General features: G+C 40.5%; 5 protein-coding genes, 1 long non-coding RNA gene and 2 other non-coding genes across 17 annotated transcripts; 5 read left to right on the forward strand and 3 right to left on the reverse strand.

The window, feature by feature from the left end:
• Positions 1-19,465: 19,465 nt before the first annotated feature.
• On the reverse strand, positions 19,466-111,913 carry gpam (glycerol-3-phosphate acyltransferase, mitochondrial). Of its 6 annotated transcripts, XM_072557309.1 has the most exons (24): positions 111,766-111,913; positions 104,347-104,444; positions 75,455-75,576; positions 74,210-74,332; positions 68,278-68,351; positions 66,325-66,438; positions 58,822-58,971; positions 57,388-57,487; positions 51,833-51,969; positions 47,454-47,553; positions 46,572-46,784; positions 45,894-46,007; positions 45,157-45,242; positions 43,656-43,762; positions 42,666-42,736; positions 39,723-39,987; positions 36,355-36,491; positions 36,056-36,133; positions 33,500-33,625; positions 32,871-32,991; positions 28,269-28,337; positions 26,670-26,728; positions 25,979-26,119; positions 19,466-23,212 (listed from the first exon to the last, which is right to left on the reverse strand). In XM_072557309.1, the coding sequence occupies exons 3-23, from the start codon at positions 75,554-75,556 to the stop codon at positions 26,006-26,008; spliced, it is 2,460 nt and encodes an 819-aa protein (XP_072413410.1). In that variant the 5' UTR covers positions 75,557-75,576; positions 104,347-104,444; positions 111,766-111,913; the 3' UTR covers positions 19,466-23,212; positions 25,979-26,005. The 6 variants fall into 6 exon arrangements, with proteins under 6 accessions (XP_072413410.1, XP_072413414.1, XP_072413409.1 ...); XM_072557313.1 differs by having other exon boundaries at positions 19,466-26,119; positions 51,833-51,966; XM_072557308.1 differs by having other exon boundaries at positions 19,466-26,119.
• A 96-nt stretch (positions 111,914-112,009) lies between these two features.
• sfxn4 (sideroflexin 4) lies at positions 112,010-138,979 on the forward strand. 3 transcript variants are annotated; one of them, XM_072557319.1, is made up of 14 exons: positions 112,010-112,559; positions 115,152-115,217; positions 118,760-118,834; positions 118,951-118,977; positions 120,730-120,784; positions 124,867-124,892; positions 125,253-125,306; positions 126,830-126,892; positions 128,194-128,262; positions 129,239-129,329; positions 130,086-130,201; positions 131,053-131,138; positions 134,819-134,936; positions 137,701-138,979. In XM_072557319.1, the coding sequence occupies exons 1-14, from the start codon at positions 112,524-112,526 to the stop codon at positions 137,713-137,715; spliced, it is 897 nt and encodes a 298-aa protein (XP_072413420.1). In that variant the 5' UTR covers positions 112,010-112,523; the 3' UTR covers positions 137,716-138,979. The 3 variants fall into 3 exon arrangements, with proteins under 3 accessions (XP_072413420.1, XP_072413419.1, XP_072413421.1); XM_072557318.1 differs by having other exon boundaries at positions 137,712-138,979; XM_072557320.1 differs by lacking the exon at positions 128,194-128,262 and having other exon boundaries at positions 137,712-138,979.
• Positions 138,980-141,345: 2,366 nt separating this feature from the next.
• dennd10 (DENN domain containing 10) lies at positions 141,346-169,201 on the reverse strand. 3 transcript variants are annotated; one of them, XM_072557316.1, is made up of 10 exons: positions 168,784-169,200; positions 163,418-163,614; positions 163,052-163,131; positions 159,673-159,821; positions 157,945-158,056; positions 157,357-157,457; positions 156,988-157,095; positions 150,231-150,325; positions 143,754-143,968; positions 141,346-141,371 (listed from the first exon to the last, which is right to left on the reverse strand). In XM_072557316.1, exons 1-9 carry the CDS (start codon positions 168,821-168,823, stop codon positions 143,798-143,800), a joined length of 1,053 nt encoding a protein of 350 aa, XP_072413417.1. In that variant the 5' UTR covers positions 168,824-169,200; the 3' UTR covers positions 141,346-141,371; positions 143,754-143,797. The 3 variants fall into 3 exon arrangements, with proteins under 3 accessions (XP_072413417.1, XP_072413416.1, XP_072413418.1); XM_072557315.1 differs by having other exon boundaries at positions 141,346-143,968; XM_072557317.1 differs by lacking the exon at positions 156,988-157,095 and having other exon boundaries at positions 141,346-143,968; positions 168,784-169,201.
• LOC140463412 (uncharacterized) lies at positions 143,953-159,679 on the forward strand. Its single transcript, XR_011954669.1, has 4 exons — positions 143,953-144,696; positions 157,584-157,666; positions 158,614-158,700; positions 159,512-159,679. It is a non-coding gene; the product is annotated as an uncharacterized lncRNA (long non-coding RNA).
• Positions 169,202-172,059: 2,858 nt separating the features above from the next.
• On the forward strand, positions 172,060-214,245 carry eif3s10 (eukaryotic translation initiation factor 3, subunit 10 (theta)). Its single transcript, XM_072557322.1, has 22 exons — positions 172,060-172,209; positions 181,594-181,784; positions 184,471-184,607; positions 190,552-190,715; positions 191,278-191,477; positions 192,673-192,881; positions 194,527-194,698; positions 196,553-196,657; positions 198,654-198,752; positions 199,922-200,038; positions 201,219-201,404; positions 201,925-202,272; positions 202,899-203,003; positions 205,961-206,074; positions 206,251-206,373; positions 206,561-206,714; positions 206,805-206,989; positions 208,198-208,298; positions 209,632-209,894; positions 210,315-210,447; positions 211,652-211,842; positions 213,344-214,245. Exons 1-22 carry the CDS (start codon positions 172,161-172,163, stop codon positions 213,535-213,537), a joined length of 3,540 nt encoding a protein of 1,179 aa, XP_072413423.1. The 5' UTR covers positions 172,060-172,160; the 3' UTR covers positions 213,538-214,245.
• LOC140463751 (small nucleolar RNA SNORA19) lies at positions 195,217-195,355 on the forward strand. The gene has a single exon (XR_011954773.1). It is a non-coding gene; the product is annotated as a small nucleolar RNA SNORA19 (small nucleolar RNA).
• LOC140463750 (small nucleolar RNA SNORA19) lies at positions 197,177-197,310 on the forward strand. Its single transcript, XR_011954772.1, has one exon. It is a non-coding gene; the product is annotated as a small nucleolar RNA SNORA19 (small nucleolar RNA).
• An 8,844-nt stretch (positions 214,246-223,089) lies between the features above and the next one.
• Positions 223,090-224,598, reverse strand: LOC140463414 (nanos homolog 1-like). The gene has a single exon (XM_072557323.1). The coding sequence runs from the start codon at positions 224,330-224,332 to the stop codon at positions 223,571-223,573; it is 762 nt and encodes a 253-aa protein (XP_072413424.1). The 5' UTR covers positions 224,333-224,598; the 3' UTR covers positions 223,090-223,570.
• Between the last annotated feature and the right edge of the window lie 63,760 nt (positions 224,599-288,358).

The following is a 288,358-nucleotide window of genomic DNA, read 5'->3' on the forward strand; positions in this document are numbered from 1 at the left end:
GATGTGAACCATGATTAATTTCACAAAGCACTTCATAAGTACAGAGATCAGAGCCACCAGGTTGCAGTCATTGAGGCAGGCTGCATGATCAGCAGGATGATGGTGGGCTTCTTGAAGCAGGTGAGGACTTCAGATCATATTAAGGAGAGGTTAAAGATATCCATGAGTACTTCCCCCAGCTGGTCCACACTGTATCTGAGCACACAGCCAGGGACTCTATCTGGACTAGTTGTTTTCCATGGGTTCACTCTCAAGAAGGCTGATCTAACGTCTTTGGTGGTGATCTTGGATACACATGCATCCGAGGCTGTTAGATAAGGTGACATTATTTCACTGACACAAAAAGAGAAATTGCTGGAAAATCTCAGCACATCTGGCAACATCAGTGGAGAGAAATCAGAGTTAATGTTTCAGGTCCAGTGACCCTTCCTCAGATCTGATGGTAGGTAGAAAAATGTTGGCTTTTATGCAGAAGATAAAGTGGGAGGAGGGAGTAAGGAGTAAATCATATGTGGAGTAGAAGCTCACAGAGAGAGAACAACAGTTGGACAGACAAAGGATCAGCCTGGGAGATTGAATAGCTGCTAATGGGGACAATTAGCGACTAAAAGAGGGTAGTGTGTAATAAAGGACCATGTGATAAGAAGTCCTGGTGTGTGTGGCTTGGGGTAAGGACATTGGAGAAGATGCTTTATACTCTAAAATTGCCAAACTCGATGTTGAGTCCAGAAGACTGTAGAGTTCTCAAGTGGAAAGTGAGTCACTTTTTGATATTGCCTCTTGGCATCTCCGATAGTCTTATGAAGGTTGTATCTGGATTTCCTGTACAGGTCAGAGTTGTCTGATTTGTATGTCTTGGATCTGTTTGAACATGGTCAAAGCAGTTGGAGGTAATTCCTCAACTGGATGAGTCAATTAGACTCTGAGTAAATTACAGAAATGCAGTGATGAAAGCCAATTCATATCCAGTTCCTCAGCTGGAAGATTGAATCACCAGGTTGCCGATACATCATTCCGTTATAAGATTGATTTATGAAGGGTGTACTGGCAAGTACTGCTAATGTCAAAAGCTAAAGAGGTATCAGCTTCTGCTGCACCAAATGTGTTATGTCAATATTTAATCATGCCATTTGGATTTAAATTTCTCTGGTTAATATCCAAAGATTCATGAGTCATGTCATTGCTAAAGTCTGTTTAGACAATATTGTAATATACATTAACAACTGGGAAGAACATATAAACAATTAGTAGATGCATTGAAGGAATTAGTTCGCTAGCTCAATAAAATATCTTGTCAAGAGTGAATTTACAGAAACGAGACTAACTTACTTCAAACACATGACAAGGGCAGAGACAAATACTGTCAAAAAACAGCAAAAGTGAAGTGAAGAAATGCAAAGTTAATCTGCATTTTAGAGAGCCAGGGATGAACCAATAACAGTTAGCGTGCTTTAGTTAAGGGGGCGTCATGTTTGACCAATGTGTTTGAATTTTTGTAAGAAGTGGCCAGATGTGTTGATGAGGTCAATGCATTTGATGCTGTCTACTTGGACTTCAGCAAGACTTCTGTTAAGTGCCACATAGACGACTGATAGCAAAGAGAAGAACCCATGTGCTTGAAGGAAATTTCGCAAATTCAACCCGCAATTGGCTAAGTGGCAGGAAGCAGAGGGCAATGGTTGAAGGGACTGCCATAGTATTAAGGGCTTAGATAGAGTGGAATTTATTAAGTGCTCTCAGGAAAGTTTCCTCAAGCAGTATTTCAAGGGTCCTACTTGAGAAGGGGCAAAACCCGACAAATAGAGCAGGACAGGTGATGGAGGTGGCTGTGGGGGAGCACTCTGGGACTAGTCACCATAGTTCTTTTAATTTTAAAAAGTTATGGAGGGGGACAAAACTGGGCCATAGTTTAAGTTCTAAATTGGGACACAGTGAAAATTGATGGAATTAGATAGGAGCTTGCAGGGGTTGATTGGAGTAGTTTGTTTGCAAACAAAGGGACCTCTGGCAAGTGGGAGACCCTTAAAAGTGAGATAGATAGAATTCAAGGGTGAATAGGGAGGCCTGGATGACAAGAGATATTGAGGCTTTGACCAGAAAAAAAATGAGTATGACTCAGGTGCAGGCAGCTGGGATCAAGGGAATCCCTAGAGGTATACAGGAAATACAGGAGTTTACTGAAGAAGGAAATCAGGAGGGCGAAAGGAGGGCACGAGATAGCCTTGGCTGAGAGGATTAGGGTGAATCCAAAGAGGTTCTTTAAATATATTCAAAAGAATAACTAGAGAGAGAATAGGACCTCTCAAGAACCAAGTGGGCATGTCTGTGTAGAACGCAGGAAAAGTCCTCCACTTTTTCCCCGGGTACAACAGAGTGTTACAAGGGGACATAAATTTAAGGTGAAGGGTGGAAGGTATAGGGGAGATGTCAGGGGTGGGTTCTTTACCCAGAGAGTGGTGGGGGCATGGAATGCGCTGCCCGTGGGAGTGGTAGAGTCAGAATCATTGGCGACCTTTAAGCGGCATTTGGATAGGTACATGGATGGGTGCTTAATCTAGGATAGAAGTTCGGCACAACATCGTGGGCCGAAGGGCCTGTTCTGTGCTGTATTGTTCTATGTTCTATGAATATCTCTCCAGAGTTTATCACGGAGAAAGACATGCAAACTTGGGAACTTGGGGAAGTTAGTGATGATATTTTGGGGAAAGTCCATATCACAGTAGAGCAAGTGTTTGATGTAGTAAAATGTATGAAGGTGGATAAACCTCCTGGTCTAAGAACACTGCAAGAGGTTAGAGAGGAAATAGCGGGGTGCCCTACTGATATTTTTGCATCCACAGACGAGGACCACAAAGATGGGCTGCAAAGAAAAGCCAGGGAACTATAAACCGATAAGCCTAAGATCTGTGAAAGGTAAGTTAGTTGATAACGGGCAGCACGGTGGCACAGTGGTTAGCACTGCTGCCTCACAGCGCCAGAGACCCGGGTTCAATTCCCGCCTCAGGCGACTCTCTGTGTGGAGTTTGCACATTCTCCCCGTGTCTGCGTGGGTTTCCTCCGGGTGCTCCGGTTTCCTACCACAGTCCAAAGATGTGCAGGTCAGGTGAATTGGCCATGCTAAATTGCCCCTAGTGTTAGGTAAGGGGTAGATGTAGGGGTATGGGTGGGTTGCACCTCGGCGGGGCAGTGTGGACTTGTTGGGCCGAAGGGCCTGTTTCCACACTGTAAGTAATCTAATCTAATTCTGAGAGATAAGATATACATACATTTGGAAAGACAAGGTTTGAATAGGAATAGTCAGCATGGCTTTGAGCCTCACAAGTTTGTTAGATTTCTTTGCTGAAGTGACCAGGAAGGTTGATGAGAGTAGGGCAGTAGACATAGTCTATATGGATTTCAATAAGACCTTTGATAAGGTTTCACATGGTAGGCTGCTCTGGAAAGTTGGATTTCATGGCATCATGGGCAAGTTGGCAAATTGGACACATAATTGGCTTGATGATGGAAGCAGAGGGTAATAGTGGAAGGATGTTTGTCAGACTGGAGGCCTGTGACTAGTGGAGTGCCTCAGGGATTGGTGTTGGGCCCATTGTTATCTTGATTAGATTAGATAGATTAGATTCCTTACATTGTGGAAACAGGCCATTCAGCCCAACAAGTCCACAATGACCCTCCAAAGAGTAACCCACCCAGACCCACCCTACCCTTTATTTACCCCTGACTAATGCACCGAACACTATGGGCAATTTAGCATGGCCAATTCACCTCACCTGCAAATCTATGGATTGTGGGAGGAAACCGGAGCATCCAGAGGAAACCCACACAGACATGGGAGAATGTGCAAAGTCCACACAGGCAGTCACCCAAGGCAGGAATTGAACCTGGGTCGCTGACGCTGTGAGGCAACAGTGCTAACCACTGAGCCATCGTGACGTCCTATGTCAATGATTTGGATGAGAATGTACAAGGCATGATTAGTAAGTTTGCACACGACATTAAAATAGACAATATTGTGGGCAGTGAGGAAAGTTATCAAAGCAGCAGGGCCTTGATCAGCTGGGGAAGTGGGCTGAGAAATAGCAAATAGAGTCTAATATAGTCAAGTGTGAGGTCTTACAGTTTGGAAAGTCAAATCAAGGTAGGAGTTTCATGGTGAATAGTAGGATCTTAAGGAGTGTAGTGAAACAGGTCCCAGTTCTATGAAAGTGGAGTCACAGGTAGACAGGACAGTGAAGGAGGCTTTTGACACTGGCCTTCATCAGTCAAGGCATTGAGTATAGAAGTTGGGAAGTTATGGCGCAGTATACAGGATGTTGGTGAGGCCGCACTTGGAGGATTGTGTTCAGTTTTAGTCAGTAACAACAAGGACTGCAGATGCTGGAAACCAGAGTCTAGATTAGAGTGGTGCTGGAAAAGTACAGCAGGTCAGGCAGCATCCGAGCAGCAGGAAAATCGAAGTTTCGGGCAAAAGCCCTTCATCAGGAATAGAGGCAGGGTGCCTGCAGAGTGGAGAGATAAATGAGAGGGGGGGTGGGGGTTGTTATTAAACTGGAAAGAGTACAGAAGAAATTTACAAGGACGTTGCCAGGACTCAATGATCTGAGTTATAGGGAGAGGTTGCACAAGCTAGGACTTTATTCGTTAGAGCATAGGAGACTGAGGGAGGTCCTTATAGAGGTGCATAATGTCATGAGAGGCATGGATAGGGTGAATGCACTGTCTTTTTCCCAGGATTGGGAAATTGACGACCAGAGAGCATCAGTTTAAGGTTAGAGGGGAAGGAATAAAATGGAACCTGAGGGGCAACGTTTTTACACAGAGGGCAGAATGCATATAGAAATGAGCTGCCAGTGGAAGTGGTTGAGGCAGGTACATTAACAATAGAGTTATAGAGATGTACAGAACGGAAACAGACCCTGCAGTCCAACTCGTCCATGCCGACCAGATATCCTAAATTAATCTAGTCCCATTTACCAGCACCCGGCCCATATCCCACTAAACCTTTCCAATTCATATACCCGTCCAGATGCCTTTTAAATGCTGTAACTGAACCAGCCTCCACCACTTCCATACACGCACCACCCTCTGCATGAATAGGTTGCCCCTTAGGTGTCTTTAAAATTTCTCGCCCCTCATATTAAACTTCTATCCTCTAAACCCTTCCTATTCATATACCCATCCAGATGCCTTTTACATGTTGTAATTTACCCGACACCACCACTAATCAACCTCCCCCTATAGCTCAAATCCTCCAACCCTGCCAACATCCTTGTAAATCTTTTCTGAACCCTTTCAAGTTTCACAACATCCTTCCATAGGAAAGAGACTGGAATTGCACACAATATTCCAAAAGTGGCCTAACCAATGTCCTGTACAGCCGCAACATAACTTCCCATCTTGATGCTCTGGCCAGTAAAGGAAAGCATATCAAACGCCTTCTTCACTATCCTATCTGCCTGCAACTCCATTTTCAAGATAGCTATGAACCTGCATTCCAATGTCTCTTTGTTCAGCAACATTCCTCAGGACCTTACCATTAAGTGTATAATTAAAAGGGATTTGGACAAATACATGGATGGAAAAGGTTTAGAAGGATATGGGCCATCTGCAGTGAAATGGGGTTAGTGTGGATGGACATTTTGTTCAGCATAGACCAGTTTGGGCCAAAGGCCTGTCTCTGTGCTGTAGGAATCTCTGATTCAGTAAGTTTGCAGATTATATAAAAATTACTGGGTTGCAAAAAAAAGAAGCAAAATCTTTGATGATAAGAAGATATTGACGGGCTGGTCAAATGGGCTGATCAGTGGCAAATGGAATTCAATCTGGATAAATGTGAGGTGATGCACTTGGGCAGAACAAACATGGCAAGGGAATACATGAATGAATGGTAGGAACCTGAGAAGCACCAAGGATCAGAGGGACTTATGTATGCAGCAACACTGGTCCCATAAGGTATAAGGACAGGTGGATAAAATCATTAAGAAGGCATATGGTATACTTGTCTTTATTAATCGAAGCATCGAGTTTAACAGCAGGGAGGAAGTGGGAGAACAATCTAGAATGTTAGTTAGATCATATCTAGAGTATGGTGTGCAGTTCTGGGATCCACATTGTCAGTGGAGTGTCACTGCAGTGGAGAAGGTGCAGAGGTGATTCACCAGGATGTTGCCTGGGCTGGAAGAGTCATAGACTGAAGTTGATTTCCTCAGAGTAGAGGATATTGAGAGAGCACACGACTGAGATAGAGAAAACTATATGGTGCATAGATAGGGTTGACAGGAAGAACATACTCTCCTTGATGGAGGGATCAAAGACCGAGAGGTATGGATTTACTGTAAGGGACAGAAGGTTTAGAGGAGATGTGAGGAAAAACTTCACCCAGAGATGGTGGGAAACTGGAACTTACTGTCTGTGAGGGTCGTAGAGGCAAAAACTCTATAATATTGAAAACGTGTTTGGATGTGCACTTGCAATGCTAAGGCTGTGGGCCGAGTACTTGAAAATGAGATTAGAATAGTTAGGTGCTTGTTTTTGACCAGCTCGGACATCATGGGTAGAAGAGCCTTTTCCTGTGCTGCAGATCTTAATGACTCTTAAGACTCTGAGCGAATTGGGAATGTGTGGCTATCTTCAGCACAATAGCTGCACAGTTAATGGATTTCTTAGAAAAACAAGCAAAGGTGATATAGCCAGCAGAGTGCCATCGGTTGTCAAGAAGCTGAAGGCAATCCAAATAAATGACTGTGTGCTGACCGTCTCTGATTTTACTAAACCTACTAAAATGGTCATTGATGCTAGTGACTTAGGAGTGATGATGAAAATTGGCGTCTCTAAAACTGATTCTTTTTGTGTGCAGCATGAGATCTCATTTCACTGCTATTACACAGTTACCTGTATTCCTTAAATATAGACAATTTCTCATAAACAGGACAAAAGGAAGGCTGCAATAAAGAGCATCAAGACCACTTACTTCCATAAAATGATGTCAAGGCACTATCTGGAGCCATGTGGTATTTCATTGTCAAAGCAATGCTTATGATAATAGACGTTTTATTCCCAAAAAGATTGAAAACTAACCTTCAGATGATGGTGGGCAAGGGACACCAGTTGTCCTGACATTGTGACTAGTTTTCCTGTGTCCATTGGCTAGAAGGATTCAAATGGGTTATTTTACACAGTGTTAACTAACAATCCTCAGAACAGGATCTCTCAGGAAGTGCTCAGAGCAGAGGGCTGTCTGTGACGGTGGCAGTGATCACCAGGCAGCTTTCTTGTTCAGATGGAAGATGGATCTGAAATGGTCAAGGAAGGCCGAGGCAAGATTTCCCTAACACTTCAGCTACAGAACAGGATGTTCCCTTCACAGCTGTAATGAGACTGACACATTGTGTCAAACTGCCTGTTCATCCTCCTGCATCAGTGAAACATCCTCAGTTGTCACGATTACCTACTTTCTTTTTGTCTAATTACTTAATGTATCATATCTAAGCTATTGCTTCTCAACAAACTCAACAGAAAATTCCTTACAATTGGTCACCTTCCTATATGAAGCTGCTGCGGACCCAAACCCAGCAAAATCAATAGTAGGAGTGCCCTTCTTTCAAGGTGTTATGAACCAGATCATACCCTGTCAAATTATGTCAAGGACCCTGTTCATTACTTCTTCAAAAAACTCAATTTAGTGGAACATGATTTCCCATGCACAAAGCCATGTTGACTATCCCCTAATCAGTCCTTACCTTTTCAAATACATGTAAATCCTATCCCTTAGGATTCCTTTAACAACTTGCCCACCAATGAAGTCAGGCTCACCGGTCTATAGTTCCCTGCCTTTTTTTTACCACCGTTCTTAAATAATTGCACCATGTTAGCCAACCTCCAGTCTTTTGACACCCCACCTGTGGCTATAAATATTTCAGCAAGTGGCCCAGCAATCACTTCCCTAACTTTCCACAGAATTCTAGGGTACACCTGATTGGGTCCCAGGGATTTATCCACCTTTATGCATTTTAAGATGTCCAGCACCTCCTCCTCTGAGGTGATGTCACTAGTTATTTCCTTAACTTCAATATCTTCCATGTCCTTCCCCATTGGAAGCATGGATGCAACATACCCATTCAGTATCTCCCCCATCTCCTGTAGTTCCACACATAGGTGGCCTTGCTGATCTATAAGAGGCCCAATTCTCTCCCTTGTTACTCCTTTGCCCTTAATGTATTTGTAGAATCCCTATGGAATTCTCCTTAACCCTATTTGTCAAAGCTATAGAGTTGCATCACTGACTACACATTTGGCCAGTGTTTCTGGGAGATCCTTGGCCTTGAGGTTGTTGGCATTTCATTCTCTGGTTCCTTTTCCAAACGTCTTCTTGCCAACAAGTGTTCTCAAAGGGGTGTGTCCCTTTATTCAGGAGTTTCCTACAAGTTGGTTGCTTCTGAACGAAGATCTCCCATGTATTGATGTCTATGTAGCATTTCTCAAGGGAAGACTTCATGGAGTCTTTGAAACACTTCTTTTGTCTTCCTCTCGTTTGAGTATCTTTCTGATTTGTTTTAGTAGTGGGTTCAGCAGGAAGGAAAATGGAATTTTGTTATTTGCAGGTAGTTCTGGGATAACACACATTTCGGCAGGGGGATTTGGCAAAAACATCACTGAAAAATTTAAGGAGTGGGTATTTTGAAGAACATTTAACCTCCATTGATAACAGTGTGATTCCAAAGAGGATTGGTTCATGCACTTTGTTCTGCGCATGCACTGATGTCTGTGCGCCATTTTGCGCGCGTGCCAGTGTTCTTTCCATTCTGCGCATGCTCCGGTGTTTGCGCATGCGCGACGCCAGCGCCAGCCTTCATACCGTCCTGCACATGCGCCAATGTCAGCTGCCGACTGAGCAGCTTTCTATGGAGAGGTACTGTATAGAGAGGAGATTTCCGACATTGTTTAAATATGATTTCGTTTTATTAATAAATATGATTTCAACCTTCATTCTGGCTGTGCTTTATTTTACTTTAAGACTTCTGGGTGATTTCTGAGCGATTGTGAGTGATATTATTTGCTGTCTGCCCCTCACCCCACTTTTCCCATAGACCCCATTATTTCTAATAAGAGATTTTCTATTAAGCGAGGTTTCTCTGCAATGCAACCAAAGCGTTATACTTGTATTGCTAAATGAGTAGACATCTGCAGTCATTGTTTTTACCCCATAAAAGTAGGGAACTGATTCTGCAACTGTATAAGGCATGAGTGAGACTCCCCCTGGAGTATTGTGTATAATTCTGGTTCCCATACTTGAAGAGGGATGTGGTTGTATTGGAGGCAACTCAGAGCAGGTTTACTGGATTGATTCCAGAAGTGAAGCAATTGTCTTATGAAAGTGGAGTGAGCAATTGAGGCCGAGATTCTGTGGAGATGAGAAGAATGAGAGGACATTTAACTGAGGTATATATAAGGTGCGAAAGTGGATTGACGTGGCGGTTGTAGAGAGGATATTTCTTCACGTCAGGTAATCTAGAATGAGAGACTATAGCTTTAGGATAAGGGACAACAGATTTAAAACAGGGAGGTGATAAAATTACTTGTCGCAAAAGGTTAAGAATCTGTGGAATTCACTGCTTCACAGTGCGTTGGATGCTGGGTCATTGAGTAAATTGAAGGAGGAAATAAACAGATTTTTAATTAATCATGGGTGGAAGGTTATGGAGAGCAAGCAGGAAGGTGGAGTTGAGGTAGGGATGTGACCTGCTATGATTGTATTAAATTGCGGAACAGGCTCAAGGAGCTGAACAGCCAACTCATGTTACTCTCCCCCCTCCTTTCTTCCTATCTATTTTTACCTGTCTGCTTTCCACTATCTGTCTCACCCTCCATGTTTCTCTCCCATTGTTTCTCATCTCTGTTTCTACAACGCTGTTTCTCCATGTTTCTGCATGTCTCTTTCTACCCTTTTGTTTTCCTCTTTCTGTTTTTGCTCTGTCTCTCCTGCTGTTTCTCAGTTTCTATTTCTCCTTCACCATTTGTGCCCCCTCCATCCCTTCACTCCCACTTGTTTCTAACCAGCTGCTTCTTTCTCTCTGTTTTTCCCTCTGTTCCTCATTGTCATATATTGTTTCTCAGCCTTATTTTCTCCAGTTGTGTTTTTCACACTATCCTTCCACTCTCTTTCTCCATCTTTGTTTTTATTTCTCCCTTTCTTCCACACTGATACTCACACTCGTTCTCCCTCTCTGTTTCCTACTCTCTTTTTCTATCCATCTGTTTCTACCTCTCTGATTTTTCCTCTCTCTCTCTCTCCTGTTTTGTTTTGTTTTGCTTTCTGTGTTTGTTACTGTGTTTTTAGGAAACTTCAGGGGATGGGCACAATTGAAATGTGGAGCTTATTCAAGGAACAGCTACTGTGTGACATGGAATCAGAGAGCTGTACAGCATGGAAACAGATCCTGTGGTCCAACTCGTCCATACCAGCCCGATATCCTAACCCAATCTAGTCCCACCTGTCAGCACTTGGCCCATATCCCTCCAAATCCTTCCTATTTTATATATCCATCCAGATTCCTTTTAAATGTTGTAATTGTACTCGCCTCCACTACTTCCTCTGGCAGCTCATTCCATAAACGTACCATCCTCTGAGTTAAATCGTTGCCTCTTAGGTCTCTTGTATATCTTTCCCCTCTCACCCTAAACCTATGCCCTCTAGTTCTGGACTCCCCCACCCCAGGGAAAAGACTTTGTCTATTTATCCTATCCATGCCCCTCATGATTTTATAAACCTCTATAAGGTCATCCCTCAGCCTCTGACGCTCCAGGGAAAAAAGCCCTAGCCTATTCAAGCTTCCCCTATAGCTCAGATCCTCCAACCCTGGCAACATCCTTGGAAATCTTTTCTGAACCCTTTCAGGTTTCACAACATCTTTCCGATAGGAAGGAGACCAGAATTGCAGAAGTAGCCGCAACACAACCTCCCAACTCCTGTACTCAATACTCTGACCAATAAAAGAAAGCATACCAAACGCATTGACACTATCTACCTGTGACTCCACTTTCAAGGAGCTATGACCTGCACTCCAAGGTCTCTTTGTTCAGCAAACACTCCCTAGGACCTTACCATTAAGTGTATAAGTCCTGCTAAGATTTGCTTTCCCGAAATGCAGCACCTCACATTTATCTGAATTAAACTCCATCTGCCAATTCTCAGCCCATTGGCCCATCTGCTCAAGATCCTGTTGTAAGGTGAGGTAACCCTCTTCGCTATCCACTACACCTCCAATTTTGGTGACATCAGCAAACTTACTAACTATACCTCTTACGTTTCCATCCAAATCATTTTTATAAATTATGAAAAGTAGTGGACCCAGCACCGATCCTTGTGGCACTCCACTGGCCTCCAGTCTGAAAAACAACCCTCCACCATCACCCTCTGTCTTCTACTTTTGAGTCAGTTCTGTATCCAAATGGCGCGTTCTCCTTGTGTCCTTGCTAAGTATGTACCTGTCAGGCAGGGAGGAAGTGATCGAGTGAGGGAGCTGTGATTTACTAAAAAAGTCGAATCTCTTATCAAGGGGAAGAAGGCTTATGTTAGGATGAGATGTGAAGGCTCAGTTCGGGTGCTTGAGTGTTCCAAGTTAGCCAGGAGAGAGCTAAGAACAGCTAGGAGGGGACATGAGAAGTCGTTGGCAGACAGGATCAAGGAGAACCCTAAAGCTTTCTATAGGTATATCAGGAATAAAAGAATGACTAGAGAAAGATTAGGGCCAATCGAGAACAGTAGTGAGAAGTTGTGTGTGAAATCTGAGGAGATGGGGAAGCACTAAATGAATATTTTTCATCAGTATTCACACTAGAAACAGACAATGTTATCGAGGAGAATACTGAGATACAGGCTACTAGACTAGACTAGGCAGGATTGAGGTTCACAAAGAGGAGGTGTTAGCAATTCTGGAAAGTGTGAAAGTAGATAAGTCCCCTGGGCCGGATGGGATTTATCCTAGGATTCTCTGGGAAGCCAGGAAAGAGATTGCACAGCCTTTGGCTTTGATCTTTATGTTGTCATTGTCAACAGGAATAGTGCCAGAAGACAGAAAATGTTGACCCCTCGTTCAAGAAGGGGAGTAGAGACAACCCTGATAATTATAGACCAGTGAGCTTTACTTTGGTTATGGGTAAAGTGTTGGAAAAGATTATAAGAGATAGGATTTATAATCGTCTAGAGAGGAATACGTTGATTAGGGATAGGCAACACAGTTTTGTGAAGGGTAGGTCGTGCCTTACAAAGTTTATTGAGTTCTTTGAGAAGGTGACCAAACAGATGGATGAGGGTAAAGCGGTTGATATGGTGTGTATGGATTTCAGTAAGGGGTTTGATAAGGATCCCCATGGTGGGCTATTGCACAAAATACGGAGGTATGGGATTGAGGGTGATGTTTGGTTTGGATCAGAAATTGGCTAGCTGAAAGAAGACAGAGGGTATGGTTGGTTCATCCTAGAGTTCAGTTACTAGTGGTTTACCTCAATGGTCTGTTTTGGGGACACTGCTGTTTGTCATCTTTATAAATGACCTGGGTGAGGGTGTAGAAGAGTGGGTTAGTAAATTTGCGGATGACGTTAAGGTCGGTGGAGTTGTGGACAGTGCCAAAGGATGTTGTAGGTTACAGAGGGACATAGATAAGTTGCAGAGCTGGGCTGAGAGGTGGCAAATGGAGTTTAGTTTGGACAAGTGTGAAGTGATTCACTTTGGAAGGACCAACAGGAATAAAGAGTACTGGGCTAATGGTCAGTTTCTTGGTAGTGTAAATGAGCAGAGAGATTTCAGTGTCCATGTACATTGATCTCTGGAAGTTGCCACTCAGGCTGATAAGGTTGTTAAGGAGGCATATGGTGTGTTAGCTTTTATTGGCGGGGGGATTGAGTATCGGAAACACGAGGTAATGCTCAGCTGTACAAAACTCTGGTGCGGCCGCACTTGAAGTATTGCGTACAGTTCTGGTCACTGCATTATAGGAAGAACGTGGAAACTTTGGAAAGGGCTCAGGAAATTTACTAGGATGTTGCCTGGTATGGAGGGAAGCTCTTATGAGGAAAGGCTGAGGGACTTGAGGCTGTTTTCATTGGAGAGAAGAAGGTTGAGAGGCGACTTAATTGAGACATATAAGATCATCAGAGGATTCGATAAGGTGAGACCATTTTCTTCTCAGATGATGATGGTGAGCCTGAGGGGACATATCTTTAAATTTAGGGGTGATAGATATAGGACAGATGTCAGAGGTAGTTTCTTTACTCAGAGAGTTGTAGGGGTGTGGAATGCACTGCCTGCACCTTAGTAGACTCACCAACTTTAAGGGCATTTAAATGGTCATTGGATAGGCATGTGGACAAGAATGGAATAGTGTAGGACAGATGGGCTTCAGATTGGTTCCACAGATCAGTGCAACATCAAGGGCTGAAGAGCCTGTACTGCACTTCAATGTTCTATGTTCTGTGTTATATTTCTCATCCTCTGTTTCTCCCCCACTGTTTTACCCATTCACTTTTCACTCTCTTCTTTTATCCCTGTTTCTTACTTTCTGTTTCTCTCTCTCTGTTTCTCCAGCATATTTTCTCAAGCTTTTTGTGTCTTCTGCTCTGTTTCTCGATCTGTGTTTCTGTATTAATCCCATCTATTTCTACCCCTCTTTCACCTTCTCTATTTCTCGAACATTGATTCTCCACCTCTGTTTCTTCTCATTTCTGTCTCCATTTTTGTTTCTCCTTCTTTGTTTCTTGCTCTCAGCTTCACCTGAATGCTACTAACCCACAATTTCCCACTCACTGCTTCCCCACCTCTGTGTCTCTACTCTGCTTCTTCCTTTCAATTTCTCAAACCTATATCTCCTTCTCCGTTTATCACCATCTGTTTCTCCTCTATTTCTTCTTCTCTCTCACCTGCTCTGGTTCTCTCCCACAATTTTTCTGTATTTTTCTCTACCTTCTGTTTATCCTCTTCTGTTTCACAATCTCAGTTTCTGTTCAACTGTTTCTCCTGATTGGTTTCTCCTTCTCTCCCTCCACTGTTCTGTTTCTTACTCTCTGTTTCCATGTCTCTCTTTCTGCCTCTGTTTCTCACTTCCTATTTCTGCCTCGGTTTCTTTGCTGTTTCAGTGTTCCTATTTCTCCCGCACTATTTGTCCTATCATTTCTGCATCTCTATTTGTCCACATTTGTTCTGCCCTCTGTGTTTTTTAACTCTCTATTCAACACTTTGTTTCTCTCTCCTCCTTTCTCCCTCTCTCTTTCTCCCTATTACTTTGTTTCTCTTTCCCATTGTTTCTCAGTTTCTCCCCCACTGTTTTATCCTCCTGTTTTTAATTCCCCATATCTAACCCTTTATTTCTCCTCAGCTGCCTCTCCTGCACTGTTTCTGCATCCCTCTTTCTACCCCTCTGTTTCTCACTATGTGTTTCTGTTTATCTTGCTGTGTTTCTCACTCTCACTTTCTTCTGTTTTGTTTTTCTCCATCTGTTTGTGCATCTCTGTTTGTACTAGTTAGCTTTACTCTCTCACTCTTTCTATTCAATCTGTGTTTCTCCCTATCTGTTTCTCCCTCCTTGTTTCTCCCCATCTGTTTCTCCCCCTCTGTCTTCATCTCTATTTTTCTTTCTATGATTGTCTCACTCTGTTTCTTCAACACTAGTTCTCCTGTTCTCTTTCTCCTCCCTTGTTTCTCACCCTCAGTTTCACCCTCACTTTTTCTCCACATTTGTTTCTCTCTCTGTGTTTCTCTCTTTCTGTTTCTCCCTCTTTCTGTTTCTCCCTCTCAGATTCTCCCTCTCTGTTTCTTCTTCTTTGTTTCTTTTTTGATTTTACTCCCACTTTTTGCTTCTTCCACTCTTGTTCTTGCTGCCTGGTTCTGTGTCTATGTTTATCCCTGTTTGTGCCTACCCCTCTATTTTACCTTCTTGTCACCTGTTTTTCTCTCTCTCTCATTCTCCACCTCAGTTCTCCTCATTTATACCTCCATTCTTGTTTCTCCCTCTCGGTTTCTGGTTCTCTATTCCTTTTAGAATGCTATTAACAATATTTCTCACTCTTGAGATCCCACATCTATTTCTCCGTCTGTTTTTTCCTCTCTGCTTCTTACTCTGTTTCTCTCATCTGATTCTCTTTCTCTGTCTCCCCTGCTTTGTTTCACCCTTCCTGTTTCTGCATCTCTTTTTCTACCCCTCTGTTACACTTTTTGTTTTTACTCTCTGTTTCTCCCATTATGATTCTCATTCATTTGTTTTTCCACATCTGTTTCTGCTTCTCTAATGCCTCCATCTGTTTTATCCTGTCTGTTTCTCACTCCCTGTATTCAACCTTTTGTTTTATCCTTTCTCCTTCTCCCCATCTGTTTTTCCTTTGTTTCTTCTACTCTGCTTTCTCCCCTTTCGTTTCTCCCTCCTTGATTCTCCCACTGTTTCTCCTACTCTGCTTCTCCTTCTCCATCTCTCCCTCTGTGTTTCTACCACTTTGCTTTCCCCCATTGTTTCTCACTGTTTCTCATTCTCCTTTCCTCTTTCTGTTCTATTATGTTTCTCACTCTGTTTCTCCCCCACTGTTCTACCCTGTATTTTTCATTCTCTGGTTCTCTCCCTCTGATTCTCACTTTTTAATTTTGTCTGTCAGTATTTCCACTATTTTTCCTCAATGATTCTACCACTTTGATTCTCCCATTTTGTTTCACCCTTTCTTTTCTCTCCCCTCTTTCACCTTGTCTCTTTGTACCCATTCATTTTTCCCTTTATGTTCTGCCTACTCTGCTTCTCTCTCGCTGATTCTCTATTTCTCACTCTCTGTTTCGGCATCTGTCTTTCTATTCATCAGTTTCTCTGCTTCTATCCCTTTGAGAACACTCTTTATTTTTCTCCCTCTGTATTTTCCACTTGGGTCCTCCCTCAATGAATCTACCACTCTCTTTCTCCAACAGCATTTGTCCCATTTTCTTTCTCTCTCTTAGTTGCTCACCACTAAGAGAGAGAAGTTTTACTCCCACTGCATTCCTTTCTGCATATCACATCTTTATTTCACACCTGTTTCTTTTTGTTCCCCTCTCTCTCCCATTTTATTTCTCATGTTCTGTTTCTCTCCCTGTTTCTTCCTCATTGCTTTTCCCTCAATGATTTCCCCCACTTTGTTTCTCCTATTACGCTTCCCCTGTTTTTCTAACTTGCTCTCTCTTCTCCCTACTTGTTTCTCACCCTGTTTTACCCTCTGTTTTTCTGCCATATGTTTGTACCATCTGTTTCTCCCTCTCTGTTCCTCTCTGATTATTCCTAATCTTCTGTTGTTCCCTCTGAATTTTGATCTCTTTGTTTTTCTCTGTTTTTCTATGATTGTCCCAATCTGTTTTTCCCATTATATTACTCCCACTCTCTTTCTCTAATATTGACTCTCCCAAACTTTTTTTCACCTGTTTATTTAACCCGCTCTGTCTCTTCATCTCTGTATCACCCCTTTGGTTCCTTCTCCTCTATTTCTCCCTTTCTGCCTTCCCTCCTCTTGTTTCTCTATCCCTTGACTTCGCACTTTCTGTTTCTGAACTCTATTTCTCCCCCTTTGTTTGTTTCTGTCATTTTCTGCATCACTATTAGCCCTATCTGTTTTACACTTTCTTCTCCCATTCTCTGTCCAACCCTTTGTTTTTCTTTGTTTCTCCCCACTCTTTATATCAGTTTCTTTCATGAACCCTGATTCTCCCACTGTCTTTTTTTTCTTATTTTGTCTCTCAGACTGTTTATCACTCTCCATTTTCCTTCCTTCTTTGTCCTCATCTGTTTGTCCCCATCTCTTGCTCCCTCATTGTTTCTCATTTGTGTCTCCATTTTGGCTTCTCCCTCTCTGTTCCTCCCTGAATGCTACAATCCTCTGTTTCTCAATCTCTCTATTGCTCCCGTCTTTTCTATTTCCCAACTCTATACCTCCTTCGGTTTCTCTCCAACTGTTTCACCTCTATTCCTTCCTCTCTCTTGTCCCAGTCTGCACTGTTTTTCTATCTCTCTTTCTGTGTGTTTGTCCCTCCCTGATTCTTTTCTTCCCTTTCTCTGCCTGTCTCTCTCTCTCTTTGTTTGCCGTTCTGTTTCTGTCCATCTGTTCTTCCTGTTTTGCCTACTCTCTCTTTTCCTACTTCATTCCATACCATCCCTCTTCCAAATTAAGTATCTTTTCCTTTGCAAAGGGACTAAAACTGCTCACAGTGCTCTGCATGTGGTATCACCTGGCACAGTTGCAGTAAGACTTCCTCACTCTTATATACCAACACTGTTGAAATAGGGGTAACAGTGTATTAGACTTCCTGATTACTTGCTACACCAGTGTGCTGGTGTGTGCTCCTAAGTTCCTTTGTGTTCAGCTTCTGTAGATTTTCTCTATTTCAATAATATTCTGTTCTTACATTCTCCATTCCAAAACTAACAACTTCACATTTTGAGAAGTATAGTTTAAACTGGCTCAGTGTAGAGGTTAATTTGAAATTCCATATTTTCCATGCCATTCTGCAGAATGATCAAAATCTCCCACCATGTCATTGACTACAACGTTTAAAGCAAAATGTAAATAAAATTTTGTGTCACACCTGAAGATACCTTGTACAGAGACATCAGGTCACAGTGCACTGCACTGGGATGCTGAGTTTGGCTGGTAGTGAAAAATTATACCACAATTTACTTTGAAAAGCACAATGTTGATCCAAATTATTGAATCATTTGAGTTTGCACCATTGCAATCTACTCTGCTGGTTTTTAACAATGTCACTTTTTATCTTCAAAATGACTCCCTTACAAAAATGGTGTGCGATTTCCCATTTTAGCTTGTATTAATGTGGAACCATGATTAAATTTTAAACATGTGATCACATTAGCTCAACAGCTCAGCCAGTTTATATTGAGATGCCAAATCATCATACACTGGAATCTAGAAGAATGACAGACAACTTTATTGCAACATACAAGATTCTGAGGGGACTTGACAGGTTAGATGCCAAGGGGGGCGGTGTTGCTCTACATGGAACAGTGGAACTAGGGACTGCTTTTACTAAAGGGTCTCCCATTTAAGGCAAGTGAGGAAGAATTTCTTTTCACAGAAGGTTGGTATTGCTTGGAAAACTCTGACCAATCACCAGTTACGGATGACGTGGGATTAAGGAAGAGGTTGCCAATTGGCTTAATGGTAGGGGACAGAGGTTGGTGGTGGAGGGCTGTTTTTCAGACTGGAGGCTTGTGACTGCAGGGATTTGTGCTGGGTCCACTTTGTCACTTATATAAATGATTTTGATAAGAATTTAGGAAGCATGGTTAGTAAGCTTGAGGATGACACCAAAACCTGTGGTTATAGTGGACAGTGAAGAAGGTTATCTAAGATTAAAAAGGGATTTTGATCAATTGGGCCGATAGGTTGAGGAGTGGCAGATGGAGGTTAATTTGGATAAATGAGGGGTGTTGCAAGGGCATGACTAACACAGTTAATGGCATGACCCTGAGTAGTGCTGTCAAACAGAGACTGAGGGGTTCAAGTACATATTTCTTTGGAAATTTGCATCAAAGGTAGGGTGGTTAAGATGCATTTAGCACGCTTACCCTAATTGCTTAGACCATTGAGTATAGGTGTTGGGATGTCTTATTGCAGTTATACAGGACGTTGGTGAGGCCACTTTCAGAATACTGTGTACAGTACTGCTCGCTCTGCTATAAGATGGATAATATTGAAATGGAAAGGGTTCAGAAAATATTTATAAGAATGTTGATGGGACTGGAGGTTTGAGTTCTAAGAAGAGGCTGGATAGGCTAGGACTTCTTTCAGTGGAGGGTAGGAGATTGAGGATTGAGCTTATGGAGATTTATAAAATCATGAGGGGCACAGATAAGATGAACAGCAAAGGTCTTTTCTCTAGGGTAGAGGAACTAAAAACTAGAGGACATATCTTTAAAGTATGAGGAGAAGGATTTAAAAGGGGACTGAGTGACAACTTATTCACACGGAGTGTGATTTGTACATGGAAGGAACTGCCAGAGGAAGTGGTAAATGCAGGTACAGTTACAACATTTAAAAGACATTTAAATAGGTACACAAATTGGAAAGGTTGAGAAGGATATGGGCCAAACACAGGCAAGTGGGATTTTTAGTTTGGGATACTTGGTCTTCATGGATGATTCAGACTGAAGGATCTGTTTCTATATTGTATGGCTCTATGACTATAAGGGAGTAAAGATTTAGAGGAGAAAGGAAGAAAAGTAGAAAAGCAGCAATCAGGAAAAGCCCAGGCCAGAATTGTGGTATATGCTCAGTTTGTTCACCTTGGCCAGTCTAACAATTGGGTTTAATCTGAAACAAATCTCCACACTGCAAACCAATGGATGTAATTCCCTTGATGTATAAACCAGTTATTTATAACTGTTATATAAACATAACATTTCAACCATTTTGAGGGTGGATGAGAAAAGACAAAACAGTACAGATGAGATAAGAATTGTTAACCTGCTTTATTTCACAGTCAATGAACAACATTAGTTATGATTGGCTCACTTATTTCAATCAGTTCAACTTATCTTTGCACAATATAGAATAATAAACATGCCACACTTGCCCATATAAATCAGGTGCCTTTACTTAAAACAAAGTAAATCAAACCAAACGTACTGCAAGTTAAATTTCTATGCCAGTAAAGCTTGCTTCTATTACTAACCCTTGCTTTAATCTTTCTTTCCTTGTGTCCTAACCAAAAAGGATGACCTGCCAGACAATAACACTGACATCTGGAGACACAGATATTCAAACAGGTGTGAGGTGCTCATCAATTACTAGAGACAAGCTAATAAGTCACTTAGCGCCTTTTGTCCTTGTGGAAAATTTGCATTTTGACCACCTTTCTTCTTGAGTTTGAGTATACATTGCATTAAAATACAATACTTGAGCATAATTGTAGAAAAATGGCCAATGACCTTGAATGTTATTACAGTACAGGAAAAAAATTATAACACAAAAGAAAATTGTTTAAGATTAGCATCAATCATTGGTCAGCAATTTATCACATTTATTCTAACAGAATCAGAAAGTATAGATCAGATTAAAGACCATTTGATCCATCTCACCAATGCCAGTCCTTCAACTGGAACTATCCCATTGTATTCCACAACCCTCTACTGTCATATATTGCTCTTTTTCAACTATTTGTCCATTTCTACTTCCATTGTTATAGTCTATGTTTTATTGATTTGGGAAATTAAAAATATTCCAGTAAACCTTTGTGCAAACAAAAATCTAACTTCTCTTTTATTTTTTATGTTCTTATTCATCTGACTCTCCTGAGCTTGATACTAATTGGCTAACCAGTGGTTAGCAGAGTTTAATTTTGGAAGAGTTCTGATATCAAAGTGCAAGGTTATCATGAACCTTGTAGAAATGACCATTTCTGGAATAAAAGTTGCTTCTACAGGATTTCCAAAGTTGCAAAAGGTTAGAAAACCAAAAACCTCCACAACAGAATTCTAATTTCATCACCATTTTTAAAACTTCTGTTAGAAACAGTTAAACCTCCTCTGTACTAGCTTAACAAATCCTTTAACTTCCCAAACCATTCCTCATAACTAAAACCTCTAAATTTGGCTAAAAGTTAGTTGACTTTATAGGGTCAGCACAGAGTAAAACTCCTATTTGTGCTTTAGCCCATAATAGGCCAAGGTTTGTGTTCACTTTCCCCATTTTATTTTTGTTTCACATGGAAGTCCAGGAAAAACAGAAGCAGGCGTTAACGCAAAATTAAATAAATTAGTTTTTCTCTTGTGCATCGATCCCGAAGAGAACAGTTGTTGCCATATGTTTTTGGACAGATTTATCAAAACCAATGGTGCAAGAAACTTAGGGTACATATTGAGTTTACAAGCTACTGACAAATATCTGCTAGGTCAGTACATTGAAGAAAACAGCACAAAACTATTTTATAAACTTTTATTTCACAGAGGTGATGAAACAGTTTCCCTCAAACAAGACATGTGCTTTTTAAGGATAGTCTCCTTGAATTTGCAATTCAAACATCAAGGTCACAACAGTCAAATGGTTTCAGCACTTGCACATTTTCTCGTTCTCCACTTTTTCCCTCTCTATCAAGAAAGCTACGGAGAGACAAAACAGCCCAAACTGTACATAAATAAAGTCACTGCCTTTTTTTTGCTTCTGCAGTAATGATTGTGTCCTGAGCAATAACTAGTGTTTGGGTCACATTCCCAAATGTTGAGATTCCTAACAAGCAGCTTCTTTTTGTACATCTGAGCTTTAGTGGTCAATAATCTTCAAAATATCGCACTGATCTGAAGTATTTTAATGGCATATTAAATACCTATCTCGAATGGGTAAAAATAACTGTGCTTATATAACAATAAATAGAATAACCAAAAAGGTTCATTCTCCTTGGCAGACATTAGTTGATAGTCAAAACGCAATTCCATGCAATAGCTTAGACAGAACTGAATGAACACTGCAGTTGCCAGCACTTGTAGCAAGATAGGTTGAATCCAAGTCCTCTTTGTCCAAGAACACTGCAACCTCAATCTTTACGTTTGATCTTAACATTCAAATTTTCATCCACTGCTAAATTGGCAACATCCTTGGACTAAATTAAAATAAAATTTTGTAACATTTTAAACAATGCCACTCAATCATCAGTTTGTAAACTAAAGAAAGCAGTTAACCTCCTCAATTAACCTTTTCCATTACCAAGTTGGAACTAAACAAATGAGTGACTGCAGCAGTCTGTCAGAGATTGACCTTATAGGGTAAAAAGTGACATTGTGTGATACATGAATTGAAGAATAAATCCTTCACGGTTTCAAGGTCAAGATCATCCACTGGTATATACATTGACAAGATCACTTACATACAACTAAGCCCCAACATTGAGTTAGACCTTTTTCTGTTTTATACTTTTACTTACTTTCCTTCACTTCATGATATTACTGAAAACTTAGCAATATTTGTTTAATGTAGTTAGTCAAAATTGGAATCTTAGCGATACATAAAAAGGACAAACATTCAACTACCTCTAACATGCATTCAATGGAAATCCCATGTGGTTCACTAAATATGCAATGTGCCATAACAATAGTTCCAGACTACAAAGATCCAGTCACAGGTTTAACTTTCTAGAGTATGCTGACTCAGCTGTTCTCAGCTTCAGTGTTTTGTGGCTATGGTTGGGGGATAAATTGGCTGGGATTTCTGCTCTTGATCTCAATCCTGACTCCTTGCCCCAGTGTGAAATCTCTCTGCTTGGATGAATGTAGTTGCTGTTGTCAAGCAAGGACAGGATTGGTTACGATTGCAAAAAACCTGTATGTTGACACTCAGACCGCAAAGGCCAGGCCCAATTATGAAGAGATGTCACTTTCAGGAGGCTACTGGAAGGTTAATGGAATTCAGGTATTCCAACCAATTCATCCATTGTAGCTTTCAGGAGGATAAGGTAGAAACCTGGTTGATGAAAGGTGAATTATTTTAATTTCATGGCTTTACTGATATTTAGACTTAAATATTCCATTGGTTTGCTGAATGTGACGATTGCCATGTTCAAAATAATTTGAAATGGTAAGAGGGCCTTCTCCACACAGTTGGTCTTTGCCAAAACATCTCAATTATCTTGAATTTTGCATCAATTTTGATTTCAAGAAACAGAATATAGCAAATGGCAGACAACAAAGTAAATACTGTAAAATGACAGTGAACTGCTGTAATATTGTGTTTTTATCCATGACACATTTGTTTCCTATATGGCTTTAATAATGGTCTAAGATCTTTCTTAATTTTGGAAGCACCAAATAATTAAGGCTTCTAGTAATCTAGGTTATGTCACAGTCCTGAGCTTAACTGATCAGTGCAACTGTTTCCAGCTATTGCTTTTCAGTAAGTTAAAATCTGCTGCACATTCACCTCATTACCTTTAAAATATTTTTAAATTTATTTTCAGAATGTGAGAATTTTGTTCTCACCAACATAAAAGTTCAACTTATACAACCCAATATTTCTAAGCTGTCTGTACATCAATATCCTACTTCTAGAAATAAATCTTCCAGTCTTTTCTTACCCTGATACTGTAACATGAAACTGATTTTAAACAGCTAAAACAAGTTAAAAGAAAAGGTCTCTTGGGTATAAACAAACCATACACTTGAATGAAAATTAGAAACTGCTGGGAATATGCCAGCAGGCCAGTCAGCATCTGAAAGAGAAAAGACAGTTAACGTTTCTGCTTTTATTTTGTATTTACAGCATATGCATTTCTTCTTTGAACCCCATCCTACACCATGCATACGGTACAATTCCACCCCCACCCAAACACAAGGCAGAAATTCAACTTGCCAGTTCTGCAGTCATTCACTCATAAAATCGAAACATCAAATAATGCAGCACTTTGTATCATCTTTTTACATACATAACATATTGCATATATTAGAAATGGACATTCACAAAAATGAACAAATACAAGCTAAAATACAGTGCAACTAGGTTGTGGAAAATCTTTGGTCTAACACAAAGGTAATGTTTTCCACAACAGTGATTTAACTTATTCAGTTATATGTTGTGGAAATTTAACCATTAAGGCCTAACTTCTTTTCTCCCAAGATTCAAATCAGCATGAGTTCATGTTAACTCAATGAAAAGGGAATAGCTGAGACCTTCAATAAATAGATACACAATAAAATAAACTGTACAAAGTGTTAATGGATCACAGTATTTACACATATCACAGCAACAAAGTGGTTTCCTAATCCCAGCCTTCATAAATGATATTGAAATGCTTTCTCATTAAATATCTGTAAGGAGGTGGTCCACCATTATTCCAGTTGCAATTCGTTCACTACACTGTTTCAAGCTGGAAGTGTAGCTTACATAAATCAACTTTTCTTACTGATGATATTGCAAGCCTAAAACTTCAGGTTAGAAAGTCTCTTCTTTAAGAGGGAAAAGACAAAATATTGCAGATTGTAAGAATTTTATGCCCACACAGTCCTGGCATGTACGAGAAAGTTAAGGTTGATGTGCACCATCAAAGGAATGAGTTGGACTCTATATTGTAGTGTTTGCTTTAATAAGATCATGAAAAGTTCATATGGTTCCATTCCCTGGTACCATACTTTAAAAACTGTTGGTTGTAATTCTGTTGCAGACTTCACACATAGCCAGGGTTGATCTTTAATCAGGTAGGAACAAATGCACATTGAAAAACTTAGGATGGTGTAAAAACTATTTTATCTCCCCCTCCATATCGCCACGTATATGGTTATCATACAATGGGCAATCTGAATGTTGGGAGAAGGGCAATGCAACGATTGGTTAGTGACAATTCTGTCAAGGCTGGGATTTGAACTTAATAGTCTATAGATTAGTAGCCATGCACAGTATTCTTATAGCATATTGCTTGCCCCAAAATAGACACAACTATTGGAATGACTACCTTATTGCCAAGGTACAAGTAATGTAAACATTTGGCCTTTTTGAAGTTTATATGGCTTTTGTCTTGGTCACTAAGTACTTTGGATTTAATCAAAGTACGTGTTTTTCAACAAGCCTAAAGCAATCTGTAATTTGAGATACAGCACACACAAAGTATAGATCAAATAACTGTTAATATAATTAGTCCTTTTTACAGGACAGTGTTTTTGAGCATAGATTGGTAATTATTACACCTCAAACAGCAAGTACCCAATATCAATTTGGCCAGACTGAAGAGTCAGGAAAATGGTGGTGTTGGGTAGGTCGGAGAGGGGGGGGGGGGGGAAGAGGAGGGGACAGAGGAGAAGAAGAGAAGAGATCAGAAAGACAGGGATAAGAAAGGGGAATAAAAGAAACAGACAAAACATGCATGAGCTGGGGGATGGGAGTGGTGAGAAGAAGCATATTTCAGTCTGGATTATTCATTTATAGTGTGCAGCTGAGGTCACATGAACTCACAAATTTGTCACATATTTCTTGGTATCGCTGTTTCATGCAGCATGGCAAAAAGCAGGGGCCAAGTCAGATGCTGTCCCCTATTTTGGAACCATGCATGGGAATGGGTTGCCAAATGGAAGATGGAAAGAAATATCTTTAATAAGATAACCATTTTTAATATAACCATCAGCTACCTGGAGGGGTCAGGGCCCTATACAAGAATCTAAAAGATGACTTTAATGTAACATATCTTTTGTAAGTGCATTGGGTAGCAGACATTGTGTCATAGAATTTATAAATTATTCTAAAAACTGTCATCTTTCAAGATAGGCGATCTTCCACCAGAATGTGGTTGGTGTTAAAGTTTGGGTAAAGATTTCTTATTAAGTCTATAACCAGCACTCAGAGTCACTCCCAAATATAAAACAATTGTATTGTATTGAAGGTATTGATATGAAGTCTGGAGAATGGTAGATGCTGATCAAAACCATTATTTGCAAGGAAAGCCCACAGCCTAATCTTAATAGAACTCACAGTGTTAGATCACTTAGGTTTTAGCACAGCAAAATGTTTTAGCAAATGGCTCTCTCACATGGCAACATGCTCCTCAGTGTCCTAAGAACCTTGATGACTTGATACCTCATTCATTATTGCTGAATTTGACACTACAACCTATGGCCTATGACTCAATTTATCAGAAATAGTGTAAACAAGCATAAATTACATAAGTAATAGAGGTCAAACAAACATATGCAGTTTCTTGGGCTGCCATAAAATATCAGTGTATCCAACAGATCAGCAGCAATGATGGCAATCACCTCTTAGGGAAATATACTTTCATATACCCGCATCAAAAGACACAGATAGGTGACACCAAGGGGAATGCTATGTTAGCTTTGATTGTATGGGTAAGAAAGACATCCAGCCATGTGCTTTTCAGTAAAAGTGGAAAAAAAAATCAAATTAGAAAATGCAGCAAGTGAAATATTCAATTCTGTTTTTAAATGTCAATTTGCAATTCAAATGGGTTAATCAGTCCAAATCAATAAATCACCATTTGCACCACTTTGCCCAGCACTTTCTATTCTGTCGTAAATTTAAGGATGTATTCCAGCAGTTTCTGTTGATTGATGAGAGGTAGAAAGGTGTTGCTCAATTCCAAGGTGGAGCACCCATTCTTCTGAACTTTGAAAACCTGGACAGGCAGAATTATTTGTATTATATATTTGGTGATTTTATAAAACACATGACATTTGACTTTTCTATGAAACACTTGACAATTTAATGCAAACACACAGCTTGCAGGAACCATGATATTCACTTCTCACAATTACATCTGATCACAAGTGTGATAATTTTCTAAAAAGCTCACAACACCAGCTGTTGTCTTGAAGGATTATTTCTTGGGACAATTTAACAAATAGATTATAGGAAGGTCCTGTACAGGCAGGGGTGAAACAATTTTCCTGACCAGTAAGGAAGGACTATAACTACTTCAGTCTTTAATCTACCACTTCCAAAGAATTTGCACACCTTTGTTGCTGTTAGAAACCGTAGACTATCATTACTATATTTGTGGTGCACACTGCTTCTGAATGTTCCAGGATGACTAGGTCATAACTTGCAGCTTCAATCTGTATTTCACACTTACAAGTTGATGAAACTATAAATTAACTTGGGCTTAGTAAATCATTCATGCAGTACTTCAGAACTCAATGAAAGGGATCGTGGAATGTAGTACATACCCCGAGATCTTTAAGAGTCTTCACTGCACTTTTTGCAAGGCAGAAGGTGGCACTCTCACCTACAGGAAAAGGAAAAGTCTTGAACCAGGAAATGATCGCTGTTGTTACATGTGGTAAGTTATAGGACATGTTATACAGCTAGAGTAATACACCAAGTAAGGCACAATATGCTACTCCAGTGCTACAATGGATTTGCATTCCTTTATTGTCATAGTCTTAATTGTTGTAGGAAAATGCTTGCTGAAGACAGAGTTTAGTTGCTACTTGACAAGATAAATTTGTAGATTTTATTGTTCCTTTGTATTTTCAGCTTCAAATCAAGGAAAACAAAGGCACAAACTGATGCCATTCCATCCTTTTTAAAGCCTTGATTCTTCTAGTAGAATGGTTACCCAGTAGGAAAGGCTGGACAGGCTAGACTCAGACATGTCATTGAAAAAGAGGTAACAACAATTGAAACATATAATTATAAGATTACAACAGGTCCTAAAGGGTGCACGTGGAGAGGATGCTTCCTCTTTTGGAAGAATCTAGAAATGGGGGTCAATGCTAAATAAATAGGGTTGCCCATTTAAGACAAATAAGGATAAATTGTGCCTCTTAGAAGGTTTAGTCTCTTTGGAAGTCTGCTTCCACTGCTTCTTCAGGAAGAATTATTACACATTTTTAAGACACAATTAGATTTATGATAAACCAGAAGGTGAAAGATTATTGGGGGTAGTCGAAAATGTTGAGCAATCAGATCAGCCACGATCTTATCAAATTAATCTGTAATTACAGAACAACCTCGATTACCTGAACAAGACAGGCAAGGAATATTTGTTTGGATAACTGAGTGTTCGGATAATAAATAACATTTTTACAGGACCTTAAGATCTTGTTCGGATAATCGGAAATTTGGGTAATTGACGTTCGGATAACCGAGGTTGTTCTGTATATGTATACTCTAGTCAACCTATACAATAGTATGTAGCATGTATTATTTTGCTGAGAAGAACCAACAGTTTATGCTGACTTGTTTTCGTTAAAACCACAAAGTCGAGTACTGTCTGGGGTTCATCAGTGTTAAATGGTTAGAAACAGTGCAAGTTGGGATAACATGTAAATTGGTAGCAGCATATTCTTGTTCCAAGATGACTGTCTTCTGCGTTCTTTTGTCCAAAATAATTTTGACCTTTGTTTTCCCTGCAGGGTGATGACTAGAATTTATTAAATATCACTCAGCACTACTACAGTTTACTTTAGCCACAGACTCAGGAAGCTTTTGGTTTAAGTCTAACTCTAGCATTTGAACACAAAATCTGGGTTAATGGTTTACATCAGTACTAAGGGAATGCTGTATTGCTATATGGGCTGTCCTATGATTTAAAAGTTAAGCCAAAACTCAATCAGCTATTTCTGGTTTACTTTATAAACTGTAATAGGATTTTTCTTAACAGGCAAATATAAAACATCAGAAAGATTAGGATTGATCTTTAATATGTGCAGAAATGAATAATAATCATTAAATTTAGAAGTTCCTGGATGCATTTCACTCACTCTGTGTAAATAAGATAGAAGTTGAGATAATAGTAACATAACGTATTTATTTGAACCCACCAAATACTGCAACCTTCATTTCTGTTCTGGATAACAGATACTTGTGAAAGTTGCTGATGTATTCAGCTTCTGAAAAACAAGAGATATTACTGAAAACTAATAACATAGCCATTTACACATGAAAACAGATTATTACAGAATATCAGATTGCATATTTAGTTTCTCCTTTATTTTGTGAAGCATTCCATCAACCATAATCAATTAGAGAGTTTTTTTCCATCAACCATAATCAATTGATGAATAAACTATTGTTTGAGAAGGAATGTAAAATTCACAGTAACTCTTTTATAATTGTTTATAATTGATTATGGTTATGGAAAAAACTCTCTAATGAAAGCAGTTACAGTTTAGTGCTGAATTTTAAGAAATTATTTGACACAGCTGGCGACCAGGCTGAACAGAGAGCTAGGACAAAGTAAGGACTCCAGATGATGACGATCAGAGTCAAGAGTGTGATGCTGGCAAAGCACAGCCGGTCAGGCAGCATCTCAGGAGCAGGAGAATCGACGTTTCGAGCAGAAGCCTTTCATAAGGAATGAGGCTTATGCTTGAAATGTCGATTCTCCTGCTCCTCGGATGCTGCTTGACCAGCTGAACAAAGAGAACAGCTATTACACCAATATACCGACCAAAACATATTTTCTTTCAAAGATTTATTTACAATTATTAGGTATGATTTTTATGATTTGTTTTGAAGGTTAATAATCTGTTCACTGACACTCAGTTTGAGCTCCGTGATTTCCATTCAGCTCCTGACCTCATTGATTCAAATATGGAAAAAAGAACTGGACTCCTGAGATTAGGTGAGAGAGATTGTCCGTAATATCAAGGCAGTATTTGACTAAGTATCTCATCAAGGCGTCCAAGCAAAGTATGGAGTCACAGAGATGTATAGCATGGAAGCAGATCCTTCGGTCCAACCCGTCCATGCCGATGAGATATGCCAACCCAATCTAGGCCCACCTGCCAGCACCCAGTCTGTATTCCTTCAAATCCTCCTATTCATATATGCATCCAAATGCCTTTTAAATGATGCACTTGTACCAGCCTCCACCACTTCTTCTGGCAGCTCATTCCATAAATGTACCACCCTCTGCGTCAATGGGAATCAAGGGGACCACTCTATTGATTGGAGTTGTGCTGAGTACAAACAAAAACAATTGTGGCTACTGGAAGTCAATCATCTCATTCTAAGGACATCACTGTAGGAGTTCATCAGGATAGTGTTCTCAACCCAAACATCATCTGCTGCTTTAGTAATGGCTTTCTTGCCATCATAAGGTCAGAAGTTGGAATCTCCACTATGTTTGCATAATGTTCAGCATCATTCATCACCCCTGAGATATTCAAGCCGCCCATGTTCATATGCAACAGGACCTGAGCAACATCAAGATTTGGACTAAAAAAAAGATGGTAACGTTTGCAGTATATCATTTCACTGGAGGCAGTTCAGGGAAAGTTTACAAGGATGATCCCTTCTATGGAGGGATTGTCTTATGAGCAGTTTACACAGGTTGGGACTCTACTCACTGGAGTTTAGAAGAACGAGAGGTGATCTCATTGAGTTATAAGATTTTTAAGGGGCTTGAAAAGGTAAGTGCTGGGAGAATATTCTCCCACATGGAAGAATCTAGGACGAGAACGCACAGTTTCAGAATTAAGGGGTGCCAATTTAAGACTGAGGAGGAGGAGGAGGAGGAATTTCTTCTTTCATTGACAGTCTTTGGAACTCCTTGTCACAGAGAGCTGTGGAGGCAGAGTCGTTACAATAGTTAGATTCTTGATCAGTAGGGGAATCAAGGTTATGGGGAAAGGGTAGGAAAGCAGAAATGAGTAGTTTTGGATTAGCCATGATCCTCTTGAATGGCGGAGCAAGCTTGGGGGGGTGGGGGGGGGGGGAATGGCCTACTCCTGTTCCTATTTCTTATGGTCCTATGGCCTAGGAACACTTCAACTAAAAATAACCTGACTGTTCACCACCCACTCACCTGCCCCATCCCTACTCCCACTCCACACCCTCAACTCCAACCACTCTTGATGTTCAATATCACTATCAAAGCTGATTATCACTATTAACATCATGGGGATTACCACTGACCAGAAATTAAACACAACTACCTATGGATACAAGAGCAGATAAAGACCAACAATTCTGCGGCAAGTAACTCATCTCCCAGAGTCATAGAGATGTACAGCATTGAAACACATCTTTTGGTGCAACTCATCCATGCCGACCAGATATCCCAACATGATCTAGTCCCATTTGCAAGCACCCGGCCCATATCCCTCCAAACCCTTCCTATTCATATATCCATCCAGCTGCCTTTTAAATGTTGCAATTGTACCAGCCTCCATCACTTCCTCTGGCAGCTCATTCCATACACGTACCACCCTCTGAGCGAAAGAGTTGCCCCTTAGGTTCCTTTTATATCTTTCCCCTCTCACCCTAGACCTATGCCCTCTAGTTCTGGACTCTCCCACCCCATGGAAAACACTTTGGCTATTTACACTATCCATGCCCCTCAATTTTATAAACCTCTAGGAGGCCACCCCTCAGCCTCCGACAGCTCCAGCCTATTCAGCCTCTCCCCATAGCTCAAATCCCCCAACCCTGGCAACATCTTCTAAGTCTTTTCTGAACCCCTTCAAGTTTCACAACATCCTTCCAATAGGAAGGAGACCAGAATTGCATGCAATATTCCAAAAGTAGCCGAGTCTCAGGAAGATACGATAGTGAAGGCAGCATTTGGTATGCTTTCCTTTATTGGTCAGACCATTGAGTATATGAGTTGGGAGGTCATCTTGCAGCTGTACAGGACATTGGTTAGGCCACCTCCTGTTTCCAATGTCTATCTACCAAGTACAATACATAACTTAGGAGTGTGATGGAATATTCTCCACTTGCCTGGAGGAATGGAGCTCCACCAAGGTTCAAGAAGCTTGAAAACATTCAGGACAAATCAGCCTACTTCACTGAAACCAAATTCACCACCTTCAAGATTTACCCTTTCATCGCTGATATATAGTATTACCTGTTCAAGACTCTTTTGACAGCATCTTCCAAATCTACCTCCTTAAATGACAAGACAGCTGATGTAGGGGAACATCAACAACTGTAAGATTTCCTCCAAACCACACATCATCCTGACATAGAACTGTTTCACTGTTCCTTTACTGTTGGTGGGTGAAGATCCTGAAACTCTCTTCCTAATAGCACCGTGGATGCCTGTACATACCAAGGACTGCAGCAATTCAAGAATGCAACTCACCATCGCCTTCTCCAGGGCAATTAGAACAAGTGACAAATGCTGATCTAGCCAGTGATGTCCATATTCCGTGAACAATTAAAAAAAAATCCATTATAATATTTCTCAAACTTGAGAGCACTCCTGGTGCTTTTCCAGGATCTCTGTACATTTGTAAGGACCCTGATAACCAGATTAATAGAAGTTTATATTTTCTTTATAAAAGCTCACTTGATTTATATCCATGAAAGCTGCTTCCTTATTCAATGATAAATTGAAAGACACTAATTTGCAGTCAGCCCACTTTTGATCAGAAATGTAACTGGATGAGTCACATTAATACTGAAAATACAAGGACAGGTCAAAGGTTGGGAATTCTGCAGCCACTCACACCCTGACTCCTTTCCACCATGACCACATAAAAGATGACAGTGGAAGGGAATATTTACCACATGCCTGGATTAGTGTAAACACCAACAATACTCAGAACAAAGCCACCCAATTAATCAACATCATATCTACCACCTAAAAATTAAACACCTTCTATCACTGGCACATCATAGCAGCAGTGTATAACATCTACAAAATGCACAGGAGCAACCCACCAAGGTTCCCTCAACAACACCTCCCAAACTGCAATCTTTACCACCTAGATCAAGGGCATATACGAACAAACCATCACCAAAGTCACCTTTCAAGTTTCATGCCATTTTGGCTTGGAGATATACTATTGTTGCTTGTCATCAGTGGGTCAAAATGCTCAGACTCCCTATCTAACAGCATTGTGGATTGGCTTACACCACATGCATCATAGCAGTTAAAAAAGAGTTTCTCAAGGCCAATTACACAACATCAGTTATCCTGTACTGGAACACAGGGCATCTGTGTGATCAAGTAGAATCACAAAGCAGTAAAGTGGAGCATTAAGAAGAGGTTTGCAAAGCTATTCTTGACCCTGGTTACCATTTTTATCAAATGCTTTATACGATTATGGTTTAGATGCAGTCATGAACAGACACGATCAACTCTGCTGGTCTTTGGTTAGATCACTGGCAAACACCAAACCTTGCTATTTGCTACCTCTGGACAGATCTCATTGCAGCTTCAAGCTATTGAACTCAAGATATAAATCTAAAGATCTATGTGTTATTTTACCCTAACCTATTGCTTTTTGTATTTAAAAAAATAGTAGATTGTAAAGCTTACTTCAATTAGGTTCTTGGCCACAATAAAAATTGATTTTAATAAACAAACCTTTGATGATGTTGAATTAAGGGTAAAAAGAAATTGGTGATTAGCTCATGAGTGAACGTACTTGTAAAAAAAATCCCAACCACAAGTCCTCAATAAAACTCACCTTCAACTGGAGCTCTAAAGTTTTGAATAAAAACAGCAGCTGCAAAGTAAGCCTCCAACAAAGGGCCCAACAGTGTCTGTAGGAAGGTGATGAACTCCTGATGATCCTGAGATTGACTCACCTAGAACAGTTAAGTTTAAGAATAACTTGTACTTGTATTTACAATATCTTAATACACTAGTTGATTTTGGGCAGTATTGCTCAATTATTGGGCAATCATGTGAACTGATTTCCAACACTTTACAGTATAGTCAGTAATCCAGGTTCCAACCTTCTGATGCTGCCCACATACAACAAGAGCACAGAACAGAAAATCAACCAAGATGTTGAGCAGGGACCACTTCATGCATTTTGCATAGACTATTCAGACTGGAGAGTTAAGTAACTTTGTTAGAAGAGATCAATCAATTCCATTAACTTTGATTGTCAAACATTGCTTAAGTAAGAACATAAATATTTTACATATTTCCAGCACCAAATTACACATTACAGAAAGCACTGTAATCACACTGTTCACACTTAAACACTCAATTTTTGAGTGCTAACCAACGTTACACTGTAATTGAGGATGAAACTGCTGAAATAATAGAATCTGATAACAAAGTCTAAACAATTTCGTAACACAACACCTTTAGATAACGATCTCTCCGTTCTTCCCCATAATCACTGTCATCTTCTTCATCACTTCTCCATGATAAACCATCTGGATATTTATTAGCCCATGTTTCCTCTGTTGGACTGGGGCTCAGATCCTCCTAAACAGTTAATAAACAAAGACTTAGCTATGATTTGAAAAGTACATGAGTTACATATGGCTAACAATACACTGCATTATAATAATGTAATACCAAGTATTATGCATCTGTGCATGCAAAAAGCTGACATGCAACAATATGGTTACCTCAAGAACTGAATGACCATCGAAGGTTTGAAATGGTACTATCTTGACTGGATGGGGGTTACATGCGCGCACATGTAAGTACATGTGAGAGAGAAGGGTAGCGAGATCAAGCAAATAGTAAAACATTTTATGTAGTCATCTTGGGAGTGTAACCTTAAAAATGTACAGTAGGGTCAAAGGCTATATACTGTGTCATGGCTTTATAAACGTGCAAATCTATCTTTCTGACAATATCTAACATCTCCATACACTTGCCCTTCACTCCTCCCTAGAACATCTTGACACCAACAACAGCTACGTAAGAATCCTACTCATTGACTACGGTTCAGCCTTCAACACTAATATCCACTCGAGACCGATTACTAAACTTAGTGGTCTTGGATTAAGCCCCACTCTCTGTAACTGGATTCTCAGTTTCCTGAGCCATAGGCCACAATCTGAAGACGGGACAATATTTCATCCTCACAAACGCTCAACACTGGAGCCCCCAAGGATGTGTACTCACTGTACACCCATGACTGTGTTGCCAAATATGAGACTAATGCCATTAACAAGTTTGCTGATGACACCACCATAGTTGGTCGAATCTCAGATGGCGATGAAACAGACTACAAACAGGAAGTGGAAGACCTGGAAAAATGGTGCACTGAGAACAAACTAGCTCTTGATGCTGGCAAAACCAAGGAACTCATTATTGACTCTGTGGGATGTTACTCATGCCCTCCTACACATTAACAGCACAGAAATGGAACAAGTGGAGAGTGTCCTGGGAGCGCTCATCAACAACAACAGCTTTCTTGGACTCTTCATGTGGATGCACAAGTTATAAAGGCCCAACATTGTCTCTTCTTCCTCAGGCAGCTGAGGAAATTTGGCATGACGGCGAATACCCTTGCCAACTTTAAGAAGTGTGCCATCGAGAGCATTCTGTCTGGATGTATCACTACCTGGTATGGCAACTGTACCATTCAAGATCGGAGACAGTTAGAGAGTGGAGAACTCGACCCGGACAATCACAAAGGCCAACCTCCCATCTATAGAATCTATCTAGCAGGCGCTGTCAGGGAATGGCCACCAGCATTCTCAAAGATCTAACCTACCCTGGCAATGCTTTTCTACAACCTCTACCATCGGAGAGAAGGTACAGAAGCCTGAACACATGCACCAACCGGTTTCATAACAGCTTCTACCCTACTGTTGTTAGAATACTGAATGGACTCTCAAACCCTCAACATTTGCCTGTACCTGTGGTTTTGCTTTTGCCGCTGTTTACCTATTATTTACTTATCCACGCTACTTAACTGTGGTCTGCCTGTATTGCTCGCAAGACAAAGCTTTTCACTGTGCCTTGCTACACGTGACAACAAATTCAATTCAATTCAATCTACATAAAAACAACTGAATTGCAACAGAATGACTTACAAACCACCTTGCCTTCAAGGATGCCAGAAATTACAATCACAAAAATTCACAAAGAAAGAGAGTGAAAAAGTTTATGTTGCTGGGATACTTTGGAATTCAAAGTCCACCAGAACACTAGAGTGAGATTTTGAGCAGTTTACTCTCTGTGTGGAATTTAGACCAGCAACATTTTAAGGAAGTGAGGATAATTTTCTAATTAATTCTGGACTATTAAAAATGTAATAATTTATAGGTTCTGTTTGAGAATTGTAGCCAAAATAGTCAAGAAACTTGCCACAGGAACTAAGGTTCTATATATTATCAGGTCAATGTAAATCAAGAATATGGCGTCTTTAATGGTGGTGTTCTGTGATTCAACCTGATTTCCTGTAAATGTAATCTCATTGTCTCATTAGATTAGATTAGATTACATCACAGTGTGGAAACAGGCCCTTCGGCCCAACAAGTCCACACCGAAGCGCAACCCACCCATACCCCTACATTTACCCCTTATCTAACACTACGGGCAATTTAGCATGGCCAATTCACCTGACCTGCACATCTTTGGACTGTGGGAGGAAACCGGAGCACCCAGAGGAAACCCATGCAGACACGGAGAGAATGTGCAAACTTCACACAGTCAATTGCCTGAGGCAGGAATTGAGCCCGGGTCTCTGGCGCTGTGAGGCAGCAGTGCTAACCACTGTGCCACCGTGCTGCTGTACCGTGTCTCCTGGAGAATTAGCACAAGCAGAGAAAGAAAAGTCAGATTTGGGTAGGTGCATTAGACAACAACACTTATCTCACTTCATACATGTGGTTGAGAATTTATAAATGATGTAGTTGTTCATACATTTACAAGTCCAGTCAATTGTTTGCTCACCTCTGCCACCATCAGGATGCCATACTGAATAAACTTTCTGACAGTATCATGGAAAACCTGGTAATGTGTCTGGCAGGGCTACAAACAGAAATGGAAAGGACGAGATAAATTTATATTTAATTCACAATAAATTATTTACATTGTGATCAAAACTGACACATCTTATTAAAAATGCTATGTTGCACATCTTATTCTAATTATTTCAGACTTATCACAATTTGTCTATTAAGCGAAAATTATTGAAATCTCCGCAGAGATTTAATAGAATAGCAAGGCTTATGCATCTCATTTGCACTTACCAATGCCACTGTGACTTCATTGGAAAGGAGGTGGGACAGACTAGCAGCTGTGCGAATAAGTCTTTCTTGGCTGACTGTTAACTCCATTTGGCCTGGTTCTATAATCTTCTCCTTCAGAATAGCAGAGAGAGAACAGGCTGTAATACAGTGAAAGGGAGAATGAGAATTGGCTGGAAACAGGACAGAGAGATTACAAAGTCACAGGGGTAGTTTGTTCAGCTCTAAAACAAATACCAGAAGACACTTCTTAGGTTGCCTCATAAACTTTATGTAATTATTAAAACAAACATAGCACATATCAATTTTAATACCATTTCACTTGACCAAAATTTACTGACGTACAGCACAAACACTGACAAATTGGAAAATACATGAAATGAACCCATCAGAAATTGCATGCTGAATGGACTAATACCAATACCAACAATGCTGTTTTTACATGTTACTCAAGTTTATCAGCAAAATAAGTTTATCATCAATTAAATTCCAACAATCTAGTAAAAAAAGGTTACTTTCTTTCCATTTCTCCTGAAGACTTATTGGTTAGACCTCAACTGATACACTGTGTTCAGTTTAGGAGGGCAAGACCATATTGTGGTATGGGTGTGGCATGCAGGAGCCCTAACAAAAGTGAAGTCACTGGAATCAAAGGAAAACTCTCCACTGGTTGAAGTCATACCTAGGGCAAAGGACAATGGCTGTGGTTATTGGAGGTTAGTCACCCCAGCTGCAGGGTATCTCTGTAGGAGTTCCTTAGGTTACTGCCTTTGGCACAACCATCTTTAGCTGCTTCATCAATGACCTTTCATCCATAAGGTCAGAAGGAGTCCATATCCAAGTCTGGATAAATTCCAAGCTTGGGCTGTCAAGTGGCAAGTAACATTTGTGCCACACAAATGTCAGGCAATGAGCATCTCAAATAAAAGCCAATCTAATTACTGTGCCTTGACATTCAATGGTGTTACCATTACTGAATCCCCCACAATCATCATCCTGGGGATTACCATTGACTAGAAACTCAACTGGATTAGCCATATGAACACAGTGACTACAAATGCTGTTCAGGGGCTAGAAATACTTCAGTGAGTAACTCACCTCCTGACTACCCAAAGCTTGTCCACAAGGCACAAGTCAAGAGTGCAATGGAATGCTCCTCACTTGCCCAGACGAGTGCAGCTCCAACAACACTCAAGAAACTTGACACTATCCAGGATAAAACCTGGCACCACATCCTCAAAACATCTACCACCAATGCTAAGGACAGCAATGTGTACCATCCACAAGATGCACTGCAGAAATTCACCAAAGTTCTCAGGCAGCACCTTACTAATCCATGACCATTACTATTTAGAAGGCGTTGGAGCAAGGTATTGGCTTACTGGCAGAAGGCAGAGTAGGGTTAAAGGGATCTTTTTCAGGATGGCAGGCGGTGACTAGTGGAGTTCCACAGGGATGTGGGTTCAACCACAACTATTCGAGTTAAACATTAGCGATTTGGACAAAGGAACTGAGGGCATTGTTGTTAAGTTTAAAGATGACACAAAGATAGGTGGAGGGACAGGTAGTCCTGAAGATGTGGGGAGGATGCAGAATGACTTGGACAGGCTAGGAGAGTGAGCAAAGAAGAGGCAGATGAATACAATGTGAGAAAGTGTGAGGTTCTGCATTTTGGTAAGAAGAATAGAGGCATAGACTATTTTTATAAATGGGGAAAGCTTTGGAGATCTGGGACTTGGAAATTCTAGTTCGGGATTCTCTTAAGGTTAACATCTCGGTTAGGTGGCAGATAGGAAGGCAAATGCAATGTTAGCTTTCATCTCAAGAGGAAGGATGTACAGTTGAGGCAGCAGAAGGCTCTTGTCAGGCTGCATGTGTGCAGTTTTGGCCCCCATATCTAAGGAAAGATATGTTGGCCTTGGAGGGAGTCCAGAGGAGGTTTACAAGAATAATTCCAGAGATGAAGCGTTTGTCATATGAGGAATGAATGAGGATTCTAGGTCTGTATTTGACGGCATTAAGAAGGATGGGGTGGGGGGGGGGGGACCTGATTGAAACTTACAGAATATTGACAGGCTTGGATTGAAGGGATGTGGAGAAGATGTTTCCACTCGTAGGAGAGACTAGAATCCAAGCGCAAGCTTCACAATGAAGGGAAGACCCTTTTAGAACTGAGATGAGGAGGAATTTCTTCATCGAAGTGGTGATGAATCTTTGGAACTCATTGCTGCAGAGGGTTGGGGAGGCGATTTAAGACAGAGAAAGATAGGGTCTGGTAATTAAAGGTTACAGGGAGTAGGCAGGAGAACAGGGTTGAGAAATGTATCAGCTATGGTTGGATGGCACAGCTGAATCAATGCATCAAGTAGCCTAATTCAGCTCCTGTGTCTTATGGTTCAAGAGCAGCAGATATCTGCAAACGCCACCACCTGCAAGTTCCCTTCCAAGCCACTCACCATCCTGACTTGGAAACATATTGGCATTCGTTCAGGGTCATTGGTACAAAATCCTGGAATTCCATCCCAAATGGCATTGTGGGGTTAACTATAGTACATGGATGGCAGTGGTTCAAGAAGATAGCTTACCACTATCTTCTCAAGGGCAACTACTGATGGGAAATAAATGCTGACCCTATCAGTAACGTCCACGATATCAAAATAGGAACTGCAGCAGGCCACTTCACCTCAAGTCTCTTCGGCTACTCAATACAATGACTGATCATAAATTCTCGCTTCCTGAACTACAACCATATCACTTAATTCCCTCAATATCCAAACCTCTACAACCACAGACCTCTGTGATAAAGAATTTCAAGGAACCACACTGCTTTTGGTGTTGGAAAGACCTTTCATCCTGATGATACTTACAATGAAGGGACTGAGCTAAGATAAGATTGAGTAACCAAGCTTGGTAGAAGTTAATCACCGAACTTGATAGCACAGGAGGTAATCCCACCAATTATCCTTGCGTGGCTGCTTTGAAAGAATATCTGATTAGTCCAACTCCTTCACGCTTTGCATAAAGCCCGGGGAAGATTTCCACAAAAGGTGAAATAATTGAGTTGTTTGAAATAATTAAGGAAATTGGTTATTTCCATCTATCTCACTTTATTATTAATGCTTTAATGGGTATGCAATTGCAAATTCAAAGTTCATACTCATAATTTTCCATCAATTTAGAAATCTACATATTTTAAAATTACTTGCACTATTATTAAGATTTACTGAGATTTTCTGATTTTGTTATTTGCTTTGTAACTTGCACAAGGTTTGAATATTGCGCTTGTCTAAGTGGATTAACTGGAAATTAATTAATGGATAGAAGCAGCAGCTAACTGCCATCTAGTGGTGACACCATGACTTAGTACTTACCAAGTATTGCTTCGGTGAGAAAAACTTGGAAGATACCATTGCTGTAGAAATTCAGCTCAAACAAGGCTGGAATTGTTGTGGTTGGAGCAATAAAAAACTCACTATTGCGACGGGAGCTTCTGACATTGACACACTCTCCCAGTAAATGCAATGCATGCATAACCAGGTCTTCAGAATTTCCAGAGAAGCCCAAATCAAAATCCCGAGCTAACACCACCTCCTTCATACAGAAGAAATCTTCCACCAACTTTGATAAGTGGACACCCTGAATAAGAGCAACGATTTGGGAAAAATAAGTCGCTAATTAAGTCAAGACCTTACCAAACATGAAATCACAAGCCCAGATTTACAGTTAACAATTTGAATAATTTGAACAATGAATAAAATTAAGTTGTAAATAACCACACTCAAAGACGTAGGCAATGTCATCAGTTAATGTACATGTCAAAAACTGTCACTGTCTGGAACCTATGATCCTTACCATGTCAGGCATGAAGGTGATGCAATTTATTTTAGGGAGAGCATGCAAATCAGATAAAATCTCACAAGTAACTTAACAAAGGAGTCCTTCATCCTGATTTTGATGATTTTGCTTCTTTAACTGGGGATCATCATAACAATACAATGAACAACTTAACACAGCAGGAGACAGTTAGCTCAGTTAGTTTGCAGTGTAGAATAACACCAAGAGTGTGGGTTCAACTTCCCACACCAGCTGAAGTTAACTTGAAGATTCTGCCTTCTCAACAGCTCCCCTCGTCTGAGGCATGGTAACCCTTAGGTTAACCCACCACCAGTCATTTCTCTCTCGAAGGAGAGAGCAGCCAAACTCTAAGAAATTCGTATTTATCAGTCTTAAATACCCTTTGTGCTAACTGTAGTGAGTTGCTTCACCTGGGAGTCAAAATTCTCCAATTTCTACCTTGAACTCTCTCTAACTTTCCAAAAAGCAACCCATTAAATAATAAAGAATGCTGGAGAGTGGAGCAAGTCTTTATTCAATTATGGAACAGGTCTATAGTTCAGACATAGTCAAAGAGGTCTACAGCACTGAAAAAAGGCTCTTTGACCCATCGAGTCTGTAGTCAAAAATAGGCATCTCATTATTCTAATCCCATTTTCCTGCACTTGGTTCATACCCATGTATACCTTGTTGAGCGCTTCTTAAATGTTACGAGGGGTTTTGGCTCCACCACCCTTACAGCAGTGAGTTCCAGCCTTCCACCATCCTCTGGGTGAAAACATTTTTCCCCACAACCCCTCAAAACTTCTTCCACCTTTCCTTAAAATCAATGTCCCCGGTCACTGATCCCTGTTCCTCCTGTCTACTGTATCTTTGTGCTTCATAATTTTATACATTTCAATCATGTCCCCTGCCAGTTTCCTTTCAGAAAAGCAACTCTAATCTATCCAATCTCTAAATTTAAGTGAAACTCTCAAGCCCAGACAGTATTCTTGTAAATCTCGTCTGCACTCTCCAGTGCTATCATATCCCTGCTAATAATGTGGATTCCACAACAGCACACAATACTCAAGCTGTGGCCTAACCAATGGTTTCTACACAGACTCATACATGAGGTATTCCAGAGTGGACATGTTGTTTGGGCCACAATGTTTGTGAAACAAAAATTTCACTCAACCCCTCATTATTATCTCTATTCTGCATATGTGATGTTGATATTTTGAAGAGATGTAAGAATAAAATCAAACCTGCACTTGACTTTCAGCTATCTACCTAAGGATTTACCCCTAATTCAAGTATAAATAATTAACAGATTTAATTTATGGAGCAGAGGAGACTTTGAGGTGACCTTATTGAGGCATTTATGTTGCCAAGTTTATACTTCAACTTGCAAGGCTTCACACATGGAAATGACAAAGATTTCATTCAAGAAATTTAAGGGAATATGATATGCAATTTTAAAGTCATCCATCAGCATACTTATCTCTGCAGTTTGACTAAAGACCTTCAAAGGAACATACTATGAATTACAAAAGAATATTCTGTTTCAACTGGTTTGTATATCAGTAACTAAGGGATCAATATTTCAAGACTGTCAGCAACAGAACTAGGAGTGAGATGAAGAGAAACTTCTTTACTCAGAGTTGTCAGAATTTGGAATGTACTGTCTGGGAGACTGGTGAAGGCTGATTCCATAAAGTTTCAAAATAGAGCTGGATATGTATTGGAAGTGATGAATTGAGAGGGCTATGGAGATAGGGCTAGACAGTGGGACTAGCTGGGTAGCTCTTTCAGGAATCATGTACAGACACGATGGGTCAAAGGGCCTCCTTCTTTACCATAAAATTCCATGATTCTGTAATTTGTGGCTGGATTGTGATTGGTACTGCTTGTAAAGTTTGCCAATGACAATCATGAAGCACCTAATAGTTATTCTACCGCTTGCAGGACTACAGTTGCAAACAGCAGAGAATCTTATTGTAAATAGAATAAGGTACATATTAGAATTACCTGATTATTTTAACTTACTTCAAGATATCAAATGTTATTTTTAAAAAATGTATCCTTTCACTGTGCTCCCATATTTATTTTTTGATGTCTTTGGCAAATGTATGTAAAATAACTAGACTCCACACGTGGACAAACCTTTTGCCTGAATGATTTATTTTGTGTAATTGCTATACACAATACTGCACGCTGTTTGTGGCAAACAGGGAACTTGAAGATGTGCACACAACTAAAGTAAACTGTTGCCAAGTTTATGTTCCAACTTGCAAGGCTTCAGACAAGGAAATGACAAAGATTTTGTTTAAGAAATTTAATGGCATATGATACGCAATTTTAGTCATCCATCTGCACACACTGATCTCTGCAGTTGGACTAAAGTTCTCCAAAGTAAAATACTTAATAACACTTGCATCTTTTGCGCATGGTAGCACTTGTCATCCCCAATACATGGCTCACAAATGAAAAGCTCTCACCTTTCTGTGCCTGTAAAGCAGCAAACATGCAACAATGTGAGTGGACATCACAGCAGAACATCTACTGGCAGCTGGAATTTATGAATCAAACAATGAATATAAATACAATGCCTAAATCAATTTGTAGACAATTTATACATTAATCAGCAAATTCATGATCGATGTCTAAACATTCTAAATGTGTTTGCTACAAGTTTCTTTCTAAAGAGAAACCAGGATGAGTAATGACCAAAAGATTTACTGATTTTAATTTTTAAACGAGACTAGAAGAATGAGGAAGATGGCAAAATATTCTCCCTCAAATAATTTGGAAAGAAATCAAATTAAGTTTGCATGTGTTTCTCTTTTTTTCATATAGGCAATGAAATATGCTGAAATGTCACAGGCATTAATATCTTACTCATACCTTAGTCAACTACCTGTGCCTGAACTCAAAGCATATGTCAGAAAGCTATTCAACTGAGGGATGCATCATGAGCTGAGCCAGATCCTTTTCCACCCCTTGGAAACTGCGGTCAGCAATTAAGAAGGGAACTACTGGATATCACTCACTTGCTCAACAGAATTAACTATAGAATAGCCACTGCTGCCTTACATGACAATGGCTATTGCACTATAAGTTACATAGCACCACATAAAGGTTAAGAGGTCAGAAACAGACTATTTGGCTTAATTGGTCTATGCCAGTTGAGGCTGAAGGTTGAGGGGAGAGGCATGACACTCTTCCAGTTCTACCAGCTAACAGTTTCAATAAATTCTATTAGAGCACTCCTTCACCTTGCAAACTCATCTGACTTCCCTTATATGTATTTATGCTATTCAACTCAACTACTAAATGTGGTAGGAAGTTATATATCTATATATTTAGCTTTTTTTTTGCATTGCTGATTCATAAAATAGCATTGTGTTTTGGTTCAGGTAGACAGACAGCAAGTATAATTTGAAAATTGCAAAATTGTCAATACTCAAATGATTCAAGTTGACACTTACTGAATAATGCATGTCTAGCTACATTGGAAATCAGTTGACGCTTGTACTGTTCATCTGAAAAACTGATATTTGGAACCTGATCAGGATCAGCATAATCAAGGGCTGGTCTGTATGGAGAAAACAGAGCAGAGTGCAATAACATTTAAATGAAATAACTACTATATTGTTACTTAAGATAATAGCAGAAAATTTTGAAAACATTGTGAAGCAAATCAGATATCAATGGTCAAAAAGGAATCCAATGGAACCTAAACTAAAATGGAAATTACGTTTTTGCCCAAAACTTATCTTTTAGCTCTTTGTAAGTTTCATTCAGTCGAGTACAATTTATCTTATGATTGTGCAAAACTTTAATAGTTCAATCATTTCTTGGAAAGCTGAACAAACTACAGTTCAAAAACAACGAATGTTTCTGAAAAATCCCTCAGAGACTGTTAATTAATACAGCACAGAAGTGCAATGATAGAGATTCCATGAACTATGACATAACATAATTAGTTCACAGATTCACATCCCCACAGATTTAATTCCCAATTTGAGTCAAACAACCCTAAGGACACTGCAAATAAAAGTCAAATTTTCTTGTGTTGGGGCTACAGATCCACACTCGTAGAGGAGGGCCCTCTTGTGGCACATTGGTAGTATTCTCACTCCTAGACCCTGAGTTCAAGTCCCACCTGCTCTGGGGTGTATAATAACATCTGAACAGGTTGATTAGGAACAAAAAAGGTTAAATAACCAAAAGAAACACTAGAAGAGGTCTGGAAGCAGACTGCCTTAATTGCTTGGCTGGGAGGCGGTATTCATTTGTAGAATAAGGAATTAAGTCAAAATACATGGAGAAGAAAAGAAGTGACAACACACATTAGCTTCCAACAAAAAATAACTTTCAGAGGCAACAAATCCTGGATGATTTCATAGGCACCATTTGTAGCAAAATCATTATTTTTATCACTGAATCTGATCTTGAGGGCTCTTATGACACAGTGGTAATGTCACTACTTTTCAGCCAAAAGGCCAGAGTTCAAATCCCACCTGCTCCATCAGCATGCAACAATATCTCTGAATAGGCTGATTAGGGACATACCTGAATCTGAAGCTCCTCTACAACAATTCCCACTATGCTACCTTGAAATGAATGTAGCTTTTGAAGTTCTTTGCAAAAACTCGCTATTTTCAAACAGGTCGACTCTCATCAATCGTAGTTTACCCAACTCAACGGAAGTAATCATGCTTGCTAGTCTGATATGGGTAGATCTGAGCATTTCATCATCAGTCTAAAAACAAGGCCAATATCTTCATAGGCAAGCCAGTTTGTTGGTGTGGCAGACAGGGCCACAATTTAAGGTATAAATGGTAATCACATTGTTTGATGGTGCACGATGGTCTACAGTGCATTTTTGACTAGAGACTGCGATTGCAATCTACACAAGTGTACAGTTGGCTTCATTTCAATAAACCAAGTATCATAAATTCTTGCATTTATTACCATAAATCTTACCTATCAGAGATAATATTTGGAAGGAGGATTTCCTCAAGAGAGAGTTCAGCAGGCAATGGACGGTTCCTTTGAGCATCAATATACTCCTGTAGTACCAAAAATTATATTTTTTCTTTTATTTTGATTAACAACAATTATGGAACCTTTTAAACAAGCTAACTTTTCAATGAACATAGCGAGGAAATTTAAAGTGAACGTCACTACTTCCACAGCATAATTGTGAGCCATTTACTTTTAAAAGGTTGGTGGCCAAGAGATGCAAAAATAATGACAATAATAAGGTGGTTTAATCTGGCAATAAACAAAAACTTAACCCTTAAAGCAACATTCGCAATCATCTCAGGGAGGAACAAACTAGTTGATGAAAGCACGGGAAGCACTGACCAGATACAGGAGAGGCTCATGTTGTTTCTAGGTATTTGGAGAGTCCAAAATTGTGCAACAACTCAATGATCGATGCAGATGAATTAAAACAAACTTTTTAATGACCTTACTTTGAGCTCTGAGAACATCAGCCATATTCTTTCACATCACATAACCCTTTTATGCTTTATATTGTAAACCACAAATTACAATTGCACTGTTATGGCACTCCTAAATGGAAAGTGAATAACAATTTATACATTTCAGGTCATAGTGGGAATAAATTAGTCTGTGGCATAACTGGTTTGACCATATTGAACAGATTACATTTTTAAAGGGCTAAATGCAGGCGACTGTCTGGTTTGGTCACTCACCTTAACAGAAAAAGGCTGTCCAAAGTCTACTCGGACACAGCCAAAGTTTTTACGAAGCATTCTGAAGACTCCTTGTGCAACACCCCAAAGACTCTCTTTCTTTTTCGGTTTTCCCTAGAAAATAGCATTTTTAGTTACATTACTATACATAATTCAGAATTGAATCAGTCACTAAATTATTTTAATTTAAAAGAACAGTGCAGGTTGCTTGCCATAAAACTAATAAATGGTGCCAAATCCACCAAGTAGCTCTCTGTCTTCAAAATTATGGCAATACATTTGGCTCCCACTAGTTCATAAAATTAAGCAATTCACCTACTTCTCAATGCTCAATTTATCAGATTTGGACAAATACACAGGAAAGGAATAATCAACAGTAGTTAGATGTACATATATTGTGAACTAACTACATTTAACAATGAATATTTAAATAGCTGCAAAAAGTCTCTGACGTTTCTCTTGGGTATGCATTCTCTAAAAGACTAATGGTCAAAGTTTTGTAAGAAATGAGTGGTACAATGGGCGCAGATGTTTCCTTGTAGCAAGAAGCAATACTGCATCATTTATGTTAAACAATCTGTAATCCATATCACTTCCAGTCAACACCACAGCAAAGTTTTAAAAACAGTTCTGCAAAAGCACTCCTGACTATAACCAAAACTGCATAATACTACCTACCAGCTGTTCACTGTTATAATTGCCTTCAATGATCCGGTCATATGAGATTCCAACTGGAATAATCATAACATCGGTAACAGTATTTTCATAAAGGCTATCGACCACAATAGAAAGAAGGCCTGTCATGGCCATGTATGGTTTACCACTCCGAGACCGTGTGCCTTCCACAAATATTTCCATAAATTGCCGCTGACGGAGAAGTTCCCCAATGTACTACAAAATGGAACAGATAACATTCAAATAAAAATAGACCAGATGTAGAATTACATACTCATACACTTTGAACTGGCCTTTCAACAACTCCTTGCACCTAGCATGACTGAACATATATTTTAATTTGATATATGCTGAAAGAACTAATTCCAGCAACACTGAATATACTGCTATACTAGATGTTCAGTCATGGACCAATGGAATGTTTTTATAGTCTTTCATGGGTTGTTGAGCATTTCTGGCTAAGCACATACCCAGCAAACCCTAGATAATAAGGGCAACCTTCTTCCCAGCACTAAAAATGTTGAAAGTCCTGTTTAGAAAGTTCTGTATGAACCAGTGGACTGCCAGACAACATCTTAAGTTCAGTTTAAGACTAGACTGAAAGTATACTTCAATCTGTGGGAGTACCAATAACACAAATTAATGCAACAAAAAAATTCCCCCAAGGCTTGGCACACAGGTAGACATCAAAGTCCACTCTGCATTGAAAAAAATAACAGAATTACACAGTGCAGTGAAAGAGAAATCAATTCGGAACTTTCTCACTGCAAATGACCCACTTATTTATGGCTGTCATGAGATCCATTACAATAGCATCACAGTGCAAATGCTGCTAATCCTTGCAAGGATTTGCTTCAACTCCCTACTAGTCACATCAAATCTTACCACACGTAGAATGGCTCTATACAGGATATCCTTTCGTCCATCTGCACCAATATCCAACTTTCGACGGATGAAGAAACCACCTAGTTTTCTTATGAGAGTGCTGAAAAATCAACATGCACCGTCTTAAAACAGGTGAATCAGGACAGCCACAACAATCTAGCCACAGTGATGAGTACATATGACAGATCAGTAACTTGGGCCATTTTTCAGGCAAATAAAGCAGCATCTTTTCCATTATTCTGTGTCAGAATAGTTGGTTTCAATTATAACCATATAGTTACATAGAATTCTAAAGCTTTATATTTTAAAGCAAGTTACCAAGCTAGAGCAGTAAATCAGATGATCACCTAAAACCTTTCATTTATTGCAGTGTCACACAACAGCTTTCCTACTTAAGCACTGCTGGGATCTATGCTAAAATGGCATGAATAAGATGTAGACTAAAACAGCAAACATTTTTTTCCAACAACAAACTTTAAACTGAACTCAAATGTACAGGCTAACGTACCAGCATTATATTTCCCTTTTCCACAGCAAAAATGGTTCTGAATTTGTTTTGTAAGAATGTCAATTTATAAAAAATAAGTAATCTAAGGCTGCAAACTCACGTTCATCAATAATTTCATCAACTGCTCAAACACGCTCTCAGAACCCTCAGAATTTACAAAAAAAGAGAATTTAATCCCAATGAAAAGAAATACTAAAGTTTGAAGGGTGCTGATCCATTGCAATGTGTTTAAATTATGTAAATAAAATTTAGCTTTTAATAATCAAAACCTTACTGTGCAGTTAGAGGCCATTTGGCCCAACGAGCCTGCACCAATCTGTCAAAGACTATCCCACCATAACCCCACATTTACCATGGATAACATACCAAGACTACACATCCCTGCACACTACAGCATGGCCAGTCCACCAAACCTGCACATCTTTGGACAGTAGGAGGAAACCAGAGCATCGATTCAGGCTCACTGCCTTTATTCCTGATGAAGGGCTTTTGCCCGAAACGTCGATTTCGAAGCTACTTGGATGCTGCCTGAACTGCTATACTCTTCCAGCACCACTAATCCAGAATCTGGTTTCCAGCATCTGCAGTCATTGTTTTTACCTCGTTGATTTTAACCCTACAGTGAATCCTCTTGCATGCATGCCTGCCATGAAGAAGTTTTCCTCCTCTCTCTACAAGAATCTCAGGGAGTCCCTCTCCCACTGCAACTCCCAGGTCATTTCCTCTGCCCTGAAGCTCTTCAACCATGTCGTGAAACAAACTCACCACCACAGCCACATTTGCTTCCTCAGTGCCTGCCTCCATAACCAACTCATCCCACACGGACTCCGGACCACCTTTAAACCAGCAGAGTTCGGACCCAAACAGGAAAAACAGTACAGACTACAGATTCAAAAACACCAGCAATAGTTCTCCTTCAATATCCTCCGCTCCACGCTTGCAGCAGTGCGCTGGCACCTAACCTCTCTCCAGTCAGTCCTGCCTCAGCTGAGGGCCACACTCTCTCAGAATTGCAAAGGACCCACTCTGTACTACATCCTCAGGAGAATTCATACTCTCAACAAACAGTATTTCAATTCCATCTCAAACATCAAAAACTGTAAGTACAACAAACTTTTATCCACCCACCTCCATAACCAGCACTCCTCAAACATTCCAGAAGATTCCCCTGGCCTTGGAACCTATTCCACCATTAGCCATGCGACTGATGCAGCTGCCACCCCCACGCTGATTGATGATGTCACTTCCGCCCCCTTCATGGCCACTCTCACAACCACTTCCACCCCTCACGCATCACACCTGACATCACTTCTGCCGCATGCTCAGTGACTTCTGCCACCCCTACTGCTGAGGTCACCACCACTTCCGCCCCTACCAGCGCCACTCACCAGCATTCTGCTGACATGCCCCCCACAGACCCCACTGTCACTATCCCCACCCCCTAGAACCCCAAGGGGAACACTACCCTTGCTCATGACTCCACCCCCATTCCCCCCACCATCACACCCACTCCAGTTACAGGTTCTGCCCCCACTCCCAGCTCCCACACCAGATCCCAGATCTGCCGAGTTTTCACCATCCCCCCAGACCTCCCCCTCACTGAGGACGAACGATCAGTCCTCAGCAAAGGACTCACCTTCATCCCCCTCCGTCCATGCATCAATGAATTTAATACACCCCGTGATGTCGAACAATTCTTCCGTCGCCTCTGCCTCCAAGCTTACTTTCACAATCAGGACTTCAGAGGACCCCTTCGCCCACCTCCAACACACTGCATCCACCTGGACACCCCGTGCTGGCCTATTACCTGCCCTCGACCTCTTCATTTCCAACTGCCGCCGGGACATTAACCGCTTCAACCTGTCTACCTCCCTCCCCCACTCCAACCTCTCACCCTCACAACGCGCAGCCCTCCAATCCCAACCTCACCATCAAGCCAGCGGATAAAGGGGGCGCAGTTGTAGTCTGGCGCACTGACCTCTACACCGCTGAAGCCAAACGTCAACTCGAGGACACCTCTTCCTACTGCCCCCTTGACCATGACCCCAGCCCCCCCATCACCAAACCATCATCTCCCAGACCATACAGAACCTCATCACCTCAGAAGATCTCCCACCCACAGCTTCCAACCTCATAGTCCGGGAACCCTGCACTGCCTGGTTCTACCTCCTTCCCAAGATCCACAAGCCTGACCACCCTGGCCGCCCCATTGTCTCAGCATGCTCCTGTCCCACTGAACTCATCTCTACCGACCTTGACACTGTCCTATCCCCCTAGTCCAGGAACTCCCACATACGTTCGAGACACCACCCACGCCCTCCACCTCCTCCAAGACTTCCGTTTCCCTGGCGCCCAACGCCCCATCTTCACCATGGATATCCAATCCCTCTACACCTCCATCCGCCATGACCAGGGCCTCCAAGCCCTCCATTTTTTCCTCTCCAGATGTCCCTAACAGTACCCTTCCACCGACACTCTCATTCGTTTGGCCGAACTGGTCCTCACCCTTAACAATTTCTCCTTTGAATCCTCCCACTTCCTCCAGACCAAAGGCGTAGCCATGGGCACACGTATTGGCCCCAGCTATGCCTGTCTCTTTGTTGGTTACGTAGAGCAGTTGATCTTCCATAATTACACCGGCATCACTCCCCACCTCTTCCTCCGCTACATTGATGACTGCATTGGTGCCACCTCGTGCTCCCGCGAGGAGGTTGAGCAATTCATCAACTTTACCAACACATTCCACCCTGACCTTAAATTTACCTGGACCATCACGGAGGGAATATGCAAACTCCACACAGACAATTGTCAGAGGCTGGAATCAAACCTGGGTCCCTGGTGCTGTGAGGCAGTGCTAACCACTGAGCAACCGTTTGATCTTAAGAGTAGAATAAAAGATCGGCACAACATTGAAGGCCAAAGGGTCTGTGCTGTACTGTTCTACGCATAACCTTCAACAACTCAACATACCAAAGATGTATCCACCTCCTCTAAATATTTTCAGTGATCTTGCCTCCACAAATCTCTGGGATAGAGAATTCCAGACATTCATGACCCTTTGAAATTCCTTTGCATCTCAGTCTTAAATGAACATTCTCTTATTATGTAAGTATGTCCCCTGGTTTAAAATTCCCCACGAGTGGAAATACCTTCTCGAAATTTAACTCATCAAGCCCCGTCAGAATCTTGTATATTTCACTACGATCATCCCTCACTCTTCTAAACTGAAGGCAATCTTTATAAGTCAGGCCCTCTATCACAGGAATTAGTCTAGTGACTGCCTTTTGAATTGTTTCCAATGTCAGTACAGAGGAGCCTCGATTATCTGGTATTTGATTATCCATGTATTGGATTATTCGACAAGATCGCAAGGTCCCGATGCTTGGCTAAACCATGTTATCTGGCACTTGATTATCTGGAATTCGATTAACCGAACAAAATATTCCCCACTCGTGTCCTTTGGATAATTGAGGTTCCTCTGTATATCCCATTTTTAAATTCAGGGACTAAAATTGTACACAGTATGCCAAGCGTGACCTCACCAATATCCTATACAGTTATAACAAAACTTCCGTATTTCTATTGCACCAAATAGATCCAAACAATAAAGACCAAAATTCCATCTACCTGCTTAATTACTTGCTGGACTAATTCTGTTTCATGACCTCTGAAGCAAAACTTCACCTTTTTAAATTCCTTCATATGAAGATTTCTTTTCCTGCACCTTTGAAATAAACAGGCCAATCATATCTATAAGCAAAATCTAATAGCAAGTGTCTCATCAGGTTCCCGACATACAATAAGCTGCCCAGTGTGTCTGTGCCAGCAGGAACTGAATAAAGAGAAATAGCTTTGGATCCATTTGACTCACCTAAAAATTGGAATATTCAGATTATTCCCCGCAGCAATGTGTGGTGCTTTGATATTATGACAGAATAGAATGAACGTGAGCAGCAAACAGTCAATGTGTGATTTGTGAACTGGCAGAAACACCAATGGAACATTCTGCTGTAAAGAGAAGGGAAAAAAGATAAGATTAATGGACTATAAATGATTATTTGAGGAAACTCTCAATAATAGGCAAAAACGTGGTCAAATAAAAGCTGAATAAAACTGGACATAAAAAGCTATGTAATGCATTCTATTCATCCTTTGTTTTATCCATTGTAACGCTAAATCAGACCTACAAAAATAAGTGGTACATCTTATTTTGCCACAATTGCCTTGAACATAATCTTGCAGTATTATTAGAATTCCTATCTTTTCAAAGACAATATCATCATACGAACAGCATGGAAATCTGCAACACAATATATACACAACATATTAAAGCCAGCATATTGGCAAATTAGTTCAAGCTTTTAAAATCTCACTTCAAGCTGCAGATGAGTATTACCAACCCGCAAACCCTTTATACTTATTTCTCATTGTCAACAATTCTCAACATTGCTTTTAATTCAGGACAATAATTATATCCTCAAACAAGCCAAGGATAAATCCTATTAACATGTTACAAATGAGATTTCAGAGTGTGATCAATCAAGTACAAATACAAAGTACATGTTGTTCTCTTTCAAATAGACAGATGTGAAGGACAGTACTAAAGCTTAATGGCTACAGATTTAAAAGCTTTTAGGTTACAGAGACATGCATTACAAATTATCAACAAGTTTTCATATAAGGAAAACAATTATTTTTAATTGACATGTTCAGATGTGCTAAACACCAGAGGGCGGCACGGTGGCACAGTGGTTAGCACTGCTGCCTCATAGCGCCAGAGACCCGGGTTCAATTCCCGACTCAGGCGACTGTCTGTGTGGAGTTTGCACATTCTCCCCATGTCTGCGTGTGTTTCCTCCGGGTGCTCCGGTTTCCTCCCACAGTCCAAAGATGTGCACCTCAGGCGAATTGGCCATGCTAAATTGCCCGTAGTGTTAGGTAAAGGGATAAATGTACAGGAATGGGTGGGTTACGCTTCGGCGGGTCGGTGTGGACTTGTTGGGCCGAAGGGCCTGTTTCACTGTAAGTAATCTAATCTAAAAAAAAACTAATCTAATCTAAAAAAAAACCTCTGGGGTTCAGAGAAGGTACCCTACCATTGTGCCACAAGACCTCTTAGACTCCCATAGATATATATAATTAACCTATACAGGCATATATCTTTGGAACAAATGGGACTTGAGCCAAGACTATCTCGCCAATAACTCTACCGATGCACCACAAGAGCCCCCTTACATCCCTAATATATATATAGTAGCCCAAACAGGGATTTTGTGGAGCAGTGTCAATGACTCTATCACAAATCAGGTTCAAGTCCCATCTACTCAAGAGAGTGAGGGGGCAGGCCTCAGTATGGTAGTCATCACCAAGGAGAAGGTGCTAGCAAAACTGAATGGCCTGAAGATGAAAAGATCCCCTGGACCAGATGGACTACACCTCAGAGTCCTAAGGGAGATAGCTGAAGAAATATTAGAGGTGCTAGTGATAATCTTTCAGGAATCACTAGATCAGGGAGGGTCTCAGAGTAACACTACTTTTTAAAAAGGGAGTAAGGCAGAAGATGGAAAATTACAGACCAATTAGCCTAACCTTGGTTGTGGGCAAGATCTTGGAATCCAACGTGAAGGATGAGATTTCTGAATACTTGCAAGTGTATGGTAAAATAGGACAGAGTCAGCATGGTTTCATCAAGGGGAGGTCACGCCTGACAAATCTGCTAGAATTCTCTGAGGAATTAACAAGCAGATTACATCAAGAAGAACCAATGGATGTTATCTACCTGGATGTCAAGAAGGCTTTTTGAAAACATGCCACACAGGAGACTACTGGATAAGATAAAAGCCAATAGCGTTAGAGGTAAGGTGCTAGCATAGATAGAAGCTTAGCTGTCTGGCAGAAAGCAGAGAGTGGAGATAAAAGGGTCCTTCTCAGGATGGCAGCTGTTGACAAGTAGTATTCCACAAGGCTCAGTGTTGGGACCGCAACTTTTCAGTTTACACATTAATGGTATGGATGAAGGAACTGAGGGCATTCTGGCTAAGTTTGCAGATGATACAACAAGGACAGGTAGCACTGAGGAGGTGGGAAAGTTGTAGAAGGATTTGGACAGGTTAGGACAGTGGGCAAAGAAGTGGCAGATGGGGTACAACATGAGAAAGTGTGAGGTCATGCACCTTGGCAGGAAGAATAGAGGTACAGACTATTTTCTAAATGGGGAGAAAATTCAGAAGTCTGAAGTGCAAAGAGAGTAGAGTGTTCTAGTCCAGGATTCCCTCAAGGTAAACTTGCAGGTGAGTCAGTAGTTAACAGTGGCTCAGTGGTTAACACTACTGCCTCACACCACCAGGGACCTGGATTCGATTCCACCATCGGGTGACTGCCTGTGTGGAGTTTGCACATTCTCCCCGTGTCTACTTGGGTTTCCTCCGGGTGCTCACGTTTCCTCCCACAGTGCACAAATGTGCAAGGTAGGTGAACTGGCCTTGCTAAATTGCCCATAGTGTTCAGGGATGTGTAGGATGGGTGCACTAGTCATGGGAAATGTAGAGTAATGGGGAAGGGTCTGAGTGGGATACTCTGCGGAGGGTTGGTATGGACTTGTTGGGCCAAATGGCCTGTTTCCACACTGTAGGGATTCTATGACATTAAGAAGGCAAATACAATGATGGCATTTATTTCAAGAGGACTTGACTATAAAAGCAGGGATGTACTTCTGAGGCTCGATAAAGCTCTGGTCAGGCCACATTTGGAGTATTCTGTGCAGTTTTGGGCCCCATATCTCAGGAGAAGTGTACTGGTCCTGCAGCATGTTCAGAGGAGATTTATATGAATGGTCCCAGGAATGAACAGCTTAAAATATGAGGAACGTGTGAGGAATCTGGGTCTATACTTAATGGAATTTAGAAGGATGAGGGGGGGATCTAAGTGAAACTTACACAATACTGAATGGCCTGGACACAGTGGATATTGGGGAGAGGTTTCCATTGATGACAGAGACTAGGATCCAAGGGCACAGCCTTAGAGTAAGGGAAAGACCTTTTGGAACAGAGATGAGGAGAAACATCTTCAGCCATAGAGTGGTGAATCGATGGAATTCACTGCCACAGAAGGCTGTGGAGGCCAGGTCATTGAGTTTATTTAAGACAAAAAGACAGATTGCAAAGGGAATCAAGGATTACAGGGAAAAAGTGGGAGAATGGGTTTGAGAAACTTATCAGCCATGATTGAATGGCAGAGCAGACTCAATGGGCTGAATAGCCCCACATCTGCTCCTATGCCTTATGGTTTTACTCCAGAGGTGTGCCATAATATTCCTGAACAGATTGATTAAAAATATTTATAGGAGCCCAAGTGAGCCCCCAGTTAATGAGCACCTCTTGAATATAGTTGGACACTCAACCACTATACATTGAATGTGAAATCCAGCAAAGAAAAAGCAAATTAAATAAACGGGATTTGAAGAGAGGAAAAAATTGAGACCAATTTGTTTAAAATGTGAATTCAAACAATAATTAAAAGCAATTCAGGCATTGCTCTCAATTTAGAATATTATTTAAATATCTCAATTACATTAGAATGTGAAAGCACTCACAGTGTCCAATGTCATACAATTTGCACCGACCATGCGCATCATTTCCTTTTAACTTAACTGACTACTCCCAATGCACTTTTACACAAATAAATATAACATTTATTTAAAAGATGAATCAGGTTTGGGACAACTCTGGTTATCATTGAATAGTGTTCTGTGCTAGGATAATTAAAGAATTGGAGGACTAGTTACATGATGACTTTACCTTCTTAGGTTTGAATATCTGTGATGCCTAAATTAACACTGTCACAAGTTAAACATAAACAGCTTGATTTTGTTCTTTATTACTCAATGCAGAATATTTCCTTTCACTTCATGGCAACTCAATGTATTATGTTTAACAGCAAGATCTTAGAAATTCAGACAATGCGACTCAGCTGCCAATATTGCTTCACTGGGACTGCTTTATGAAAATCCGAAGTGCTCAGTCTTATTGTCCTTTTTGGCTGTAATCTCTCTCTGTCTCTCTGCTCCACCAGAATACCACTCACAACCACCATTCCCCAGCCTGAGAAAGACTGCTTGCATTCCCTCACTTTTTCTTTGTTCTTAGTTGGCAAGGGTACAGCCTTGGTAGTGCTGAGGCTGCATTTCAATTGAGAATCTTCTTAGAAACATTCCAAATTAGCAAAGGAAAATAATGGAGCTAACAATTTGGTATTGCACTGATATGCAACTTTAAATAGTACACAGTGTGCCTGGGAAATCAAAATAGTGCAACTTTATACAGAGCATTGCACAATGGAGAAGGTCACAAGGTAGGGAAAATAATGCATGTTATACAAGAACATCATGTTTAATTTGATGCTCAAGTCAGCATCATTGACAGCCAAAATGACTCAAGTCTCATCCAGCATACATACTCCTGCAGGGGCTCTCATGGTGAAATGGTAGTGTCCATATCTCTGGGCAAGAAGGCCCAGATTCAAATCCACTAACTCCAGAGGTGCATCATATCAAGTCTGAACAGGTTGATTAAAAATATCTACTCACTCCTGGAACAATTAGAAAATAGGACAAAAAATTTATAATACTGAGTCTAACTATTTAGAAGTAAAGGTTCAAACAAAAATGCTACTAAAGAAACTGAAGAAATTACCCTCCAATTAGTCCTCTTATTTCTTCAAGTTACTTAAATTTCTTCCTTCCTAGCAAAGGTTTCTCTTAAATTGACATTAGGTAAAAAGTATTTGGGTCACAAGCATGCCTAGTTAACGCATCATTCAATTTTGTGTCTATTTGCAACCCACTTCTAATTATAACCATAATCATGACCTTAGGGCAATAATTTAGGAATTAAAACTTGACACTTTTGAGAAATGGACCTTGTTGCTAATTAATACATTGGTATTTTCTGAATGATATTTTTATGATGAAGGTATTATAGGTTCAAACGTTTTATGGAAAAAGTACCAGATGAGAAAAGGCTGAGTTCATTCAAAGTAAGCTTAAAGCTTGGCTTTTTCATGGCCTATGAATCCAAAGAAACCATTCAGAGGCTTGTGTCAGGCCTCTGAACTACTTATCTCTCGTGGTGCTAAAGCTCAGCAAGCAATAAGTAGCTTTGAACTGTTACAGTATCATCAGCAACTCATGCCAACTGGATACCTGAGCAACAACATGCTAAATTGCTATTGATTCCAGGTAGAGCAAGTGAGCTAAGGTAAACATTTCATCAGAAGGCACTGCACAGGATCCAGGTGTTTCCCAACACAACAGGTAGTTACTCTCATCATTCTCACTCTCCTCTTAGCAACCAGCCAGCAAAGCAGATATAATTTCCCACTCAAGTACACTGCACTTCATTAAGTTTGCACTTATTTGTAATTGCTTACCTCTGCTGCAGCTTTTTTAACCATTTCCAGCTGCCCTTTGTGTATCTGAATGCTCCAAAAAAAGCCATTGAACAGTTTTAACAACACCCAACCTGTCAATCTAAAAAAACAAAATAGGTTATTTACGCAAACGTTTATTGGATGCAAACTAGGCTTTGCATTTCTCTTCTCTGCATAGAACTTGAAGCAAACATCTTGTGATATCAATAGCGGTTCTATACAGCTACTGTTGGAAAATGTATATGTTAAATGATTGGAGCATGAAAAATATTCTATTGTGAAAGTGAAACATAGCCAGAAGGGAGAGGGGAGGTGAGAGGAAGAGGAAGATGGTGATTCCTGCTGTAGCTCAGCATGGCAGAGGGTGGGGGCTACTGCTGAAGTTTTACAAGTGGGTTGTCATAAGGTTTACAGAATGTACAACATTCAAAAGAACAAACAGTCTTAATTGATCTGGGGTGGTCCCATAAAATATGGGATAGTTAGTCAGCCTTCCAGGACAGTTAAGACCCTCTATCACTGTTCTGACTGATCAACTAACGCAGCACTGATCAGAAATGGGACCTTTGTATAATCCAATCCCAATGCATTTATGTAACAAGCCAGCAGGAGAAATCTGAAAAAACTTCTGATAAATTATACGAAGCTCTTAACGGTTACTGATTACAAAGCTATTTGGTTTCTCTGAGGGAACAGATGAGAACAGTATACAATCTAGCAGGATTAGGATCTTTGCTTTCTGCTTATGCTGGCAATACCGCGATTTTGAGCAATGAATGGAATTTGTATCACAATGACCTTCCAAGTATCAAATGATATGGTGGTAGAGGGGTAGATGGGAGGAGAGAAGAAACACAAGAGGAAGAAAAGTATGAAAAGAAATAAAATAAAATGTAACAATGGCATGAATTTGTGATGAACATGGTAGAACATGTTTGACCTGCTTGATGAGCTCATGACCTTGAAAACCATTCCTGGAAAATGGCTTGCCAAGTTCAATACTGGAGGACAAGATTAGAATTAAAAAATCAAATAACACTATTATGAAGCACTGTGTTGCAGCCATTTTTACCTTTAGTTTAACAGCTATGAGAGCAAAAGGGTGCAAAGCAACCTGTTTGCTACCCAGTAGCTCTCTGCCCAAAGGAACAGTATCTCTACCAAAATTCAGAGCTTAAAAGCTTGTTTGTCAGCTTGGTTCACTTGGCTGAGTTTGACGTCCATACCTGAATCTCTAATGATAGGAGCTGCCACTTTAGTGGCTTGTATTGTCAAGGTGCAGTCTTTCAGATCAGATGCCCACCTAAATAGCCACTTTCAATGCAATATGACAGGAAATTTAATCCAGATAGTTTGACCATTTTTTAAAACATCTATATTAATTACAACAGAAAATTGGCAAAAGCAATGTTTTGACACGATCTCATCAATTACCTGATCACAACAGGTGAGATATTGGCCACCATCTGCTGAAGGATTCCTCGAGCTTTTCTCTTTACTTTACTCACAGCTTTGGGGTCTGGCTGGGCAAGAGTTTCCACAGGCATTCTTTCAGCTACCGTCTCCATAATAGCTTTTTGCACTCTAATTGAAAGTTTATAGAATTAATTTTTAAAAAACTGAATATTTTCAAGTAACAATGCCTAACTCTACTGTTTTAAAAATGGTATTGCTAATGCTCGTGATTGAGCCCTACAAAAGCAATTTTAATGCTCATATTATATTGAGAAATTCAAGTGCCTAATGCTACATTTAGATTTCATGAATTTCATTTTGACTGCATTGTAAATACAGTCTAGAGTATTTGGATATCGAGAACATTTTTGGTTGCAGAGCTCCTTGGCCTTCTGTTCCTACCTCTCTTTCTTCCCTTCTCTTCTCCACACCTACCTCAACCAACTTCACCTCTTTTTCCAATACTGTACATTGATGATATTGGTACTGGAGTCTGTTGGAAAACATCACCAACTTAATTTCAAACATCCGTTCCTCTCTCCCACCTTTGCACCAATTTTCTGCGACTCTTCAGTTCCTCGACTTCTCAGTTTCCATTTGAGGATAGGTTATCAACAAGTATTCACTTCAAGCCCACTTCTACTCTCAAACAGTTCAACTATACTTCCTTGGAGAAAGTGAGGACTGCAGATGCTGGAGATCAGAGCTGAAAAATGTGTTGCTGGAAAAGCGCAGCAGGTCAGGCTGCATCCAAGGAGCAGGAGAATCGACATTTCTGGCGTAAGCCTGAAGAAGGGCTTAAGCCCGAAACATCGATTCTCCTGCTCCTTGGATGCTGCCTGACCTGCTGCGCTTTTCCAGCAACGCATTTTTCAACTATACTTCCTTACACATTGCTTCCCATAATAACACATTTTCCTAGCTTCTACCTTTTCTTTTAATAGAATTCCAACAGGTCATTCTGCCCAGAAGTCCACACCAACCTCCCAAACAGCAACCCACCCAGACCCATCCCCTTACTCCATCCCTGTAACCCTGCATTTCCCCTGGCTAATGCATCTCACCTACACATCCCTGAACACTATGGGTAATTTAGCATGGCCAATCTACCTAACTTGCACATCTTTGGACTGTGGGAGGAAACCGAAGCACCTGGCGGAAACCCACGCAGACACAGGGAGAATGTGCAAACTCCACACAGTCACCCAAGGCTGGAATTGAACCCAGGTCCCCAGCACTGTGAGGCAGCAGTGCTAACCACTGAGCCATCATGCCATGTTTTAATGACTTAGACTTCCATACCAATGTTTCTGATGTGATTTTCCTCAACTGAGGATTCCCCTCAATATATTTGACAGGGCTCTGCATCTGGCATTCTATTTATTGCATTTCTGCTCTTTTCCCTCCAAGGTTCTCCTTGTCCCCACGTTCCATACTCAGCTCGGCTACCTTCAGCATGATGCTATCACCAAATACAGCTTCCCCTTTACTCTAATCTCAGCATTCCAAATGGAACATTCCCTCCATCGTCTGGTCATTCCTTAAACACCCCATAATACCCCCTTCCTTCCCATAGTATATTTCAATGTAAGTGCCCTTTAAACTCCTCCTTCTTTCCCTACCTTCCATGGCTTCTGGATGTAACAGTGATAACCTGTATTTCTTTCAATTTATATATTGTATTTGCTGCTCACAATGCAATTGGTTCTATATTGGGTAGGTCAAATGCAGATTGTGTGACTGGTTTGCAGAATACTTTGTTTCTACCTCAGCTTGACTTCTTTTCTCCCCTTGCCCAGTCCCTTCCCACTTACATTCACGATTCTTCTGACCTTTACATTAGTTTCAGAATCTCTTCACCATGGACATGCAATTTCTCTATATGCTCATTCCCCCATCAGGACAATCTTAGAGCTCTCCACTTCTTCCTAGAAAGAAGGCCTGAACCGTCCCTATCCGCCACCACCCTCCTCTGCCTGGCCAAGTTTGTCCTCACTTTGAACAACTTCGCCTTTAACTTCACTCTCTTTCATCAGATCAAAGGGTGGCCATGGGTATCTGCATGGCCTGCAGTTATGTCTGTCTCTTTGTGGGGTACATGGAACATTCTTTGTTTCAGTACTACTCCAGACCCCAGCTAGAACTCTTTCTCCAGTGCATCAATGACAACATCGGTGCAGCTTCCTTCACCCATTTGGAATTTGAAAAATTTATCAATTTCACTTCAAGTTTCTACCCTGCTCTCACCTTCACCTGGTCCATCTCTGACTGCTCCATCTCTTGACATCTCTGTTTCTAGAGATAGGCTGGTCATCGATATCCACTTTGAATCAGACTTTCTCAGTTACTGACTGAACATCCTCAAACTCTGCTTCCTATAAAGACTCCATTCCATTCTCCCAGTTTCTCCATCACATCTGTTCTGATGAAGCCACTGTCCGCAGAGGGGCCTCAGAAATATCCAACTTTTACCTTAACCGATGATTTACCACCATCGAAGTTGATGGGGACCTTAGCCATGTCTGACCCATTTCCTGCACTCCTCTCATTTCCACCATCACCAGTGGGATGCCACTACCAGACACATATTCATCTCCTTGCTTTTGTCAGTATTTGGCAGGCACTGCTCTGTCCAGAACACCCTGGTTCACTCCTCCTCCATTCCCAATACCTCCCCACGACAACTTGTTCACCTTCCACCTCCTCAATATCTAAGGCTGAAGACCCTCTTTCTATCGGCTTACCTGCACTTCAATCACTCTAGTTTACTGTATTTGCTGCTCACAATGTGGCCTCCTCTACACTAAGGAGATGAAACGTGGACTGGGCAACCACTTTGTGGAACACCTACGTCCTGTGTGCAAAAATGACCCTTAGCTTCATGTTGCCTGCCATTTTAACACATCAGCCTGTTCCCTGGCGAACATTTCTGCCTCAACTTGCTGCGGTGCTCCAATGAAACTCAGCGCAAGCTAGAACAGAATCTCATTTTCATTTGAGAACCCTTCAGCCTTCATGAGAGGGTCTGCCTTCAGCATAGCTGACCCATTTTCACCCACTGATGGTCCCCATTAGCAGCCTTTCTTTCTCTCTGACAAACTATCATCCATCCTCTTGTCTGCCTAACTGTCATTCTCTCTCTGGGTTCCATCTCCACCTACCCGCTCACTCCTTCCACCAACTGCCTCCTCCCCTCCATTCTCCTTCACCCTTTCCCCACAATGTCTGCAACTTGTTTCCTTTTCTTTTCATTATTTGACGTTACTCTTTCTCTTCTCTTTGTTTCTGACAGTAGCTGCTCTTCATTCTGCCATTCACACCCCTCCTGTGCACATCTTTTATTCCTTTTATTTGCCCCATTACCACATTGCTTAGGCCTGTACCACCAACTCTTTTGTATCTCTTAATCTTCCACTTTATCACAGATCTCCCTTTCTGTTTTTCGTTCATCTTTTTCAATTGCACTTGTTTGAAATCGTCACAGAACTAACTTTGCCTGGGTGTGATGAAAGCCATCAACTTGACATTTAAACTTTTTTTCTCTCTCCTCGGATGTTATCTAGATCAGATCCCAGCTCTGCAGTCCTGGCACATCCCAGTTTGGACTGTTAGTGAACAATTACATAACTATAAAGAGAAGAACACTCCAAAAACATTGTATCCTCTATGATCAAGAGAGCCCAGCACACCAGAGCAAAAGACAAAGTATTTGAAGGGGGAGCATTTGCAACCACCTTGAGCAGAAGTGCTGAGTGGACAACACATTGCTGCCTCCGCTTGAGGCCTCTATCATCCTCGATGTCAGACAATTTGATTCACTTCATGTGATGATAAGAGATCACTAGTCATTGAATATAGCAAAGGCTATCAGCCCTGACAACATTCTAGTTGGCAAATGGAATTTTGACCTTCATTGCTGGAGAGCTGGGGTTTAAAAACAGGGATGTCCTGTTATTACTGTACAGATTGTTGGTGAGGCTGTAACTGGTGTACAGTGTATAATTTTGGGTCCCGTATTTAAGAAAGGATATAGTGGCATTGGAGGCAGTTCAAAAGAGATTCACTAGGTACATTACTGGTCTGAAGGGACTGATTAGTCAAGACTGCTAAAATGGTTAGGTTTTTATTGATTACAGTTCAGAAGAATGAAGGGTGATCTTATTGAAATATACAAGATTCTGAAGAGGGTTAACAAGCTAAGTGCAGAGAAGACATTTTCACCAGCGAGGGAATTATGAAATAAGGGATATAGTTACTGAAAAAAGGGCACTCATTTAAAACTGAAGACATTTTTTTCAGAGGGTAGTGAATGCTAGGAATTCTCTAACTAGAGAGTTATGGAGGCGAGATAATTGAAAGAATTTGAAGAGGCGGTTGATGGATATTTGAAATATTGGGGAGTTGAGAACAATGATGATCTGGCATGAAAGAGGAGTTTAAACCTGGGGCAAACCAGCTATGATCTTCTGAGCAGTAGGATAGGTTTGAGGTGCGCTTCTGCTCCTGTTTCTTATATTTGAGATCACCTCCCAACTTTTTCCAAAACCAAATCCAACTTCTCCAACCTAAATAGCTGAAGTTCCTCAATACTGGAACCATTCTTGGTACTTTCTCTGCACTTTTTTAAAACCTTCATATGCTTCCTGAAGCATAGTGCCCAGAACAGGACATAATTCTCCAGCTGAGGTCAAACCAGTATTTTCTATAGTTTTCTTTTATATGTTATGCCACTATTGAAAAAGCCCAAGATGACATATGTTTTATTTATTAAACACTTTCAGCCTGTCCTGCCACCATCAATCCTTTCTTTCTATAATGTATATATACTTTAGAATTGTGCCCTTTGCTTTATATTGTACTTCTATATTCGTTCAACTAAGATAAATCACTTCTCAATTCTCTGAATCAAAGTTTATCTGCCATTTGTCCACACGTTCAACCAACCTGCTTATGCCCTTTTTTGAAGTTCTATATTATCTTTCCCATAATTCACCACAACTTGAAGTTTTGTATCACCTGCAAATTTTGAAATTGTGCCCTGTATATAAAGGTCTAGATTACTAATATTTATCAGGAACACCTAACATGGCCCTGAGGAACTTCATGATTAACCTTACTCCAGATGGAAAAACAATGAACTATAACCCGTTATTTCTAGCTTGGCTAACAATTGAACTTTGGTGGTCTCATGACAAAAATACCCAAAATGTGAATGCTCACCTGTAAAGAATGGGATTCTGCCTAATCTAGGAGGGTTGCTGGCATCCACTGAATCCTACTTCAATATGGATCAGCACCTGGAGGAAGGGGAGGGGAATTTTAAGCAGCTATCTGGTGAGATTATGTAACTTATGGGGATCATCACGAGTGTCGAAGTAGACAGCTAGCGGGCTAAACCTGAAACAAGCAAGAACCTCATTTTGATGAATTAAACTGGGATCCTACCTCTTTTGTGAGCTGCACCTACCTCGTTGATTGATTCCAAATGTGCCTTCCTTAATAAGGCCAATGTACGCTGCTCCAAACACAGACCACTGTTACTTTATTTTGCTTTATTATATTGCAATCTGATATGCAGTAAGATGACAGCATCTTCCTGCACTATACCCATGTATGGGAGATGTATACAAAATTAATCAAACATAAATACAAATTCTCTACCTAGTTATTTCATTGTCTGGTAAAGTGTATTCTTTAGTGAAACAAAGTCTGAAGTCACACAACCCAGGGTTGGGAATTGAGGACTACAGGGCATCAGTTTAAGATTAGAGGGTAAAGAATAAAAGGGAACCTGAGGGGCAACTTTGTTACACAGAGGTTGGTACGCATATGGAATGAGCTGCCAGCAGAAGTGGTTCAGGTGGATGCATTAACAAAATTTTAAAAAGCATTTGGACAGATATATGGAGAGGAAAGATTTAGAAGGATATGGACCAAGTGCAGGTAAATGGAATTAGCATTGATGGACATTTTGGTCGGCATGGATCAGTTTGAGCCAAAGGGCGTGTCTCCATGCTGTAGGACTCTATGACACCAGGTTATAGTCCAACTGGTTTAGTTGAAATCAAAACCTTTGACAGTGCTGCTCCTTTGTCAGATCTGACATGCAGCAACCAAAGAGAAAACAGTCAAATTAGACTCCTCTGGAAGGCCGCTGCCTTAGGCTCAACATGTATGCCCAAGCTGTCAGGAGATATGTCAATGTCAAATTCATCAGCTGCGCTCACAAGATAGTCCAGATGTCACCCAAGTACAATGCATTGCCATCCATATTCTCAAGACTAACCACAGCATCGTCATCAAACCAGCAGACAAAGGAGGAACCTTTGTCGTACAGAACGGAATGGACTACTGCAAAGAAGCATACCAACAATTGAAAGAAAAACAAAAGAGCAGTGCTTGTGACTTCAAATAAATCTGTTGGACTATAACCTGATGTCTTGTGACAGGTGATTTTGTCCACCCCAGTCCAACACCAGCACCTCCACATCATGTTTAGTGAAACAGGATGAAAATGTTAAAACAAAATAAATCATACCTATAAACTATTTGTATTTATGAGAACATTTTTTGTGGTCTTGAGCAAAATTCTTGACCTTTTTGTTTGAGAATGGATTGTGACTGCATTGGCTTTAAGATTTTGCCATCCATTTTTCCAGCCCCCCCCCCCCAAGTTTTCAAATCATGCTGCCACTTTCAATACAGGCAGAGTTAAAACCATGATTCCTCATGATCACTCTTCTGTGGGAACTGTGGCAAAGTGTTGGAACTCACCAGCAGTTTCTTTGGTAGAATTCTCTGCTTACCAATTTAAAGCAACAGCAGGACCCCTTTTGGGATTTTGATTCTTCACATGACTGAAATCCACCCAAGATTTCATACTTGTTTAAGTATATAATCATCACGCTAGTTGACCACAGCCAATAAAGTGACATGCCAGTGACTACCCCAGTTTCGCTATATCATCATTGTGCTATTATCTAAAATGTACTGACAGATCCATTGAAGGATCGATACTCTTGCATTAAATTGTTTAAAAGCTAGTTCCAAATATACATTATTTCAAGTAGACTCCCATTTTATAAAATAAAGTGACAACAGGTATAAACTTCCAGGAGTCCACTGTGATCATACATGACTCTATTTGAAATGAGATCTCTCTTTTTCTCTGACCCAGATGACCTTAATGACACTTGTGCGCTCTTTGGAAATAGAAGTATAACTTTGAGCTGGCTAGAAAACTGACTTGGAGGTGTTCATCTTTGGAAAAAAGCATGACACTGACAGAATATTCCACGCCCAACTCAAGTGGTTTTCTCAGTTAGGGGTTCAGACAGCATCAATATACATTGAAGGGTTTATTTTATCATCAATCCTGTTATCTACATAATGAAAGTGACAAGTCTTCATGATATTATTTAACTTCAAGAAAATCTTTTACAAAAAACAGCTGGTAAATCAAAGCAGCTAAGCTTTTCATACCTGTTGTTGTTCAAAACATTCTCAATCACATTCCTTGAAAACATATCATGATGCACATCTCGTTCCTGAATAAACAAGACATAGCAGAGACGCCGTGCCAGCCAGCCTCGATATCTAGATTACCAAATAAAGACATGGCAAACGCTGAATAATTTCAATCACTGCCCCATAGTAAGTACACCAGAGCTCACGCTTCCAATATAAAGCATTTTTTTCTTGATGGCCTCACAAGGATTTGAAATTGATTTAAAAACAGGTAAAAATAACAAAAATACTGCTGAACTATAATTTTTAAAGAAATACTTTTCACCTTACATACTGTTAAGTGATTGGCAAAAAATACATGACAATTGTTTCGTGCAATTCATGATTTTTTTTTTCTTCCTCCATAGTTGTTTTTTTTTGTCTGTTCTCTTCATTCCCAATGCACCGCATACCATTTCCCCATTAATGTATGTTGGTGCACAGGAAATCTATTTTCAAACCTATGATAGCATTATTCTCAGCTGGCTGTGAGGAAATATTCGACAATAATCACACTGGCTGGGATGCCATGTAATGCACCTGCCTAGAAATTGCAGAGCCTCCCAAATGATGCCACCTTCATAGGGTAGCATCAGATAATTGTGGTAATCAAAGATGTAAACTCATCAGATTATTTGTATATTTAGGATAACCTGACAAACATTACTGAGAAGTTCATATGTCACATGTCCTACAGCACACAAAGATGTTGTTCTACGCCTCTATTCTGCACTCTCTCTCGAATAGCATTCCAGCAAATCCAATCCCCTACCCTATTCCCCTGTCCCCGCATTTACCATGACCAATCCACCTGGCCTGAACATCACTAGAAACTACAGACAACTTAGCATGGCCAATCCACGTAAACTGCACATCTTTGGACTGTGGAGGAAACTGGAGTACCCAGCGCAAACTCTACAAAGCCAATTACCCAAGGTTGGATTTGAATCCAGATTCCTGGTGCTGTGAGGCAGAAGTGCTAACCACTGAGTCACTGTGCTGCTCTAAAAATGTCTCTTAAAAATGTGCCCTGACTTAAGGTGCTGAATCATCCAAGTGAAAGATTCAACAGTAGGAGAGAGAAATCATTTGTGCTTTTTCCAACAAACAAGTTGGCACCTGCTGATCAACTCAAGCAAGCTTAATATGATGTTTGTTGTTCAATTCAATTTGGTTGTGCTTTCAATGAGTTTCAAATCTTAAGTAACATGAACATTTAACAATGCTATGTACATTTTTCTCAGTACTGTCAACAAAGTGTAAAATCTGATTCAAGTTAACCATTTGATTTTTCACTGTACAGAGGGCTATGCTCCACAATGATAAACAAACTACATGTAGTATCTTAACATATACTAAAAGACATGAGTTGCATCTAACTACTCTCAAACAATCTTTAAAGTAGTGTAATCTCAGAAGGAGTTCTGTAAAAATGGAATGAAGCAACATTAAGATTAGTCTAGGAAATTTAACTAAATAAATGTTTTATGCAAAGGTGTCATATCAGTCCAGATTACCACTGCAACTTCACAGTACCAGGGACCTGGGTTTGATTCCAGCCTTGGGCGACTGTAGAGTTTGCGCATTCTCCCGCTGTCTGCACGGGTTTCCTTCAGGTGCTCCAGTTTCCTTCCACAGTCCAAAGATGTGCAGGCTAGGTGAACTGGGCATGGTAAATTAGTGTTATGGGATGTACAGACCAGGTTAACTATGGAACATGTGGGTTACGGGGATAAGTTGGAATACTCTTTGGAGGATCAGTGCAGACTTGATGAGCCAAATGGCCTCTATCTGCAGTGTAGGAATTCTAATGATTCCTCTCAGATTATGCAAGTTGGATCAGTCTATCTTATAATCTATGTATTAAATAGAAAAAAGTCATTCGCCATTTTTTGCTTGGTTAATTTTCATGACAGATACAGTTCATACCTGGTGTGCGTTTCATTAATATAAATTACATTCCGTAGTCCCTGAGAAGGGATGCTGGTATTGAAAAGTTTATCCTGGGTAGCAAAGAGTAAAAGACTGAAGTCATGATTTTGCATTATATTCAGAAATATTAAAACCACATTATTCAATCACCAAAAATAAAGTGACTTCTTTCACACTTTTTATTGTAACTGCAGCATGAAAATTCTGAACAGTGAGTTAAAACATAGTGATCAGATTGGGTTAAACTCATTAGCCTTTCACCTCTGACCTGGGTTGGAATCCAGATACCCCTCTGATACAAAACATCTCCTCTATAAGCATTCTAAATGAAACAAGCCCAGCTTTCTCAAACATTCCATAATTTTGTAATAAACTAACAATCTCAGACAGACAGTAACAAAAATAGGTCTAAACAAGAAAGAGGGCATTTTCTCAATCATATCCAGAAAAGGGATTTCCAACCTGGTCTGTGATGAATTACCCAATTTTAGCCAGGTGTCACGAACATTATAAATTTTGTCCATTTCCTTAGATTAAGGAACTGAAAATCAGTCAGGACTCCCAGAGATATTCACCAAAATCTGCTGTAATTGTGTATGTGTGGACATCAAGCAAAAACAAAATTATGATGTGGGCTGAGCAGCCTGCTAAGATAACCATGGTTTGAATAGCAATAATAGTAGTCTGTGCAAGAATTTCCAAAGTGTTTGGATTAATACAATAGCAAGGAGTCAATTTGATCAGACAAGAAAGAGGGAAAATAAAATTTCTAGGAAAAATATGGGTAGTTTAAGCAATGTTTTAACTTCGAATGCACCACAGCTGCATCTCTACATACAAGATACAGAAACTGTCTATCCATTGTCTCAGCTATTACTTATCTTGGCAAACACAAAATCTGCAGAAAGCCATGACAGAAGATTAAGCCTTCATTTTCCTGCTTCTGCTTTTTATATCAGAGGTTGAAAATAAAAAAAAATCAAGAAAAAATGTTTAAACCAAAAACATCGATTTCAGTAAGGTATTTGATAAAGTTCCCCATGGTAGAATATTGCACAAAATACGGAAGCATGGGATTGAGGTTGATTCAGTGGTTTGGATCAGAAATTGGCTAGCTAAAAGATGACAGAGGGTGGTGGTGGATGGGAAATATTCATCCTGGAGTTCAGTTACTAGTGGTGTACCACAAGGATTTATTTTGGGGTCACTGCTGTTTGTCATTTTTATAAATGACCTAGATGAGAGCATAGAAGGCTGGGTTAGTAAATTTGTGGATGACACCGAGGGTGGATAGTGACGAAGGATGTTGCAGGTTACAGAAGGACATAGATAAGCTGCAGAGCTGGCTGAGAGGGGGCAAATGGAGTTTAATGCGGAGAAGTGTGAAGTGATTCACTTTGGAAGGAGCAACAGGAATGCAGAGCACTGGGCTAATGGTAAGATTCTTGGTAGTGTAGATGAGCAGAGAGATCTCGGGGTCCAGGTACATAGATCCTTGAAAGTTACCACTCAGGTAGATAGGGTTGTTAAGAAGGCATACGGTGTGTTAGCTTTTATTGGTAGAGGAATTGCGTTTCGGAACCGTGATGTCATGTTACAGTGGTACAAAACTCTGGTACGGCCACACTTGGAGAATTGTGTATAGTTCTGATCATCACATTATAGGAAGGATATTGAAGCTTTGGAAAGGTTTCAGAGGAGGTATACTAGGATGTTGCCTGATTTGGAGGGAAGGCAAAAGTCTAGATCAGAATGGTGCTGGAAAAGCACAGCAGGCAGGGCAGCATCTGAGGAGCAGGAAAATTGATGTTTCAAGTAAAAGCCCTTCATCAGGAATTTGGAGGGAAGGTCTTATGAGGAAAGGCTGAGGGACTTGAGGCTGTTTTCATTAGAGAGAAGAAGGTTGAGAGGTGACTTAATTGAGAAATTTAAGATAATCAGAGGGTTACATATGGTGGACAGCGACAGCCTTTTTTCTTCGGATGGCGATAGCTTTAACAGAGGACATAGCTTTAAATTTAGAGGTGACAGATGTAGGACAGAGATCAGAGGTTGTTTCTTTATTCAGAGAGTAGTAGGGGCGTGGAACAGTAGTAGACTTGACAATTTTAAGGGCATTGAAATGGTCATTGAATATGTTTATGGATGAGAATGGATCAGTGTAGGTTAGATGGGCTTCAGATTGATTTCACAGGTCAGCACAACATCGAGGGCTGAAGGGCCTGGACTGCACTGTAATGTTTTATGTTCTATGCTCTCCATATCTTAAATAAATAGCTGATAAATCAACAAGCAGAGAATAAGAACATAAAGTTCACCACACCTTATACATTTGCCAAGGATTTGATGGCCCTTCCAAAAGTTTGCCCCGATTCTCAACTGCTCTCCTATCCTTTCCCTTTCCCCTACCGTTCCAATAAAACAGCTTTTCTTTATACTTCTTATGTTGGAAATTGCCTCTTTTTCTGCTGCAACCACTCTATGATTCTGTTCAAATCTATCACTCCAGCACTAAATGGACTGCATGTCAGTCAGTTCTGCATGTTCCAATTGGTACGTCTCAACTTTAGTTTCCCTTCTTTCAGATTCTTTTAACCTTGATTAAGGTTCATGAAGGGCAGGTCATGCTTAACTAATCTTTTGGAATTCTATGAAGACAACGCAAGCAATGTAGACAACGGGCACCTAGTAGATGTGGTGCATCTAGATTTCCAAAATGCCTTCGACAAGGTGCCACGCATGAGGTTGCTGCATAAGATAAAAATGTATGGCATTATGGGTAAAGTATTAGCCTGGATAGAGGATTGCTTAACTAACAGGAAGTAAAGAGTGGGGATAAATGAGTGTTATTCTGGCTGGCAATCAGTAACTAGTGGCGTGCCTCAGGGATCAGTGTTGGGACCATACTTATTCACAATTTACATAGATGATTTGGAGTTAAGGATCGTGTGTAATGTGTCAACATTTGCAGATGGTACTAAGATGAGTGGCAGAGCAAAGTTTGTAGAGGACTGTGAAACTTTGCAGAGGAACATAGATACTTTAAGTGAGTGGGCAAAAGTTTGCCAGATGGGATACAATGTTAATAAATGTGAAGACATCAATTTTGATAGGAATAATAGTAAAAAGGACTACTACTTGAACGGTAAAAAGTTACAGCATGCTGCTGTGTAGAGGGATCTGGGTGTCCTTATGCATTAATCAAGCATGTGCAAGAGGTAATTAGGAAGTTAAATGGAATGTTGTCCTTTATTGCTACAGGGATTGCCTTTAAAAGCAGGGAGGTTATGTTGCAGCTGTACAGGGTGCTGGTGAAGCCACACCTGGAGAACTATGTGCAGTTTTGGTCTCCTTACTTAAGAAAGGATGTATTGGCACTGAAGGGGGTTCAGAGGAGATTCACTGGGTTGATTTCGGAGTTGAGGGGGCTGGCTTATAAGGCGACACTGACTAGACTGGGATTATATTCATTGGAATTTAGAAGAATGGAGGGGGGGGGGGATCTTCTAGAAATATATAAAATTATGAAGGGAATAAGTAAGATAAACATAGGGAGAACGTTTTCAGTGGCAGATGAAGCGAGGACAAGAGGGCATAGCCTCAAAATTAGGGGGAACAGATTTAAGACTGGATTGAGAAGGAACTTCTTCACCCAGAGGGTTGTGAATCTGTGGAATTCCCTGCCCAGTGACGTAGTTGACGCTACTTCAGTAAATGTTTTTAAAGCTAAGATAGATTTTTTGTGAACAATGAAGGAATTAAGGGAGACAGTGAGAGGGCGGCTAAGTGGAGCTGAGGCCACAAAAAGATCAGCCATAATCTTATTGAATGGTGGAGCAAGCTTGAAGGGCCAGATGGCCTACTCCTGCTCCTAGTTCTATTATGTTCTGATTTATTGCCATGGATTCCTTCTAACTTTCTAAAAAAAACATGTTTTACCTACAGGAATTTTTCCTATCCTATTTGGTTATTAATTGCTTTATTATTTGTTTCATTCCTGTTCTGTAGACTATTTTGATAGATAGAAACATTTTTCCTTGATTATTGATATGAAGCCTCTAAGATATAGAAATACAAAAAAAAATAGTATTCTCATTTCCCAATTCCCCCTTTGGAATTCTGCTCTGCAATAACAAAAGAAACCTAGAAAGTCAATAAATTTGAAAGATTAATTCTGCCTTAGTGGTTACAAGAAAATTACCTAAAATTTGGTGGCTCGTAATTAAACATCTGAATGGAAGGCAAGAAAGTGATTGCTGGGTCCTTTGTGGTGATACTTGCATCAACAATAGCCACAGGTGAGGTGCCAAAAGATTGGAGGTTGGCTAATGTGATGGCATTTTTTAAGAAAGGTGGTAAGGAAAAGCCAGGGAACTCTAGTCTGGTGAGTTTTACGTCAGTGGTGGGTAAGTTGTTGCAGGGGATTCTGAGGGACAAGATTTACATGTATTTGGAAAGGCAAGAACTGATCAGGGAGAGTCAACGTGGCTTTGTGCATGGGAAATTGTGACTCACTAATGTGATTGAGTTTTTGAGGAAGTGACAAAGAATACTGATAAAGGACGAGCGGTGGACTCTGTCTATGTGGACTTCAGTAAGATGTTCAATGAGGTTCCGTATGGTTGACTTATTAGCAAGGTTGAATCATATGTAATCCAGGGAGAGCTAGCCAATTTTATAGAATGCTAGATATGAAACAGAGGGTGGTGGAGGAGGGTTGTTTTTCAGACTGAAAACCAATGATCAGCAATGTGCTGTAAGGGTTGGTGCTGAGTCCATTGTTTTTGTCATTTATATAAATGACAATAGACAATAGATGCAGGAGTAGGCCATTCAGCCCTTCGAGCCTGCACCGCCATTCAATATGATCATGGCTGATCATTCCCAATCAGTATCCAGACGTGGCTATGAATATAGGAGGAATGGTTAGTAAGGTTGCAAATGACACCAAACTTGGTGGTATAGTGGACAGTGAAGAAGGTTGACTCAGAGTACAATGGAACCTGGATCAGATGGGCTGAGAAGTGGCAGATGGAGTTTAATTTAGATAAATGTGAGGTGCTGCATTTTGTTAAGGCAAATCAGGGCAGGACTTAATGGTAAGGCCCTAGGGCGTGTGGCTGAACAGACAGACCAAGGCGTGTAGGCTCATAGTTTCATGAAGATGGGGTTGCAAGTTAACAAGGTAGTGAAGACGACATTTGGAACGCTTGCTCTTGTGTTCAGTGCATGGAGTACAGGAGTTGGGATTTCATGTTGCAGCTGTGCAGGACATTTTGGAATACTGCATTCAATTCTGGTCTCCCGGGTATAGGAAGAATGTTGTTAAACTTGAAACAGTTCAGTAAAGATGTACAAGAATGTTGCTGGGATTGGAGGATTTGAGCTAAAGGTAGTGGCTGAATAGGCTTGGGCTGTTTTCCCTCGAGCCTCAGAGATGAGGGGTTACATTTGTAAAATCATGAGAGGCATGGATAGGGTGAATAGCCAAGGTCTTTTTCCCAGAGTACGGGAGTCTAAATGTAGAGGGCATGGGTTTAAGGTGAGAGGGGCAAGATTTTTAAGGGACCTAAAGGTCAACTTTTCACACAGAGGGTGGTGCACATATAGAATGAGTTGTCAGAGGAAGTAGTAGGGGTGGGTACAATTACAACAAGTGGAAGGATCTGGATGAGGACATAAATAGTAAGAGTTTAGAGAGATGTGGGCTAAATGCTGGCAAATGGGACGAGATTAACTTAGGATATCTGGTCAGCATGGACGGGTTGGACCGAAGGGTCTGTTTCGATGCTGTACACTACAATAACTCTTCATTAAATGATGGAGCCAAATATACGCTATATTCATTATATAAGTGTTAACCAAATTAAACCTAATAGACAATAAACATTTAGAAGGACAAATGCTTAATATGCATCAGTACAATTACCCTGCTTATTGGAGAGCACACATGGCAGCACCGTCCAACGAAAGGTTGCTTCCTGGTCAGAAGCAACTTCCTTCCCGTAGCAGCTGCAGATCGAAACACAGCACAACTAGGACTGTACTCTACCTGTAAAATATTACAACTGGAGAGTCAGGAAGAGGTATTTTGATGAACAATACAGACAATGAAATTAGTAAAACTGATTTCAGGTTTAAGAATGTGCTATCAACAGACATTTCTGAACAAGCCCTCTGCTTAAAAAGAAAACAAGGGAAGCAAATTATTATTCAATATATTCTCCCACAGCTATTTAAAACATTTTCCTGTGTACAATTAGAAGCTTTGACCTGAAGGTTACAGCTTGAAACAAATTTTAATCAACTCTAATTAGCTCAAAGTGACTCTGCTGCTGTTGATGGTGATCACAGAGGTCCTCTGTAATGGGGTCCATGATTTAAGCAGCTCAGCTCAGCTAACCTCTTGAACTGCTACAGTCCATGTGGTGTAGGTAGCAACACAATGCTGTGAGGAAGGGAGTTCCAGGACTTTAAACAGTGATAAGAACAGTGATATAGTTCCAAGTAACAAAAGTGGAAAGCTATTCCCCCCCAGCAAAAGGAATCAATGGAGTGACTTCTGGGCACAGCAAATGGGGTAGGGAGCCCGAAGGGAAGACTACTCAAAAACTGACGATTCTGAAGAATATCAAGTTTTTATTTTAATACTATTTTTACACAAATGTTGGATTGAATAGCCTTTTCCTGGAGTGTCATTCACATGAGCTTCAAATAACCTACTCAAGATTTTATCCAGAAATTTCTAATCTTGGACTCCTAAAGCCCTGACTCTAGGCTAAGCTGTTGTTCTTGACCCTCTCTTTCTTAGGAGCACTGCTTCATGCATCCATCTTCATCCAAGAACTTCTGCAAAACTGACTCAGACTGAAAATAAAAAGAACTTTAGTTTTCAAGCTACAGGTATTTCCTCTAGGCTTAACCAAAAACAAGTCCAGAAATTTCCAACAAAAACTCTGATGATCAATTTTTTTTACCTCACTCAATCATAAACCTTACTAATGTACACAAAAACCCATTAACCCTGAAGCTAACTCTCTCACACTGTTTTACAATAAATCACCATGGCTCCTGAAATATCTCCAAATCAATTGTTATACTCTTCAGACAAAGTAATTGTTATTAAAATATATATAAATCACACTCTATAACACAATAGTGTGTGTTTGCTTACTGGTTCATCATTGGAATTCTTCATTCTGCTGCCAACCTGTGCTCTTGAGTTTGGCAAATAGGCTTGGTCTATCACAGAAGTAATCAGCACCGACTCAACCATATATCTTACACACTCAAGTACTGCAAATGAAGTTAAAAAAAACAAATTTAAACACTAGTTAAATTTTCAATACAAAAGATATGAAAATTTGTAAGAGAAATATTTAATGTTTGTGTAATCTTACAAAACTGATTCTTTAGTTACTGATTAAACCTGTTAGCCTTGGCTCAGTGTTATCACTCTTACCTCTAGGAAGCTACAGTGTACACATTGCAGCACATAATAAAGTGTGCTGCACTATTGTTGAGGATGAAATGTTAAACTGAGGCCCTGCCTACTCTCTGAATTAGACATATAAAATCTCAGAGCATTTTTCAAAGAACAGCATTAAAGTTCTTAATAGCTAAAAGTTATTCTTCAACCAGCACTGCAACAGATTATCTAGTTATGTGACTTATGACAGCTTCTGTGTGCTGCTATTTGCAAACCGATTGTCAGTTCTCCCATTTTGCAATAATACAATCATTTCAAAATTACTTAATTCTGAAATGTGATTAAGGGCATCCTGCACTCATGGATGACGTTGCTATATAAATTCAGGTTATTTCCTTTCATCAGCTTTGTCTATTCTGCTGTCCTATGCAAAGAGTGTCATCTCAATGGCTGCATTCATTAAGTGGTTCACTTAATCAGAGATTTCTGTTCCAATTGAAAATTCATTCACTTTGTTAAAGGTTTGACTCTAAAATTTTATTAATTTTGTTCACAATACTGGGTTGGCAATTTTGATCATTTGCAAGCTAAGCTCACATTCCTTAAAAGGAACAAAAAACAGCTTTCCACTAATTAAAAGACGGTCAAATTCTCTCTATGAATTAGGATTTTTTTCAGGATGTGTGTTTAACAAATGCAATAAATTCACCCTCCTATCCAGGGGTTTATTCAAATTACCCGAAATATCCATTGAATGCCATCAAAATCTACTGTGATTAAGCTAATGCTTTGTTTGTGAAGCTGATAGATCTCAATTCAACATTTCCAGTAACAAACACATTTATTAAGGATTACTTCAAACACAACGCAACTTTTGTTTTAAAGTGGGAATTCATCAATAAAGACTGCACCTTTTAACTGAACCATTCAAACCCCAACAGAACCCCAATTCAACCCCTGGTGTGTGCTCACTGACCTTCCTAGATGATGGGTGGATTTTCTGAACAGTGGTAATCTCACTTTTCCCCTTTTTCACAGCAATCAGCTGCTATACCCTGAAATTTAAACATCCTGACAGCCACTTTGACAGATGCTGTCAGAAGCTGAGTTTATAAGGCTCTAGGAGGATAAGGTGTCAAGTGAATAGACGGTAGGGTGTTAGGTGTACCAGATGAAAAGGACATAGGATATAAGAGATAGTATGCCAGATGAGCAGGGGGTGAAACATTGTCGAAGTAGGGTCACAGGGTGGCAAGTGGAGTGGTAGAATGCCAAGTTGGAAGGGCAGGGTGTCAAAGTGCAAGATGAGTGATGCAGTGTTTAGGGTAGGTAGGGTCAACAGGGGTTAGCATTGGGTTAAATCTGTGCTGGGTTGAGTATGGTAAGTGGGGGAGTTGTGTTGGATTGGGTCCAGAGTTTGGGGGAGGTTGCCTCCAGCTGAAGTGGGACGTCAGGTCAGGTCTGGTTCACTTCAGCAAAGAGTGGAGTAGTGTCAGGTCTGATTTGGCAAGAATGGGGAATGGAGTCAAGCTTTGCCGGAGGTGTTAATTGTGTGTGTGAAGAAAGTATGGGGTCAGTTGGTCAGTTTAACAGTTACTCAGTTACACCATACACAAGGACAAGTAAATCAGATTGAAGCTTCAGTCTGGTTACTAAGAGAGTCTTGTGTTGTCAGAGATAGCATCTTTCAGACTAGACATTAAAGCAAGGCTAGTTCCTCTTGACGTAAAAGATCCCATCGCATTATATTAAAATGCATGGCTCTTCTGGAATCTTTGAAAGTTTTCAAGCCTCAACTAATATCAGGTTTAGGTTGTGATTCTTCCAATGGGAGAATTAACATACACAGGCTGTATTTTTCATGTGGCACAATAGACTGTGTTTTAAGATTTCTAACAAATTTTAAGATGTTCCATAGAAGGAAAGTGACATAAATGGAATTATTTGTTTAATTACCTCATCAAGCAGTGAATTCATCAAGCAAGAAAGCTGCTTAAAATTATTTTGTCAAATAACTGACAAATCATTCAAAGAACCAAGTGCAGGAGGAAAAATCTACAAATTATTTGGAATTTTTAAGGTCAAAAGTTAATGTTTAAAATTTAATTAATTGTAGAAAAACAGAGCTTTGACAAAATAAATCTAATTCTGGAAATCAAATAAATTAGAAAAACAGGGTGTTTTCACTTAAGTCAAGATTGCATTCCTGAAAATTGTGACTTTAAATCTCATAGGAATCAATATTAATGTTGGAGTTAGGTTCTGTTGGGACTTGCTCAGCAGACATAAAAAACATTATACCTGCACTCTCTAAGTTGAAATACAGTACTTTAAATGAAAGTTGTTAAAAATAATTGCTAAAATAAATTAAAATTAATATTAATTAAATTAATATTTTACATATACATGGCAGGCGGGGCCATCGCTCACTAGGTTGTGGATTGCCTGCTAAGGTCCTCACTTGTTCCAAGTCCCCTTGTGGTTTCTGCTTGGTGCTGCCTTTTCAAGGGCACCTCTTCCTTCTGGGCTGCTGCCACCTCTGGGGTTTGCTTATGCCACAGACTGGTGGGGCCACGGGTCCGCATGTACTTTAACGACTTTCCCACTTTGTTCTGATGTCTGCGTCCTGTAATCCTTGCTATTTCAATCTCTGCTTCAAATGAATGGTGGGAATGTTTGGGTCTGATGTCATTGCTGCATCACAAGGTGGGGTTCTGTCAAGCTATAACACTGCTCGTGCCCCGTGGGCCAGGGAGGAGCTGCCAGGTTACCAAAGCACTGGAATCCAGCAGTCCAGTTGGGGATTAGATGGCAACCAAGATCGGGCGTGGCTGGTGTCCCTTGACCAGGAGGATGTATTTGGGCAGCAGCTACATTGTGGCCATAGGCAAGCAGCAGCTCCAGCAGACGGTCTGGGCCATGTTGGATCGGAGACCCTGTTAAAGACCTCAGGTGGCAGCGAGACACAGGAGGGATTGCAGTTACACCAAAATGATGCTATGGGAGTCCAGGGAATGCACTGCTGTAAACAACATCATAGTGCATCTCATGATGCTCAATTAATTTCCAGTCCAAATGATGTATTGATATTCAAGTGAAACAATACCAAACGGAGGCAAATTACAGCGCAGACTGCCTACAATGTAAAATTTCTTCATTCATTTCAAGTGGCTGACAAGGGAAATATTTACAAAAATGTTGATAACTAGATCAACATAACCAGATGTCTGAACAATTACTTGAAATGGAGACAGACATGGTTCAGACAGGGTTCCCAGACCTGCTTTGCAGAGGTGGATAAGACATCAAGTTAGGCACAATGTTTGTACTTTTAAAATTTGAATGTGTGCTCAATGCACAAATCTGGCATTGTCAACTTAAAGGTGTAAGGTCATTATAAAACTGATCCCATACACATCAAAATGAAATACTGTCACAGAGAATAAAACTATTTTACGATATGTTCCACAAATAGCATAGCACCATGAAGCCACACAGGTCAGTAAGGATTGACATTTTTTTCTCTCTATGCAGTGTCAAGTCTGTTATTTCAGGTGGAGAAACAGGCGAGTTTAATGCTCTTGCGTTAAAATTTTCAAAAACAATAAGTCTCAGGTTAAACATGAGCATGAACTGAGGGTCAGTTTATGCTCATGTTTAACCTGAGACTTTGCTAAAAAAATGTATGGTTCTGAATGACGTAAGAAACACAAGGTGACCTTGCTTTTCATGATATATGTTAATGATCTAGATCTTGGTGAACAGGGAATACTTTCAAAGTTTGCAGATGACATGAAATTTGGAAGCATTGAAAACTGAAAAGGATAGTTTAAACTTCCAAAGGACAGAGACAAATTGTTGAAGTGGATGGACAGGTGGCAATGGGGTTCAATGCAGTGATGCATTTTGGCAAAAAGAATATTGAAATACAATACAAAATAGGGGGTACAACTGTAAAGAGAGTGCAGTATCAGAGAAACTTGGGTATATATGGATATATGATCACTGAAGGTAGCACAGAGGTTGAAAGAGCAATTAATAAAACATACAGTATTTGCACTAGAACAAGCTGAGTGGGCATCATGGGTGGCATGGACCAGTTTGGGCCGAAGGGCCTGTTTGCATGCTGTGTTACTCTACGACCAAGGTCAAAAACGTGATGTTGAACTTGTATGAGACAGTTGTTGTTAAACCTTAGCTGGAGTATTATGCAGAGTTCTAGGTGCCACATTACAGGAAGGATGGGAATGTTTTGGACAGAGACCATAACGGACTTACAAGAATGGCTCCAGGGATGAGAACTTTCAGTCATGAGGATAGATTGAAGAAGTTGGAGCTCATTCCTTGGATAGAAGGAGGCTAAGAGAGATCGAATATAGCATTTCAAAATCACAAGTAAACTTGACAGAATAGATAGGTAGAAACTTTTCCCACTTGAAAAAAAAACATCAAGAACCAGAGGGCACAGATTTAATGTGATTTGCAAAAGAAGCAAATGTGATGTAACTAAATAAACTTCTTCACATAGTGAGTAGTTAGGGTGTGGAACACACTGCTTGGAAGTGCAATGAAGGCAGGTTCAACTGAGGCATTCAAGAAGGTACTGAATGATTAAATAGATAGAAATAATGCACAAGGGCACAGGGGGAGAAAAGCAGTCCGTGATGATGCTTATTTGAAGAGCCAATGCAAAAACGATGAGACGAATGGCTTCTTTTTACACCATAACATTTGTGATTCTATGATACTGTCTTTGGTCAAATAGCCTCATAGTCTTAATTGTGAAGATTGGCAATTGAAATGATGCAGCAGAGGACTGCTAGCGTCAATCCACGAAGCCATAATACATGTCAGAAAATGACATGGAATGGATGACAGGAGAAATAACCAATAAATTGCTGAGCAGATTTCAGATATGCCAAAACGCTAACAGCCAAAGTATTACCTTTAAAATATAGTCATGGCTGTAAAGTAGCAACCTGTCTGTGTTCAACAATGCCCAACAAAAAATAAAGGCAATGAATGACTAGTGATTTATTTTTTGAGGGAGGAGGAGCTTGTTACATGATGCAAAATTTTGGACATGGTACCAGAAGAATATCCTAATTTTCTTCAGATAGTATTATGGGATAACTAAACTATCATTAACTATATTATTAAATTGCCAAGATTTCAGCTTAGTTTTCCAGCTAAATGGGTGCATTTTTTAACACAGCTTCAACCTACTTTGAGCTCAGGTACTGGAGTGGGGCCAACCTGCAAGTTTGAGTCAATGTAGCACTTGAGAACAAATGTCAAGAATCATTGTTAAATATGCTGAAATAACTTAAGTTCTAAGCAGATCTCATTGTGAAGGAACCAATATTAACATTCTGATGAACTACAAGCCGGGAGGAAGGACAAGTGTACTGATTTTTACATTGATCCATTTATATACTGAATTATGCTTTAAGACCAAATTATCAAATTCAACCATTAAAACATTTGAGCCAAAACTCTGTGATGAGGAGCAGCAAAATAAAACCGCACAGATTGCTATCCAATAGCATCAAATGGTCAGGGGTGTCTAACCTGTGGAGAAAGTTGTGTCTGTCAAACTTATCCCAAGAAGAATTCAAAACCTTCAGAAGAAAAATTGCCAAGTAAAAACTGCTCTGCCTACTTCCTAATTGTGAAATGCTACAAATTAAAACAGATTTAGAAAAGGTCTTGCAACAATATTTAACCAATCTGCAGAAAAAGTTACACTTTGAAACACACGTGGCAGCATAAGTTATTTTATCTGAACCTTGACTCCATGTTAGACTCTTGGAATATTTTTCTCCATGAATCACACTGTCAGATGTAAACTTATGTCCAGCAAATAAAAGGGTCTTATTTCATTCGTTTTGAAACAGCCACTAAAGCAAGTCACTGACTCGGGCAGAAGTATGATAATTAATCCCAATTTTCCAGGTAGGCACCTCCAACCAACACCCCACCTTAAAAGAGGTATTGCTTAGGAAATCTGATCTATACTCACTCGTCAAAAAGATATTAAGGGTCCCCTCGATTCCTAATTGCATCGTAGTAACATTACCGCTGGCAGTCTTCAGTAAGAGAAACTAGGCAGGAAGAAAACATTTCATATTCTTCACATCTTTGTGGTCACACAGTGAAACCCTCTTCCAAAGCATTTGTACTTTCCAGCAGAAAATGACACCAGCCAGCTAGATAATTTGGTGAAATAAAAATTCAAGGACAGTTGCAGTACACATTTGCTTGAAAACATGGAAATGCTCCTTTCTTGCCAATAAAAGGCCCTTGGATCAAAAGGGTTGCGGCATTCGTTATTCCTGCAGGGCGTGACCTTTTCTGAACCTAACTGCATACAGCAAAAGAAACTGCAGCCTTAAGGGCTCCAGAAGTACTAATGAATGTATATAAAGTGGGTTGATATTACACAATCATATATCTCAAGGTTGTTGGTGACGCGTTGTTCTACCTTATTTGCAGTTTGAATTTCGCAACCTAAATTACTGCTCAATTTCTCATTTCAAAAATCTCCATTCTATACTTTCTATGGGTCTTAAAAACTACTTGACACCTCCTCCACTTTTCTCCAACAATCTTAAAGCTTTAGAAGTCAAAAGATTATAATAACCAAATCACTACTTCCCGATTTACTTCATTTCTCATTCACTCACTTGGAGATATCTGACAATATATCTCAACTGGAGTACTGTGCATAATTCTGTGTACCACTGGGACAGTGCCATCACCCTGGAGAGGGTACAGAGAAAATTTGCCGAGATGATGTCAAGTATGAGAAAATTCAGTGATGTGGAGAATTTGGAGAAGCTATGAGTATCCTGGGAGTCATAGAGTCATAGAGATATACAGCATGGAAACAGACCCTTCGGTCCAACCCGTCCATGCTGACCAGATATCCCAACACAATCTAGTCCCACCTGCCAGCACCCAGCCCATATCCCTCCAAACCCTTCCTATTCATATACCCATCCAAATGCCTCTTAAATGTTGCAATTGTACCAGCCTCCATCACATCCTCTGGCAGCTCATTCCATACACGTACCACCCTCTGCGTGAAAAAGTTGCCCCTTAGGTCTCTTCTATATCATTCCCCTCTCACCCTAAACCTATGCCGTCTAGTTCTGGACTCCCCGAAAAGACCTTGTCTATCCTATCCATGCCCTCATAATTTTGTAAACCTCTATAAGGTCTCCCCTCAACCTCCGATGCTCCAGGGAAAACAGCCCCAGCCTGTTCAGCCTCTCCCTGTAGCTCAGACCCTCCATCCCTGGCAACATCCTTGTAAGTCTTTTCTGAACCCTTTCAAGTTTCACAACATCGTTCCGATAGGAAGGAGACCAGAATTGCACACAATATTCCAACAGTGGCCTAACCAATGACCTGTACAGCCGCAACATGACCTCCCAACTCCTGTACTCAATACTCTGACCAATAAAGGAAAGCATACGAAATGCCTTCTTCACTATCCTATCTACCTGCAACTCCACTTTCAAGGAGCCATGAACTGCACTCCAAGGTGGGCGCCACGGTGGCTCAGTTGTTATCACTGTTGCCTCACAGCACCAGGGACCCGGGTTCAATTCCCGCCTCAGGTAACTGTCTGTGTGGAGTTTGCACATTCTGTCCGTGTCTGCATGGGTTTCCTCCGGGTGCTCCGGTTTCCTCCCACAGTCCAAAGATGTGCAGGTTAGGTGAACTGGCCATGCTAAATTGTCCATAGTGATAGGTGCATTAATCAGGGGTAAATGTAGGGGAATAGGTCTGGGTGGGTTGCTCTTCGGAGGGTCGGTGTGGGCTTGTTGGGCCCCAAAGGGCCTGTTTCCACGCTGTATGGAATCTAATCTAATCTAATTAATTTCCAGGTCAATAGGTAAACGTTACTTGGATGTCTTGTGGCCAGAAGTTCCTAGCTGAAGTCCCATTCCATGAGCAATGGCCAAATGGTGTTCATAATACAGCTGAACAGGGTGAGTATCAAAGTCTTCCAACACTCATCAATGGTAGGTGGACAGAGCCTTTGCTTTGCTTTGATTTGTCCCAGTTCTCTTTGTATAGGTCTCCTTGATGTCTGGGGAGGACTAGTTCACATCAACAAGTATATGCCTCATCTATAAGAGGGGTAAATGTAGCAACCCTCCAATGCTAAAAAGCATAATAGCATCAAAAAATAACATTGAAAGTTGGCTTTGTTAAATGGTTCAGAACTTCTGTTGGTGATAACACAGCATCATTTGTTGCCATGGAGGTCAGGGCCCTTGTCTGCAGCAACTCTAAGATAAATACTGCATCATAAATTAAAATCATAGCACAACCGCCTGAAGAAGGAGCAGCACTCCGAAAGCTACTGCTTCCAAATAAACCTGTTGGACTGTACCTGGTGTTGTGATTTTTAACTTTGTACACCTCAGTCCAACACCGGCACCTCAAAATCATCATAAATTTGTCCAGTTAAGCACTTAGCTATGGGTACCCTTTTCCCACTGACCATGGAAATATATCCTCTGGCTTGAAGTTTGAATGACAGGTTACTTATTTGGATTTCAAAAATTAGAGGCATTATTTTTAAATCAAATTCTACCTTTAACATTTGCTTTGACTAGTTGTTTGGCCCTGATCTTGCCGGATGCTTTAACATCATTTGTGGCAATATTCAAACTAGACAGCTTCCCCTCTTCTTTCTCAGAATAAATACAAACTATTCAGTTATACTGTTTTTAGACAAAATAATGAATACAAAATTCAACTCAGTTATCTTGTGTGTTGTAACTCTGCTTGAAACAATCTCACTATAGCAGAGTTTAACATATCAAAACAGTGTTACTCATTTCAGATCTGATAAGCATTTGGCATTTTAACATTGCAAGCACATTCCAGTGGCATTTTCAGCCGATGTCTACAATATGCAAATGTAGAAAGATACAAAAGAAATACATTTAATGCTTCTTTTGTATCGTTGTTTTTCTCAACCTTTGCAAAATTGTCCACTTGAACCTGTCTAATTATTCTCCTGGATCTCCCTAACAAGATGAACTCGTGGGCCACAACCCATTACTCACCAGGAACCAAGTTGTCTTTACTAAAGGTGGATTAATATCCATTCAGTGCACATAACCCTGTTAACAACTCAATATGTAACTATTTTCCTATAAACTATGACATGCACATAGTACATCATGATTAAAGTACCAAAGCATAGCTGTAAAATACTGAGAAATCTAACTATACAAGTGCCTTTGATTTATTACAAAGGACAGAGAATACTGACCCAATAACCTGAAAGTAACAGTACATTATTCAGAACGATACAAGTAAGTGATTTACTACAATTTTTTTCTTTGATTAATTTTCACTTAGAGCACAATGGACAAGTTAATCATGCATTATTGAGCTTCACATATGGAATTCAAGGTTTTAAAAATGTTATTTATTGTGCAGATTAGTAAAGAAGAAATGGAAGAGAACCAGGCAGGAAAAAGTATGATCTTTAATACTCATAACAGCATATTCTAATTACAAGGAAATCATCAGCATAAAGCTACTCCTGACAATTGAGGAGTTATACTACTATTATTAAAGATTTTATTTTAGCAACAGTGTGATAGCAGGAATTATCTTTTTAAAAATGGCTTATCCAGGAAGACAGGAATTCCATAAATGTGACAGTGGTCTTGAAAAAATTTAAGTAATCTGCACCATGATCACTACTAAAACATTACTGAAAGTTTCCCTTGGTGCAACTGGAGTCAAAATGTTGTGTGAGTTCAAGGCCTATTTTGGGGCACAAATAAAAATGTTCTGCACCAAACTATTGAATTCAGAGGTAAGACTGCCTCCAGCTGATCTACAACTGGCACCCAATTTATACCTTATGTACACTTTAGGTGCAGAATTACTTCAAAGTGTCACTGTTACATAGGAAAACAAAGCAGCCATTTAACACACATCAAACTCCCACAACAAGAAAGTGACTCATCACAACAAAAACAAAATACAAATAAAATTAAAACAAGGTCATATTGTCTATTCCAAATATTCAGGTGGATGTTTAGGATCTATGGCACAATATAAAAAGTGGCATGCTTCTTGCCTTGACTAATGCAGCTTCCTCAATGAACACTATAAAAATAAACTAAATGGTCAATAAGCTTACTGTCGTTTCTGGGCCCGTTTCAGGGTTTCTGCTATGCTAAGATAATGTCTGCCATATTTGCTCTTATAACGAGACATAGAAATTCATATATTATGATTCCCTTAGAAATATTCCAACACATTGTTTTCTAATTTTTCATGGGATGTCAGTGTCACATCTGATGTCAACATTTATTGTCCACCCCAGTTCCTCAGAGGACAGTTAAGAGTCTACCACCTTATTCAGGGTCTGGAGTTACATGGAGGCCAGACTAGGTAAGGATGAAATATTTTCTATCCTAAAGAACATTAGTGAACCAGAGGTTATTGCAACATTGAATAGTGGTCATTAGGCTAGATAGAGTCATAGAGTCCTACAGCACTGAGATGGGCCCTTTGGCCCAAACAGGTCCATGCCGACCAAAATGTACGTCCACACTAACCCCATTTCCCTCCACTCAGCCGACATCCTTCTAATCCTTTCCTATCCATGTATTTGTCCAAATGCCTTTTAAATGTTGTTAACGTACCTGCTTTAATCACTTCCGCTGGCAGCACATTCCATATGCATACCACTCTCTGTGTAAAAAAGTTACCCTTTTTATTCTTTCTCCTCTAACATTTAACCGATGCCCTCTCATCCTCGATTCCCTAACCCTGGGAAAAAGACTGAGTGCATTCACCCTATCCATGCCTCTCATGATTGTATACACCTCTATACTCTAAAGAAAAAAGTTCTAGCTTGTTCAACCTCTCCCTATAACTCAGACCATTAAGTTCAGGCAACATTCTTGTAAATTTCTTTTGCACACTTTCCAGTTTAATAACACCCTTCCTATAACAAGGTGACCAAAACTGAACATAATACTCAAAGTGCGGCCTCACCAACGTCCTTCATAATTGCAATATAACTTTCCAACCTCTATACTTAATGCCCTGACTGAAAGCCAGTGTGCCAAAAGCCTTCTTCACTGCCCTGTCTACCTATTTCACAGAACTGGGATCTGTTCAACTAATCCTTAAGCTCCTACTTTTCACCATGAAACTGCTACCTTGATTTGACTTTCCAAAATGACTTTCACACATCCTTATTAAACTCTATATGCCATTTCTCGCCCACTTTCCCAGCTGGTGAAGATTCCGCGGCAATTTCTGATAACTTTCCTTACTATCCACAATAATACCTATTTTAGGATCATCAGCAAACTTACTAATCATGCTTTGTACATTATTATCCAAACCATTGATATAGATAACAAACAGTAATGGGCCCAGCACGAACCGGAGGCATTCCACTAGTCACAGACCTCCAGTCTGACAAGCATTTTTCCACTATTACCCTCTGTTTCCTACCATCAAGCCAATTTTACATTCAATTTGCCAGCTGTCCCTGGATTCCATGCGATTTAACCTTCCAGGGCAACCTACCATGTGGAGCCTTATCAAAGGACTTACTGAAATCCATATAAACTATGTCTACTGCCCTGCCCTCATCAACCTTCCTGGTCACTTCATCAATTAACTTTAACAAATTTGTGAGGCATGATCTCCCACTCACAAAGCCATGTTGACTACTCCTTGACTTTCCAAATGCATGTATATCTTATTCCTCAGAATATTCTTAAGTAACTTACCCAACACAGATGTTAAGCTTACTGGTCTATAGTTCTCAGGCTTTTCTTTGCAGGCCTTCTTGACTAATAGCACAACATTCACTACCTTCCAGTCTTCTAGGACCTCACCCGTGGCTAATGATGATGCAAAAATATCAGCCAGGGGCCCCACAATTTCTTCTCTAACCTCTTGCAGTTTTCTTGGATATATCTTGTCAGGACCAGGAGATTTATCCACCTTCATACATTGTAATACATCCAACACCTCCTCTATGTTATATGGACTGTTCCCAAGATATCATCACTAATATCCCCACATTCCCAAGTCTTCATATTTTTCTCCGTGGTAAACACAGAGGAGAAATATTCATTGAGACCCTCACCCATCTCCTGCGGTTCTCCACATACTTGTCACTTTAAGGGGCTGTATTCCCTCTCTAGGATTTTTTCCTTTAATATACTTAAAGTACCACTTTGAATTCACCCTAATCTTCTCAACCGTGGCTATCTCATGCTTCCTTTTCCCCCTTCTCATTTCCTTCTTCAGTAAACTGTTGTATTTCCTGTACACCTCCAGAGATTCCCTTGATCCCAGCTGTCTGTACCTGAGCCATACTTCCTCCTTTTTTCTGGTTAAAGAACCAATATCTCTTGTCACCCAGGGTGCCCTATTCCTACCAATCTTACCTTTCAGCCTCACAGGAACAGGCTTTGAACTCTGCCTATCTCGCTTTTAAAGGCCTCCCACTTGCCAGAGGTCCCTTTGTTTGCAAACAAACTACTCCAATCAACCTCAGCAAGCTCTTATCTAATTCCATCAATTTTCGCTGTGCCCCAATTTAGAACTTAAACCTGTGGACCAGTTTGGTCCCTCTCCATAACTATTTTAAAATTAATAGAACTATGATCACTGGTCCCAAAGTGTTTCCCCCACTGTCACCTCCGTCACCCGTCCCGCTGTATTTCCCAAGAGTAGGTCAAGTTTTGCCCTCTCCCGAGTAGGAACCTCTATATATGCTTGAGGGAACTTTCCTGAATGCACTTAAAAAATTCCACCTCATTTAAGCCCTTAATGCTCTGGCAAACTATCCCAGTTTTTTTAAAAAATTGTACTCAAATTTCAACATTTGTTATGGTGGGATTTGAACCCATGTCTGCAGGACATTAGGTTGTGGTTCGTCCAGATGATACTAAAATAGGTGGGGAAGTAAATTGGAATGATGAAATCAGAAATTTACAAATGAATATGGATAGAATTGGGGAATGGGCTGAAATTTGGTAGACAACATTTAACGTGGATAAATGTGAGGTTATCAATTTTAGTCAGAGGAATACAAAGGCAACATATGATCTAAATGGAAAGTGCTTCAGTAAAGAGGGATCTGGATGCCCTTGTGTATGAATCGCAGAAAACTAGTATGCAGGTACAGCGGGTAATAATGAAAAGAAATGGAATGTTGGTATTTATTGAGAAAGGAATAGAGGGTACAAATCAGTGAAATCACATCTGGAGTACTGTGTGCAGTTTTGATCCCTTTAGTGGAGGAGGGATGCAGTCGTATTGGAAGCAGTTCAGAGGAGATTTACTAAATTGATTCGAGAGAGGAGGGGTTTGTCTTATAAAGAGAGTTTGAGCAGTTTAGGCCTGTACTCTCTGGAGTTCAGGAAAATGACAGGAGACCTAAATGACATATATACCATGCTAAAAGGGATTGACAAAGTAGGTACAGAAAGGATGTTTCCTCATATGGGGCAATCTAGATTGAGGGGCAGTTTTAGTATAAGGGGCAGCAGATTTAAAACAAATGAGGAGAAATGGCATTCACTATCCCAGAGTGTGCTGGATTCTGGAACATTGGGTAAATTTAAGGAGGAGACAGACAAATGTTTAATTTGTTAATGGGTTTATGCTGAGTGGGCAGTAAAGTGGAGATGAGCCATGATTGCATTAAATGGCAGGACAGATTTGAGGGGTTGAATTGCCTACTCCTGCTCCCAGTTCTTAAGTTCTCTTACTACGACCTCTCCAATTGTGACAATGTAGCATATAAGTCTTTCACTGTATAACAACAAGAAATGATGCAAATAGTTGATAGTTGCTAATAGTTTGAGTGACAGCACCAAATTGCTCACAAATGTTACTAAGCATCTAAGTATACTTTAGGGGAACACAAATGGCTATTATGTTAACGTGTGGTTAGTAACTTAGTTTAGTTCTCAAATATTCAAGCTAATTACGGCAATAAATCTTAATATTGCAATTGACATTAATAAATAAAGATTTCCTGACTGTAACTGCTTGTGTGAACAGGAAAAGCCATGTTTCAGATGATACAAACTCAAACACAGAAGGGCCACAAATGTTCAAGCTGGCTCTAAATGAATAGTTTGGATTTTTTTCCGAGTGGTACAGCATCCATCCAGGCATTTAGCAGGTCTAATTTCACACTTCACTTGCCTTACAGTGCCTAGGAGATTACTTTTAAATTGCTCTCCGTTTTCTAGTGATAGATTGGGGACTGCATTGTGTTTATTGGAAAAGGCTGCAGACACTGCTGCAGCATTGTGATAACATAGAAATTGGTATTGGACTCAGAGAGATCCCACTTAACCTTGTGATCTCAGCTCAAAGAGCACTGCATCTTATCCTTGCAACCCAACTGATGATTAATAGTTTGGAACAGCCAAAGGGTCTTAAAGCTTAATACATTTTGAATATAAAACTGTAGATATATAATGAAGTTGTACTTTGCAAAAAACATTCCTTTTTTCTTTAAAGAATTCACATTTGCATTGCATTTCATTATACCTCGGAAATATTTTCAAGCATTTCACATATAATAATAAAAAAAATCACTTATTTAGCACCTTTCATAACCTAAAGTGTTTTAAGTATTTGGTCATAATTGCAAGTCAGGAAATGTAAGCTAAATCAGCTAACTGGCACAACAAGCTCCACAATCAGCAATGTTACAATGATCAAATATGATTTTCTGATGTTGATCGAGGAATAAATATCAGCCAAGACATTGTGGAGAACACTCCTGGCTTTCTTGAAATTGCACCATCAGGTATTTCACATAGAATAAAGAGGACAGACAGGTCCCTCTGACAAGGCAAAAGTGAGGACTGCAGATGCTGGAAACCAGAGTCTAGATTAGAGTGGTGCTGGAAAAGCTCACAGTTCAGGCAGACAATGCAGCACTCCTTCAGTTCTGTACTAGATATGTCAGCATTAAACATTGTGCTCAACAAATGTTGAAGTAAAACATTAACAAACACCATTGGATTTAGAGGCGTGTGTTTTCAACAGAGCCACAGCTGACACGTTATTTATACTTCATATACATATTATTTACAGAAGGGCTTCAAAGTACAGCTGTTATGTGGGGAATCACATCAATCATTCTGCACTCAAACTACCACAACAAGGTAAAGTTGAATTACTGGTTTAAGCAGTTTTTACTGGTATTTGTTGTAGGTTGAATACCTGTCAGGACAAGGGAAGCAACTCCAACTCTGCTTTAAATACTGTAACACCAGAAAAGTTAAAACAGATGAGCATGGCATCTGTTTTAAGATAAGGACACACAAGGGTAGATATCAACAGATGTATACACACGCTGATTTTTTTTCCCTAAGAGGTAAGTATCTGGAATTCCCTTTCCCAAAGGGTAGTGAATGTAAAATGTTCAATATTTTTATGGTAAAGATAGATAGATTCTTGATAACAGGGGAATGAAAGGTTATCCAACACATGAAGGAACATAGAGTTGAGATTAAAATCAGAGGAGCATGAAGCTTATTGAATGATGGATCAGAATCGAACGGCCGCTTGTTTATACGTTTACTGGTTTGGTACTGCACACCACTAAGAATCCCAAGTGTGCTCTGTGCTGTCTGATCACGTATAGTAGAGGCCCTATAGTAGACACTGGCAACAGACAGAAAAGAACACAAGTCAAAGCTCTTCTGTGAGCCATGGTTTAAGATGAACAATAGGAAGTTGGGCTCCGCTTTTAGTCTCTTACATAAAACCTGGATACTAGAGCAAGCAAGTAGCAGAGTTGTACAGTCTTGGTTCCGCTTCCTGGTCAACTGTAGGACTGTACATCAGCATAACTCAACTCTTTAAGGCCAGAGGGAAGTGGGAACTTAAGGAAAAGCAATCTTACAGGATCAGCACAATAAGACCTTTTTTATCTGCCATAATAGCCTCATGCAACAACATCCTGGACACCGGACAGTAAATGCATCATCCAAATTTAAAGGGGAAGTTATCTTTTTAGGGCTGTGAGGATGACTTAAGTCAGAAAGGAGACAATTTGTGTAACAAGTGAAGCCATACCCTGTATAAGGTGTGAAAAATTAAGAACGACACATCACAGTAGGAAACCATTCAATGCATTACGCCTTTGGAAAAATTCACCAATTCATTTCAACCCTTTTCAATTCCTCAAAGCCCTGTAATTATATTTCCTTGTCAAGTATTTATCCAATTCTCTTTCGTATGTTACTACAGAATCTGCTGCCACAAACATCAATTTGTTCCTGATCACCACACTCATAACCTCATGAAACTTCAACTCAAGAGCATAACCCTTTCCTTCTGACATATATCACTGGTTCCTACACAGTGCCCATTCGGGCAGGTATCCTTCTCAAAATCTTTCACAATGTCTCAAAGATAACCTTCACCCTGGCACCAGTTGAGTTAGTGCTCTCAGAAACATCTATCCATCAATCCTCCAACACCTCAATGACCATTTTTTCCCTACAATTTGATATGCTCCCCAGTTGGTTGCCATTATTGTGCTTCTGACTGTGTAAAGCTGAAATAGAGCCACAGAGCTTCACAGCACAGAAACAGACCTTTCAGTTGAACTTATCCATACCGAACAGATATCCTAAATTAATCTAGTCCCACTTGTCAGCATTTGGCCCATATCCCTCTAAATTCTTCCAATTCATATACCCATCCAGATGCCTTTTAAATGTACCAGACTCCACCACTTCATCTGGCTGCTCATTCCACATCCACATCACCCTCTGCCTGAGTTCCCTTTTAAATCTTTCCCCTCTCATCTTAAACCTAAACCCTCTAGTTTTAGACTCCGCCACTCCAAGAAAAAGGCCTTGTCTATTTACCCTATTCATGCTCCTCATGATTTTATAAACCTCTATAAGGTCACCCCTCAGCCTCCAAGGCTGTAGGGAAAATAGCCCCATCCCCAAATGTTGTCATCAGTATTCAGTGCTAAAAACTGGTTTCAGCGTGTTACACTCTCAGAGGACTCTTGCTCTTTCTGCTTATTTATATCTTGCCAAATTGCCACCCACTCACTATTCTCCTGAATTCTCTGCAGCTGCAGGATGATCAACTCCTGAAGAGTGTGCTTCAGGGAATTCTCAACCTCCTACATATCCTTCAGTGATTGCAACCACTCCTTAACTTAGGAACCCGAGTTCAGTTTGAGGTAGATCTTTTATTTGTGGTTACTTCAGACAGACAAATCATTTTGGATTTTCCATATGATGGACAAGAGTTCTTAGCTGACCCATCATTTTGTGTAATAATCAACCTACCCTAGACAACATATACTCTTAGTTTAATATGTCCTGAGACTTGCATACTTTTATCCAGTAACATACTATATGAACTACTTACAAGTCAATTCCTTCTTTCACCAAATTCTCATTCTCACTTCATCTAGCAGATAATCCTGGCTCCGTTGTCCATCAAACTTCAAGCAGTCAGTTGAGAAAGTAGATAATATACAATTGAAATTCAATTATAAGTTCCCTGACATGTAACATGAAACGACGTCGTTCCCTGATTTTTTTGACTAGTTGATGCTATTAGTATAGCAATCATTGTTGCAACACAACTGGCACATTTTCAAGTCTTCTGTCCAACACTTTTTTTCAAAAGTTTGCTGTTCACTACTGACATGAGGTTCATGTTGACATCTGACTGGTTGACAGTAATGACATGATTCATAAGGTGATATGAAATTATAATAATGGTCAACTTCAATACTGGTGCACCCCTTCTTGTATTTAATTCATTTATAGGATATGGGCATTGCTGGCTAGGTCAACACTTATTGCCATTGTGATATAATGACAATTTGTATTGGGTATAGTAGTAAATCTTACCTAGCTGGTTTTCAATGCTCCCATTAATTTCAAAATTTTTACATCTGCTTAAAGATCTTTCAGTGATTTAAGTCAAGCCTTCCAAAACCTCACCTAGATCTTCAACCCAGCATGTGCCCTCTCCTACAACTCAGAAATACTATGTATCCTTCACCTTAGTGGAAAGGCTTCAAACCAACGCAGGCCAACATTCTGAAATTCACCTCTGAAACTCCTTGCCTTGCTGTTTCAATCAGCCCCTTCAAATCCCTCCTCAAATTTCCTCTTCCCAATTTCTATTTCATAGCCAATCTGCTTTGTAAAACATCCAAAGATATTCTGTAACAAGAAGTAGGTGCCAGCTTTTGTTCCTCCTGTTAATTAACTTCACTGAACTTATCAATGTTCCTTCCATACAAGATTATGCTATTAGGTTTATAAAGGAGCACATAATGTTCCATAAGTATCAAAGACAGCACCACAAACTTGCTTCTAAGTTAAAAATTATATTTACATAAAGATCAGGAAAGTCAGATAGCTTTAAACAAAATAAAATCTCAAACAGTGATTTGGGGCTCCAATGACAATTGGATTTATACTTTAAAATTATGAGTTCACTGCATATTTTAAGCACTTCAACTTCAGGAAAAGTGCTGAATAAGAAGTTAAACTACAGTAACCTTTTGCTGGTATTACCTGAGTTGAGTTACACCAGCCCTTGGGAACTGACTTACCATTGGTTCTTTCTCCCAATGGATAACTATCTGGCTTACCACCAAAACTCAGTTTTTAAAAGTTAAACATTCTTGTATTTGCTCTGTTAAAATTGAGCAAACCACTACAACGACTTTATCTGTTCTGTTTTAGTTTATTTCAACGCACCAAGATGTGAATATTTGAAAGTCAGTTATCAAAAGTTAATTGGATTGCCTTGCAATTTGTAGAACTTGACTGATTTCTAAGCAGGTCATTATACGATGTAAACATTTTACAAATTAGGTCCCCCTAACTTCTGAATGACCTGGCTATAGCAGGAGGGTGGTGGAAGCAGATTCAATAGTAACTTTCAAAATAGAATTGGATATATACTTGAAAACCTACCTTCTGCAGTGCAAAAAGGAAAGAAGAGGACACTAGAAGCAACTGAGTGACTCTTTCAAAACATAACAATAGACTTCTCTGCTGTAGGATTCTGTGATTCTAAGGCCTACTGTACAGTACAATGTGTACTCTGCCTCAACAAAAAGATCAAGTATTCATTTGAAGGGAAGGATGATAATCTTGCACTCCAAAAACACAGTCAAGAAAACTTACTAGAGAGTACTTAAAGGAGAAAGTGAAGACTGCAGGTGCTGGAGATCAGAGTCGAGAGTGTGGTGCTGGAAAAGCATAGCAGGTCAGGCAGCATCCGAGGAGCAGGAGAATCGACGTTTCGGGCATAAGCCCTTCATCAGACTTCTCTTCTACCCCTCTTTTGTTAAAATACTCCTCAAAACTTACCATGCTGACCATGGCTGAGTGACAGAAAAGCTTTCTTTCTCATTTTTTTGTTGCTCTTGCTCGTTGGGTTGTTTTATGACAATAAATAGAGGTGCTGTGTAAAAGTACGTTGCTGGATACTGGGTAAAGCAGCAATAGCTAAAGCCCTGCTTCAAGCCTGATGAAGGGCTTATGCCCAAAATGTCGGTTCTCCTGCTCCTTGGATGCTGCCTGACCTGCTGCGCTTTTCCAGCACCACATTCTCGATTCAGATATTATCAAAGTACTTTAATTGCATCTTAGCAGCCCGACAGAACTTAACATATGCATATTAAGAAGGCTGATAATGTTATCCTCCCTGAGTTTCAATTAATCAGTTAACTCGTTTGCTGACTTGCTCGTGTCTGCCTTTTTTAACAAACATGCTCTTTTCTGATTCAGAACCATCCTTATCTGTCTTTCTATTTTTACTACTACTTCGGAAACCCCCACCCTGCCTCTCTACTACTTTAAAAGGCTCCCAAAAGAGATGTGGCAGATGAATAATATATAATTTGAAATAACTACTAATTGCATTTTTAAATGCAAAGTCGAAGAAATCATACCTGCATTCAACAATGTACAAAGGTGATAAATTTCGATAATGTTGAAGATTTTAAGTTTTATTCTTCCCCATTTCAACACAACCGACAATTAAGGCTTGCAAGTTAATTCTGAATTAGGAAATTTTGCAAAAAACACTTTACCACTATGGATAGGACACAGATGAAGATCCCACTTGCAATGGAATAAATTGCCGACTATTGGGATTAGAATAAAACAAACGGGAAAAAAATTGACAATCGAAATTCATAGGAGAAAACAGCAGATTAGAAAGGTTGTGCAACTCAACTCAGTTCATCCTAAAATCACAGATCTAAATCTTTGTTTATAGATTGCAGGGCTTCAACTTTTGCTGTTTTCCCCAGCATTCAACAACTCACATTTACACAGCACCTTTATTTACTGTAATAAAACAACCCAACTAGCAAGAGCAACAGAGAAATGAGAACAAAAGCTTTTCTGTCACCCAGCCATGGTCAGCACGGTAAGTTTTGAGGAGTATTTTAACAAAAGAGAGGTAGTAAGGAAATTCCAAAACAAGGGTCAAAGCAGCTGAAGGCACAGCCACCAATACAGAGGAACCCCGATTATCCGAATGTCGATTATCAGAATTTTGGATTATCCGAACAAGACCGCAAGGTCCCGATGCTTAGCTAAACAGTGTTGTCAGGCATTTTATTGTCCAAACAAAATACTCCCCACCCGTAGCATTTGGATAATCAAGGTTCCTCTGTAATGGAATAGTGAAAATTAGACATGTGAAAGAAACTAGAATCAGAAGAGCACAAGGATTTCAAAAGCTTTTCAGACTAAAGGGTTACATAGACAGTAAGGGATCAGCTCATGGAGGGATACAGAAACTGAGACAAATGTTCCATTAAAACTGAAGGGGTGAATAAGATAATAAATTCCAATAATTGCCAAAAACTCTCTGATTTTAATCTTAAACTCATCTTTTTGTTAATCTGAATCTGTGCTCTTTTCTCTGTCAGTGGTTTTATTTGAAGCGGCACTTCTCTATTACCTTCAATTCCTCTGCATTCCGTCCTTTCGTGGATGAAAGTGTCTCAGCTTCTTCACTCCTTACAACTCAGTCCTGAACTAAAGAGTCAGTCTCCTCTCTCATCATGTCCTTGATCTGAAGTTTCTTCTTTTTTATCTTGGTTGTGCAGAATGAGACACAGTACGCAAGATATGTTTCAAACTAGGGCACTATGCTGTTCAAACATGATTGCTTCCAATACATTGTCCACAAACTGTTGGCTATTTGGTGTACTATTCTATTTGCTTTGCTAATTGTTTTATGATAAGTATGAATTTTATAAATACACATATAACCAATGCTTCATATTTTTGTGTTAAGGCAATGAAACCTGATAACACATTACTGCATCTTAAAATCTATTTAAAAGTATTCCACCTGTTATGAAAATTCTATAAGACAAATATTTAACACAGAAAGTGACAACGTAACAAATCCTGTCACACAGTAAGCTGAAAAGGAGTTCAAACTGAATCTTTGCCCCTCCATTTACTACTTTCCTTCCTTTAACACTTGGTCCCAGGCAGGACAAAGAGAAGTGTTTTGGGTCTGGTGACCTTTCCACAGATCTGAGGAAGGGTCACCGGACCTGAAATGTTAACTCTGATTTCTCTGCCAAATGATGCCAGACTTGCTGAGTTTTTCCAGCAACTTTTGGTTTTGTTTCTGATTTACAGCATCTGGAGTTCTTCCAGTTTTATTTAGGATAAAGTGGAGCTAGTTTGCTTCTGACTGCTTTAAACAAAGATGACAGTTGAAGCACAAAGTATCAACTACTGAACTGGCACACGTAATTAATTAGTAAAATAAATCACCTTACAAAATGCTTGAATCTGAACACCTTACAAATGACAGTTTACAAATTCTAATATTTACAGTATTCTTCGGCAGCTGTCAACTGTCTCCTAATACCCTTTTTGGTACCTGTGACAATTTCGTGGAAACAGATAAGTAAGGCACGGCGACATTCACAGTGTTTTCCTTCCACCTTCTTTCAGAGCAAACTGTCAGAGTGAGAGATGTGGAAGATTGCCAACATGTGACCAGATTGACAATGCTACCGTTATTATACATTAGCCTGTGCAAACATTGGAGGGAGCTGCCAATGAAGAAACTTAATTCATTTATTGTGGCAAAACCAAACGTGACAAAACATGACCCTTGCCATAGAAGAGCTTGTTTGGTCATCTGGGCGCAAGAGCTGCTGTGGGTCTACTCTCCTGTGATTCAGATTGCATAATAGCCAAAGGAAAAGTGTCTGTCAACTCCAATCTTGCAACTCCTTAGCCCAATGGATTGCCACACTTGCTCAGCCAGCAGATTGAAAAGCCAATTTCACACAGCTATAGATAGAGACTCTGCCCCTTTCTCAAGGAACAACGCAGAGAACACCAGGACCATCATGGGCACAATTTCCATTTAAGTTTAGTACACATGTTTAGGAGATAGGGAAGGATCCTTTGATACAAAGTTATAACATAAAGTTTTCACTGGTCTCTGTGCTATTGGAAAGATGCTGTGAAACTTGAAAGGGTTCAGAAAAAATTTACAAGAATGTTGCCAGGGTTGGAGGGTTTGAGCTTATAGGGAAAAGCTGACTAGACTGGGGTTATTTTTCCTGGAGCCTTGGAGACTGAGGGGTGACCTTACAGAGGTTTATAAAATGATGTGGGGTATTGATAAGGTGAATAGACAAGGTCTTTTCCCCAGGATTGGGCATGTCCAAACCTAGAGGGCATAGGTTTAAGGTGAGAGGGGAAAACTTTAAAAGAAACCTAAGGGCCAACTTTTTCATGCCCAGGATGGTTTATGTATAGGATGAGCAGCCAGAGGAAGTAGTGGAGGCTGGTACAATTACAACATTTAAAAGGCAACTGGGTAGTTATATTAATAGGAAGAGTTTAGAGGGGTATGGGCTAAATGCTGGCAAAGGGAACTAGATTTACTCAGGATATCTGGTTGGCATGGATGAGTTGGACCAAAGGGTCTGTTTCCATGCTGTATATTTCTTTGACTCTAAGACAATGACACTTACTAATTCTACTAGAATTTACTTCTAGATTAATGCACTGATCTCAGCATCCAGGAAACCATGACAAACAATGCAGGATTACTAGTAAAACATCCGCATGCACTCAGGCCTAAAATCCTAAATGGACATGTCAAGACTGATAAAGATGTAACAAACTTCTTAAACAGTTTTCGCCCAAGAAATCATCAAGATGGAATGTTGACTCTCTGTGCAAGGTGACAACGTCACAGTATGTCTTAATTTAGATATTGAATCAGGATGTATTTTTTGTTTTCCTGTTTTCCGAAGATCTGATTGCTTTTGGTGGAACAATGCACACTGCTGAGACCCATAAATAATGAAGATACATTTCAGTATTTATCCAACCCCTATGACTCAGCAGGCAATGCATAATTTCATTTCTAAACTTTGCTTCCTATCCCACGTCCCTCACATCACCAAAACTACTAATTTCCACATCTACAAAATGCCTACCTCAGCCCCCATGCCATAACCCGCATGTGTGCTTTCCACTTCCAGTTTTGATTATTCTAACATAGTTGCATCTGGCCCTCTTATCTGTATTCTGTGAATTCCACCAGGCCCAAATTGTAACTGTCCTGCATTCAAAGATTTAAAGCTCTCACCTTCAAATTTCTCCTTCCAAAATTCTCACGCTCTATTTGAATAAAAGCAAGTTAATACAATGTTACATGGGACTGTGATGCTTTTGGATCACGGTCTCGGTTTTAGTTTTTCTGACTTCTGCACTCAGGCAAGAGAGGAGAAAAACAGAGCTAACGGTGCATCTTGCTGCCAATATGCTTGCTAATTTATAAGCATTTAAGGATGTAAGGTAAGTATAGGATTGTCAGATACACCAGCAGTCTGACATCCCAGCCTCTGCAGTCCTCATTATCTCCAACTAAAGGATAACCAACTGAGTGAGGGTCAGCTGACATCCTTCTTCATCATTTGACACTTGGATGTGAAGAAACCATTGTTTAAAAAAACGTGAATTACACAGAAATCATTTTATCTTTGAAGACTGAGGTAATTTTACAGCTTTTCAGTGATTCAACCCAAAACAGGTATGGTCAGCAGCAGACTGCACGATGAAATAACCTCTGTTCAGCATTTAATCTTCTTTTGCTGACCAGGTAATTTACTGAAAGAGTTTGCTGCAGAGTACTGCAGGATCTTGACTTTGCTGAATGAACAGAGATAGTACCAAGTCCTGCAATGTCACTGGGAGACAGGAGTTTCATTACAGAATCACGTGCAAAATTGAACGTGGAAAAATCATAATTTTATAGTTTGTCCATTTTGCAAAGTTAACAGTCATGCTTTAAATTTGCTTCTCATGAATATGACAATGTTCCTTTCTCGTTATTTCCTCATTTTTGAACTTTCTCTTCAGATGTCACTTGGCATTACTAAAATACAGTTCCATGGAAAACAGCTTGCATGAAACGTATTGGTATTCGTTCACCAAAATCCTGCATGTGAATTGGTTGTTCAATCATGGAGCTAATCACAGCTAAGTTTCATCCCATTCTTACCAGCATCCACAAAGAATATCTATCTCTAGTATGGGGAGTAGTTGACAGTGGGAACCATTCTCTGCCCTCATATCGGTATGTTGCTGCATCCTTTAATATCACTTTGGCTCAGATTGAATCTAACACTTTCCTGTTCTGTATCAATCCATGATGGCAGGCATACATCAACTCAACCATCCATTCAGTGAGTTCAAGGCAACCACACATGAAGGAAGAGCTAATGATGGGTCCTTCAATGACTTTGCTCTATGTACTTGCTCAGTAGTAGAGCCTGATGATAGTTTTGAGACCTCTGACCTCCCAATCAATGCTGACAACTTCAAAACATAAGAAAAGCCAATATGAGAGTAAATTTCTAAATTTTAAACATCAAAACTAGTAATCTTGTACCACTGTTATTCAAATACTGGTTCAAACCAGGTTCTGCTTACTTAATACCTGCACCACAAACAAATTCAACAATATTTGATACTCCAGAAAAAAGTGGATCTTTAAAGTTCCAGACCTCACAACTCTTTATCAGGGCAAGTACTTAAGGCAGCGTGAATAATTTATTTTGGAAGTGTGGGAGATGCATGCCAGAAACCAGACTAATCAAGCACCAGGCTGGCCTCTGGAGGCTGACCACAAGTTTACTTCATCAGCTATTTATTAACATGTGTTGACAACTGGCACTGGTGCAAAAACATAGCTCGTATTGTCAATTCAAACAATACCAGATTCAGTGTATTAGAGATATTCAGTAATATTTAATTGAAGGTCACTACCATGAGGGTGGAACTGGCTGGAGTTGCTCCCTTGCATCTTTATAATCAATTCTTTCGCACCCAATTCATGCTTACAAACACATATTCCAAACTGAAAACTCAGAATGCAAACCATTTGATACAAAGTACAGTGGTTTTACACATTGGTGAAGAAAAGGTAAATTAAAATGGTATTACAGAATACAATCATAAATTCTATGTAAAGTCCCTCCTTCCTGCTCTGGTAAATAATCCAATCATATCATAAAGTTGATTCACCAAGGAACCAGGGGGAAAAAATGACTGACCATGCTGTGTAGAATTTCCAGAATATTTACACAAGGATCGGTGCTGGGTCCACTTATTTTCATCATTTATAGAAATGATTTGGATGTGAGCATAGAGATATAGTTAATAAGTTTGCAGATTACACCAGAATTGGAGATGTAGTGGACAGCGAAGGTTACCTCAGATTACAATAAGACCTTGATCAGATGGGCCAGTGGGCTGAGAAGTGGCAGATGCAGTTTAATTCAGATAACTGTGAGATGCGGCACTTTGGGAAAGGGAATCTTAGCAGGACTTATACACTTAATGGTCAGGTCCTAATGGAAGTGTTGCTGAACAAAGAACAAGAGCAGGTTCAAAACTCCTTGAAAGTGGAGTCACAGGTAGATAGGATAGTGAGGAAGGCGTTTGGTATGCTTTCCTTTATTGGTCACAGTATTGAGTATGGGAGCTGGGAGGTCATGTTGTGGCTGTACAGGACGTTGGTTTGGCCACTGTTAAAATATTGCGTGCAATTCTGGTCTCCTTCCTATCGGAAAGATGTTGAGAGACTTGAAAGGGTTCAGAGAAGATTTACAAGGATGTTGCCAGGAATGGAGGATTTGAGCTATAGGGAGAGGATGAACAGGCTGGGGCTGTTTTCCCTGGAACGTCGGAGGCTGAGGGGTGATCTTATAGAGATTTATAAAATCATGTGGGGCATGGATTGGATAAATCGACAAAGTCTTTTCCCTTGGGTCGGAGGGTCCAGAACTAGAGGGCATAGGTTTAGGGTGAGAAGGGAAAGATATACAAGAGACCTAAGGAGCAAATTTTTCACACAGAGGTTGTAACGTGTATGGAATGAGCTGCCAGAGGAAGTGGTGGAGGCTAGTTCGATTGCAACATTTAAAAGGCATTTGGATGGGTATATGAGTAGGAAGGGTTTGGAGGGATATGGGCCGGGTGCTGGCAGGTGGGACTAGATTAGGTTGGGATGTCTGGTCGGCATGGACGGGTTGGACCGAAGGGTCTGTTTCCATGCTGTACATCTCTGTGACTCTACTCTTCTGGCATCCCTCTTTTAGATATGCAAAGGGAGTATAACATAATGGGAAACGTTTTTAAGAAAGTAATTAATAGTATCCACATGTTGATGCACATATAAATTTAATTTTGATATTTCTTCTCAGCCTTGAGATGTAACTAACAACTAGAAAAATTCCCGCAAACATCTTTCTTGACCAAACACAGAACAAGATGAAACCTGGAATGCCCCTGGTCTGACCACCTCAAATAATCAAGATGTAGAGTGTCAGTTGGCTGTTCAACCATGGGGCTAATTACAGGGGAGCTGTAATTCAATCCCTGCCAGCATCCACAAAGAAAAACAGTTATCAGGGAAACTAATGCAAAGATCTGTTTTCTCAATTCAGCAAGGGAACTTCTTATTGTCAAATAATGACGTCTGATCAGAATGAGGACAAAGTTCAAGCTATCAAGCCCATTTCCACTCAAATGACTAAGTGTAAAAATAAACCTCTGAGAACTGCCTGGTACCAATGTGTACCCCTTCAGCTGTGGTCATTGCCAATCTTTGTGCTTCATGGGTCCTTGGGTCTCCATTTACAATCTGTCAATGGAATACTAAGTACATTGCTGTTTGGTGCCTTTCATTAGCTATTCCACAATTGCAGGTACAAGTAATCCAATTAGGAAGCAGGCTTATGACACATTTAATCCGGATGATAATACTCTTCCCAGTACTTAATCTTGAGAAAAGTGACATTTACAGATGATCGTTTTATGAGGAAATTCAGAAACATAGTCACCAATTACCTAAAGTGATGGGATAAAATTCCAGAATGTCAATCTGATATAATGATTGAACATAACCATCCAAAATCTGCAAATCCCGATTTACAGGTTGGAATCACAAAACTCTATGGATTATTTTTGGATCCACTATCATTCCATTATTATTCTAATGAACTTTAGCCCCATTTTTTACCTTTTCTCCTGAAGGCAGCCCCTAGCTGCTGGGACACAGTTCTATTGGTTCACCCAAATTTTTTTTGCTCCTGTGTGGCATGATGGGGTGACCTTGCAGGGGGAACAAAGATGACCAACTCAGAAGATAGCCACACCTTCCCAGCAGTAATAAACTGCTAAGATCCTGGCCTGTTGTTGTACAAATCAGCATCTGTACTCCTTCTAACAACCACACTCCCAGAACAGATCAACTAACAACAAGGAAAGGGAAACAACCATAGTATGACCTTGGTGACCGAGGTAAACTCACAAAGATTCTCTGTCCTGTATTCTTTATTCGGAGAGATTCAGACTATGCAGGTTTAGTATCTTCAGGCTTCATACCATCACTGAGCTCTCAGTGTGAATGCGCTACAAACCAGATATTGAGCTTTCATTTTATGCAATAATCAAAGCAGCCATTGTAGGAGACTGGAGGAGGAGATCCGGATCAAACTGCACGGGACTGAAAAAGCTTTCAAAATAATTGAGAAGCAGATTATTTGCACTGGGAAGCTAATGCACTCATAAGTAAAGGATCTGTTGATGTAAACTCACTACAAACCTCTGGTAACTCTTGTGTTACCTTTTATATTCTAAGTTAACCTTTCAGTTACAAATAGGTTAGTTGCAACAGCAACTCTAATGATCCTAAGAATTGGGTCAGGGAGAATTATAGTTTCACTGTGGCTTAAATTGGTCTTACTCTCCAAAGTTAATTAAATCAAAACTTTCTCTAGCATGAACTGAATCACACCTGAAAAAGAAAGCACATTCCAGGAAGTTACCTTAGAAAGTCTTACATCAAACTTTATAAAGAAACATAACATTTCAAGTACAGAATTGCCAACATCTAACTCTCAGTGGCAGCTTTTAATCAGCATTTTCTTATCCTCGAGAATAATTTTTAAATCATATACAACTTCCTCCACCTTCAAAATCCTTCTACAAACCAATCCCTTCAATTAATCTTTTCTCACTTACTTAAACTTTTCCTTCAAATCCTCCTTGGTGTCTATTGTCCTGGAAATTTCACACTTGCAGCATTTTCGATTTCTTTCTTGTATTACATTTCCGTCAAACTATAATACAATCACATGCAGTGACAACAAACATAAGGTCATCGTAGTAATATAAAGCCCTCGCTTATTTATATATAAATGCATTTTAAAACTTCAAGCAAGCACATTTGGAGTGGAGCAGGTTTCCAACCTTCACAATGACCCATCTGAGCCAAGTGAAAGGATCACTGCCACAAAAACACGCGTCAGCACAGACTCACAACCGCTTAATTGGATAGAACTGTCCTTTTGTTGTGGAACGCAAACAGGATGCAGGTCGACTGATGAATGAATCTTATTCTCAATGCCAGTTAAAGCTTACGCACAGATGTTGACTGTCAGGGTAAGTCTTTTCCATAGGTACAATTTGACAGAAAGGAAATGTATCTCCATGGAAAAGCATTCAGAAAACCTTTGCCTGTCCTTTTTCAAATATGCACTGATATAAATAGAAAGAAAATACTGTAGTTGCTGGAAATCTGAAATAAAAACAACGCTGGAAATACTCAGCAGATTTGGTAGCGTCTATGAAGAGAAGGACAGAGTTAATGCTTCAAGACAAATATACTTTATCTTCAGCATTGAATAGTCATATTCTATTCAAAATGTTGACTATGCTTTTCTCTGCTCAGACGCTGCCAAATCTACTAACAAAAATAACCCCATTTTTCCTGACAGCAGCTTTTGGTGATGGTTCCTTTATTACTACTCACAACTCACTGCGGCTCATCTTTTATTCCTTTAAATGCCTTTGCTTTATACTAACATCCATTTTGTCATGTAATCACTCCTGCATTCCGTCCTACCATAGGTCCTCCCATCAGCCTACAATGTTTAAGGTGCTTAAAATTTTTTACAACTCCAATGTTTTCCAATTCCAAGAGAAGGTTGTTGATCTTGCAAGAGCTGCATCTGTGGCCCATTTTTAAATACCTTTCAGAAAGTGATGGTGAACTTCGTGCTTAAACCGCTGCAGCTTTTAGGGGGTGGGTACATCCACACCGTTGTTTCAGAGTTCCAGGCTTTTGACCCAGCCACAATGAAGGAACGAGAATATAATTCCAAAGTCAGTCTGGTCTCTGGCTTGAAGAGAACTTCCAGATGGTGGTGTTCCAAAGTATCAGCTGCCCATGTCCTTCCAGATGGTAAAGAACTTTGGTTTGGAAGTTAGCGAGGCAATGGCCTGATTACACTATTATTGGACTATTAGTCCAGAGACCCAGGTAATGTTCTCAGGACTTGGGTTTGAATCCCACCGTGGCACATGGTGGAATCTGAATTCAATACGAATCTGGAATTGAAAGTCTAATGATGACCATTAACTTGTTGTCAATTGTCAGAAAAACCCATCTGGTTCACCAATGTTATTTAGGATCTGCTGTCTTTACCTGGTCTGGCCTACATGCGACTCCTGACCCACAGCAATGCAGTTGCCTCTTAAATTAGGGATGGTCAATAAATGAGCCATGAATTAATTGCAAAAAAGATGCCGTCAAAGGAACCTTGGTGAACTGGTGAATTACCACACTGCTGTCACTGTACGTAGGTAGTGAAGGGAGTGAATGCTGAAGGTGGTGGATGGGGTGCCGCTTTCCAGACTGAGTTTGAGTTTGATTTTGATTTTGATTGATTGTTGTGACATGTATCAAGATACAGTGAAAAATGTTGTTTTGAATGCTATACAGGTAGATCATACCATACAAAGTGCATCAAGGCAGCAGAACAGAGAGCAGAACACAGTGTTACAACTGCAGAGAGAGAAAAGAAATCAGAATTAACATCTGGAATTTCAAAAGTCTGATAACTGCGGGGAAAAAGCTCTTCCTGATTCTGTTCATACATGTATTCAGACTTTTATATCTTCTGCCTGATGAAAGTAGGTGGAAGAGAATATAATCAAGTGGGAGGGGTCTTTGATTATGTGGTTGCCTTCCCGAGGCAGTGGTGAGTACAGATGGAGTGAAATGTCTTCAATGTAGTTGGACTAGCAGTCATTTGTGTAAGTGGAGAATAGTCTGTCACATTCCTGACTTGCATCTTGTAGGTGAGAATAAGGAGGTGATCACTAGAATCATAGAGATGTACATCATGGAAACAAACCCTTTGGTTCAACCTGTCCATGCTGACCAGATATCCCAACCCAATCTAGTCCCACCTGCCAGCACCCGGCCCATATCCCTCCAAACCCTTCCTACTCATATACCCATCCAGATACCTTTTAAATGTTGCAATTGTAGTAGCCTTCACTATTTCCTCTAGCAGCTCACTCCATACATGTACCACCCTCTGTGTGAAAAATTTGTCCATTAAGTTTCTTTTATACCTTTCCCCTCTCACCCTAAACCTATGCCCTCTAGTTCTGGACTCCCCACCCCAGGGAAAAGACCATGTCTATTTATCCTAACCATGCCCCGCATAATTTTGTAAACCTCTTTAAGGTCACCTCTCAGCCTCCGACGCTCCAGGGAAAACAGCCGCAGCGGTTCAGCCTCTCCCTGTAGCTCAAATCCTCCAATCATGGCAACATCCTTGTACAACTTTTCTGAAACCTTTCAAGTTTCACAATATCTTTCCAATAGGAAGGAGACCAGAATTGCACGCAATATTCCAACAGTGGCCTAACCAATGTCCTGTACAGCCGCAACATGACCTCCCAACTCCTGTACTCAATACTCTGACCAATAAGGGAAAGCATATAAAACACCTTCTTCACTATCCTATCTACCTGCGACTCCACTTTCAAGGAGCTTTGAACCTGCACTTCAAGGTCTCTTTGTTAAGCAACACTCCCTAGGAGAAAGTGAGGACTGCAGATGCTGGAGATTAGAGTCAAGATTAGAGTGGTGTTGGAAAACTACAGCAGGTCAGGCAGCACCCGAGGAGCAGGAAAATTGATGTTTCAGGCAGGAGCCCTTGATCAGGAATGAGAGCCACATTCCTGATGAAGGGCTCCTGCCCGAAACATCAATTTTCCTGCTCCACAGATGCTGCCTGACCTGCTGTGCTTTTCCAGCACCACTCTAATTTCAACACTCCCTAGGACCTTACCATTAAGTGTATAAGTCTTGTTAAGATTTGCTTTCCCAAAATGCAGCACCTCGCATTTATCTAAATTAAAATCCATCTGCCACTTCTCAGCCCATTGGCCCATCTGATCAAGATCCTGTTGTAATCTTGAGGTAATCTTTATCGCTGTCCCCTACACCTCCAATTTTGGTGTCATCTGCAAACTTACTAACTATACCTCTTATGCTCACATCCAAATCATTTATATAAATGATGAAAAGTAGCGGACCCAGCACCGATCCTTGTGGCACTCCACTAATCACAGGCCTCCAGTCTGAAAAACAACCCTCCACCACCACCCTCTGTCTTCTACCTTTGAGTCAGTTCTGTATCCAAATGGCTAGTTCTCCCTGTATTCCATGAGATCTAACCTTGCTAACCAGTCCCCCTTCTTGAATGCCTTACTGAAGTCCATTAGATCACATCTACCGCTCTGCCCTCATCAATCCTCTTTGTTACGGTGGCTCAGTGGTTAGCACCGCTGCCTCATAGTGCCAGGGACCCGGGTTCGATTCCTGGCTCGGGCAACTCTCTGTGTGGAGCTTGCACGTTCTCCCTGTGTCTGTGTGGGTTTCCTCCGTGTGCTCCGGTTTCCTCCCACAGTCCAAAGATGTGCAGATCAGGTGAATTGGCCATGCTAAATTGTCCATAATGTTAGGTGGATCAGTCATGGGTAAATGTAGGGGAATGGGTGGGTTGCTCTTCGGAGGGTCGGTGTGAACTTGTTGGGCCAAAGGGCCTGTTTCCACACTGTAGGGAATCTAATCTAATCTAAAACCTTAATCAAGTTTGTGAGACATGACTTCCCACTCACAAAACCATGTTGACTATCTCTAATCAGTCCTTGCCTTTCCAAATACATGTACATCCTGTCCCTCAGGAGTTCATCCAACAACTTGCCCATCACAGATGTCAGGCTCACTAGTCTATAGTTCCCTGGTTTGTCCTTGCCACCCTTCTTAAACAGTGGCACCACATTAGCCAACCTCCAGTCTTCCGGCACCTCGCCTGTGACTATTGATGATACAAATATCTCAGTGAGAGGCCCAGCAATCACTTCCTTAGCTTCCCACTGTGTTCTAGGGTATACCTGATCAGGTCCTGGGGATTTATCCACTTTTAAGCATTTCAAGACATCCAGCACTTCCTCCTCTGTAATATGGACATTTTTCAAGATGTCACCATCTATTTCCCTACAGTCTACATCTTCCATGTCCTGAGTAAATACTGAAGCAAAATACTCGTTTAGTATCTCCCCCATCTCCTGCAGCTCCATACAAAGGCTGCCTTGCTGATCTTTGAGGGGCCGTATTCTCTCCCTAGTTACCCCTTTGTCCTTAATGTATTTGTAAAACCCCTTTGGATTCCCCTTAACTCTATTTGCCAAATCTATCTCATGTCCCCTTTTTGCCCTCTTGATTCATCTCTTAAGTATACTCCTACTGCCTTTATACTTTTCTAAGGATTCACTTGATCTATCCTGTCTGTACCTGACTACTTTTTCTTCCTACTTTTTCTTAACCAAACCATCAATTTCTTTAGTCATCCAGCATTCCCTATACCTACCAGCCTTTCCTTTCACCTTAAAAGGAATATACTTTCTCTGGACTCTCATTAGCCGTGGATTTCCTAGCTCTAGTTTGCTCTTGTCGCCACAGTATTTATATGGCAGTCCACTTAAGTTTCTGCACAATGCTAACTCCTAGGATGTTGGCAGTGGGCAATTCAGTGATGGTAACAGCATTGAAGGAATCAAGTTAAGAGGCTAGATGGCCATTGCCTGACACTTGCATGATGAGAATGTTACTTGCCAATTGTCAGCCCAAACTAAATGTTGTCTGGGTGATAATGAACCTGAACATGAACTACCTCAGATTCTGTGCAGTCTCAATTATCAGCCAATATCTAAATGTCTGATCTTATGGTGGAAAAAAAAATCAATGATAAAGCAGCTGAACATGATTGAGTCTGCCGCACTACACTAAGGATCCATTGCAATGATGTTGAAATGGTTGACCTCCAGCTACCATCTTCCTTTGTGCTGGTCATGATTCCAACCACTGGACACATATATCCTGACTCCTGTTTTGCTTGGGCTCCTTAATGACACATTAGATCAAACGTTGCCTTGGCATCATGAGAAAGCACACGCACTTCTGGAATTGAGTTCCTTTGTCATATTTTGGTCCAAAGATGTAATAAAGTGAATAGCCAAGTACCCGACTGGAACCTAAACTGATTATCCATTCACAAATTTTGCTGAGTAAAACTTGTCACTTCATTGCATGTTGATGACATCTCACATCACTTTGCTGATGACGGATAGGGTGGTAATTGGTTAAATTGGATTTGTTCCCATACTCAAGCAACTAAATATTCAGGTAAATGACATGTCATAGTTAGACTGGAATATCCAGGCTATGATTGCAGATGGCTGAGGGAGACAATTATTCAGTTTTACAGCCAGACTACTGCAGTACCCAGTGCCTTCAGCCATTTCTTGATATTAAACACATTGTATCACATTGGCATGTGTGTTGCTAGGGATCTCAGTAGGCTGAAATGCATCATGCACTCAAGCAATACATCTGGCTGAAGATAGCCTCAAACTTTGTCCTTTGCACTGGCAAACTGAGATTTCCCACAATTGAGGACGGGGATATTTGTGGAGAGTCCTCTTCTAGTTAACTGTTTAATTCTCCAGCATCATTCAAGTGACGGACATGACAGCACTGCAGACCACTGATCTGACCCAATGGTTTGGGGATCATTTTGCTTGGTCTAGCGCAAGCTGCATCCACTGAGTTGTAGCTCTATTATATCAGGTTGTTTCTTTTTAAGACATGCTCGGCACTGTTCCTGGCACCTTCTCCAGAACTCCTTATTGAACGAGAGCAGATAGCCTTAACTGATGTTAATAGTAAGCAGCAGGGATAAATTGGGCTATAAATTCACAGATTGTGGTTGAAGACACTAAAAACAGATTCTGCCTGGTCTGAACATTTGTAGCAATTTTGGTTCTTATTTCAGGTTCCCAGCATCGGTAGTATTACTCTTTTGCAATTATATAAATAATACATTGCACATATTCTCTTTGGGATCAAGCTGGCACAGTCAACAACAAAAGTTTGTTTTTGAAAACATTTCTGTAAAGTTTAAAACATGACAGATATTTCACAAGTGGCACCACAAAAGACCTGTTATCAATACACAAATATCACAGAAGGTAACTGTTCCAAGGTATTCTGGTGGTCTGACTGGTGCCTTGTAAGGTTTTAGTCAGATGTTCCTATTTTCTCCCCTATTCCCTTTGAAATAAAGGCTAACACTTCATTTGCCTTCCACAGTCCCTGCTGAACATTGATGCTTGTTGTTTTTTGAGATTCATGCGCAAGGACTCCCAAATACCTTTGTGCTGCAGTTTTCTGCAGTCTTTCTTCATTTAAATAAAATTCAGCTCCTTTATTTGTCCTGCCAAATTGCTCAACCTCACATTTTCTGACGTTATACTCCATCTGTCAAATTTCTGCTCACTGGCTTAACCTGTTTATATCTTTTTGGAGAATGTCACAAGTCTCATCTTTCAATCTAACTTTCTTTAGTTTAGAAAAAAAAACACAATTCACAAAAAAACTGGCCAACAAGGTTGATGTTCCACAGAGATACACATTAAGTGCTTGGTCTCTGAGAGTGTGTCGTGCACACACATAAATCCATTCACAAAATAAAGGGCTGTATGTATGTGTGTATTTGGATTGTGTCACTCTGACTGACCAGAAACGTCAACCAAATCCCACCCCACCCCAGTTTTCTTGAACTGGCAGTGGATCTTTCTCAAATAACCCAAATGATCTTTAGTTTTCCCCGAGATGAGGGGGGGGGGGGGGGCAGGGAGTCAAGTTATTCCTCCCTCCCCCTTCAAATCACAAGAGTTTTATTTTGCTGCCTATCATCCTCTCCCATTGATTGCACCGTTTCCTCAATCTTTTTCTAGATTGTTGGAAATCCCCCACCCCATCCCCTTTCTGAGTTTCTCACTTTGTCCTGTTCCATTCCCTGAAGATTCCCCCCCCCCCCCCTGTATGGTCTCCCTCCACACCTGCCTGATTTCCCCCCTCCATGGTCTCCCCTCAATCTCTGCTCCCTCCTGACAGTCTGGCTCCCTCCCTTTCTGGGGGAGGGGTCTCTGTGACCCAGCTGCCGGCTGCTGAGGGCCGACAGCGGCTCTGATCCCCCGCCTAACCCCGCTCTCCCCAACCTCCGGGCCCCGACCTACCTCAACGACATCGTCAAGCTCTCACCGCCCCGACTGCGGAAGCGAGCACCGGCCGACACTTCATTTACACACACTCACACACACCATCCGCCGGCCCGGCCCTCACCGACACTCAGAGCCCGCATGGAAGCAGCCTGTCCGCCCACCCTCGACTCCTGCGCCTTCTCCTCCCGGCCGCGCGGTGTCGCTGCTCCCTCTCCTCCCGGCCGCGCGGTGTCGCTGCTCCCTCTCCTCCCGGCCGCGCGGTGTCGCTGCTCCCTCTCCTCCCGGACGCGCGGTGTCGCTGCTCCCTCTCCTCCCGGCCGCGCGGTGTCGCTGCTCCCTCTCCTCCCGGCCGCGCGGTGTCGCTGCTCCCTCTCCTCCCGGCCGCGCGGTGTCGCTGCTCCCTCTCCTCCCGGCCGCGCGGTGTCGCTGCTCCCTCTCCTCCCGGACGCGCGGTGTCGCTGCTCCCTCTCCTCCCGGCCGCGCGGTGTCGCTGCTCCCTCTCCTCCCGGCCGCGCGGTGTCGCTGTGCCTGGTTCTAATAATTTTTTCCCCGCTTGATAAAGATTTGGAATTTATTCATTTCTCTACATTTTGGAATTGCACAGCGATGTTGAGGTTAAAGGCGCTTTGCCGTGTTACTATGATTCCAATTGCGGTTGAAACTTCATGTCTTTGTTTCCTTCAGTGATGTGGCCTCACTTTCAGTTCAAGATGGCGGTTGTGGGAAGGCTCTGGGTTGAAGCTTGACTCTGGGAAGAGAGATATTGGGATCCAATGGAGGTCAATTGCAACCAGTGGAGAAGAGAGCAGGTATTTGTATTGGTTTAACAAATATTTTAACCTGTTAAGTGCTTTCATGAAATACTAGCCCCCAAATGACTGCTATAATGCAGCAAATGTCCCATTCAGCAGGTACCTTTTCCTTGAAACTACTCAAAATCACCGTCCCCATGCAGAAATCTCACTCAGCCATCTCTTATCCTCCATACTCCACAGTCACCTGATGAAGAAGCAGCGCTGCAAAAGCTAGTGCTTCCATATAATCCTGTTGGACTGTAACCTGGTGTTGTGTGATATTTTAACTTTGTACACCCCAGTCCAACACTGGCATCTCAAAATCATCTCTTATCCTGGCATTATCGCCTTCCAACGTTCATTCTTCTAAGCCTAGGCTATTGTATTTGCTTTCTTAGCTTGCACTCTGAAGAACATGATTTGACTTTGCTTCAAAAATGCCATGTGTTTGTAAGCTGTAGAAAGATTCATTTCTGCACACTTCAGGAAGTCAGAGCTGAAAAATGTGTTGCTGGAAAAGCGCAGCAGGTCAGGCAGCATCCAAGGAGCAGGAAAATCGACGTTTCAGGCATAAGTCCTCCTTATGCCCGAAACGTCGATTCTCCTGCTCCTTGGGTGCTGCCTGACTACTGCGCTGTTCCAGCAACACATTTTTTAGCTCTGATCTTCAGCATCTGCAGTGCTCACTTACTTCAGGAAGTCAGGCAGCATCTGTGGAGAAAGAAATGGAATTAATATTTCAAGTTTGATATGACTTGAGAATATTTTGCTGTCCTCTCTCCACAGGTGTTGTCAGATGTCATGAGTTTCTCCAACATTTTTGGCATTTGTTTCAGATTTTTAGTATCCACTCTATTTTGCTTTTATTATTTTAGTGCAGTTCAGAAATTGCATATCACAGTATTGATCAGTTTGGTTTTCCTCTGACAACACCAGGGTTTTTTTAAAACTGGCTTTCAACCACTCACTTTGCTGTGGTAAGCCAGTCCTACAGTGTGGCCTTATCCACATTGAGCCTTTGCAGTAATTGCACCACACTTCAGGGTGTCCTTCAGCATGTAATCCAAGTGCCAGTTTACAACATTAAACCACTATTGCGGGTCATGATTTTGACCTTGAATTGAAAGCGAGACCACATTGCTGAAGGAAATAAAGACATGAAATTCATTCTTGCGGTGGAAGACCAATATGTTTTTGGTAGGCCAAAGCTAATCTTTTACTGATAGCTTTGCAGGAGCAACCTTTGGATCATGTCACAACTGAGTTACTGTCTTCCCTGCTAAAGAATCGAAGAACAGTTTTAATATTTATCCAAAATGTCATCCATTTTTGAGTTCCTCAGTATTTTCTCGGATCAACCATTACACATTCAGCCTCCATGTTCTCCTGTTCAGCTCTCTGGTCTCTCTTGTAGTCAGCAGTGATCCAGCAATCTGGAAGACCAGGCTAATGCTTTGCCTCACACATTCAAATCCTATATGGTAGCTGGTGGAGTTTAGATTCAGTTAATATAACTGGAATTGAAAGCTAGTCTCAATGACAGTTTCATGATTATCATCAATTGTCTTGAACACCCATCTGGTTCACTAATATAATTTAAGGACGAAAATCTGTCTTTATCTAGTCTAGCCTAATATGCTCAAAAACCTCCTGACAGTCAGCTGCTTGCTGTTTCAAACCAGAGCATCCACGTTTAATAACCTGAAGTGCCTAGTTTTACTAAGTATGTCTGCTAAAAGGAGGCAGTGGCCCACTACCATCTTAATGTGCTGAGGGTGAAGTTGCCTACATGTAGCAGAACAGTGGAACAGCAATTGTTTCTTCCTGACCAGATTGCTGGCTGTGCAACCAAAATCATTATCCTAACCAATACATGCGCTGCTGAAATGCACTCTGCCATAACGACAACCTTTGACCTTGTCTAGATATTCCAACATCAAAACACAGTGCATCACGTCCTGAATCCAATCCACATCGTTCAATGCTATTTTTAAATCCATTTTTGTTTTCAAAGACTCGGTTTCTGAAAACTATGATCATGACTGGTATGAAATTTAGTAAAATGCTGCGTTAATTACTTTCTACTTTCAACTTTCTACATAACAAAACTTTACTAACTTCTCAGTTGTTTAAACATTTCAAAAAGGAGTATAAACTTTTAATTGTTGTGGAAAGATTGTTCCTGACAATTGTTGACAACAAACTAGCTTAATAGAATGGCCATGACTTGACTGCTCAAAAATATTCTTCCTTGGAAAAAAAAATGTTCAAAGTTCATAAAATTTAAAAAACTTTTAAGGTTTACCTTCCTGGGATTTGGGTTTCATTGGCTGGGTCAGCATTCATTGCCCATTATTAGTTGCCCTTGAGAACGTGGTAGTGAACCGCTGAAGTTCATTATGTGTAGGTAGATCTACAGTGCTGTTAGGAAGGGCATTACAGGATTTTGGCCCACAGACACTGAATGAAGAGTGGGGGGCTGTTTGTTGGTCATCAACAGGAGGTTTCCTTGTCCATGTTTAACTTGATAATAGGTTACAGTCACTGTTTATATGTTTAGTTTTGCTCATGTTGTATTTATTAAAGTTAATTTATTGTGTTCTACAGCCCTTCTTTCGTAGGTTGCTTCAATGGCTGGATATCTTGGATCCAACAACATTATTAGCATCAAATGTAAGCAGAGTTTAATTTAAAACAAAATTGATTACAAGTAGAGTTACGACTAATTATATGTGCTTTTTTTTCACTTGAATTTGATTTATTCACTCAAGACATAGGCATTGCTGGCTGGCCAACATTTATTGCCCATCCCTCGTAGTCCTTGAGAAGGTGGTGGCGAGCTGCTGTACTTTGTGATGTAGGTTGACCCACAATGCCATTGGGGGGAAATTCCAGGATTTTGAGGCAGTGACAGTGATGGAACAGCTATGTAATTCCAAGTCAGGATACTGTGTGGCTTGGAGGGGAACTTGCAGGTGGTGTTGTTCTATGTATCAGCTGCCTGTGTCCTTCCAGTTTGAAGTGGTCATGGGTTTGGAACGTGCTCTGTAAGGATCTTGAGTGAATTTCTATAGTGCATTTTGTAGATGGTACACACTGCGGCTACTAAGCGTCAGTGGTAGAGACAATGGATGTTTGTGGATGTGGCGTACACCAAGTGGGCTGAAGTAGATGTGTCCAGCTTTTTGAGTGTTGTTGGAGCTGCACCCAATCAGGCAAGTGAGAAGTATCCCATCACACTCTTAACTTGTGCCGTTGTAGATGTTGGAGAGGCCTCAAGGAGTGAGGAAGTGAGTTACTCACCACAATATTCCTAGCCTCTGATTCTAATGTTTAGTCATTTTAAAATTCCCTTTCCAATTGTCAAATCAATTTTGACAATTGTCAAATCAAAGCTTTGCTGCTTTCTATGTTTTTAATCTTTTGAGTCCCACAACCATCTGGGAGATCTCTGTGTAATTTGTAATCTTGTGAACATCTCTGATTTTAATAATTTCACCTTTTGATAGTTGTGCCTTCTGTTGCCGAATTGCAAACTTGTTAAATCTCTGCCTATCATTTTATCTCAGTTGCAAGCTCGAAACATATATCTTCAGGTTGACAGAAAATAATGTAGCATCTGATTCACTTTGATCGATATCATCAATTGTATCCAGATTAACAGCAGAATGGAAGCATGACAATGAAAGTTAAAAACAATATTGAATTAATGTTAATTAAAGACCAATTCTGTCATTACTATTTCAGGATAATTTCACTCCATCCACGGAAAGGTAGATTATTTTAAAGAAACTTTACTAATGAATGCCTGTAAACTAATTACAAGACAGGTATCCAGTTGTGGATACTTTATATCTGAGTTGCTGCTCAACCTATTGACAAATCACTTTTGCCTCAGCATTCGGTACACCTTGAGTATTTTCGTCTGAGGGCCAAAATCTCAAATTGTTCTATTCACCATGTGGAAAGAAATGTTACAATTCAACTGCTTTATAAATACTCATTCCATTTACCCAGCACAAAGGAATGCAAGGAATGTCTATATTTCTATGAACTGCAACATAATTTTATTTGTAAAGTTTGAGATGGCTTATGCTGTATTCATTGAATATTTTTATTCATTCACAGGATATAGGCATTGCTAGATGGGCCAGCATTTGCTTACCATTTCTAGTCATCCTTGAGAAAGTGATGGTGAACAGTTTTCTCGAACCACTACAGCCCATTTAGTATAGATATAGCCACGATGCCATTCGGGAGGCAGTTCCAGGATTTTGACACAACAACACTGAAGGAATGGTGATCTATTTCCAAGTCAGGATAGTGAGTGGCCTGCAGGACAATTAGCAGGTGGTGGCATTCCCATCTATCTGCTGCCCTCCTCCTTCTAAATGGAAATGGTCATGTTTTTGGAGGGTGCTGTCTAAGAGGTCGTGGTGTATTTCTGTCATGCATCTTGTTGCAACTGAGCTTCGATGGTGGAGGGACCGAATGTTTGTGGATGTGATGCCAGTCAAGTGGCTGCTTTGTCCTGGATGGTGTCAATGTCATGTGTTGTTGTAGCTGTACTCAGCCAAGTGTGTAGAGAGTATTTCATCACACTCCTGGTTTGTGCCCTATAGATGGGTAAACAAATATGGGTGTCAGAAGGTGAGTTACTCCAGAATTCCTAGTCTCTGACTTGCACTCAAAGCCACAGTATTTGTGTGGCTAGTTCAGTTTCTGGTCAATGGTAACCCCATGACATTAATAATGGGGGTTCAGTGAAGGCAATGCTGTTGAATGGCTTGGGTGATGGTTAGATGTTCTGTTCTTAAAGGTGGTCATTGCCTGGCACTTGTGTGGTGCAAATGTTACTTGCCACTTTTCAGCCCAGATGTAGATATTGTCCAGGCCTTCTTGTATTTGAATACACAATTGCTTCAATATTCAAGGAGGCTTGAATGGTGCTGAACCTTTCACTGATAATTGCACACATCTCAACTCTGACTTATTACAAAAGGAAGGCCATTCATGAAGCAGCTTGAATATGATTCGACCTATGAATTATTGTTCACCCCAGGATTGCTACTTTGCAGACTTCGAGAGAACAATATGCACTGATGTTGTTGAGAAAGTCATTGAAAATTGTATGAGACAACTGATTACTGCTGATAGTGTTTGCCAATTTGTGGTATTGGATGGTTTATTACCCAGTGGCTTTTGTTTTCTCTTGGGCCTATCCAGTTATCAGCACTCGCAGATATACCAAAGTATATGGAGTGTTCCTCTGGAAGAGATACTATTTTTGGATAACAAAAAGCGTTATTGTATGAAAACAATAAGTACAATTATATTTGACCAGGTATAATTACAGAGATCTTGGACAGTTTGTACAGATACATCTGCTTCCTCTAAAAGTTCCTCTAAATTCTGTCTTATGCACAGAATGTTACATCAGTAGAATTGGTGGTGTCAATTTAACTTGAGTGTTAATGCCTTTAGAACTTTTACCTCACTCAACAATATTTTACGGCCTTTACAAACAAAAATGCACATACATATCTAGCCGAGCCATGCTAACTTGCTGATCATTTTCTTTTGATCTGTGACCTTAGTCGAGGGAAGGGATCTGTCTTTCATTCTTGCTGTCTACATTATATGTATGTATTGACATGTAGGGGATAGGATGATGAAATGTTCACTTTAGAAGTAGAATTAAATCAGCTGTTTTGGCTGAAGTGGAAAAGGAACACAATTCTGTTCCCTCTATTTGCCCAATCTAGTTTGTAGATTACTCAACCATTCTTATGCAGAGGGGAGGAACAGTCAAACTGTTGCCTTTCCTGTTTTCATGCTGCCAGAGATGTGATACTATCCCTTGGGCATTTCCCGGTCCTATTTCTTCCTATCTGTGATGAAATATACATCTTTTGTCCAGGTCCTCATGCTGTGATGTATGAGGCAAAGTGAATCCCCTTTCCTCACTGGAATCTCATGATGTGAATCCATGTCCTACCACTTAACGGAGCAGACATTTTGGGCCTGATGTCTTGTCACCTAATGAAAAATTCTAAAAGTTAAGATGAATTAAAATGATTTGACAATACCACATTAATTTGAACACTATAAAGTTTAATGAGCAGAAGTTATCGGTTGGATATAGATAGTTGGTTCAAATCACAGAATCAGGGTTGTCTTTCTTTTTGAAATGCTTTTTATATATTCCTCAACAGAAGGAAATAGAAAATGCACAAACTCTGCTTCAGGACAGCCTCCCAAGTCTGAAAGAAATGGTGAAAAATGAAAAGGTAAGTGAGGCTCTAAGATGTACCCATAATGATAGGTTTTCGTTCCATAATTACTTTTATGACTGACTTTACCTGCTCCAGTTGATTTGTAATTCTTTACCCCTTTTCTCTTTCAGATTAAGCAAGCATTGAAACTTACTCTGGTGAGCAAAACTTATCATAAGGTGGTTGAGCTTTCTTAAGGTAGAATAAGATTTTCTTGCCCTACTGCCAGTTGAGGGCCTTAAGTGCCAGTTAAGGTGGAGGGGGTGGGGGGAAGGGTCAATTAAAGGTGCTTGCTTGAAGGACTGAATATTGCAAAATGTGGGAGCCAATGTGAGTTCAACTTGGCTATCCATTCCACCTACTCCTTCTGACCCTTCCACTACCCCCACCCCATACAATCGACCTGTGATTCAAGTCACTGGATGATCATGGGGTCTCCTGGGGTAGTGGGTCTGTGTGAGGTTGGTGGTTGGGTCTCCTTCTGGCAGCGGTCATGGTCTCTTCAGTGGAGCTGCTAATCTGTGATTGACCAGCTGTTTTCGCTGGGGGGAGAATACCACCATCAGGGGTCTTGTCCTTGAGACAGGTTTGCTGCTAGCCTTGCCATTGCCTGATTGGATCATGATACAGCAGACCTTCACGAAAAAGGGCATCCTTGGATCTCTCACTGACCCCTAAGCCAACAGGAGAAACCCCTATATCCAAATAAGGTTCTGCTTCTGGAAACTATTAGTCTATTTTGAAACCTAACTACTAACAAAAAGGGGCAAAAATATGGATAAGTGAATAAATGTATGAATTTTTGAGCTTAGAAACAGAAAGTAAGAGCAATTTGAAAAGATTATTCAACCACATCATCCAGCTTCATTGCTCACTTAGTTCACGGTTGATCTGTACCTCCCTTTAAGTCATATGAAGCCAAGGTAGGAAAATTAATGGCCTCACCTAGCAAAAGTCTCTTTCTCAATCTTGGAAAGTCCAATTGCTCTAGTACTTAGACACTTTTAGGAAAGATAGTAATAGACTCCCGACAGTGTGGAAACAGGTCATTAGGCCCAACAAGTCAGTGCCGACCCACCCTGACCTTATTACTCCACATTCACCCTTGACTAATGCACCTAACCTACACATCCCTGTACACTATGGGCAATTTAGCATGGTCGATTCACCTAAGCTGCATATCTTTGAATTGTGGGAGAAAACTGGAGCACACAGAGGAAACCCACACAGACATGGGGAGAATGTACAAACTCCACACAGACGATCACGTGAGGCTGGAATCGAACCCAGGTCCCTGGCGCTGTGAGGCAGCAGTTATAACCACTGAGCCACTGTGCTACCTTTTTATGTGGAGAAAGTGTTTTCTGATTTTGCTTCTAAACAGTCTTGCTTTAATTTTAAGATTCCGTCCTCTTGTTCTTAATTCCCAAGCCCGTGGAAATAATATTTCAAATCAAATCCTTTTCAGGTTTTAAATACTTCGATTACATCATTCTTCAGTCCTCTGTAGTTGAGGAAATAAGATGGAGTCTCTGTGCAAACAACTTGCTCCCTTTTGAACTCCAGTCCCCTTGTGATGAAGGCTAACGTTCTATTAACCTTTGTGATAACACAATTCCTTACAAGAGGTTGGTTGCAACACTTGACCATCTGTGTTCTGTTTACACAGCACTTGAGATGGTGTTGGCGTAGCTGAAAATCTTTGTGAATTTATACATCTTAGAAATGTCTTATATTTGCATCTTGTTGGGGCAAATAAAGCAAATGTAATTACTTCTCAATACAAGTGCCGTGGAGTTTGGTGATGAATGCTAAGTAATCTGTTTTTAAACCTTGGCGTTTTTGGCAGTTGGCTCTAGTATTGATGTGGTTAATGTCATGCCTATTTCTCTACCCTTTTGTCTCCTTAGTCTTCAGTTCATCCAGATACTGGAGATGTGTTACCAACCGTTTTCCGTGCTTCAGGTGAATTTTATTCAATATTTGTGAGCTTCCTTTCTTGTATTTCTTTGCTTCAGGATCGTAAGTGATCTCTTGTGATGTGCTTACAGGAAATTATGATGTATGCTGCTTTTGATTTTAAAAGTTAAACATTTCAGTTACTATAAATCAGTGCACCCTTAAGGCCAGTTGCAGCCTAACTGCTTGAAGTTCAACTGTAGCTCCGTATAAATCACTGCCTGCTAAGTTCAAAAGAAACCAGTATAAATTGACTGCATGCAAATTTGCATGTGACATGTGATTATATATAAATATTTTGAGATATATTAGTGAAAAAAAATGTAGATTTCTGGAAGATATCAATGGACTGATCAGTTGGGAGGAAATGGAATCTCAAGCCAGAGAAGTGTGGGGTGATGTTAACGAGGTAAGGAATAAGCAATAAACAGTTGAATGTTAGAAAGTATAAAGGAATAGAGATACCTTTGATTGCATGTCCACAAACCTTTTGAAGGTAGCAAAACCGGTAGATGGGATGGTTGCAAGCGGAAGTTAGATATGTTCCTTTTTAGCAGATATATAAGACTATAAGACATGGGAGCAGTTGTAAGCCATTCAGCTCATTCAGTCCCTGCTTTGCCATTCAATGAGATGGCTGATCTTATAATCATTGGACACTTTCCCTTCTTTTCCCCATAACCCTTGATTCCCTGTAATGATTAATAATCTGTCTATCTCAACCTTGAATATATCTAATGACCCAGCATCTATAACTTTCTGCAGTAAAGAATTCCACAGATTCACTGCTACTGAGAGATGGAATTCCTCTGAGTATAAGAACATGCAGGTTATACGAGCACTGCATAGAACACAAGAAATAGAAGCAGGACTGAAACAAATGGCCTTCGAACCTGCTATGCCATTCAGTACAATCAGGGCTGATCTTGGGTTTCAGCTTCACTTTCTACTTGCTTCCCTGAGAGACCAAATATCTGTCTATCCAAACCTTAAATATAATCACTGATTTCGACTCCACAACACACACTCTGGGGTGGAGAATTTGAAATATTTGCAATACTTCTGAGTCAAGAAATTTCTTCTCCTCTCATCTAAAATGATCTGTTTCATCTTGAGACTGCTATTGTGTTTTAGATTCTCCAACCAGAAGCAATCTCCCACAATCGACCCTATCAAGCTTCATTAGGAACTTGTCCGTTTTAATGAGGTGGCCTCTCCTTCTTCTCAATCCCAGACAATAAAGACACACACTGCTCATCTTCTCATTATAGGACAGCCTTTAATCCCAAGGCCACAGCATCTCATTTTCTACTTGGGGACCCTGCAGCTTTCAGACTCAACATCAAGTTTAATCATTTTATAGCCTGAACACTGCCTTCCATGTCCTTTACCCACCCCTTCACCCCTGGTCATGTAATCACGTGGGCTGTTTTTATCAGAGCCAAGCCATCGTACCTTCTAATGAACCTTATTAGCAACTTTTCGTTCTCTCTGGCTCACCATCATTCATCCAACTGCTGTTTTCTCTCTCTCCAGTGCATTTCTGTCATCTTAAATATCAAAACTGAAACCTTACTCAGTATCCAGATGATAGTTTCAGCAAAACCCTATACATTTGAAATAACATTTCTTTATCCTTGTATTCCAATTCTCCTGTAATAAAGGCCAAAATTCCATTTAACCTTCTAATTGCTTGCTGGACCTGCATCCTAACTGTGTGCCTTGCATGAGTACATTTAATTCTCCCTGAATATCACACCTAGACGTTTCATACCTTTTTGAAAATGAAATATTTTCTGTAACTCCACACTTTTTCACATTATAAATCATCTGCCTTTTGTTACCCATTTATTTGGCCTCTCTATATTTCTGGGCAGCCTCTTTGTGTGTTTTCCAACTAGCTTAGCATCAGCAAACTTAGGTATAATTATATAGAGAAATATATCTAAGTAATTGATGTGGATTGTAAATAGCTGATGCCCCAGCACTGCCCCGGTGGCATTTCAGTACACACTGCTTGCCAATTTGAAAATGTCCCGATTATACTCACTATCCATTAATAAATCCTCTATGCATGCTATTGTTCACAAAATATTGGTACCTTGTGTATAAACCAGACAACAGTTAGACTATTGCATGGAGTTCTGGTCAACACTATATAGAAGGAGGTAAAAACAATGACTGCAGATGCTGGAAACCAAATTCTGGATTAGTGGTGCTGGAAGAGCACAGCAATTCAGGCAGCATCCAAGTAGCTTCGAAATCGATGTTTTGGGCAAAAGCCCTTCATCAGGAATAAAGGCTGTGAGCCTGAAGCGTGGAGAGATAAGCTAGAGGAGGGTGGGGGTGGGGAGAAAGTAGCATAAAGTACAATAGGTGAGTGGAGGAGGGGATGAAGGTGATAGGTCAGGGAGGAGAGGGTGGAGTGGATAGGTGGAAAAGAAGATAGGCAGGTAGGACAAGTCCGGACAAGTCATGGGGACAGTGCTGAGTTGGAAGTTTGGAACTAGTGTGAGGTGGGGGAAGAGGAATTGAGGAAACTGTTGAAGTCCACATTGATGCCCTGGGTTTGAAGTGTTCCGAGGTGGAAGATGAGGCGTTCTTCCTGCAGGTGTCTGGTGGTGAGGGAGCGGCGGTGAAGGAGGCCCAGGACCTCATGTCCTCGGCAAAGTGGGAGGGGGAGTTGAAATGTTGGGCCACGGGGCGGTTTGGTTGATTAGTGCGGGTATCCTGGAGATGTTCCCTAAAGCGCTCTGCTAGGAGGCACCCAGTCTCCCCATTGTAGAGGAGACCGCATCGTGAGCAACGGATACAATAAATGATATTAGTGGATGTGCAGGTAAAACATTGGATATGGAAGGCTCCTTTAGGACCTTGGATAGAGGTGAGGGAGGAGGTGTGGGCGCAGGTTTTACAGTTCCTGCGGTGGCAGGGGAAGGTGCTAAGATGAGAGGGTGGGATGTAGGGGGGGCGTGGACCTGACCAGGTAGTCATGGAGAGAACAGTCTTTGCGGAAGGCGGAAAGGGGTGGGGAGGGAAATATATCCCTGGTGGTGGGGTGTTTTTGGAGGTGGCGGAAATGTCGGCAAATGATTTCATTTATGCAAAGGTTGGTAGGGTGGAAGGTGAGCACCAGGGGCATTCTGTCCTTGTTATGGTTGGATGGGTGGGGTCTGAGGGTGGAGGTGCGTTGGAGGGCAGGTGTAATTACGGAAGATCAACTGTTCGACGTAGCCAACAAAGAGACAGGCATAGCTGTGGCCCATACGTGTGCCCATGGCTACCCCTTTGGTCTGGAGGAAGTGGGAGGATCCAAAGGAGAAATTGTTAAGGGTGAGGACCAGTTCGGCCAAACGAATGAGAATGTTGGTGGAAGGGTACTGTTGGGGACATCTGGAGAGGAAAAAACGGAGGGCTTTGAGGCCCTGGTCATGGCGGATGGAGGTGTAGAGGGATTGGCTATCCATGGTGAAGATGAGGCGTTGGGGGCCGGGAAAACAGAACTCTTGGAGGAGGTGGAGGGTGTGGGTGGTGTTTCGAACGTATGTGGGGAGTTCCTGGACTAGGGGGATAGGACAGTGTCGAGGTCGGTAGAGATGAGTTCAGTGGGGCAGGAGCATGCTGAGACTGGAAGGATGTAATGGTTATAGAGATGATACACAGAATGGAAAATTTTAGCTCAGAAGGAGTAGTAGGAAGGCTGGAGTTGTTTTCTTTGAAATAGAAATCAGAGATTTCATTAAAGTGTAAACAAAATTAGGGGTCTAGTTAGAGGAAGGACTTGTTTCCATTAGCAGAGAAGTTGATTGACTGGGGTCATGGATGTAAATAGTTGATAGAAAGATAAGTGATGCGTCATGTAATTTAGTTTCACTCAGAAGGAAATGGGATTTAGAACACAGTGAAAGAACAGTTGGTAGATAATGTGGATGTACGCTTTAGATCCCAAAACAAGACTACCAACAGAGAGCTTGTCAGTAGGATTAGGCTGCAGTAGCACAGATGAAGATGGCCTAATGGCCTCCATCTGGGCCATAAATGTTTCTTTTGTTTCTAATCAACCGTTTATTTTTCTTCATTCCTTCCAGCATTTACACCACTTGCTGTCCCATTGGTAAGAGCTAAAACTCTGAATATTTAGTAGACTGGTTCAATTTGCTACTTCAAAATAGTTAAAGGTTTAGATTAGATTAATTGAATCATAGGGAGAGATGTTTTTATATGAGTACAAGACCCCAGTTCCCAAATTCTTTGCTGTTTTGCAACAAACAAAGCCTTCTTATGTAGTAAAGTTCTCATTTTTTAAAAATATGTAAAAAAACTTGAATGTAAAAAGTGGAGTGAGAGATGTTTGTTCATGAAATGTTTCCTTGACTATGGATATAAATTTGATCTACTGTATGAATATATCACCTTTAATAAAATATATCTATTATATGATATCAAATGATCTAATTAGTTTGATTTTAATCAGGTTGTGGCTATGCTTCTGCCTCACAGAGGGATGAAACCAGCTTTATTTTGGCAGGTAATGACTGGACGTAATTTGTTTCCAACTATTCTGATGTATGAATGAACATAAAGTGCGGTATTTTTGTGAGAAGCTAGTAATTGGGACAACTGTGTGTGTTAATATTGTGCACGTGTGTCATAGATGAAAATAACCAAGCATTATGTGTCAAACGCGTGAATTCATCACTCCTCATAAAGGTTTTACAAATTAATGTGAGAAGAATTACAATTAATGGTGATTAAGCTTAAACGAAGGGCAAAACTTTGTTGTGAGTGACCAATGGATCAACCATCTTTGCATCAGACACTGCACAATTTGACACAGAGAAGAAGCAAATTTATACACCATGAGAATTCTATTTATTCAAAACTTATTTAGTTATAAGGAACCAGTGGCCTGAGAAATGAAAGGCTTGCATTTTATATCATAGAATCCCTACAGTGTGGAAGCAAGCCATTCAGTCCCTCGAATTTGTACCAACCTACCAAAGGGCATCCCATCCAGAACCACCTCTTCTTCTCTTCCCCCCACCCCCCCCCCCCATCAACCTATCCCCATAACCCTGCATTTCCCATGGCCAATCCACCTAGACTGCACATCCCTGGACAATATGGGCAATTTAGCATGGCTATTCCACCTAACCTACACATCTTTGAACTGTTGGAGGAAACTGAAGCACCCAGAGGAAACCCATGCAGGTATGGGCGGAATGTGCAAACCCCACACAGACATTTCGCTGAGGCTTGAATTGACCCCAGGCCCCCTGGTGCTATGAGACAGCAGTGCTAACTACTGAGCCACAATGCCGTCACAAAAGTCTTCTCTGGCCACAAGAAAGCCCAAGATGTTTTGCAGCTAATAAAGTTTGTTTGAAGTATTGTCACTGTTATAATGTGGGAAACATGGCTAATTTTTGCCCTTCAAGCTCTGTCTTACAGCAGCATGATAACTAAATAATCTTAATTTGTGCCAATGATTGAAGAATCATTCCCTTCTTTGAACCAGTAGCAAGGAATCGTTTACCTCCAACTTGAATAGGTGAATAAGTATTGCTCTGAAAAGGGGTTTCTGCACTTGAAATGTTAACTGTTTCTCAACTCCACAGATGCTGTCAGACTTGTTGAGTTTCTGCAGCAATTATTGTTTTTCTTTTTGTTTGTTTTATTAACCTATTTATTGATGTTACTTTCCTACCCATTCCTTTTGTTTCATTTTTTTTGAAAGCTGTTCATCTGTAACTTTTCTTTCAAGACCATTCACGTGAGAAACCTCTTTGATCTCTCAGGTACTTCCTGACCTGAGTATTTCCACTATTTTCAGTCTCTCTCTCTCTCTCTCTCTCTGAGAGGTCTTAATTTTATAGGACATTCATTTAGCCACTTAACAGGAGTACTGAACTAAAAGTGAAGTGTTTCACATTTTCTACACTTTCTCATTGGGCTGCTGGTTCTAAAACACAGTTATAGAATTTCGGTTGTTTAATGTTAACTTACACTTGCTATTAGAAAATATATTAATATTATTTCCTTTGTTTATAGTTTCTCTTTCAGTCATACAGTGCAGGTTATAACCTCACAAACAGAAATAAAACTACCTGTAAAGTAAGTGCCAAACTTTTCAACTTGAGTCAATATATTTTTTATGAATGTGTACAATGGTTCCAGAAAATGTCGGCTATGAATTTTCAGATTCCAAAATCACACCTGGATAATTAATCATCTTTATGGACACAGACTTGTCATCTTTAAACAGACCTCCCTGGATGTGACTGAAGTTCCACAATAATAGGGTTGGCTCTTAACTGCTCACTTAAGTAACCTGACAAGCCACACATTGAATCAAACCCCAATAAAAGAGGGTAAACCCAGATTCATCCTGCTCAGCCGATGACTGACTTCTCACTAAAGTCTGGGTACGAGCGCCAACGTTGCTAGAGATATTCCACAGAAAAACAATCATAGACTCAGAGATGTACAGCATGGAAACAGACTCTTTGGTCCAACTTGTCCATGCCGACCAGATATCCCAACCCAATCTAGTCACACCTGCGAGCACCCGGCCCACATCCCTCCTAAACCCTTCCTATTCATATATCCATCCAATTGCCTCTTAAATATTGCAATTGTACCAGCCTCCACCACATCCTCTGGCAGCCTATTCCATACACGTACCACTGTCTGCATGAAAAAGTTGCCCGTTAGGTCTCTTTTATATCTTTCCCCTCTCGCCCTAAACCCTCTAGTTCTGGACTCCCCACCCTCCAGGAAAAAACTTTGTCTATTTATCCTATCCATCCCCCTCATGATTTTATAAACCTCTATAAGGTCACCTCTCAACCTCTGACGCTCCAGGGAAAACAGCCCCAGCCTGTTCAGCCTCTCCCTGTAGCTCAGATCCTCCAACCCTGGCAACATCCTTGTAAATCTTTTCTGAACCCTTTCAAGTTTCACAACATCTTTCCGATAGGAAGGAGACCAGAATTGCACGCAATATTCCAACAGTGGCCTAACCAATGTACTGTACAGCCGCAACATGACCTCCCAACTCCTGTACTCAATGTCGCAAGAAAATGGAGGAAGTAAGCTGAAATTGCTCAAAGTAAATCTCATACAAAGAGCTCAAAGTACTTGGGTCAGTTAACTTAATGATCTTGAACAACATCTTGGAATCCAGAATAATTACACAGCCACCTACTCTGTGTCACTAATTGTTTTGGTCTCAGGATAATGGTCTCTTCAGGTCTCCCATAACATAAACTCGCCATTTCTGAATATATAAAACTATACACATTTGAAAATAATTCATTTTTAAAAAAAATTACATGTTAAGTGTCAATTATTGTATCTGTATATCGTGTTTGAAGCAAAGTAATTTTTTGTTTCACAATGCTGTTTCCTTTTAGGATGAAAATGTTTCTTTACAACAAGGTTTCCTTTTGGTTGGAGCTGCAACCTATACTACATGTTTGGGAGTATGTAATCAAAATGCTATGTGTTTTATGGGAAATTATGTAATGTAATTCAACAATGGTGCCATGCAGCACCCTCATCTGTTTGGAGATGTATCTTGGACTTTATAAAAATCTAGTTTTCATTTTTTAAGCAGTAAAAGGTGATCTTTATTTTTATTTTGGAAAAAATTGATTATTCTTAAGAACCAACGTGAACTTATTCTAAAATACAAACTGTGTGCATATTGCAAGTATTTCTATCTTTATACTTGGCTGAACGCTTCTCTAACATCTATCTCCTACCACTGCTTTTGTTAACTTCATGTTCACTTTAATACCATTCAAAATATTATCAGTTGATACGAGGTAAAACTATTGAAAAGATGTACCCACTCTCTTTCCTTTGTGCCTTTATTCGTTGTACAATCTCTTCTGATGATGCTAATTTGCTCTGTGATGTGGTTCCATTTGAGCTGATGGTCCTTCAGTACTCAACCAAGTTGAGCCCTACTATTCAGTGTCAGCCAGTAGTTCGGAACATAATATATCTTAGTCCATTTCTGTGCTCATCTGAAGTCCACAGCCACTTGCGGTGCAAACCATCTGATAGAAAATAAGAATGCAGAAATTATTGTGGCTATTTAGCCATTTAAGGCATTGGTGAGGATAAATGTGTTCTCTTGGAGGTGGTGAGTCTATGGATCTCTTCCCAGTGAGCATTGAAAACATGATTGTTGAAAACTTTTAAGGCTAAGATAATTTGATTCTTGATCAACAAGGGAATACAAGTTTTTTGGAAACGTAGTGATCAAATCACCCATGATCTTATCAAAAGCTAAACAATAGGCAATGAATGGCCTATTCCTCCTAATTTATATGTTCATTTGTATGCAAGCTGCTACTTAATAAATCCTAAGCATGTCATGTATTGTATATCAAACATTTAGAAATATTTATATTCATGTTTTACTAATTTCTAAAACCTTTTTAAAATTAGGTTTTCCCTCAGTTTATGATGAATCGCTACACCTCTAACAGTCCTATAGTACATACTGTGTTCAGAAAGATTCTGCCAGTTCCTGTACTTGGTAAGTAGGCAATTAATTGGAGCACCAGAGAGGGCACCGGGATTATCAGAATAGTGCAATAAGAGGTTAAAGTGCAAGTACAATAGTGAAAGATACCTCATGCTGCACCTAGAACATGACTACCTGATAAGGATATGAAGGAGTAAAGTAGGGAGGCATTGCATCTGTCTTATCTTAATAAAAAGACTAATTTAATTATGACACAATTTCTGCAATTGCATAAACGCACATCAATTGTGTGACATGAGAATTTGTTCTCCAGGTCATTACATTTCAGGTTAGGTTTTCTGTTTCTTATCTTTTGTAATTTTCAGTTTTGCTGTTTATTATGAAACACTGCACCACAAACAAAGCTGGGGAGCTTACCCTACAAGTCCAGGAAGCAATTGAAGTACAAATCATCTGTTTGCATTTTCACAAACCTTTGGCTTCTGTTTAGAGAGAGTCAGCAGAGTAAGAAGCAGTGATATTTCCCCACTGTCTTACTCCAGGGATTGTGGGAAAGTGCATAAAGTAGGGGAAAGCTTAATTTTTTTGCTCCTCTATTTTTTAATCACTATTGGAAAACATGAGGAAAAAGTCAAGGACACTTTTCTTAATTTTTCAGACTTGACCAGCCATAAGTTATCGCTGTCTCTTGTACTTAAGATTTATATCCAAGAAGGATTCACAGAATGAGCTAAGATGCTATTTTATGTTTTGATTTTGATACTTGTTTAAGATAAATTTTTATTTCACTGCTGTCTTTCCTCACAGCGATTGCAAGTGCTCTGAATGTGGCAATAGTTAGAGGCATTGAATTTGATAAAGGAATTGAAGTTGTCGATAAGAATGGAAATGTGGTCGGAATCTCACAATTAGCTGGAACTAAGGTAAGGCATCTTACTGCATATTGACTATATTCATGGGCTAACAAATAAAAGTTTGTAAACTCCGACTTTGTCACATAATTTTGTGAAATTTAAATTTAAGCTGATGCCAGAAAAAGTAATCCTAAGTATTGTTAACAAAACCTTTTCAGTCTGACCTACACATGGTTTTACACCACACTGTTGACTATCAATAAGAACATAGCAGCAGGCATGGTAGACAGGTTAGCAAGGTTAGATCACATGGGATCCGGGGGAGTCAGCCAATGGAACAAAATTGGCTTGAAGGTAGTGTTATTCTTCCTGACCAACCAGCCCCACCATCCCTTCCTGGCATCCTTGTGAAAGAAACACACTTTCTGACTCCTGCCACAACCTCCAAAACCCCTCCAATCCAACTCTTCCCTCACCTGGAGTCTCCAATCCTTTCTTCAACAAAATGCCTGGACTTCAAGTTGGTTATCCATGTTTTTCTTCTTGGTGACTGCTTTTGGTCCCAGCAGTGGCCATTATATACTTCTAAAGCTGTTGGGAACACATCTGGGATTAGTGAGCAGCTCTTGAGGATGGGAGTGTTATGTTACACCAATGTAACCTCATGCTTTTATTTTCATTTGTAATATTCAAAAATTAAATTTCATATATATTTCATAAAGGAAGTGCTGCATTTAATTGATCTTGATATTGTATTCATTATTGCTGATCGACTTTTCACCATTCTCGTGTCCTGGATGTGATCATTTTTCTATATATTGGATATGATAAAGGGTGAGCTTGTGGGTTAAAACCAAAAGTTGCATCTTTGACTGTGAGATTAGTCGCAGTATTTACAAAGTTGATTTACTCCCCTCTAGGCAATAAAAGAGACAGCGTTTTCTCGAGCAGTATTAGTTGGAACTACAGTGGCTGCACCCAACATACTTGTCAGTTATTTACAAAGGTAGGAAATATTCTTGAAAAAGTCTTCCATTGTCTTTTAGATTGAATCCAAGTTCTGCCTCCATGTTCTTCTCTAAACACTATTCCATTTTTTAGAAATTGATAAAAACTCACTGCATTATCTAAAACAGTGTTTTATTTCATTTTCCATACTTTTCCCCAGCTTCACTTCTTTTAGCTTTCTTACATCATAGATGAGGAAGTAAAAAGAAAGACTCGCATTCTTATAGCACTTTTCTTGAACACCAGTTATCCCAAGGCACTTCAGAGTCTTAAGAGTACTGAAGAGGCCTTTCGGCCCATTGAGTCTGCACCGACAAAAACTACTAAACCTACATTAGTGTCACTATCCAGCACTTGGCCCATAGCCTTGAATGTTATGGTAGTTCAAGTGCTCATCCAAGTACCTTTCTAAAAGTTATGAAGTTTTCGACCTCCACTTCGAGATTTATATCATCCTCTGGGTGAAAGAAAATCCTCCAATCCCCTCCAAATCTATTGCCATTCACCTTAAAGTTATGCTCCCTTGTTATTGGCTGTTCAGCTAAGGAGGAAATAAGCTAATTTCTATCAAGCCTGTTTCTGCCCCTCATAATCTTACACAGTTCAATCAGATTTCCTGTTAGCTTTCTCTGGTCTAAAGAAAACAGGCTGGATAAGTCCAGCCTATCTTTGTAGCTAAACTGCTCCATCCCAGGCGACACCTGGTGAATCTCCTCTGTAACCCATCCAGTACAGTAACATCTTTCCTGTAGTGTGATGACCAGAACTGCACCCACTACTCCAGTCATGGCCTCACCAAAGTTTTGTGAAGCTCCAACCTAACATTGTTGCTCTTATAATCTATGCCATGACTGTTATGGATCAGGCCAGACCCCTCAAAATATTTCAAGAAGGTAGCCCAGACCCTAACCATTCTATTTGATTTAATCAGGTGTCCAATGGATATTCCAGGAGAGAGTCAGCTGGTCAAATTACTTAGTTTTAAACAAAACAGAATTTATTTACGAGATTACTGAATGCAATACAAAGAACAGATAACAGAATACTGAATAACTTATCCTATCTGAAAACAAAACAGACTATCCCAACTTAATTATGCTGTTCCAAAATACTTGCAACAATCCCAATAAACACCCCATGGCACAAAAGATAAAGTGAGACAAGCTCTCACTGGCTTGAAGAGAGAGTGAGAGACTTCAGCAACCTTTCTTTTCCACATACACACTCACTGCAACTGCTGAATTACCAGAGCTGTTAGAGTTGACCACTCCCTTTTAATTATGCAAGTCTTTTTTTAAAAACTTGAAAGCCTTCTGCCTGAGACAGTATCATTTAGTTCTAAACAAACTGGCCCTAAAATCCATTTCAACCTCTGACGATTCAGAATGTATGTCATTTACAAGGGGGAAAAAAAAGGACAACCTAACCTTGTTAAAGGAACAGCTTTGTCACATGGCTGGTAAGGGCAAGTGACCCATATGTCTTTTTAACTACCCTATTAACCTATGTGGTATTATTAATTAACTATTAATCCAGAAAACCAGGCAATGTTTTGGGGACCTGAGTTCAAATTTCCCATGGCAAATGGTGGAATTTGAATTCAATAAAAATCTAGAATTAAGAGTCAAATGATAATCATGAAACTGTTGTTTGTTGGAAAACCCATCTGGTTTGCTCATGTCTTTTAGGTAAGGGAACTCATCCTTTCCTGATCTGGCCTACACATGTGACTCCAGACCCACAGCAAGGTGCTTGACTCTTAACTGCCTTCTGGGCAATTAGTTATGAGTGATACCCACATTCCAACAAATCTGTCCTGCGACCTTCAGGGAGAACACCAGATCTCTCTGATCCTCTAAGCTTTCTAGAGTCTGACCATGCAATGAGTACACTCTTGTTTGTTACTTCTTCCAAAGTGAATCATCTCACACTTAGCAGAGTTAAATTCCACCTGCCACTGACCTACCTGCCTGCCTGGCCAATCTGTTTATATCCTTCTGCCTAAGATCGTCTTCCTCATTGTCAACTATCCAGCCTATCTTGCGTTATGCAGAAACGTACTAAGCAACCCTCTCGCGTTTTCTTCAATATCGTTTATTTATGTCACAAACAATAGGAGGCCCAGCACTGATCCCTGTGATATGCCACTAAGTACCGGCCTCCAGTTACACAAACAGCCTCCTACTGCTACCCTTCATGTCCTACCACTAAGACAATTTGGATTCAATTTGCCACATTATCCTGGATCTCCATGTGCTTTTACCTTCTTTACCATTCTCCCATTTGGGACCTTGTCAAAGACTTTTCTGAAATCCATATAAATTATATCAACTGCTGTACGCTCATGTGCACACCTGGTTATCTCCTCAAAAAGTTCAATCAAATTTGTTAGGCGTGACCTCCCTCTGACAAAGCCATGCTGACTATTGTTAATCAAACTTTGCCTCTCCAAGCAGAGATTAATTCTCTCCATTAAAATTTCCTCATACGTTTCCCTACCACTGATGCTTGACTCACTGGACTATAATTCTCTGGTTTCTCTCTACCATCTACCTTGAAAAGTGGAACCACATTAGCTGTTGTGTGGTCCTCTGGTGCCTCATCTGTGACCAGAAAAGAATTAAACATTTGGATCAGAGACTCCAAAATGTTTTTTCTTGTTTTCCACAGCAGTTTGGGATACAAAGCCTCATAAATTTGTCAATTTGTCCACTTTAAGTTCCCTCAAAATCTTTAATACCACCTCAATACCTATACCTACCTCAAAATTCCTCTTCTTCCTCCCCCCTCCCCCCCTCCCCCCCCCCTCCCCCCCTCCTCCCCCCTCCTCCCCCCTCCTCCCCCCTCCTCCCTCCCCCCTCCTCCCCCGTCCCCCCTCCTCCTCCTCCTCCACAGTGCAGACAAATGTCAGATGCATGTGTAATACCTAACCAGACCCCTAGGGCTCCCTGCACAGATTGCCCACATGGACCCCAATGGAATCTACTGTTCCCCTGATTGTTCCATTCTCCATGCAATACTTGTAGAGTATGTTGGGACTCCTCCTAATTAAGTACGTATTAGAAAACACTTGTAGCCATTTGTGCACAGCAGGATCCCACAAATAGCCAGGTGATAATGACTTTTTGTGACATTATTGGAGGAACAGGACTAAGAAATTGGGGTAATTCCCCTACTTTCTTTGAAATAGTAACAGGAGTACACCATTCAGTCCCTCACACCTGTTCCATCATTCAATGAAATCATGGCTGATCTGAGCTTAATTCCATATACCTGTCTTTGCACCAAATTCTTTTGCTCATAAGAACAGTAATAATGCCATGGGAACTTTTTCTATGCATCCAAACAGGGCTGCAACTTGATATCACATCTAAAAGGCCCTAGCTCCAAAGGTGTGGCACTCTGCCAAAGTGTCAACTTTGATGTTTGTTCTCAAGCCTTGGAGTGGGATCTGACCTTAAAGCTTTCTAACTTGGGGACAAGATTGCTACCAGCTGTCCACAAGAGAGTCTTAAATTAGCAGAAGGAGGTGGAGAGATATTGACAGAGATTTGGACGTTGTTGGGGCCCAAGTAGCTGTTTGAACAACATGCATATAAATGCCCATGTTGTGATCTTTTTTTTCCCTACTACATTCTTATTACTGTTAAGTGCTCAATAATACTTTTTCTACTCTAGGACAAATTTCATCAGAAGATTTCCACTTGCTCTAGCTCCTTTCAGACATGTAATGACGGCTATTGTATTTGGACTAATGGTCCCCATTTCTTTTAGCCTGTATCCTCAGACAGGGAAGGTATGTAATGTGTTTAACATGTCGTATATTCTATTCAAAATTCTGTTGTTCTGTATTTTGCTGGAAACACCAGTTGTCTTGCTGTTCTTTGGAATTGATGTTTTCATTTAATGGTCATGATGGTTTTCAGACTGGATTCCCTTAATGTCTGTGGGCTTATCAGATTCTTTCCCACTGCTCATTAGGGTTGTGTTTTACTGGATTTGTTGAATTGGTACTGTTGTTTTTATGCTGTATCTTAAACAAAGTGAAAAAGAAGGAAATTGCATTTAGCACCTTTTTCATGATCAGCATTTTAAAGGTCTTTACAGCCATTGAGTATGTTTGAAGTATAGTGTAATATGGAAAATGCAGCAGCCAATTTGTGCACCGCGAGCTTCCACAAAAAGCAATGGCCAGATGATCTGTCCTTTTTAAAGATGTTGATTGAGAATCATCTTTTCTTTGAGATAGTGCAAGGGATCTTTTACATCTAGCTGATGGAGCAGAGAGGGCCTTGATTTAATGTCTTCTCCAAACGTCAGCACCTCTGGTAATACTGTACTGTTGGCGTGCTGCACTAGAGTGTCAGCCAAGATTTCTGTGCTCAAGTCTTTGAAGTAGGAATTGAACCCATGGCCTTCTGATTCAGGCAAGAGTGCTACTGATGAGTCAGAACTTTACTTTTTGTTTTCAGTAGCTGATGCTTGATTTATCTAGTTTTGACTTGATACCCCTTGGAATTTGTTGATATTAACAAAGACATTCTGAAAGATTTGTAGACTTGATCCTTTTTTTTTCCCCTCTTCCCTACCCACCATGAGAGTGTTCGTATTCGCAGATAGCGACTTGTACAGAAAAATTTGGAAACCACTGCTTCAAACCCATCATTTCAGGACATGAAGATAAAAAGCACGTTTCTAACTTTGCAATTTGATAGTCAATGTGTTAGCATTTAAGTGCAGGAAAATACTTAAAATAATATTTAGTTATAGTAACTCTAAAGAAAGAATCATTGCAAAACCTGAAATTGAGAAATGTGTTTGTGACTGGGTCTCAGCAATACAATATAACAGGGTCAGAACAGCGATATCTAAAGACCTGGGGCAGCCAAATCAGATGATGCAGTTTCTTACTGGGTTGAAAGTGTGATGACTGGGTTAGAAAAAGAATAATTCATATTTTATTTAATTCCAAATGACCATCCTAAGAGCAGCATTTTGTTTTGTGGCTGTAATTGTGTGGAGTTGGGGTGGTGGGGGAGACTTGATGTACTGTAGTCAGGGCAGTCCAGTTTGAAGAACAAGGTTTGCAATTTTAACAGTGAAAATTTGTATGATTTGAATATAGGAGGTATGATTAGTAGGTTTGCAGATGACACCAATATAGATGGTGTTAGCGAGGTTTGAGAAGATTTGTAGTTCAGGTTGAGATTTTGAATGAAGGTTTGCTCGCTGAGCTGGGAGGTTCATTTCCAGACATTTTTTCACTCTACTTGGTAACATCTTCAGGCAAAGATGGTGTAGTGGATAGTGAAGAAGATTATTTCAGAGTACACTTGCATCCTGATCTAATGGACCAAAGAGTGCCAGGTGGAGTTTAATTCAGATAAATGTAAGGTGTTACATTTTGGTAAGGCAAACCAGGGCAAGATTTGTACACTTAATGGTAGGTCCCTGGGGAGTGCCACCAAACCAAGAGACCTAGGATGCAGCTGCATAGTTTCTTGAAAGTAAAGTTCGAGATAGACAGGGTGGTGAAGATCATGTTTAGCATCTTGCCTTCATTAGTCAGAACATTGAGAATAGGAGTTGGGATGTCAGGTTGTGGTTGTACAGACATTGGTGAGGCCAATTTTTGAATACTGTGTACAGTTCTGGTAGCCTTTTTATAGAAAAGATGTTGTTAAACTTGAGAGGGTGCAGAAAAGATTTACAAGAATGTAGCTGGGACAGGAGGATTTGAGCTATAGGGAAAGGCTGGATAGGCTTCAGCTTTTTTCTTTAGAGTGTTGGAGGCTGAGGGGTGACCTTTATAGATGTTTATAATATGAGGGGTTTGGATAGCGTGAATAGCCAAGATCTCTTTTTTCTTCTGGGGTAAGGGAAGTGCCTTACCCCAGAAGAGGGCATAGGATTAACGTGTGGGGAAAGATTTAAAAAGGATCTGACGGGTAACTTTTTCACACAGAGGGTGGAGTATGTGTGAAATGAACTGTCAGAGGAAATGGTGGAATTGGTACAATCTTCCCATTTAAAAGGCATCTGGATAATTACATGAATAAGTAAAGTTTGAAGGGATATGAGCCAAATGCAGGCAAGTGGAGCTAGTTTAATTTGGGAACATGGTTGGCGTGGACTAGCTGGACCAAAGGATCTGCTTCCATGCTGTATGACTCTGTGTGTGGCTTGTCCAACAACTCAATATATAGCAAAAACTCCATCACATTGGTGTTGAGGCTTCCAGATCAGAAAGGTTGTGAATTTCCATCTTTGCTATAGAGAAATTCATACAATCAATAGAAGACCTGTAAAGTGTCTCCATTTTGCAATTCTTTGGTAAAGCGTGAAATCATAGATGTCACATGATTAGCTTTTTCCAGCTTCAGTTGCCATGCCAGTAACTCAGATCGTGCTTTTCTATATAACCATGGCAGGGAACAATCTGAGAGTAAGATTTGCTTTGGAGGGGGAGATGGACAATACAAGAGTGAAAGGTAGATAATTTAGAACCACACTCTGCAAGCAAAGTAGCATTTGTTTTTAAAATCTAAACTAATTGTTAGTTTTATTTCAGATAAAACGGGACAATCTTGAACCTTTGATCCAATCGGCCACAACAGAAGACAGTCTTTATTACAACAGAGGGTTATGAAAGAGATATTACAAAATAAGATTGCATTGTGCCTGAAGTTAAATTGTTCACATGGACCAATCTCATCATACATAGACAATAATTCAAAACAAGGTAGCTCAAGATCCCATATGCAGCTGAAGTTTTATTTGGTGCATTAGTATTTGTAATAATGTAAAATACTGTGACAACTAATAATGTTTGACTAAATATTAATTATTTTAGCACCAGTTTTAAAAAAAAATGTTCCACTTTCCCCACATTTTAATGTGTTGTAATCTAATACCTTTTATCTGTAATGGATTTCCAAGATTTTTCTGTCCTGTCTTTAAGGCTGCAATACATTTTCATGCGTTCAGTACTCTACTTCCTTTGGAAATGTGACATGTTTATACGGGAGCTTGGTCATTTTTGGGATGACATTACCATGGAACATCATAGTGTCTGTCCGTGATCACTTCACTCATTGGCAGAAGACACTGTATGGTAATGAAGAAAAACACTCAATGCATGATTTGCCTTTCATTCTGTAGCGTGAAAGTACAGAGGTATATATTGAATGTATATAAAAATGCAAAGTTTATATCTTACTGCCATCATTTCTGTCCTGATGACAGCACAAACAAGTGAGACCTTTCCAGTCTGAATGGGTAGCTCAGCCCCACGCTGCTAAGTATATTTAATCATGAAGTTATTGAGGAATTTGCATGTGTATCTTTTCTGGTACAGAAACATTATGGCTTGAAATTCATTGAGGCCACGTATGCCTAAGCATCTGATATGGCAGATGACACATGAAAGAGTAGGTACACAGAGACTCGAATGAAATACCTGTTGGATCACTTACATCTGCAAATCATGGACCAAACATCTTTTTGAAACTCCCTTCCAATAAATTCCCAATTTTCCCCCCTCAATTTCCTCTTTCCATAACCTAAGACTGATCTTTGTGCCACTGCTGGGGAGCCAGCTGGTGTGCCATCGTCTCAAGTTGAAACCAGTAAGTTGTTCCTGCACAGCTGTTTGGCATCCACAGATTGTTGTCAATTTGCTAATGAGAGCTGGGGCCCAATGAGTCTCTATTATAGGCCAAAGCAGATTTCCACATATCCATTTCTGACGGCTGAACTCTGTGTACTGTGAATGATTGCCAAACATGTTATTTATTGTTTTGTATCTGTTATTTTTAAGTAAAAAGAATAATCATGGCACACCTTGGTAATAATGATGCTTCCTTTTTTTTAAGCCAACAATTTTTTTATTATTATTGAAAACTCCTATTTTTCATTCAGCTGCTTGTTCTAGTTTGAATACCCAAAACAGATGAAATACGTCAATTCATGTTGAAGTGACACTTGTGTCAATGCTTTTAAAGTGGCTTAATCCAATCAAGATTCACAACAATTCTTTCTGACATAAAATATTGTTTGTACAAACAATACTAACACACTTGGAAGAATTAAAACGAGTTAGAGTCTAATCTCTCAAACTGTTTCCTATCTAAAATTTATTTTTAACCTTTTTGTTTGGATGTGTTATAACACATTTCTGGGACAAGTATTAACTAAACCCAGATCTTCTGTCCTGGAAGGATGGACAGTATCTCTTCACCACAAAAACCAACAGTTTCCAATCTATATAGTTGTATGACTGCTTAAAAACTGAGGAATTAATGATGGTCTCTACTGAAGTTAATTCAGACCCTCAATCTTGTATATTCTCAACTCCTTCAAGACATTACTCTGATCACAAACTTTGGTCTAATGTCTTATCCCAAAGACAACACCTGTGACAGTGCAGCGCTTCCTTAGTCTTGCATTGAAGTGATAGCCTTCATTTTGTGCAGAAGATCTGCAGCAGAACTTGAACCTAGAGTATTGTGTTTCAGGGATGAACTGAGTCATGACTAATTGTCTAACTCATTGCAATAATGTTTCCATACATATGAACCTCAGACCATTTGGCAACATCAGAGCATGTCCTCTGACCTCCATTTTGATTACAAATCCCCAGTATCACATTTGTCTTGTGTGCTTTGCTCTCTGCAAAGAGGACCCATTTTCTTATTTTCGTATCAAACGCCTATTTACATCTCAATCACTCCTCTACCACCCTCTTTTGTCTTTTGCTTTAGGGACTCTCACTACCTGTTTCTTTCACTCACTCCTCCCTTTGCCAGCAACATAAAAACATTTCCAGTCCATTTCAGTTCTGCTCAGAGGTGGAGGGAGTGGACAGTTAATGTGAAAATTTGGCTGCTTTGTCCTGGATGGTTTCAAGCTTCATAAGGTAATATTTATTATGTTTTTTGTGCCTTGCAGATGGTGGACTGACTTTGTGGAGCCAAAGTGAGTTACTTACTGCAAGATTTATAGTTGTTAATAGCAACTTGGAGATAGTGAAGACTGCAGATGCTGGAAAGTCAGAGTCGATAAAATGTGGAGCAGGAAAAAGAACAGCAGGTCAAGTGGCATCAGAAGTGCAGGTGAGTTAACATTTTGGGCAGGACCCTTCATCAGGATTCAAGAAGTCCTGCCCAAAACGTCGACTCGCTTGCTCTTCTGATGCTGCTTGACCTGCTGTGCTCTTTCCAGCTCCACATTTTATCAACTCTTACAGTTATTGACATGCTTTTGTAGCCATGATATAGCTGATCCAGTAAGGTTTCTGGTCAGTTGAATCCCAAGATGATGTTAGTAGGGATTCATAGAGGATAATGACATTGAATGTCAATAGCAAGATGGTTAGATTCTCTCTCATTGGCGGTGGCTATTGCCTGACACGTGTGTGTTGGGTTAAGCAGCTGAGTGGTTCTGTCAGAACCCAAAGTGAGCAGGTTACTGGTGTCATAGAAATGTCCCTGGACTCAAGCTAGTAGCCCAGATTAATGTTTGGGTACATGGGTTTAAACCCCACCACAGGTGCTAGTGCCACTTAAGTTGGAATTATAAACTATTTAGTCTCAGAAATAATGACTGTTAAACACTCATTGGTTATCATAAAAGCTCATCTGTCTCACTAATATAATTTGGGGAAGAAAAATCTTCTATCCTGGCCTACATGTGACTCCAGATCCACAACAGTGTGTTTAACTCTTAACTATCTTCTGAAATGAGCTGGCAACCCACTCACTTCAAGGGCAATTAGGGATGAGAGGCAAGTTTGGTATTGCCAATGATGCCCACATCCCATGGAATGTTAAAGAAAAGAGTCACTTAATAGCACAGTTGACATACCCTTCCACCATTTTGCTGACGATCAAGGTTAGACTAATGGGCTGCAATGGATTTGTCCTGATTTTTGTTGTTTTGAGCAAGAACATAAATTGGAAGACAACATTGGTTCCTGTTACATTGAATCTACTTTTATCGAGGACCAGATTCTCTCAGTTCAACTTTAGAGATATTTTGAATAAATACATCCAAATCCCCGATACTCGTCAAAATAAAAATGCCACAATACTTGTCCGTTCCTACGTTCTCTTTACTCTGTAGCATCCTTCTCATCTCCACAGCCAACATGCTACAAAGACCCAGAGGTAAAGAAACTGCTCCACGGTAGAAGTGAATAGTCTCAGTCCGAATCGTCAAGCTTTATTCAACTCTGAAGTACAAACAAGCATTTGTTATAGCTTCAATGTCATGAGCACAGCTACCATTGCTGATCTTTTCTAAAATATAAAAATCAACTGAAGCTGACGAGTAGTTAAAAAATGCAACATCAAATTGGGTTTCAAAATGGGCCTGTGGTGGTTCAGGAATTTGACACCAGACTGTAGTGAACATAACCACACATGTAACCTTTGCTATTTTATTCCAAAGAGAATGTATGGCTGAATCTTGTGTTTTTTCTTATTAAGTCCAACTTGTGTAGAGTTTTTGTGGAGAGATTTCTCACTAAATCTTACCAAGCCTGCCTCATTAACTACACAAATAAAAACTGAACGAACTGTAGATGCTGAGAATCAGAAAAAAGACCAGAAGTTGCTGGACAAGCTTAGTAGGTCTGCCAGCACCCTTGAAGAGAAATCAAAGTTAACGTTTTGGGTAGACTGACCCAAAACTTTGATTTCTCTTCACAGATGCTGCTAGACCTGCTGAACTTTTCCAGCAACTTCTGTTTTTGTTTCATTAACTAACACATCCTGCCACATAACATCCCATACACTGTTCTCAGAACCACACACCACCCAGCAGATATCCTGGAATTTACTGGCACTCCTTGCATATGCACCATCTTTAAAAACCACTTATGTGCCTGGACAAACATTCAATCTAGACCTGACCTGAACAGTTCTGGAGATCTATGTCACCCGCTTTCATCTCCTTTTAATATAGGATTCTGTTGTTTAGGAGGAAAGCAGCCCCCCAAAACAGTAGAAAGGCTCAAGACTGGGTGGTAGGATGTCTAATGTTTGGCTCCTCACCCTTTTGTGTAGAACATCCTGAGTGGCTAACTGACAGTTTCCATGCCCCTACACTTGTATTGAAGGCTGCGTTTGATTTTGTGTGCCAGGAGCCCCTGTACAAAGGCTTCCTTGCTTGACTTGACTGAGACCTGCTGATAATCATGGCATTCTTACTACCTTGGTACTTGTACTGAATGGAAGGCAGGATAGAAGTAATAATGAGCCTGATACCTTGGCTGCGAGGGTAAAATGCAAAATGGCAAGACAAGGCAGGGATGCTGTGAGTATCCAGTTAGGTTTCTTAATTGGCAACTTGCTACTTCTAGCGAAAAACTTCCCATGCCACTTTCCAAAAGAAGAAAAGATTATCCAAAATGCTCTGACATCCAAGTATGTGTTACTGAACGTCTCGTTTGATTCTGCCACAAATCTCACCACAGCCCACATCACCTAGAAAGCCCCTAGAAGATTCTGCCTATAATAATGAACTCATCTCAGTCTCCGTTACACTTAAGGCAACATTTTTATGAATTGGATACTGGGAGGGCTGTATCATGGGAGTGTGTTTGAGAATTTATTTTTCTGTTATGAGATTGGGTAGAACATTTGCTAGTGGGATTCAGTGGCTTGAAAGAAAGGCTTGAGGAATATGGTTGCTGAATAACAAGTAGAAAATGACCATTAGAAAGAAGAAAAATACAAATCAAGTCAATGAAATATGTGAACCGACCATAAAATCATCAGAATGAAAACTACCTGTAATGCAGCAACCGTTATGTTCACAATACACACCGAACTTTACATAAGGTTATTAATAAATTCTCAAGCATTGTTAGCAAGGCCAGCATTTATTTTCCTGGTTACCCTTGAGTCACTGTGGAATTCACTACTCCAAAGTGTGGTGGATACTGGGCCAGGGAATATATTTAAGGAAGAGACAGATTAGACAGATGTTTATTTGGTCATGGATTGAAGGGATATGGAGAGAAGGCAGGAAAATGGGAATGAGCAGCATATCAGCCTTGATCGAATGGTGGACCAGACTTGATGGGCTGTTTGGCCTAATTGTGCTCCTATATCTTATAAACTTAGGAACTTTGCCACATCACTGCCATGTGTTAAAGGTACTTTCATACAGAAAGGATCGGGATAAACTTCCCATGGTGGAACCCTGCAATCAGTGCGGGTTGTTTCTGAAGAGGGCCAATAAACCCTATATGTCACTTCATAGAAAATCAATTTTGACAACCCAGACATAAAAAAGCAGTAAAATAAGCTAATAAACATACAGGTCATATTGAATTTTGAAGTGTACTGGAGGTGTTAATACAGTATTCATTTTTACTGTGTTTTTTCTAGTTAAGTACATAACTTGCGAAGAATAATGTGGATTCCTTCACTAAAGATTTAGTATGGTGATTCTTTAATATGCAATTTAATTGATGGGCCAATTCAGAATGTATTTAAATTATATTACTGAAAAGCCAGCAAGTAATGTGCTGTGCGCCAGTTCAATTTTAATCATTTATTCATTTGCCCAAAGCAGCTTTTAAGCTGAATATTGTCTAAGAATTCACCTTGGTCAACTATATTAAATGTTTCCCACTGTAAATAGCAAGAGTCAGATCTGAAGCATTTGCTCTGCAGCTGCTACGTGATAGAGGAAGGTCTCAATTGCGGGTGGAAAATGGCGCTCCTTTAGAATCTCCAGAGTGATCTTGGGTTTTCCCTCTTCGTCTGGTGCCAGTGAGGCTAAGTTAGCCAAAATTTCTTTTGTTTTCTGTGAAATGTCCTGAAAGGAATCATGTAAATGGAAGTCAGCACAAAGAGTAATGGAGTCTGGAATCTTGTTTTTCTTTTCATTTTGTTTAGATCTATACCCTCTGCTTGCTCTACAAACTGCAGAAACCAGGGAGGTCTGATGGTTAATTCTCTATTCATTGTTGAAGAGGCTCATCTCAGCTGGACAATAGTAGCTTTGTGACCCTGACTTCGATTCTGTGAATTGTGGAAAGTTAGCATGGGCTCCTGCTTTGGGTCACATGATCAGCAAACATTCTTGGGAGACAAGAGTTAGCCTTGGTTATGATACCACCCATACCTTCATACCCAACAATACCAGAGTCCAGCTATGAATGCTAATGTGGTTGAGGCAAAAAGACAAACTGCACACTGGTATAAGAATAAGCGTATTTAGGAAAGGAAATAAGAAAATTCAAGCATATAATAGAACTGTAACCCCAGACAAAAAAAAATTGATTTGAACAGAGGAGCGTAATCACCACTAGGTGGCATATATTGCGCACGCGCACAAGCAGCTGGGCCGAACTACAGTCAGCTGCCTGAATCAAAGATGGCGCCGCCCATATTGTCACGTTGTTGTAACCCACGGGTCCTTTAATCTACTGCTGCGGTGGAGGTTAAAAACATTTCAATTTGTAATTTCGAAAGGAGTTCTGAGGAGGTTGGTTTCTGAGAAGAAATGCCAGCCGATATTGCTGGGGCCGTGCCGCAGTTGTTGTAAGTCCCGCGGGCTGTTTGGGAGCGCGCGCGTGTGTGAGAGAGAGAGAGAGCGCGAGCTCCTGTCAGATTGATCAGGTTCTCTTGGCTGTTGTGTTTAATAAAGAGTTTGCTGTCTGTTCACCAACACCCCCGTGTTCAAACTCAATGTGCAATCTGTAAAAACCTCCATAAAGCTGGAAGCTACCGTCAACGTTGGGGGGAAAATGTAAAAAGGAAAGATGTCCTAGTCCTAGCAGACCCAAGGGCTACTCTCTCATTGACTCTTAACTGGTCTCTGGGCAACGAGGGATGGACAAGAAATGTGGCTAATAGCCAGCTTCGCCCACATCCTGTGAATGAATGAGGAAAAAATTAGGGACCACTTTTGGTGGTTTCCTGAGGCCTCGGGTGAGGGGAGAGGTTGAGAATGTATTGGGGTTATCCATCTCACTTGATGCACTGATGCTGTCCAGCTTGCTGTGTTCTTCTAGCCTCCTGCTTTCTACCTTGGACTCCCAACATCTGCAGCTTTCTTTTTCCTCATTTGGTGCAGGAGGTTCCTTTTTTTAACAGAAGGAAAGCTCATCACAGCAAAAAGACAAGATGGGAGTGAAGCAGTCTCGGCTTAATTTCCAATGCATTTGTAGCCTTTGTACTGAATTTGTATCTCTAAGAGGTCACTAATAATCCACTATGATATGATTTGAGTTAACTAATCCAAAAGGAAAAGCTTCAGATTCCAGTAGGAAATAATTTGGGACAAATCTGTTCTGCTTTATATATTTTCCTAATCAAACTATTATACACCTCTGGAGTAGGTGGCTCTTGAACTCAGGCCTCTGGCTCAGTGGGAGGGACACTACCATCACATGATAAAACCCCCATTCTGCTATATATTGTACTTGTTCCTTACCTAATTGCAAGTTGATTGGATCTTCAACCTCAAAAATTGAACTGTTACTGCCACTTTTCTGGAATTTTTAAAACCATTTGTTGCCCAACCCTATTTGCTGTGAGGGGATGATGGTTCAGTGTTATAACTTTGAAATTTGTAAAATTGTTGTTTCAAGATGATCTCTTTTAAGGTGAAATCTTGGAATAAAAGGGATCCTGTGGCCTATTCCTAATCCTGACCAACATGCTTGGGTCTCTACGAGTGGTAGTGGTGTTACTGGAAAGAAGGTTCGGTGAGATTGGGGAGAATCCCAAGGTATTCTGTAAATGTATCAAAGGGAAGAGGATAACCAGGGATAGAGTAGAACATTAGGGTCCAAGGGGACAATTTGTTCATGGAGCTGGAGGATAATGATAGAGTATTAAGAGAACTTCACAACTGTCTTGAATTTGGAGGAGGATGTATTAGAGGTTTTGGCAAGCTTAAAAGTGGAAAAATACCCAAGTGCAGATGAGTTATATCCTTGCTGTTGTTGGAGAAAATTATAGAGGCTCTGGCCATAGGGCAGGTGCCATGGAGAACTTCTAATGTGATTCTACTTTTCAAGAATGGTGTAGAGATAAATCAAGGAATTACAGATCAGCGAGTGTCTCATCAGTGGTAGGAAAGTTATTGGAAAAAGTTTGAAGGAGAGAAGTAATCAGTGCTTGGAGAGGCAAGGTTTGATCAGGGATAGTCAACCTAGCTTTGTCAGAGGGAGGTCATGCATAATAAATTTGATTGAATTTTTGAGAATGTAACCAGGTATGTAGGTGAGGGTGGTGTGGTTGATCTAATTTATGAATTTCAGTAAACTCTTTGGCAAGGTCCCCTCATCGGGAGACCGGTAAAGAAATTAAAAGCACATGGGGATCCAGGGCAATTTGGTAAATTGAATCCATAATTGTCTTAATGTCAGAATAGAGTGCAGGAGGCAGTGTTTGTTTCTTGTGACTGGAGGCTGGTATCCCGTGGAATACCACAGGTCAGTGCTGCTGCCTTACTATTTGTGTTACATATAAACGACGATAGAGAAAAAAAATGTGGGAGGATGATAGTAAGTTTGTGGATGACACAAAGATAGGCTGGATGATTGACAGCGAGGACGAAATCTTAGGTTACAAGAGAATATGGACACATTGGTCAGATGGACAGATCAGTGGCAGATGGAATTTAAGGAAATCTAGGAAGCTCAGAGGAACAAAGTGATCACCTCCTTGTACTGGCAGATTTTGGAAATCTGTAGTGCAAGTAAGCATGAGATAATTGGTGATTATGATTATCCTTGGGGAGACTGGCTAATGTAGAGTGTAGGGGATGGAAGGGGAGAAATTCCTGCAATATGTGCAGGAGAACTTTCTGGAACAGTACAATTCCAGTCCTACCAGGGAAGGGGCTGTGCAGGATCTGGTCCCAGGAAATGAGATAGGCCAGCTGGGGAGAACATCAGAGTGGGGGAATCATTTGGGAAATAGCGAACATAATAAGAATCAATATTAAGTTGTAAAAGGATTAAAATCGGTCAATTATTACAATGCCAGACTGGAAAAGGGTAGATTTTAGGGGTCTAAAAGTTAAACAGGAGCAGGTTGATTGGAAACACCTACTTCTGGATAAAACAGTGGTTGAAAAATAGAGATGAATAGGGTACAAGTCTATGAGAAATAAATATGGGTATCCAAAGCAAGAATACTCTGGACAACAAAGAATATTGATTAGAAAATAAGAAAAAGGAAGCATATGATGCATACTGGAATAATAAAGCAATAGAATCAGGAATAATATCTCAAATGTAGGAGAGAGGCTAAGGCTAGAATAAGGAAGGCTAATGGGAAACATAAGGAAAGGATGACAGGCTGCTCTAAAACAAATGTAAAAGGTTCTTCAAACATAGTAATAATAAAAGATCAGTGAAGGACAGAGATGGGCCCATAAGGAACAAGCAGGGTAAGCCGCTCACTGAAGCAAAGACCATGGCAGAGGTGCTAAATGAGTACCTTGCTTCTGTGTTTAGCAAATTAGAAATTGGTGACAATGGCCACGCTGAAACTGTGTGTATTGAGCAACTGAGCGGTACAGTGATAGATGAAGAAGAGATTCTAAAAAAGGCTGGGAGAAGTCCAGGTAGAGAAATCACTAAACTGGGAAGGAATGCATTGATATTGCTGACAGAAGTGAGGGAGGAAATTGCAGAGTTGTTGACAGAAATTTTCCAGGCTTTTCTAAATATAGTCCTGGGGGACTGGAGGATTGCAAACATGATATGATTGTGTCAGAAAGGGGCAAAAGAGAGCCAAGTAAACTACAGACCTATCAACTTGACATTAATAATGGGCAGGTAAAAACAATGACTGCAGATGCTGGAAACCAGATTCTGGATTAGTGGTGCTGGAAGAGCACAGCAGTTCAGAAAACATCCAAGGAGCAGCAAAATCGACATTTCGGGCAAAAGGGCTTTTCTCTAGAGAAAAATATAAATGATTTGCTAGACCTGTCACGGGCAAGTCATATCTGACAAATTTGATTGATGATGTGAACGTGCCGGTGTTGGACTGGGGTGGACAAAACTAAAAATTGTACTACACCAGGTTATAGTCCAACATCTTTATATGGAAGTATTAGCTTTTGGAGTGCTGCTCCTTCATCAGGCAGCTGTTGGACTATAACCTGGTGTTGTGTGATTTTTAAATTTGACTGAGTTCTTTGATGAGGTGACACAGGCAGTGGGATGAGGGTACTGCTGTAGAAGTTGTATCTTTGGAGTCTCAGAAAGCATTTGATATGGCACATGGCAGGCTGGTTAGCAAATTAGAAAATATTTGGGATTGAGTCCTTGCAGCAATGGATCAGCATTTGGCTAAAAGATAGGAAACAGAGGGTAGGTATTGATGGGCATTTTTCAGATTGGAGACAAGTTCCTAGGGATTAGTGTTGGAACTCTTGCTTTTTCTGATTTTATACAAATGATTTGAAGATATGTGTTGAGGCAAAATCTCTAAATTTTCAGATGATACTAAGCTAGGAAGAATTGTAAATTGTGACAATGATGCTGAGTGACTTAAGAGGGATATTGACAAGTTGGCTAAATGGGCAGACACTCAGCAGTTTAATTTTAATGCAGAGTAATGTGGGGTAATGCATTTTGGTAGAGGGAACAAAGAGAAACTGTACAGGCTCACTGATACAATTAGAGGGGATTACTGGAGCAGAGGCACCTCCGGATGCACGTGCATTATTCTTTGAAGGTGACCAGGCAAATTGAAACAGTTAAGAATGTTTATAAGATCATTGGTTTATAAACAGAGGCATTAAGTCTAAAAGCAAGGAAATGATGTTACATCCCTACAAATCATTGGTCAGACTACATTTGGAGTATTCTGTCCAGTTCTGTGCACTGTAGTTAAGAAGGATAAAACACAAAAGCGATTTACTAGAATGGTACCAGGAATGAGGGATTTTAGATACAAAGAAAGATTACAGAAATTGGGCTTATTTTCCTTGGAGCAGAGAAGATGAGAGATTACCTTACTGAGGTGTTCAGTTATGAACAATTTTGACAGGGTAAAGTATGATATTCTGTTCCTACTAGTTGGTCTGTCAGTAACTATTAGGGTAAAAACAATGACTGCAGATGCTGAAAATCAAATACTGGATTAGTGGTGCTGGAAGAGCACAGCAGTTCAGGCAGCATCCAACGAGCAGCGAAATCAACGTTTCGGGCAAAAGCCCTTCATCAGGAATAAAGGGGTCAAGAATGTCGGCAAGAGTGTGATGAGGAGAAACTTCTTTACTCAAGATTACTGGAAAGTGGGACTAGTGTAGATTGAGAAGTATTTGTGTACATTTGATGTGCTGAAGGGCCTCTTCTGAACTGTGTGATTCTAAGATGTAAGTTATTATTTACAGTTATACCTGTAAATGTCAAACAGGGCAGCTTTGCCAGTGGAGGACAGACTGTAGGTATACCAAGTCAAAGTGGAGTGTTGGGAATGCCAATCCACGAAACACCTCTGAAAAGTTTATCAGAAGTTTTTTTTTTCCTCTATTCTCTGATGCTAGTAGAAATAAGGGTTTTAAGAAAGAATGCATTTGGAACTGAAGGAAAGGAATCCATGGATCAATAATCATCTAAAAGTAACTTCAAGAACAAAGTAAGGATATGAATAGACAAATGAACATCTAATTCCTAGTGAATGTTTCATTTACTGGAGTTACTTCTAATCAATCTGTTTGGGGCAACTAGGGCAAGTGGGACTTGAACCTGGACTTTCTAGCCTAGATACAAGGACACTACCACTGCTCACCAAGACCCTCAGAACAATCACAATCAATACTTTTAATCAACCCGTTCAGACATGTTATCACACACCTCTGGAACAGGTGAGACTCAAACTGAGGCTTTCCTTACTCAGCAGTAAAGACTCTACTACCAGACTACAGGAAGTGCCTTGTAAAAGATATTTTCAATCAACTTATGACATACTTCCAGGATAGCGTTATGAACCTAGATCTGATGGACCCGAGGTAGGGACACTACCATTGTGCCATAAGACCCTCAGAACAATCACTATACACTCTTCAAAGTTCTACAAACAAAGACTTAATGGTAAATAATCACCTTAATCACTTGACCATCTGATTTTTCTGGGTCACTGGCTGATTGAACAATGAATTGCCCAATATCCTTGTGCAGTTTACCCATTGTCATTGATTCTGTGGGAGAGAGATTTTAAACAGTTCACCATTGTCATCAAATTATAGTAATAATAAAATCAGTAATAATTTCACCCTGCGTTTGCAATTCTCACTGAAGTATTGTTCCTGATGAGCTTTGCCAATAAAGTGTGGCAGGGAAATCTTATAGGATGTTAAAGTGATACAAAAAGAGATCTCTATCGAATATTTAATGTATTGGCGACATATATTGATTCTCTGACTAACATCACACATTAATGGCAATGGCATCAACAGTTACTGCAAATATTACAGGTATTCAAAATGGTACAATATTACGCTAACAATAACAGGTTTTTGCAATGCTCTGTAAAGTATAAAGTTACACTTAAACTAATGCTTCAATATCATATCAATATGCTCCTTGTTTACTATTTTTAATCAACAACGTCAAATGGGTCCAAACACTAACAGTACCAGTGAGAGATCTGCAGCCACCAAAATTTACTGCTTTAATTTACTCTGTTCAAATATAAAATAAGCTTTGGAAAAATATAAAGAATTCAACAATGTACAATCTACCTGATAATGGTTATTCGAACAAAATCAATTGTCTCCGGCTCAGTGCTAAATACTACTTGGATGGAAAACTCTTCAACCTCAGTTGCCTCCATGTCAAAACTAAACTGAGTACCAGAGGCCTACAGTATGCAGATGACAGTAGTGTTGTTGCCCACTCTGCCCCAGGTTTGCAAGCTATTTTTGAACTCTTAAATTCAGCATGCATGAGATTCAGCCTGTCCTTAAATGTTGGCAAAATTATTCTCATATCAACCCAGACTTCATCAGCCAAATATTCTAATTCCTAAAAGGAGAGATTCTGGAATATGTTGAACACTTGCTACACCTTGTCAGCGACCTCTCTCAAAAGGCCACCATTGACAAGGAGACCAAACACCAGATCAGTTCCATCAGTTCAGCTTTCAACAAACTCTGGCACTGAGGTTTGACAACAAAGATCTCTAAGTCAACGAAGTCTCAGCGTATGCGATAATTGTCACCATCACCACATTTCTGTTGTGTAGTGAGTCCTGGACTGTTTGTCAGCAACATGTAAGTATGCTAAAGAAACTCCATCAACAATACCTCTATCACATTTTAGGGACTCTGCGAAGGTTATAGAACAAATGCCAGTGGTATGCTGAAGCCAATTTCTGAGCATTCAGGTAAACTTTATACAAAACCAAATGCAATGCACTGAACTCTATATCTTGCCAGCTAAAAGGCGAGGAAATTATTGGAAGAAATTCTAAAGGACTGGCTTAAACCATACTTGGAAAGGTAGGGATTGATCAGGGATAGGCTGCACAGATTTGTTAGAGCGAAATCCTCTCTGACTAATTTTAATGAGCTTTTTGAAAGGATAACTAAATGTATTGATGAAGATCGTGCAGTTGATGTTGTTTACATGGACTTCAGTAAGGCCTCTGACAAGGTCCCATATCAAAGCTGGTCCAAAAAATAAGATTTCATGGGATCCAATGCAAATTAGCATACTGAATCCGAAACTTGCTTACAAATTGGAGGGAAAAGATGATGGTGGAGAATCAATTTTTGTAATTGGAAGCCTGTGACCAATGTGTACTACAGGGATTGATGCTGGGATCTTGCTGTTTTTTACGTGTATTAACGGCTTGGATGTGAATGCGCCAGGTATAATTAGTAATTTTATAGATGACACAAAAAGTTATGGTGTTGTTGATCGTGAGGAAGATGATCTTGGACTACAATTTGATAATGGTCAGCTGGCAAATTGTGCAGAGCAATGGCAGATGGAATTTAACCCTGATAGTTTTGAGGTGATGCATTTTGGGAGGGCTAATAAGGAAACAGGTAAAAACTAGGGTTGTAGATGCTGGAAACCAGAGTCTAAATTATAGTGGTGCTGGAAAAGCACAGTAGGTCAGGCAGCATCTGAGGAGCAGGAAAATCGATGTTTCAGGCAAAGGCCCTTCATCAGGAATAGGGAATATCTTACACAATGAATGGTAGGTCCCTAGGGAGAACTGAGCAACAATGGGACCTTGGTGTTCCAAGTCCATGGATGACTGATGATATCAGCATTTGTAGACAGGTTAGTGAAGAAGGCATATGTGTTGTTCGCCTTCATTAGTAGAATATAGAAGCACGGAGGTCTCGTGATACTAAACGAGTATTTTGCATCAGTATTTACTGTGGAAAAGGACATGGAAGACGTAGAATGTAGGGAAATAGATGGTGACATTTTGAAAAATGTCCATATTACAGAGAAGGAAGTGCTGGGTGTCTTGAAATGCATAAAAGTTGAAAAGTCCTCAAGATCTGATCAGGTGTACCCTAGAACTCTGTGGGAAGTGATTGCTAGGCCTCTTACTGAGGTATTTGTGTCATCGATAGTCACAGGTGAGGCGCTGGAAGATTGGAAGTTGGCTAACATGGTGCCACTGCTTAAGAGAAGTGGTAAGGACAAACCAAGGAACTATAGACCAGTGAGCCTGACGATGGTGGGCCAGTTGTTGGAGGGAATCCTGAGGGATGAGATATACATGTATTTGGAATGGTAAGGACTGATCAGAGATAGTCAACATGGCTTTGTGCGTGGGAAACCATGTCTCACAAACTTGATTGAGTTTTTTGAAGAAGTAACAAAGAGGATTGATAAGGGCAGAGTGGTAGATATGATCTGTATGGACTTCAGTAAGGTGTTTGCCAAGGTTCCCCATGGGAGACTGGTTAGCAATCTCATGGAATACAGGGAGAACTAGCCAGTTGGATACAGAACTGGCTCAAAGGTAGAAGAGAGAGGGTAGTGGTGGAGGGTTGTTTTTTCAGACTGGAGGCCTGTGACCAGTAGAATGCCACAAGGGTCAGTGCTGAGTCCACAACTTTTCATTATTTATATAAATGAGTTGGATGTGACCATAAGAGGTACAGTTGGTAAGTTTGCAGATGACACCAAAATTGGAGGTGTAGTGGACAGCGAAAGTTACAACGATTACAATGGGATCTTGATCAGATGGGCCAAGGGGCTGAGAAATGGCAGATGGAGTTTAATTTAGATAAATGTGAGGTGCTGCATTTTGGGAAAGCAAATCTTAGCAGGATTTATACACTTAATGGTAAGGTCCTAGGGAGTGTTGCTGAACAAAGAGACCTTGGAGTGCAGGTTCATAGCTCCTTGAAAGTGGAGTCGCAGGTAGATAGGATAGTGAAGGCGGCATTTGGTATGCTTTCCTTTATTGGTCAGAGTATTGAATACAGGATTTGGGAGGTCAGGGAGGAGTTGTGGCTGTACAGGACATTGGTTAGGCAATTCTGGTCTCCTTCCTACCGGAAAAATGTTGTGAAACATGAAAGGGTTCAGAAAAGGTATACAAGGATGTTGTCAGGGTTGGAGGATTTGAGCTATAGGGAAAGGTTGAATAGGCTAGGGCTGTTTTGCCTGGAGTGTTGGAGGCTGAGGGGTGACATTATAGAGGTGTATAAAATCATGAGGGACATGGATAGGATAAATAGACAGTCTTTTCCCTGGGATGAGGGAGTCTAGAACGAGAGAGTATAGGTTTAGGATGAGAGGGGAAAGATATAAAAGAGACCTCAGGGGCAACGTTTTCACACACAGGGTGGTGTGTGTATGGAATGAGCTGCCAGAGGAAGTGATGGAGGCTGGTACAATTACAACATTTAAACGGTATTTGGATTGGTTTATGAATAAGAAGGGTTTGGAGGGATATGGGCCGGGTGCTGGCAGGTGGGATTAGATTGGGTTGGGATATCTGGTCGGCATGAACGAGTTGGACCGAAGAGTCTGTTTCTGTGCTATTCATCTCTATGACTCTATAACTTTATAAAATATTAGTTAGGCCACAGATGGAATACTGTGTGCAGTTCTGGTGACCACGCTATTGGAAGAACATGATTTCACTGAAGAGGGTGCCGAAGAGATTCACCAGGATGTTATTTGGGATGAAAAGTCTCAGTTATGAGGAGAGACAGGATAGGCTGAGTTTGTTTTCCTTTGAGCAGAGAATGCAGAGAGGGAGCTGATTGAGGTATACAATATATGAGAAACAAAAACAGTAGATCGTAAGACTCTTTTCCCCTTGACAGACATGTTTAAGACCAGAGGGCCTAAGTTTAAGGAGAGGAATAAGTGATTTAGAGGAAATGGGAACAGTTCCTTTCTAATCAAAAGGGTGATGGAATTATAAAATGTGCTGCCTGAGAGGGATGATGGAGGCAGTACTCTTGCAATAATTAAGAAGCATCTGGATGAGTACTTAAAATGCTAGGGCATTGTACATCTCCGGGACACCCGCACCGATCAACCACACCGCCCTGTGGCCCAACATTTCAACTCCCCCTCCCACTCTGCCGAGGACATGGAGGTACTGGGCCTCCTTCACCGCCGCTCTCTCACCACCAGACGCCTAGAGGAAGAACGCCTCATCTTCCGCCTCGGAACACTTCAACCCCAGGGCATCAATGTGGACTTCAACAGTTTCTTCATTTCCCCTTCCCCCACCTCACCCTAGTTCTAAATTTCCAGCTCAGTAACTGTCCCCTTGACTTGTCCGGACTTGTCCTACCTGCCTATCTTCTTTTCCACCTATCCACTCCACCCTCTCCTGCCTGACCTATCACCTTCATCTCCTCCCCACTCACCCATTGTACTCTATGCTACTCTCTCCCCACCCCCACCCTCCTCTAGCTTATCTCTCCACGCTTCAGGCTCACAGCCTTTATTCCTGATGAAGGGCTTTTGCCCAAAACATCGATTTCGAAGCTACTTGGATGCTGCCTGAACTGCTATGCTCTTCCAGCACCACTAATCCAGAATTGTAGGCTAAGAACCAAGTGCAGATAAGTAAGATTAATGTAGTTTGGTGTTTGTTGGTTGCCATAGACATGGTGGGCTGAAGGGCCTGTTTCCCTGCTGTATCCCTCTATAATTATGACATTATCCCTCCTGTCAGATTTTCCTTTTTCAACTCTCACACCTGCAGCATTCCAGGGGATGATGAAGGAAATGCTACAAAGTCACTTTGAAGCTTTCTTTGAAATATGACAGCATTGGCATCAATGACTAGGAGGAACTCGCTAGACATTGTTCAAAATGACACAAGCAAGTTGCATCATGCTGTGATTGCTAATGTTACAATAATGAGGCAGTGAAGAAAGCAAACTCAGCATTCTGGATCCCATTACCTCATGGGACATCATGGCCAGATTGAGATTCAACCTTTTCATATGTGAAGTCACTACAGAATGGGGGAGGTGGTAGCATACTGGTAATGTCGTCAGGCCAGAAATCAATGGCCAAAGATTCCACTACCCTTCCTCCCCTCCAACCTGACTAAAATGTCCAGGAGGAGCTCTTGTATGGGAATTTAAGGAACAATTGACAAGTTACCTCATCATAGCCTGGTCCAGAAGATTATATTACATGGAATCCATGGGAAGTTGGATACAAAATTGGCTTGGTCGTAGGAAACATAGGAGAGCTGTGGAGGGTATTTTTCTGACTAGAGATCTGTGACCAGTGGTGTTCTGCAAGGATCAGCACTGAGACCTCTGTGATTTGTTTTTTATATATATAAATGATTTGGAAGCAAATGTAGAGGGTCTGATTAGTAAGTTTGCAGATGTGAAAATTGATGGAGTTGTAGATAGTGAGGCAGGTTATCAAAGGATACAGCAGGGTATAGATGAGTTGGAAAGCTGGGAAGAAAAATGGTAGATGGAGTTTAATCTGGACAAGTTTGAGGTGATGCACTTTAGGAGGTCAAATAGCAAGATCTTTAGGAGCATTGGGATATAGAGGGATCTTTGGGTGCAAGTCCACAGCTCCCTGAAAGTAGCAATGCAAGTGCATAAGGTGGTAAAGAAGGCAAACAGCATGCTTGCCTGAATGATTAGGGCACTGACCATGAAAATTGGCAAGACATGTTGCACCTGTGTAAAACTTTAGTTACACCACATTTAGATATTGTGTGTAGTTCTTTTCGCCACACTATAGGAAAGATGTGGGCGGCACGGTGGCACAGTGGTTAGCACTGCTGCCTCACAGCGCCAGAGACCCGGGTTCAATTCCCGCCTCGGGCGACTAACTGTGTGGAGTTTGCACGTCCTCCCTGTGTCTGTGCGGGTTTCCTCCGGGTGCTCCGGTTTCCTCCCACAGTCCAAAAATGTGCAGGTCAGGTGAATTGGCCATGATAAATTGCCCGTAGTGTTAGGTTAGGGGTAAAATGTAGGGGTATGGGTGGGTTGCGCTTCGGCGGGGCGGTGTGGACTTGTTGGGCCGAAGGGCCTGTTTCCACACTGTAAGTAATCTAATCTAATGTGGAAGCTTTGGAGAGGGTGCAAAACAGTTTTACAAGGAAGTTGCCTGGATTGTATTAGCTCTTAGGAGAGCTTTGGACAAACTTGGATTGTATTCGCTAGAGTGTCCGAGGCGACCAGAAGTGTATAAAATTATGAAAGGCATGGATAGGATTGTTAATTGGAATCTCTTTCTGAAGATGGAAATGTCAAATGTCAAATTGGTTTAAGGTGAGAGGTGAAAGTGTACAGGCAGTGTAGGTCAGTGAGTAAAGGGATGATGGATCACAGAATGATAGTAAAACAAAAAATGTAATGAAGTACTAAAGTGCCATTGATACCTTGAGCATGTGGGGCAACAACGATCTCACTTTCCACCAGGTTCACAAACACATCGTAGATGTCTAGGCGGTCAGTCACCTTTAAGTCTGTGAAACCAGCTATATAGCCTGTGTGTTGAAGTGAAAACAATTCTTAGAACTGTCATTAAACGCTAGAGGTATATACTCTCAGTTACAAGGGAAAAGGCATCAATGTTTGCCAGCAGATGGATCGATAGTTGGTAATTTGCAACCACTTTATACATCCCAGAATTAGACAAAGGGATTTTATTATTGAGTGACAAAGTTCCAGGTGAAATTAGATATTGCAGGAGTAGCACAGCAAAAACTGATTTAATTGTGGATTTGAAAAAGAAACAGTATTCCTACCAGCACAAGTCTTCAAGGCCTCTAGTTCATTTTGATTTAAATGCACATAAGGATGAAGTATTGACCAATCCTGCCTATGCCAAGCTAATGTAGGCAAGGTCCTGGAATATAAAGTAAAATGAATATCTGTCACAATTCTCTGTCACCACACTTTAATATTACAAACTTTTAAAGAACAGAGGATTAAAGCCAGTGATTTTGCTTTGTTCTTCCTGGCTTCTCTGCAGGGGCAAGAGTCAAAGATCTACCAGAAAAGCTTCAAGATGATACATTGTGTCACGATCACAAAAGCTACACCAAATGGATTGAAGTGGGTTAATTACCATTTTGTCAAAGATAATAGGGACAAGCAATAAATGCATATCCACCCAATGACATTCCGGTGTCATAAATGATTTTTAAAAATGTGTCTCCATTTAGTGTGGCTCAACATTTTCCATTAAAATCGCAGGACAGGGTTCAGAGATAAAGCAATGGAAATAGCAATATCTGGTTATCATGGCAGGCAAAGGAGGAAGTTTAGAAGATGTGGACAATATCTTGCAAATGCAGTGAAACACTATGTGCCACCCTGTGTGTTGTTTTTACCTGGTAAACTCCTGCAATGCTTCTATGCGTGGGTGGTAGACCACAATTCTCCTCTTCAACAGAAGTGCAGTATACAGGATAATAGTTTCCATTCCAAACTGATTTACTACATCTGGTAAAGAAAAATGCATTTCACCGGAGACAAAAAAAAACTAGTTTGTTTCACAACATTATTGCATATGGTGATTTTATTCCCTTAAGAGAACCATTTCACACCAACATGACTTTCACTTTGTGTGGAGTTCATAGAATCTTGACAGTGCAGATAATGGCTATTTGGCCCATTGAGTTTGCACTGATCTGCAATACCCATAACCCTGCATTTACTGTAGTTAATCCATCTAACCTACATATTTTTGGACTGTGCGAAGAAACTGAAGCACCGGCAGAAATCCACACAGACAGTCACCACAGACTGGAATCAGACTCTGGTCCCTTGCATTGTGAGGCTGCAGTGCTAACTACTGTGTGACTGTGTTACTCAGTTATCTGGTTTCAGTGAAGGATTGAATTGAGGAATAACTATTTCAGGCCATTGCTGTTCATTTTCTCTGCTTAAATATCTGCATATGAGGAAGTCTAGTGCAGTCAGAGTTGAGTTAATCTACAATGTTCTCCATAGTCATGTGACATTTGCTGCTACATTAAGAATTGTAATTTTTTTCCAAGCCTTTCATGAAGATGTATGCAACAGTGGAAGACTATCATTTATTACATAATTGTCCATGAAAAGGTGATGGTGACCCACCAGACTGGGTAAGAGCAGCAGATCTCCTTTTTTAAATGTCTAAATTAATTGAATTTAAATCCCAAAGCTGCCATGATGACATTTGAACATGAGCTTCTGGATTATTATCCAGAATTAACCATTATTAACCACTATGCTGTAGAATCCCTAGGTGAATGTGCGTGTCAGAGAGGAACCAGTGAACAGCTGAGGGTTATCTACTTTCAAGAGACCGTTGTGTGCAAAATGAAAATAAGAACAGCTACTGAACAGTGGAAAATAAATCATCATATGTAAAATAATTAAGTTAAAATGAATTCAGTAGAAAATGAAACAATTCTGCCATGAGATATAAGTACATTTGGAATAGATAGAAATATAGAAATAAGTGAAGGAGTTCGGCTGTTTGGCCCTTCAAGCCTGCACCACCATTCAATATGATCACGGCTGATCATGCAATTTCAGTATCCCACTCCTATTTTCTCTCCATACCCTTTAACTGTAAGGGCAACATCCAGCTCCCTCTTGAATACATCAAACAATCTGACCCCAACAGCTACGTTAGAGAATTCCACAGGTTCACCACTCTTTGAGTGAAGAAATTCTTCCTCATCTCAGTCCTGAATGGCTTACCCATTATTCTTAGACCGTGACCCCCTAGTTCTGGAATTATTCAACAACAGGAACATTCTTTCTACGTCTAGCCTGCCCAGCCCCAGATATCCCACTATTTGTGATAATTACAAACTACCATTTTTGACACAATAACTTATTATATCAATGATGTAAAGATCTGCTTGGCGTCGGACCCAAAACATTAACTCTGTTTTCTCATTACAGATGCTGCCAGATCTGCTGTGTTTTTCCAACAATTTTTGATTTTGTTCATGCATAATGTATGTGACCATATTTGCTCAATCATAACATCAACCAGATTCAATACTTCAAAAGGAAACTTATGTTTATGTAAAACCTTAAGCATAACAGGTTTTTGTGTTTACCTTTAATGGATCCAGCAAGGTATGCTTTTCTTGCATCATAATCCTTCATAAGAAATGACCCATTCTCTTCACTTTGACAGATGCCATTAGTAAGAACAGAAATGTAACCTTCCATCATTTTGGCTGGGCTACCATATTTCATGTATATCCTTCAGAAATATTAACATCATTAAAGTTGATAATCACCTTTATATAAAGAAATATGTTTGTTTTTAATGACTGTAATGCTATTGAAATATATAGAAAGATATTAACTTTCTCATTTAGAAAGGTTTCTTTTTCAAGTGAGTATCACTTTTCAGAACACAAAGATTAATATTTCAAAATTGCCAAGAACAACAATATTTTCAGATTCAAGTTTCTGACTCTGGAGTTGGGCTTTCTTTATCCCACATACTGCTTAGTTAAAATCCTGGAATTTCCTCCATAACTGCAGAATAAGAACTTCAGCTGTTAAAGATGTCAGTTCAACACCACCATCTCAAGGGCAATTGGGGATGGGCAATATTGCAGGCCTTGCCAATTTCACAAAAATCCCATGAATAAACATGAAATACCACCAGGCATGTGCATTTCAATCCCAGATTGTATCGATTTAAGTATTATTGGTACAATAAAACATATTATACATGTAATTCAGAAACCTACAATATCATTATGTTGTAATAAATAATATGGTGTGTAGAGAACAGAATAAGTGACTGTCTCGTTATTATGAAGATGTGGGTGTACCTTTTAAGAGAGTTAAAAGCAGCAGAACTACCGGATACAGCACCAAGTGTTCTCAACAAGGTAACAATGTAACACAGGGTCGAACAACTCGATTAGCTCATTGCTTGGAGACAAAAACCAATTCGAATTCGGCCAATCAGTTTAAATTATACCCGAAAAAATACCAATTTCCAATCAAGTTTGAATTGAGTATGTTGACAATCTTAAAAGCCAATGACAGAATCCAATGCTATAAGACGGGGAAATTGAACAGTTGGGAGGAGAACTGCCAAGTCCTAGCTTGTAACAGACTGCTTGAAAAAAATCTCTCTTAGAAGTACCTTTTCGATCAGTAACGTGTGCCGCAGAAATTCCTAACAAGGAGAAAAGAAGACACAGGAAGATCCGAAGACAAGAACCAAAAGCTGCCTGGTTTTGAGATAAGAAGTGATGCTTTATAAGTCTTAATTGGGAGTTTTATCAGAATAGTATAATATAAGGGAAGGTAACAGATAGGTTAAAATAAAGAATGGTAAATGCTTGCTAGTTAATTTTACTCTGTTATACTTTAAGAAATAAATTTGTTAATTTTTACTTAATGCTTGGCGACTCGAAGTTTTACAGATTACTGCCTGGGATAAATCTTTTCTGTGTTGCTGGTTTTAAATTAAGAAGGAGAGTTTACTCTGTGTTGTGATACTCGTAAAGCCATAATAAACTGCATTACACAGGATAGCAATGCAAAAATTACTCAGATACTATTGCCTAATCATGATATCAATCAGTATCAATTTGTCCTTACCTAATGCAGGCTTGAAGTTAGGTAAAACTCCAATGGTGCACAGCATTAGGAACCTTGGATCCAAAATTATCAATTCTGCCAGGCAGGTTACATCTACTACATATCTTGTTTCAAAGTAGCATTTTCTGCATCGCAAAATATTATTTTATTAAATAAAGCTACCTAATTTGTATTTTAATGAACCAATACTATTTGGTTCCATTGTCTCTTTAGGAAGCCTGCATATAAATATACCACTTGCACACAGAAAACAATGGTCTGATAATTGTGGGTTGCGGGAATGGTGTGAATGAGGTTGAAAGCAGTCAAAGAATTCAGTAAAGTCAGGAAGTTCTGCTCATATGACCTCATCAGCGTGTTATAATTTTGCCTCCTGACTAGCAGATAATTAGCCATTAAGCCTGGTCACTAAGCAGTCAACTGCAGCTGTCATTGGGGGGGGGTCTCAGTTCCTTTAAGAGTCAGATCCCCACCCCCTTCCTTGTGAGCCGCCAGTCAATCACAGGGTTGGCAAACCTTATGATACCCACTACTAGGACTGAAGTCAGTCCTGAATGGTGAAAATAGTGGATGTCCAAGAATGAAGGGTGGTGTATAGGGCTTATTGGTACCTGGTATGCAGGCCCTTGCATTATTGTGGTAGGGAGGGGTGGTTATTGAAAGTGCAATGGAGGAAGGTCTGACAGTAGCTTTTGCCTCCAGGGTCACTGGGGTCCCAAACAGCAAAGTCCTTCTTACCTAAGCCCAAAAGGGGACTCGTCTTTTAGGTTGTGACCTACCTGTGTAGTGTAAGGATGCCTTCCATTTAAGAACCTCAGTGGAGGACTTTTGGACAGAACCACCCTCGACATTCCATGTCCCTGACATAATCAGAGATTTCAAGAATGAACTCCATCCCCAGCTTTCTCTTCCAATTTTATGTCCCCCCCCCTTAACTCTTCCCAGCTTGCTCCTAAGGGTGAAATGTGATTCCGCCCAAGGAGTGCTGAGGGAGCTATTTACTTCTCAAAGCCTGGAGCTCCTATCTCTGCTTTACGGCTGAGTTTCCTGATATTTGGGAAACCAGTTAGTTAACTTCAAGTTGGAATTCCATTGCATTGTAGGAGCTCAATAAATATATTAATAAGCATCTCACCTTGTTATGTCAGTGGAGACAGATGCACCAAAATCTGTCACTGTAAAACTAACAGTGGATGCAACACAGTATGTTAGGGAAAGGTTAAGTGTCTTTCGCTATGTAACTATTCTTAACCTGTTTCTGCTATTAGTTTTCAATGTACCCCTTTCCAAGGACAGGCATATCCTGCCCAACATATATCCCTTAACCACAATCATTAAAAGAGACTATAATCATAATTTTACCTCTTGTCATTCAGACTGAGCAAGTTGACTGTCTTGCTTCCTACATTCTATCATTGAAACACTTATGAAAAGTTCATTATGTGTCAAACATTTCTTTAGAATGTCCTAAGGTCAGGAAAGTTCCTCAGCAACTTATCCCCTGAGGAAGTTGTTTAAATATTTTTGTTTTTTCTTTGCATGTAAACTGGTAAGTTGAAATTATTTTAGCTATGAGCCACTGAGCATTTGAAATGTCCAGGGCAAAATAGTACAGATGGTGGTTTAGTGGTAATGTCACTGGACTGTAATACAGAGGAGCAAAAATGTGTCCAAACTGTAAAGCTAGACTCAGTAATGTCCATCAAGAAACTATCATCGATTTGATTTAAAAGAGCAATCTGCTTCAAATGTTGACCTTGCCAATGATGACCATATCCCATGAAAGCCATTCCATGTAAAACCTTCACCTAGATCCATAAAGAGTTCAATATAATGTGTAACGTGATCTCAGAATTTATAACTCACCTACATAATACTCTCCCAAATGATGCATATTTCTCAGGGTTAAAGTCTTTGGCAGTCAGAACTATAGAAAAATGGGTCACCTATGATAAGAATGAAAAATAAGATACAACTAATATTTAATGCTCATCATTGTCACAATTAGAGTTCTATTTCAATTCTTAACTCTTATGCAAAATTAGAAATAGAACTTAAGAATGCAATTTGATGTGGCTATAATATCATATAGTTTTCCATATTCATACTGCCTTATTACTAGTATTGACATTACAGAAATGTGGTATGTGGTACATGGAAACTGAGATTGAGAGTAAGGAAGAGAAGAAAGTCTGGCTTCAGATTAAAACAAATCCATAAAGCGTTGCATACCTTTGACAATGTGGTGGGATCCTGGACTTGTGTGGTTGTGATATAATACCAGGTTCTTTTGAACTGGCCAAAGACAAAGGTGTGAAGAACATCATTTTCATCAGAAAGGCAGCATTTCCTCAAAAGCAGCTCACGGAATTCTGTTGTGACAGTAGGATAGCACCACACCCACAGTGCATCACCATTTGTGTCTTTTTCTAAGGAAGGAAGGACATTCATTATGAGAGTGTGAAAGAGCACTACTGAAGTTGTAAAAATGCATTTTATATAATGTGAAGGAGCTGGTGTTGGACCGGAGTGGACAAATTTAACAATCATACAATACCAGATTATAGTCCAACAGGTTTATTTGGAAGCACTAATTTTTGGAGCGCTGCTCCTTCATTAGATGGTTGTCCACCTGATGAAGGAGCAGTGCTCCGAAAGCTACTGCTTTCAAATAAACCTGTTAGACTATAATCTGGTGTTGTGTGATTTTTTAACTTTGCATTTTATATAAATTCTTGTCAGGAAATTCACCCTTAAGGCAGTAGCTCCACATTCCACAATGATATGCTTTTAAAAATCAATATGTTGTAAAGAATTAAATGCATGTCCGCAATGATTATTACCAAGTTAAAAATCACACAACACCAGGTTATAGTCCAACAGGTTTAATTGGTAGCACACTAGCTTTCGGAGTGACGCTCCTTCATCAGGTGATTGTGGAGGGCTCAATCGTAACACAGAATTTATAGCAAAAACTTGCCGTGTGATGTAACTGAAATTATACATTGAAAAATTGATTGTCTGTTAAGCCTTTCATCTGTTAGAATACAGTGATAGTTTCACTTCTTTCATGTGTAAATCACAAAACCTTTTTTTTAAAATTGCATTCTCGGGTTAGCTGTTAACAATGGTGATAGCTAGACAATATGTTGAAGGTGTTGGCCCCCTGTGTTCTCTGTCTATGACCTGATGTTTAGGTTGATTCTAATCTAAAAAGTGAGATAACAGAGTTTTACATAAATTCATGCAGTTTTTGAGTTCAGAGTTCTGCATGAATGTATGCAGTTTTTGAGCAAAGTGTAATGTAACTCTGCAAGTACAAATTCACCCCACAAAATATATGTGTGCATGTGGGTCTTTGTCTGTGTGTGTGTATGTCTATCTGGGGTGGGGGTTGTGAGTGTGAGAAATTGTGTGTGTGTAGTGAGGGGGTGCATGTGTGAGTGTGGCAGTGTGTGTGTCTATAAGGGTGTGTGTGGGTGTCTGTGTGCGCGTCTGTGTGTACCTGTGTGTGTAGTGCAATGGTGATCACCTGTAATGTGACATGAACCCAAGGTCCTGGTTGAGGCCCTCCCTATGAGTACCGAACTTAGCTATCAGCCTCTGCTCGGCCACTTTCCTCTGCTGCCTGTCGCGAAGTCCACCTTGGAGGATGGTCACCCGAAGGTCCGAGGCTGAATGTCCTGGACCACTGAAGTGTTCCCCAACTGGGAGGGAACCCTCCTGTCTGTTGATTGTTGTGTGGTGACCATTCATCCGTTGTAGCCTTTGCTCGGTTTCCCCAATGTACCATGCCTCCGGGCATCCTTGCCTGCAATGTATAAGATAGACAACGTTGGCTGAGTCACATGAGTACCTGCCATGTACAAGGTGGGAGGTGTTCCCACGTGTAATAGTGGTATCTATGTCCACAATCTGACACATCTTGCAGCGTCCACCGTGACAGGATTTCATAGAGTTGTCCTGAGAGCTGGGCAGTTTGCTACGAACAATGATCTGTTTGAGGTTTGGCGGTTGTTTAAAGGCAAGTAGTGGAGGTGTGGGGAAGGTCTTGGTGAGGTGCTCATCCTCATTGATAATGTGTTGCAGGTCACGAAGAACATGGCGTAAATTTTCAGCTCCTGGGAAGTACTGAACAACGAAGGGTACCCTGTCAGTTGCAGCACGTGTCTGTCTCCTGAGGAGGTCATTACGGTTCCTTGCTGTGGCACGTCGGAACTGGCTGTCGATGAGTTGAGCATCGTACCCTGTTCTTGTGAGGGCATCCCTGAGTACTTCCAGGTGTCCAGGTCATAGACAGAGAACACAGGCGGCTAACACCTTCAACATATTGTCTAGCTATCACCATTGTTAACAGCTAACCCGAGAATGCAATTTTAAAAAAAAGGTTTTGTGATTTACACATGAAAGAAGTGAAACTATCACTGTTTCTAACAGACGAAAGGCTTAACAGACAATCAATTTTTCAATGTATAATTTCAGTTACATCACACTGCAAATTTTTGCTATAAATTCTGTGTTACAATTGAGCCCTCCACTATCACCTGATGAAGGAGCTTCGCTCCGAAAGCGCGTGTGGCTTCCAATTAAACCTGTTGGACTATAACCTGGTGTTGTGTGATTTTTAACTTTGTACACCCCAGTCCAACACCGGCATCTCCAAATCATGATTATTACCAATTTTTATAGCACATTACAAAGCATCCTATCCAGAAGCATCACAGCTTAGTATGGCAACTGCTCTGCCCAAAACTAAAATAAATTATAGACAGTTGTGAACGCAGCCCAGTCCAACACACAAACCCGCCTCCCAGGCTGTACAGGACATTGGTGAGGCCTCTTCTGGAATATTGTGTCCAGTTCTGGTCTCTCAGTTTTTGGAAGAATATCATTAAGCTGGAGAGGGTTCAGAATAGATTTACCAGGATGTTGCCAGGTCTGGAATGTTTGAGTTGTATAGAAAGGCTGGATAGGCTGGGACTTTTATCACTTTAGTGCAGGAAGTTCAAGAAGTGACCTGGTAGAAATATACAAAATGATGAGAGGTACAGGTAGAATTAATGGTAGTTGTCTTTTCTCTAGAATGGGGGATTTTCTCTAGAATCAAGGGCAGGGAGCACATTTTAAGATGAGAGGAGAGAGATTTTTAAAAATGTGCGAGGCAAATTCTTTTCACAGAAGGTGGTTCACACGTGGCATGAACTTCCTGAAGAAGTGGTGGATGTGGGTACAATTAAAAAGTTCAAAAGAGATAAGTACATGAACAGGATAGGTTTGGAAGGATATGGGCCAGGTGGGACTAGTTCAATTTGGATTATGTTTGGCATGGACTGGTTGGATTGAAGGGTTTGTTTCCATGTTGTATGACTCTATGACTCCATCTATACTTCATGCTTTCTCGAGAAAGCAGTGAACATAATCAAAGACCCCTCCCACCCCGGTTATACTTTCTTCCACCTTCTTTAGTGGGGAGAAGAGACAAACATTTGAAAACATGTACCAATAGATGCAAGAGCAGCTTTTTCCCCATTTATCAGACTTTTGAACAGACCTCTCATATATTAAAGTTGATCGTTCTCTGTAACATTGTATTCTGCATCCTGTTCTGTTACCATGATGTACTTATGTATGCTATGATTTGCTTGGATAGCATGAAAAACAATACTTTCACTGTTTCTCTGTACATGTGACAATAATCAAATCAAATATCATATGGAAGAATTAATGAATGTATTGAAAGGACTCTATACAACCATATTGAGACTCTTTTTAATGGTTATCTATGCACAATTTACTAGGGACTTACAGTCTCAAGACTTCTCTGGTGTCTTTAACAATGAAGTGCCCACCAAATGCGAACACACAAGTATGATTTTGTGTTTGAACAGGGCTATGAGCTACAAAAGGTCGCTCTCCCGTGCCTCTGCCGCATTTGTTCCAGGGATGACCAATTCCACCTTAGAAAATCCCAGATGCCATCCTTTTTCAAAGACTGCAATCTTCCCTCCCACGTGGTCAATGATCTCCTCCACTTCCTGCACCCCCGCCCTTGAACCCCAACCCTCCAATGCAGCAAGAACAGAACCCCATGGTCCTCATCCTCCACCCCACCAACCTCCATATACATCGCATCATCCTCCACCACTTCTGCCACCTACAAACAGACCCCACCACTAGGGATATATTTCTCTCCCCACCCCTATCAGCATTCTGGAGAGACCATTCCTTCCACGACTCCCTTGTTAGATCCATGCCCCCAACCAGCCCTCACCCCACTCCCGGCACCTTCCTCTGCCACCGCAGGAAGTGTAAAACCTGCACCAATACCTCCCTCCTCACGTCCGTCCAAGGCCCTAAAGGATCCTTCCACATCCAACAGAAATTTACAGCAGATAATCATCTGCTGTATCCTTTGCACCTGATGTAGTCTCCTCTACATCGGGGAGACAGGACACCAACTTGCAGGTCATTTCAGAGAACATCTCTGGGACATCCGCACCAACCAACCCCACTGCCCCGTGGCTGATCACGTCAATTCATCCTCCCACTCCGCCAAGGACATGCAGGTCCTCAGCCTCCTCCATCGCCAAACCCTAACCATCCGATGCCTGGAGGAAGAATGCCTCATCTTCTGCCTTGCAACCCTACAACCACACAGGATTAATATAGATTTCACCAGTTTCCTCATTTCCCTATCCCTCACCTTACCCCAGTCCCAAGTCTCCAACTCATCAACACCCCCTTGACCTGTGCATAGTCTTTCCTATCTATCTACTTCATCCTCCTCTCTGCCCTATCATCTTCTCCCACACATTCACCTACCCATGGCATTCCCATCCACCTTCCCCCAAGCCCCCCCGCCCCTCCATTTATCTCAGCTCCCAGGCCCAAAAGCCTCATTCCTGATGAAGGGCTTATGCCCGAAACGTCGATTATCAGATGCTGCCTGACCTGCTGTGCTTTTCCAGCACCACACCTCGATTATGAGCTACAAAAGTCAATCTATGACAACCTTTATCAATTACTTTGTTTTGCACTAAGGGACGAAAGGCAATTTTTTAAAGAGCGATGGCATCTTGTAGAATTGCACAATCCTGGGGTCAGGGAGACATCAGATCAGTTGGTCGGGAGAAATGGAGGATCGAGTGCTGTTCCGCGAATTAGTACTAAGTTTTACGGTGCTCTTGACCACGCCAATGTCTCGTTTTCTCTCCGAGACAGATCGATAAAACTGCCGGAACAGGCCCTCAATCCTCGGTATAAATCTGCACCATGTGACCAAATATGAAATACGGAAATCCCATTTTTAACATAAATGTTTACAATTGATCAACTGCTTCGATGTCGGAGACAAAAAGCGTAGTACATATATGCGAATGTGTTTACAATTAAATAATAAAATTTGCAGAATGTAACCTATATTAAACTGGACATTTCTTGAAGCTGGTACAACATACACAAAGGGAAAAGACAGGCCAAAGTGCGAAATGTATAAACGTAAAAAAAATGGGATAGCAGCATCTATCATTCGGCACTCTTAGGACAACGCAGGATGTCAGTGTACATTACAATCCCGATTCCTGACTGCGGACTCTTACCGACCAGCCCCACGCTCAGCATCAGAGGTGTCTCAGCCATGGTCTGTCCAACGCGTCAGCAGCTCCGTTACTATAAATGAATGGGGAAACACTCCCTCCGAATATATCTTCAACAGGAATTAAACAATAAATCACTACAGACTGAAATGAAACTTGCTGTACTTTGCCAATTGTAGCTATCACTGAGGTTCTCTAGTGATACAATGTCTGATACAATGTAACTATTAATGCAATCACTTGTTCATGTCAGTTATTTTCAACAATGCAGGTTGTCATTAACTTCTCGCTATTAAAGTTAATGCAACCTTACTACAACTGTTACTCTTTCACTTTTTTTTTATTTCGGAAGGGGTGATTTTTCGGTCAAAAATGCAAACACCTTTTCCGCATTGTAATCTTTCAGGACCTCTGGCTTCACATTAAAAACTGTCCGGCTGTCACTAAGGGATTGTGCAAAGATTGAGCTGGCCGGACGGAGACGTGCAAAGAATGGTACTGCATATGCTTAAGGACTGAAGCCTTCATGACAACAGGATATTTTGAACTTTGCTTCCTGTTTTAGGAATCTTAAAAAGACTATTCGGAATCGAAATTGAAATTGAAATTGGAATCGAAATTGTGTAAATAAACTTTGTTTTATTCCTTCACAGGTTGTGTGCGACACTGACCAGGTCTGCATTTATTCCCCATCCCTAATTGCCCGGGGGCAGTTAAATGTTAAACACATTGGTATGGGTCTGGAGTCACAGGTAGGCCAGACCACGTAAGGATGACAATTTCTTTCCCTAAAAGACATTAGTGAACCAGATGGGGTTTTCCCAACAATTGGCAGTGGTTTCAGTCATCATTAGACTCCTAATTCCAGATATTTAATGGATTCAAATTTCACCATTTGTCATGTCATTCAAGAACATGACCAGGGTCATTGGACTAATAGTTTAGCAATAATACCACTAGGCCATCACCTCCACACTAACATAAAATGCATAGCCATTCCATCAACACCCAAAAAAAGTCAGTTTGTGACAGCTTCAAGAATATTATGATAAGGGTGTTCCACAATGATTCCCTGTCAAAATGAGCTGTTTAAAAAGTGTTCTTTAAAATATTAAAGTAATAACATAAAATAGTCTTGTACATTGGCTCCCAAATAAAAAGAAAGCTGAGATATCTTCAGAATTTCATTGTCTTCTTGTGCCTGCTACATATTCAAATATATTTTTGTTTAATTAACAATACAAAGTATAAATGAAATGATTAACAGTTCATGTGTTGGTGCTTGGTCGGATACCCCTTTGTTTACATATTCTAAGCTCAGTGGTCTCCAAACTTCTGAAGCACAAGGTCACTATTTAAATTTAAAGTGCAACCAGGATCTACCATGAAGAAAAATATCAAACAAAAGTTTTATTTTTTGAGCTTTATAAATATAAAACCAAGTATATATAATTATCAATCCATCATCTACTCACAAAGTCTCAGTGTAACACCTGTGACTGCACATTATCTGCCAGTGCTTTGGAGTCAGGGTTATAATCTGTTGCTAACCTATTGTCATAATTTATTTCCAGGCCCCTTAGTTGGTTTGCTTTGATTGGATATTGGATTTGGGGCATGGCATCATTTCCCATATTTTTACTGCCATGCCCTACATTTTGATTTGTTCTGCATGGACATAATGAATAAGCCGGACAAAGCTCTAATAGTGTCTCATGGACCTACACTTTCTCAGGCAGAATTAATCTGATAATATCCATTTGTAAATTAATTGAAATCAGCACATTTGTTTTAAAAATGTAACAGATATTCCAAACAGAAAATTTCTTTCATGATATTCTTACAAAAGAATTACATATCAATACAAACTATTTAAATTGAAGTTGTAGATTTTAATTATTTAAGGAAAATAAATTTGTTTGTCTGAAGAATATCAGATTATTGTAGTACTGAAAATAAATATTTTCCAAACTTGTCTACATTCAAAAGAAAAGAACCAGTTTAAGAATCAGTGTGAGATCAGTGTCATCATTATATCAAATCAAGTAAGGATGGTCCACCACATGCACCCCACTCACCCACTTTAAACGACATTAGTAAATGCCAAACTATCTATTCACTTTTATTGGTGCCAGCCTTTATTTCCAGATTTTTAAAAAGTAACCTCTAATTCCCACATAGCATAGCAGCATTTGAATTCAGTTCTTTGGGTTATGGGTCCAGCAGTTTAATCACATTTATAATCCTACAACACGAAATCTCAGGAAACATTATTATTTGCTGATGATGAAAACATGATAATTTTTTTGTGAAGTTAGTGCCCTTTGGCTATAAGGCAAAATTTTAACATGATAATTCCAATAACTAGTGTACAATGTTTTCTTGATTTTTAATCCAATGTTTATCCTAGCTGCAAACTTTGTTCGAAACAACAGTGATAGATCAGTTTTTTAACAAACTAATTGCTTATAATGACAACTGCGATTCAGTTGGTCACACCTTGCTTGAAGTCAGAAGGGTTGAGTCCCATTCCAAATCATAACAAACTGAGTACCCAGCTGAAATATCAGTGTTGCTGTTGTTCGGATGAGATGTTAAAGTTTATATCCTCACAGGAAAATATATACAATCCTATGGTATTATTTTGAAGCACAGAAGACTTCTACCCAGTGTCAATATTCATCTCTCAAGTTGTCATCATATTTTAAGAAAATTATGGTCATTATCTGGTTGTTGTTTTTGGGTGCTTGCTGAACACATTCCTGCATGACAACAAAGATCAAACTTAAGAAGTATTTCATTGACCATGAAGATAATAAATGGAAACAAGGGTAGGCCATTAGACCCCTTCAGCCGACTCCAACACTGAATACAATAATGACTGATTCCGCACTCCTATCCTGCCTTTTCTTCGTAACCCTTGATTGCCCGACTGAATAATATATCTACCTCGGCCTTAAATATACAGGAGCCTGCCCTCACAGTTCTCTGAGGCAAGGAGTTCTAAAGACTAACAACCCTCTCAGAGGTGAAATTCCTCGTCATCTTAGTCTTAAATTGGCGCACCCAAGGGTTCTGGAGTCATGAAAGGTCTTTTTTTTCCCCACTATGCTGCTAACTGTTTTTAAATTGTCCACAGACATAGCGATTCCGGAGCCTGAGAGACTTCCTGGCTTCAACTGAACGGGTCTTAATGCGCATGCGCCGAGCGTGGCGGTGTCGGAGTGCGCCTGCGCAAGGTGCCGGCGGGCGCCGGGCGGCCCACGTGGGTGTCGTGGGTGTCACGTGACGCTGGCCTCCATTTTGAAGCCGTCGGTTCAGCGCCGTGCAGCTCCGCTGGTGGTGGGTCTGGTTGGGGAGGGAGTGCGGAGTCTGAAACCATGCCGGCATATTTCCAGAGACCGGAGAACGCTCTGAAACGAGCCAATGGTGAGCGACTGGGGTTAGTGTGGCGAGAGATCTGGCCTGGGCCGTATGGCTGAGGTGGCGCAGGCCTGGAGGAGGGAGAGGCTGCGGCCTTGCACCAGGCCTGTGGCTCATGCACATGTTGCTCGACCTCTTATCAACTTAGGAGTGACTCGCTTTTATATAAAATATAGCAAACCAAGCTCACTTGTCACTTGCCTTTATTTACTTCGAGAAAAGCATCTGGATTTGTGCATTGTCCCGGAAGTGAAATTCTCCTATCTTAAATCGAAATTTAATTTGCAGTTTTAAGTCCTGATTAATGAATCAGTAAACTAATTATAAGACATCTCTACCTTTTTTGCATGTTTGGTACTATATAATGTTTGGTTTTGTTTCGAGGTTGAAAGCCATTGTGATGATTCATGGCTATCTTAATCTTCCCTTTTGTTACTGGCCCTCAGACCAAACCAAATGTCTTTCTTTCAACATCGTGATTGTATTTATTTTTGTTGTTTAGATCTCAATTAATCCCATCATTGAATGTTCTGAGTACTGCCATGATAATAGGTCTTCCTTTTCTTTCGAAATGATTTTTTTTCTAATTGGGGCAATTTTTGTTTGATTTATCTGATCTGCTTCTGGTCTTATCTAACTTTAGTTTGCTCGGAGGTATTTTGTTAGAGATAAGCTAGTCATTGATATATTAACTGGGAGTTGGGTGTGATATCTGGGGTGTGTAATGTGGTTTAGTTTGAAACTATATTTTACAGTGGGTCTTGCCAAGGAAATTGGAAATTTTAAGGTTTATATTTTTTTAAAATTACCATAAGGATATCTAGGTCATTAGGAAGTGTATGAAACCAGTAAGAAGGGAAGTTTTGCATGATATGTGACAGGAAATGTTAAAAGTAATACAAGTTATTGGGGCTTGTGGGGAGGGGATGATATCAGAAAAAATACTTAGTTTAGCATCAGTACAAGTGAAGTTTCTGAGCTCTCATGTCTGTGAATGAACTTGTTTAATCTGATCAATACAAATCACATTGAGAAGTCTTGTCTGACTTGCTGCTTGTATATGTGCAATTTCCCCTTCAAGGTACTTGCTATCCTGCTGTTCACTTCTGCATCAAAATCCTGTAATTCTAACCCTAATGACATTATGGGTCTACCTACAGTATATAAACTTTAGCAGATCAAAAAGGCAACTCACCACCATGGTGGCTTGACCAGTGCCTATGTCTTATGGAAATATTTTTTTAAAAAAGATTTTAGTAGTTTTAACTTTCAGAAAGCATTTGCTCTGAGATTCTGCAAAGGGGGTTCCATAAAAAGAAGATGTAACTAAAGGTAACCTTGTAAGGTATCAGGGATTTCTTGTCTTGGGTGATTAGAATGTTGATGTTGGCACAACAAAAACTGGCTGAGGCTAATGAATAGCATGGCTGCTTTCTGAAGAATGCTAAAAAAGTACATGAGAGAAAACTTTAATATGGTTTGAAAGTTTACAGTATTGTAGGTCAGATGTGTGGAAATATTTGTGGAACATAATCACCAGCATGGACTATTGAGGCTGAGTGGCCCTTTATTTTTTCTATATTATTCAACATACAGTTTGGAGTTTGCATATTGGGAGGGCACAATAAGCTGTTTGACAGTGGGGAAATTATGACATGCTGTAGATTAACAGGTCAAAATTATTGTAGACGGTATTCAATATGGAGATGTGACATCATCTATTTTAGATCTAAGGGACAAATTTGGATACTGTATTTACTTACCTGAAGCAAAATAAACGGATTCGGTGTTAGTATATACACAATCCTAGAGGTAAAGGAATATTGGTGCTTGTATACCAAAGGAGGAAATCTTTTCAGTTGGTTCAGTGACACAGCCTTGTTTGATCCAAATTTTTATTGATCTGGTTCTCTGGTTGTATTAGTGAGAATCACATTTTGCATGTCTGCACAGTGTAGGCAGAGGATTCCAGCCAGACCTGAGGCCAGTCAAATTTGAGACAACTTGATCAGCTATCATAGTTGAGTCTGAGGCTTCAGTGAAGGTGATAACATCTATTTACAGTGGCTGATGCTGTTCCTTCTTATAAAAAACAAACAGTCTTGTTTAATGGATTGCAGTGACTTTTGTGTTAATATGCATGATGGAGATTTTTGGTGAATTGAAGCTGACACTTGAAAACTTTGGAGACACACCACCGTGACAAGATGCTTCAAATCCTATGTCAAAAAAGACCCAATAAGCAACACCTCAAGCAACTTGTCCAGGAATTGAGATGCTCCACTGGGTGGGACATTGCTTAAATGCTTAATCTCAGAGCTCTGATCCTTTACTTGGAACTCTGTCTGAGGACTGGATATGTTTTGGTGATTGTCTTGAAATCAAACATGCTGGCTGAATTGTAGAAGACTCGAGCTTGTCACTGACCAAAATGGAAAAGGTTTATTCAGGAAGACACCAAACACATTGTGAACATGCAGAGGTAAGCCAAGACATTTTGAAGGAGTGAACAAACTTCTGAAAAGTATTTAAGCAGCATTTGCCATGAGTGACAATGACTGCAGGTTGCATATAGGTTCTGAAATATAGCTGATAAGACCAATCGAACATGAGTGAAAATGTGTCCTCCTGTCCCCAAGGACTCTGTCAGAAGAAGTTTTGCCAAAGTCTTGCGGTGCTCTGTAGCCTAACAATATAGATTTAAAAATTTGGAAAAATATCACTTTTCATAGTTGAAGTATGTTTGAATTGTGCTGAATGCTTCGTTTTGGAATTCCTGCTAACAAATGAAATAGACAATTGTTAGTCTCACACTGACTTTATTTAACTTGCAGTCCTTTTGACTGTTATCTTTGGTCCACATAATGATCTATACAATTTTAATTCCTTTGGATTTTCCTTTGCCTTCTCGCTAATCAATCCAATTCAGAAGTTGACTGTCACCATTGTTGAGGAAAAGAAGGGCAAGTTGCAAAGAAGGTTGCTAAGAAAACCATGAAGTGCAGCAAGAGGAGAACTAAGTCCAGGAAAGTTACTTTGTGTACATCTACAAAGTGAAGCAGGTTCACCCTGACTCTTGACATCTCAAAGGCCATGAGCATGATGAACTTGTTCATCAATGATATTTTCGAGTGCATCATAGGGGACTCTTTACACCTGGCCTATTACAACAAGTGTGGCACCATCAGCTTCTGAGAGATCCAGACTACCATGTCTACTGCTGCCAGTGGCACTGGTCAAGAAGTGTCAACAGGGACAGAGAAGGTGACCAAGTACACCAGCTCCAAGTGATACACTGCATTGCACAGAGGGGAGGCGGGGGGGGATATAACCAGTCATATATGGGCTATCACTGTCAGTCTCTCTTTCCTTGTCCAAGTAAACATTGGTCTGAGTATCAGCATGCTGCGATCATGCATTTCATCATGCCTTTATTCCCAAAACGTCGATTTTGAAGCTCCTTGGATGCTGCCTGAACTGCTGTGCTCTTCCAGCATCACTAATCCAGAATCTGGTTTCCAGCATCTGCAGTCATTGCTTTTACATCATTGGTAAGCACAATCCAGTGCTCTGCTGATGATCTCATGAACTTTCCAAAAAGACATTTCTTATTTAGGTCATATATAATATACTTGTATCACATTAAAAACAAAACCCTGAGTCAATTATTGGCTTGATTTATGTATGTTGATGTGTGTATCATTCTGTCACTATAAATTTTTTTTGTAACAGCTGGAAGTGTTCTTTTGAGAAATTGCTCACTTTTCATTTCCACTGTATCTTGGCACTCACTTGAGATGCCTAGTGTGCTGATAAGTTTGCCTTTTACAGTTAGCTTTTACACTGTTCAGCTACACCCATGACTGGATTTTGGATATGTTGAAATGACATTTAAAATAAGATCTTTGCCATCTTCCCTTGAACAAAAGCGTTCCATATGCTTCAGAAGCATATGGAACACTTAACACTAAATCAAAGAATGTGACTGAAAGCTGGTTTGAAGAGGTGCATACTAAGAAGCATCTTGAAGGAAAAGGGACTTCAAAGGGAATTTGGTGTTCTAAGCAGGGGCAATCCTGTTGAACAGGCCAGTGGTGGAGAGGTGATGCAAGAAGGATAAATCGGTCATATCCATTCAGTCAGTTAAATGCTGTAATGTTGTAGAAATTTTAAATGGGTAACAATGGTAGTGTTCAGAGGAAGTGTATCAGTAATTGAGAAGTTAGTTGCACATTGTATAGAGGGAATATTAAGAATGGGATCAATAGAAAAAGAGGTATACACCCTGCAGTAAGTGGGCATGCGAATGGTGTGAGAGAGTGATCCATGTTCAGAGTTATGTGAAGGGACAGGTGCTTTCCTGGGGGAGTAGGAAGCATAGCGTAGCAAAGCTGATTGAGTGGAAGCTGTTAATTCTGATAAAAATTCATCAGTTCCATGATAGAAATGAGTGAGCAAGTCAAGAATCAAGATTTGAAGGGACTGGTTTTTATTGATGGAAATAAAAACAGGATGTAGCAGGAGACTATCTTTGCTATAAGTCTGTAGTAGTGAGTAGTTTTGAGAGCAGGATGGTGCTTGATGTCTCTGTTATAGTATTGGGAGACTGACACATTTGTGCTCCGATGGCAGGAAATGGGGAGATGGTGGATGAGTTCAAGAAAGTAATCAAAGCTGACTTGTATTTAATGGCTGAAGGAGTGGCCTCTGAAGAGAAGTTTCAACATGCTTTGTTAGGATTTGAGTATCATTGGAAAGATTAGCATTTGTTGCACATCCCTAATTGACTTTGAATTGAGCAGCTTGTGAAACCACTTCTGAGGTCACATTGAGAGTCAGCCACATTGCTGCTGCTGCTGCTGTTCTTGAGATACCTGTGAACCAGGTCAGGTTAGGACAGTTATTTCCTTTCCTAAAGGACTTTGCTGTAAAAATGCGTCAACAATGGCTTCATAGTCACAATTAGTGAGACTTAAATTCAGATTTATTAATTGAATTTAAACTCCTTTAGTGAGATTTTAATCTGCATCCCCACATCGTTAGCCTGGACAGACTAGGTTGTTAGTCCAGTGACATTACCACAATGCTATTGTGACCCTACACAATTATAAACTTGTTCATGGGTGAATGGACTATGGAGAGGGCTGCTGATGGATCTACTGGCAGAGTCAAAATAGGTAGCTCTTAATGAATAGAATATGGAGGTTGGTGAAATTTGAACCGAGCAGATCTCTGGGCAAGATCCCAATGAGGAAAGTGTGGCTATCGGGATATCTGATTGCAAAAAGCCTGTGACGTGTCCATTATGGGTTCCCTTTTAAGAGGCATGGATGTCTCCTTTATTTCATGGGATATGGGTGTTGTTAACCACGTCAGCTTTATGCTTTGGAGAAGTTTGTGATGAGACACCTTTGAGAATTGTTGTAGTCCCTCAATGGAGGTGCTGCCACACTACTGTTAGGGGAGTTTCAGAATTTTTTTTTAACCCAGTGATAGTTCCAAGTCTGGTGTGTGGTTAGGAGGTAAGCTTGCAATTGGAGTTAGCAAGCATCTGCTGCAATTGTCCTTCTAGGTTGCACAGATGATTGGTAGTACAGTACTTTTGAGGCTCTATGATTAATGTAGTGCATCTTTGTAAATGGTATACACTATGCACTGATGAAATTAACCATCTTAAGATGGTCAGGCTGAGGGCAGTATCCCAAGGAACTCCTGTACTGATGTTCTGAAACTGAGATGATTGATATTCAAACCAGTCTTTCCCTTCCTGTAACTGCGAGCAGAAGTAGGATGTTTGGCCCATCAAGTTTGCTCCACTGTACAGTGAGATCATGAGCTGATTTAATAATCTTCAACCTCACTCTCCTGCTGTTTTTCCCCATAACTCTTGATTTGCCTTATTAAAAAATTGTCCTGAATGTACTGAACAACCCAACCTCAGCAGCTACTTGCAGTAAGGAATTCCACAAATTCAATATCGGAGAGAAGAAATTCCTTAATCTCTCTATTTTAAATGGGTGACCCATTGCTTTGAGATTATGCACTCCGGCCTTGGACTGTCCCATTAGGAGAAACAACATTTGCGCATCTACACTGAAGGGTAAGAATCCCTAAGAATTTTTTATGTTTCAAAAAGGCTGCCTGTCATTCTTCTATATTCCGATGAGAGCAGGCTCTACCGACTCAACCTCTCCTCAGTCATACAGTATGAAACAATTAGTCCAACTAGTCCTTGCCGACCAAGTTTCTACATTAGTCCCACTTGTCTGTAAGTGGCCCATATCACTCAACCTTTCCCATTCATATACCTATCCAAATGTCTTTCAAATGTTGTATCTGTACCTGCATTTACTTCATCTGGCAGTTCATTCCATGTGTGAACCACCTGTGTGGAAAACGTTGCTCCTCGAATTGCTTTTTAAATCTTTCACTTACCTTAATACACTCCAAGTTTTGAACTCCTCCACTCTAGGGAAAAGACCTTTTTAATATTCACCTTTTCGATGCCCCTCAAGATTTTATAAACCTCTAAGGTCACTCAGCCTTCTATGCTTCAGGGGAAAAAAGTCTTAGCCTGTCCTTATAACTCTCTCCATCCAGCAACATTCTGGTAAAGCTTTTCTGAACCTTCTCCAATTTTAATAATATCCTTTCCATAGCAGGGCAGCCAATATAGGGTACTCCAAAAGTGGGTTCGCTAACATCCTGTGTAACATCAAAATGATCCAACTCCCTTACGCAGTGGTCTGAGCAATGAAAGTAAGCATGCTAAACACTTTATTAACCACCCTGTCTCCCTGTGATGCAACTTTCAAAGAATTATGTACCTGAACCCCATGGTCTCTTTTCAGCAACACTACCCAGCCCTGCAACTAATTGTATAAATTCTGCCCTTTTACCAAATGCAATACCTTACATTTACGTAAATTAAACTTCATCTGTCACTCCTCAGCCCACTTGACCCAATTGATCAAGATTCCTTTGTAATCTCTAATAACTTTCACTTTTGACTATACCACCAATAATGGTGTCATCCACAAACTTAATAAACATGCCTCCCAAATTCTCCTCCAAGCCATTTATATAAATGACAGACAAAAATGGACCCAGCAACAATCTCTGCGGAACACAATTGGTCACAGGCCTCCCATCTAAAAAACAACACCCCTCTTCCACACTCTTGCTATCAAACCAGATAAATGCAGGTAAATCCTATCTGTAAGAATCCCCTCCAACAACTTAACCACCACTGATGTCAGACTCTAATGTCTATTATTTCCCTGCTTTTTTCTGTTTTTGCAGCCTTTCTTAAATAAAAGCACATCAGCCATCCTCTAGTCATCCGGTATCTCAACTGTGGGTGTAGATGACACAAATATCTCTGCTAGGACCCCTGCACTGTCTTCCCTAGCTTCCCACATTGTCCTATGATAAACTTGATCACCACCTGGAGATTTATCCACCTTTTGGTTTGTAAGGGTCCTTCTCCATTGAGATAGTTGAATAGACCTGCCACGCGTGCATGCGAGCACGCACACACACATACCCTGCCCCACTGGAACCTTGTCTACCATGGTACCAGTGCTACTGCCCCATAAACGGAACATCATTTACTCTGCCAGTTTGCTTATGGTTCGGTAGTACGCCTGAGATTATTGCCTTGGAGTTTCTTTTTAATTCTGCTCCTATTTGTTCAAATCTTTCAGTTGGACCTCCATTCCACAACAATCAGTGTTCTTTGTACCAAGCAGTGGCAAGTTTTCCACTTATTCTAAAGTAAATTGGAGTCCTAAGGGCTCCTTGATGCTACTTTTGTGACCATGATAATGGGAGCAGTGTATTTCATAGAAATACCCTGGCCTCATTTCTATATCTAGAGTTTGATTATGTTGCGAGCAATTCTCACAATTTACTGAGATTTGCATTGGAACCAGATGGCGAAGGCTCATGCAGCCTGTCTCCTTGACTACCGCCCAGGGGCCTAACTTTGGTCATGAAGTGCTTTGAAAAGCTGGTCATGGCATCAATCAACTCCAGCCTCCCCACTACTCATGACCTATTGGACCAACAGATCCACATCAGATGCCATATCACCTGCACTTCGTTCCTCCCTAGAACATCTTGACACCAAGAACAGCTACGTAAGAATCCTACTCATTGACTACAGTTCAGCCTTTAACACTATTATCCCCTTGAGTCTGGTTACTAAACTTGGTGATCTCGGACTAAGCCCCATCTCTGCAATTGGATCCTCAGTCTCCTGAGCCACAGGCCACAATCATTGAAGATTGGGGACAATATTTCATCGTCACTAATGCTCAACAATGCTGCCCACCAGGGGTGCGTACTCAGTCCCCTACTGTACTCACTGTATACCATGACTGCCTCAGCAAATACCAGACTAATTCCATTTACAAGTTCACTGATGCCACCATAGTCAGTCCAATCTCAGATGGCGATGAAACAGACTACAGACAGGAGGTGGAAGACCTGGAAAAATTGTGCACAGATCAACTTGCTCTCAATGCCGGCAAAACCAAGGAACTCATTATTGACTTTCGGCAGGATGTCACTCATACCCCCCTAACATGTTAACAGCGAAGTGGAACGAGTGGAGAATGTCAAGCTCCTGGAAGTGGTAATCCGCAACAAGCTTTCTTGGACTCTTCGTGTGGATGCGCTGGTTACAAAGGCCATTCTTCCTCAGGCAGCTGAGGAAATTTGGCATGACGGCGAATATCCTTGCCAACACTTATAGGTGCGCCATCAAGAGCATTATGTCTGGATGGATCACTACCTGGTATGGCAACTATACCATTCAAGATCGGAGACGGTTACAGAGAGTAGTGAACTCTGCCCGGACAATCTCAAAGACCAACCTCCTACCTTTAGAATCCATCTACCAGGCCCGCTGTCAAGGAAACCATCAGGGCGAAGGTACAGAAGCCTGAACACACGCACCAGCCGGTTTCGAAACAGTTTATGCCCGATTTATTAGAATACTGAATGGACTCTCAAACTCTTAACATTCGCCTTTATCTATTATTTACTTTCTAGGCTACTTAACTATTTGATTTGCCTGTATTGCTAGCAAGACAAAGCTTTTTCACTGTCTCGGTATAAGTGACAATAAATTCAATTCAATACTTCTGACCTGCTTGAGAAAATGTTGATCTTTTTTTGTTAGAATTAGCTTTCCTAATTGAATAACATTTATAAGCTTGATAACCAAAGTCGTCCACAAATGTTGTATTCAGTAAGTCAAGTGGAAAAGTTCTGTTGTCAGTCTTGACTTCTTGGTTACACTGCCTTGTTTAAAATTTGGTGAATGTTTTATTACAAATTTGTGATCTGTGGATCCTTAATATAAACACTACTATTTAATTGCAGAATTCTTGGAAGTTGGCAAAAAACAACCTGCTCTTGATGTGTTGTATGATGTTATTAAAAGCAAAAAACATCGAACATGGCAGAAAATACACGAGCCGATCATGCTCAAATACCTGGAGCTGTGTGTGGATCTTCGCAAGAGCCACTTAGCAAAGGAAGGATTGTATCAATACAAGAATATCTGCCAGCAGGTAAGTTGAACTTGTGGAATGCTATGTACACAGATTGAAAAAGTTCATGGCATGGAAATTAATAATCTAGTTTCTTCTAAGTTTTATGTTTCTGAAGTTGGCCAATTGGAAATTTGCAAATAACATTTTTAGTGGCCAGTTATTGTTCAAATAGTATTCAAATAGAATCCAAAATCTTAATGATTTTACCATTGTTTTTAATGTGCATATTTTTCTATTTCTCACTTGTCCTTGTGCATTTTTTTTGCATTTTTTGAAAATACAGCAGTAGAAAGACAGCATATGAACAGGGACATAACACTCAGCCAACATCTGTTCAATGTGCAAGTATCCCACAGAAAAAAATGGAATAGGAATTAAGAGAAGTAAATTGAAATAGATTGCATGAAAAGAGGCAAGGCTAAAAAGAGGTCTTTTTAGGGTGTGATGGACGCAAGTTTAGAGGCAAGAGGAGAGCACATGAACTAGATTGGAGGATGATAGCAAGTTTGAGGTCGGGTGAGCAACGCAATGAAGGAACCAGTGGGATAGTTTAAGGATAGGAGTGAAATGTGAAAAGAATACGTTTGTGAAGTGCTTTTCCATAAGTTTGTTTATACTAATTAAAATGCAGAAGATTGAACAGCAGAGTTTTTGACAAATCAAGCTTGAGTCATGGTGCAAGTTTTAGTGGCAGTGGGATGAGGTAAATGCCAATCCAGAAGAGAGTTACTTTTCCAATAGTTCAAGTAATGGGCTGAAACTGATGTTATGACCTCAACCAATTTTTAAAAAATAAATATGTCTAGATAAGCCAGATTCAAACATGGCTTGATATATTGAGTTTTGATTTTTGTTTTGGTTTTAAATGGTCTCTTGTTGAAATACACGTATGCAATACTGCAGATGTTGCCTAAAGAATAAAACTGTTTAATGCAAAATAAAATAGAATAAATCAAACCATCTTTTATAAACTTCAACTTATACAATGTATAATTTTTTTTACTAAAAGAAAAACAGCAGCTTTTGTATTGTACCCAGAAACACTACTTTGTACGATACTGTCAAAGGTGTCCCCATCTCAATAGGTTTAAGTCACCTGTACCTTTAATTTTTAGTCTGAGACCGCAGACAGCGGTTTTCTGGAGCTACTGTGCATCTGATTTTAAACCTTCTTGGCGTTTAAGTAACCTCCTTCAGGGTTTTATACCAGCAAGTCTAGACTGGGGCTAACACAGCCTTTATTCTAAGGTCATCTAGTTTTGCTATATTCTTCCCTCTTCAGGACCACCGGTCTTTATAGCCTTATTCATCCAAGGATGTTGCCAGCAACAAAAGATCTCTAAGCGAAAGGTGTTTCTGTTAAGCTCATGACTTTGCAAAGTAGAGTTTTATTTACTTTGTTTAGTAGTGTTTTATGACTAGTATATGTAAAAACCTTTTAATTTTAAAGGTAGGGCTGTAACACTTTTTAAAAAAAGTCACCATAGCTACAGAAATACTTGCAAGTTAATAATTAACTTTGGAGATGCAGAAACATCATTACTAGATCTCAAACTCTAACTTACAATAAATATTGAAAACATATAAATCCGTCTCTGTAAACAGAAATCTGGGTTATACAAGGCAAGAAGGTTGAATGATGTCTAATTTGATCTATAGTTGAGTAGGATGTGGAAATAAAGCTTTTACTCCAGTTTCTCCTTTTTATTTTTCTTTGACCTGCACCAAAATAAAAAGCTACATTTTAAAAGCATGGAATTCATAATGACCTCACCCAGACTTTCTGGACTCCTTTGAGATTCATTGTCCCAGGATCTGGCAGTAAATATTTAATTGAAAGTCATTTAACTTGGTCACTTAAGTGTTTCGACCTTAATCCTGGAATGGATGGATTATTTTTCAACAAAATGTCAGCCTGTTATCTATCTACTCTTCTACCTATTGAAATTCAAAAATAGTTGTTGCTTCCAATTTTGCTTCAGTGGCTCCTCCTAAGAGGTGTTTGGCTCCGACTGACTGTTATCCACTCAACATTTTATGTAATTATTTATGGGTCCTGTACGATAACCATTTACATGTGTATATACTTCTATCTCCCAAGCGTGCTAAATTGCAGTTATGATAGGACTACTCGATTCAGACAGCACAATTTGACTTATTTTGTACAAAAACCATAATGATGCACTTCATGCTAGATTATCTGTCTGCCTTGATTTGAAGAAATTTTGACAATTCTCTCCTGTACTTCATTTCACTGGCATATTGCCACAGACATTTTTCATTTTGGCTAATACTGTTTTTGCAGATTAGCCTGATCTCTGTATCTGTTTAGGGTTTTTTTTGTTTGTGTTTTGCTGTTTGCTGTCAAAAAGGGTTAGACTTCTACACTCCCTGCCAGCCACCATCCAGTGTGTCACCAACAAAATGGATGTGATATTCGTTACGGTAGTAAGCTGGCAAGCAGTTACATCCACAGGTCATGGTAATATGGCAACTGCTTTTACCACTTTTTATATGTGTGAGTGCTTGATGCATTAAAGCAACATTTTGGAATCAATTCTATACCTCAACAGTTTCATGGATACTTAAATCCTTAATTGTGACACTGGTTATTTCCAAATTGGCCAGTTTTGTTAGGCAAGAGTTTGGCTTTGATTCTGCTGGCATACCTTGTGTTTTTTTTTCTTTTTTTTGCATTTTACAGGTAAATATCAAGTCCTTGGAGGATGTGGTTAGAGCTTATCTGAAGTTAGCGGAGGAAAAAACTGAAGCTGCTAAAGGAGAGTCTCAACAGATGGTACTTGATATTGAAGACTTGGACAATATTCAAACTCCAGAGAGGTAAGCTGTCACGAGTTTTGGTTTGTGTCTTGTGCATCTGGAGTCCAAAAGAATTGACTTTTGTGATTTTGTGTGCTGACCTCTGAAATGACTGAAAATAAATTTGTGATAAATGATTGATAGGAGTTTAGATTGATTATTCTACAGTGGTAGTGCTTTGTTTAAGTGGTTTTGCTTTTAAGGCCAGAAAATGGTATTGTCTTTGATTTCAAGCTGGCAGTTTTATCGTTCTGAGCTCTTTCAAATTGTGGGATATGAAAAGTTTTTTAACATGCTGGTCACTTGCATGCTCTTGTTTGGTAGTCTCCAAGCAGACATGAAAGAATGTGTAACATCAGTACTCTGCACTGAAGTTCCTTCGTTGGTAACAGTGAATAGCCTGAAGCTCTGATTTTACCTAAAGTCATAAATCAGACTAACCTACCAACAGAATACGGCAATGTGCATTAAATGATACAGGAAATTCAGAGTAATTTATTTAAAAACTGGAGCTGTGTTTACACAGCTGTGTAGTTTTGGTGCATGGTTGTTTTACCATACTTTTCTTACAGGTATGATCTTCTGTGTACAGTGTCTGACCTGATGGAAGCTGGCCAGTTAATTGCTGTCATGAATTTCTGTTGACAGAATTAGATTGATTTTTAAGGGGGAAGTCAATGGCCTAGTGGTGGTATTATGGACTGCTAATTCAAAGATCCAGGTATTGTGTTGAGACCCACGTTCAAATCCTGCCATGGCAAATGGTGGAATTTGAGTTCAATAAAAATATCCTGTGATTAAGAGTCTAATGACATTGAAGATTGTTGGGAAAACCTCTCTGATGTCCTTTAGAGAGGGAAACCGCTATCTTTACCTGGCCTGACCTACATGTGACTCCAGACCCAGAACAATGTGACTCTTAACTACCCTCTGGGCATTTGAGGATGGGCAATGCATGTTGGCCTAGTCAGTGATGCCCACATCCTATGAAAGCATAAAGCCACACGTTTTTTTTTTATTCAATCAAAAGTATGTGTTATGGAATGGATAGCACATTTTGTCAGCTTTCTGCAAGAGGAATTTGGATAGCCTTGCTCCAAAGTCATATAGAATGAAAACAGACCCTTTGGTAAAACTCCTCTGTGCTGACCGGGCATCCCAATCTGACAGTGTCCTGGTTGTAAGTTTGCTCGCTGAACTGGCACATTTGTTTTCAGATGTTTCGTCACTGTGCTATGTAATGTTAGTGAGATTTCAGTGAAGCACTGGTGTTCTGTCCCGCTTTCTATTTGTGTCTCGGGCTCTTAAGGTGTGATATCATTTCCGGTTCTTTTGCTCAAAGGTTGGTAAATGGGGTCCAAATCTGGTGTTTATTGGAGGAGTTCTGGTTTGAATGCCAGGCCTCTAGGAATTCCCATACGTATCTCTGTTCAGCCTGTCCTAGGATGGATGTGTTGTCCCAGTCGAAGGTATCCTTCTTCGTCTGTTTGTAAGGATACTAGTGATAGTAGGTCATGTCCTTTGGCTAGTTAGTGTTCGTGTATCCTGGTGGTTAGTTTTCTGCCTCTCTCTCTGATGTAGGTGTGCAGTAGATGTGATCTATATGGACTTCAGTAAGGTGTTCAACAAGATTCCTCATGGGACACTGATTAGCAAGGTTAGATCTCATGGACTACAGGGAGAACTAGCCATTTGGATACAGAACTGGCTCAAAGGTAGACCGTGGTGATGGAGGGTTGTTTATCAGACTGGAGGCCTGTGACCAGTGGAGTGCCACAAGGATCATTGCTGGGTCCTCTACTTTTTGTCATTTACATAAATGATTTGGATGCGAGCATAAGAGGTACAGTTAATAAGTTTGCAGATGACACCAAAATTGGAGGTGTAGTGGACAGCGAAGAGGGTTACCTCAGATTACGACGGGATCTTGATCAGATGGGCCAATGGGCTAAGAAGTGGCAGATGGAGTTTAATTCAGATAAATGCGAGGTGCTGCATTTTGGGAAAACATATCTTAACAAGACTTATACACTTAATGATAAGGTCCTAAGGAGTGTTGCTGAACAGAGACCTTGGAGTGCAGTTTCATAGCTCCTTGAAAGTGGAGTCGCAGGTAGATAGGATAGTGAAGGCGGCATTTGGTATGCTTTTCTTTATTGGTCAGAGTATGGAGTACAGGAGTTGGGAGGTCATGTTGCGGCTGTACAGGACATTGGTTAGGCTACTGTTGGAATATTGCATGCAATTCTGATCTCCTTCCTATTGGAAAGATGTTGTGAAACTTGAAAGGGTTCAGAAACTATTTACAAGGATTGGAGGATTTGAGCTATCTGGAGAGGCTGGACAAGCTGGGGCTGTTTTCCCTGGAGCGTTGGAGGCTGTGGGGTGAACCTTTAAAGATGTTTACACAATTGAGTGGCATGGAAAGGATTAATAGACAAAGTCTTTTCCCTGGGGTCGGGGAGTCCCAAACTAGAGGGCATAAGTTCAGAATGAGAGGGGAAAGATATAAAAGATACCTAAGGGGCAATATTTTCACACAGAGGTGGTACCTGTATGGAATGAGCTGCCAGAGGATGTGGTGGAGGCTCATACAACTGCAACATTTAAGAGGCATTTGGATGGGTATATGAATAGGAAGGGTTTGGAGGGGTAAGGGCCGGGTGCTGGCAGGTGGGACTAGATTGGGTTGAGATATCTGGTCGGCATGGACGGGTTGGACTGAAGGGCCTGTTTTCATGCTGTACATCTCTATGACTCTATGATGTTGTGTTTGTTACAGTCCTTGCAGGGTATTTTGTAAATGGCATTCGTTTTGCTGGTTGTTGGTATGGGATCCTCCAGGTTCATCAGGTAGCTCTTTCAGTGTGTTGGTAGGTTTGTGGGCTACCACGATTCCAAGGGGTCACCGTAGTCTGATAGTCATCTCTGAGACGTCTTTGTATGGTTGTGTGGCTAGATTTTCTGGGCGTGTTGTGTTTATTTGTTTGGCTTTGTTTAAGCATTGGTGGATGTATTTATCGGGTACCTGTTCTTCTTCTTGAATACACTGTGTATAGGTACTTTTTGTTCTACTGCTCGTAGTTACTCAGCACTGCAGTGTATTGTGGTCCATTTAAATGTCCTGATGCAGCTCCATTTTTGAATGTTGGGATGATTGCTTCTTTAGCTAAGTATCTGGTCTGTGTGTGTGTTGCTGTCCTGTAGACGCAGCTCTGCAGTTGTCCATTAACTGTTCCTTCCACTGTGATATCTAGGAAAGGGAGTCCATTCTCTTATGAAATTTATGCCAGTAAGAATGTTGTTGATGATGTAGGTTTCCTCTAATTTGTTCTCTTTTGTGATGACAAAGGTGTTATCTATGTAGCAGACCAAAGTTTGCGTTCGATCACAAAATGGAATAGTTAATGGAGAACTGCAGACCAGCATCTCCAGGAAAGCAACACACTGACCAGATACTTAACTACCAGGAGCAATCATGCGAACATCCACAAATGCAGCTGCACCAAGGCATTATTTAAATGAGCCACAACACACTGCAGCACCCAGGAACTGCATGCAGCAGAATAAAAATACCTGTACAGCGTATTCAAGAAGAATGGATACCTGATAAGCACAATCTGCCGATTCTTAAACAACAAACCAAAACAAGTAGACACATCGTACCCAGAAACTCTAGCCACACTACCATGCATCAAAGACATCTTGGAGATGACTACCAGACTACTGTGACCCCTTGAGCATCGTGGTAGTCCACAAACCTACTTAACACACTGAAACAGCTACTGATGAACCGAAAGGACTCTGTACCAACAACCAGCAAAACAAATGTCATTTACAAAATACCCTGCAAGGACTGTAACAAATGCTGCATCGGAGAGACAGGCAGGAAACTAGCCACCAAAAGACATAACCTTCTATCACTGCTATCCTTACATACAGACAAAGGAGGATACCACTTCAACTGGGACAACACATCTATCCTAGGACAGGCATGGGACTTCCTAGAGGTCTGGCATTCAAACCGGAGCACACCAAAAGAAATGCACCAATTTGGACCCTGTTTAATAAACTGAGCAAAAGAACTGGAAATGATATCCCCCACTGAAGAGACCAAGGCACATAAATAGTGAGACAGGACACCATCGCTTCACTGGAGGCTCACTGATGTTCCCAAGCATGGTGACGCAACATCTGAGAACAAACCTGCCAGCTCAGCAAGCTGAACTTCAACATGAGCTACAAATCTTCTCAAAAATTGAAAATGAGCTAGTCAAATTTGGCTCATACCCTGTAAACCCTCCTTATTCATATATCCATCCAGATGATGCCTTTTAAGTGTTGTAATTGTACCCATCACCACTACATCCATTGGCAGCTTGTTCCATACATGCACCACCCTCTGTGCAAAAGTGACTCTTCAGGTCTCTTTTTAAATCTTTTCCTCCTCACCTTAAACCCATGGCTCTAGTTTTGGATGCCCCCACCCCCGAAAAAGATCTTGGCTATTCAACCTATCCATGCCCTCATGAGCTTGTACACTTTTCTGTAAGGTTACCCCGCTGCCTCAGTTCCAGGGTGAAAAAGACCTAACCTATTCAGCCTTTTCCTATAACTCAACCCTCTAGTCCTGGCAACATTCTTGAAAATCTTCTGTACCCTCCCAAGTTTAACATCATTCTTCCTGTAGCAAGGAGACCAAAATTGAATGCAGTATTCTAAGTGGTCCCACCAATGCCCTTTTAAAGCCACAACATGCTGTCCCAACTGCTGCATTGTGTTTAACCAATTAAGACAAACATGCCAAATGTGTTCTTCACTACCCTACCTGCAACTTCATTTTCAAGGACCTGTGCACCTGAATTTCTGTCTCGTTGTCTCAGCACTTTCCCCTAACCCTGATATTTTAACTCCAACTACTTCCACAAATTCCTTTTGAGAGTCATAATAGAGTTTACCTACACCATCACTTGAAGTGCATTTCAGATCATATAAGATGGCGGTGTGATAAGTTATATGGTGCTTTTGTTCTGTACTGGAAACATCTTTACTACTAATGGGGCTAGCTAGTGTTTTCAAGCTGATTTAATTAGTGCATGAGGGAAAAGAATGCTGCTCACAACTGGGAATTTTTTTTTTAAATCTTTGCTTTCTTGTACAAAAGGTTATGTTTTTTTTTAAAAATCATTTTTAAGTAACTGGCTGGTCTGCCATTCAAGCATTTAAAAATTAATTGTTGAAACTCCCACCACCTTTAAATTAAATCAATCACTGACATAGTTGAGAATTCTGAACAAACATTGGCAAATTTTGGAAAAGTGAACTTTTTCTTTTGCTACCAGTATTAAACTGAGTTAATCTAAATCAGTGAGAAGGTGGATGACTGATCACCATGTAATTTGTTGATACTGAGAATGCGATAATATCCGAATAAGCCAAGTGAACTGAAGCAAAAGAACCAAGTTGCTCCTGAAGTTCAGGCATCTAATATCCTACTATTGCTGAGAAAATGACTTAAATGATTAAAGTGGATAACTTGATGTAATTAATTTCTGTAGGAAGTACTTGTGGAAACATGCATTGGTGGGAACAAAACTTCAGTATTTCTCAATGGCTAGGATTTATGCACAGCATTGAAACTGATGTCCCATTAATGACTGCTTGTTTGTAGTATTTTGTATTGTTTGCAGTGTTTTGACATGCTGCTTCTTTAAAGGTATTTAGTTCTTGTTAAGTCTGGTTGGAAAGGATATTTTTGGCTCCTGATTTGGACCTTTTTATAAATGTGCAAAATAGTTGCTCCTGCAATCCAAGTTAATTTGGTTTTTTGAGTATTAATCTACACTTGCAGTTTTTAAGCTATTACACTTCACCATCTTTCTATACAAATGTTACTGATTTTCTTGTACAAAAACTTCTGGGGTGGCAAGATGTATTTAAGCTTTTTTATGTTGAATATTTTCAGCGTGCTGCTTAGTGCTGTTAGTGGTGAAGACACTCAAGATCGTACAGATCGTCTGCTGCTAACTCCATGGGTTAAATTTCTTTGGGAGTCCTACAGACAATGTTTGGATTTATTACGGAACAACTCTAAAGTGGAGCGCCTTTATCATGATATTGCACAACAAGGTAGAGTTTCTTCGCTGACCTTCGTTTTCTGACTAACCTGTGCCATGACCAACTGCAGCTCGTCCCTCCCATGTTTCTTTCTCCTAGTGACTTTGATCCTCCCTTCCCTTAACTGTTGAAAATAATATTTAACGGTGATGTCATCTCTGCTTTTAATTGCAAATTTTTATTGTTTGCCACAGGCTCTAACATGGTACAAGTTTCTCCTCATCTTTGTGCTATGTTTCTTTTATACTTAATGTCGTCTAATTCAATATCTGCAGAATTTAGACTGATGTTTTATCTACTCTACCTAATTCCATTTATAACAAAATAATTTTACTTGAAAAACACCTAGACTGAGATGTTTCAGTCTTTTCTTGAATATCTGAAACATTCCACAATTAGATGAATCCCATTGAATGTACAAGAGTCTCTATTCCCATACTCATCTGCGAGCAACTCAGTATTCTAATGTTTACTATCTTGTTCTGCTTATTGCTGAAATTTGTAATCTGTTGCATTTGGTTCTGTAAATTTGTTTTTGGAATTGCTTTTTATATGATCAAATTTTTTTTTTCAGCTTTTAAGTTCTGCTTGCAGTACACTCGAAAAGCAGAATTCCGCAAACTATGTGACAACCTGCGTACACACTTGGGACAGATCCAGCGTCACCACAATCAAAGCACAGCAATCAACCTTAATAATCCAGATAGCCAGTCCATGCATCTGGAGACTCGCCTTGTACAACTTGATAGTGCAATTAGTATGGAACTTTGGCAGGTAATATTTGAACTTCATTAAATACTATCAGATCATCCATAATGAGTTGGCTTCCCAAATTTTACAGCTACGCTTTGTGGTTGCTCAGCGTATAATCAGCACAAATTAAGGATTCAAAATTCTTACTGTGTAGGGTCTTTAATAATAAAGGGAGTCAGAACTTTAAGTGGATAGGTAGGTTCAATCCCCACTTAACTGCATCAATGAAGCATGACAATATGAACATCTGCACAAATGACTTTCGAGGTAATTGAATAGCATGTAGCAAAGGACATACCTCCTTTGTAACTGATACCTGCACTGATTTGGATCAGAGTTGACTTTGTTCTTTTATTTGCATTAGATCCTTCCCATTAGTCATATATGACTGAACCTCAAAACACGGAGAAGAGAATTGTATTCTTGTGTTTTAAGTAATCAACTTGAATTAACCTCATTCTGGGATTGTTGGGTTTTCATCTGGGCTCTCCCTCTAGCACTTCTGCTTCTGTCATGGAAGGAGTGAAGATACATGCACAGAATGACTGACTGACAAGAGCTTGGTTCTTTTACTTAACATTTTTTCAAAATGATCCAATAGCTGTGTGCTGATGTTAAAAGGTTAGAAACTTGCTTTATTCTGGGTTTTCAAAATTCTAGAACCTTATTTTGTATTGCACATGGTTTGTGCGGCACTACTAATAAGTTAGTGTTGCAGTAATTGTGCACTGATGTGCTTACTTAGAATCTGAATAAAGTACTCATGATTTCCACATGTTGTTCGCAACTGACCACAGCATGTCCTCCTTAGCTTGCCATTGTAGAGTGCATTTGAAGTTGCAGACACCGGCTGCAATGAATTTGATTCAATGCCAAGCAATTAATGCAAAAAAACTGCTGGCAAATATTAATCTTTATTAACCATGTTACACACTTATGCATTACTGACCTAAGTTTGCAGAATGTATCAGTAATAAATTTGAGGCAACATTGGATTTAATTTTAGTTCCCGCATCAGGATTAAGTGTCTTGATGGTGGAGGTGTGTACTGGAATCATCTCTCCCTAAGTGAATATTTAACTTTTTTTGTAACTGTCAAGCAACTTGTTAATAAATCTTCAACTATGTGGAGTTAAAACTTTTAATAAATCTCTGGATTGTTGAGGATTCTGGTATAATGTTTTGTTTGTGAAGTATGTTTGTTTTTTTTTAATAGGAAGCTTTCAAGGCTGTAGAAGACATTCATGGGCTATTTTCTTTGTCCAAGAAGCCCCCCAAACCCCAGCTAATGGCTAACTACTATAATAAAGTTTCCACAGTTTTCTGGAAATCAGGAAATGCTCTGTTTCATGCATCTACTCTTCACCGACTATACCATTTGTCCAGAGAGATGAGAAAAAATCTTTCACCAGAGGAGATGCAGAGGTAGAGAAATACTTAAATGCATAGCTAGTGATAAACACAAGTGCTGTAGATTATTAAGAAATATTGGGGAGAAAACGACATACTAAAAGGTGGAAGCGGTACAAAAATTAGATTGTGAAGTGTGGTTGATGTACTATTATCTACATGCATTGAATGGTAGGTAGGGGTTCCCAAATTTCCCATAAGGGTGTGAAGTCAACCTCAAGGTCTGTTTGTAGGTGCTTCTCATTGTTTGAGTGCAATGAATGATACAGTGACTGAGTCCAGATTGAGCACAACTATTTTGAGTGGGTTGCTGTCACAGATGAGGCTCTCTGTTTTACGGTTTTGAAGGCAGAATTACATCAATATAATTGCAGAAAATTGGCCTTCACTCCACAAAATATTGTAGAAGTTGGAAATTGAAAATAAAGGAGAGGCTGAAAGTCCATGTCACCCTGTAAGTTAATGCTTCAGGTCAGTTATCACTGTCAAAATTAAAAAATCATTAAGGTATTCTATGTTTTAGGCGAGTGGAAGGAGTTGAGATGGAAGGCATTAAAAGGCAAAAGGAGGCGATAATGGAGCAAGGAATGGAACAAAAGGTGGATCCAGGGAAAGCAGAATCATCAACTGATTAGGGGCTGTAGATGAAAACTGTCTACTATTACAATCCGAAATCAAACTAATCAGGAGGGCTGTAATAGTGTTTAATCATAAAATACCATTCCTTTTACTTTAAGCTTCATCACCGTAGGTGGCACGGTGGTACAGTGGTTAGCACTGCTGCCTCACAGCGCCAAAGACCTGGGTTCAATTCCCGACTCAGGCGATTGACTGTGTGGAGTTTTATACATTCTCCCCGTGTCTGCGTGGGTTTCCTCCCACAATCCAAAAATGTGCAGGTTAGGTGAATTGGCCATGCTAAATTGCCCTTAGTGTTAGGTAAGGGGTAAATGTAGGGGAATGGGTCTGGGTGGGTTGCGCTTCGGCGGGTCGGTGTGGACTTGTTGGGCCGCTGTGGGTAATCTAATTTAAGAATAATCTGAAAAAGATAAGAATATTGAAATGTCACCGTTTTTTTTTCTTTTTGGGGCGAAGTAAACTTTTACAGTAAACTGTAAAACTTTTTTACAAAAATTGGGCATTAATTATTGCCTAAAATCCTCTATTGAAAGATTCATGAGCTTCAGCAAACCATACAGCTGCAGGCTAGAATGCCTTTAATTGTGGAATGCCTTTAATTGTGCCTTATAATGTTGGGAATTTATGTCTAACTTGGATTGTGATAGCAGGTCTAAAAGTAAACAGTTTCCAATTTGACTTGCGCTTATGAGTGAGATTTGATTTCTTCATTTGTAACAGTCTAATCAGTTTGCTGTTTAATTTCCAAAGGCTTGCCTGTTCAAAATCATCGGTATTGCATTAAGTACACCCAAAGTCAACTGTGTTCTTAGGATATTAAGTGTGTTGCTTATATACATAAAATAATGCTGAAGCATTTCACAATCAGAGTTTCCCCGTACATCAAATTTGTAGTGAAAAGTAATTTTTAAAAAAAAAACTATTGTTAGCAGTTAATCAATGCTCGTCTTGGATGCATAATTTCTTTGTTGCAACAAATTTTTTAGTATCATGTAACATTTTGATTTACTGTCTTTTACAGGATGTCTACCAGAGTCCTTTTAGCTACTCTATCAATTCCTATTACACCTGAAAGGACAGACATTGCCCGATTGCTCGACATGGATGGTATTATTGTTGAGAAGCACAGACGATTAGCTACGCTGTTGGGCTTACAGGCACCTCCAACTCGACAAAGTTTGATTAATGACATGGTATGATTTTTAGTATGCCCAAGTTTGTGTCCCGCTGGAGCAAGCTTTAATTTTGTAATGCCTTTTTCAGTAGTTTTCAGGATATGACACTGGCAGGGCCAGCGTTTATGATTGCATTGGTGAGGCATGTATGATAGGCTGGATGAAGTAAAAAAAAATAGGATTCCCTCCTGAAAGAAATTTAGTGAAGCATTTTTGGATTGGGAGCTATCCAGTATCTTTTCATCAGCACTTCAGGTCTTTTTGACAGAAGTTAAATCCTAATAATCACTTTGAAATGATTTAAACTTGCATTCTATGCATTACTAATCCAGTAAAAAAATAACAATTACAATGCCATTCCACAGTATAATTTTAATATAGAAATTAAGTTTGTTTTAGTAATTAAGGTAAGGGATTGGGGATTGGAAAACATCAAAAAAGACATGTAATGGTAGAAATTCACTTATCCTTTTCTTTTTGAAGAAGCATTTTCACTTGAGCTGAAAAAGTACTAATGGACAGATTTGCCACTAATAAAGCACACTTCATCATTATCTTGTTCTCAGCCTTAGTGAGATTTGAGAGATTTTTTATGTGCCAGAATAAGAGTTGAAGGTTAATTAGCAGCTTAGCTGATTCAAGTGTACTACTGCTGCCAGTCTCCTTCAGACAAGGTGATTCAGATACAGAATTTGAACTGTTAGTAAGTTGAAGTGAGCAAATTATATTAAAATTCAAATTGGTGATGTCCCCAATGAAGTAGGTAATAGTTAAAAAATTTACTTTCCAGGGTTGAATTGCAACTTGCAGATGTATTTTAATTTAACTGTTGCTCATTTAGCACTGGTAAAGTTCTTTTTAGATCTCAAAACATTTTCTGATGTGCTGCGATGGAGATGCAAGATTGTCTCCCCCATCAATTTTTTCAAATATTTGTTGACCACCAAAACACAATCAAATTACTGCAAATGCTGGCGATCTAAAATAAAAACTTAGCATGTTGAGCAGCATCTGTGAATTGCGAAAGGGAAATGGTTAACATCTTGAGTCCAAGATAACTGTTAGTTTGGAATTGAGAATGGTTGCTGGCCATTTCAATAAGCCATGTTACTTACATTTCTGTTCTGGGTCTGTTGCTCCAGTCCAGTGAGGAACAGCAACTGATGTTTGTTAGACAAACTCAGACCATCGATTCTGTTAACCATTTTATTGTCCTGCCTCACTTCTCAACATAGACAGCAGAGCTGTCTTTTGTTCTGCCATTTACAACAACTTTGAGCCTGTGTCTCTTTGCATCTACTACCTTCCCCTTTTGATCTATGGTATATACCTGTGGTTTCTACTCTGCCTTGCCCTCTGACCTTTAAATTTGTTCCATTTGCTCCTCCTGACCACCTTTTTTCAACAGCATAAAGCCATCACCTTGTTTTTATTTGGCCACAATCCTGATGATCAGTTTTGCTTAATCCAATTTTAATTTTAGGATGAAGTGTCATTAAGGAATATTTAGGCACTGATGATGGTCCTGTACTGAGCAGAGATCTGTTGAAAAATCTTAGGATTTGATATACTTTTTGAGACTACTAACAATTGTGTGACTGGATCAAAATCAAAGCAAGGCACAGGTATACAGGTGATATCCTTCTGCGTTCTTGGTCTATTGGAATCCTTCAGTGTTTGTGGCATGTGGTACAGTAGAGTGCAATTGTGAGAAACTTGATCCTGAATTCAAGAAGTTACTTAGGCTCCTATCAAAGTTGAACATTCTGCCAATTATTCTTCTGTTAATTGACTTTGAGAGTAAATTGTTTAACTGTTCATTGATGCTTTGGTTTCAGCCTTCATTCCGAACCAACTTTTCTTTTTACAAAGGTTCGTTTCAATGTGATGCAGTATGCTGCACCTGAAGTGAAGGGTGTATATAATTGGTTGGAAGTGGAATTCCACCCGCTCAAACTTTGTGGACGTGTTAGTAAGGTAACAAATAACGTTTAGTTTTGACATTCTGAACTGTTTGGAAGAGATCAGTTGACTGTCCAAGATGAATTATTTATGTTACAGTCCAATTAAAAACTATCCTAAGATTTTGAAAATTTGAGCTCCTCTAAGCAAAGTTGCATGGTTAAAGAAATGCTATACAGTGGATGGAAATAAACTACCTTGGGTGAATTCAGAGTGAGGTGTGAAGTTGAATTTTAGGGGTGAAAATTGAAAAGCATTCTTACTTTGAGTTGCTTATCATTTTTCAAAATGGTAGTCAATATATGTTTGGCAAGGATATTGAAGAACGTAATGAAGTTGAGAAGGGCATATACCCGAAATGTTGATTCTCTTGCACCTCAGATGCTGTGTTTTCCCAGCAACACTCACCCTCTAAGTCCCTTTTCCTATATTTGGCTATGATTTTCATAAAATGTCTAACTGAATATTTGAAGGACTGACCAGCCAAATCCTGTCTTCCTGGTTTTGTACTGCAATTTGCTGTAATATTGCTTTCAGCACCTTCTCATTGTCTTGCTCTTTGTTCTTGTAAGATCAATGATATTTCTAATGTGCTAGAGCAAAATTGGAGGTTAATTAGCAGATGGTCTTTTTATGTAACCATAACTGCCAGTCCCCTCCGTACATTTTAGCTAAGTACGTTAAATTTATTTCCTATATTGCAAAATGGTAACATTCTTTAAACAGTACAAAAGAATTGAAGTCTAGAGGTGAGTATGATTGCCCTTAGCGTTAAGGTAGCTTTGAGTATGTAATCAAGGGATACTCCCAACTGAAGTCAATGACCATTGGAGTTGAGGATGGCATGGGAAGCACTGTACTCTTTTTGGAGTGATATCAGCGCTAAGGAAGATGGTAGCAGGTATTAGAGGTTTCAGGTCAATCCAAGATAATTGCTTTGGCACCTCCTTAGGTTAGTGATCATACTTGAAATTTTCATGGTCGTCTTCATTGTTTGCCCATCCATTAAAAGGCCAGAAGTGGGGGTGGGCAAGCATCAATGTTCAGCACTATTCTCACTCCTTAAACACTGATGTAGTCCATCTCAAAATGCATCAAACCCCGATTAACATTTTGGCTTCTACTGACAACTGGTAAATAACATTTATGTTGTCCAAGTGCCAAGAAAGACATGGCTCAACTGACAGTCTCTGTGGCATTCAATGGTTGCAACTCCTTTTAAGCATTCTCGGGGCAGCCATTAACTAAAAATTGAACTGGACCAGATATATAAATCTTGTGGTTACAAGAGTAGGTCAGAGGATTGGAACTCTGACGGGTAACTCTTCTGTCTCCTGGGAGCCTGTCCATCATCTAAAAGGCACAAGTAAGGGGCATTATGCAATTCTGGTCACTTGCCTGAATGAATGCAGCTCCAACAATAATCCAGAGGCTTGAAATCATCCACAACAAAGCAACTTTCTTGACTGCTGCCTATCTCCTCCCAGCCATCATCATTCATAGCAGCTTCCCAAAGTTCCATCAACAGCCTCCTTCGAACCTTTGATCTCTCTCACTTAGACAGAGACAGTTGGTACATAGGAGCACCAAGCAAGCTACACTCCAAGTTGCATACAATTCTGGCTTGGGACCCAGTCAGCATTTTCACTGTCACTGGGTCGAACTTGCTTTGTAGCAGCACTGTTGGTATATCTGTACTAAATGGTTTGCTTCCCACTACCACTTGTTTGCAAGTAATTAGAGGTAGCCAATAAATACTGGCCTAGCCAGTGATTTTCCCAACATCATGACAGCATATTTTGTTTGTTTTTAAAAAAAATTGGCATTCAGAAATTTCTTTGATTTAGTATGTTAAAAATTGGTCAGGTCTTTATTTCCGCAATTGCATTAAATCATGTTTTTCTGCTTTAATCACTATCCTGCATAACAGTCAAATTAAATAAACTCTTTAGATAAATACTCAGGTCTACATGATGTAAACCATATCTTTTGTCTTTCTCTTCTACTCAAGGTCCTCGACTGGGTCCGAGACCAGTCAGAGAAAGAACCTGATCTCCAGCATTACGTGCCTCATTTGCAGAATAATACTATCCTTCGGCTCCTTCAACAGGTGTGTACATATTTTACATTAGGAAACTTAGTACAAAGATTTGAAATTCAGATATAATCTAATATGTGGCGATATCTTGCTGTCATTTTAGAAAAGGTTACTCTTATTATATTTTGGACAGCAGAGTGTTTTTGCTCCATTTGCATTAAGCCTCTCCCTTGAGAACCCTGCATGCATTTTAGTGCATTTTAATTCTGTCCTGTTCAGGAAAGCCAAGCAATTAGATGTGCTGTTTTAGACTATTGCAGTTTCCAAGAGTCACATCCAGGGGATAAAATTTCAACTGTTTTCATTTAGAAATTCACAATTAAATTTGATACTTATCCTGTATTTTGATTCACGATCAACTTGTAAACCGTACCAAAACGCTGACTACAATGCCTTCAGAGTTGAAATACTTTATTATCACTCATGAAATGTGATGAGCACTTTCACTCCAGAATTTTTTTTGTTGTATAATCTGCCATCTGCAGTCGTGGAATTAGAACCCATGTCACTAGAACAGTACCTGTGGGTTCCTAACGCAGTGACAACAACACTGGACTGAAGCCTCCCTGAACTTGATATATGTGCTTCCATGGTGTTGATAGCTAGGGAGTTCCTGAATTTGGTTCAGTGAAGAAGAAACAGATGTGTATTTCCTAATCAAGATAGTCTTGTTTAATGGGAACTTGGAAGCATGGTTGTCCCATGCATTTGCTGCTGTTGTCTTTGCAGACAAGAGATTAGAGTCCAGAAAGTGACTTGGAGTTGTGTAACATGCCTCTTGTAGATGGTGCAAATTGTAACCATGGTATAGAGGTGAATGATTACTGAAATATATTGGTGTAGAAGTGTCAGAAAGTTCTGGTTCTTCCTTTTTGATGTTTTCTTTGAGGCAGCAGTGCTAACCAATTATGCAAGTGATCAAACTTGCATCCTAAAATTATTCCAACAATATTTCAAATGTTTTCTGCCTACCTTTTTTGAGGATTAAGGCAGCTTGTAATGGCATAGGTGTAAATGTGTTTTAGCCTAGTTCAGTAGATCTCAATTAGATTTGATTTGAAGCACAAAGTTAATACATCAGCCTTAATTACACAGCCATAAACCTAAACAGTGTCTTTGGAAAGCATGCAAGCTTTTTTGATTCAATCCTAATTGATAAAGTGCTATTTTTATTTCCACAGGTAGCTCAGATTTATCAAAGCATAGAATTTACTCGTTTGGCTTCCTTGGTTCCTTTTGTTGATGCCTTTCAATTGGAGCGTGCCATTGTTGATGCTGCCAGACACTGTGATTTGCAGGTAATGTCAACAGTCACATATTGACCTGTGCAGTGGTGTTAGAGTTCTGTTGGATTTCAAATACTGGGCTTAATTATTGGAGTGAAGTTTAAGAAATCAAATCTTATGTTGTGTTGTATTAGAAGCAGGTATTTCTCATCACGTAATTAGCTGAAATTAGTCCTTTGAGAGACTTGATGGAAGCTCTGATGGACACATTTTTGAGTGAGTCTACACTGCTGGAAACACAATAAACTTTACCAGAAATTTGTGGAGATCTGTTTCAATGTAGTTCATTCTCTCTAATGTAAGATCAAAGATCTAACTTGTATCTGAGTGATTTCATAAATCCTGAACGAGTAATTGTAGACAACTTGTAATTCCAAGAGGAAATTGTTGACATGTTAGTTAAGTGTATTGGAAAATAACTTCTGTCTGGCTGTCCTATAACTTGTAGTCATCCATGCAGTTTTTACATGTATTTTGCTGACTTTCATGCTGAAAGCTGAAAACATGTTACTGGAAAAGCGCAGCAGGTCAGGCAGCATCCAAGGAGTAGGAGAATCGACGTTTCGGGCATAAGCCCTTCTTCAGGCTTATGCCCGAAACGTCAATTCTCCTGTTCCTTGGATGCTGCCTGACCTGCTGCGCTTTTCCAGCAACATGTTTTCAGCTCTAATCTCTAGCATCTGCAGTCCTCACTTTCTCCTCGAAGATTTCATGCTGAAAGGCACAGCCAGAGATTGGAAGAGCTCCCATGAAAGTTCCATGCACTTTTGAGTGCAGTAATTTCTAGTAAAATTGTCTTTTAAACAAATTTCATAATCTTCTGGGTTGACTTAATTTTGCTCCAACCAAGACTGGATTTTTATAGCGCAGGTCAGATATATTCAAATAAGTATATTTTTCGAGTGCAGTCAATAGATGGATCTAGAATGGTTGGTTCAGATATGATTAGTGTAATGTTTTGTGGCTTTAATTGCAGTTATCATTTCCAGTAGGGGAAATTACAACATTTGAAAGACATTTCGACAGGTACATGACCAGAAAGATTTAGAAGAATATGGGTCCAACACGGGCGAATCGGACTAGTTCAATTTAGGAAACCTGGTCACTATGGATGAGTTGGGCTAAAGGGTCTGTTTCCATGCTATATGACTGACAAAATTGTTTTTTTTTGTTAACTCTGTTTTTGTTCTAGGTTCGCATAGATCATTCTTCTCGTACTTTAAGTTTTGGCTCAGATCTCAACTATTCTCCACGAGAAGATTCACCAGTGGGTCCTTACTTGCAGCCAATGCCTTCAGAGCAGATCAGAAGTCAGTTGACCGCTATGTCTGCCGCATTAGCGAAGGCTATCCAAGTTGTCAAGCCAACACACTTGCTTGTAAGTTTTTTGTTTTGACGAAGTAACCTTGCAAATCAGTACCCTAATAGGTCCAGTAATTCTAAATCGCCAGGAGTAGCGGTCTCAGCATACAAGCATGTTGTTTTGCTATGTTAAACTTTACAGCCTTGGATATAATATTGCTACACTTTGACTTGTTTCCACTTTGAAACAAAGTTTACCAGACTAATGAAAATGGTTTGTGCATTCTAAATGTAGATGATGCATTCCATTGTTGACCATTTTCATTATTTGGTTTGCAGAGTTTTAAATAAGCTGTTATAAATACCATATGCTCACTGATGTCTTAAAGGGCATTCGGTCTCATTAGATCAGTTTAGTTAATAAGTCCTGATAGTTAGCTGGGATCTGGTAACTTGGCGTGAACTGAAGATGAGCCAGGACCTTCCTGTTTTCTGTCTCAATTCAGTCAAGTGAGCTGTGAGACATTATGAATTTAAGTATTAGGAGTTTGTATTCATGAATTTTCCTTGCCCATGTTTCCTCTATAATCTCTCAGCATGAAAAGGAAGAGCAGCATCAGCAAGCTGTTAGTGCTTACTTGAAGAATGCCAGAAAGGAGCACCAGCGGATCCTTGCCCGTCGCCAGACCATTGAGGAGAGAAAGGAACGTCTGGAAAGTCTGAATGTTCAGCGGGAGAAAGAAGAAATGGAGTTGCGAGAGGCAGAACTTCAGAAAGTTCGCAAAGCTGAAGAAGAGCGTTTACGTCAAGAGGCACAGGAGAGAGAAAAAGAGCGTCTTATGCAGGAGCATGAAAACATCAAACGGAAACATGTGCGAGAGCGTCTGGAGCAGATTAAAAAAACTGAACTGGGAGCTAAGGCATTTCGAGATATTGACATTGAGGTAAAATACAGTTCAGTAAATTTCTGTTTAAACATCTTTTAGTTCCAATATAAAATGCTTTCTTTTGGGGGCAATAATATTACACAAATTTTCAGAGAAAAGGGCTATTCATCCCACCCTGCATGCCACAGTTTCTGGCCCATTAATCCTCCTATTATTCTTCTATATGTTGCAATCAGCATAATCTGTTCCTCTCAATTATCCCCTGCAATGAGGAGTTCCACATTCTCACCACTGTTTTTAGGTAAAAAGTTTCTTCAGAATTCCCCAATTGATTTCTGAATTCAATTGTATTGATAGCATCTAGTTTTGCTGTTCCCCAAGTTAAAACACTTATCTACTCTGTCAAAGTCTTTGACTATTTTAAGTCCTTTTATTAGATAGCCATGCTATTCAGTGGCATTTCTTCAATCCAGGAAGTGAATGTGAATTGCTAATTGCTCTATAAAGGCTTTGTTCAATTTGGAAATGAACAATGCATACTTGTTAATTTTCAATCCTTTTTTTTCCTCCACCAACATCTGTCTGTTTCTTCAGATTCATGTATGGTAGGCAATATCTGTATGTCAATAACATATTTTGTTCAGTATGTGCCATATCTGATTGTGATCCCTTGATATTTTCAGAACCTTGAAGAACTAGATCCAGATTTTATCATGGCGAAGCAGGTTGAGCAGTTAGAGAAAGAAAAGAAGGAACTTCAAGAACGTCTGAAAAATCAGGAAAAAAAGGTGAAAGTTATTTTATAGTAAAAGAAAATGGTAACAAATGTTTGGAAAGATAGAGCAGGGGTGCTGGTACTGACGTGATAGCTAAATTAAGATGACTAAGTGATCATGAGGGCAAGCTGACTGTTAGTCTTCATCGTGACAATGGAAATACTAGCAAAAGTTTCTTTCAGTGATTTGAGGGTGGTACTTCACATTGCAGTATGAAGTGATAAAGTAATGTATCTACAATTGTCCATTTGTTAATTACCAAATTATAGTAGAGCACAGAGTTCAAGCTAAGTGTTTTCCTATTTCGGAAGGTGGGGCAAAGTTTGGTAACAAGTGACTATTTTAAGCACTGTTGGCAAATGGCCAGTGTCCTTCTAGCCTGTCAAGAATGACCAGCTGGTGAAGAAATGGAAAATACAGATTAATAATATTTCAAAGTAATATGCTATATGGACTCCAGTAAGGCATTCGACAAGGTTCCCCATGGGAGACTGATTAGCAAGGTTAGATTTCATGGAATACAGGGAGAACTAGCCATTTGGATACAGAACTGGCTCAAAGGTAGAAGATAGAGGGTGGTGGAGGGATGTTTTTCAGACTGGAGGCCTGTGACCAGTGGAGTGCCACAAGGATCGGTGCTGGGCCCTCTACTTTTTGTCATTTACATAATTGATTTTTGATGCGAGCATAAGAGGTACAGTTGGTAAGTTTGCAGATAACACCAAGATTGGAGGTGTAGAGGACAGGGAAGAGGGTTACCTCAGATTACAACAGGATCTGGACCAGATAGGCCAATTGGCTGAGAAGTGGCAGATGGAGTTTAATTCAGATAAATGCAAGGTGCTGCATTTTGGGAAAGCAAATCTTAGCAGGACTTATACACTTAATGGTAAGGTCCTAGGGAGTGTTGCTGAACAAAGAGACCTTGGAGTGCAGGTTCATAGCTCCTTGAAAGTGGAGTCGCAGGTTGATAGGATAGTGAAGAAGGCGTTTGGTATGCTTTTCTTTATTGGTCAGAGTATGGAGTACAGGAGTTGGGAGGTCATGTTGCGGCTGTCGGGACATTGGTTAGACCACTGTTGGAATATTGCGTGCAATTCTGGTCTCCTTCCTATTGGAAAGATGTTGTGAAACTTGAAAGGGTTCAGAAAAGATTTACAAGAATGCTGCCAGGGTTGGAGGATCTGAACTGCAGGGAGAGGCTGAACAGGCTGGGGCTGTTTTCCCTGGAGCATCGGAGGCTGAGGGGTGACCTTGTAGAGGTTTACAAAATTGAGGGGCATGGATAAGATAAATTGACAAAGTCTTTTCCCTGGGATTGGGGAGTCCAGAACTAGAGGGCATAGTTTCAGGGTGAGAGGGTAAAGATATAAAAGAGAGCTAAGGGGCAACCTTTTCTCGCGGAGGGTGGTACCTGTATGGAATGAGCTGGCAGAGGATGTGGTGGAGGCTGTTACAATTGCAACATTTTAGAGGCATTTGGATGGGTATATGAATAGGAAGGGTTTGGAGGGATATGGGCTGGGTGTTGGCAGGTGGGACTAGATTGGGTTGGGATATCTGATCGGCATGGACAGGTTGGACTGAAGGGTCTGTTTACATGCTGTACATCTCTATGACTCTATGTTGTTAATCTATTTTACGCATATTTTTGAGGCATTGAGAATGTAGCCTGACCTTGAGTTGTACTAAAAGGTTTGTTCTTCATTTTCCTTTGCTTGTTTATATTGTAATGGTTTATATTTTAACCAAAATCATTTCAATCTGCTGAATGGTTCTTTTAACGATCTGAAAACCAGTTTTTAGTAAATTTTTACCAATTAAATAATCTGAAAGAAATAAATTGCTTCCAGATATGCCAAGACAATTATTAGGAACGCAATAATGAAGTCAGTATTTGATATGTATAAAATTGTGGGCAGGAAGGAATAATTCTCTTGACAGAGGAATCCATGAATGGGGGCATAGATTTAAGGTAAAGGTCAGAAAGTTTAATGATGTAAGGAAAAGCGTTTTTTTTTAGATTCCCTACAGTGTGGAAACAGGCCCTTTGGCCTGACCAGTCCACACCGACCCTCCAAAGAATAACCCACTCAGACCCATTTCCCTCTGACTAATGCTCTTAACACTATGGGCAATTTAGCATGGCCAATTCACCTGACCTGCACGTCTTTGGACTGTGGGAGGAAACCCACACAGACACTGGGAGAATGTGCAAACTCCACACACAGTCGCCTGAGGTTGGAACTGAAGCTGGGACCGTGTTGCTGGGAGGCAGCAGTGCTAACCACTGAGCCACCGTGCTGCCCCAAAGACCGCACTGTCCAGAGTAGTTTGATTAGATTCCCTACAGTGTGAAAACAGGCCCACACTGACCATCTGACCCATTTCACCCCTGGCTAATGCACCTAACACGATGGGCAATTTAGCATGACCAGTTCACCTAACCTGCACATCTTTGGATTGTGGGAGGGAACTGGAGCACACAGCGGAAACCCGTGCGGACACGGGGAGAATGTGCAAACTCCACACAGCCTGAGGCAGGAATTGAACCTGGGTCCCTGGTGCTGTGAGGCAGCAGTGCTAACCACTGAGCCACCACACTGCCCCCGGGATGATGGGAATCTGGAAATTACTGCCTTTTAGAAGCAGAAAGTCTCATAACATTTAAGTAATTTTAAGCACTTGTATTGCCAAGGCATACAAGTCTATAGGCCAGTGAGATTAGAATGGTTAGGTGCCTGTTTTTGCAGACTCAGTGGGCCGAAGCGTTGTTTTGTGCTGTAAATCTGACCATTGCAGAATATTGCTGCTACCCTAAATTTGAAGAGCTGATAACTGTAGTCCTTGATGTCACACAAAGTGTTTGCTAACTCAAGGTTTAAAACTCTCCCCGATTTCTTTCATATTTGTGACAGATTTTAAAGCTATTGGTAACTCTCCTGACCGACTTTGGTATTTTTTTGCAGATTGACTTTTATGAAAGAGCCAAGCGATTAGAAGAAATACCTTTACTCAAAAAAGCTTTTGAGGAACAGCGAATAAAAGATATGGAATTGTGGGAACTTCAAGAGGAAGAAAGGGTGAGTGATGTAATTTGTGTACATATGCTTTTCAGATATTATTTTGTTTTTTGCTTCAACGCACATTTTTAGGCACATTGCTCTTTGTATTCCTCTATGTTGTAACTCAAGTTTTTCTTTGGTTTAGCAAATTACATGTTTGCCTGTAACTAATTGTAAAGTTCTTCTGTTTGCAGATAACCAGTATGAAAGTGGAGCGTGAGAAAGCTCTGGAGCATAAAAATCGAATGTCAAGAATGATGGAGGATCAAGACCTGTTCCTAACCAAGCTTATGGCTTCACGCCGCACTGTCTATGAGGTCTGCAATTTATTAAATAACTTGTTAATAATATTGTAGCTTGACTTATGTTCTTGGCCATGTAATCCAAGAAATCATCTGATTTTGAAGCATTTTTTAATCTTGGCAGGCTATTTTGTTACTTGAATATAGCAGAACTAGGTAAAAGGTGGTATTTAAGTTGCATTCTGTTTTATTCTGAGAAAAGGAGAAACTAAAGAACTTCCAAGAGCGGCTGAATGAAGAACGGAAGATGCGTTTAGAAGAGCGTAAAAAACAACGTAAAGAGGAAAGACGCAAGCTCTACTACATACAAAAAGAGGAAGAAGCTCAGAGATTGGAAGAAGAAAAACTTAAGAAGGGTTAGAATAACTAGTTATACATTTTTCACAACTATATGAATAAATGAACTACTGCAAAGAAAGGTTCTCATTTTTGGCATTCCTTAATAGAGCGTGAAGAGAAGGAACGCTGTGAACGTGAAAAAAGAGAAGCAGAAGAGCGTGAATACCAGGAAAAGCTAAGAAAATTGGAGGAAACTGAAAGGAAACGACGCCAGCGAGAAATGGAAATTGAAGAACGCGAACGGCGTAAAGAAGAAGAAAGGAAATATGCTGAAGACCAGTTTCGCCGGAAGGTATTAAAATCTCTTTATTGTTAACTTTGTATTTGTTCTATGCTTTTTAGCTATTTGAAGCATAACAGAATTTCTTGATAATCGTGATTTGCTCTCAGTGGGATAACAGCAAAAGTGGAAATCTGATCATCCAGGATGTGCATTTCTCACATTCGTGTAGATCACTGCATGAAAGCAAGGTATTCAATTGCTCAATTCAGCCAGAAGGGATCCAGAGCTTTGCCTGAAATGTGTGGATTTGATGAGAGGTACTGCTTTGAGTGAGAAATAAAAATTTCTCACGCAGGAATTGAAAAGGTTACTTTCACTGTCCCATCTCTGGAAGAATTAAATGCTGCATCGTGGGCTTTTGTCACCATCTCCAGTTTTCAGTAAAGAATATTGTCCAAGTGAAACTTGCGTGCTGTAATCCACTTGAAGGGAGACAAGAGGTCTAGTAGCATGATAGTAAACTATTTTGCTAGCTAATAGAAAACTGTAATTTGAGCTAAAGAACTAAGTTAATCTCGTGAGCCATAGCAAATACCATGCTGCTTGGCCAGTCGTCAGAAATGCAGATTATTTTTAGGGACATCACAAATCTAAAGTTTGTTTGTGCGAGATGGGTTTACTGCATGAAGTGGCTTGTTTATGCTGTATTATTCACTTAAAGATCAAAAAAGACTAGCAATGTAGTTGATATTTAAGATTTCTCTTTTCTTGTAATCATTTGTAATGCTGCCATCTTTTTACCTTGTTAGATGATTTCAGATGAATTGTTCGTGCTATTCAAAGATTGCTTTTATGTATTCCAGTCAATTGCAAGCTCAGTTATTTGAAAGTATGATATTTTTTCCCTTTTCCTAACTAGTGGTAGCTTTGCTACATTAGTCATTGACCTGGGGTTTTAGGTGGACAAACTCTAAATTTAAAAATCTTGATGTTATTGCAGTCGCCTGCAGTCAATTTTGAATTTGCTTTAAGATAATGTTTGCACGCAACAGGATTTGTTCTGTTGAAGTATTGCTTTTTTTTTTCAATTTAACATGGATGCAATTTTTGTTTTAAATCATAGGATGTGGGCAACACTGGCTAGGCCATCATTTGTTCTCCATCTCTCATTACCTGAGAGTCAACGAATTACTAAGTAATCAATGAAGTTTTGAAAGAAGAAGCCAGAATTTGTGGGTGCAGTAGTTAAATATTTGACTTTATTTCTCTTTTGTCAGGAATCTCAGCGCTGGAGTGACAGAGACTCTGAACGAGAGGGTTGGAGGGATTCCCGTATTATAGAAAGAGAATCTGAATGGAGACGTGGAGGAACTGATGCGTATGTCGTTAAATTAAAATAATGGTTAAAACAAAGTTAGTGATCATAAAATGTACAGCACAGACAGGCCTTTCATTTCAATGTTGACGACTGTTTGTTGGAAAGTGTGCAGTTATTCCCTGTAACTGTATAATTATGCCTGTAAATAATTCTAAGTACATCTACTTTACTTGTGAAATTTAATCTAATGGAAGCAGATTCAATATTATTGGAATATGGTTTGCAGCATTCAAAGAATCATTTAAAATTGATCACAAAGCCAAATCATAAAAGTGAAGCTTATTGATCCTTTGAGCCAGTGCCAACTCTGCAGAGCTATTTAATTGGCCTGATTCCCCTGCTTTTTTTCTGGTAGCCCTGTTTTCTTTCCCTGTTAGATGCTCATGTAATTCTCCTTTGAATTACCATTCTGGCATAGCTACTTGCTGACGAATCAGTCTTTTCATGGTGCCATTTATTCCTGACCTTTTTCCAGCTGGAGTAATTCTCTCACAAGTCTATCTGACAGCTTGTGGAACATCACTTGTATCATCTCTTTTCAATCTTGTCAAAGGAAAGGTATTCAATTTCTCTGATTTGTCATTGTAATGCAAATCCCTCATCCATGGAACCAACTTAGCTTTATCCTGCACCCTCTAAAGCCTTCCTATCTTTCCAGAATGTTGCCTAGAATTAGAGTGCTTAACTCAATGTGTGATTTTGTACAAGTTCATCGTAACTTGCCTCTTTAATTCAATAACCTGCTTTGCCAACTTTTAAATAATTTGGCTTTTATGTTCCTAATTCTCTCAACTTTTCCAGATGCTCTTAGTATTGCCACATAACTGAATTTGTGGATATGGTGACATTGATACTATCAGCCTTTCTTCTAATTTTATTTACATCTGTGCAGCAGTGACTTTCAGAACTAGACAGCAGTGCCCTGATTGGCATGCTGACATTGATCACTGTGTATGGAATCTCGAAGCACAGAGGAAGTATTGGTCACTGCACTAGTGACCCAGAGATCCAGGCCAATGCTCTGGGGGCATGGATTCAAATCTCTGTTGGAGTTCCATTTATCTGGGAATCTGAAATTGAAAGCTTTATCTCGGTAATGGGAAATGACCCTGTAAAATCACCTCATTTATCCTTCCAATTGCAGTAATTCAGCTTTCTCTATTAAACTTGGGCTGCTGTGGTTTCCTGGACGCCTCTCATTGATCACTACTTGTGTTAATAAAAATAGCCTGAAATTTCATGTCCTGTGTATGAAAGGTTAATTGTGATATTTAGTAGGTTATGGTTATGAAAATTTTGTAATAGGTTTGTGGCTTGTGGTCATATTTCTTAGCGAGTGGCGCCGAGGGGAAGGCCGTGGCTTTGATGATGATAGGCCAGCATTCCGTCGTGGGGACGACCGAATTAGGCGTGACGATGATAGGGAGCCATTGTTTAGAAGAGGAGACGATGACCGTGGGCCGTTGTTCAGGCGAGGTGATGACGACAGGGGGTCTTGGCGGGATGATGACAGAGGTCCCCGCCGTGATGATGATAGAGGCCCTCGACGTGTGGACGATTCCAGGCCTGGCCCATGGAGACCACTTGATAAACCAGGTACAAAATTCTTCTTTTTAACTCTTTCTTTCTTTTGGCTGTGTTCTTGCCTAACAGAGGCACTTGGGTTATTGTACGTTTTAAAATGTACAATTTCTGGTTGTAGGTACAAAGTAAATTGTTGATAATTTTGGAACTTTCCTTTTGTGTTGCCTCTTCCTGTTTAATTTTGGGAACGCGAATGTGGGCCTTCCTCTTGAGCAATTGCATTCCACATGCTCAGTATTGTAGAAATGGGAGTCAGTACAAACAATTTCAGTACATCTGTCCAAATGTAGTTGTTTCAAAACAAACCTTCAGCGTAAGTTAGAAGTTTTGCTAAATAAGAAGTGCTTTATAGATTAACTTAGTGACAAGGGAACTTTTAGCCCCTTATAAGTAGAGCACCTTTTTGATGGCAGAAGTGTTACTGTATTGAAGGTGGTGGATGGAGAGAAAGGGAAAAAGCACGTGAAGAAAGCTGGGGCCCACCCAGAGACACCAGGTCTTCAGAAGATAACAGAGATCGTGATTTGGATCGAGATCAAGATCGTGATCGTCGTATTGCATTTAGGTTTGTAAATAGAGGTTTATGAACAACTTTTTTCTTTTTGGATAATTCTGTTAATGAAATTTCCATTTCTTATGGAGGTACCTCTTTTAAGTAATAAAGAAAAGAAGGTAAATGTCGCATTCTGATTGCTTGGCAAAGGTATATACTCTGATTGCTCTTCATCCCTGTTCCTATCTCAACATGTAGAACGTTTTGGATTTTAACCAAACAGTAAAATTTAATCCACTTCCTTCTAAAAGTTAACTCCTTTCCAGAATACTGCTGAATACCCTCCAGTACCATTCCCAAGTATTGCTTTACTGTAAATCTTAAAGGTTATTCATCTTTGTGGCCAGAAAGACTTTGTTTTTTTAGATTAGATTAGATTACTTACAGTGTGGAAACAGGCCCTTCGGCCCAACAAGTCCACACCGCCCCGCCGAAGCGTAACCCACCCATTCCCCTACATCTACATTTACCCCTTACCTAACACTATGGGCAATTTAGCATGGCCAATTCACCTGGCCTGCACACCTTTGGACTGTGGGAGGAAACCGGAGCACCCGGAGGAAACCCACGCAGACACGGGGAGAACGTGCAAACTCCACACAGTCAGTCGCCTGAGGCGGGAATTGAACCCGGGTCTCAGGCGCTGTGAGGCAGCAGTGCTAACCACTGTGCCACCGTGCCGCCCACTCATCTGTGATGGTGTGCATCCATACAAATAGCAATCAGGACTGGGAACTCTGATGTTCACATGTGGCTGTTTTAGTGTGGAACATAAAAGCCTACAATTGAGTATGGTGTCTTTACTGCTGTTCCAGCTGAGACTACTTCACTCAGCACAGATACCAGACTAAGTCTGTGTCAAGTGTCTGCACTTCCACCTATTTGATAAACTTGTTGAGCTATGGGTGAAGAACTGTTCATGTTCACTTGCAAGATTTTACTCTTTTTTTTTGCAAGTCACTGTCTGTGAAATTGAAAGTCAGAGAAATATTAAGATAACTGAACTGTTGCCACTTAAGATTTTCAAGCATTTCACCCAGATTTCAAAGCTGATTTAAGATGCTAGCTAAGTGCAGAAAAGTATGACTTCTTCAGACCATGTTGTATGTTTTTGCTGTTGAACTGAAAATTCTACATGGAAATAGTCATAAAGCTGAGGCTAAAAAATTTTTCTGAATGCTAGCATTTTATTAACTTGCATTTGCTCTTTTTACAGAGACAAAGATGATGGTCCTTGGAGACGTGGTGGTGGCTCGGAAGACTCTAGTAGCTGGAGAGAAATTCCACGACGTGATGACAGGGATGGCGATCGCGAACGTAGAGACTTGCGTGAACGCAGAGACATCAGGAGTCGTAAAGATGAACCAGAGCGCCGTGCTGCATCTATTCGAAGTGATCGAGATGATGGTAAAACAAAAAATTTGATTGAAATTAATATTCTGAGTTCTGTAAGAAGAATGAATCACTTTCTCAGCATTTTCTTTTTTAGGGCATTCTTACTAGAGTTTCTTTGCAGTGCCAAAATGTGTGGTGTTGGAAAAGCATATTCTTGATGAAGGGTTTATGCTTGAAATGTCGACTCTCCTGCTTCTCAGATGCTGCCTAACTGTGCTTTTCCAGCATCACACTTTTGATTCTGATCTCCAGGATCTGCAGTTCTCTCACTCTCGCGCGCACTCTCCCTCTCTCTCTTTTTCTCTTTCCTAGTTTCTTAGTAGTGCTGCTACTTTTTAAAAAATCCATCACTGATATAACCATGAAAATGCTGAAAAAAGTAAATATCTCATTTGTCACCTCAACTGTTTTTAAAGCTTAGTGTGAGGCATTTGGTTTATAGGATTAAAAAAAACTGAATTAGAAAAATGGAATGAGTGTGCCCAAAAGATAACCTATTGTACAGCAAAATGGGCAAGAATATATGGTCATATTTGAACTTGGTTTTGTGCTGTTTTCAGCACATTCTTGGTTTCAGCAAGTTTACTGCAAAATATATTGAAGACTGACATATACTTCTCCCTGTAATGCTACTAGGTCAAATGTATTACATCAAACTCAAGTGATTTGGTAAAAGATTATCACCCTCAAATATCAACTTGTTTCTTCCTCCACAGTTGTAGTCACACACGAACATTTGCAGCGTTTTCTGTTTTAGCTCCAATTTTCAGCATGTTCATTTCTGTATTTTGTTTCTATGATGCTTAACTTTCAGTTGCCAACAATAGAGATTTTAAGGAAACTGAAGAGGTCTTTAAGAGTCATCACAGGCACATTAGACAAAATGAATAACTATGGTGTAAAATGTTCCAGTTATATGCGTAGTGTATAAGCTTTAAATGTGTGGAATAACACATTTATTCATTTTAAACTTTGAATTTGTTATTTTTTCAGTGAGATTTGATATGCTGTACCTGATCATCATGTGTATCATTGATGTTCCCTTTTCATATGTCTACTAATTATATAGGATTCAGTCTCGGGTGTAACTCCTTAGATACTGAAGAAGTCTGTCCATATGCAGCAAGACCTGGATAACATTCAGGCTTGGGCATTTATGTGGCAAATAACACTTGAACGGAATGGAGATGGGGCGAGGGGAGATATAAAATGGATTAGAACGGAATTTATCCGTTGAATATGATTTCACATGATTCTGTCCAAGTGTATGATAATGGTGTTGAGACATTTGGTATTAGGAAAGTCAATTATGTAGAAATTATTTGAAGTGTAAGCTCCTTTTTCAGATTTGAGGGAGGGTGCAGTTGTAATATTTTGAGCTTTTCTGTTGCTGAAATTGGACCTTTTTTTTAATATAGATTCTTGACTAGCTAATACAAAATATTATTCCATACTAAGTTAATTTCTAAATCCCCTTCTCCAGTCATCAGTGTAAAATTAAATTGGTTCACAGGTACCTGGCGACGTGGTGAGGAACGCCAAGGTGAAAGCCAAGCTAAAGAGGTGCAGGATACTCCTGTGAAAGGTCCACCACTTAAGGACAATGACCAAGAAAAATCGATGTGGAAAACTGATAAGGACAAAGAGGCATCGCGTCGTAGCAAAAATGTCATTGATGATGAAGGCTGGACTACTGTTCGCCGCTAAATTTAATCTTCATGTCCAATTTACCATGGCAACTAGCTGAATTCTTTTGAATCTGAATAACAGTAACTTTGTGGCAAACTCTTAAATTTTTTGCAAGTAACCAGTAAAATTGACGTGTTAAACTGTACGCATGTACCTATTTTAGTACAGCAAATTTAATACAAGCCGATCATGCAGCTAAAATAGTAGAAGCCTGCTAAATGAAACATCTGTTGCATGTCAAAGCTTTGCCTTTACTCTGTCAACATTTCACTTGATAATCTAAATATGACAACTGCCTACCTTGAATTTTCAAGATTGCCCAGTTTTCTTAAATAAGCTATGGCAACTTTGATAGTAAACAGAATACAGTTAACATCTAGTGCAACTGTAATGTGAAAAGAAAATACACACCAGCCTACGTCTCTCTCCAAATTTTATCAGCTAATATGGATAAAGTAGCCTTGCTGTATAATGGAGACATGATTAAAGGCTTTTATCATCCAATTATTTGGTACCGGTACATGTCTTGCCAGTCTGTCTGCTACTTTCACAAATAATACATTGTGAATTATTGAGTGTATTTTTAAAATCGCATACTCCCTATTTAAACCTTTTGCAGTTTGGAGTATTTTTGGTCAGGTTTGCTACCCCCTCTCACTTGGATTATTAACTTGATTTGGACCTAATTTTCTTCCCAACTTTAGAATAAAGGTTTTCCTCATCAAATCTGTCTTTGTGGTAGTGATTGTTACATGTGATTACTGGTTAGTCAGCTAAAATGGTCAAATTTTTAAAATAAATCTATGATTAGTTTTTTTTCATTTGGAAAATGCACTGAATATTGCAAATGAATGACCTAAGTGTTTTGGTCTCCTGTGTGGCTGATACAGTTACCACTTTATGACCAACTAAGGTGAGTTGTCCCAGTTTATTTTTCTCTACATGTCACAGATACCTGTGTGTAGCTGCCACAACTCCAGAGTACTTGGAAGATGTGATGCTGGCTTAGCTAGTCATGTGTATTGATTCAAAGAATAATAAAGATCAGTGTCAAAATTTGAAGAACTAAATTCCTATTTATCTGATGGAGCATTTATTTCCATCACACTTCAACACTTACATGTTTCTCTTACATGCCCTATCTGCCACTCAAATTTAGTTAATAAACTGTAGCTACACTTTCCACTGGGGAAGAGTAGAAGACGCTCATCTGAAATCTTCTCTGGATGCCAGTTTTACTATTTCATTTTCACATACAAATAAGGTGCCTAGAATGGATGGTGTTTTTAATTGCACATTTCACAGCACTCTGAAGCCAGTGTGTTATACATTTCTAATGCAAGATGTTTGTGGTTTGAGGGAGGGATTACATGATACATTGTCATAAGTGACTACATTTGGATTAATCAATTTTTTCCTCCATGCTATGGGAAAAGTTCAAATTGGACCAAACACATTGTCCTGGCCAATGAAATTAAATATTAATCCTACAAACAGAAAAGACAAAATTGAAAGAAAATGAATTCCTTTACAATGCAAAGTAACAATATTCTTTTCTGCCAGCAGAGGGAGCAGTGATGCTGACAGATGTAAGGTATGCAAATTTAATCTTTTTAAATACAGTTGGTAAATCAAGAACGAAGGCTGTTTTAAAAATGTATCAAAAGGAATTTTTGAAAGATCATAGTGAAATTTTGTTTTTGTAATAATGATCTGTCTCATTATCTGAAGTTTAGATTCTGGTATTAACAATTAGCTTGCTTGCTAGTCTGGTAACACAGCTGTTCTGTAAGCTACAGAATTTAAATTTGAGAATTTATTTTTTAAAGACTGGAAATTAAAAGCAGCGAGTGGTCTGTTGGATAGTCTAGTTTGGGTGGGAGGGGAAGAGGAATCTGGTACCTGTCTGGCTCATGAGTTCAATTCCATACCATGAGTTGATGTAGCCTAGCATCCATGGAAAAGAAAAGAATAAATACAGCACAAACAAGAAAACCAGCATATTAATCAGCTGAGGGCACAGGTAATCAGTAACTTTACATATTGAAAATAATTTGAAGGAAGCATTAAGATCATCAGTGGTGCCCATTGGGTTTTTTTAAAATTCGATTCCCTACAGTGTGGAAACAGGCCCTTCGGCCTAACAAGTCCACATCAACCCTCTGAAGAGTAACCCACCCCCCTCTGACTAATACTCCTAACAACTATGGACAATTTAGCATGGCCAATTCACCTAACCTGCACATCTTTGGACTGTGGGAGGAAACCAGAGCACCTGAAGGAAACCCATGCAGACACAGGGAGAATGTGCAAACTCCACACAGACGGGGCACAAAAGTCTTTCCCAATGTTGCCACACTTCCATGTTTCTCCACCGAGCGGGATTTCTCTGGATTCTCCATGGCTGAAGCTTCAGCTGCACACAAACGCGTATACAGTCCCTCCCTGCCATGAATTCCTCTTTCCAGGCCATATAACTTTCAGGCTCCACACTCAGTGCGCTGCAATGGTAGGGTCTCTCATTCAGTCCCACTGATGCTGAAAGTGTACTCAAACAGGAACCAAAAAGCTTTGTTCCTTCTCACAGAATCATAGTTGAAAACCATTGCGGTCCCAATGGATTGAGTGATCGACATTGTTGAAGGCTAGTCATCTAAGTAAGGATGTCATTGCAGGTGTTCATCAGGGTAGATATTTTCCTGATCAACCTGTTTAGGGCTGTACTTTCTCACCACCTAAAGCAAGTGGGATTTGAAGCTGGGCATCCTGGCTTAGAGGTACCACTGTGCCACATGAGAGGAAACTGACAAGTCACTGAGTTTTTGGTAGTGACAGTGAATAAACAGCACAATAGTTCCAAATAAGCATGACACGTGGCTTGGAGGTGACTGGTAGATTGTGGTGTTTCTGTATTCTGTCATGTAACATACAACCCAGGGTAATAGGTAAATGGGAGCACCATCAGTTCCAGGATCTCGTTCACCTCATTCTACCTGAGATTTATTGCTGTTCTGTAATTGTAACTCCTGCAGTTGCAACATACTTGTAAATAATAGTACTTTTTCACTATATGGACTGCATCCTTTTTTAAAAAAAAGGCCTAATACCTTTGGAGTAACTAGGGCGACATAATCAATCATTGTCATCCTTGCCAGTGCTACAAACCCACACCCAAGAATAAGTTCACTAAAATAAATAAATCTGATGGCAAATGGGTTGTTAGTAGAATTAATTAACAGCAAGCGGCTTCCAGTGGTTCAGCTCAATCTCCCTCTACCACAACAAATTCCTGTGAACATTGTCATTAACAGGCTGAGCTCCCCAGATTAACCATCATGGCAACCTACACTGAATAAGCTTTATTTGATTGGTCTTTGTTTCATTAAACTCTGATCAAGGATTAAAGATCAGTAGTAACTATGTCACTTATTGCCTGTTAAATAAATGCTTGCATTAATTAGAACATCGGCCCATGAACCCTCTGTTGTGCTGATCTTTTTATCCTACTCGAAGATTGAACTAACTTACCGTACACTTTTTACTATTTTCCATGTGCCTATCCAGGAGTCGCTTAAATGTTCTTAATGTATCTGGTTCTACGGTGGTAGTGCATTCCGTTGCACCCACCGTGTAAATGACCTACCTCTCCTCTTAACCTTCCTCTAATCATAAAATTATGTCCCCTCGTGATCGCCTTTTCCGCCTTGGGAAAACGTCTCTGGCTATCCACTCTTACCTATGCCTCTCATCACTTTTTGTACATCTCTATCAAGTCACCTCTCATCCTTTGCTCCAATGAGAAAAGCCCTAGCTCCCTCACCCTTACTTCTGAAGACATGCCATATAGTCCAGGCAGCATTCTGGTAAATCTCTTCTACACCCTGTCTGGAGCTTTCACATCCTTGCTATAAGGTGGTGATCAGAGCTGAACACCATATTGAGTGTGCTCTAACCAGGACTGTGTAGAGCTGCAGTATAACCTCGTGGCTCTTAAACTGAATCCCCCTCTTATTAAAAGCCAACACACCATATGCCGCCTTACCTGTACCAACTTGGGTAGCAATTTGGAGAGATGTGTGGACATGGACCCCAAGATTCCTCTGTTCCTCCACACTGCCAAGAATACTCCTTTTAACCCTGTATTCTGCATTCATATTTGACCTTCCAAAAAGAGGGCATAGATAGGCTAAATAAGTCTTTCTTTTCCCTGGGGTGGGTGAGTCCAGAACTGGAGAGTATAGGTTTAGGGTGAGAGGGGGAAGTTTTAAAATGGACCTAAAGGGCATCTTTTTCATGCTGAGGGTGGTAAGTGTGTGGAATGAGCTGCCAGAGGAAGTGGTACAAATACAACACTTAAAGGCATCTGGATGGGTGTATGAATAGGAAGGGTTTAGAAGAACTGATGCTGAAAATGTACTCAAACAGGAACCAAAAAGCTTTGTTCCTTCTCACAGAATCTTAGTTGAAAACCGTTGCGGTCCCAATGGATTGAGTGATCGACATTGTTGAAGGCTAGTCATCTAAGTAAGGATGTCATTGCAGGTGTTCATCAAGGTAGATATTTTCCTAATCAACCTGTTAAAGGATGTACTTTCTCACCATCTAGGGCAAACGGGATTTGAAGCTGGGCATCCTGGCTTAGAGGTAGGGATAGTACCACTGTGCCACATAAGAGGAAACTGACAAGTTACTAAGAGTTTGGTAGTGCTAAGTGCTGCCAAATGAAACTAGGTTAGGATATCTGGTCAGCATGGATGAGTTGGACCAAAGGGTCTGTTTCCATGCTGTACATCTCTATGAATCTATGACCTCCCAATTTTCCAGCTTGAACTCCATCTGCTACTTATCAGCCCAGCTCTGCAACCTACAACATTATCCACAGCTCCACGAAACTTTTGTGTCATCAGCAAGCTTACTAACTCACATTTCTACTTCCTCACCCATGATGTTTAAAAATCACAAAGAGCAGAGGTCCCAGAAATGATCCCTGCAGAACACCACTGGACCCCAAGCTTCAGGCTGAATTCTTACCATCTACCACCACCCTCTGACTTCTATGGGCCAGTCAATTCTGTATCCAGCTAGCCAGATTTCCCTGGGAGAAAGGGAAGACTGCAGATGCTGGAGATCAGAGTCTGAGTGTGGTGCTGGAAAAGCAGGAGAATAGATGTTTTGAGCACAATTCCAGATGAAGGGCACCACACTATATTTGTGCCAGATTTCCCTGCCTCCTTACTTTCTGAAATGAGCCTACCTTGGGGAACCTTATCAAATGCCTTTCTAAAATCCATGTACTCCGCATCCACTGCTTTAACCTTCTATGTGTTTTGTCACATGCTCAAAAGAATTCACTAAGGCTTGAGGCATGGCCTGCCCCCCTCAAAGCCATGCTGACTATCTGTAATCGAACTGTGGTTTTCCAAGTAATCATAAATCCCATCTCAATAATTTGCCCACCACAGATGTAAGAAGGATTGGTCTGTAATTTCCAGGATTATGCATACTCCCCATCTTGAACAAGGGAATAACATTTGCTGCTCTCCAATCATCTGGGAATATGCCAATAAACCGTGAGGATGCAAAGATCATCTCCAGATCCTTTGTTTTTCAAAATTTTCAGCACATTCTCCTTCCTAACATGAACCCATTTGAGCATATCAGTCTGTTTCACACTGTCCTCATAAACTTCAAGGACCCTCTCAGCATTGAATACTGAAGCAAACTATTAAGGACCTTCCCTGTTTCCTCTGACTCCAGGCACAAGTTCCCTGCATTATCCCTGATCGGCCCTATCCTCACTCTGGCCATCCTCTTGTTTCTACATAAATGTAGAACGCCTCAAGGTTTTCCTAAATCCTACCTGCTAAAGTTTTTTTCATGCCCCATTCTAGCTTTTAATTGTTGAATTTGCTATATTGTTGCCACTTGTTGGAGCTGAAAATGTGTTGCTGGAAAAGCGCAGCAGGTCAGGCAGCATCCAAGGAGCAGGAGAATCAACGTTTCGGGCATAAGCCCTTCTTCAGGTTCCTGAAACTTCTCCTGTTCCTTGGATGCTACCTGACCTGCTGCGCATTTTCAGCTCTGATCTCCAGCAACTGCAGTCCTCACTTTCTCCTCGAAGATTGACTCCTACAAGTGGCAATGTTTTAAGTTATTATAGTCCGGAAATTCAGTCCTGAGTGTGCAATATCCAGTTAAAGGTTAATTATTGCAAAATTTTATTTTTCAAGAGGATTCGGGTAGTCTTCTAGTTTCAAACAACTCCTGAAGACTCCTATGCCAGAAGCTTCCAACTTTCCACCATCTAAAAAGACAAAGGACAGCACCTGCACAGATCAGCCCTCGCTGCACAGCATCCTGATATGAAATTTTATTGCTCCTCTTTGTGGAGTCAAAAATCCTGTAATTCCCATCTCACCACATAAGTTGCAGTGGTTCAGAAAGACAACGTAGCACCATCTTAAGGGCAATAAATGCTAGGCTGGTCAGAAAATAATGAGATCTAGTGTGAGAATAAAAATGTTTGTTCTGTACATTTCAGAAATATTTTCAACTATTGGCATGTAATTAAGACTGCCAATGCTGCTTCAGTGATATTTGAAAGTCAATAACTAGTGTAGCAATTAAAAGTTGTGAAAGAAAACTGAAAGGCATACCTATTCTCTTACAACAACAAACTAATGGAAGTATTATAGTTGCATTAAAACAGGCTGTTTGGTCCAACTGGTCCACACAGGTGTTCATGCTCTACTCTGATCTTCTCCCATTGTTTTTCATAACTAACTTGCTTAAAAACCTCCCAACTAAATACACCTATTTGCCTCTAACAACTTGGTAGTGAGTTCCTTTATTTGATTCATTAGTGACTATCCTACTATTGTTAATCCATCTGGTCTTGCCCATTTGCTGAAAGTTTTGTGCCCCTTTATTGTAAGGGCATGGAGTAGGGAAATCTTGTTACAACAGTAAATGGGTGGTTCACATCATACCTAAATTACTGTATACAATTTGGTCTTTTTAAAAATAATATACTGGAGGTAGCTCATTTATAAAATGAGCAGGTTTGGTCTTTAGAAGAATGAGGTGGCCTTATTAAAAATACAAGTTTCTAAAGGGGGCTTCAGCTGGTAAATGCAGAATATTTCTTCTTGCAAATTCAGGACAAAGGGATTCCAATTTAAAAGGGAAAGTGGAGGCATTTCTTCAGCAGTCATTATTTTGTGAAAGAGAATTCCAAAGATTAATGAAGTCTAATTATACCTCCTAATATACACAATGACTCAATGAAAAAATGGTCAAAGCAGTTAAGATTTATGGTGAGGAGGTCTGAGGGTCTGAAATGGTCATCCTATGTCTTTTTTCTCTCTAGGTAAGAGTCTGAGGCTATTTGGCCTATCTCCCTTCTGCCCACCTTATCCCAGATCCAACACTCCCACTCAGTAGCGCCCTGTTGAACTGTCCTTCCTGCCCACCTATCCACTCCATCATCCACTTCCAACCTATCACCATCACCCTCCACCTTAATCTATCTAACGCATTCCTTTCCTCCCAAATTCCTGATGAAGAGCTTATTCTTGAAACATTGATTGTCTTGCTCCTCGGATGCTGCCTGACCTGCTATGCTTTTCCAACGCCACACTTTTTGACTATTTGGCCTATCCTGTTAAATATTTGTTATTGACCTTGACTTTTCTTAAACATTTTTCCCAATGCCCCTATATTCTATTTATAGTAGAAAGACCAGAACTGTTGAAATGTGAACTAAAGGTGCAATACTAGTTTAAAATGACTTACTTCAACTTTCACACAACTGGCTTTATTTAATTATAAACGTATTCACACAGGAGTACCACTAATAACAGCTTTATGCATTCTTAATTTATCCCCTCCAAAAAAAGACTTGTTATCCACCTAGTCTGTTATGCTTATTTTTTCATAAAATGCCACACGCTGTTTTTCCAAGGTTACCCTGTACATCCAAAGCTGTTGCTGCTTCTGATGGTCGTTGGAGAAAAAGACTCATTTGTATATTACCTTTTCATGTTCTCAGGAAATCCAAGAACTTCTCAATTAATGGCTTTTGGTTTACATTCATTAATGCAGGAAAATAAGTGACAATTTATACACTCTAATAACCCACAAAAAGGAAATAAGTAATGAATCTGTTTGTTTAACATTGGTTTAAACATTAAGATAAATCCTGAACTCTGGATATTGTATGCAATCCTTTAATGACCACCTGAACAGGGTCCTCAGTTTTGCTATTTAATAATGCAGCAGCTCTTCCCTAATACTAATGTAATCTACATAAGTTTTCAATTTTTACAGTGGGGCTCAAAGCCACAACCTTATGTTAGATGAATACTAGCATTGAACTATGTTCACGCATACACAGATTTGGAAGTATCTTGAGTAGGTCATGCTGAAAAGGGAAGAGTCAAGTATTCAATCTTTTAATGGTGGAATTGCTTTGAAAACAATTCCACATGTGATGCTTATGGCTAAGAAAAGCCATTCATTCCTGTGAAACTTGTACATCATCCAACAATTTTGTGCAATTTATTTTATGTATATTGCATCAACCAAATCTAGTTTGATGCTTACAAAGTTGACCAACTTTGGGTTTTTACATCTAACATATTGATGTTGATGACAAACAGCAGTTGTCTCAATACCCCTTTATTGAGGCTCTTGCTGAGTCATGAACTTAGCACTTTACAACATAAAAGTACCCCTCCAGGATTCATGCAGATTAATCCTAATACCATAAATGCTGCATTTCAGATATGGCATCAAGTCAACATGGATGTAAATAAATTCCCATAACACTTACCTTGGTGGGGCTAGGATGGAAGAGAAAGAGAAGCAAGAGTTAAACAGTGGGCAGGAGACCAGTAGTGTCACGTAGTATCATCGCAAGGAGCTATTCAGTAATTAACATATGGAATATACAGTGGCGACAACATGACCAATATCAGAAATGACTTCACGTCAAAAGTGCTTCAGCTGTACTTGGTGGTTGTAGAAGATACTACGCCATACAAATAGATGTGTTTTTAGAAATAGTACCAACATCCATCCACAAGACTAGTCCTCTCCAACAACTATCTCCCCTGATCTAGCAGTTTACCCCACCCAAAGAAAATCACGAACCTTCAACAGAAAGCGATATACTTGAAGTGGTTGTCATTTAAAACACAATTTTTGTATAATTCACAAGTGGTGGAGATCTTCAAATAACGAGCAGATCAATTGCTAATATCTTGCCTGGATAGCAAGTTCCAATTAAAAATAAACATGACCAATTTGATATTTCCAAAATCTAGGCAGACGTCAGCGAATCGGTTCGGCTACAACGAGATCCTCTGTGGGTCGCTAGCTTAACTTTTTTTGCAAAATGTGACTCTCAACATATCAATAGTACTCTGTGTCCTTCGGCTTCAAGGAGGGTTTGCGTTATGAGGGTAAGCGGAATCTGCATTTCAACTGTTGTCCACACGACGGCGCCCAGAGACAGATGCTGAAGATCTGGCCTCTCTCCCACCATGAAACGAAACACACAAAAGGAGCTGCTAAAATGTGAAAATTTATTGGCTCCCCGTACTGTTGTTAACACAGTTATTCATTAGTAATCTTTATATCTGTTTTACATTTCACTTTTAAAAAGTAGCAAACATTACATTCAAAAAAAAAGGGAAATCAAAATACATTTTCTACATTATAATTACTGAGTTACCTTAAATTCTCCGAAGATGAAATGCACGTCGTGGATTTTGCAAACCAAAAAGAAAAAAATTATGGCGCTCTCTTAGTTCCATAAACTATATATTTTATATAACTGAGGTAGATTTCTGGGCTAGATATTCCACCAGAAACATTAGATTGTAAACAAATTTAGACAAAGAGTACATTCAGTCACTATAAAACGTTTATTCCCAGACTCAAAATATATAGTCTTAATAAAATGTCCACGTATTAGTCTACAAAGCCTGGGGGAGTGGGGGTAAATTGGGTTCACAATGCTTCCTTGTTTATAATAGATAGTTCCTTATTAACGGGCCCTCTTGCTAACGCAGTTTCTAGTCTTCACCTTTGGGATACTGGGCTGTAGCTTGGAGAGTGGGCAGTATTTGATGGTGTGCGCGTTGTCCCCGTTGGCACCACACAAGGGGCAAGTGTACCTCCTCAAGATGGGGCAGAGCACCCTGCCATCAGGGCTCTTCAGGATGTGGGTGGTGTACAAGGTGACCGACTCGTTGTTGTTCCTGCAGAAGACGCAGATCTGCAGCTCGGCCTTAGCCCTGGAGGTTCTGTGGACAGCAGGAGGAGGAGGTGGAGCTGGAGGGAGAGGCTGCTGCTGGTAGTGGGCAAGTTGCAGGTGGCTCCTGTTCTCCATCATGATCACATCCACTCGGTTCCAGGACGAGTCGCCCCCTTGCTCCCGCTCCAGGCGCTGTTGCTGATGGGGTAGGGGCTCCCCCGCCGCGGGGTAAGCCGAGAAAGGGCTGAAGCTGCCTTCCAACTCGGAGCCGAGCAGCGTGTCGTGGTGGGAGCAGAACCCTAGCCCCCGGAGCTCCAGGGAGTGGCTGAGACACGGTGCCCGGGACTGCAGCTTCAGTTCCCTGGCTGGGTGCAGTCCGCTCTTCCCCCCTTTACTCACAGCCTTCCCCACCAGAGTGCTCAACCCTAAGTAATCATTCCACGAGTTGAAAGTATTTTCGTAAGTACTGGCGTACCTCTGGTGCAAGTAATCCACTGGGTTGCTGTGATTCTCCAGTCGAAGCTGCTTGTCTATTGACCCGAAAGTTTCCATTTCCTATTAATGAGAGGGATTTGCTTTTATTCCCCTTGAATCCTTCCTCCTCCTTCTCCACCACCACCGCCCCCCTCTCTCCTTTTCTTTATTTTGTAAATGCAAATCTTGCGAGTCTTCCTGCACATCAATGCAATGCAAAACTTGGCGGCGACTAGAAGCCAAGACGCCCAGTAAACACCCTTTAAATCCCGCTGACTCGCTCATGCAGGTATCATACCCAGCGCCATTCCTGTCCTACTGCGCTCACCGCCAGCCCCGGAGATCCCTTTTTACAAACAGCGAGCCCGCTCCTGGGCACCCGCCCACCGCCACCAATCATTGGACAAACCCTCACAGCCGTCCTGCACAATCCGCCCCTCCTATTGCCCGTCTCCGCCGTCAATCAATCTGCCGCCCCATCCCCCATCTCAGACAGAGTTGTTGGGGGGGGGGGGTAGAGCTGTCTCTGTCACACTGAGCATCTGTATCTCCAATGCTGTGGTCTTGCACAACCAAAAAAAACACACCCTGGTCAACTTTCACATCCAATCTTTGTTTAGCAAAGCGTACTTGGGGGAACTGGGCAGAAAGAGAGAGAAAAGTTTTTATTTGTTTTGAAAACCGGCTCACAAAAGTTTATTGATAAGATAGAATCAGGGAGGACATTTCCACTGGTGAGTTTAACATAAACTAGGGGGCCTAGCCTCAAAATAAAGGAGAACAGATTTAGGACTGAGCTGAGGAGGGACCTCTTCACCCAAAGGTTTGTTTATCTGTGGAATTCCCGACCCAGTTAAGGCTACCTTGTTGAATCTTTTTAAGGCAAAGATAGATTTTTGCACAGTAGGGTATTAAGGGTTATAGTGAGAGGGCAGGTAAGTGAAACTGAGTCCACAGAAAGATCAGCCGTGATCTACTTGAATCTACACCGAACAGGCTTGACAGGTCAGGGGCCAACACCTGTTCCTGTTTTTTAAGTTCACAAATTATTTTGCTGCACACAGGTTCACACTGTATTGATCACAAAACCTACAGAGACAGATCTCATTGCAATATGGTTTTGATTTGCTCCTTAGCCAATGCATCCTTGAGTTCAACAAATCCACTCTCTTCATTTAATCGTCATTTTTCAGTGGGCACCTGGGTGGGATGGAGACCTCTTTTAAAGAAGGTGATAAACCACAAGTTAGTTTCTTAGTTACAGAGGGAGGGACAGGAGTGGAAAAGTAGGAGAAACAATTCATTCATGGGGCTAGGTCTTCCAGGCTCCAGTTTGCAACAAGGTGAGGGTCAGGAACATTTGGAAGGCTTAGAAACATAGAAAATAGATGCAGGAGTAGGCCATTTGGCCCTTCAAGCTTGCACCATCATTCAATATGATCATGGCTAAACATGCAATCTCAGTATCCCAAACTTGCTATTTCTCTATACCCCTTGGTCCCTTTAGCCACAGCGCCACATCCAGCTCCCTCCTGAATATCTCTAACAAACTGGCCCCAACAGCTTCCTGTGGGAGAGAATTCCACAGGTTCACAATGGAGTGAATAAATTCTTCCTCCTCTCAGTCCTGAATGACTTACTCCTTTGTAGATTGTGACACTTAGATCTGGACTTCCCCAACATCAGGAACATTCTTCCTGCATCGAGCCTGTCCAGTCCATTAGGATTTTACAGGTTTCTATGAAATTCCCTCCTAATTCTACTAAATTGCAGTGCGTACAAGCCCAGTCGATCCAGTCTTTCTTCACGCGTCATCCCACGAATCAGTCCGGTGAACCTTCACTGGACTCCCTCAATAGCGAGAATGTCCTTCCACAGACAAGGGTACCAAAACTGCACACAATACTCAAGGTGTGGCCTCACTAAGTGCTGCTATTACACGATCTTAGCAAGCTTTGAGAAGATTTGTAGCTCAGTTTGAGGTTCTGGATATAAGTTTGCTCGCTGAGCTGCAAGATTAATTTTCAGACGCTTCGTCACCATACTAGGTAACGTCATTAGTGAAAGTCTCCAGCGAAGTTTCACTGGAAGTTCAATGATGATGTTACCTAATATGGTGATGAAACGTCTGGAAATGAACGTTCCAGCTCAGCGAGCAAACCTACATCCATTACACAATTTTCTTATGCAGTGGGATCACACGGAAACAGAACTATCATGTTATCATGTTATCACGTCAGAATCTGTTGTAATATAAAGCAACAGTTCTGTTCCCATGCAATCCCACAGTATAAGAAAATCACATAATAACAGCACCATTTAAACCAATGGGATCAGAATCATGTTATAGCCGATATAAGTAAGGAAAGTTTGTGTTCTACAAATAATGGTCTAAATTCTTCAATCTTATTTTAGCCAATTCATATTGAAGAAACACATGTAATACCAGAACCGACTGTACAGAGAAATACAACTAATCCCTTAATCATTTCACAGACCCCTCCAATCACCAGCCCCACTCCCTGACCATCCCATAATCTAACTATTCTCCCCCCTCCGATCACTCAACAACAGTGCCAATCTGACCCGATTACAACCCCCAGACAACCCAATTCCCCATCCAACTTGTCTCGATTATTCCCAGACAACCCAACTACCCATCCAACCTGACCTGATAACTCCCCCAAGCTGACCAGCTCTCTCAACTGCCTCATTACTCTCCTGGCCCAACCTGATTACCCCTACAATCAGACCAAACTGTCTCCAGACCCACGTGCCAATTCACCTACTGACCAGCTCTTCCAAGTCCCAATTCACTTACCTGCTCCTCACCCATCTCATTCACCTATCATCTCACCTACTTACCAATAACACCCATTTACTACCTCACTTATCTTACCCACCCTAGCCATCTATCCACTTACCTATATCAGCAATTCTCTTATACATGCATTAGCATTTAGACCTCACCTGTACATTTACCAAACAATGGCTAGTGCCGTAAAAACCGTGCAAATCCTCAAACTCTATTCCACTCCAGTGAAGAATCACAATGGACAATGTGCACCATAATTCTGTGACAGCCAGGAGCGGAATATCCTGGAAAAAAAACACTCAGCAGTGTTGAGTTGGGAAAGTTTGAGAGTAGTGGTAATTCGACCATCATTGCTGCTACTTGGACAACAAGGCCATGGTCTTTGCTCAGAACTCCTGAGATAGGTACATTAGCATGAGATGTTAATCTTACAGCCCTCTAAATTAGAAAAAGAGTTTGGGTGGGTAGGGTGGAAGGGGCTTTATATGATAAGATTTCTTTCTATAAATCAGTTGTTATGATCTGGAAATTATTGCTGGGACACAGCTGCCTTAGTAGCTTTCAAAAGGAAATTAAGTAAACATTGTAAAAGGAAAAGAAATGCATGGTTTTGGGGGCAAGAACAGGAAAGTGTGTCTAATTGGATAGTTCCTGCAGAGAGCCAACACAGGCATGAAGGGCCAAGTGATATCCTTTTTTGCCGTATGAGTCTCCAAACTATTTTGTTCTTGGACTATCTTGATTCATCTTTTATTAATTTTAATTAAGACTGCGATAAGGAGAGACAATCCTTTAATGTTTTATTTGCCATCCTATTTATAATTTGATTGATTTTGCAAGATAAGTAATCATGACCATATGTGAATGAGCATAACCAGATAAATCATTAAAATGAATCATTTCATTTAAAATATTACAGCCTTTCTAGAGGCCATTTCCTACAACAGCTTTTTAATGTTATATCTGCAAATAATACCAATAAATTTCTTGGCCAATTTAAATTTTGTTAGAAAAACCAAACTTGCATTAGAATTTGTTTTTAAGATATAGAACCAGATTTCTAATTCTATTGAATAGAACTACACGTCAGCCATAGAAATGTCCTTTTCTCCCTGTACTAGGATAAATGCAATCTTCATCATCATCTGTGTTCAGAAAATACAAATCCAGCAAGAATAGTTTGGAAGAGGGATGTTGATTAAACCCCTGACTGAGAATGAAGGAGAATCCAACTGTTAAGCTGTGCAGGAAGCATCAATATGCCAGTAAAACAAATTAAAATTAGCTTTTGACCATGTCACACCTGCTTCCATCTGTACAAAAAAGATGCAAGAATCTCCAGTGTGATACTGAAGATGCAGTGATGAAAAAGGCACAATCATCAAAGGGAGAGGGAAAAAGAATCAAACCTTCTTTGCAAAAATATGCTGATAAGGCTAAACAAATGTCCATGAAATGATTGACGGCTTAAAGCAAAATAATGAGCCATCCTGGAGTGGTCCTGCCTAGCTCCAGGATTTTGAAGCTCGTGGCATCAAGGAATGTAGGAGGTTTTTGTTTGGTGCTTTGCTGGCTGGGTGGTTCCTGCATGGGGTTGCTCTTGCCCGTTATGCCTGCCGAAATATTTGCAGGATTATCGGACCCGGAAGGGCAGTGGAACAGGAAGTCGGGAAGCAGTGCCATTAGGCAAGATGGTGCTGTCCCAGAATCATGCCATCTTCCTGCTTCCAGCAGCCAGGAACGCCATTCCCAACCCACTGCCAATTGAAGCCCTTATGTGGTCAATAAGTGAGCACATAAGGGCCTATTCCCACCTAAGATGCAATTACCACAGCTCCAGGTGAGACAAAAACACCAGTTAACCCAACTGATTGGTAAACCAGAGTGAACTGGGGGTAGGGTGTCTCTCAATCTACACTCATCTGTGTGGGACTGTGGATCTAAAGCAAGGGTGTAGCACTAGCCCCAGTCCCCCCTCTCCCTGTGACTCCCAATCCCAGGAAAACCTCCCCCTACCCTCCTAAAAACAGTCTTCGCAATCTTCTGAGGGAGGGCCACCTGACCCCAAATGTTAACTCTCCGATTTCTCTTCACAGGTGCTGCCAGACCTGCTGAGCTTTTCCAGCAATTTCTGTTTTTGTTGCTCATGATCCTCCCTGGCAACAGCTGCAGTCTCAGTGGTGGTGTCACAGGGTGAAAGAGCTGCCAGGATTTTGGCCAACAGGATTTTGCACCCATCCAACCCCCCCCACTCTCCCCTCCGCCCTGCCCTGTCCCCCCACCACCACTGGGATTTCAATGCAGTGAAAAGCCTGCTGCTGACATTTAAACTGCCTGGTGAAGGGTCAGTTTGGGCGTCTCGCTCCTGACTGAGCAGGAAAGTGAGACACCTGATGCATACTTGTTCAACGTGGGGTTAATCTCGGTCAATGCATGAGAACCAGCACAAGGCTAACTTGGGAAAATGATCTGTTTCTATGCTAATAATCTTGCATAATTCTTTGTCTACATCAGTACTCATAAGTATTGTTTATTATTCTTTCAAAAAAAAAATAGGCACAGTGGGAATGTCACAGGGCTAGTAACCCAGAACACGAAGCTAATGTTCTGAGGACATGGGTCAATTACAGATGGCAGATTCGAATTCAATAAAAATCTTCAATAAAAAGCTAGACTAATGGTGACCAAGTCTGAACCTGCCCCATCGATTGTCATACAACCCATGTGGTTCACTAATGCTAGCAGAGAATCAACTATCCTCACCTGGTCTGGCCTACACATGATCCCAGAGCCACAATATGGATGACTCTTAACAGCCCCTTTGGGCAATTATGGGTGGGTACTAAAAGATCTGGCCAGAAACTCCCATATTGCATGAACATATAAGAAAATGAAAGATATATTTCAAAGATTGTGATGATCTGCCTGCAACACAGTGCTCATTCTTCACATATTTATATCTACAATTGCGATGTCTATATCTTCCACATGACAGAATCACATAATAACTCGACAATATATGAGTTTGCAAAGGAAATTGAAGTTCAAACTTCAGAGTAATACATGCTTCATAAGTGTTATTTGTGTGAATATTTTATATGCTTACAGCTGCATCATATTTATCTGCATGTGCATTAAATACACATGATCAAGCTTTTTGTTCACTTTCTATTTAGACAGGGTGGAAACCAACATATAAAATCTCAAAAACTGAGATTCACCATTCTCAATCCAGCTGTGGTTACACTGTGGATAGTGGTATTCTCATTTCATCTATGGGACTTTGGCTGAGCTCTTGACTGATGGCTTTTAAATATTCTGTCTTCCACTAGTTATAACAAATATTTTTGGGCAAGTCTCAACTCAATTCCTGCTGAACAGAATTTTACTGTACAAAAAGCTGTCCGTAACTTATTAAGTTGACTGACTGTAAGGATGGTTGGTGTGGAAATTGGAAATAGCAGCACTAGTTTAACCAGACGATCTATATTCGAGATTAAAAATGATACATTGTACTAATGTAACACACAAGGAGCCTTACTCGGTCTTTTTAACACATGCTCAGTCTGATGTATGAAGACCTGATTGTTTCTGAAAGCATGAAATTGACCCCAAAAAGGAAATTATTGCTAAAGATTGCAGCACTGACATCTTCCAATTGAAGAAGCGAGTGTTATCAACATTTTGGAATTGTGGGATTCTGAAACCTTTACTTCTACTTGTTCTTTAAAGATTTGAGAAGTTACTGAAGAAAGGTGCGCTGTTAAATCTTTTCATCTTGCACTCATCAGGACAGATGCAAGAATGTCAGATCACAGTTCTGCATGAATTGCGAGGGGAGACCAAACAGGACTTGTATTTCAGACCAATAGCAACATTATGTCCACATGTTATGGCAAGCTTATTCACTAGTGCCGCTCATCAAGCCATGAATATTTGTATTGTGTCACTATATCCTGGTAATCTAGTTGTTAATGTCTGAATCTGTATTCATCTGAACTTCTGAATTTCGCAACTTATACAGTTGAGTTCAGATTTCAACAACACCATTCTTGCCCAAAAAGATGGGTTTTTTTCAGGCATGTATTGTTTTCTCCTATCATCTCTGAAATAACTGTACAGTGGCCGGTATCCTGTCACCAAGTCACCCTTTATTTCCATGTGCACAGTATACTGGTTGTAACCAGCCAACTCAGAGTCAGTCCCTAAACTGAGGAGATTCTGAGTCTCCTGTTGATCTTATTTTCTCCCTCACACTACCATCATACAACAGTCGTGCTTACTTTCTTTCCAATAGATGGTATTAGCTTAGGATTTTTCTTTCCTGACACAAATGGAGAGGCCTTGACACTGATCCAGCTTTCTCAGAGCAGAGAGAACCTTTGATGCTCCTGTTTAATTTTGTTTTCCTTTCCCCACAATCCCGCCTAACTGTGGTAGTGCTTATCTTTCCCCAGCACCCATGTTGTGTGCGCGCTGGTGTGAGACACAGTGAAAGACACAAGGTGTACAAATCTTTATTCAATTTCCACCACCAGGAAGAAAGGAAACATCCAAGTGGCCAGTGACAAGCAGTACCCTTCTTAGAAGGCAATGCTGTGTAATCAAACAGTGAGGGGGAATTAGCATAGGAAAATTTTTGTACCCGAGTGGCCAGTGACAAGCACTGCCCTTCACATCAAAGGGCAATGCTGTGTGATCAAAACAGTGAAGGGGAGGGTAGGGATTAAATCAAAATAGAGTTGGACGGGGAAATAATGCACTCCACTCCCTGCGGCGGAATTAGCATAGGATTCTGTAATGATTGGAATGAGGGCCAGGTGGATCTTATTGACTGTGAGATCCCTGATTGGCCCAGGTTAACAACCCCAATCAAGGATCTTGTAGTCAGCAGGATCCACCTGACCCTGTTCCAATCACAACAGATTTCTTTTAGGCCCAGATCTTTATGAGAACCATACTTTCTATTGAATGACCCTTAACCTTCTATTCATTGCATCTTCCAACATGTAGATGATACCTTTGTCATGTTTTAATCTATGCCTTCATTTAAGAATTTCCTGACACGGTTTAATGGACTCCAACTCACACCTGAACTCACCTTTGAAATGGAACAGACGAACAAGTTCCCCTTGCACAACACGATGGTTCAGAAATCCACTCATAGGATCTCTACCTTGATCTATTGCAATCCCCACCTTCACTGGTCAACGTATGGATTGGAATTCCTACAATTATGGATTGTCCTTACCAGCAATCTTGGAAAAAGTGTCTGAACCACTTGTTCACTGTTAATGCTTGATGATACAAATAAGTGCTATCCTGGGGGGTATAGCTTCTCCAATCAATTCATTGCTTGCAGTATATTATGCAAATTTGGGAATGGGCGTCAGGCATATTTGGTCCTGGAAAGTGACCAACTTACCTCCGACCACACAGGAGAAAGCGGATGAAACTAGCTGTTCCAAAACACTTTCTATCTAAAACACAAATGAATAGCGGGGATATGAATTTCAATACCAGTCTGATTGCAGGTATGTGGGCTGCACATTCCACTGTCTGGAGGATCATATCAAACCTTTGGCTACTTTCAACAGATAGAGTACTGACCATAACCAACTAGCTCACGCTTGTAAAATTCAGAACTCAGTGTTCAACATTAGATGTGTTTCCAGAATTGGGTAACATTTACAAAACAACCCTGATTGCGCTAAGAATCGCACAAACAACCAATTTAAGATTATCAGTCTTAACTTACAGTCAGGTTCACTTCTGTACATTAGAAACCATATGCATCCACACACACAGGGACTGACCTTTGCAAATAAAAAGAATATGGCCATATATCATTTTACAAGATAATACATGGCTTGGAGAGGGTGGACACTAGGAAATTGTTTCTGTCAGGTGAGGAGACTAGGACCCGTGGACACAGCCTTAGAATTAGAGGGGGTAAATTCAGAACAGAAATGCGGAGACATTTCTTTAGCCAGAGAGTGGTGGGCCTGTAGAATTCATTGCCACAGAGTGCAGTGGAGGCCGGGACGCTAAATATCTTCAAGGCAGAGATTGATAAATTCTTGATGTCACAAGGAATTAAGGGCTACGGGGAGAATGCGGGTAAGTGGAGTTGAAATGCCCATCAGCCATGATTAAATGGCAGAGTGGACTTGATGGGCCGAATGGCCTTACTTCCACTCCTATGTCTTATGGTCATATCATGGCTTTTTCAACCAAACTAAAGCTTGTGGGGGGAGGGCAGTGAATATCTGGTGCACTCCCCATTGAAATGTTTTGAACCAATTCTTTCCCATGGCAAATCATCTATCAGTCAGTCCCTTTGCCAACCACTGAATAGCCTCTTCTCATGCAATATTAATTTAAGATTTGGTATTCTTCTGATTCTCTCTAAGTGACTTCAAGACAAAAAGCTTTGATAGCGTGTCTCCTTACTCAGCAATACTCAAGTTTTCAGTTACCAAACAGCTACTTGAATAATTCTTTGCAAAAGTAAATCACTTCAGAATTTTGATGTTGCTTGTTGCTGCTCCATATTGTATAGTTTAATATGCAAAGAACAGTGAGTTAAGTATTGGGACATGGCTCACCAGAAATAGATACAGAGTTAGATGGGACCTGAAGGTATCAGTACCATTCCCAGAGGAGTCCATTTTTGCAAAGGCATACATGGAACTGGCAGGTCTACGCACCTTTATGTAGGTAACTGATTGAATTCATTAAGACCCTTGCTAAGCTCACTAATAAAAAGATTACTAGGGCTATAAACAGGTCTAGGCAGTGGCTGTGGTGGGGGTAATCCCTGCTGACTGTCTGCCCCTCTTCTGCAGCTACATCCATGCCCAAGTATCCTTGGAGAAGGAGCACACAGTGACCATTAATGCTTTTGATGTCTTTAGAGAGAGGTGGACACTGCATGGGACACAATGCTTTATTTTCACCTCCAACTTAATTTTGGTTTAGTCCCTTCCTGCTCTCCTACCACCACTAGCTCCCCCGTCCACCTTTGATAGTTTGCGTTGCCTGTAATGGGCTTTGCTTGTTATTACTCAGTTGGATACACAGTGTTTTTACTGGTGATTGTTGCTAGTTAAAAAAAAGGTCTCCATGCCCTTATGCGAGTAACTGATTGATTCATTAAAGTCCTTGTTAAGCCCACTTATAAGAAGATGACTAGGATTGTCCAGTTGGTCTTTAGTTTCCTCCATTAGTAGGGCAGAGGGCAGGGGGCAGGGGGCAGGGGGCAGGGGGCAGGGGGCAGGGGGCAGGGGGCAGGACTCCAGTACTCCAGTACTCCAGGTCAGGCTAGGGACACGCTGGCCTACATAGGTGAGGATGCAGCCATATTCCCTGTAGAAGATCCTCCAACCCCACATCCAAAAGTTGTGGGCTTGGGTTTTTTGTTTAATTTAAAATTAACAAATATTGGTGGGAGTGCACCTCTATATTGAAGCCTCCTCACCCCTTATGATCCATTGTAGGCTGCTGCTGGAAGGCCTTTAATGGACCTTTCAGCTTCAACAGCTACCCACCTCCCTTCATTGAGCAAGGAACCTTCCTCCAGGTGAATTTAGGGGCATTCCCAACTAAATACCAATGGAGGACCATTTTCCCTGATGGAATTGGGACGTTGATGCAGTTCTCACTTCTGGTTCCTACCCCCTTAGGGAAAATCTGCCTGTGTACCAACAACTTAGTTGATCTTTCTGGATCGATGATAAACTCTTAATGTATGATTTTAGAGTCATAGAGATGTACTGCATGGAAACAGACCCTTTGGTCCAACTCGTCCATGCTAACCAGATTCCAACCTAACCTAGTTCCACCTGCCAGCATCCAGCCCATATCCCTCCAAACCCTTCCTATTAGTGTGAGGAAAGTTTTGCTGCCTGGTTGAAATTATATTAAGTGTTTCAATCTCATTTCAAAAGCATTTTTGAAGTGACAGGTGCTTGTTCTCTTTGAAGCTGTAGAAAGCAGCGTTTGTTTTCTTAAATGCATGCTGCAGAGCTTAGCAGATTCTAACTGCTGGTGAACTGCTTAAATGTCATAGAGTAGCTAATGAGATTCGTCCCTTAAAACACAAAAGTGATTGAGCATACTGCCTAAGACTTTGATATTCTTATACAATTGAGACTTTCACATTGGCAACAGTGGGTACAATTCATAAATGACAACATTAGATGTAAATAGTGGACTTTAAAAGAACTATTTCACACATGGAATAATTTATTGGAGAAGGGTATTCAAGCAAACTGCAAAAGGTTGTTTCTCGGCACAAATCAGCTTTCAGACCCCCCCCCCCCCACCACCACCACCAAGTTAGAGAAACAAAGTTAACATTTCAAGTCCAGTTAGACTCTTCTTCAGAACTGAAGAGAGGTGGAAATATGATGGATATTACAATGTTGAGAAAGGCTGGGGAGTTTGAGCCAATGCAGCAGAAGGGAAGGGAAGACGGCAAGGTGAGAGGGCGAGACCAAACGAACAAAAAAGCAAAGAGGGTGGTAATGGTTGCAGAGAAAAGACAAAGCATCAATCCAGAGTAGATGTCAATAGCAGAGTAAAGGTCAACTCTGACTGAAAGCAAAAATATGAAAACAGGCGAGTGACATTGGAGGTAGGTCGGTTTATAGCAAAATGGATAACAGAGTTCATAGTCTGAAGTTGTTGAACTCAGCATTGAGTCCAGCAGGGTGGAAAGTGCTTGAACATCGCAGTAGTTCTTGTGGCGGTTATGCTTTCACATTGGGTGAGATGGGGAACTCAGGTTTTTGACTCAGAAATGTTGGAAGAGAGATGAGAAATCACTGACAGCCTAGTAGCGAAGTGAAAGTAATATTCACATATAAATCCAAGTTACTTCTCTTCAGCTGCCCAAGGTTGGATTATATGTGACTCTGAGAGTATTTAGTAGATGATTGCTCCCATGGTTTTGTTGCTGTGGTACAAGATGCAGAGCTGGGATATACTTTTGGAAGAAACTTGGTAAGTTATTACAGTGCAAATTGTAGATAATGTGTGCTTTGAGATCTACCTTATAGATAGGTAGTGCATTGAGTCAATGAGTAAAAGGAGTGGGCATTGAGTCTAATGAAATGATTTACACCGGCTATCATTTGCTGAATTATGTTGACCATCTTTAGCATTCCGGGAGAAAGTGAGGACTGTAGATGCTGGAGATCAGAGCTGAAAATGTATTGCTGGAAAAGCGCAGCAGGTCAGGCAGCATCCAAGGAGCAGGAGGATTGACATTTTGGGCATGAGCCCTTCTTCATGGAAGTCCTTTAGCATTCTTTCAACTTCACCTGTTCAGGACAGTGGTGATTATTCCATCACGCTCTTGGTTTGAGCTTTGAGATGCAGGAGAGGCTTTGAGGGATCAGGAGATGAGAGTTTTTGTCTTTAACTTCTACAGTTAAACTTATAGTTCTGGGAAACCATCAATGTTGATAATGGAGTATTTGCTAAAGATCATGAGGTTGAAAGTTAAGGCAAGGTGAATTGAATTGAATTAACATTATTGGCACATGTACTCATGTGAGTACAGTGAAAAGTTTACAAGTTACCACTTATGGCACCATCTTAAGTACAAAGGTACAAATTCTTAAGTACAAATTCTTCAGAAAATAATTTAGAAAAATAAAGAAATAAAAAGTCCAGAATTACAGACCTTCAAAAGTACAAAATCATTGTAATAAATTGGAAACATTAAAAAAGTTCAGAATAATAGTCCCTCCATGATAATATAATAAAGAAAAAATATTTACAAAAAACAGAATTTAAGACAATGTCAGCTTAGCCCACTTCACGGCTCTGGGCATGAGGATGCAACCTCCCATTGGGAACCAGCCCGGACCCCCCGTGATCCTGATGAAAACGCCGCATGGGGTCACAGATCGACTGTAGCTACCACAGGAGACCCAGAGAGAATTGGCGTTAAAATGTGACAAATGTTTCCTGTCACTGTCAGCCTGAACATGGATGCTGTTGGTGATTTAGGCAGCTTCTTTAAAAGAATTCTGCACGGAACTAAACTTTGCAGAATTATCAACAAGCATCTCTACTCCTAACTAAGATTACTAATGAAGCAGGTGGAGATGATTAGATCTCCAAAGTCAAGGCTTTTTTCCCAGGCACTTCTCAGTGTGTATACACAGAAATGTATCTTGGCTAATCTTTGTTGAGTCTCTATTAAACGTTGAGACCTTTGGTATGGCATGATTGATTTATTGTCATTCCAATCTGAAAGCAGGGAAAATTTAGAGGAAGCGATATATTGTCCAATAATGCCTGCTTTTTGAAGAAACAACTAGAAGTGTTGGCCTTAAATAACAATAAATCAACCATGATTCATGTGTAGCACTTTGGTTGGCATACTCTGTTTGATCACCATGCGATGTCTGAAAGGAATTGGAGGTATAAGACCTTAAGAAATAGGAAGAGGAGAAGACCATGCAGTCCATTGAGCCTGCACTCTGACTTTTCATATATTTCCCATGCATTCCCATGGCCCCTTGTTTCCCCAAGAGATTAAAACTCTAGCTAACTCAGTCTTATTCAATGATGGCACATTCATGGCCCTTTAAAGTTGAAAACTACAAAGATTTCAAACATTTCAATGAAGAAGTTTCTCATTGTCTCAGTCCTAAATAATTGTTCCCTTGTCCTGAGACTTTACCCAGGTATTCCAGAATCCTCATCCAGAGGAAATAACCTCTGTGTCTACCCTGTCAACCCTTTACAGATTCTTAAAATGCTGGCCATCAGAAACAAAACCAGAAACTGCTGGAGAGACTCAGCAGATTTCACAGCATCTGTGCAGAAAAAGCTGAGTTAAAGTTTCAGGTCCAGTGACCCTTCTTCAGAATGCTTCAGAACCTTGAAAGTTCCAATCAGATCACTTCTCATTCTTCTAAATGCCAGAGAATGAATGCACAATTTACTCAGCCTCCCATGAGAGGATGGCCCTCTCATCTCAGGAGCTAATCTAACTGAGCTTTGCTCTACTGCTTCCAATGCAAATATATACTTCCCGAAATATGGAGAGCAAAACAGTATTGCAGGTTTATTCTCTGTTTGCTTCTAGGTCCACACCTATGAGTTTGGGTTCACGTTGGCCTAGTTAAGGAGAAGGCAAGGTCAAGGACTGTCTTCAAGCTGAGACTTCTGTAGAACTCTGTTTGTTGTATGTCAACACAATACATAACTATATCTGGTAATTGAAGAAACGCCAGGCTCTAATTTTGCAGTCACATTGATAAGAAACTATGGTCTACATGTGTTTTTTCTCTTCAAACTTAGCTAGCATCTTCCATACTGCACTATTTATGGCCTATGGGGAGGACCTCCAGGGCAACATTGTAAGGTTGCTCCAAGGCCCTAAAGCCCTTGCCAGACAACCCTTCCCATGATTTGTTTCCCTGCCATAGTCATTGGTTAACAGTAATATACATTCTAAATTCTTTTTATAACATTTACTCTTCCATCCTCTCCAAGTCAATTATTTGATTAATGATGGATGGATCAGGAAAATCTATGAAAAAGCTATACAAATGCTTCAGGCAATGTTGTTGAGCTTCCATGTTCTCAGTTGGTATCCATTGTATCATAGATGTATTTGATCAGGAAGCCTAATCCCATATCCTGAGTAGGTAGTACTTCCTGAAGGCTCTTGCATTGATAGAACTGGAGGAATGTGTGCGCAGAAGTTGGGTTGTTTCATCTTCTCCATGAATTGTAGCTGAGCTAGGCGATGGCGTTACTTCTTGTTTGTCCATAGATAATTGGTCACAGTTTTGAAGAAATTTGTTCCTTTGCAGAATTTACCTGTTTTTCAAGGTTCTGTTCCAAGACATGAATAATAATATCAGCTTGGAAACAGTTTGATCTGATGATTATTTTTGGATGGAAGTACAAAACTGTGAAGTGGCCTGTTTTCCAACAATTGTTGGAATAAGACTGGACAGTTTAGTCTATGCTAATGTAAGGTTTTGGTATCACAGTACCTGTGATAAGATACTGTAGAATTACATTATTTAGGATTTTGCATTAAGGTACATATGCTACATTTTTCTATCTCCTCTATTGAATAGTCTGTTGTGTTTTTAGTAGTCAACCCTCTCTGTAGAAAAGTTCAGTATTAAATGAAACTATTGCTGTATAATGCTTCTCAATGAATTTGTAGACCCTGCTTCCCCTGCTATTTGGATTGTTTTTTCTAGAGTAAAATCCTCTTTTGATTAGAGAAATTCAATGACTGATTCATCTAAGAGATCAATAAGATTTTGTTCCAAATGTGCTCATGCTGCAAGTTTTTATAGTAATGTGGTTCAGATGGTACGTACAGATAACTAATGAAGCTATCTACAAACCCTCTTAGGAGTTGGTAAATACTATTGAAGAATTATCATGCCAGATTCTTATTTTTCTTCAAGTGAAATATTGCTTAAAAGCAGTTTTAAGAGCCAAACATAATATGTTGCTCATTGATCTGTTGTCTATGTAACACTTGACCTATCATTCCAATGTGGTAGAGAAATGTCCTAACCTGCTCTTCATTTGATCTGATGTCCAATCCAGAAGCTGTTTGAAATTTTAGGAACTGTGCTCTCACCTTTTTCAATTTGCTGATCTATTAAATAGATCTGATGGTTCAATTTTCTGTGGTAGAAAGATCAGTAATAGTGAACTTTGTTGTGGTGACTGCCTGTTGATAAGTATTTCAAATTGTTAATTGTATTCTTGTTAATCATTTTTTCAATTATGATTGTTTTTACAATATTTTAACTTGCTGGTTGACAATTTTACTAACAAGTGAACAATCTGAAGCTAATAATAACTCTGCATCCTGACTTAGTTTTTCAGGTATTTTCTTCAAAGGGTTTAAATCTATTTTCAGTAGATCAACCTCAATTTGTGGATTCTTGACCTGAATTAATCCTCTTTGCTGCCAGTAGGCTTTTACTGTTCTCACTGCTTTGCCTTAAAACTAGTTTTAAAAAAGCTTTCATTGACTTACAGGTGTCTTTTGTGGTTTCTCTGCAGGAGTTTTCTGTTCAGAAATTTTCCTGCTGTTCAGCTCAATGGCTGTTGCTGCCAGCTGGACTTAAAGCTATACCCATGAGTTTTGGGAAAGTGATGCCACACAGCCTGATATTTCTATAATTAAAGTTTGTACTGTCCCAGATCATAGCAGATGTGATTAGTTAACTTGAGGAGGTTGCATTCAGTGAGTTATATGACAAGGTGCGGCTGAGCAATTTTTGGTGGCAGAGGAGGAAGTAGGAACTTGCTAGTCACCACAAAGGACATGATGTGCAATGGAAAAAGCAGCATGGAGTGAGATTGACATGCTCCTGTTGCCCATAACAAAGAAAGGAATTGAAGAACATGTCATTGTGTCTATAATACACCCAGAGCTTGTTGATGCAAATGATGTCTATGCCAAGAGGACAAAACATTTCCCTTGGCAAGTCTTGAATCTTTGGAGTCCTCTTCCCAGAGAGCAGTGAAGGCTGAGTCAGAGTCACACAGCATGGAAACAGACCCTTTGATCCAACTCAACTGCACGGACCAGATATCCCAGTCTTACCTAGTCCCATTTGCCAGCATTTTAGCCCATAACCCTCTAAATCTTTCCTATTTATATATCCCTCTGGATACCTTTTAAATGTTGTAATTGTACCAGCCTCCACCACTTCCTCTGGCAGATCATTCCATACATGTATCACACTCAGCGTGAAAAAATAAATTTTTTCCCTCTTGTTAAACCTATGCCCAGTAGTTTTGGACTCTCCCATCCTAGGAATAAGATCTTGGCTATTCACCTTACCCAACCTATTTAGCCTCTTCCTATAGCTCATATCCTCCAATCCAGCAACATTCTTATAAATCTTTTCTGCAACCTCTTGAGTTTAACAGCATTCTTCCTATAGAAGGGAGATCAGAATTGCACGCAGTATTCCAAAAGTGGCCTCACCAATGTTGTGTACAGCTGCAATATGACCTCCCAACTCCTATACTCAACACTCTGACCAATGAAGGCAAGCATACCAAATGCCTTCTTCACCCCCTGTCTATCTGCGGCTCCACCTTCCAGAAACTATACACCTGCACTCCTCGGTTCCGTTGTTCGGCAACACTCCCCAGAACCTTACCATTAACTGTGTAAGTCCTATCCCAGTTTGCCTTACCAAAATACAGCACCTCATATTTATCTAAATTAAACTCCATCTGCCACTCTTAAGTCCATTGGCCCATCTGATTAAATCTCTTTGTACCCTGAGATAATCTTCTTCACTGTCCAGTACAGCACCTATTTTGGTGTCATCTGCAAACTTACTAACCATATTGCATATATTGACAAACAAATAATTTATATAAGCGACAAAAAGCAGTGGACCCTGCAGCAATCCTTGTGGCACACCACTGATCACAGGCCTCCAGTCCATAGCACAACCCTCCACCCTCTGTCTTCTATTTCCAAGCCCATTTTATATCCACTTGGCAAACTCCCCTTGAACCCCATGTGATCTAACTTTATTAACCAGTCTACCATGTGGAACCTTATCAAATGCTTTGCTCAAGTGTGCATAGGCAATGTCTATTGCTCTGCTTTCATCAATCTTTGTCACCTCCTCAAAAAACTCAGTCAAGAGACACTATGTTCCTGTTAGGGTGAAAGGGAAGGCTGGTAGGTTCAGGGAATGCTGGATGATTAAAGAAATTAAGAGTTTGGTTAAGAAAAAGAAAGAAGCCTATGTCAGGTGTAGAGAGGATAGATCGAGTGAATCCTTAGAGTATAAAGTAGGAGTATACTTAAGACGGAAATCAGGAGGGCAAAAAGGGGACATGAGATAGCTTTTGCAAATAGAGTTAAGGAGAATCCAAAGGGATTTCACAAATACATTAAGGACAAAAGGGTAACTAGGGACAGCATAGGGACCCTCAAAGATCAACTAGGAGAAAGTGAGGACTGCAGATGCTGGAGATCAGAGCTTAAAAATGTGTTGCTGGAAAAGCGCAGCAGGTCAGGCAGCATCAAAGGGACAGGAGAAGAAGGGCTTATGCCCGAAACGTCGATTCTCCTGTTCCTTTGATGCTGCCTGGCCTGCTGCGCTTTTCCAGCAACACATTTTAAAACCCCTCAAAGATCAGCAAGGCGGCCCTTTGGGTGGAGCTGCTGAAGATGGGAGTGACATTAAACGAGTATTTTGCATCAGTTTTTACTGTGGAAAAGGATATGGAAGATATTGAATGTAGGGAAATAGATGGTGACATCTTGAAAAATGTCCATATTACAGAGGAGGAAGTGCTGGTTGTCTTGAAATCATACAAGTGGATAAATTCCCAGGACCTGATCAGGTGTACCCTAGAATTCTGTGGGAAGATAGGGAAGTGATTGCTGGGCCCTTTACTGAGATATTTGTATCATCGATAATCACAGGTGAAGAGCCGGAAGACTGGAGGTTGGCTAACATAGTACCACTTTTCAAGAAGAATGGTAAGGACAAGCCAGGGAACTATAGACCAGTGAGCCTGACGTCTTTGGTGGGCCCGTTATTGGAGGGAATCCTGACAGGATGTAGGTGTATTTGGAAAGGCAAGGATTGATTAGGGATAGTCAACATGGCTTTGTGTGTGGGAAATTATGTCTCACAAACTTGATTGAGTTTTTTGAAGAAGTAACAAAGGGGATTGATAAGGGCAGAGCAGTAGATGTGATCTATATGGACTTCAGTAATGCATTTGCCAAGGTTCCCCATGGGAGACTGGTTACAAGGTTAGATCTCATGGAATACAGGGAGAACTAGCCATTTGGATACAGAACTGGCTCAAAGATAGAAGACAGAGAGTGGTGGTGGAGGATTGTTTTTCAGACTGGAGGCCTGTGACCAGTGGAGTGCCACAAGGATCGGTGCTGGGTCCACTACTTTTCATCATTTATATAAATGATTTGGATGTGAGCATAAGAGGTACAGTTAGTAAGTTGTAGATGACACCAAAATTGGATGTCTAGTGGCAGTGAAGAAGATTGCCTCAGATTACAACAGGACCTTGAGCAGATGGGCCAATAGGCTGAGAAGTGGCAGATGGAGTTTAATTTAGATAAATGTGAGGTGCTACATTTTGGGAAAGCAAATCTTAGCAGGACTTATACACTTAATGGTAAAATCCTAAGAGAGTGTTGCTGAACAAAGAAACCTTGGAGTGCAAGTTCATAGCTCTTTGAAAGTGGAGTCGCAGGTAGAGAGGATAGTGAAAAAGGTGTTTGATATGCTTTCCTCTCTTGGTCAGGGTATTGAGTACAAGAGTTGGGAATCCATGTTGTGGCTGTACAAGACATTGGTTAGGCCATTGTTGGAATATTGCGTGCAATTCGGGTCTCCTTCCTATCGGAAGGATGTTGTGAAACTTGAAAAGGTTCAGAAAAGATTTACAAGGATGTTGCCAGGGTTGGAAGATTTGAGCTATAGGGAGAGGTTGAATAGGCTGGGTCTGTTTTCCCTGGAGCATCAAAGGCTGAGGGATGACCTTATAGAAGTTTATAACATCATGAGGGACATGGATAGGCTAAATATACAAAGTCTTTTCCCTGGGCTCGGGAACTAGAGGGCGTAGGATTAGAGTGAGCGGGGAAATTTATAAAAGAGACCTATGGGGCAACATTTCACGCAGAGGGTGGTACATGTATGGAATGAGCTGCCTGAGGAAGTGTTGGGGGCTTGTATGATTGCAACATTTAAAAGTTATCTGGATGGGTACATGAATAGGAAGGCTTTGGAGAGATATAAGCCGGGTGCTGGCAGGTGGGACTAGATTGGGTTGGAATATCTGGTCGGTATGGATGAGTTGGACCGAAGGGTCTGATTCCATGCTGTACAGCTTTATGACTCTGTAAGTTAGGGAGACACAATTTTCCACACACAAAGCCATTCTGACTATCTCTAATCAGTCCTTGCCTTTTCAAATGCATGTAAATCCTGTCTCTCAGAATCCCCTTCAAGAACTTACCCACCACTGATACAAGGTTCACCAATCCATGGTTCCCTGGTTCTTCCTTATAGCCTTTCTTAAATGATGGCAACACATTAACCAATTTTCAGTCTTCTGGCACCTCACCTGTGGCTATCTATGTTATAAAAATCTCAGCTAGAAGCCCAGTAATCTCTTCCCTAGCTTCCCACAACATTCTGGGAAATGCCTGATCAGATCCCAGGGATTTATCAAATTTATGTGTTCAAGAGCTCCAGCACCTCCCCTTCTGTAATATGAACTCTTTTTTTTATTTTGGAAATTAGATTAGATTACTTACTGTGTGGAAACAGGCCCTTCGGCCCAACAAGTCCACACCGCTCTGCCAAAGCGCAACCCACCCATACCCCTACATCTACCCCTTACCTAACACTACGGGCAATTTAGCATGGCCAATTCACCTGACCTGCACATCTTTGGACTGTGTGAGGAAACCGGAGCACCCGGAGGAAACCCACGCAGACACTGGGAGAATGTGCAAACTCCATACAGTCAGTCGCCTGAGACGGGAATTGAACCCAGGTCTCTGGCGCTGTGAGGCAGCAGTGCTAACCACTGTGCCACCGTGCCAGGTTAAAAAAAAGTAGTTAAGACCGGCCTTAAATATGTGGTCTTCTAGTAAATAGCAAAACTGGCCTACAGTCTATCGGTGGATTTCTCATTGCCAGGAAGGTGTACCAGGGGTTATCGAGATGTCAAGAGACGTAATGGTAGACATCGTTGAAATAACTCCACTGTGGCTGGTATCCTGTCATCCTGTCACCAAGTCAGCCTTTATTTATGTGGAGAGTCCTTGAAAGTGGTTTGGCTTTCTCAGAGTTTGCCCTCAGAATGAACAGAACTTTTGACACTTCTGGTTTTTACCTGTCAGCCAGGGTTCCCTGATTGGACCAGGTTAACAGCCCCAATCAGGGAACTCATATTCAATTATGTCCACCTCGCCGATCTTGTTACACTCACTGCATTAATCATTTCTTTTCTTCTACTTTGTCCTACTTTGTTCTTTTGTGCAGTCTAAAGAACAAAACGCTGCGTCTGATCAAGAAATCTCTCTCCAGTAATGCCAGAACACGACTGGCCAAATGACATGGCACTTAGGTAGTTTTCAGGCAGTTGCAGCAGCATCACTTGAGATAATATGAACTTTGATGTAGATACTTTCCAGAATCCATCCTCTTTAAAAATCCCACACAGAAAGCTTGGAATGTTTCAGCACAGTTAGTTTCTCTGTGCCATTGCTAGCAAAGTGATTCGGTGGCTCCGTGGTTAGCACTGCTGCCTCACAGTGCCAGCAACCTGGGTTCAAATCCAGCCTTGGGAGACTGTGTGGAGTTTGCAAGTTCTCCCCATGTCTGCGTGTGTTTCCTCTGGGTGGTCCAGTTTCCTCCTACAGTCCAAAGATGTGCAGGTTAGGTGAATTGGTCATGCTAAATTGTTCATAGTGTTCAGTGTGTAAGTTAGGTGCATCAGTCAGGGGTAAACGTAGAGGAATGGGTTTGGGTGGAATACTCTGTGGAGGCGTGGTGTGGAGTTGTTGGGCCGAAAGGCCCGTTTCCACACTATGGGGTTCTATGAAAATCTCATATTACACCAACATTTCAGAACATGGTATGATTCAGAAGACACAAGGAAAACACATTCAATATTAGCCAGAGAATGAAGCCTCAGCTCCCCCAAATTCCCAAACCCCATTGGCTGAAGTTTAAAATTGAAATTGTTTCATTCTGTGACATAACTTTGGGCCTTCTTCCAGCTTTCCTTTGAAGCCTGATTAGATTGTAGTGAAAATCCTTTGAGCAAGGCTTTGAACTAGATATCAGAAGGTTAAAGGGGCCTGCTCATGTCTTTACTAATATGCTGGAATGCTGCTTAAAGAGTTGCCCACTCAAAAGGAGTGGGAGTAATTGCCTGGTTATAGAATCAATCGTAGATGATCCTTAGGAGGGACTAGATGGGAGCACCAATCACACAACCCTCCACCAGTCATAGCAACATTAGCAATCAGAAATGTCACACAACTGTTCCTGGTCACCAAAATCAGGGAACTGCAATGTGGCTCTTTGTCCTTAGTCTAGAGTGCTAGCAACTGTTGTAGTGTTTCCCTTTTCATTCAATGGAAGTACTAAGGACTGAGAATGCCCTCAAGATCTTTTTTTTTCGCAAAAATATCTGCTCCCAACGAAAGATCAAATGTTACATCATAATGATAAAACCATTTTCTGTAAAACACCGCAGATTCTCTAATGAGTTCAGCCATTGCCCTGTGGGTGAAGATCCACAATCATGTAGAGTATGTTTGTTGTTAATTCCATATTAATGAGAAAATGAAGATTAAGTGCCAAAACAAAAAGAAATATTAAATATTGTATCAAATACTTAAATTGAATTGAATTGAATTGGCTTTATTGTTGCGAAATAGCAACAGCACCTCTTTATTTTTGGAAGGGGTTTAAGGCTGCTGTCATGTCTTATTCTGAATTCTTTCTTCTTTTAGAATGCAATGTATTGTCAGCATTTTGTTTCCCTTATTTGACTTGCTTATTTTTTGGAAGGTTGGAAGTAGTCAGATTGCCAGCATATTCTGCCTGTCATTGGTATTGTGCAGGAGCAGCATGGAGCATTCTGATCATTAACATTCACATTGAGACCTGAAAAAAAAAGCCAAAGATGAATATCCAAGGAATTTTCATGAATAATTATATAAAATATATAGGACATGGAATCAATATGCAATATATTGATATTTCCAGCTCAAAGACACCAAACACTATTGAGCTAATGGATTTTTTAATTACAGAGCAGCTTTCATTCTAATGTAAGAATGGCCAATGTTTGTCTCCAGATTGTGCAGCTTTGTGTTTTATGCAATATTGTTCCTCAAGAAAACCACTTAATATTTCAATTTCCTATCCCTTAATATTGTGATGTCGATTTGATTAGTCTCACTACAGAGTGCGTGCATACTTCTGTTACTGAGTATATTTCTCTACACAATGTATTCAGTTCCTCATGTGTGTACAGCATGTCTTTTGAACAAAGATTGATGCATTTCATTATACATTAGAAGTCAGTAAATCAGGTGCTCACATTCAATGCTTCAAATCCCACAAATCCTTTGTAGTTTTTTTTTAATTTCCACTGTAGCAATTCCCTTTGAAGCTGCTTCAGAGAGGTCAGAACTGCTCCATACCATTGACACATAAGTTGGTGGATTGGAACAAGAAACAATGTGAACATAGAAATGGAAAGAAATATGGGGAAGTGAAGCAGAGAAACAACTGAGGATTTGCACAAAAGGATTGAATTTGTACATGGGTGTTCATGGCTGCTTAATGTGTAATGACTGACTTGCATATTTCAGGAGCATAGATTGTTCCATATTGCCAAAGTGAAGTTGCTCATTTGAATGCATACAACTTTGCTTGAAGTGATCCAGCGTTTTCATGGTACAGCCTTAGATGAATCTTATCTTATGTTTGTCATGTTTCTGATAAAATATGATAAATTTACTTTAAAGCTTGAGTCAAGATAAAATACAGAAAGAAAGAATGTGTTGTTTTTGGTTACAAAATTAATTTCTCCATGGAATACGTTTTATTCCAGTGGTCATTGTGGACACGTCACTTGAAATGTAATAAACTGTCATTGGACGAAGCACCTCAGGGCATGACAACAATATAATGTCCTCCTTTGCAGAATGCTGCAGCTCAAATGTGGTTGGAGAGAAGGAATTTAGAATGTGATCACAAATTTAGTGTGGCGTTTTGCCCCAAAAACACTTTCACCCCAATTTTAATGTTGGCCTATCTCTTGCAAAGTTATTAAAACACAATATCTCAGAAATGAAAACTCTCCAGAGAAGAAATTGTGGCATAAACAAAGGTGGCAAATGACCTTGTGCAGTCTGCAACTCTTTTGAAATTTGTTGCCAGGACATTACACTATTGAGATGATTCTGTTTACAATTGTTTTATTTTAAACTTACAACATATATTTATTAAAATTTATTCTGTTTTGTTGGCAACATTTCATTAAACAATCATAGCTAATACTCTCGGATGTAAAGCATGGCAATCAGCAGCAAACTAAGATCTAATGCATTATAAAATAAGTTTTTCCTGATATGAGTCATAAACCTTTGTTTGAAGAGTTTATTAAAAGTAAATTGTTGGAGATTAACAGCATTGAATCACAAATATGGTTTCTTAGACTTCATGTATACTTGGGGATAACAAACATACCCTCAGACTGATCTTTATATTACAAGACAGAAACACACCTCTGTGAATCCATCCATGCTAAATTATATTCTGTCACTTAGTAACTAAAAAAAACTAATATTTTCTTTTTTTTCTCTGTCCTATCACTCTCTTAAACACAATAAATATATTTTGTTCCATGTAGATCACTTATAGTGTATGTGCATTTGTAGATTAAACCCATCTCTCTTTATATAACTATGTGGAATTATATAGTGTTAAGTAGAAATAGTCTAAAGGCATTTTTAAACTGAAGACTAACAAATGTATTTGGCACTTTATCATTTAACCATTCTACATTTTTGAGGAGAAAGTGACACCTGTTTAAATCTCTAATCATTAGGTTTGTTTCCTTTAATTATCTGAAATTATAAATTAAACATCTGCAATCAAATAAACAGTTCTAAGCCAAGCATTCTTTATCATGTTACCATATCTTGATAGTTTAATAGGTAAATGGCCTGCTTTGTTACTGGTGTGGTGAATATTGGGCTCTATGGTTAAAGGAAACAAAATCACTGATTTGAAGTTTCCGCATAAATATGGACAGCAATATGGAACTTGCTCTGTAAAAGGTAATTAAGTTAACATACAAACTGAACAATATCAAAAAATGACTAAAAGTTATAAATTAAAACATGTGACCTCATTCTATCCACCACATCACACTCTTGGTTCATACATTTCTAACATATTTGATTCCATCCATAACTGTTGTAGATAAAAATCAGAAGAACTGCTGATGCTAGAAATCAGAAACAAAAACAGAACTTGTTGGTAAAGCTCAGCAGGTCTGCCAGCATCTGTGGAGAGAAATCCAAGTCAAAATTTTGGGTTTAATGACACTTCTTCAGAATTGTAGTGGCTAAGTTCATTGCAGTTGTTTTGCTGATATGTAAATTTCTTCCCACAATCTCTTAATAGTTTGAAGTAGTGAAGGTGGACATTGTTGGAGTTGTTCTCCTGCCCAGTTTATCTTGTTCAGGTCTCACCATTGTAGAGGAACGTGCAGAGGACACAGCTTTGTTAACCTGCATTTGTGTTCTCAGGCTGTTGTTGTTCCAAACTCTCTTTGTCAACTTGGACATAGCACTGAGCTTTTGTAATGTGGATGTAGGTTTGTTTGCTGAGCTGGAAGGTTCATTTCCAGACGTTTCGTCACCCTACTAGGTAACATCTTCAGTGGGCCTCCAGGCAAAGCACTGTTGCTGATTCCTGCTTTCTATTTGTATGTTTGAGTTTCTTTGCATTGGTGATGTCAACCCAAACATACAAATAGAAAGCAGGAATCAGCAACAGTGGTTTACCTGGAGGCCCACTGAAGATGTTACCTAGTAGGGTGACGAAACGTCTGGAAATGAACCTTCCAGCTCAGCAAACAAACCTACATCCAAAACTCAACCTGAGCCACAAATTTTCTCAAAACTCACTTTTGTAATGTGTATGTTGACTTCAGCAGATTGCGAGTTATTGTGAAGCCTAGATATGTGAAGCTACCAACAACCTCCAGTGTAACCTTGTCCTTACTAATAGATGACAGTGTGGCAATATGTTGGAATGTGACAGAAACTATGAAATGGTGTAAGACATCTAATAGTTTTCAATGTGCAATGGACTTCACAACTGGTGGAAAGTTACTTCTATTTGACTTCAGGAGTCACAATTTAAAGAATGTATGTATTAGGTTCATGTAATGTATATATTGTTTATAATGTATACATTAAAGAAAAGATAGCTAGGCAGACCTTGAGGAATTAGCCTTTAATCCACATTATAAATTACTTGGCCAAAAAGGCACTATGTTAAACCCAACTTACTACATTTAACTGCATGATATTGCACATCTATAATGTATTTACTAATCTCTGATAAACAGTGATGTTTTATGTATGGTCACAGTCTGAAATGAGCTACAGGTCATCCCGAAATCACAGCAAGGTGCTGACTAATCGCTCGAGACTGACTGCTGAACATGAAGCTGTCGTCATTCTGAATTCATTTATTCCCACTAGGTATTCCATATCAGATATTAATCTAAGATGGGGACTACAGTCACAGTTCAATCTCTGATCTGTCCTGCTGTCAGCTAGGCCAACAGTGGAATGCCACAAAACCCCAAGCAGGGAAGTATCTCCCAGTGGAGAGGTGGAATATTCTGTCCTTTTGGGGGTGAGCATGGTGATGGGAAGGACAAGATCTGAACCCCCACGGCCTTCCCGACTCTGCCAGAATTCAGAGGTGTAAAGATCGATGGGCAAGCTTCCCTTCCTGTCATGAACTGACTTCCTTAGTTTCCAATGAAAGACCACCTCAGGATCTCATCCCATTGTTAATCCAGCTGCAGGTAAGCCTGTGGTCACGTGACACGTATAGCTGCTAAAGCTGTGCAGCCAGCTTGTCACTCAGGGCCTGATCGAGGGACTGGACTTTGGGAAATAAAGGAGGCCTTGGGAGAGTAATTTTGGGAGAGCCCTTGAACACATGACAACCACCTGCCACAGACTTAACACGACTCATACAACATTCCAGAGTTTATCCTTCTGAAGCAGCCATGACTTGCTGGTGGTAGTGCCAAGCTCAAGAGCAACTGGCCTGTGATTGGCAGCAGTTCTCAGTAGGTGAGATCTCTGCCTCAGGGTCTTTATTTTAAGTGATAACCCATAGCTGGTCCCTCCACTTACTGGCTGGGCTTCATCAGGCCTTCTCAAAAAGAGGCAGATCAAGGGTCTCCCACCACCTCTCCAGCCAGGCACCCGAATGAGATTCTCACCTCCCTCCCCCAAGTCCCTGTGCTGGAAAATAAACATTTGTGGATATTGGGTGATAGTAGGGGTGAGTTCAATTGTAATGGTTGCTGCAACTCATTGTCAAGGTTGACACAACTGAACAGTGCACCTGAGCATTGCTGTTACTCTGTGAAATTATATTTACCCCTGCAGGAGTAATTCTCTTCAAAAGCAAAAGGGAGAAAATTGTGCCTGTGCTTATAGTTAGGCTGGCTGTGGCAGTTGAGGTCTTAGTTATTGGTCCTGCAATAATTGGCCATCTATTAACTCTTACAAAAAGTGTAGTTGTTTAAGGTAGTAAATGAGGACTGAAACAGGCCCTGGGGTGAATATTCAGTGTTACATTTATTTCCAGTTTCTCTCTGACCCCATTGTCCTAAGCCTCCTACAGTCCTATTTCAGCAGAATCCTTTACAGCCTGCCACATTCGATATTGAGTTCAAATGTCAGATCATAGCCTCCATCCTGATATTCATTTCTGTGTGCACTTTCCTTTAGATTTTTAAGTTAATTTATGTTGTTCATAAATCCGTTTTCTCATTTGCACATACCTCTTAATTGCCCTGCCCCACTTCCTTTTGCCTGGAAAACTATCCCACTCTTGTCATTTAATCTCACCTGCTTTCCACCTAACCCTTTTCTCTTTCCCCTTTCTAACCTCACTTTTCCTGCCTCTGTACTTTGATGAACCCTATTATATTTCCGACTTTCCCAGTTTCTGACATATTAAGGCTGTCCCTCTCTCGTCTGATGTATTTCCAACATTTTCTGTTTTTTTAATTTGAGCTTTCCAGCATCCATGCTTTTATGTTGAACTGATTCCTGTCTCTGTGAAAGAATATCGGCAACATTGTGTTCCCTATCACTGTTGCTGAACATGAGGAGTGTCTTCATGAACGGCCATTTCATGGGTTTGCAAAACTAAAATCCTTGAAACTTTGAAATCTAAACTCGATGAACATTTTAATGTTACATTTCAAGATCCAGTCCCTGCATTCAAATTCCAAAATCTGGATTCCTCCCTGAAAAACATGCTTAAAGCTTTTGAGGATGCATCTGGAGTCAACTGGTGATTTTTCACCAGTATCTGTTTAAGGTGCCATTTTAGAAACCCTTTCCTGAGTATGTTTGCTATAAATTCTTAGTCTGACCTTCCACATCCCTTCCCCCACCCTTTCTCCTACCTGTGGACGTTCTGCATTCCTCAGAGAGTTTAGATTAATCCCAAGTATGGCTGCTGTTACAATCCCTTTTCTGTTTGTATGAATGTGAGAGTTTGAAAGACCCCTGTGTTTTACAAAAGCCGGCGTAAAACGACACACCCAGTGACATTTTATCCTTCTGCAGGAATACCTTACTGACAAGAAGGAAAATCCCACAGATGATTTGTGATGACTGGGCGCTGATAGTTTTATTTAACATTATAAGAAAAGGCCTGCCCGAGGACACGAAGGTCACCGTATCTGTAAAGTTTCAGCATATTAGGAGAGAGGTTGCTTGTCTTATTTCATCAGTGCAACTATGCTTAAAATAAAGAATTGTTAACTGAGGTAGTGAGCCATCAACTGTGCTGATGTATGGTACATGGTGATATATGCTACTTGTGACATTGAAGGCTGCTTTCAGTGTATTTTTATTGGCTTGCCAAGCAGAACACATAATTTCCAGATCTATACCTCATATATACTACAATGACATTAAATACAATGGTTAATTAGTAGATAGAGGGATATGAAATCAATAGTGTGTCACAGCATTATATTAAATCCAGAGAGATAACATTGCATTGAAACATTAACTGAGTGCTGAGGGGAGTTTTAAATTTATTTCTGTTTGCTAACAGTGGCTGAGCAGTTGTGCATGTGTACTGTTGGTGATAGGTTAGTGCATAATGCCCAGACCAGTGTGATCTGATGCCCCTGCAACAGCCAGGTAGTGAATGAAATAGACATTTGATACCTGACATTTCTTTGTGGGAATATCCCAACCACTAAAGTTTTTGCATCCTATATCCTGAAAGATAAAGATGCCAAAGAAAGGTGTTTGTAAAACCATTGAAAACCTCAAGGATCATTCTGATAGAAATATCCTTCTGCTGGGCACAGATTTGTATATTTGTAGTTGTATAGTTTGTACGTACGAGTTCTGTTTCCTGAGTCTATTCAAAAGTTGATTTGTATGCAAGTTGGAGCACTCTGCAGGACAATATAAAGTAGCCCTTCATAAGCTCAGGAAGTGTTTGCATGTTGGTTCTTTAAAACTTTGCCCAGGTATGGAATCAGAATCGTAAGTGCAACTGCTCCTAAGTCAGACTTTTTAAAATAGGGGACCCCCCAGTAATATTTTTATGAACAGTTAAAGTACAGCAGTATTCTGTGCTGTGATCACTCACTGATACTCAAGTAGTTAGTGTAGTGTTTGATTGGAGTGTGTTCAATGATGAGAGTCTGGTCACTGATCTATGTTCACTGTGCTTGACTAGTTAAGGATGTCTGTTGACTCAAAGCAAAGTAAACAAATACCAAAGAGGGTACGAGACACTGAGCAAGGTTAAACATGATGCAAACATTTTGTGACTGTAGAGGCATTTAAAAGTTTGTAAAAATGCCTAAAAAATATACAATAGCTAGTAAGCCTCTAAGAGTATACTCAAGCATTAATTGAATAGAAATAGAAGGAGAAACCAGGCACTCATCTAATTCCGTTCTTCTCTATCTAGTTGTGATCAGAGAATCACACTTGCTGACTTTCAGAGATATCAAATAAAAACATTACCATACTGTACCTCTGAAGCATAGTGGGCTGGCTGTGACTCAAGTGGTAGCACATTTGCCTCTGGGTAAGAAAGTTGTGTGTTTAAATTTTGCTTTAGACTTTAGAAGCATAAACATCAAGGTATACATAGCAGGGCATTAATATGCTATCATTTAGAGGAGACAATGAAATGAATCTCTGTCTGCCCTCCGCAGGTGAATGTAAAACAAAACCCATGGCAATATTTCCAAGAAGAGAAGAGGAGATATCACTGGTGTCCGAGCCAATATTTCTCTCTCAATCAGAAAAACAAGCCTTTCAAGTCATTATTCCTTACTCACTCCACTATCTCCAAATTGTCAGACTGCTAGGTGAGCAGAAATATTTTCCAACTAAACATTAGGAAGAATTAGGTCATTGTCGCCAATACCACGTTCACTAGCTCCAAATCCATCTCTTCCTGATAACAACTGGAGGCAGAACCAGATTTGTTGCTCCAAAAATGGCCTTACCAATATTTTATACAGCTGCACCATGTCAGCCCAACTCCTATACTCAATGCTCTGACCAATAAAAGCAAAGCATCCTTATGCAGATATCTTTGACCAGTAAACAAGTTGAATATATTTGCCCCCTTCCCTCTCTTGTCCCAAGAGCTCTGTGATTAATTCTAGTGCACTAAGACTAACTCTAATATGTTGAGACAAAATCTGCTAAATTAGTATGAAATTGGAATTATAACATTCTGTTTGGTGAGTCACAACGTCACACTCTATGGTACTTTCACCCTTACAGAAAATAACTAACCACTTCTGGGTCTTACAAATCCATTTTCCCGAAGGCAAGTTTAAGTCAGACAAAATGTTTTCGAACCTCTCAGATATTGAGAAATCCCACAATTTCCTCTCAACAGTCTTATACACATAATAACCTCAGGATTTTCACTGAAGCGACATCTAATATTTTCTCATCTGTCCCTTCTCTTCCTGCTAAGTTACCTTCCCATTTTCCTGGCTCACGATCCTACTTATCACATTTGCATTTTTTGGTGTGCAATGCACAACATCACTGGCTCCCATCTTACTGGACGCAGACCAGAGAATACACATTGCAACTTTTCCTATAGTTACCCTTGGTTACCTCTGGTTAACTTTGCAATGATGTGTAATAAAATTGATGTGATATTTCTCTTGAAAGTGCAATCGTTTTACTTGATCATGTCATACCGGATTTTGGGTTAGTCACCAATCATTGGCAGCTTGTGGTTGGGGTGTAGTTGGCTTGTACTTGACTGGCTGTCATCAGTCTTCTTTACTATGCTGAGTTTAAGGGGCTTTTTACAGGATGAGGGCGTCTCTGGCTGGGCCAACATTTATCACCCATTCTTAATTACTCAGAGGGCAGTTAAGAGGTCAATCATATTGCAGTGGTTCTGGAGTAACATATCGGCCAGACCAGTAAAGATGGAAGTTTCTTTCCCTAAAGGACATTAATGATCAAATGAGTTTTTTCCAATAATGTTTTATGATCATCATTGGAGGCTTAATTCCAGATTTTTATTGAATTCAGATTCTACTGTGTTAAGTGAATCAATATTGGCTACCCACCCTCTACATTATAGGAAATAAGGCTGTACTAATTTTTAGTACAGCTACCTTGTTTGCCAAATATCACCTTTTTTTGCCTGATTGTTTCAGAGTGAGCAATATATTTAACATTGGAGAAAGTTGACATTGCATTATGATTGCCCTTACTAGCTCCAGCACAAATTTTTTAGAGTCATAGAGTCATAGAGATGTACAGCAGGGAAACAAACCCTTCGGTCCAACTCATCCATGCCAACTAGATATATCTTTCCCCTCTCACCCTAAACCTTTGCCCTCTAGCTCTGGACTCTCCCACCTCAGGGAAGAGACTTTGTCTATTTATCCTATCAATGCCCCCTCTTGATTTTATGAACCTCTATAAGGTCACCCCTCAACCTCCGACGCTCCAGAGAAAACAGCCCCTGTAAAAGTAATTAATATTATTTTTACATCATTAATTTTCAGATAAACTTTCCTTAAAGTCTTTGCTTTTGTTATGCCTCAAAAACATCACACTCAGAGTCGTTGAGAACGAGCTGTTTAATTCATAAAATAATGACATAATTCTCCAATTTACTTTGTATATTTGCACACAAATCATAAGTACATTTGAAAACAGGATCTACAAAGATTTTGTTTATGATTGGTGCAAATTCCAGAGAAAATCTCTTGTTCCAGTATTTTCAATCTTTGGTAACCAATAACGTGAAATAGAACATTGATACTGGGGCTTTCTTTAAAAGTTTTTGTAGAGTAATAATATTTTTAATAATCTTCAGTGGGGGACTTGTGGACCAATATATATCCCTAGATCATGCAATAAATGAGAGTGTTGATAGTAGCCAACTAGTCCTTTGCACTATGAAAAAAATGTGATATTTTGTTGAGAGTATAATTACCTTCCTCACCAAACATCAGCCTCCATTGCAAGCTGAATGTCGCATTGTTAGCAGGATCTTTGACATTTTTCATCTATAATTATTGTTTCAAGAGAAAGCTATGCTCTGCATTTTGTTTGATTTCAATTGCGAGAGAGGAATAGAAGCCAGATGAACAGTACACGCCATACAGGGCCCCACGGCAGTCCATGTGACAGCTGTTAATAATGATTCTAAATGTGTGCTGTGCTGTTAGAGACTGGTACATGACTTATTTTTGAAGCAGTATTTTGCACTGATTGTAATCATCTGGCAGTACTGGACCAAGTTTGAAACCAAGCCACCCTGTGCTATAAACAGAAGTCAGGAGTATGATTCAATAATTAAGCCTAGTCCAGCCTGCATTCACTAGATAAAAGTCTACTCCCCTGTTCTTTCCTCATGGATCAGTTCACTTTTGCGAAACTGAGTGATGTTTCAAAGTTAACAGTTCTCTGCCTCTGGAGTGCAGCTGTTCTCTTTGGATGATCTGTTAAGTCCGATCTGTGTCATTGGCTGGCTGGGGTATTAGCTCTAACTGCTGAGCAGCAAAGCCAAAGGCTAAACTCTTTTCTGGAGAACATCAGAGACACTCAACAGCTGGGTTGTGTGAGTGTCTTGCTCTCAGCAAATGCTGCAAACACGTGGGAGCCAAGCCACCCATCTGCTTGCCTACATTCTGAATGCCAATTATTTACTGGCCGCACTGAAGTAAGTTGGTAAATATTGTACAGGGAGTCTGTGTTAGAAATGGGAAAAACCAGAAGACCCCATATCAAATCAAATCATGCCCAGGTTTGAGTTACTCCAACCTTCTGCGCTCTCCAGGACGGTTTTTAATTTGCGTTTCTGCATCTGCATTGCAGCTTCTCTTTTATCACCCTGCTCCCTCCACACGCAGGAGTAGGCAGCAGATAAAACCAGTAACATTTTACATGTCTGCTATGGGAAGTGTTTCTTCATTGGATGGTAATTATGGACAAGCCAGGCTCCTTCCCTTCTTCCTGAGCTGTAATTAGCTCTCAGGGATACCAGATGGAAAATTAACAAACCTGTTAACTGGTAGCATTCATGTCTGCCAGGCTAGAACTTTATTAACATTTCTAGGGGTTCACTTGAGGTGGAGTAAATGCCAGTCCTGCTTCACTGGATACCTTTTTGAATCTGAAAACTTAAGTGATGCGAAGCAGTAGGGGAAACATTTACATTAAAGAAAGAGACAGAAAGCCCTGCATTTATGCAGCACTTTTTGCAACCTCGGATGATCCAAAGTGCTTTACAGTCAATGAAGTACTTTTTAAAAGTATGCACACTGTTGACATAGAAAGAATCAATTAGGAAACACTACTATATTTGGATTTTCAATGGGCAATGCATAATATATTCGAGAACAAGGTCAGAACATGTGGATTCAGAAAATAAATAGCAGAATGGATAGCAAGTTGGTGACAAAATAGAAAACATACAGAATCCTTACTCAGATAGAGTAAAGGCAGGTAGTGATTTTACATCAATACCGGGACCACTATTATTCGACATTTATAAACCAATTTGGTTACAAGGAATTGAAGGTTAAGTTTTAAAAATTGCAAATCAGGGGTTATAATTAATACATATAAAAATACGAATTAGCAGCTTGAGTAAGTCATTTGTCCCTTCAAACGTGCTCCTCCCCTCAATAAGATCATGGCTGATATCTACCCCTGCTTTAAAAATATTCAATAATTCTGCCTCCACTGCTTTCCGGGGAAGACAGCTCCAAAGAATCACGACCTCGATAGAGGAGGACCATGACAGACATGAGTGAGTCTGCAGAATGAGTATAGATAATCGGCAGTGCAATGTTATGCTTTCCAGTAGAAGGAATGGAGAGACCACATAATCTTTGGAAAATGCATTTTACTTGGATACCTTTGTCCCTGAATGTGGTCTCTTCAATCTTGAAGAATGCTGGTGTATTGGGTGGAATTAGTTGACTTGGATTGTTTTCCTGATAGTCTGAGTTCTGAGGTTTTCTTCTTGATTTGAAAGATTTTTGATCTCTTATCTTTCTTTTGTGAAGAATCTGGATCATTGTGCATCATTTATCTCTTCTTGGTGGTGTATTTGCGGATTTGTATTCACCACATTTTTAAACTGTGTCAGTGGAATGTTTTAGTTCATTCCACACATGGCTTTGTGTTGAAATAGACAAACTCATGACTTCAGTTGCTTGTATATGTTGCACTTTCTTCTTCCCTCGCAGCTGTGAATATTCAGTGAAGCCAGCTAGTTCACTGCCTCAATTTTGTTAGCTGGAGATTCATTATTCTTTGATCTGAAAGCTATAATAAATTAGATTCCCTACAGTGTGGAAACAGGCCCTTCAGCCCAACCAGTCCACACCGACCCTCCGAAGAGTAACCCACCCGGACCCATTTCCCTCTGACTAATGCACCTATCACTATGGGCAATTTAGCGTGGCCAATTCACCTGACCTGCACATCTTTGGACTGTAGGAGGAAACCGGAGCACCCGGAGGAAAACCACGCAGACACAGGGAGAATGTGCAAACTCCATACAGACAGTCATCCGAGGCTGGAATCAAACCTGGGACCCTGGTGCTGTGAGGCAGCAGTGCTAACCACTGAACCACCGTGCCACCCTATCGGTGATGAGGACTCTCCTTTGGAAGTTGGAGAGGTTAGATATTTTGACTAAAGTTGTCCCTTCCCAATCATCTCAGTCCCTACTGACAAGGTTGAATGTGGAATAAATAGTTGTTCATTCTGCTGTGGCAATGTGACTCAATTCAGTAGGAAATGCTTTCGGTGCCTGTCTGTTATGATGCACACAACTGGTATAAATGGTCCAGTTAATGCCCCTTTGTTTGCTTTCAATCTTGATCTCTGTTGCCACCTGGAATTTGAGCTTGCTTCTGTTTTGATGACACTGGAAAACATTTCAGTCAAAATACTACAGTCACCATTTTTCATCGCATTTAGGGTATGAACCAATTTTTCTATCCTGATGTAACTAACCTCAGGAAATTCTGCTTTTTCTTTACATTCCATCATGTGCTTATGGAGCCAAGAAAAAAAGCTTTGCCGTTACATTTTGTTGTTCATGCCTTCCACCTTTGGAATGAAATTGAAGACAATTCCTTTCCACTTAGAGCGAATTCTTGGATTTTGAAAATAGGAACAGGATAGGCCAATCAGACCTTTAAGCCTGCTCTGCCATTCAGTATAGTCATGGTTGATCATCCATGGTTGTGAAGTGTATAAACATTTCAAGTTTTTTCAAGTATCTGTTGTTCCATATGTTGGACAACTGCTTGTAGCACACCTTTAACATTAGGTGTGACCACTTACCTGAATGTTTGTTGGCTGTTACCCATATTTTCTTAACTGATGATATTGGGCTAACTTGACATTTGAGAGATGTCCATTGACATCAATGTCTGCATCCCAAAATCATCGAGCCTTGGTCAATGATTTCCCTGAGGAAAACAATGAGTTCATTTTCTTCAAAAATGACCCAATTTAACCAGTACACAAAGAGATGTTGCAGCTGTTCCATTGGGTGATACTGATGTTAGTAATTGAGCAGTTGATTTCACGATACTTGGTTTTGCAGGTTAGCTGAAAGGCCTTTGTCCTGTTTCATTTCTGTGGTGATTTTACATGCTTTCTGACTACTAGCAAAGAGAGAGAAAAGACTTTTTTTCTTTTTACCTACAACACTGGTGTGGCTAGATCTATTCTTAGCTGATTTTTAAGCACACACCTTCGCCCACTAGTACAGGTACACCGGGTTTGAAACTGGCTTTTAACCTCTTTCCTTGTGCGTTCTTGAAAAGGGAAAACACTAGCATGTGTTTCTCATAGACTGCTGTCTTTTCTGTCATTATGTTCACAGTCTGTGATAACTCATATGAGATGACAGTTCTGTTTGCAGTCATTTTTGCTATTGAAGTCCTTCTCTTTGAAGCTTCTTTTACCTTCATCAGGTGAGACATTCCAGTGTCTTCCTTCAGGCTGAAAGTAATCTGCAAGATCTTCCAGACAATCACTCAATTTCGTTGTTTAGAAATTAAAATCTCAGTCATGCTTTTGTTGTATGTCCCCATTTAAAAAAGAAATCTTGCAATTAAAATTTCAACATGTCCCTGAGAGATCATCATGGCAATTGCACAACTCTCATTTGCTTTCCATGGTTTGGTTTACAACTTTCCCAGCTTTCTGTCCCTACTATATACAGGTTTTCTCATAGCCGTCTTAATGACCTTTTTCTGGCCCCATATCATGGAATTTAAATTTATTCAATTACTGTAAATATTTACAGGTTACATGAATCAGTTCAGCGTTAATACAGGGACTGTTAACAGCACTCTTGCCCCAAGTCTATCCCCTATAAGCTCTTTCTTTACTCTGACCAAGTCCCAATGCAATCATTACAGTGGCTGGTGCTGACTGAATTCAATCAAGTATTAACCTTTATCAATCCTTTCAGACCCCTATATAATAATGCTAACCTGAAATGTCTGTCTGCTTCTAACATCGGGCTAACTATTATCACCATGTATTAGATACGTGCGTTTGTTTCTGAATGCATTTTGTTAAATATTGTTTGCAATTTCTATAGGCTTCTATGTTTTCACATTGAGATTGATGCACATTGGGAGTGTGTTGTTCTGTCTTGTGTGTGTCTTCAGGCTTCAGCTTTTCACATTCTTAAATGTCACTCATATTTCTTTTAATTGCCAGGATCTCTCCCATTCTTCAAGATGCTTTAGGCGAGGTCAGGCCTCTTCTGAGCCACTGTCACATGAGACTTTGGCTTCAAACAAATCAAGTAGTCTGAAAATAGCAACGCAAGTGGGGCTGGAAGTGTGATGAGAGGAAACAGCTTCAGAAGTGTAAGAAAAAGAAAGGAATCTAAAGACGTTTTAAAAATTTTCCTGCATCATCTGTAAATTTCCACAAAGTCCCTCTTTAAACTGTGGAATTGCCCTCAGGGCAGTCACAGCTTTAGAAAATTGAAACCCCCCACCTCCTCCACCTGTTCACAATCTTTTTGAAAAATTGAAACCCTGTTTAAAATCCTAACAATGGTCCTGCTATCTGCAATTTTTCTTCGGAATCCACCATCTCCCTACATCCCCTCTTTTCACCATCAAGACCTCCTCTAAAACCGAACTCTTTTAATCTGTCACCTCCTACATGGTGGTTGATTTTCCCGCCTGTCAGTCTCAGTTTCTCATGAAGTACCTCTGGATCCATCTTGCTACATCCACAATAGATTTAGATTGTAGGTCCTCTGAGGAAGCGCAGTCAGCAGGAGCACTGCTTTTGTAAGATCACTAGCCTGTAGCACCAATCTTATTTCCCAACTTTTTAAGTAAGTGAATGGAAATTCAAGGGACCTGTGATTTTCTGAGCAATCTTCTCTGTTGCTCTTTGGTCAGTATGAATCAACTCTTACCTTTAAAAGTACTTTCCAATACACATTTTGTCAATTGCAATTGGTTTTTTTTTTGTATAAAAAAATCAGTGCTGTATGCCAATAATTTTAATATACTCTCTCATTGAAGATGGCAAGTATGTGGAAAAGTTTGGTTCTCTGAAGACAGATTTCAGTAGGAATGTGTCACTTCATATTACCACTAACAGAGCAAAGCACTCTGTGGTCGCAAGGAATGTATAAATGCCTTGTACTTATAGAGTAAGCAGTTTCAAAAAGTCGATTTTAACGAGGGGTCATTTGCAGATGAATAAAAGATCAAAGATGATTTTGTTCTTTGTGTAATGAGGAAGCATTAATGCTACTCAGCATGACCAGTTTGTGAAAATATCTGTGTCAACTGACTATACAGACGGTTTGAAAACAAAAGACCATTTCTCCTTTATTTAAAAATTAAGTCATTCTGGGTGCAATCATTTCAGAATGGTCTGGATTTCTGCAAACACAGTTGCATATAACAAAATGGTAATTACTCATTTAACTTCTGAAGCGTTCAAATAAATTATTCAAATTGATACAATTTTAAAATTCCTTTAATTCTTTTTGCATATCAAAGCATACTAACTGCAATGCTAACTGAATATGGAATTAATGTTTATTTTCATGACAGTAAAGAAACGTAAACAGAGATAATTTTAGTGTCCCGTCAATTTGTGAATGTTCATTAATTCCCCTCCATGACAATACTGGATTTAGTGAAAAGCCACTGTGTAAAAGAAAGGCTTGAAAGATTTACATTTATATATAATGCCTTTTATTACCACCTGACAACTCGAGGCACCTCATTGCCAACAAAGTACGTTTGAAGTATTGTCACTGCTGTAAATGTAAGAAACAGAATGGCCAATTTGTACACATCAAGCTCTCACAAGCAGCAAAGTGGTAATGAACAAATCATCACTTCAGAGATATTGATTGAGGGATAAATAATGGTCAGGGCACTGTTAATAACTGACCGACACTTTCTCGAAACAGTGCCATGGGACCTTTTACATCCATCAGAGCAACCTCTCATCCAAAAATAGCACCTTTGACAAGACTGCACTCCCTCAGTACCGGAGTGCAACTCTGATATTTATTTTCAAGCTCAGCAATGGGATTGATCCAACAGAGATTCAAAGGCAAGAGTGTTACCAACTGAGCCACAGCTGAGGCTATGATGAAGTATTTTGTTTTGTGTCTATTCCACATTATTACCCATTAATTCCTTCTGGAACAGCACGTACTTAGACATCAAACTAAGAGAAGGTTAGGCAGCTTCTGCTATCCCTGGTTGCAGATGAAGGATGGTCACTTGGACAAAGTACCAAGGAACTGAAATTGCGTGCCAGCATATTGGCCTCTTGAACGTGTTCTGATATTCAGCAAATTCTTTGATTCCTTTTGAATCCTAAAGGTCTGTGAATCTCAGCTTTAGAAACGCTCGATGACTGAGCATCCAATGGCCCTGGGGTATAGGATACCGAAGATTCACAATTCTCTGAGAGGAGAAGCTTCTTTTCATCTTAGAACTTAATGGCTATCCCCTTAACATGAGACTGTGCTCACTAGTGCTAGACTTCTTCATCCTGGGATAAATAACCTCTCAGTATCTACACTATTAAGTCCTCTCAGGATCCTACATGTTTCAGTGAGATCATTTCTCATTCTTCTAAATTGTCAAAATTCTAAATTACTCGCCATTTTAAAAAACAAATTTATCCTGTTTATCTATTATTCCTTAATTGCATTCTGCTAGCATTGAGCATCTCTACAGTTAGCTCAGTTGGCTAGATGGCAGGTCTATGAGGCAGAGTGATGCCAACCGTGTGGGTTTAATTCCTGCAATGGGTGAGGTTACCATGAAGACTCTTCTCCTCAATCTCTCCCTTTGACAGAGGTGTGGTGTACCTTAGAGTTAAACCACCACTGATTGTATCTATCTCTCTCTAATGAGAGAGTAGTCCTGTTGGTCTACGGTTTATTGTCTTTCAAAGGCAAATCTCTGATTGTTGATGAGACTGCAGAATGAAGCCTTATCTCCTTCAGTAATGAAGAGATTGGGGCATTTTCTGCCATTGGACATGGCTGCCAAGCAATGAAGAAATGTCAGAAATTGAGGGAGACATTACGTGTCTGCGCTGGTCCTACTTGCTGACCACCACAAGCCTGCGCTGAGTTTACTCACTGACCGCCATAAGCTCCCACTGGGCCTACTCACTGACCACTAGATGTCCACGCTGGGCATACTCGCTGACCGTCACGAGTCCATGCTGGGCCTACTCACTGATCACCACGTGTCCACGGTGGGCCTACTCACTGACCACCACAAGCCTGCACTGGGCCCACTCACTGACCACCATGTGTCCACACTAAGCCTGCTCTCTAACCATCATAAGTCCGCGCTGGGCTTATTCGCTGACGACAATGTGTCCGCGCTGGGCCTGATAACTGACCATCACGTGTCTACACTGGGACTACTCGCTGACCATTATATGTCTGCGCTGAGATTACTCGCTGACCATCACGTGTTCATGGTGGGCCTACCCACTGACCACCATGTGTCCGCGGTGAGCCTACTCGCTGACCATCACGTGTCCGCGGTAGGTCTACTTGCTGACCATCACATGTCTGTGCTTGGCCTACTCACTGACCATCACGTGTTTGTGCTTGGCCTACTCACTGACCATCACGTGTCCGTGCTTGGCCTACTCACTGACCATCACATGTCCGCGCTGGGGCTACTCGCTGACCATCACGTGTCCGCGCTGGGCCTACTCACTGACCATCATGTGTCCGCGCTTGGCCTACTCGCTGACCATCATGTGTCCGCGCTTGGCCTACTCGCTGACCATCACGTGTCCGCGCTGGGACTACTCGCTGACCATCACGTGTCCGCGCTGGGACTACTCGCTGACCATCACGTGTCCGCGCTGGGACTACTCGCTGATTATCACATGTCCGTGGTGGGCCTACTCGCTGACCATCACGTGTCCGTGCTGGGACTACTCGCTGACCATCACGTGTCCGCGGTGGGTCTACTCGCTGACCATCACGTGTCTGTGCTTGGCCTACTCACTGACCATCATGTGTCCGCGCTTGGCCTACTCACTGACCATCACGTGTCCGTGCTTGGCCTACTCACTGACCATCACGTGTCCGTGCTTGGCCTACTCACTGACCATCACGTGTCCGTGCTTGGCCTACTCACTGACCATCATGTGTCTGTGCTTGGCCTACTCACTGACCATCACATGTCCGTGCTTGGCCTACTCACTGACCATCATGTGTCTGCGCTGGGACTACTCACTGACCATCACAAGCCTGCACTGAGCCTACCTGTTGACCGCCACAAACCCACGCTGGGCGTATTCACTCACTGCCATATGTCCACTCTGGGCCTACTTGCTGACCACTACAAGCTTGTGCTGGGCCTACTCACTGCCCACCGATGCAGTCGCTGTGACTGAGCTCTTTAACAAGTGTTAAGTAAAATAAAAGAGAAAAAACAGGGAAAAGAGAGAAAAAAAAGTGAAAAAGAAAACTTTAGTGCAAGAAAGTTAGGTCCAAAGTTTGATGTGGCTTGGGCCCAAAGCCGACATGCAGCAACACATGGAGTTCCTATTTTGGTGTGAATCATGTTTCTCCCCTGTGCCAACATTTATTTCATTTTATGTGGTAATTGTTTAGGCTGTAAGTGCAATTTTGTCATGCAACAACGAAACATTAATTTCTTTCCTAGTTGTTTTTGTGGAACTCTGATTAGATAAGTGTTTTTGGATCTGTAAACTTGTACAGTAGCTATTTATTTCTGAGAATGACTTAATCTGGTGTTGTGAAATTCCTCATAAAGTATGTAAGTAAACAGGGACAGAAATTAAAACAAACAGTTACTTGATAGTACAGAACATAAACATTATTTTTTAAGTGATATGCTTTTGAAGCTTCATATCTTGCAGTCATCAGGACAAACACAAGAAAAAACAATTTAAAATTTTGCCAATGATTTATAGTGCAGGGGCAATGATGCTGATTGATGAGCAAGTTGCCTCTGACGCAGCAGCATGTACAAAGTAGTAGGCTCTAGTCCCCAGGTATTTAGAAAAGACACAAGGCTTGAACATATTCCTTTTGTTTGCAGAGAACAGCTTCCTGTGAATGTTTGTGCTTACCTTTCAGAAAGTGTAAATACACCATAGTGCATGCTCAGCTAATTAACCTAAATTGGTTGTTATTGGATCTATTAGCCTGTATACCCCTCGAGTTGGCTGATTGTATCAAATAATACATTCCTTCCGTCGTCCAAAATGGGGAAAGTGTGGACCTGACTTAACCAGCCGCTGCTTCAAATTCCAAAGCGAAATGTCTCCTGTTAGATGTGACTCTGCAATTAGGTAACATCTCCTGAAGAATCCTGAGTCCCCAAGAGCTATACGAACACTAATTGGGATTTCATTTGAGAACAAGCAAAAGGCCAGTTGTTAAAGCTATGTGGGGCTGAGCTTGACATGATAGGCTTGTAATGGTTTATTCTGTAATAAAGGTTGCTCCTGTACCATCCTTCACCAGTGACTTTTTGCAATTGGAAATTCAACAGAAAAATGGCAAAACAGCTCAAGAATCATGTTAAGCTTCTCCCAATGAACCCTGAGACGTTTATGACTGATTGTAGCATCCCGCTATGCATTGGATTGTCCCCCAGAGCAGTATAGCTCCAGCTCAGTCCAAAGTCACATTTTAAAAGTTTCCTTAATGTTTTGAGACAAGAGCCGCTGCAAACCAGGGAACCCAATTCTAAGGATCAAAGCATCGAGTTCCGTTGTCACTAGGATCTGTAAAAGGAACAGTCAGCTTTAGTAAAACTCAGGCCAGGCAGCAACAAATTATATTGTTATTGCTCAGAGAATGCTCTGTCATATAACGGCAGCTGCAGGGAGACATTATGCTAAACCATAAATTCGGATTGTACCTGGTTTGTCTGTGACTCTGTCAGATTTTATGCTCCAGTGAAATCATATCCAAAGAACAAATTTTAAAAAGGCGTTGAGTTTATAAGATGCCCAGGATTTGAAAATGGAATGGTGTAGGTTAGATGGGTTTCAGATTGGTTTCACAGGTTGGTGCAACATCGAGGGCCGAAGGGTCTGTACTGCGCTGTAATGTTTTATGTTCTATGATTCTTACTGAGAATGAGCAAAACAGGAGTAATGTTAATTCCTGTAATGTTTTCATAACTAGATTGTTTTTAAATAGAATTTATGGAATTATTTTACTTTTTTCTGTAGCAGTTTATTTCACAGTGAAATCCTAGGTGTTTAGAAAACATTACAGGTATGTGACAGTGCCAAGCCTTTCCTCTGAAGCCACAGATGCTGCTGTCAGGAACTGCGAGGTGTTGAAATCCCAAAGGGATGGAGACAATGAGTGGGAGAGTTGGACACTCAGCACAGGAGGTGTCTATCAGAAAACACCCAAAGGATTCTAAAGAGCCAAACAATCTGCTTTCAACAGCTGTGGTAAAGCAATTTGAGCGTAATAAGGTAAAACAGTGCACAATGAAAACAAGGCAAAATCACTTCTGCATCCTAAATACTCAAGTGCAATGCAGAACAATCATGGCAATTAACGAAAGCAGATGGCAAATGATTCTCTGACCCAACCACAATTAATGAAATATTTGCATACGTCTGCACCTTGGAATCTCTGCAATTCTGTCCCTGTTTCCCCTCTTGGCAGACCATGAGGCAGAGCTGATATGCTAGCTTTCAGCTTTTGGATGTTAACTTACGATCTCTGAGCTCCCTAATATCTGCAAATATGTTCTGTCAAAGAGGAATATGCCTACCGTCCGAAAAGCTATTTTCTTTAGTGAAAACTCCTCACCATTTTTGAACTTCACCAGCATTCAAACTCTTACACTGTAACCTGGAATTGCAAGTCAGAGTCCCATTAACAGAGAAGAATGGAAAAGAATAATGGTTTACTCGGTAATCACCACATATTAGCCAACATATTAGCTTGCAAGAATAGTGGAAGTGCTCAATCCATCAAAAGAGAATACAGTATAGTTTACACTTGCTCAGTGGAGAGCTCCAGTGACCTCCTTTACGCAACTGGGGATGGTAACTATCTCAAGCTCAAGACTGAAAAGATCCAGCCGCAAAATAATTCACTACCAGAGTCACTTTCATTGCCCACGTTGTAATTGTGTCTTGAACAGGTGACAGACTTCAATGCTGATAGCTCACACATCTTTTGTCACTGAGGGGGGACACATTCTCCTCAAATTATTTGCATGGGAATGACCTCCTGGTTTAACAGCATCTCCTTTTCCTCCTTGTCCCTGTTATAGCAGCTTGTTCTGTGCTTTCTGTTCACTCTCTAAGCCATACTTTCTTCCAGCTGGAGTGTCCAGGAATGAACTCATGTCCGGCTTGTGCAGAATTCAGCAAACTTCCTTCATCCCCCTAAATGACATTTTGAAACAACCCTGTTAAATTGTAGAATCATAGCAATATCCAGAGGAAATTGACCAGCAAATAACCTACAAGTAGCTGATGGTTTTTGAAAGCAACATTGGTGGAGGGCCCTTCTTGAGACTGAACATGTGTTCAGCTGAGTGAGGTTAAGAGAGAGCATTCACTGAAGTGTTAAGGTCCACAATGACAGGGCTGATGGCACGTTGATTGAATTCCTAATCTGCCTACTCTGCATTGTTCTGGAAGTTGCTCATTGCTCACATGCCTCTGCCAACATCAAAACGCCCAATTTCTCACCTCAGGGAATGTGATGAGATCTCAGGATGTAGACCGGGTTCTTACAAAGTAAGGAACGTGTCCTTCGCTCTGGACAACTCAGCGCACAGTTGTCAATCCAGCTCAGACCAGGATCCAACCACGCACACATAAGACCAGAATCCTCAAACAGGCAGAAAATTTCCCCGTAGCTAGGATAAATTAACACAATTGGGCTAATATTCTGTTGAGAGCAATATGATAAAGATTAATATACTCCATCAGCCTTTCTAATTCTATATGTAACCCCTTCCTATCCTGGCACACAAACAGTAGGGTCTTAACAAATGTATCACAAAATTCCTATGGGAGAGTAACAGGATAGGAATATGACATGGATATTCAATTCAACCTCAGAATGAGGGCAGGCTCCCTGAAGTTCAAACATGCTCCAATAGAAAAGAAAAATCAAACTGTACAACAGGCAGCTGGTTCCCTATAAATCCACTTAGTGCTGCTGACAACGGCCAATTTCACCTCCATTAAGTTCAAAATAAATCTCTGTCAAGCATGCTATGGACAAAATGTAACATGACCGTCATTTTTCCATAGCTCCTACAGTGCAATGTAAATGTCCAAAAGGGGCAAGTAAATAATCTCCACAGTGATGATTGTGCTTTGATATATCATGTGTCGCAGTACTAAATCCATCTCTGTGAGGCAAAGAGTGATCTGAAAGACTCAGTGTCAGAGGAAGCCTGGCTTTTAGCTAAAGAAACAGAAGTTGCTGGAAAAGCTCAGCAAGTCTGGCAGCATCTGTGAAGAGAAATCAGAGTTAGCATTTTGGGTCTGGTGACTCCTTCCCCAGAAATGATGATAGCTAGAAAAATGTTGGTTTATATGCAGGAGGTAGGAGGGGGGTAAGGAGTAAATGATAGGGAGGGATAGAGCCCCAAGAGAGAGAACAACAGTTGGACAGAAAAGGAGTGGGGAACGATCTGGTTAGGGGGGTGAAGAGCTGTTAACGGAGACTATTAGTGGCTAACAATAGGCAGTGTGTAATGGCAGACATGAATGACCATAGAAGAAAATCCCTACGTTATGGAAACAGGCCATTTGGCCCAACAAGTCCATACCAACCCCGTGAAGAGTAACCCACCCAGACACATTCCCCTACATTTACCCCTGATTAATGCACCTAACATACATATCCCTTAATACAATGGCAATTTAGCATGGCCAATTCACCTATCCTGCACATCTTTGGATTGTGGGAGGAAACCCACACAGCCACAGGGAGAATGTGCAAACTCCACACAGACAGTCACCCAAGCTGGGAATTGAACCCAGGTCCCTAGCACAGTGAGGCAGCTTAGCTACCCCTGAGTCACCATCACTAAGTGCTAGCAAGACCTGCAATGTGTGGTAGGGGGCTTGAACATGGGGGAGTTCAGGCCCTAAATTTATTGAACTCCATAGGGCTGCAGGGTCTCCAAATGGATAATGAGGTATTGTTCTTCCAGCTTGTGCCGAACTTCACTGGAACATTGCAGCAATCCTGAGACAGAGATGTTGGCCAGGGAGCAGGGTGATGTGTTAAAGTTAAAGATAAAAAGAAACTGCAGATGCTGGAATCCAAAGTAGACAAGCAGGAGGCTGGAAGAACACAGCAGGCCAGGCAGCATCAGGAGGTGGAGAAGTCAACATTTTTGGTATAATCCTTCTTTAGGAATGGAAGTGGGGTAGGGGAAGCTGGAGATAAAGGTGGGGGTGGGGGAGGTGGCGGTGAAGGGTTATGGATGGGGAGAGGGCTGGGATGGTGAGGTACTGATAGGTGAACACGGGTGGGGTGGTGTGACCTGGTTGGTCGATGGGAGGAGAGATCGGTCAGATGGATGGATGGGAGGAGGAGGGACTGGAAAAAGAGTCAGGGGATGGGTGGGTGGCTGGCAACTGGAAACCCAGGGTCTTTTTAGGGGGCAGAACGTAAATGCTCTGCGAAGCTTTTAGCTATCTCACTTTTGAACATACTATAGAATTTCTTCTGCGAGTTCTGATAGGACGTGCGGTTAAAATATTTAGGAATCCCATGATAATTCAAAGTTAGTTAATAAATGAGAACAGAAAGAACATTTGGCAAAATCACAATTTAAACGCAAAAGAAGAGTATACAATGTGCTGTGATTTTCACATTAGTCCCTAGTAAGTGTTCATTAACTCTACTCCAGTACAGCCTATCTAGATGCAGAGCTATATTTTTGTTTATTGCAGGATGTCTTTTAAGTATTTATTGCAAGTACTGAGGAAGTAATCCACTTCCTTTCTGCCTTGTGGCCAATAATATTCTCAAATCTAATGAACAAGGACTGACTTTAGCTGTGGCTGACCTTGGCGTGTAGTTGAAACCCAACATTGTAAATTTTTTCAAGATGTAGAACTCATCCAGACCCCAGGCTTTGATAAGAAGCAACTTTACTTTATTAAGGTGATTTAAGACCAGCATTTTCTCTTCTACCTAATGAGTTGCACGTGGACAGTAATTCTCAAATGTCTGAAACCATTCTTTTTTAGACTGAAGCCCCTCCTTTTCTCATCAGAGCCGATCACAGTCAAACCATATTATTCTTGCACTTTTTAAATGCTGTTTCAGTTTTTCTTCAACCAATGATAGATGGCTATGCGGAAAAGGAACCAGTTTTTCATTCTGCTGCAGATGCTGCAATGCTAATTTCACTCATAAATCAGAACCTTCTTCTGTCTCAGACGTACTGAGCGAAAATCAAAGCAGAAAGTGCTGGAGAAACCCAGCAAGTCTGGCATCTGTAGACAGAGAAAAAAAAAACAGCGTTAATGTTTTCAGTTGAATATGAGCCGAAACGTTCACTCATTCTTTCACCACCGATGCTGGTAGATCAGCTGAGTTTCTCCAGCGTTTCCTGTTGTTCTTTCAGATTGCCAGCACCTGCAGTCCTGTTCTTCAGTTTCAATGTTACTGAGCTATGCAGACTAGGAAAGTCCCAGCTTCTAATTACTGCTGAGTTTACATAGCATCATATAGAATATAAGGCACAGAACAGGCCATTTGGCCCACTGGTCCACCCTAGCTTCTTGTTTTTCTTAATCTAAACTGACCCCAATGCTTTCCCTGAAATGTTTGTCTAATCTTCTCTTCATTTCATCTTTACTTTTCACTTCAGCCATACCCAGGGGTGACGAACACTACATTCCCACCACACTTTGTGTAAAGACTTATTTCTCCTGATGTCCCAATTCCTTGTTATCTCACGATGACGGCCTCTAGTTTTTCCCTCTACATGAGAGCAAGCATTTTCTTTCTGTAGACATTTTATAGAAACATTTTGACATTTTACAGAACCTTCTGGGTCTAGAGTGATCCAGAACTTTGTAAAATTCCCACCTTCACCTGAATTGAGTTCTAGACAGGAAGAACCAAACTCCCATCTTCCTGCCCAACGACCAACTGATGCCATTAAGTGATTAATTAATGGCCACTGAAGGGTCGCATCTCTCCTGGATGCTATTATTTCAGCTTCAGGTGAGACAAGAAAGATTCAGTCTACTTAAATATACCAGTCTACCAAAGTGGGGAATACTGTTCAGGAGAGTGGTTCCTCAATCTGCATTAATCTGTCATCATCATCATCATCATCATCATTGGTGGTCCCTCACACATGAGGGTGACTCTCTTCTTCTCTCAGGGTGAGTCCGTCGGTTGTTGTACTGTCCAATATACTTGGATCAGGTTGTGGTCATGGGAAGGAGTGGGTAGGGCATTGGTGTAACAGCACGCTCGATGTGCTGTTTTTGCCCGGCTTCTGTTTTTTTCCCGACAGCAAGTCTCGAGGAGCTTGATGCCTTCACAATGCTCCTCCTCCACTTTGGACGCACTTGTGTCAGTGATTCCCAGGTGTCTATGGGAATGCTGCACTTCAGCAGTGAGGCCTCCAGGGTATTCCTGAAGCATTTCCTGTGTCCATCTGGGGCTCGCCTACCGATTCGGAGCTGGGAGTAGAACACCTACTTGGGGACTCTTGTGTCAGTCATGCAGATGTTCTCAGCGCATCGTAGCTGATCAAGGGGGTGGAGTGGGGGTTCAGTGTCTTGGTGCTAGGGATATTGGCCTTTTCAAGGAAGTTGGTGTTGGTGTGTCTCTTCCCAGCAGATTCACAGTGTTGGGGGGACTGGTCCAGCACCTTGAGGTGTCTGCTGTGGACAGATCATGTCTCACAGCTGTAAAGGAGGGTGGGAAACAACATAGCTCTCTGTACCATCAAGCTTGGTGTTGGATCTGATGTTGTTGTTCTCAAACACCCTTTCTGTCAGACGGCCGAAGACTGAACTAGCACACTGGAGGCAGTGCTGGATCTCTTGATAAATACTGCTTTGGCCGACCGGATACTTCCAATGTATTGGAAGTGCCCGACGTTCTCTAAGGCCTCCCTGTGGAGCTCAGTCTTCAAGGCTTTGATCCACAATTCCAGACCAGGTTGATGGAGGACCTTTGCACTAATCTGTACACAATGGAGAGGTGCTGGCCTGGTTGTATTATCATAAGATTATTCTTCCAGAGATCGTGGGGACCTAGGTTGAATTCAATATATATCTGGAAATAGCATCTAATTGTGACTGTGAGCCATTGTGAATTGTAAGGGAAAACACAAAAATGCCCATTAGGAGAGGAAACTGCTGTCATTATCTGGTCAGACCTACATGTAACTCCAGAAGTGCAACAATGCAGTTGACTTTTACCTGCCCCTTGGTGAGTTAGGGATGGATAATAAATGCTGGCCAGACCAGTGACACCCACATCCTGTGAATGAATAAAAACACAATCGAGGGACTGGACATTGAGCACGGAGGTATATGACCCTCACTTCTCTGCTCCATCTCCTGGTGACTCCTAGCCCATGAGATGCTCCCAAATGACATCATTGACCTTTTCTGAGGTCAATCTATCGCCTGGGAGTTTGAGGATGAGGGGGAAGAGGTTGTAGTACCAGCAGAACCCTTGTCACCCTCTGTGATGGAGTTGCTGAGTGCTGGAGCTGCCACATCTTGGCAGACAGGACTTCCTCCTCTCAGTCCAGGTACTGTGAACCTACCAATACAGTACCTGATGGCTGAAAGATTGAGTGAGCTTTAACTTTCTATTGAAACGTAGTTTTGATCCTGTGATCTCTTGCCCTTTTGGATTTAGTCCAAAAACATGAGAATGTTACCCATGATTCAAAGATGCTATTAGATATTTTGCAAGAAAACTGAACAAGTAAGGGTAGCAATCCTGCTGCCAGGGTTAGGGAAAGAGCGCTTGGGTTGGGTTGTAGCTGAGATTTCACTGCGGAGCAGAAAAGCTGGAGTGTAGGGATTTTGAAAAGTAAGGGGTAGGGGGAGAAGGGTGCAGTGTGGGAGGGATGTGGTGTCATTCACAGTCAGAAGTACCTGGCTTCAGTGGGGAACACCAGGCACGGTCAGCTCCATTGCCAGAGGCTGGTTGGGAAGGATACACAGGGGTAGGAATAAGTAGGTGGTTTGGATGAAGACTTATGGAAGTGTAAACATCCAAGTGCCCTCAGGATATCTGCTTCTTCCTCTCAATCCCACAATGCCATGGTGTACTCCCTGGGTCTGCATCTGGAGTGGAGGGAGCCTGACCTTTTCCAACAATATTCTAGCTGATATTCTGCAAGATAAAGACAGTTGCACATGCCGTTTGATATCTTCACTTCTCCAGAAGAGTATTGTCACAGGCCACAGAGAGAGTCAATGGCCTTCCTGGAGAGGAAACCACTGTGAATATTCTCTCGCTCAGTCGAAGATGCCATTACAGACTATGATCAGAAATTAGTGTCACTGATGAAAGAGTGCTCACCAGATCAACCTGAAGCTGAACAAAAAAATAAGAGATACTTGAAGATGCCTGAAGTCAAATGCAGCCACTTGATATGAAGGCATTGAAGTGAGGTTACAAGAATGGTTCCAGGGATGAGAAAATTCAGTTGTGAGGACACATTGGAGAATTTGAGACTATTTTCTACGGAGCGGAATAGGCTGAGGGCAGATTACGTAGTCGTTTTCAAAATCATGAGGGGACTGAGTGGATAGGGTGAAACTGTTCAAGCTTGTACAAGGCTCAAGAAAGAGAGGGCATGCTTTAAAATGTTTTTCAATTTGGCTCCTTTACTTTAGCCTTGTTAATTAGGTTTTAGTTGAAGTGTGATCACTACATCTTAAGAACAAAATGAAAAATATTTGTAGCAACCACCTGAGAAAGGAGCCAATTATCTCTCTTCACCTGATCATATCCAGGTCACATCGGGCTGAATCTTACATTTTTATTCTGACTGTCAGATTTGTTGTGTTTTTTGGAGGGATTCTCACTGCGAGGCGTAATGAGATTCCTCACTATGTCTCCCCACACGATTCTTGTTTCCCCAATGACCCTTCACCTTGCCATGCTGCTCCTCAAACCCCTGTTTTGTTGAGCCCCTTTGAGTTATAATTAATACGTGCAACTCAAAGAATTAGGAGCAGGAGTAGGGCCCTTGAGCTTTCTCTGCCATTCAATTAAATCTGGTCAGATCATTCCACATTCCACTCACCCTTGATAACATTTCACCCCTACTTTATCAAGAATCTATTCACCTCTGCCTTCCAAAAATTCAAAGACACCTCTTCTACTGTCTTTTGAGAAAAAGAGTTCCAAAGATTCATGACTCTCTGTGAGAAAAATGTTCTCATTGCTGTTTTAAATGGGTGACCTCTTACCTTTCAACAGTGATCCCAGATTTACGCGTGCACCAGGCTCTTAAGTTTAACAGGCACTTGACTTACCCGTAAACATGGAATATCATTGAATTAAATAGTTCCTGCTCCTTGTTCACTCCGTCTCACATACGGCAACCATATTGATCAAAGAGACATGATAGCTCTTTAAGGGCTTCCATTGACATTTGACTCAATAAAAATATGAATGGCTCACACAGGGGCAGGAGTAATACAGAATTTTTATAAAAGCTCCACATGCATTTGAAAGAAGCTACTACAGTTGAATGAGAGCTAGGAATAATCAATGATAGATAGAAATGAATTTGGAACAATGAATGCAGCAATATAAAATGGAATCCACACAGTAGTTGGTGAAATTTTTTAAAATTCACTCATGGGATGTGGGTGTTGCTGGCTGATCAGCATTTCTTACCCATTCCAAGTTGTCCTTGAGAAGACCCAGAATGCCCTTAAAAAGGGAATTCCAGGATTTTGACCCATGGACACTGAAGGAATGGTGCTATATTTCCAAGTCAGGTGGTGACTGGTTTCGAGGGGAACTCGCAGGTGCTGGTGTTCCCATGTAACTGCTGATCTGGTCCTTGTAAATAGAACTTGTGGGTTTGGAAGATAAACAGTCTTAGACTGAATGAGTCACTGTCATGAAAGGAAATAAACATCATCCGAAATATAAATGGATGGGAAAAGAGCATTCACCCAATCAAACATTGATTTTAGCTCTCACTTAGCCTGGCATCCAACAGTATCAAAGGAACCCACTCTATCAGATAGATGTAAGTGGCTATCTTTCAGCACTTACTATAGAAAGCTACAGAACTAGGAAACCTCTAAAACTTAGTACACAATACAGAGTAGCTTATAATACTAGGCAAAGCACCAGTTCTTGGTGCAGTGGTAATGTTTGTGCAGATTAATGTAGTCAATAAAAACTGGCCAGCCAGCGATATCCACATTCCATGAGTGAATAAAAGTGTATGACTCTCATGGTGCAGTGGTAATGTTTGGGGCCAGGGTTCAAGTCTGACCTACTCCAGAGATGTGTAATAATATCTTTCAACAGGTTAATCAAGAAAAAAATTTGTTAATGTTGCTATAGCTTTTATTTAACTGGGCAGCTCAGTCAATCAAAAGGAAGAATATGTGCCAGCCAAGATATTCAGATGACTATATCTTCTCTTGTTCAGCTGAGTGTGATATACTGTCAGCATGTACCATACTCAATTCATTGTACAGAAATGTGATTGAGGGGAGGGAGAGGGATTGAGAGATGGAGTATCCTTGGCAAAACTTAATTGCTCTCTTGAATCACAATCTAGACAATGTCTGAAGATATAAGATGTAAAAGGCTTTCTTTTGAGATTATTCATGCTTAGGATTCTCAAAACTTAGTCACTGAAAAATCGGTGCAGATGGAGATTTTATGTCTTTCTCACAGTTGGGACACAAACTACTCGAGGAAGTCAAAAGTGCTTACACTCTTGTTGATAGAATCTAGATTAAGTGATCCAGGTATGAGTAGGAGCGCTGCTGGAGACTGACCAGTGAAAACTGCGCAACTCAGCAAGAGGGGGCATTGGCAAGCATCCAGCTGCTTGTCCAACCATGAATGTAATTAGCTGGTTGAGCGTTAAGAATGTCATGGTAAACTAGTGAACTAATCTTTTTTATTCACACGTGGGATGTGCATATCGCTGGCTGATATTGCCTGTCCCTGGTTGCTCTTGAGAAGGTGATGGTGAGCTTCCTTCTTGAACCACAGAAGTCCACATGCTGCAGGTTGACCCACAATGTCCTTCGGGAGGGAATTCCAGGATTTGGACCTAGCAACACTGAAGGAACCAAGTCAGAATGGTAAGTGGGCTTGGAGGAGAACTTGCAGGTGGTAGTGTTCCCATGTATCTGCTGCCCTTGTCCTTCTAAATGGAAGTGGTCATGGGTTTGAAAGGTGCTGTCTGAGGATCTTTGTGGTAGATTTACACAGAGCAACTTGTAGATAGCATGCACTGCTGCTACTGAGTGTCAGTGGTGGAGGGTGTGGATGTTGTGGACATGGTGTCAATCAAGTGGGCTGTTTTGTCCTGGATGGTGTCAAGTTTCCTGAGTGTTGTTGGAGCTGCACTCATCCAGGCAAGTGGGGAGTATTCCATCACACTCCTGACTTGTGCCTTACAGACGGTGGACAGGCTGTGGGGAGTCAGATGGTGAGTTACTCACCATAGAATTCCTTGCCTCTGACCTGCTCTTGTAGTCAATATGTTTTTGTGGTGAGTCCAATTGAGTTTCTGATCAATGGTAACTTTAAGGGTGTTGTTAATGGGGAACTTAGAGATGGTAACACCATCGAATGTCAAGGGGCAGTGATTAGATTGTCTCCCATTGGAGACTTTTATCAAAACCAAATGTGATACTGAGTCACAGAAGGAGTCGTTAGGTCAGGTGGTCTAGGAGGAAGGTTAAAGGCACATCTGAAAAGAAGGAGATAGAAAGGCTTAGGGAAGGGAATTGAAGATCTTAGAGCAATGGCAACTGAAGGCATGGCCACCAGTGGTGGAACAGTTAAAACCATAGATGCACAAGACTAGAGTTGGAAGAATGCACACATTTCGATACTTGAAGAGCTTGAAGAGATTCCAGAGATAAGGAAAGTCCAGATGCAGATGATTTGTAAACAGGGATGAGAATTTTAAAATTGAGACATTGCATAATTGGGAGTTAATTTTGGTCAGTGAGCACAGGGGTGACAAGGAATGGGACTTGCAGAGAACTCATGCAGCAGAATTTGGAATACCCTCAAGTTTGGAAAATGAAGAATGGGAGAAGCCAATCAGGACTGTTTTGGGATAGTCAAATCTACTGGTAATAAAGTCAGAAAGAGATATTCAGCAGTAGATGAGTAAGGTGATATTGCGAAAGTGGAAATAGATTGTTTTATTTGATCAGAAGCCCATAACACTTCTGGTAACTCAAATATTTTTTTGTATAATCCCATTAAAAAACTAATAGAAGGTTAGAATTTTTAAGGAGAAGTATAAAGTCCACACATTTAAGAATTAATTATGAATCAACACAAAATATTGGGTAGGTCCAAGTTAGGGTAATGTATGTAGTTTTGTCAATTGTGCTCTTGAGAAAGCATTAAGCCATTTTTAGAATATCCAATAACAATTTACCAGAATAATGTTAGGATTAAGACACTACAGTTGTAATGATGGACTTACTTCCACTGAATCAGAGACGACCAATGGAAATTTAGTAAAGCTTTTTACAAGTATGCTGAGCTCTGAAGCAGTCAGAAAGGAAAGACAGTTTCTTCTAAACAAAAACAGAAATTGCTGGAAAAACCCAGCAGGTCTAGCAGAATCTGTAGAGATAAAGCAGAATTAACGGTTCGAGTCCAGTGAAACGTTATGAGTTTCAGCATCCACAGTTTCTTGGATTTTCTGACAATTTCTCTGGTTCGATAGCTAGTGTTCAGGGATCATCAGTTTTAAATGATCACAAAATAGTTGAGAGAGAATAGGAGAAATATATAGAAGGCTGGTAGAGGTGGGAATTTGTCCCGATGATTATTTAAAAAAGGATAGACTCTATCGAGGCAAAGTTGGACAATTATTAGAGGGACAATATGGACTAATGGGATTGGTTTTGGATTGCTCCAACAGAGAGCTGTAGAGACACATTGGACAAATGGCTTCTTTCAATGGGTGTGTATTGCATGGTTCTATTGTTCATTGCAAATTAACAGTCAGAATAATGTATGACATTGTAGGGAATTGCTTTAAAAAGAAAAAAATTTAAAATAGTTTTCATGTTCTCAAAGTGCCCTTTGCAGCCAATGAAATATCTTTGAAGAGTAGATGCTGCTGTGTCGACAAATTTGCATCAAAAAATCCAACAAGCAAACGAAAGAAAATGACCAGCAAAGAAATTTCTGTGTTATTCGTTGAGTGATAAATATTGGTCAAGAAGATATTCAAAGCCCTCCCTTTGCACTTCTTCCATAGTATGGACACATTTTATACAGTGACCTATAGTGGCAGACAGGAGTGCAGAGATTAGAAAGTGGTGGTTAAGATAGGGGAATGTATGTTGTACAGAGTGTTCAAATTTACATCCTACTGATATCAGTCAAAAGTGAAATGAGGTTGTGTGCAAAACAGGATCTGATCTAGCATGAGGTAAGATTAAAATTATCCCCACTAGATAGTTTCGCAGCTTATGTTAAAAGGCAACGCCACATATTCTTAGAACTGCTTTGAAATATCCACATAACTTACAAGATTGTAACTCACAAGCTTCTTATTCAGAGGACAGGACTCTGCCACTGAGTCAAGCTGACATTTAAGTGCATCCTTGGAAGAACCTTCCAGCAAGACAAGCTTGTTTGATGCAGCAGTTCTAATAGATTCACTTAAGAATCAAAAGCCAACCTTCCTTTGCTATATTTATTGCTAAAATAAGGTTAAATTAGCAAATGGATAAAGAATTTAAAATGTCATTCCCAACTAGAGGCAAGAATTAGTTTTGGATAAAACTGAAGTAATCCAATGTCTATGGGCCAAATCTTATGATTTTTTTGGCAAAGTGTCAATTGCCACACTTTGTGGCTCATCACTCAGCAAGTATAAAAGATGAGATTTTGACATAGTCCATGTCACTCAGAGCCCTGTAAAATCCCATTGTGTGTCTTTTGTTGGGTTTATTAAATGCTCTTCCGTGACAAAAGTTTTCAAGAGTAAAGCGATGGCACTATAACAGAAATATTATTTGATGCAGGAATGTCTGCGATTCTGAAAGCCTGGGTAGTTTAAAAATGTTTAACTTAGAGTCATAGAGTCATAGAGATTTACAGCATGGAAACAGACCCTTCAGTCCAAAGCATCCATGCTGACCAGATATCCCAACCTAATCTAGTCCCACCTGCCAGCACCTGGCCTATATCCCTCCAAACCCTTCCTATTCATATACCCATCCAGATGCCTTTTAAGTGTTGCAATTGTACCAGCCTCCACCACTTCCTCTGGCAGCTCATTCCATACACATACCACTCTCTGTGTGAAAAAGTTGCCCAGAGGTCTCTTTTATATCTTTCCCCTCTCACCCTAAACCTATGCCCTCTAGTTCTGGACTTCCCAACCCCAGAGAAAAAGACTTTGTCTACTTACCCTATCCATTCCCCTCATGATTTTATAAACCTCTATAAAGTCACCCCTCAGCCTCTGATGTTCTAGGGAAAACAGCCCCAGCCTGTTCAGCCTCTCCCTATAGCTCAAATCCACCAACCCTGGCAACATCCCGATAAATCTTTTCTGAACCCTTTCAAATTTCACAGCATCCTTTTGATAGGAAGGAGGCCAGAATTGCATGCGATATTCCAACAGTGGCCTAACCCACGCCCTGTACAAACGCAACATGACCTCCCAACTCCTCTACTCAATACTCTGACCAATAAAGGAAAGCATACCAAACACCTTCTTCACTATCCTATCTACCTGCAACTCCACTTTCAAGGGGCTATAAACCTACACTCCAAGGTCTCTTTGTCCAGCAACAGCCCCTAGGGCCTTACCATTAGGTATATAAGGTAAAAACAATGACTGCAGATGCTGGAAACCAGATTCTGGATTAGTGGTGCTGGAAGAGCACAGCAGTTCAGGCAGCATCCAAGTAGCTACTTGGATGCTGCCTGAACTGCTGTGCTCTTCCAGCACCACTAATCCAGCATTAGGTTTATAAGTCCTGCTAAGATTTGCTTTCCCAAAATGCAGCACCTTGCATTTATCTGAATTAAACTCCATCTGCCACTCCTCAGCCCATTGGCCCATCTGATCACGATCCCATTGTAATATGAGGTATCCTTCTTCATTCACCATTACACCTCCAATTTTGGTGTCATCTGCAATCATGCTAACTATATCTCTTATGTTCACATCCAAATCCTTTATATAAATGACAAAATGTAGAGAACCCAGCACCGATCCTTGTGGCACTCCACTGGTCACAGGCCTCCAGTCTGAAAAACAACCCTCTCCCACCATCCTGAGGTGAGAGTGACTGCCCTTGTTGGGTCAAAAGGCCTGTTTCCACTCTGTTAGTGAATCTAAACTATTGTGCAAACAAAATCATATCAATCTTAGTTCCTTCTCTTTAGACGTGTACTCGGTCTTCTCTCACCACCTCCTGCGTTGTTTCATCCACTCAAATGACAATCAGTTTTTGGATAAACTGATTAGTGAACACTACTGAGAGAGAAATCAATTCAAGAAGAAAATATATGTATTTCTAGAGAGAGAAGGTTCAGGAGTTTTGGTACAAAAGTGAAGCTGACTTATAGGTCTTGTCTTCATGGGATTTTTTGTACTTTTTAAAAAGGTAGTTGTCTTATAGATGTAATTGTAAATTCCGAGATGGAAATGGACTTTAGCATTGAGGCAAATTAGGCGACTGTGAATCAGTTGTCCTTTATCACATCTTGGCCGACAATTGTGATGCTGGAAAAGCACAGCAGGCCAGGCAGCATCTGAGGAGCAGGAGAGTTGATGTTTCCAGCACACAGTGCATTAGCTTCCGCCATTTCTGCCACCTACAGACAGACCCACCACTAGAGATATATTTCCCTTCCAACCCCGATCTGCATTCCGCAGAGATCATTCCCTCTGTGAATCCCTCGTTAGATCCTCCCCCGACCACCACCACCACACTACCCCTCTATTTATCTCTCATCCCCCTTCCCCTTCCTCATTCCCGATGAAGGGTTTATGCTCAAAATGTCGACTCTCATGCTCCTCGGATGGTGCTTGATCTGCTGTGCTTTTCCAGCTCCGCACTTTTCGACTGATCTCCAGCATCCACAGTCATCAACCATCCCTCACTTTGACCCCCGCAAAATATTATATTTCGGCACTGCTCCCACAATCAATTAAAACATAATTGGATCAAAATGAAGAAGCTAGTTACCACTTCTTTTTGAATAAAAGAAAGAAGAATTTTATTATCTACTAACACCAAGAAAAAATGATAAAGCACAATATTTAACATGCATGATATAGAGTAATATAGAGTTGTAGAGTCAGAGTCATATAGCACGGAAACAGACCCTTTGGTCTAACTAGTCCAGGCTGAACATAATCCCAATCTAAACCAGTCCCACCTGCCTGCTCCTGGCTCACATCCCTCTCAATCTTTCCTGTTCAGAGTTAAAAATCACACTACACCAGATTATAGTCCAAAAGGTTTAATTGGAAGCACACGAGCTTTCGGAGTGATGCTCCTTCATCAGGTGATAGTCATGTTTCCTGTTCATGTTCTTGTTCCAATTGTCTTCTAAATGTTATAATTGTCCTCACACCCACCACTTCCTCAGGAAGTTTATTCCATATGTGAACCACCCTCTATGTAAAGAAATTGCCCCTCGTGTCTTTTTAAAATCTCTCTCCTCTCACCTGAAAATGTGCTGAAGTAAAAAGAAAAGCTATGGAGTTGTTCCAGATTTTTAATGAGATGACAGTTGTTTAATTGTTGACTCATATCCTGGTGGTGAAGTTTGTCAATATGCTTGAGTTCTTGATAAATGACCATTTCCCCATTAGTTTTTTCACTGGGTTTTCTCTTTGAGATGGTGATGAAAACCCACAGAGAGAGAGAGAGAGAGAGAGAGAGAGATTCTGTTTTTAAAAAAAATTTCTTCTTTCTGCACTGCAGCTTAAAAGCAGCTGATAAATATAGCTCTGTCTGCGTTCCTGAGGCTGGCACCATTGCCTTTTCAAGCTGGCTAACTGGCAGATCATTCCTTCATCTGCTCCATGCGTCATTATCATACAAGTATGATATGAATTTATGATGCTGACTTGGTTGTCTGGTTTCAATGTCTTTAATCAAAAATAACAGTTTTGCTGCAGACAGATCTGATCCAGCAGATTTTATTATTAGTCAAATCAGATCCCAGTTTGAAGTCTGGCTTGATGGATCATATTTTATTTTGGTTTGGTTTTGATGAGTTCATATCTTACTGAAATGTTAACACTCAATGTTGCTTTGCTTTTAACAATCAAATAAAGTTTATTAAACAAAAACAATGAAGATTAAATGCAAACCACTTACACATAATATGCCCTGAAAGGTTTTGAAACACACAGTAAAAATATAATGTCATTAATCCCAAAATTCTCCTTTACAATTCTCCAAAATACCATTTTATGGTGTTGAAAAGCACACTACTCACACCAGAGAACAAAATGTTTTTTTCTTACAGATCAATAAACTTAAGTATACTGTGACTTCAACTCCTAGTCAGGAAAATTTAGTAGCATTTTCCTGGAACTTTCATACACTAGAATTTAAAAGTTCTCAGTTTCAAATAACATCTTTAGGGTTTTATCCAAACACTTCTGTTGAGGGACTGTCACTACATTCCTTACTATAATGTAATTTAGTTTCACTTCCTTCTCCCTTTCTCAGTTGTACTGCTTTATACATCCATCTTCATCCAAAGACTTCACCAGACAGCCCTAAACTAAAAAACAAACTGTGGGTGCTTTCTTTTAGCAGAAAATCAACAATTCCAGAATTCCCTACCAGAAATCTTGATGCATATCTCATTAGTAAATCCTCTTAATGTAAATAAAAACATATTCATCCTGAAAGCTAACATTCTCATGCTGTTTTAAATAAATCACCATGGCTACAGAAATACCTAAAATCTAATCATTAAACTCACCAGAAACATAGAAAAACCCATACATCAATAATTCAAAATTCAAAAATTTAAACTGCAAATGGCATTGTAAGAAATGTCACACAGTCTGTGCCACAAGACATTTTTGTTTATTCTTCATGGGTCCTATGTAGACAGATGACCACTATTGTCATTTTAAGAGCAGTTTTCTTCCTTTTCAATTAACATTTCAGACAATGAAATGTCTCAGGTATTGGTGATAGAAATTAACATTCGTTAGTTAATATTTAATACTGTTGCAACAGTGTGAACCCTCTGTTCCAGTATTTCTTGTCTGGCAGTGACGGAGAATTATAAACCAGTGCCTCTGTCTTTTAGGTCTGTTAATTGCAATTACCACCTCCGCCGCCCCCCCCCCCGCCCACCACCTCTTACCACCTCCGCACCTCCCCCCCCCCCCCCCCCCCCCACCTCTATCTGCATCTCCTGTCTCCTTTTCTACTACATTTTGGACAGATTCTTTCTGTTATGTTCCATTACATTACATCCAAAGCACAAGAAAAAGCTATCAGGCTCAAATGAGTTTGTCACATTTTTAATGCAATCTCATCTCTCTACATCAGCCACCCATCTCCTTACCTTGTGAGAGAGGTTAATTCAGATGTCCTAGGCTAAAATGCCTCTCTGATCCTTTAGCCACAATCAGGTGAGTCACAGCTGGTTTGGAGCCACTAGTTATTTTTCGGCAAAGTGATTGTTAGCTTCCATATATCATGATCACCTCCTTTTCCAAAATAAATTCCATTTATCACCTTCCAGAAGGATTGTACAAAGGCATCTTCATTACCTCTCCACAGTGTGTGATCATTTCCCCACAGTGAGATTGTTCTTAGAATACCTGTATGCCAATGATATCTGAGAGTTGAATTTTCTTGTTAAAATATTTGGACATGAACAATTATCCTACCATTCCAAAGGTCAGCGATTTTCAAAAAATGGCTTTAAATATAAGGGCAGTTTTGAATGAATTGAAAGCAACAGACATAATAAGTTTTATCATGTTATCAATTCCCGTATCTGACAGCCAGAAGAATGGCAAAAGAAAATGATCGAATGGAAACAAATACCTAACAATCAGAGGAAGAGGAATTTCTCTCCTTGTGGGAGCAGTGCCGAAATATAATATTTTGTGGGGGTCAAAGTGAGGGATGGTTTATTGGGATGCTGAAACTTTGTTCTGAAATTGTTAAATCACTTTTCCAGCAGCTGTGAATATGTGTAAAACTTTTTAATAGGATTTCAGAGTCTCCATTTTTCAAAATTAAACAAGTCACAGAGTGGAGTTGTGGCATCATTAAGGTGTGGAAGGAGGCCATTTGGCTCACTGAGTCTATGCTGGCTTTCCATAGAATAATCTAGTCAGTGCCACTGTAGTAGAGAAGGGTGCTTGGTAATATAGGATTACATGTTCCTTGGTTCCTGTTTAAAATGTCTCAGCAGAAACCACACCTTTACGTAATTCTGTATTCTAATGGAAACAAGGTGATCTGGCTCTCTGTGCTAACCCTGTTGGGGGTGTGGAAGGTTGTGTGGGTAGCAGTATTTTCAATAGATCTAAAGACTCAGAAAAGAGTGAGTCCTGGATGCTGTCAACCAAGCAAAGGTTATTTGCTTGTGGATAGTGCCGAAGGGTGTTGTGGGTTACAGAGGGAAATAGATAAGATGCAGAGCTGGGCTGAGAAGTAGCAAATGGAGCTTGAAGTGGAAAAGAGTGAGGTAGTTCACTTCAGAATAAGTAACAGGAATTAGTTATCAACAGTGTATACAGCCCATCATACATCAAGGTTTGATGACAATGCAGACACAGAAGCTTAAAAAAACATATACTTATTTCAAATCATAGTTTGTGTAAACCCATAGAGAAGCATTTCTACAATGTCAAATGCTTTTCCGAGAGTGCTATGAACTTTTTAAAATTGAAAACTTTATTTCGGGAAAAATATTCATGCAACGCCAGCATGGGCCTGAAATCTGAGTTCTCAAATAGGGGGAGGGGGAAGGCTGATAATCATCAATTTAGATGTGAGTTGGCCAGAGTGGATTGGGAGCAGATACTCTCGGGTAAACCTGTCTCAGAGCAGTGTGATACTTTCAGGAACAAAATACGACGAGTACAAGGCCACCACATTCCAATGAAGAAAAAAGGATGGGACCATAAATTCCTGCAAACTCTGGATATAGAACATAGAACACAGAACATAGAACATAGAACCATAGAAACATAGGACACAGAACATAGAACAAAGAACACAGAGCAGAGAACATAGAATGTTACAGCGCAGTACAGGCCCTTCGGCCCTCGAAGTTGCGCTGACCTGTGGAACCAATCTGAAGCCAATCTAACCTACATTATTATCCATATGTATGTCCAATGCCCATTTAAATGCCCTTAACGTCGGCGAGTCTACTACTGTTACAAGCAGGTCATTCCACGGCCCTACTACTCTACGTCTCAATTAGGTCACCTCTCAACTTTCTTCTCTCCAATGAAAACAGCCTCAGGTCTCTCAGCCTTTCCTCACACGACCTTCCTTCCGTACCACGCAATATCCTAGTAAAGCTTCTCTGAACCCTTTCCAAAGTTTCCACATCGTTGCTATAATGCGGTGACCAGAACCGTAAGCAATACCCAGGTGCTGCCTTACCAGTGTCTTGTATAGCTGAAGCATGACCTCGTGGCTCCAAAACTCAATCCTTTTATCAATAAACGCCAAACACCATATGCCTTTTTAATAACTGTATCAACCTGGGTGACAACTTTCAGGAACTTATGCTCCAGGACACTGAGATCTCTCTGTTCATCTATACTGCCAAGAATTTTGCCAATAGCCCAGTAGTCTGCATTCCTGTTACTTATTCTGAAGTGAACTACCTCACTCTTTTCCACTTCAAGCTCCATTTGCTACTTCTCAGCCCAGCTCTGCATCTTATCTATTTCCCTCTGTAACCCACAACATCCTTCGGCACTATCCACAAATCTGCCTACCTTAGTGTCATCTACAAATCTACTAACCCATCCTTCTATGCCCACATCCAGATCATTTATAAAGATAACAAACAGCAGTGACCCCAAAACAGATGCTTGCGGCACCTCACTTGCAACTGAGCTCCAGGGTGAACATTTCCCATCAACCACCACCCTCTGTCTTCTTTCAGCTAGCCAATTTCTGATCCAAACCACTAAATCACCTTCAATCCCAAAACTCTGTATTTTGTGCAATAGCCTACCTTGTGGAACCTTAGCAAACGCCTTACTGAAGCCTGTATACACCACATCAACTGTTTTACCTTCATCCACCTGATCTGTCACCTTCTCAAAGAACTCAATAAAGTTAGTGAGGTACAACCCACCCTTCATAAAACCATGTTGACTACCCCTAATCAAATTATTCCTTTCCAGATGATTATAAATCCTCTCTCTTATAACCTTTTCCAACACCTTATCCACTACCGAAGTAAAGCTCACTGGTCTATAATTACCAGGGTTTTCTCGACTCCTCTTCTTAAACTAGTGAACAACATTTGCTATCCTCCAGTCTCCGGCACGACTCCTGTTGACAATGGTGACATAAAGATCAAAGCCAAAGGCCTTGCAATTTCCTCTCTGGCTTCCCAGAGAATCCAAAGATAAATCCCATCCAGCCCAGAGATCTTATCTATTTTCAGATCTTCCAAAATTGCTAAAACCTACTCTTTGAAAACCGCAATCCCATCTAATCTAGTAGCTTGTATCTCTGTATGCTCACTAACATTGCCCTTTTCCAATGTGAAAGCTGACGGAAAGTATTTATTAAGCGCTTCCTCTATGTCCTCAGATTCCACACATAACTGGCTAACTTATAACTCTCAAAGCCCCCTAACTGAGCCTTCACGCGTCATCCTCATATAAGCCTTCTTCTTCATCTTGACAAGAGTTTCAACTTCTTTAGTAAACCATGGCTCCCTCCCTCAACAATTACCTCCCTGCCTGATAGGTATATACTTTACCAAGGACCCACAATAGCTATTCCTTGAATAAGCTCCACATTTCCAGTGTGTCCATTCCCTGCAGTTTTCTTCCCCAACCTATGCATCCTAAATCTTGCCTAATCGCATCATAATTGCATATCATGGGTTACAGAACATTGGATTAAGAGAAACAGGAAGACTTATGGAAGGTACTAAGGGCTCAAA

Source organism: Chiloscyllium punctatum, chromosome 38 (genome assembly GCF_047496795.1).
Source record: "Chiloscyllium punctatum isolate Juve2018m chromosome 38, sChiPun1.3, whole genome shotgun sequence".
Lineage (NCBI taxonomy): Eukaryota > Metazoa > Chordata > Chondrichthyes > Orectolobiformes > Hemiscylliidae > Chiloscyllium > Chiloscyllium punctatum.

Bases quoted from the DNA above. Each gene is read 5' to 3' on its own strand.
- gpam (XM_072557309.1), bottom strand. From the start codon at position 75,556: ATGGTTGAGTCGGTGCTGATTACTTCTGTGATAGACCAAGCCTATTTG. The intron at 47,554-51,832 runs GTGAGTCAAATG...TTGATTTTTCAG, and splicing joins CTGAATATTCCAATTTTTAG to CACTCTCATAAGAAAACTAG. The intron at 26,120-26,669 runs GTATGTACTACA...CTGCCTGTCCAG, and splicing joins AGACTCTTAAAGATCTCGGG to GTTTTCAAAGTTCAGAAGAA.
- sfxn4 (XM_072557318.1), top strand. From the start codon at position 112,524: ATGGAGGTCAATTGCAACCAGTGGAGAAGAGAGCAG. The intron at 118,835-118,950 runs GTAAGTGAGGCT...TTTCTCTTTCAG, and splicing joins AAATGGTGAAAAATGAAAAG to ATTAAGCAAGCATTGAAACT. The intron at 118,978-120,729 runs GTGAGCAAAACT...TTGTCTCCTTAG, and splicing joins AAGCATTGAAACTTACTCTG to TCTTCAGTTCATCCAGATAC.
- dennd10 (XM_072557316.1), bottom strand. From the start codon at position 168,823: ATGGCTGAGACACCTCTGATGCTGAGCGTGGGGCTGGTCG. The intron at 158,057-159,672 runs GTAAACACAAAA...TTTCTTTACCAG, and splicing joins CCTTGCTGGATCCATTAAAG to ATGTAGTAAATCAGTTTGGA. The intron at 150,326-156,987 runs GTATCAATGGCA...TCTCTCCCACAG, and splicing joins TGTTGCCCCACATGCTCAAG to AATCAATGACAATGGGTAAA.
- eif3s10 (XM_072557322.1), top strand. From the start codon at position 172,161: ATGCCGGCATATTTCCAGAGACCGGAGAACGCTCTGAAACGAGCCAAT. The intron at 206,715-206,804 runs GTTAGAATAACT...ATTCCTTAATAG, and splicing joins AGAAGAAAAACTTAAGAAGG to AGCGTGAAGAGAAGGAACGC. The intron at 206,990-208,197 runs GTATTAAAATCT...CTCTTTTGTCAG, and splicing joins AAGACCAGTTTCGCCGGAAG to GAATCTCAGCGCTGGAGTGA.
- LOC140463414 (XM_072557323.1), bottom strand. From the start codon at position 224,332: ATGGAAACTTTCGGGTCAATAGACAAGCAGCTTCGACTGGAGAATCAC.